General features: G+C 39.0%; 2 protein-coding genes across 8 annotated transcripts; one reads left to right on the forward strand and one right to left on the reverse strand.

Annotated features, from left to right (window-relative positions):
* The first annotated feature begins 5923 nt into the window (after nucleotides 1–5923).
* Nucleotides 5924–120734, forward strand: ASPH (aspartate beta-hydroxylase). 7 transcript variants are annotated; one of them, XM_063393424.1, is made up of 28 exons: nucleotides 5924–6303; nucleotides 22800–22946; nucleotides 23689–23733; nucleotides 24982–25050; nucleotides 45517–45606; nucleotides 47121–47195; nucleotides 47664–47825; nucleotides 49468–49527; nucleotides 51041–51097; nucleotides 51605–51649; nucleotides 52423–52458; nucleotides 55602–55640; nucleotides 56803–56847; nucleotides 56964–57005; nucleotides 58953–59006; nucleotides 59991–60035; nucleotides 69495–69536; nucleotides 82905–82993; nucleotides 84568–84654; nucleotides 87790–87940; nucleotides 88970–89106; nucleotides 94257–94355; nucleotides 95022–95111; nucleotides 98666–98803; nucleotides 105132–105267; nucleotides 106128–106219; nucleotides 110952–111085; nucleotides 116525–120731. In XM_063393424.1, the coding sequence occupies exons 1-28, from the start codon at nucleotides 6243–6245 to the stop codon at nucleotides 116673–116675; spliced, it is 2418 nt and encodes an 805-aa protein (XP_063249494.1). In that variant the 5' UTR covers nucleotides 5924–6242; the 3' UTR covers nucleotides 116676–120731. The 7 variants fall into 7 exon arrangements, with proteins under 7 accessions (XP_063249494.1, XP_063249513.1, XP_063249499.1 ...); XM_063393438.1 differs by lacking the exon at nucleotides 5924–6303 and adding an exon at nucleotides 19474–19753 and having other exon boundaries at nucleotides 116525–120734; XM_063393443.1 differs by lacking the exon at nucleotides 58953–59006.
* A 189-nt stretch (nucleotides 120735–120923) lies between these two features.
* CLVS1 (clavesin 1) lies at nucleotides 120924–210457 on the reverse strand. The gene is made up of 5 exons (XM_063393462.1): nucleotides 209844–210457; nucleotides 186441–186615; nucleotides 140777–140887; nucleotides 139423–139658; nucleotides 120924–121997 (listed from the first exon to the last, which is right to left on the reverse strand). The coding sequence occupies exons 1-5, from the start codon at nucleotides 210230–210232 to the stop codon at nucleotides 121910–121912; spliced, it is 999 nt and encodes a 332-aa protein (XP_063249532.1). The 5' UTR covers nucleotides 210233–210457; the 3' UTR covers nucleotides 120924–121909.
* Between the last annotated feature and the right edge of the window lie 77901 nt (nucleotides 210458–288358).

A 288358-nucleotide genomic window follows, 5' to 3' on the forward strand; every position in this document is an offset into this window, starting at 1 on the left:
TTCATAATATTCTAGGTTGATTTTGGAAAGCTGCCAAGTCACTCACAGAAATGTACCATCCATCAGGACAAGTGATTAAATCCATTGCTATTTCTGTTCCTCTATTATTCAAGCTTAAGAACCCTAATTTATAGCCAATAGAGGTTTTTGCTTTTTAAATAAACAAAACTCTAGAGCTTCTAACTAGAAATTTCTGCTATTCAGATAGCTCTTTTAATATCACTAATTTTGCTCTAGTGGTTTTACCAAATCCAATTGTAGGCTACAGACTACTTTTGATTCTTTCCTGCTTTTGCTAAACAATTCAGATACCTTGAAAACAGGAGGCAGTACACTGACAGGAAAGTACCTTCTCCTTCTTATTTTTCCTGCTAATTTCAGTGGCACGTATGATGGCATGGGCTGAGAATGGCTGACTAAGCCTCATTCTCCTGTTGCCACACTAATGAGGATTGTATTTGAATCTAAGATAATTGAAATAATACTGATCCTGGTTTGTTGTAGTCCTTATCTGTAGTGCAGTACAATTTGAGCTCTATCTGTTGCTCTCCTTCTGGAAGGTATGACTTCCTTTACTGAGGAATAATAACATAAAGCTATTTAACCTTTCAAGGCTTATTTCTCATAGTCTTCCAAAAATACACATTATAGATCTTACAGGAGCACAAATGTTGACTCTTTTCTTCTCGGCATCTCATGCCATAGGAAACAAATCCACTCTTTACTGTGTTGGTGCACAGGGACATGACAAAAGGCGTCACTTAAATTCGTCACTGTGAAATTAAACATTCACAGTTTATGCAAAATCTAATCATCAGATGGAAAATCTTGCTCTGAGAAGTTTGCTTCATTCTCAGCTTTGATTGCACTCACAGGGATCTCTTTACCTGAATCTGACCTAGCAAACTGCAGTAAGACCTCCAGAATCCAAGCAATGCTGTAACAAATCCCAGACTACTAGGCCACACCACTGATCCAAAGGCCAAATGCTATTTGAGTTACTCCTCAGTGAGGTCGATCAAATCAGCCGAGAGCAATGAGAGCAAGCTTTTGACCTACATTTTACTTCAATTTAAACCCAAACTTTACTTCAGCTCTAGCTATGTCTGAGCCAGATGTGCTTCGCCTGGCTCAAGTTCTTTGTGTCTTCTGGATAATTACATCCTTCTGAAAGACTCTCAAACAAATGGCTGCCTTCTATTTGTCAGTAACATCAACTATTTAGAAAATGTTCTAAGATTATAATAAGAATGCACAATTATAATAACAGGTGTCTACTGCCATAGGAGCACTGTTAAAATAAATAAATAAAAAATAAATAAAAGACATTTCCTCATTAAGAATAACCAACTCAATTACACCTTACTTTATTGCAGATTCAACTAGTTAGAAGTGCAACACCAACGCAGACAATGCAGTTGTTTATGGTTGGATAACTGAGACATTCTTTACCTTCTCTTCTCTCTCCCTCTTCCCAAAACATCTGATCTGTTTCTCCACAAGTGTTTAGTGAAACTTGGCTGATAAATGCAAATGTCTGGATGTTGATTCTTTGAACTGCCTGTAACCAGAAAAATGATCAGCAGTTCAAGTGTCAACTTGATAATCCAGAAAACAAACAGTAAAACCTGTTCATCACCCTCTTTGCCCTATATTTACCCAAGGCACATTTTTAAACCCAGCCTGGTGATGGGAACACCTTTTCCAACTGGCTAGCGAGGTGCATAGTTCACTCACCATGCAAGAAAAAAATATTATCTATTTTTTAGATTTTATCTAAATTATCTGTTTTATTATCGATCTTTTCTATTTTATATATCTAAAATATATAAGCAAGAAAAACTTCAAATTCTAAATTCTTAAGTTTTCAATCAAAAATCTTATACTTTCTTGGACTTTTTAACATGGTATTTTTAATGCCATCCAGAGAATTCTCTACCTCTTTTCAATGCAGTGTATTAAGACATAAAATAATTTTTCCTCTCTTGTTGGAAAATGGGCTTTCACTTAATAATCAATTGAAACTCATTTATTAATGAGAAATACATAATTGAGTGGACAGCTGTATGCCAGAATGATCAACATGAATAACAGGGACACCAACAGGGACACCAAAAGATAAATCCTTTAAGCCTTCAATTATTATACTTTTCATACAAGAAATGTCATGGCCTATTAGCAGTATAACAGATGTCTTCATTACAAGTTCAGATAAAAAACTGTGAATGGAAATAAACTCAGAAAACTATAGCACTGATTTTGGCACAGGTGAAGGGGAATTTAAAATGTCTCATTCAGCTATGATAGAGGAAGTGAAAAATACAGGCCTAATTCAATGGTTCCTTTAAGGAGATGTCACTCATTCTTTCATATTAATACTTTTCACTCAGCATCCCATTTCACTGTTAAAGACACCTCATATATTTGCAGTTGTTTTAGAAATTAGGAGATTAGACACTGAATTCTCTTCTTCTATAATAGTTTCATTGCTGCTTCTGCTTATCATCTTGGATATGTTTCTTTCTGTCAAACAGCAGAGTCACTGTGCTTTAATGAATCAGGACAGCAAAACAGCTGTGACCGCACTAATGCAAAGGTATTTATGGAAACAAAATGCACAGTAAAAACATGCATTTATTTTCCAAGCAGGGCTCATTAATTGGTGGCATTCTTTTAATACAATGATTTATGATATGCAGTATAATTTAAATTTAGTTTAGCTGTAGTCTCAACCAGGAGTCAATTAGGACACTTTGGAGTGAGGGTAAATGTGATTCTTGCAAAGAGAAAGGATTTATTTTCTCTTTTTAAAACCCTGATGCAAGCAGAAATACTCCAACTGACTGCTGTGTGGTCTGTCTCATGTCTTACCTTTATTTAGAACTCCTGTTTTTATTATTTCTGGTTTTTATGGCTTTAGTTTCTTCTACCAACTTGCCTTACCAACCGATTGCTACATTCTTTTTCTGCCTTGTTTCTTTTCCTCCTACAAACAAGCTGATATTTATCCTTTTGTGGTTTCCTGCACACCCTTACAATTTACCAAATATGTAGCTCTAAAACAACCAAGCAGACTAAAAAGTGGCAAGCCATTCATATGTGCTTTCACCTACCCACACTGTCGGCTTTTCTCTTTGTCATCTTTCCCAAAAATGATATTTTAAATATTCACTTCAATTTTCATTACATTTCAGATCAGAAGGCATTGTCATATCATTTGTAGCAAATCACCTTGGCAAATTTAAATCAAATTAGGTGTTACTTGCTCTAAAAGATCTGATACCAAGCTGTCCTAAGCTTCTTCAGTGGCACAACACAGATCCCATAGCATGTACATGAACTGTGCTCAGGTGATCCCAGAAGGAAAATCAGGCCTGCTGCTTTCTGCAAAGCAATCTGAACATCTGCTTCATCTAAAACCATATATTATAATCAGATTTAAATGTATGATCAGAGATATCAGGCAGAAATATAAGAAAAACATTCTCAGTAGAAGAAAATAGTCCCTCTTATCTAACATTCCTCTTCAGTTTACAGTTGCCTGTGGACTGGGAGGAAAAAGTCCTGATGCTATAGGAGATCAACAGAAACCTCCAAACGACAAGACCATGCAGAAGGGTGGTGGTCAGCATAAACATACAATACTGTGTGAGCATTTGTTCCTCTGGGAGTATATTTTAATCTTGCAAGGGCAACTTCTTGGGCAGAAGAGCCTACAAGCAGGTACTGAATACACCAATTACAAAGTACTGGCAGCTGTGTGCCAAAGTAAACAGAGGTAAGGAATTGACAGTCCATTTAAAGCCAAAATGTTTGTTCACAGTAAAACAATAGCAATATCCTTCAAAGTGTCCCTGCCTGTCCAGTGGCTTCAATGCTTTCAGTATCTCTTTTCTTACCAAGCTGCCATTTCCAGTAATATAGTTTCAGGAAACTGTCCCCCACATTAACCACAAACAGCTGTTGTCTCACACAATTGACAGCAATTGCTACTTGCAAAAATATAGTCACACATCAATTTTTTACTAATTATTGTATTTTCAGTACCAGATTGTAATTATTTTTTGTGCTTTTCTTAGGAGAATTTATTCCTTGCATTGTACTTTCCAATTTGCTGAAATGTTAATAATTCTTCCTGTTAGCTTTTCTGTGATAAATTCTATATAGTCATGACTATGTACACCTACTCCTCCCTAGCAGCTTCTAACTTTTCCAGCAGCTTTAGTCTCACCAAACAAAATGGAAGCATCTCAAAAAATACTAACACATCATGTGAAAATAAGACTCTGCTAGAGTGCCATAGCCAAGTGAAAAGTTCAGATACTCAACTGCACTAGATACCAACTAACTCACATAAGAGATACCAAGAAGTAGGCTTCAATATTTTTGATGTTCTCAAAATCAGTTGTGTAGCAAAGCATATCCACACCCAAGCAGGTGTTTCTGTACAAGGGAAAGAGTTCCAGCTTACCTTGGAACATATAAGGAAGTTAAACTAGAATTTTCTACAGCCTTCTCATTGTAACTGGCTCAGTGCCAGCACAGACAATGACTGGGCTTTGGAAGTGCATCTCAAAGCCTGTTGCCAATTTCATTGGGCAAGGTGCCAAATAGCCCACCTAAACAATCAAGTACTCAAAGGACAGCACAACGGTGCCCGAGGCTGTTATGGAATGCCTTAGCCAGTGTTAGAGAGCTCTCTACACTGTGTTCGGCTTGCATTTCTTTGGTTTATAATGTTTATTATTTTGATTGTTATTAAAACCTTTTATTTCACAAAGCATGTCCAGAGAAGCTGTCCCGCTATTATTAAGCCATTTCTCTGTAAGGCTGGACCCTCAGAGGTATTGGGAACCCTAATAGAGTTGCTTTTATTTCTACTGTCTGAAGTGTTACCAGTGTGTCTACGCTAATATCCTGTTACTTGACTAAGTATTGAAGTGTAAATCCCATTTTTTAAAAGTATTGATTTAATGCTCTCCAGTAAATTACTGTTTCTGGTTAGCTTCATGGCATTACTATCCAAAACACAGTACTGACCTTTGATTTGAGAAAAGGCTTCCTTCTCCACACATCCACTTGCAAAGCTCTCGAATTTGCAAAATTGTTTGTTTTGACTCGAAACACTGTATTTATGGTCAGGACTCAAAGCTGAGTTTTACTTTTTTCTTTCAGATTTTTAGTGTCATGCCAAACTGGTATTTAACCCAGTCTCAAACTGAGTCATCGGGACCAAGAGGCATACAGAGCTCCTACAAAAATAAGAGGTTTATTTTATCACAGTCAATTAAAGGTATTTTTAAAGCCTCAAAAAGCCTTGTTGGGGAACTCATCATCTGATGCGATGAACTTCAAACCTTTTCATTCTGTTGATTGCAAAGGGGCTCTCTGGAAGGTTTGACAAGCTGTTCCGTGGAATGTGTCACAGAATGGGCCAGGTTGGAAGGGGCCAGTCATCTGGTCCAAGCTCCTGCTCAGGCAGGGACAGCCCAGGGAACACGGCACAGGATTGTGTCCGGACGGTTCTGGAACATCTTCACTGACGGAGACTCCACGGCCTCTCTGGGCAATCTGCGCCCGTGCTTGGCCACCCACACAATAAAGAAGTTCTTCCTCACGTTCAGGTGAAACTTTCTGTGCATCAGTTTCTGCCCATTGCCTCTTGTCTTATTTATTTGGCACCGTCGAAAAGAGCATAGCTCCATCCTCTTATACCGTTAGACATTTATACACATCACCGATGTTTCCCACAACCTGGGGGTTTAACTGGCTGCGGAGCGCAGTGTAAGGCACAGGGCGGGATGCTTTAGGCGGAGTCGCCATGTAAATGCCGCCCTCCGGCCCGCGAAGCTCTCCCCCCCTCCCCGAGCTCCCCTCCCTCAGCGGCGGGGGCGGCCCCACTACCTGGCGGCGCGCGCGCGCCCGAACCCTCGCGAGAGGCCGCCCCTCGCGCCCGCCTTTGCCACGTTCAAACAGGCCGGCGGCGGCGGGGGAGTGCGGCGGGCGCGCGCAATCGGGGGGCCGGCGCCCCGCCCCCTCACTGCGCCGCGACCAATCGGTGGCGAGCGGCGCCACGCCTCTCTGGCGCGATTGGCTGGCGGTGGGCGTGGGGCGGGGCCGCGGGGCGCTCGGGGTCGCGCTGCCGGGGCCTCAGCGCGCTCCCGCTGCACGCAGGGCTCGGGTGGCGGCGGCTCCCGACGCGTTCCCGCTCCGCCCCCCTGCGCTGCCCGACGGGAGGTGCGATGGCTTCCCGCAAGAGCTCCAGAGCCAGCGGCGGCAGCCCCAGCCCCGGCTCCAAGAGAGGTGAGCGGCGCCGCTGCTGCGAGAACGAGGCAGTAGCTCTGCGGGGAAGGGGCGGGGGCTCCATTTGCGGACAGGGCCGGGGGAGGGGAAGGAGCCGATGCTGCCCCTCTCTGTGATGGGGGCGGCCGCCAGGCAAGGCACCGGGATGCTGCGCCTTCTCCCCGCCTCTGCTCCCTTCCCTCCTCCGGCCCCTCCGGTTCCTCCCGCGCTGCGGGACGCGGGGATAGATGGCCGTGATGTGTCCCTCGCGTTTCCGCCGTTCCGATCCAGGGAGTTCACGTGGAGGAGAAAGTTGTCGGCCTGGCGGCGGGGACGCCCCTGGAAAGCTCCCTAGAAGGGATGAGGTGAGCGGGCAGGCCGCAGCATCCGTGGGTATTCCAGAGACCTCTTCCTCCGGGAGATGAGGGAGAACCGGGATGCCCCAATCTCAAGTCTTTGATATTCTCGTATCCAAACTTGGGTGATGAATGTCTTCCTCAGATTGACCTGGTTAGGTCAAAATTATTAGAGCTGCTGTAGATGGAGTACCTAAGCTGATGGTTTCTTTAACTATCGAGACAAGGAGGAAGAGTCTCAGAAATATGCAAGCAGGAGGTTTTTTTGAGGTAGTGATCCACCACCCCGCCAGTAAAGAACCCCTTGGCAGCTCTGACTGCTCCCAGACCGCTGTGTGGGGACAGTTCATGTAGGGAAAGCTTTATGTGCATTGGCATTTCTCAGCGCAGCAGTGTGCACCTGAAAGAGGAGAAAAACGGGTCTGTACTTCTGGAGTCACTGTGCAGCCATGCACAGTGTGCTGGAGAAAGGAGGGGTTTTTACCACACACTGAGCGTTTACGTATTGTAGCTTCTTTGGATTTGAGCTTGGTGTACACAGAGCTCCAGTATAAAACGTGGTAATGACACAGAAATAGTATCTGTTGTCCCTCTTTGAATATAGCAATAATAGCAAGAACAGTGTTCATTAAAGGCTGAACCTTATAGGATTAGTTTACCTATCACATGATGAATTAAGAGGGAAAGATTTCAAATATACTTAAGCTTAAAAGAGTTTACAGAGAGTATTGCAATGTTTGTAGAAGTGTATTTTACTTTTAAATCCTTTTTTCAATTGCTGACCTATGCTGTGCATTCTATATTAATTACAATTTTTGCTCGGACTGGACATGCTGTGATGATCACCCAGTATTAAGCATGCTGAATACAGATTTTCAATTTTAATGGCTTAAAATCATGCATCTGTATTGTGATTTTGAATACTGAATATGGTAGTTAATATTGTAAATATCACTTTATATGTTTGTCAACATCTGAAAAATAAATTTATTGGTAAGCTGAATCTCTGACTGAGTAAAAAAGCATTCCATGGGTTTTTATTTGTAATCTGAGTAAAATTTTCTCTCTTTGTATTAAAAGATGTCTTTGAGGGGATGAAGCAGTATGGGCAATGTGTTAGGCACTCTACTGACATGTAACCTCTTAAATTTGTTAGTATTCAGCACTCCTAGTTGGAATCCCTTAGACAAATAGCAATTACAGCGTGAAGCTGATGCTGTTTTCATAGCTGCAGCTGCAGAAAGAGGTAAGGGATGGTAACTCCTTGTGAATAAAGGAACAGCTGGAGGAGCAGAGCGCTCACAGCAGCCAGTAAGCTTTCCACAGGCAAAGGATGTGAAAATGAGATGAGGAAATGATTTGGAGACGGCAAGTAATTGAGACCTGCGACATATGAAACCCTCAAGTCTGAGGCAGTTTTTGCTTGATAGAAGTATTCACTTTCACAGCAGTTCTTGGGAGAGGATGTGGCTTCTTGCCAAGGCCTTGCTCACAGCTCAAACCACTGAGGCTAACAGCTTGTTTCAAAATCTGTGCACTCAAGACAATGCCAGCATCAGTAATTTGCTTTCAGGTTTCTCTATCAGAAAATATTTACAGTAATCTACAAATAGACTAAGTCCAAAGTAGTTCTACTGTAGTTTGTATAGGTGTTTTCAGGTACACTGTATTGTCAGAAGTGGAACTAAAAATCTTCTAGAAACAGAACGCTGGCTTTTACTTTCAGAAGTCATATACTAGAAGCTGTCAAATCAGTCCTAATTAAAAAAAAATCTTTATTTTCCTTCTTTTGCTTTTAGTGCTGCTTATTGTTTGAAAATTACATTTGCAGGATTATATGATTACACCAATGATTTTATTTAGAATACAGAAGTGAAAACCAGGAAAAAATTTGACAATTTGGGGATACTTAGGGTGGGAAACATGTTAATTATTATGTTTACTGGAAAGTTTGGCTGCTTGTTACTAGCCTGAAGAATCTATTGTAAAGATGTGGCCTCTCAAGAGGAAGAATATCAGTTTTAAAGACTAGATTAAGTAATAGTTATTTGTTACATTGTTCCTTGAAGCATCATTGGATGAGGGACAGATTTGTTACAGAAACAAATGCATAACACCTGGTCATGAATCAACTCTCAAATTTCATGAGATGTGAAATGTGGAAATGTCTTGGGCATTGGCAGGTGCCTGTGGAGAAGCCTTCCAGCAAGACTGAGGATCAGCAGCCCAGCTTTTCGAATATGGGTGGCTGAAAAAATGTGGATTACTTTGTAAACTATGCTTACCTGTAGAAGTCCAGATCATAAGACAACTATCAATATGCTGCTGTGTGGGTGTATTGTGTCTTACGGTATGCAAGTGAGGACTTACTTAAACATAAGTGTTATTGAAGATAAGTTGTGCAATAATTGTTTTCTTTGCATCTTTAATTCAGAGTGGGAGTGTTCTTCATTAAGCTAGGCACCACACAAACCACACATTTCCAATGCAAGGCATCGTCTGTATCTACAGACAACTGTGCTTTATATTAAAAACCTCATAGTCCTATCTCTGTTGTGAGGCTGTGTTGCTTTCAGTTTCTGTGATGTCAAAGAACTCTTAACATTACTTCCGTAAATTTTCTTTAATCTCTACAATAATGACTGAGAATTTTCTGACATCTACTTTTCTCTGCAAGATCCCAGAAGATGGTAGTTTTCTCATTTTGCTGTTCTAACCGTGTCATTTCTGTACATGTGTGAATGTATTGCCATGTTTTTAACTCCTTTCACTCATCCTTTGGACCCTCTAGTCCCCCTTGCTGTAGTTCTTTGATTAATTTTTGGTGTTTCAACTTTCTTCAGATTTGTTTGGGGCTTTTTTTGGTATGCGTTCAAGGTGACCCAATGTACTTATCCAAATGTAGTTTTGTGTTATCATTACGGCTTTTTTAGTCACTTCTGGAAAGAAGTTGTGCCTGTTAATTTGCAAGAATTTCCACTTTTTATCTCCTCTCCGTTGCAAGGACTACTACTTGAGAGTGTGCTTTTATCTGGGTGAGGGTCTCCATGAACTTTCTAGTTTACCCAAAGAGCAGAGAAAATTCATCAGCTAAACAGGTCACGTTTTGCTTCTGAAGTTCTTTTGTTGGGAACACTGAACTTCTCATCAGTGCTTTCAGTGCTTAAAGTGGGATTGCCCATCCATTCTGTGGTGTTTCTCAGCTACCCAGCTGTGCTATGGTATAACATCTCAATTTCTTACATTGTGGATTCTGTTTAAATATGATGCTTTTATCTATCTGAAAGTAGATAATTTCTGACCTCAACTTCTGTCCAGTATGCTTGTTCGTGCTCTTTACAGTCGTGTAGCGTGTAATCTGATTTCTTGTATTACAGTCTATCCATTATTTCCTTCTTCATGTTAATTGAAATCCGTAGGAAGAAGGATGTTAAGGTGTTGGAGGTCATAAGTGAAATGTAAATTTGGGATGTTCTTTGGGTCTTCATAAATGTTTTGACTTGTCAAACTGCTTGCTGACCAAAAGTGACCAAAGTCCAAGCGTTTGCTGAACCAAAAAGAATTCTCGTGATTCAGTTAGTGTGCTGCTGTGTGCTCTGAATTGGCTTTCTAAACTCAATGTCAAAATGGTTTTTTGTAACATTATTGGTCTTCAGAAAAATACAGGGAATTGTCATTACTGTGTTAGAGTTTCTGTAGGTCTGTTGGGGACAAATGAGAAATACTTTGTGTCTCACTGGAGGAAACTTTGTATACTGTTTAGGAAATTTTGAAGTGATTTCTTTTGGAAGTTTATCCTATTGCTTAGTTTAGTTGCTTACTCATTACCACTTATTTGAAGATCTTGTATTTTTACCATTAATGCCAGATGCTAATGCAAATAGCAAAACCATGGAAGTGTAGACAGCTCTGTATAATTCATCTGTCTGCCTTGGGTGTTATTCAGGGTGGCCTTTCTGGAAGACATTTTAAAATATTGTAAAATAATCTGCCAAATTAAAGAATTGTAGCAACACTAATGGTCCAAACATCTCTAATTTGCATGGTACATGGCAGCAGTGCCACTGGTAAAATTATTACATTTGCTGATTCTCCTCCATTCTTCTGTTTGTTTGTTTGTTTTTTTCCTTTAATTTTTTAAATGTCCTGTACAAAACTGGAGGCAGTAACTCTTCAAAAAAGTCAGTTTTCTTATCTCTGATTCAATGAAAGTGATATAAACCCCAATCTTAAAATGGTTACAGTTATTTCTCAGCTTACTTAAACAGATTGGCATTGAAATAGTGAATCCTCAGTAGACTCTTGATTTATTTGTCTAGTACTGGAGTCAAGTGAGCTCCAGAAAGACATCCCTTGAGGTTTATCTGAATGAAACTTTCTCTACACCATTAACTGTTGACAGGTGCAGTAGCTGATTGCCAAAGTTACTTTGGAAGTAGAAACAAACAATTTGAACACAGTAAATGCTTTTATTATTTTTTGGTTTTTCCGATGTTGCCAAGTATTTGTATTTCCTTCTTTTGCTTTTTCTCAAGTAGGTAGTATTTTGGGTGTTAAGATTGTATATATGTCCATCCTGCTACACTTAAGTATCAAAGAGCTTGATACATTCCACTCTCTCTCAGTTCTTTTTCTCTTGAAGAATTGTGAAGCACTGGAAGAGTCTTCTCCAAATGTCCAGAGATGCTACCACTTGAAGAAGACATCAAAGTTCTCATGCTCCTTTTGATCCAGTGTGGGCTGAAATCTGGGGCCTGCTCTGTATTTTCTAATGGATCTTACCTGTATGCAGGAAGTCATTGTGGACTAAAAGAAATTATTCACAGAGCTTCAAATCTGGAGGAAGGTTGCACTTCATGTCTGCAAGGATTTTTGCTTCAATATACTTTTTGAGCATTTTAAGTGTTTAAATGATAACCTTTTCAATAGCCTTTTGAGGACAGGGCTTCTTTAAAATGCTAGGTGGAAAACCTAAAGTATCTCTGGTACCAGGGGGATAGGAAGCTGGAGTTTTTCTTACATTTTGGCAATTACTCTGAGAATGCGCATGAGGATTCCCCATCAGAGGTCACAGCTACTCAGTGTTCAGACTCCAAGGATGTACATCATATTGGGAGATTAAGAAGTTAATTTTTTTTAACACTTTAACCTGCAGGTCTGCAGTCAGCTTAATCTAGTTTGAGGCGGCTCTTCAGTCCTCCTCTTTTCAATACCCCTTCCCTGTGCCCGAATTGTTGGCTGTGCAGGTGCAAGGTAACCACGCAAGGTTACCTGATAAGCACTAAGCTGATTTTTTTTTTTATTCCTCTCCACCCTAGACTGGCTCAATGTATGGCTTTATGGAAGCTCATTTGGAGAGGAGGGAAGAAATGACAATGAGTGGATGGCATTAGGGAGGGGTGAGGTTGAATCCAGAGTTTTATGTTCGATCATGGAGCTGTGGGGTGTGAACACTGAAAGGTGACTGGTTTGGTTGTCTATGCTAGTGTAATAGCTGGATATATAAGAGCTTCAGTAAAGATAACAAAATTTACTGGGAGTAGAAGGCCTATGTGTCAAGAGTATTTCTAATGACAGAGTGCATAAAGAGGTGACATTTCAATAATGCTGTCTCTTTAAACTGAAAACCCCTTGGCCTGTATGAAAAGAAAGGATTCATTTCCACCTGGAATCACTTTGAAACATATAATAAGAATTCCTGTGCTAATTCGTATGTTGAATTCTTCATTGTAGAGAACTTGAGCAGTGAAGTTCTGATTTGTCCCAAGAGGTTCTTTCCTGGTGAAGATCACAATCTGGTAATCTGTGTGATAGCCTGCAGCAGTCTTTTTCCTAACTGCATCTGTGGGATGGCTCTTTGCATGGAGAACCTTTGAGCTACGCTCTGAAGCGGAACTCATAATATTACGTGTCTTGAAACGTGTTGGAAATTAAGTGTGCAGATAACTATGTACTGAGTTTGAACAGTGTGGTGTGGTTCAACTTTGTTAGAATTTTAAAGATTAAACCAATTATAATTTTCTTCATATGGAGTTTCACTCTTACTATGCATGTTCTTAACCCGATGTAACAAATACTACCAAGTTGTTTGTTTGAAGACTTTATAAAACATCTAATAGCTCGGGGGAATTCTAACTATTCAGTAGTGGTTTTCTGGTTTTGCAATTTTATTTCCTGAGGTTCTGTTTGTTAATTGACAGTTAATTACTAATGCAACACATTTCACTTTCTCATTCATCATGCTGGTGTATTTTAAATTTAAAAATTTTTAAAGGAAGTTCAAATAGCAGTTTGTAACTGTAGTCCTATTTTTAGTGACTAAGAGACACAGATATATCTTTTGGAGCCAGAAGATTCTGTAAACAGCAATTTCTCTGCAACTGAGATCTCCTAAAAACATATTTTAGTAACACATGAGACCCCTAAAACTACTTTTGTACTCCATAAATGGAGTTGCAGGTGCATAGCACCTCTGTGGACAAACACCTAATTAAACTGACTTAGTTTCAGACTTGAAACTCTGATAAGTTTTTGGGATTTTAAGCATTTTAAAGTGTTTTTTCTTTCCATGAGCAGAAACCTGTGAAAAGCAAAGTTGTAGGTGCTTGCATGGCAACTGGAGGTTTTTTATTTAAACTCCCTCAAAGCATGAGAAAAATTTAAAGAACTAAACCAACATAGTCTGTTTTCTTTATTTTGTGCCTTAATTAGGACTTGTTGCTAAAACAAATTGATGTGACCCACATTACAGGATAGGAAAATGGAACAAGGAAAAAATACCCTTAAATTAATGCCAGCGTGTTATGTACAGAGATGAGGATTTTCAACCTTATGTAATAGAATCTTTTTTAAAGGTCACCACCAGCAAAATTTGCATGTTCTAGGCCCAAGTATTTCTTGTATTTCCTCTCCACATTTACCTTCCCTGAACTCTGCTCCGTCCTAAATACAACCAACTATTTAATTAACCTAGTAATTATGTAGGACTGTTGGCTACATTAAGTCGTTCAAATGCAAGATAGGTAGATTGTATAATTTTAGATCTTTTTCCAAATGTTCTGTGGGAGAGAGCTGGTCAATCAAAATAACAACTATTAAAAATCTTTAAGTAATTTGTGCTGTTAAAATCAGTATTTTGTCTACTCCTACAGCAGGAAGCGAACTAAAACTTCTTTTTAAGCATGTGGGCTTAACCTTGAACCACTTGGCTTGATGTTTGAGTCAAGTAAGTTTACAAGAGGCATGTTCTACATTGTTTTGAACTTACTTCTATTTTGTACTTGTATACACATGAAAACAAATCTAGAGAAAATTCACAGAAGTGTTTGGGAAAAATATGTATTTTTCTGTAGAAATCTATTTAGATTAGGTAAATGTATAAGAAAATATTTTTGTTGTGTCTTTATAGGACTCCTGTTTTTTTGGGTTTGTTTTCCTCCAATGCTAATTGTCTAATCCTGTTATTGTACTATCTTTGAGTTTGTGGAGAAAAGGTTTTTTTAAAAAAAGTAATCCAAAGTGTTCAGATAGAGATAGATGCATTAAATATTGCTTTAAATATATTCCTGTTGATAGTATTCATTATAAAACTCAAGTTGTAAGCAATGTTGATTTTAGTCATTTAAGCTGTGTGCACATCTGTGTGTATTTCTTCCTTGTAATAAATCCTATTTGAGGTACTACCCAAAAAATAGTCATCCAAATAATCAAAAACTAAAATAAAAAGCTGAAGCATGGCTTGGACAAAATTTGACTAGGTTTTGGAAGTGATCATTTTTCTGTCACATTTAGAAAAGAAACAAGTGCAGATTCAGGATTTTCTCTTCTAAATATACATCTCTGTCTTCTCTTTCTCTGACTTGAGTAGTTGTGCTTTGATAACCTTGATAAGACTTGAGAAGAAAGTTAACAGCAGCAGCTCTTTGAGGCAGTCAGCTGGTCTCCAAACCTCGCTGAGAAGTGTGGAGCCAGCACTGCAGGTAGTGTCCACTGCTGTGCTGTACTGAGGTCAAGTGCTTTTGACTAGTCTCTTGAAACTGTGCAACCTCCTAGGACAGAATTTCTGAATTTCTCACTAAATTCCTCCTTTTCTTTCATTTGTGACTATTTTTGAGGTAGAGATAAATCCTTAGGGATTTATCAAACAACCAAACAGCCCTGAAGTTAGTCATTATTATAATGGGTTTTCTGAATAGACTTCTTGGGAATAATTTTTTCTTATTTTTGTTGTGTATGTCTTAAAAGAATCATGTAAATGGAAAGCAGCAGGATTTGTCTACAGTCAGAAAAAAAGTAACTACTGAAGAAAAATAAATGTTAAAACCCACCCTGAGGATGATGTTTAAGTCAGTCAGCCAGATGATAATCTTATTCTTGTTTTGGATTTTTTTTTCTGAAGAGTAAATAGTTCTGACTTAGTAACACAACACCTTAGCTTGCAACTAAAAAACTCTTCTAAATATTGAAGAGTAAAATATCTGACTCCCTGTGAGTCAGAAAGCTATCTCCTAGGCTTCAAAGTACTTTGAAATATAGCAGCTTATATTCAGAAATGAAGTTATTGACCATCTCTTTATAAACTGAATATGAAAAAGCTAAAAACCTATATGTGTCTCTTGTACTTGAAGCATAGTTTAAGATAATAGGATCTCATATTTGATTCTTGAGGGACTAAAATGGCTTTGTTCTTATACCTTTGGGTGTACTTAAAAAAGTCTTTTAGACCTATGAGGAAGAAGTTCAAACAGTGTTCCCTGGAGGGGAGAACTGAGTCTGATCTTTCACATCCCGACTAAGTGAGGAATTCAAGATGTTTCGGTGGAATCACTTAATCTCTTGAGAGGAGGAGTTTCCTTTCACTAGGGAAGTTCAGCAGGATGCTTATGATCCTAGAAGGTTTTTATGTATTTTGTGATGTATCCCTTTTTTTGCCATTTATTTGTTTCTTCCCCTCCAGCTGGCCATTCCCAACATCTCCACAATCAGCCTGCTTTGTTGTCTAATCCTGAATTTATCATCTTCTCTTGATTTCAGTATCTGTTTTTCGCTTGTTTGTATAGTAGGATTTTTGACTGTGAGAAATCTTGTAGGGAAAATTAATGACATAAAGCTTTATGTTTGGATTGATTATATGTGAAATAAGAAAAAGATCCTCCAATACTAAGGTAAAAATCTGTTAATTGTCAGCAGGAGAGCCAAATTTGCATTTCAGTTAGTTAATTTTTATTTCAAATTTGCATTCTGGTCTTTGTATTTCCTTTGAAGTGAGTGCTTTTTCTGTTCCATCAGTTTCCCCATTCCTAATCAGTAAGTTTCTGATATAGATTATTAAAATCTTTTGACAGCATGCAGAGGTATCTTTATAATTATATAGTCTAGATTAGACAAATTTCAGATCAGAGTTCTGTTTTTTATTGAGAAAATCATAATTTAAACAGCTATTTTCCCCCTCCTAATTTCCCTGAAGGTTGTAGTGCTGAAGAAAATTTCTTAGAAACTAAAAGGAAGAATCAATTTTGTATTGCAAAGATTTTTTAAATTGAATTTACTGACAGTAAACCTTTACCTTAAACTTTAGGTCTTACCTCTAAAGACTCTGCTTCCATGATTGTAAAACAAACAAAAATTTCTGAGTATGGGTATTAGTGAAAATTTAAGATTGGACTATTTCATAAACAATATCATAAGTATTTTAGTAAAAATCTCAGTTCCATCTGTAAAGTAAACACAGAGAAAATAGTAACCCCGCCTCCTTTAAAAGAATAAAATAGAGTTTGTAAAAGCACAGATTTGTCCTTTGAAAGTGTATTATTCTATCCTTGATGTAGAATAACACTGAGTAAAAATAGAAGATGAAAATAATTTTGATTTTGGGATAGCACTTCCAATCATTATGGTTTAGGGACTTCTTAGAGTGCAACAGTTCAATATGTGCTTGTTGAGTCAGTTATAAAATATGTATTACAAAAAGCGTGTGTGTGTGCATACTGACATGACCTGTCTCAGTAGTTAGAGAGTGAAAAAAAAGCTTGTATTTAATAGAAAGGGGAAAATAGACAGAGAAGGCTCTGAATTTCCTGAGACACTTCAGTCAATGTGCTTGTTACTGACCCAACCCAAAAAACCCCTCTCAGTAAAATCAGTTTAAAATAATTACCTGCAGATATGTTACTGGAAGGGGCTTACAGCAGTTGCCTTATCATTAATCATATTGGAGAAGCTAATTCGGCAAAAATTTCAAGCAGTAGTAGACCATGCTCATAAAATACAGGTTGTTTTCTGTCTTTGCACTGCTACAAGTTCTGCTCTGTTGGTTATAATATGTTTCTTTTGTACCTTATTATAGTTTTTTAATTCTCTCCCATATCTGATTTTTATCCCGCTGCATTTTATTCTTAAAAGAACTTGTTCTAAAGTCTCCCTCTAATCTAGTTGATTGATACTTTTTACTTCTGAAATCTGGTTTTTAGTTGTTTCTTTGAGGTTAGTGTTTTATTGCTTTTTCTTTTAGTGTATATTTCTAATGTCTAGTAACTGCTTGCTTTTGTGCACCCTTATCTTCAAGTGATAAATCATAATTTCTTCCATATAACTTCCTAATCACCTTTCTGGGAAATAATTATAAACATTACAAAAGCTTAGCTTGATGATTTGAAGCCTGAGAGTTTGTGTTCATAATTGACTGTTTTTGTCCTTTACATTTCTTTGCTTGCACTTTGGTGGTGACATAGAGGTGTCTAATGTTGCTAGTCTTAATTGTCAATAATGCTTCTGTAAAATTAATTAAAATACATGAGCTGCATAGTTGTAGCACAACTAACTTGAAAATAGTTTTTCAATTTTAGAATGATTATATAAATCAGGTGAAGAATAATAACTTTGAGTGTTAGTGAAGCACTTGCTTCAAAAAGAAGCAGCAGTCACAGCATTTGAACACAGTAGAAATGAGACATTGTACGAAGTCTACACTATTGACTTTGCTATTACAATGTCAGATTGCATTGGAAGTAGCCATGTGTTCAACTTAACCTTTGTCTTTCATAAAACTGACCAAAGTGACATCATGTGGTGTTTTGAGCTAACCTTGCTTCATCTTTCTCTTGGTCCTTTTGGTGAGTTTGAAGAGTTTCCCCATTTTAGCTGTAGCCTCCCCTTTCAGGAAGGAAGATGTTTGTCATTTTTGCAGTCAATTATTTTTTAAAGGGCACAACATTAAAGCTGTGGGTACTCAGCTAGAGGTCGACATGTATGTGTTAGTTCAGATGTGGAATGTACATTTGAAATTAATTTCTTGGTTCTCTCAACTCACTTTCTTTATAAGCCTTGTGCTTGTAGTCCCTGAATGGAATACATTTACTTAGGTCTGAAAGTGAAAGGAGCACTTAGGAGTGAAAGGTGCAAAAAGGTGTGCTGAAATCATTATCAGCATTCAGCCAGGTAAGGTCTAGTTCAGCCCAATTTCCCCAAAAATGTATATTAATGGATGAGGAGGTTCTCAGCATCAGTTAAATGCTTTATGAAGGCACTTGTGGTAAGATCTGGTGTCTGCAAATGCAGGTGCAGCTGAAGTGAATTTGCTATAAATTGCCTGGTCTTAGGCCTGTCAAAACACTGTGTGGTTTATATACAATAGAGTACATATCATTGCATGTAAAATTATTTTGAATATTATTTTGATTTCTCCATGTTTGGTTACTTTCATTCTGTCTAAATTTCCCCGTTTTGCTCTTAATTGTTCGTGCATCAGTTATGTTACTGAAATGTATTAGTCAGATCTTTCTTAAAGCATCTGATCGATTTAATGTATTCAAATGGCTTTAAAGACAGTTAAAAGATAAATTACTTATAGAATCAACTGCCTGTAGTTCCTTTTCATCCATATGAAAAGTCTTAAGCTCTAGTGCTGATTCTCAATTTTTCTCCCTTGAGCTCTTAGGAATTGCATTTGGTAATTAGTTGCTGGATGTTAAAACCACAGGAGATATGTGTTGTTTTTCAAAGTAGCTGTAACATTCTTCTGTTTACTCCATCTACCTGGTACCTGTGTTATTATTTAAAGAGGCATGAGGATAGCAGGGCAGAGTGGTAGATCCTAAAGCTTTTCTTATGGTTGTAGTGAATGAGAAATTAGTTTGTTTCTGACTTCCACCTAAAAGAACCTGGCTTTTGCTTGATAAGCAATGGGAAAAGGATAGTTTGCTAAAATTAAAGATGTAAAAAAAGTTGGAAAGTGTATTGGGTTTTTGCTCTTTTTCTGGTCCTTAAGAAGAGGCTGTATTGGTGATTTAATTTATATTAGCTTTAAATTGTACAGGCAGTATGCATTTTGTCAGAATTTAAGGGAGGGGCGAGTGAGATAAGTTAGTGTTAACCCTTTCTGGAAAGGGTCTGCCAGAAGTAAATACAATGTGTACAGTTCTCCTACGAAAACCCTTTGGCAAGAATGTGTGAGGTTGGTTTCAAGTAATTCTTTTAGAAGACTCAAAACTACATTATGGAAAGTAGTTGTCTCTTTTTTCTTAAAGTAGTTAGCACGTTTCAAATGGGCAGTCTCTGCAGGATACTCAGAGCCTGGTAGGGGAGAGCCAACATGGAGAAAGTTTCTTGGATGAAGGCCAACATAACAAATGCAAGCAGGCAAGCTTTGTGTCCATACTTGTTTCCAGCTTATGCGAATGGATTTAATGTCCTTAGAGATCAGGCACTGTGGCATAAATTGCAGCAAAAGTACTACAGTACAATGTGCTTGGTTTCATTTGCTGTTGTTTTTGATGTTGGAGGATTAAGGGGAGGGGAAAGGATCAACTACCCAGGATGCTCTGTTTGGAGGAGTAAGTGAATTTCATTGTCGTCAGAACTAGATTGCCATATGAGTTCTGAAAAGCGTTTGGCTCCTGAGGATAACTGCTCTAAAAATAGATTTGGAGGAGAGGTTTCTCTTGGGTCCAGTTTCAGGTTCCAGCTGAGCTGACTTTAGGAAACTTGTTTGCTCCTGTTGCAAACAGGAGGATAACAGTGAGGATTTTCTTATTCTGCCTTCAGCATTAATTTTTGGAAGTACTGACACTCGTTCTCTTGGTGGAAATTGAGCACTAATGTTATGGCTGACGACACAGGTATAATCCTAAGCTTTCTTTTTGTGAGCAAATGGAAAATGTGTACTTGCAAATACCAGATATGTCTAATTTTATAATCGGCAAAATAGCTGTCTTACCGTTGTATGTTTTGTTACCAGTTTGCTGTCTAGTTTGTGTTACAGACTGCCTCTGTTGTCTTTGATTATGTGTTCTCTGGACTAGAGGTATTCTATGAGTTTATGGCTGGTGGTTAATTGTAAATATTTTTTTGTCTAATAGAGCATACAGTAATATAGGAGGTATTGTTCTGTCTTCAAATATATGACTTCAAAGTTATTTTTAGAGTATGTAAAATTTCTACATGTCTTGAAGGTAAGCTAAAGTAAAAAGGTTTTTATACATTTTTAGCTAGATGTGACTTAATGGCGGGTGGGTGAGGTATAGGATTTTATAGATTTGCTATTGAGCAGTAGACTGTGCTTTAAGACTTTCTGATGTCTGCATAAAGACATCTGGTGGTGTAAGCACAGGCTTACCAGATATGGCAAGTGACCTACTTCTGACATGGCTGGCAGCATGTGCAGGGAAAGGGCTTGAGTTGAGAATTAACTGTTTGGAATGAGCTCTGAGGCAGCTCCAGTCCTTGCAGAGTTTTGTTCTGACCCTGCATGTAGCATTATTTGTGCAGATTGTAGGTAAATTTTTTGTTACATAACCTCCATTTATATAAATGTGTTGCGTGATCAAGCTGCCATGCTTGAGTTGTTATTCAAGGATTTTATAAATAATTTTGCTGTAAGGTAAAAAGTCACAACGTAAAAATGTGTCTTTGTGACTATTGTGGAATACATTCTTATAGCAGAATCTATTTTTGAGGAATTTGCATGAAACAGTCTTTTATACTGGAAAAAAAGTGAATAGTTCTGCTTGATTACTTAAATAAGTTGTATTTTCTTTCATTTTCCTGTTCTTCTGATAAGTAAAGCTTCTTTCTTCAGAGGCCAATACCAGTAAATGGTAGAAAACACCAAGGCAAATGAGTGTGAAATGCAGTAAGATCCTCTTTCCTGTTTGCTGTAGAACCGAGTTGCAATCTGGAATAATTTAAACTGTTTTTAACCAATGGGTTTCATTTTAAGTATATACAAGGCTTTCATTGACTGCCAGGTGTAGTGAAGCCCTGTTACATACAGTAATTGTTTATTTCTCAGTATTAACATTACCAATTCAAGGGTACTATAAGTAATTTTCATACTGTTGAGCACATTTCTGAATGCAGACGCTGCTTGTCTGTCCCTCAATTTTCAGGCTACCCAAACTTTTCCCACAAGAAAGAAGTTACAATGAGCTGTGTATATGGACCCTGCACATATGTAGAGGACTGTGCAGTAGCAAATGATATATGCCTGATGTGAGGCTAAGTTGCCTCAGTTTCTCTCTGAATATTATTGGGCATTTGTGTTTAATGTAGAGAAGAAACTAAATAGTTGGTCTTTGATCTTTGAAGGGAGTAGTGTTAATAAAAGAATTTTTTTCAGTAAAATGCTGAGCTGAGTAAGAGTTGATGTGGGTCAGTGGTTTTTATATTGATCTGGACTTGGTATAAAGCACAATGAATGCAATAAAAGAGTATTTTATTACAGCTGTAAACCTGCTGGCAAGCAGGGTCAGAGAGTACTTATGTATAGTTCCTGCTACAAAAATAAGTCAGTTGCCCATCTCTCTTTACTTATCTTTCAGATTCACCATTTTGTTGTAAAAAACAGTTGTGTTCATATTTAGCTTCTGAGAATATTTTTTGGCTTTTTCTAGGATCGGTGTTGATAAATACATCAAACATTACTTTCAATTAGTATAAAGATAACTACTTACTTTATATCATCACAATATTCATGACAAAGTTTCTTGCAACATTCTTTAAATCACATAAGAAATAGTTTTGCTTGAATAACTGGGCCTGCATGTGGCTGAGCAGGCAAAAGTTGTTTTTTAGAATGGAGTGAAGTGTAATAGACTAATGGACTTGAAACTGCAGCCAAGTGCCACCCTTGCAGCAGTAATGTCAGGGGGCAGAAGAGAAGACCTTGAGCTTTGGAGGAAGGCCACAGGCAGGCATCTTTTTGAGTACATATTTATTTATTTTTAGGTCTAAATATATATACAAATATCACTCCTTTACTGAAAAAATCCTAAAACAACAGACCAAGCAATTTATGTCTTCTCTAGTGACGCATCCTGTTTGAAACTTGCTACACATATGCTGGGTCAAGGTCTTTCACAGTCATTTGTTTACAAATACATGTAATTTTTTATATATATTTACTTTCCATATGTGTAGTTAGAAGTGAAACCATCATTTGTGTTATGTCTCTGTGTCATCCTTTTATGTTCTACAGGACTGAAATTCTAGAGTTGTTTAGCATGGAGTGAATCTCTGCTTAGTTCTAAGCATCAGGGAACATGGTTTAATTGGTAAAGTGTTCTGAATTTGAAGTCTTACCCTTAACATCGTTCAGGTTTTAGAGATTTCTTAGGCTGTTTGAATAGTCACGTTGGTTCTGTGAGCTATTTCGATTAGTTTTGAAACTCGATTTAGGAGAAACTTCTCCTAAGCTTTAGAAGCTTCTCATGCAAAGCTTTTCTGCTGGCCATACTGGCCTCTGGTGGCAGTCTGGGAACTGCGGGGAGCAAATGCAAAGCATCTCAAAAATGTGAAGCGCTGTGTAAACACACATCGAAGGGGGAGCAAGGCAGACTTTTCAGCGAATTTGTAAGACAAATTAGATGGGAGCTTTTGGGTGTTTGGTTGGTTACGAGGCTTTTGCTTAGACAATCATCAAACTTCTCACAGTAATTCACAGTGAAATGGAAAGCAAGTAAAGGTCGTGAAATTTAAAGAACCGAACCAAAAACCAACCAAAAACCTCCACAACAACAAAACCTACCAAAAATTTTTGCTCAAATGCCTTGTATTTTGTGTAATCATAAGCACCAAGTTTTATAATTGTATCCACAATAATAGTTTTCTAACTCTTACATTTCATTAAATTTCTTACTCTTCCATTTTTTCTTCTTGTTTTAACAGAGACTAAGCATGGAGGAAAGAATGGAAAGAAAGAAGGCCTCTCTGGAAGCTCATTTTTCACCTGGTTTATGGTAATTGCTTTGCTGGGAGTTTGGACATCAGTAGCAGTTGTCTGGTTTGAACTTGTAGATTATGAAGAAGTTCTAGGTAAGAATTCTAAATATTAATATTTTTCTAATAATGTTATCATATGCATTAAATGAATGCTATTTTATGGTTTTTGATAGATAACTCGTCTACTGTAGTGTTATCATGCAAATTATCTGCATGATAAGAATAGGCAGTATAGTTCAAAAGTTATCTTTTAATGCTGAATATTATTATGATGTTAAAATGGGGTTCTCATGAAAGGGTATTAACATCCTGTAGGGTGTCTTTGTAACATGTACACTGTAGAGCATTTGAGAGGTCAGCTAAATACGCAGTTTGAGTTTAAGCTGTCAGAAACTTGCAGCAGTGGTTGAAAGTGGGCAGCTAATGTTTTAGCTCTGCTCTGATGGACTGTGATGCCTGTAGGGTCAGGACAACTGATCAGCCATCCTCTCATGAGCGAGATATTGAATGACCTCAGTTTTAAGTTTTTAAATTTTAAGCTTATAGCAGTGATAATTGTACGTCAATATGACAATTTTAAGACAGTATTGTTAATGTAATATTTAAGGTTACAAATTAGTATCTCAAATTTCAAGATGCATGTCCATAGGTACAGCTGATGCTGTAGGGTTCAACGCACTTTTGCACCTGATGGCTTTACAAAATTTACAGGTCTGTTGGTACATGCTTCTTTTTTGATCTGGACTGATTTTTTTCAGAAGAAATCTTCTGATTTGAAACTTAACTGGGTCTAGTGATGCAAATAATGTTTTTTGTATTTTTACCATGCATGCAGCCAAAGCAAAGGATTTCCGTTATAACTTGTCAGAAGTCCTACAAGGTAGGATATTAGAGAAATAAGCTTGCTTTACAGTCCCTTGGCTGAAAGTTTTGGTTTACTTTATTATGATTTTAATTTTTTTAAGACTTACTCTTCTTCTGCAATGACATGAAGCTCAGCCATTTCTCATCTGTCTCATTCTTCATGGTTTTGAAGATTGATTTTATTTCTGCAGAGTTATATTTTTGTACCAGTCTGCTGTGTTTATCCATCAACAGATACGGCTCCTTTCTAATGGGTTGCTTCCATACAATGGTGATGAACATATTTTTCTATTCTAGACCCAAGCCTGAATTTTTTCTTCCACAAAACTCTTTTCTAATTTTCCAAGTACCATGTTAAGAACTCTATTTCATTTATTTTGACAGCCAGAAAGTTCTATCTCCATTTAGAGAATAGTAAACTGTCAGGCTATAAGGACACAAAGTTCTGCAAGCTCTGCAGAGTTTGATCCTGTTGAAAGCTGTGTCTGAGTTTTATCAAGCCTATAATTAGATAACTCTCTACTTGTTTGGTGGTCCCAGGACACTTCAAATTCTGGATACTATGCTTCTATGCTGAAAATTCTCTTTTAATAGAAACCGAGTTCTCCTTTTGTGTACACTTAGGGCTGATAGAGCTGCAGTTTCAAAAACAAGAAGGGAAAAAACTGTTTTGTTAGTCATATATGAAATGATGGACACCTGTTTTTGTCTGCATGGAAGGTTATACAGTTGTTGGTAAAATTTGTCAATGGTTTTCCGTTGTCTGGGAAGTAGGTTGCTTACTTTCTATTAACTTGGCACTAAAAACTATATACCTATATAGCTATCTCTTTTCCAAGAATTTAGAATTGCAGGAAGCATGTAATCAGAAAAAAAAGGGCAATTATTATACAAATTTTTGTTTTATTGTTTTCTCTCAAACATGTTGAATGTTTCTCACAAACTTAAATTTTATTCTGAGCAAAGCATGTCCATTGTCAAGTACCTAATTACAGACTTGCTTTAAATGTACAGGCTGCAAAATCAGTGCTCAGGAAAAAGAAAAACTTGTGTTTGATCTCAAGTGTAGGAAATACAGAAAGAAACTTGAATATTTGTATTACTTCCAGGAAATTTTAAATGTGGTTAAGAATATTACAGCTACATTGTTAAAAAACATGATAACTACCTAGCATTGACAGTCAACCATTGCACATTGAAAACTGTGCTGGACACAAATGGCCAAATCCCTAATTGTCTTTTCTTCCTGTCTTTGCACTTTTAGGCAAGCTTGGGATATATGATGCTGATGGTGATGGAGATTTTGATGTGGAAGATGCAAAAGTATTGCTAGGCAAGTACAAATATTGGTGAAACAATCTATATAATTTAGTTATCATGTTCATATTTGGGTTTTTTTATATTTATAAGTCAAAACAATATTTCCAGCTTATTTATTTGTTTGTTTTTCCTAGTTCAAAAGCTTAAATTGCTTTCACTGTGATGGGTTTTTTCTTTAATGCAAGTTGTAGGATTGGGTGTGTACCTCACAGCAATTTTTGTTCTTTTTCTTCTGATATAACAATGCTAATGGAAAGAATTTGATTACTTACAGGATGATTTTGAAATTAGGTGGTTGATGCTGTGGTATTGAATGTTGAAAGATGGTTGTGATTATCAATAAATTTATCAGATTCAGGACCTAAGATACTTCAAGAGTGAAAACATTGTTTATGTTAACGTGTTAAGCCAGATCCATTTGAAAATTACTTTAAACGTGCCTTTGTACTTCCTAGATGACTATTTGTGTGGTGTATTTTTGTATTGTCTTTCCTCTATTCTGAATTATCCACAAGTCTGTTCATTTTCTTTGCCTTTCAGAAACAGTACATGACATGAATTTTTCTTCTCTAGCATTGAAACACTGGGTTTAGGCTTCTGTTCCTTGTAATTTGTGAGAATGTCTTTCTGCTCACTGTGTATCTTCAAAGGGAAATTTCAATCTCTAGACATGCTTTATGATACTGTTGCTTACTTACATCTTTTAAAGCACTGCCTTCTTCAGCTTCAGTCAAGCATTGGATAGATACTTCTTACATACCTGATGATAGAAATTTTTCTTCTGTTTACTTTTTTTCTTGAGTTTTTCTTTAGCTGGCTTGTTTGAATTTAAATCTCTGCTGAGCACACAAACCTGTAAAATTAAACAAATGAACAAAACAGTGAACCCCCCAGCATAGTTACCTACAGCTTGAGCAGAGGACAAAATGCCGTATATCAAACTAGTTGGTTATCAGCAGTACATGAAGATGTTATGGTTTACTATTTCAAATTCATACGCCATAAAAATCTGCTTATCATAATTTTATTTTTCCTACTTTTATCTGGAGAAATAAGTAGGTCTCTGGGAGGATGTGTGTTCATTTGTTTAATCCCTTCATGGTTTATAGGAAACCCATGTAATCAACAGAAGCAGTTAGCAGGGGTGCCAATGTGAGAGTCACTCCAAAAAATCTCCAGCACTTTCAATGGCTGCAGACCTACAGATTGGGTGCTAATTATAAGTGGAGACTAAGATAATACTTGGTATAGTTATAATCCTAATTTTTCTCTATTATGTAGTGTCTAGAAACAGGATATCCTTTTCTTGACGGTCATGTACAGGTGGAAACATTCTGCTGCTTTGTTCCATCCCTGTTTTATGCAGCCTGATATAGCCGGGAGTTTTGCCAATACATGAAAGTGTTTCTATTATAAGCTTGTCTTGTCGTACATTTAAACCTTGTACTTCAAATGTGACCTTAAAAGGTCACAGATCAAAATTTATTTTTATTATTTTTGAAGAGTTGCTTAGAAATAGGGTTTAATCTCATTTAAGAAGAGATAAATTTTTAAATTTTGTGACACTGAGAAAATTATGAATATATAACCATATTTTTTCTAATAACTAGCATATTATATTATTAACTGAATTTCTCTGTAAGTTACTGTGCTTGTTTGCTTTTAAAATTTAATACAAAATAAAAAATAACCACCACAGTGCAGACTGAAATAATTTCATTGATGCAGAAACTAGAAGACTGAATTCCCTCTTGAGGAATTTGTCTTCCAGAATTAAATCATTGTAGTAAGAGAAACTGAATAGTAAGCTTACTTTCTGAATATTGAGTGCAAAGCTCCTTTTATTTGTGCAGATTTTGTTAGTACACGTGCTGTATTTGAAGGCTTATTACTTTCTGGGATTTTTTTTTTCCGGGTCAGACTGCCGTAACAGCAAGTGGTTTCTCCAGTACAAAAGGAGTTACTGCAGTTTGGTGTTTAATGACAGGAATTAATATGCTTTTTTCTCTTCTGTTCTTTAGCTATTGCAGCATTAGTATTGTGTATTGTTGTGATAGGTACAGTGGTTTAATGTTATCCACTTCCATACCCTTTAGTTTTCACTACAAATTTCAAGATTGAATTTCATATTATAGGTAAATATCTTCTAAGTTTAAATTAATTTAATTAGCATTTTGCGAAATGCTTCTACCAGCATGACTTTGTGTTTCAAATAATGGTTTAGTAGCTGATAATTTAATAATTTTCTTTACTACTTGGCCATACCTAAACAGAAGAATTAAAATTTATTATTTTATTTCTTGTTTGTATAAGGTATGATAGGATCTGTTCTTTTTTATTGGTTGGAATCAAAGCGGGTTTCATGATGAGGTTCTCTTGAGGAATTTGTGTAATTTTCAAAAGGGTGTGTGAGAAGTAAAAAAACCAAAAAAACTAAACTACCTACACTCCCTCCAGTCAACCAACCACAAGTAATTATGGACTATTGTAGCATTTATTAAACAATTATCTGTGGTGGAAATGCAAAGTTGTTGAAGCTAATCTGCCATTATCTTGCAGATTTTGTCTTTTTCCATAGGTATTTCTGAGGTTCTGTTTACAGAATTCCTTCGGGTAATGGGAAGAGAGGTTTTGTACTCTGCTCCTTTGGGGACTGCTGTTTGCAGTACTTTCCTCCCCAGTTTTTGTGCACTTCACTCTGAGTGTCCTCGAAAGGGTGTTATTCTAGGGGGAGTGCCACACATCTGACCTTGCTTTAAATCAGTACTGCGAAGCAGTGGCTTTAGTGGTATGACCAAAATAAGTGTATAGTGGTACCAATGTCTGTTGTAATAGTGACCTTGGAGCCAAGCTGTTGCTTTAGTACTTCTATCCCTTTTAAGAGGCAACAGTATCCTGAGAAATTCTCCTTAAATAGTTGCAGTAGTTAGTACAGCTTTGGAGCTGCAGCTACAGAAAACAGTCCCTTTATTGTTCTTGTGCATTTAGTTCTGAGTAGTCCAGCTATGCAGAAAATGGCAAAACCCCATCCTCGTGTATCAGCATCCAACAGTAGTGAGCAGTAGAATGAATCCAAGTGAGAAATCTTCTTTTCCCTTGGTTCACCTACAGTACAAAAATATCTTTGCAGGCAGTCACACTGAGACTGCACATTCAAAAAATCTGTAGTGAGGTAATAGGTGTTAAAAGAATGCTTTTGCACAGTTCAACTGTTTAGGATAAATTTCTCATGTTCTACTGTAGCACTTTCAAATATTAAAGGTTGTCTGGTGCTCATTTTCATAAAAAGAGGTGTCTACAGGAGAAGAAAGGCTTTTCTTGTTACATGGATGTAGGGAAGTCCTGTGCCCTACTGCTTGTAACTATTGAACAGACATATTTGGACTCCTTCACTCACTTGGATTTAAATTGTCATGTTAAGACTTGTCTTGAAATAAAGTAGCTATATCTTGTGAGTCCCTGCTTTAGTAGGGTACAGCTGCTCTGCTTTTGTCACCATTTTAAGATACTTGTTACCATGTTTTTTTGTGAGCTTATCAGTTTTTTAAAAAGCAGTTCTTGGTTATATGGGTGAATGAAGATGAAAAATAGAGTGTTAATTAGATGGCAGTGTGTTTGTACTCTTTCTTAGAAAACAAGACAAGATTGTGGTTTTTTAAACTCAGGCTGGAATGTTTTCTGAGGTTTTTTTGTTTGTTTTGTTTTGTTCTTGGGTTTATTTTGTTAAATTCAAAGGCTCTTATCTTCATCTTGGATAATTTTTGCAAAGAATTTTAAAGAAAGGGTTTAGAGGGTTTTTTTGTTTGGTGTTCTTTTGACAAAGACTGTAAGACACATTCTTCCAATTTCTGTGGTTCGATTTGGAGTCCTAGTGTTTTCAAAGAAAATACGCTACTGTACTCCATTTTATAAATGTAATTGCCCAAAAGTCTTATTCTTGACTTAGTGCAAGAACAGGGGCCTCTGTATGATTCTGTACATGTTTACAAAAATGACTTCTAAAGCCTGAGGTCTTTTGGGAGTAGTGTGTTGATTTTTTTCTTTTCTTGGATTTTTCCCCCCATTTTGTTTTTATATGAGATTCTGACAGACTAGAATGACACAAGTAATAATTCTGTATTTATAACTTAGATTGTACTTTCAAGATTTTTAGATTCAAGTTTCCATTCTTATACTGAGATTTTCTTATTCAATAAATATCCTTAGTTTATATCTTTACATCTTGTATGATCCAAATTTTGAAAACAAATTAGAATAACTGAGTACAACTGTGCATAAAGTTGTTTATAAAATTTAATTTTTGTAGAACTAAGCCATGGAAGAAGTTGGAGAGGGATATTTATAATACCTGGATTGCCTCCTGGATTCAATCTGTCATTTTTAAACCTTTGGGCTATCCAGTGAAAAGTTAAAGAGAATGGCTGGTCACTCAAGTAGAGGTTCTGGACATCCAGGTACAAGGATGTGGAATATCATGGACTTGGAAGTTTCTTCAGAATTATCATTGATAATTTCACTATGTGCTGTAAGAAAAACATGTTGAAATGTGTTAAATGTCTCTGCTGTGAACTTCTCTATCTTGAATGTTTCATTAACCTGCATCTAATACTGCTTTGTAATCTGCATGTGCAACATGTTCACTTAATTTTGTGTTTCAACAATCTGTCTTCACCTTTAGCTCACTTTTCTGCTTGTGTTTTCAACACAAATGAAGGTTTGTTCTGGTTAGAAGTGGGGGAAATTCCTTCCTCTGCAGCTTTAAAGTGTACCAGTAATTGTTTCTTGTTGCCTGGTCATTCTGTTGTGCTTTTCCTAGAATGGAAAATTTGAAATGTTATTTAGTAATAACTGTAAAACTGTGATTTTAATTAAAAATGCCAAACAAACCTCGGCAAGACCTCCCCAAAAACAGGAGGGGAAAAAAAGCATTAGCCATGGCTTATTTGCACTTTACAAATGCCATTTAGATCAGTGGGTCTTGTAACATAAAATAGTAACTATTAGTCCCTAATATTGGGGACTTTAGTAGTGATGAGCTCAATCTTTGCAGTTCTGGTCTGCTCTACTTTAGCTCTATATCCTGCTTTAGATTTTCTATGTTACAAAATTTATACCCTGTATTGGCTACCTGTTCATTTTAATCTGGTGTTCTGTATATCCTCAGGTGTGGAAATAATTTCCGAGGATCAAGTGCATCATATAGAAAATCTATCATAGAAAAAAATGGTTGTGAAACACGTTAAAAAACCCAAACAAGCAAACAAACTGCAAAACAACACCCCCCAGCAATTAGAATCCTCACTTCTAAGCAAAATCAAAATTGTGCATGAATAAGAATGTTATCCTTAACAATGTGTCTGTGACAAGTTTGTTTATATACTCTTTGCTTTAAATGTTATTCTTGGCCATCAGTTGCAGGCTCTCAAATTTGAACAAGATGGTTTAAAAAATTAAACAAACTGAGTGATTTTAAAGTAGTAGATTAGTGATAAAAAATTGTCTAAAGGTGAATGCTGTGGCAGAAAACCTGAATATAAATGGGTTTAGTTTTAGGAGAAGGGAAAGCAAAGCTACTGCCATTTTTTCTCTTCTTTTTGTTTGTTTTTTTTTTTAGTAAGATTCTGGCATAATATTTTGCATGTTTATTGCCCAGATTACAGTCTGTATTGGAAAGAGTCAACTTTCTTAACATCTTTCTATTTCCTAGTTAGAATTCCTGTAAAGACTTCTGTCTGTGACAAGAGATATCTTTCACAGATCCTCCTTTTACAGTTTCCTCTTTCCACCTAACTGCTCTCTCTTTTTTCCCCTTCCCTCTCTCTCTCTCTCTCTCTTTCCTCTATTCTTGTATAGGCCTGACCAAAGATGGCAGTAATGAAAATATTGATTCCCTTGAGGAAGTCCTTAATATTTTAGCAGAGGAAAGCTCTGATTGGTTTTATGGCTTTCTCTCATTTCTCTATGATGTATTGACTCCTTTTGAAATACTAGAAGAAGAAGAGAGCGAAGCTGCAGATGATGTTGATGGTACGTCACAGAATGAAGGGGTTCAGGGAAAAAAGACTTGTGTTATTTTGGATTTACAGAACCAGTGACTGAAAGACTAATTTGATTGGCTTTCAAAAATGTCCATGAAATCATCAATCTCATTATAGCAAGAATTTATGGCATTGAGGGGAGCCTCCCAAATGGACACTAAAGATTGAACTCAAGTTAGCCATGCAATGCTGTTTCAGTAGTTGAAAGCCTTTCAATAATTTTTCCATTTTTGTGACAGGATGACAAGTATTACACAGGTGTGTACATATGTAGAATAAAACATGTATCTGTGGTTGTGTAGTTGGTTTCTGTATGTGCTTCAATTTGTGCATTTTGTGCACAAACTTACAAAGCTTAAGTGTAATAATCTCTACTGTTAACACTATAACATTCGTCTTTCTAGCAAACATTAAGTGAAGCATTTTGTAACAGCCTTGATTATAAAGTATTCTAGCATGACTGCATTTTGTAAATACATATTTTTATGTTAATCCTTAATACAGACATGACAATGATAATTCTCTTGTGAAATATAATTTTAATAAATAACTTATTTTGTGATTCACTGCTTTCTCACATAGGTTGTTTCTACTTGTTCAAAGAAAAGCATTTAATTTATAAGTGCTTGAAAATTCTGCAGAAACATTTCTAAGTTAGCTAACGTCTTCTACTCAGAAGCTACTCTGTCATATGGTTTATTCCCCCTGATTTGTCTGTTTTCAAACCTTATCTTCAGTCCTTTCATTAATATGACAATCACATCACAAGGGCTGTTCCACATTTCTTTTGGTTTTTAAAGTGGGCCTTCTGTGGAAGTGGGAAGCTGTGATTGTGTATTTCTAATGTAATACTGAATATATTAAAGACTAATTGGAAATTAGAATTTAATGTCTTCTATTCCTTGAGAAATTGAAGTATTTAACATAGTTTTGCAAATTTGAATATTTTTCTTGTGAAACTTTTATGACAGTTGTTCCAAAAATACTTTCCATGTATGTGAATTCTATCTGCTATCATGAAGTTACTGGTATAGAAAGGGCAGTTTGTAATTGTGTCCTTCAGTTTGTATCAGGTACCAAAAGCTGAAACGGAGCTGTCCTTTTAAAACATGAATAATGTACTCCAAAAAATTACTATTAAAATTGTATCAAATTGTTTTTTGTCATGCCTGCTTTGCTTAAGTTTGTGTTGGTTTCCTAAATGAAGTTGATACCCAAGTTTAAACACTAGTAGTTGCAGGCTGAAATTTTAACTTCTTCTTAAAATAAATAAAATTTCACTTACTTTGGCATGCCATTTTTAAAGCAATTTAACATGCCTGTTTGAAAAAACTTTCTCTAGAGCATCCAACTCAGGGTACTATATAATCTTTTAAAAGTAATAAAAATATGCTGGTGTTATTCAAGTGAAATGTTGTGATGAGTTAATACTGTTGCTCAAGGTTTTTGAATTAAATAGAGCCATGAGAGCATTCTTCCAAATATTTGGGGATTAGGGTGTAAGAATGCTAACAACATATAAAGTTAATGGTTATTAAAACAAGATATATGAAGTGTAAAGCAAAGAAAAGAAAGAAACCCCTAAACATTATGAAAATAAATGCTAGTAAATCTGGAATATTACTGAGTTTGTTAGCAAGTGCAAGAAACTTGCAGTGTCTGAGATGTAGGAAATAAGTAAGCTTGGGTTGTTTTGTTTGAGAATTTTTTAAATCTTAATTTTAGAAGCAGTTTTGAATTAGAAATAAGAGTTTCATCATTGTTTTGGGGTATTAATACCTCTCAGTGTTAATTAAAAAATTGTCATGGAACATTGAATCCTATTGTAGATGCTTCAGTAATGGAACTATGTAGCTAGAAAGAGAAGAGAAACATCTGCTGTAAGAATTCTATATAATGAAGTTTATACAAAGTAGTTAAAAATGAATTGATAAACCAGAAATTTGGCAAGTGAAATTGAGATGGATTGCTTTAACCACAAGAAAGCTACTGGTACTGAGATAGGTGATGAGTAAACAGTGAATTAGTTTAACATGGGCTGCAGATATGAAATGCAGGCCTGCAGAGTTCTGATTTGATATCATATACAACTTCCTTTTTCATTTTATTAAGTGTGTAGGCATCTGCTCGAAAACAATTACATTGGGAATGAAGAATTTGTCAGGGCAGAAGGGGTGAGGGTGAGTGCAAAGACCTAGTGTAAATAAATACCTTTGTAGGGTACTTCTTTTCTGGAAAATAGTCTTCTCAGAAATGTTCACTCTTGCCTGAGGTTGTTCCTGTTGAGTTAATAAACCCTCACCAGTGGTGAGTGGAGCTCTCCCAACTCTCCAAAAGTTGGGATGGAGGAGTTTGGTTTTCATGTATTCTACTAATGGCTGTGATTACAAGCAGGACTTGGCTAGTAAGGATGGGTAATAAGATTTAGTTGAATCCTTGGTTATATTAGCATGGCAGACTTTTTTGTTTGTTTGCTCATTTGTTTTAAAATAACAGCAAAAAACATTAAGAAGAGCATGATGTGCAAAGAAGCAAAGAAAACTGAACAGTATCCCAATTTGCTTGAGTCTGCACAAATTGTTTGAAATTAGTTGAGGAACTTGAAAACTAAATTTTTAGTTTGATTGTTTGTGACTATAAAAATACAGTCATTAAATTTATTTTTAAAGTATTTTTAAGGTGTGGGTTGAAAGCCATGGTGTTTTGCCTTCTATTATTTTAGAATAATTATTTTAGAAAGCAAGGCTTCTGCTTTCTCCTGCAGTTTATGAGTATCTTAAAATAGATGAAAATTAGTAGCAAATAATGCTTTTTTGTAGAAAATATATTGTTTAAGTGATAGGAACTTGCTGGATTTTATACAACAGCAAGGAATACAGCAAGGAATGTAACTTTCCTGATTTTGTATTAAATTGGACATGCGGTTTTCATTAGATATTCCTTACAATTAATTTATTTTAAATTTTCAGAGCTCCAGAAATAAATGTCTGTGACTAAAATTGTAGTCTTCGAGTTTGTCCAGCATTTTTAGAAATCTGTGGGATGTTTGACTGTCATTTGTTGCTAAATGTTTGATATTTTAATTGCCAGTCTTCAAACAAAATACTGCATTAACCTTCGTAGCAAAGCTTTTGCTTGCTTTCTTGTGATACTAATGAAATTTATGGGGCAAAAAACCCTTAATACCTATACATCTGAAATGGCTGAAAACTTTTGGAAGCTTTGAACCCCAGATTTCTGTGACCACCTTCAGCAGTATTTAATTTGAAAGTAAAAGAGTGTTATATGGCAGAGAGAAATCACAATGCTCATAATGTATGGAATAACTTTGAATTGAAGACAATAAAGAGTACATTGTTTCCATATCTGTTAAAATTATTATTGCAAAATTTTTTGCAAGTATTTTCCCCCTGCCCCCTTTAAAAATGTTCATTATTAGTCTCAATTGACTGGCTATAGAAGAAATCAAATTTTCATAACAGTTATTGGTATAGGTTGCATTTAGATGGCAGCATAGAAGAAGAATATATTGAAGCATTAGAAAAATTTTAATATCATTTCATGGTCAGATGGGAGAGGTAAAACCCATCTGTATTGTAAATGTAATTTGAGAGCTGGGGAAAGCTGTTGTGTACAGATCAGTGATTTTGGAGAGATGTGTTATTCCCTGTTAGGTTTCCATCATAACAATGTCACAGCAGTATGAAATACATTGTGTTGTCTTTCTCAGCGTCAGTTAGGATGTGTGTCTCAAGATGAGGCTAATAAAGGCAAGATTTACTTGTTGGTTTCTTACATCTGCTCGTACAAGATGCAGCATAAACATCTGTGACTTCAGGAAACAAAAGTGCTTTCTAGCACATGTATCTGACCTGATCTGGATTTTTCTTCTGGCATTAGGCAATTAAATAAGCAAGAGATATTCAAGCAACGTATGGAGAACATACTGAAGTTTGGTGTTTTGTTGTTTGGGGGGGGGTTTATGCTAGTTGTATGAATTAAAACTCTTGCACTTGGAGAGTTACAGGCTTTGGTAAGACAACCACTCTGAGCTCAGTTTAAGGTAAGTGGGTGTTTGCTTTCTGTCAGTAAACTAATTTTGTTTAGCAGATGACCTTGTAGATCTAACACAACATATTGTAAATGCACAATCATAGTAATAATTATGTGCAGGGGGATATACAAACAATCACAATTTTTTCTGACTTGCAGTTCTTCTAGAAAAGGAAAATAGAAAGGAGAGAAAAAAATGTTAAAGATTTTGGCTTACAGATTTGTATTTCCTCTTTCGGTACTGCAATTTTTACAATTTCGCTGATTTTCTGTGTGGTTAAGGAGGTTCTTGATGGAACATCATAAATTAAGGCAAGAATCTGAAAACAGCCCTAATGTTTTAAAACTTGACGCTTTATATTCTGTTATCCAGGCTTTGCATAAATTGCAGAAGTGTAGCAAGTGCTGTCTGTCAGCTGCTTAGTTCTAACCTGGCCCCTGTGCTTTCTACGGTAAATGCAAAGTAGCCTCTCCCTTTTTCACATCTAAGTGGATAAGCTGCCTTAATTAGCTTACATTTATTTTGTGATACTGCAGGTTAAAAGTGTTTATGCAGGTAGAGGTTGTGGAGAAATTGACTTACAGGAATTTTTTTCTCATGGCAAAGCCCTTCGTCTACAAAGGCTATTAAAGTTTTCAGGGTTATTAAGTGTATAAAACAGTATTTGCTCATGCCAGCTTGCTCAATATGTTCTTTAATATGAGAATGTTATTTGTAAACATCTGGGAAACTGCTCAAAAACAGAGCTTTTTGCCTATTATTTTTGTTTTGCAATGCTTATCTTTCTAAATAAAAATAGTATTTATATATTTTTCTTCTGATGCTTAAGTTCTAAATCTGTGCTCTCACTTGGGGATTGTTTGTGGAGAATGTTCTTGAAGATTTTTATGGGGAAAAAGAGCAGAAATGACTGGACTTTGTTGCAAGATAAGAATGCTTTGTAATATTCCTGAGCTTCAAAGTATAAGTTAAGACAGCATGTTGATCACCTTTAAGCACTATATGAAAATAAGCAATTTGAGAGGAGTATTTAATTTACAGAATGACTATTTAGAGCAGTCATTTAAAAAATATTGCAAACCTATCCACATATGTTAACTTTGAACTCAACTTTTTAACTAACTCCTATAGTAGCCATTTCTGACATTCCATTATACCCACATTTGATGTTATAAATTGTATCTTTTCTTCTTGTGTTACCAGCTTTGGACATTTATAATGTGGGATGAATGGAAAGAAAAGGAACTTTAAAACTAGCTCAAAACAAGTGTGAAGCCACTTGAATCGGACTTCAGAATGAGAGTCCACAAGTTCAACTACATAATTTATAGAATTCTGGACATTTGTTTGTGTGCCCCTGTGCTGTAAGAGCCGAAGTCTTTGCCATGAATTCCCTTAGGTGCCCTGGATGTTGCTATCTTGGAAAACCAGGTGGTTTGCACCCATCTTGCTTCAGCCTAATTGGGGCTGACAAGTGAGACTTCCCTGTGCTGTAGGGCTTTCCCCTTGTAGGGATCATGTCCAGATGGAATCAAGCTGCAGCAGGATTTTGATCTCGTGATTATTGCATAATAGTAATGTTTTAAAATACATTTTACATACTTCCCTTGTGAACAGGTCTATTAATATGTTAACGTTTACATGTTCTGTGTAATTATGTCATTAATTGATAATTTGCTGAAAACTTTAGTGCTATTCATTGCATTAAAGGAGATTGAAACAAAATTACTGCTTGTCTGAATATTTAACAAGTGAAATAACAGTAATCAGTGAACAAGGTATTTTGTAATCTTTCACCATAGTGTGTATGTCTTTATTTAAAAAGAATTTGAAATATCTGTATGATTTTTTTGCATATACTGATACTTGTAAAATTCCTTGTCAACACATGCTTCTAAGAGTATCTTAAAATATTCAGTAATGCTTAATTTTAATATGAAAAGAAAGGAGGAGCATTTAAATATGGCTTTGTGCAGCTTTTCTGAGTACCTTTTATTGTTGACATTTTTATTTATGATGTAAGTGAAAGTTGGAGTCTATTTTTCCTTTTATATGAAAAAATGTTAACTTATCCTTCTGTGCATTGCTTAGAAATAGTAAGATAATGAATAATGATTTTAGTCAAGTTAGAGCTCTGGACTTCAGCAATGGTGGTAATCTGTGAGGGAAGAGCTTGAAAAGACTCATATCCCAGGTATGAGTTTGTGAGGAAATTAATCTGAAGCCTGTATTTTTCTTGACTAACCCTTTTAAAAACAATTTTGGCCACAATGTCAGCACTTCATATTTTGAAAACGAGTAGTTTCAAAGTTAAATGCAAGGTGACTACAATGACTTTAATGGCTACATTCTTTAAATAAATGATTTCACTTTTTTAGTATAGGCTATCAGATGATTGTTTTTTTTTTCAGATTAAGTGTTGATATGTGACACAGTTTTGGTAGGTATTGTTTTCTGGAAACCTAAGCTTATGGTGCAGATGTTCAGCATAGGTGTTTTGTATGTCTGAATGAGAAGCCTAGTGTTGAGATGTGGGACTGTCTCTCCTCGTTTTGTAAGATAATGTATGAGTTTAAAAATACATAGTTTAAAAATACTATATTTTTTCAGTTTTCTTTGCTTTCTAGTTGGCTTTTAGGTAGCAACCTACATGATTTTTGTTTTTCAAATTGCTGTTTGTGTGATTTAAGTTTTAATCCACAGCATCATGGTAGTGATAATCCAGTCTCTTTTAATGGTATTAAAAAGATGAAGCTAAATAGTATTTGTATTTTTGGAAAGGGTTTTGCCTTTATGCCCCTTGTGGTACTAGCTATGAAGTACAATCAAGAGGCTGACTGCTCTCGGTTTGTTAGCTACAACAGGAAAAGAAGACAGCACTTGATTTTGGAGAATAAGGTTTATTTTTTAAAATAAAAATCCTAACAGTCTTAAGTAGTCTGAAGTAATGCAGTAAGTATTTTAACTCTAATGAAATGGTAACTGAACAATACCTTTACAAAAACATTTATTTTCCTTTGGATGAAGAAACATATGTTGTAATTTGTTGTAAGAAAACAGTCAATTTATATATTCTGCCATTCCTGTGTACTTGAAGGCCTTTTGAGTTAACATGTTTATAAAATATTTATGAAATTTTATAGAAATATATATTAGTGTGTTTGAGAGGGAACTGACAAATACTTTGCAGAGAAATCAGAGAGGGTTTTGGCTATAAATATGTGGCAGCACTTGTCTGGAGAGAACTGAGCAATCTCCAAGTTAAGACACTTCACAAGTAGCATGCATCTGGTAATGTGGTATTTTTCTTTGATTAGTCTTTCATATCAGTAATTGTCATGGTCCTGCAACTTAAGTTGCTTTATTCTTAATGAGTCAATATTTTGTATTTTTCCATAGCATTGTAGTGTGCTATGTAAAGTGAGCTTTTTACAAAGCATGGCAGGTTGGGAAATTTCATGTCAAGTTTATTAAACATCATGAATATGATCATAACCTATTTCCATTTTGCAACTAATTAGGTGAGGAGCCAGGAGGGGTAGCCAAGAAAAAAACTAAACTCAAAGGTATTTTTAATGTTGTTTCTCATGTGGAACTTCATGCTGATAATGATGTATGAAATGCATGTGCATTACAAATACCAACCGTTGGTTGTAATGTTTACTAATACTAGCTATGTTGGCTAAATATTTTCTAATGGTGCAGCAAACTATTCTTCTTGCAAATTTTCAGTATTTTTTTTAATACTGATTGAGATTTAGTGGCAATGCAAGTGCTTTCCTAACTAGAGATTATGTTTCCTTTGTGTGGATCTTTTTTACAACAATGTCTTGTTTGGATTGTAAGTAGTTGGTGATAATCTGATATTTTGCATGTTTTTAGGTAAGATTTTGCTTCATGTGAAATCCTCTTTGTTATGTTCCATGAATTCATTATACTATTACTATATTGTATTTGGATTCAAGCGCCTTAATTCTTCTAAGGCTGTACTTTAATACTTTGATCTATTTTTTTTTCTGTGGGAGTTGAAATTTAGGCAAAGTTCAATAATTTCCCCTTTAATATTATTTGCAGGATTGCAACATTTTCTAAAAGCTTAGTGTGGGATAGCTTGCAACCAATTTATGCCATATATTTATAATTACATTGCTGTATGAACAGGTCATAGTGTTGAAGACAAAATCAGCTAATTAGCCTCAGCAAACACCAAGGTACCACATGTACTTCAGGTGCTTAGCTTTTTATATCTGCTTGGTTATCTCCAGGCAGGATGACGCTATGGAAACAGTCTCTGTGTTACATTAATGACATACAGACTGTAAGGTGCTTTTTTTCTAGCAGTATATGAAAAAAGCATGCTGTTCACCTTGCAAATCTTCATGAGGAAAAAAGTGTATTTGCTAAGGAAAGCTTGCTGCTCATTTCAGTGGGACTTCTCTCAGCATCGTGCAACAAGTTGAAATTTTTAGCATATGTTTGACATTGTGCTTGGTATAATTTGGTTGCAAACTGCATGTATCCAGGAATGTAATAAATGTCAATTAGCAATTCTTTCCTCAGTTTTGGATTGTTTTTCAGTGTTTGATATGAGACTAAAGAAATGGCGTATTTCAATTTTTTTGTGTCAAAAACCACTTTGAAGGAAATACGATGTCATTCCTTTTAGACTGAGCTATGTAACTGAATTGTTCACTCCACAGAAATGTTACACATTGTCTAGAGGCAGACTTGCTTTTTTGCCTCAACAGACTGCTATGAAACTGTGAGTTTCTCTCAGAAGTCTAAATAAAAATAGAGCTGTTTATTTGTAAAAGTAATTTTCACTTTCTTAATAATGTGGAAGTATTAATTTCAAAATTAAATGCAAATATTGCATACAGATTTAATGGAAAAATCTCTGAATTTTATTCACTTAAAAATTCCTTATCTGGAGAATTATACTGGTACTGACAAATATTTGCAAAACTATGGCAAAATGGAAGTAAATATTGAACAGTAAACGTATTGAACATAAATGTCAAGGATTCTGTTCTGATTGTTCTTATGACATATTATCTGTATACCCTGTCACAGCCAAATGTGAATTGAAGTATAGAAAAGAAGCACAAGAGACACAACTCCAAAAGTAAAACAAAAAAAAAAGTTACTGATAACTGAAAAGCAAAGTTGTAAGAACCAATTTACAATTATGGCTTTGATTTCACTGAGTTTAGTCTAACCAAGTTAAATTTTTTGGACTTGATTTAATTCATCAAGACATTGCTGTTTCTTCTTATTTGCACTTCTCGATACATACTTCAGTTATCTTTTTAAAATCTTTGCTTAATACGAGATAAATATCACTAAAATATTTTATTATAAATTTGTGTAATAACATTTGCAACTGTTACACTGTTGTCAAAGGTTCAAAATTTTTTGTGATTTTCATGCTCACAGGCAAAAGTGATTTTAGCATTCTGCAGAAGTTAGCAGTAAGATAACAGAGGCATGGCTTTCTCCAGCTTAACTCTTCATTTGGATGCAGCTGCAGTATAAGCTAAGGTTATTCACTGGCTGCATGGTGTGAGATGTTCCTAGAAAGTCAAAACTAATTTGTTTAAATTGCTTAAAGTTTTGGAGTTAATTATACTAGTTTAAATCTAACAAATATTAAATAATTTGATCAAAGCTTTTACATGATTGTTCAAAAGATTTTTTTTTGTTGAAGATTGGTTCTCTCATTGAACATTTCCTCTTTTTTAAATGAAAAACTAAAAAGTAAAAGAAGCTGTTAAGGAACCACTCAAGAAATTAAGGGAATCCAAGAAGGAGGAAAATGAAGAAGAAAAAAGGAAAACCAGGAAAGGAAAAGATGCTACTGATCGAAAGGACAAGAAAGCTGTTGATATGAATAAATTAAAGAAAGATTCTGACAGGGCTACAAGAGACAGAGGAAAGGAAAAAGGCCAAGACAAAAGTATAAAATCCAAGGAGACTACAAAAAAGTCAGCTGGTGAAAAGGATGGCACTGTTCAGGTGGGAAAAGACAAAGAAACAAAAAAGATAGTTAAAAGCCAATACAAGGAAGACAAGAAGGAAAAGAAATAAACAAGAATTCCTATTCTGCTAATGAGGAACAGACCTCAAGAATGTAAAATTCAGCATATTTATATGAATATGGCAATAAGAAAATAATGTTTTCTGAAAATAAGTGTGAACAAAGGCTATATATAAAATATTTTTTTAAAACTGTTCAGTGTGTACTGGTATTGTAGACACAAACCAGACACGTCTGGTATGAAACTCAAGTATGTACATCTGTTAATGTGCCTGGATACCAATATGTATTGAAAACATTCAAATGTCAAATTGATGCCAGTTACTTCAAGTCTACTCTAAATATGGGTTTAGGGTTTTGTGATTTTTTTTTTCTTCCACATTTACTTGTATTTGCTTGATGTGGAGATGAAGGTCTAATGTTCTATATAAAATGCAAGTTTAAAAGCAATATTTACAGGCTTATCTGGACACATGTAGTGGAAACTCATAAAATATTTCTATTTCACAGAAACAAACAAGAGGAACATTAATGGACTGTAGTGACATAAAAACTAAACAAATAAATGTAACTTGTTTTCTGCCAAACTTTTTCTCTAAGGAAACTAGTTTTCTCCCAAGAAAACTATTTTGTATACAAATAGTCAAACCAGCTTGAGTGTTGCACTTTATCATGATACCCCAGGTTATCCTCAATCAAAATGTTCCTACATTTTTGTCTTTTGATCCCATGACAATATGTTTCTGCTTTTCTTCTGTTCCCTATTTATTTAATTATTTTATTTCTCTATATTTGTGTTGGAAGGCTGGATTAATAATAACTTTTTATTTAATTGTGTCCTGATTTTTTTTTGAAGTTTGCCAACCTTTTGGTAAATACTACTGAAAATTAGGCCACCTATTTCATCACTGGTAAATATTGTTGTATTCCAATTACATTTAAGATGTGATATGCTAGTATTACTGTATTCTGGTTGAACTTGTTTAGAGAGCAGCTTATGTATTTTTGCAGCTATTATCTTCTTCAACACTTTCAACTGCATGATGCTTCTATAAGCAAAATCTTGGGTTAGTTTGTCCTTACAGCTTCTGTATTTTTAGGATCAAGGAAAGATTAATCCAGCAGTCTCAGTAGAATAAATAAAGTTGCAAAAAAATTCTGCAGAGATAATAGATTTTAGAATGAATCTATGGTTGCTTTCAAGTTTATTTAGTAGTAAATATTTTCCAAATAAATTTGAAAGGAAGTATATTGCAGAGAATGGCACAATATAATTCCACAGGATTCAGAACAAAATTTGTAATGGAAGTTTAAGTTTGATTCTTGATATACTGCAGCTTTAGTTTCAAGAAAACAAAACTAAGGAGTGAAATTGAGAATGAGTATATATATGCATGTGGATGGTAATTTAAGATTGAAGTCCTGAAGGTTAATTCTGTTTGTGGTTTTGCTAAAAATTTTGTGTACAACAGTTGGCAATACATTTCCCTCAGCTGTTCATATGTATGCCTGCATCATGCTTTGATCCTAGAGTTATAAGATACGATAATAAGGTTAAAGGATTTTTTTTTGAGAAAATAAAATATTCAAATAGCTATGAAAAATAGTTCAAAATAAAGCTGTAGAAAACAGTATAGTATCTTAAGATTCTGGCTGTGATAATTAACAGAGATGATCTACTCTGAGGTATTTCCTAAATATTTATAAATTCATGAAGAGGGAGGGAAGAGATGTACATTGTGAATGTTACGATGCCTAGCAAAAAATATGAGAGAATGAAGATCTAATAAATGCTCTTCCATAATGAACATTCTCTGTTAGGTTCTGGTGATGATAGATATATTTATTCAGTTTTGCCCTGGTAAGTGTTAAAATGCATATTTGACCAGAGGAGCATTCAAATCACACTTCTCAAGGATGGTGGCACAATGGTATAGTGCGCATCACTTTTTATTTTCTCCCGTAATGTGACAGAACTTGTAACTATATAGGAGTGAAATTTGAAATGAATTGCTGTTCTGATTAACATATTGTATCTATGACCCAAAGTTTATGGGGTTCTGGAAAGGTTGGGTTGTTTTATTTTTTTCCTTTCTGAAGAAAATTTTATTTGAGCAGCAGTCCAGGCTATACAGACATCCACAAAATAAAGTATTTTTGCTCCAGAGATCTGTTGTGTTGTTGTATATCTCTGTGAAATATTTTTGTTATTGAACTTAATGCAGCAAGTTACCACATAAGCTCAAACAATGTGACAGGCAAGTAAAAGATAAATGTAATTTTAATAAACAGAAGACAGAAAATACTATCTCACAAAAAGTAAATGATTTAATATATTACATACTTGACAGGATTGAATAGAAATGAGTGTTAAACACGATAGATGTATATAAAAGCCATGAAGGTCAAGTTGAGAAATGTGCAAGTGAAACGAAGACACGCTCTTGTTAAATACCTGTAGTGCTTGGTGGGTTTGGAATACTGGCTGTCTTTTGAAATGCTTTGAATTCATTTATTGTTCATGAAGCAGAGGATGCGGTTGTCTGGAACTGAACATGTGGGGGTTATTGAGGATATGAGGACTTATTTAAAGCAGTGTATGTGCAAAGTAACTGAATGGTGTTTGTGAAAGCAAGGTGGCTGTTTCCATGCTTACGGATTCTGAAGTGTGAGAGTGGTTAATGAGTTACTGGTTTTGTCTCCATCCTAAGATGATTGTAGAAGGAAGTAACTTCTCACTCTTATAGGCATTAATATTCCTACAGGAAAAGATGAATGTCATAATAATAATTTTTAATATTCTAGGTGGGTGGTTTTTTAATGATAGAGGAAAACTGGCCAAAAACTAAGTATAAATTTGGCATTTTTCTTCTAGCATCTTATTTTGACTCTGAAGTGGTGGGCTCTCAGTCTACTTTTGGATACAGCCTAACTACTTATCTTCAAATAATTTAAATTTAAATAATATAAAAAGATAGACTTAGTTCTCTTATTCTGTAACCATTACTTCAAATAAATACATGTTTTTCTCACAATGCATAAAATATCTCTCAAATCTACACAAATATGGTTTGAGACATACTAATCCAATTTGCATTGAGATATGTTTGACTCCAACAGAAATGTGGTAATTATTTTTTTTTTAATTATACTTTATTGAAATACAATTTTTATCCCCTTAAGAATTGCTTTTATGAGATTGCTAGGACTACGGGAGTGTTCATTATAGTTCAGCCTCTGCTTTCTTACATGCTATCTTTTCTATTGATTTCCATGTATAGAGCTGTTGACAAAGTAGTTTCTTTGGGCAGTGGTGTGTGTTGAGAAGGGATTCTTATCTTTATTTACCTTGGATGTAGGATTATAGGCAAGTGCCATTTGCAAGGAACTTTGGAAGATCCTTATGCCAACATCCTGCTCAAAACAGGGTCATTTCAGAGGAATGACCTAGTTGCTGTGGCCATTTTCCAGTGTGGTCTTTCAAACCTCCAAGGGTGGGAATGCACAGCCTCTCTGTGCAGGCTTTTCCACTGATTTCACTGCCCTCGTAGTGGTGGGGGGTTGTGGGTGTGTGAGCTTTTTCTTATACCCAGTCTGAATCTCTTGTATAAGTCTTGCTTGAACCCGTCTAAAGGAGAGTTGAGAGGAGAATTAGTCTAATAACAACACATTCTTGAGCATATGGTGTCTTAAGACGTGATATATCACAGCTATATCTTTATCTCCTGCCATGATGATGGTGTTGATCATTACATTTATTGATTGCTTTCATTTCATTATATTTTGAGCTAGAAAGAGACTGTGGTGTAGATGGTCAGGATCTTAGTGGTAAAATTCCATCAGTCATACTTTTTCTATAGTAATTTCTTGTCAAAACAAACTAATCTTAATCAGGTCTTCTAAGATGTAACACATTAATTTAAAATAACTCTTCTCATATTATACAGTTTTTCATAAAGTTCAAATGAGTTCTTCTTTTATAGAACCTATAAAATTGATCATATGAAGCACTTTTTGCCAAATTGGAAACAGAGAGGAAAATTTGCTGCCTATTTTTTTACTGGATACTGAATAGGTGTTGAGAATACCATAGTCATTTGTTCAGTTACTTTGAAATAAAGGCAAGTGCTTAAATTTCTGTACCTTTTTTACCTCCTCATTGTATGTCTTCCAAACATCTTTGTTTGCTATTGAATACATTTTAGTCTTTATATCACTGTATATTATGACAGCCCTGTATTTGTGATTGAATGCATTTTTGAGAGTTACAGTGTAATTGAAAGAACTTTATTTTGTAAGTGAATCAGTTCAAAAAGGGCATAAAGTTAACTTTATAACTGAAAAATGCAGGCCTTAAAGAAAGATCTGTCCCAGCACAGCCAACATCACCAGAATCCGAGGAGATTGACCAGCCTGCTGAAAAGTCGTATGTCGAATCAGGTAAGCCCTTTTGTGAATCATAGGTGAAACAAACTACATGATGCTTCATTTGGATTATAATTCATATGTGTCATTAACATGCAACTCTTTCATAGATTTTGTATTGCTTATCTAATGAAGTTTGTTTAACAGGAGTCACTGTTAAACAATCACTGTTTATAACTTTGTATAAATCACTGACCATGAAAAGTGCAGATTTTCTTGGTTACCATTGTAGTTGTATCTCAGTGGAATAATTTTCTGATGATACATGGTTGTGGTTTAGATTGATTTCCAACTGTATATCCAACCAGAATAACAGCAGATTCATCACCTTTAAAAGCAAACAAAACCCTCTCAATAATCAACTTAGTAAGATAATAAAGCACTCACTTTTCCACTAAACCTACTAGTATATAACAAATACAATAGCTCCTGCTGTTAAAAAAAACATTTTTAAAGCCCTATACTATTAGTAGAATGTATTAGAATTAAGAGAGAGTCAAGAAAAAATATTTTACATGTCACATTTCATGTAAGTGATTTACATTAGTGTTATTCAGAGAGTACATTTTTTTTGTGTTTATTGAAGAGGCTTATCCTCTGTGATATTTATGTGAGCCTTAATACATAAACATACAAATACAGAGCATATGGCCAGTGGAATCTATGGAATATAGATTTTGTTTTAAAAGATTTGCATTACTTTTCTTAGGATTTCATTTATAAAATGCATCAAGATACGGTTTCTTGGTTAGTTGTTTTTTTTGTGTGTGTGGTTTTTGTTTTTGTGAGACCATTTTTCATAACATTTTGGATCCTTATTTAAAAATGCAGCTGTTATCTGTTTTACAGCTTTTTTGTCAGATGTGTCATTATAGGGTTTCTCAATGTTAATTTCAGGACATTTATATGAAGACAACACTTCATAGAAATTCCTATTATGTCCTGGGCTGGTGTGTTAGATGGCAATCACTTGTCCATGAAACCAGTTTGTGATTTTTCCTGGCAAATCGTAGTGGAACAAGACATTGATATTGTAATGTTAATTGTATTGTAATCTATTTTCCCTGTTCATGAAGTTGACAGGACTCTACTTCTGCAATTTGCATTTTGTTGTCAAATATGACTTGCTAATACTGCTGCCTAAATTGTAGGACGATAATGGATGAAAGTGTTAGTAAATTAATTCCTTAAAAGAGAGTTCTTGGTTTGAATAGTTACCTCAAGTTACCCCTTGAATAGTTACCCCTGGAAAAATATATATGCAAAAAATGCCTTGTAGATAAATTCTTCCAATTGATCTTCAGATGGATGAATCTGATTGTTGCAATACTTTCTATTTTGGAGAAGTAAGCAAGACAAAATTGTTTTTCTAATTGTGTGAGTTGCAGAGGTTCACCATGTCAGTCTCTAGGGAACTTTGTGAAAAGGTTTAAGAACATTATGTAGCCTACTAAAAGCTGCAAGCCTTGAGTTAATGTTTAGATTTTGCCTTTTGCACTTACCATCACTGCAATTTATAATCCTTTTAGAGCACAAGACTGCTGACATAGAATTGGAAGACGAAATTCAATCTGTTCTTCGTGAAGCTCTCCATTCCCAGCCTGGTAATGCATTAACACTTAGAAATCTCTGAAAAGTTTATAAATCCTGCCATAGGCAAGATGAATCTCAAGAGTATGGTTTTGGTATGCACTTAAAGTGCATACCAAATCAACTCATTTGTCATTTTCAAGAAAATTCAGAAAGTTCAGTCACCAAATCCTAAAACTGTGCCTTCTTATCCAGACTTGTTTGGTAGTAGTAGCTCAAATCAGTCATTTAACAAAAGCTTCCTCAAACCACTGTGTAGAGGGCAAGAGTGGACAGAGCAGAGTTGGCCTTTAATGTGAGCAAAGAAGGTCCTGGCAAGTTGGGTTTATAATGCTGGGCTGTGCAGATAAGTTTTCTGTCACTCCCCATTCCCTTGGGATTCTAGCTGGAAAGCACAAAGGATATACTGAAGACTGGATATTTGCTGGTAATAGAATATACCAAAGAAAATTTATTCACTAACAATCTTCATTATTGATTAGGAGAGAGACATGAAGATATAGATGAAAGTGTAAGTGACCAGTGGCAAGTAAAGGAAGAAATACATGGAGAAACTTTTGAAGCTCCTGCAACAGATGACATGGTCAGAGAACTTGAGAATGAAATTCCAGAAGCATATGAGACACCAGACTCAGTTCAGAAAGGTATCTGAATGACTAAATACATTTGAAAATAAATTTATAAGGGAAAACTCAATGCAGACAAATGAAAATATGTCTCATTAAAACCTGGACTTGTAATTTCTATTTAAAATAGAGGCTTAGAAAGTGTCAATCACAGCATAATTTAGCAAATAAATATATTTCTAGTCAAAATGGGATATTTTAATGCTATGTGTTTTGGAATCCAAGTAACCATATATTATTAATTACTACTCTATGGGCTTTCAACAAAATTAATCTGTACTCCAAATATGCATGTCTTTCCCCAACAGAGGCATGAATGTAATCATATAGAATGGTTTTGGTTGAAAGGGACTTTAAAGAACCCCTAGTTCTAACCGTTCTGCCTTGAAGGACACCTTTTACTAGACCAGATTGTTCAAAGCCCCATCTCACCTGGCTTTGAACACTTCCAGGGATGAGGCATTCACAGCTTCTCTGGACAACATGTTCAGTGCTTCATCGTCCTCACAGTGAAGAATTTTTACTTTATATCCAATCGAAACCTGCCCCGCTTCAGTTTTAAGCCAAAACCTCTTTCCTATCACTACATGCCCTAGTAAAAGTCCCTCTTCAGCTTCTTTGACCCCCTAAGATACTGAAAGGCTGCAATTAGGTCACCCCAGAGTGATTTTTCTCCAGGCTGAACCCCAGTTCTCAGCCTCTTCTCACACCGCTGGAGAGCCGCCCCATGTCCAGTCTTTCAACTACCAGCACCCCCAAGTGCTTCTTGATGTGGCTGCTCTCAATGTGTTCATCTCCCATCAATAAAACCTGTATGGAGTCTACTTCTGGACCTTTTGGTTTATTAAACTAAATTTTGAAGTTTATTAACACAGTCTTTTCTATACTTTTTTCTCATTCTTCTTGGATTCAGATATGATGCCCTAAGAGTATTAACTGTATTTATGTCCTGCAGAGATGCAGACATTATATAAAGAAGATGGTCCTATCTTGTCACCCTGGGGCATTGACTGGATGATGAAAATTGTAGTCAAAATATTAAAGCAGAGTCATATGATCTAAATCCAACTAGGGGCAATTTTTTCTCAATGCTTTTTATTTGTACTTTTTACCAATTTTACCTATCTCTTAATATCTCTTGATACCTTTTGATAAAACCCATGTAATCAATGTCATCTAAAAGTTTCGATTGCTGGAAGTGCACTGAAAATCGTTCTTCACAACCAAAGTAACTCTTCAGTCTGGGTCTATTATACCTCCTCGTATCTGTATCTCTCTTACTCATCCACAGCTCAAGTCAAAGTAGGAGACTAGAGGAGAAATTCAAGTTCCATTTACTTAAAATCTTTGCAATTAAGAAGGCAAAGTAAATATCTTCTTCTTTCCTCCAATTTATTCAAAAATTTCTATGATGAGTCCTCTTTTTTTGAGGAAATGGTTATAGAGTTTATTCATACATACACATTCTCAATATTGTATATAAATAAAATAGTAACATTTTTTTCAGTCTATATAAACATAGCCTGCTGCCATTAGGAGAAATTTGCTTAAAATTTCAGCTTAGGAATATTACTGTTTCTACATAATATCTGGTAGAGGGTTTGTGGTATTGCTTGTTGATCTAAAAATATTAAAATTTGTGCAAATGTTTGTTTCTCAGAGGCTGATCCCCTGGTGGATGATGTTGGAGCAGTGGAGTCTGAATCATATGAAATTCCAGGTATCTTTTTGTTTTTCCATACTCAGTGATAATGGTTTTCTGCCTTGATATAACAAATTACATGAGAAAGAAAAATAAAAAAAGTTAGACTGGTTTAGAAATACGTAATTTTGAATTTGGATTTTTTTCTCTAAGTAATTAGTTGTTATTGTCTTGGAGAATTTTACTTTGGATGACAGTATCATACTAGCCATTGAAAATCTTTATTACAAATAATGGGTATGGAAACTTAGCTTTCATTGGTACAAAAACTTTTTATTTACTATGTGTTTCTGACTTGTGTATGATTGGGGACTGGGTAGGAAAATGATCTATGGTTGTACAGTCTAAAAAAGTATTATACTTTTAGTATAATACTGAGGTTCTTATAGTCTACTTTTCTTGGCATTAGGAGCATCCAGGTTTTTGTATCTTTTCTTCAGGACTGTTTGTTTCTTTGTGGCTCACTCTGCTATCAGAGTCAGTCGACACCAAGGACGTAATTCTGAACTATCCTTGTTCTGTCTTTCTGCACATTTTGATTCATCTTGAAAGCTTTTTGAAATTTGGCTTGGACTGATCTGATTACCTTATAGTCATCTTTGCATTATGCCTAATGTCATGTACAACGGCATTAGCTCATCTTTCCCATTATGAAGAAGCATTAAGTGGATATTGCAGTTTCCTTACTGTCTGATAAGTATTTTCTTTAGGATTTTAACCATGTTTCTTTACAATATGACAATCTCTTGCATTTACATTAAGCATTGATTTCTGCTGTACTGGGCTTCCTATATTTGACTCAGTATTTGCTCTAGACTTTGCAGTTATGTTTGGTTATGTCACAGATGTGACAGAAGAATAGTTTTATTTGTTTGATACAGCTAAAACTGTTTATTCCAAACTGTGTGGGGGATTACTGTTTTAGAATCCCGTTATACTTCCAAAGTAAAAGGATAAGTTACTTTACCTTCAGTATTGTGTTTCCTCAGATGTGTCATAGTGAGTATATTAACAACATTTAAAAGTATTGTAGTTATAGAGGAAAATAATCCCCAAATTTAGCTAGGTAGTGAAGTAAATTGCTCTAAATTTGAGACAACAGAAGTGAAATACATATTTTGCAAGGTCAGTTTCTGGTTCATATCTTGTCTTCTAATGATCCATTGCCAAGTGAGCTTCCTGCACATTAGTAAAGGAGATACTTTGCAATTTTGAAGCTAGAGGATGTTTGCATTTTTTATTCGTATTAGAAAAAAAATATTAAAAAATATTGATGGAGACTAATGGCTCTCACTGCTCTAGTTTTCCTACAGTGAGTATAGCAGAAGGCTGGAAGAGAGAGTGCCCAATACCTTCCATTATATTGCCATATGTCAAGTTGCAAGTGTCAGTTGATAAAGTTTTAGTTTTTCAGTTTTCAGCTAAGGAGCTACATTCAGCCATTGACAGATACAGGTTAAAACCATGAAATATTAAACATATTTCATATTTTTAATTTCAAGATATTTATTTGTTCATATTTAATTTACAGCCTTAGATGATTATGTTGCAGATTTGGAAGAGAGAGTTAGTGACCCAGACACTCCAGGTTTGTAAATTTTCATTACTTCAAATGATAATATAATCACACTTTTTAAAATGTGCTACAAAGTGATGTGTCATATTGACTGCTTCTTCACAGTTTTATTGTCAAACGGGTTTTAGATAATTTCAAGTAGGCATGACTTTTATGCCGCTGTTACCATTACGTTTGTGAACATAACACTCCATGAATCCAATATACAAATACTTACATAAGCATTTTCTGTCAGGAGTTTCCCAGTCTAATCAATGGATTGATTATCCAACACCTACTTGTATTCATAACTTTAAGCTTAAATACAAACATGCATAAACTTATTGTACTCTGTGTTTTATGGTGTAATTCCTGGATGTGTTTTATAATTCAGCTGTCACTTGCAAATAAAAAATTATAGTATTAAATAATTTCTTTCATTTTTGAACTAAATATATGACCTTTTAAGCTCTCTTGTGTTATTTAGCTATTGCATGAAAATTCAATTTGAATATAAAATATTAAATATTTCTATTTAAGGTGACTCTGAGGTAATGCCAGAAGATGCTATGGAACATTATGCAGGTACAGTCCAAAGTCTTCTTTATTTTTATTGAAGATTCATTCAATTTGGGGTCCATATGAGGGCAATCACACACACAAAAACCCCCTCCAAACAAACAAACAAAACAAACCACAACAACACACAGCACCTAAGACTTTGGAGCTCCTAGGTAGTATTTTTCAGAACGTAAATTGAAAATATAGACATAAAACCTTCCCAAGGAAATGGTGCTAAGACCTATGTGAGTACTACTTCTCTGTAATGTCAGCCAGATGGGCAGAATAATATTTTGAGGGTTGAATTTCCAGGAGAATGGATATTGGTATTTCAAATTGTATAGAAGTGTTTCTGTACATAAAAAAGAATTTAAATATGCCAGAGATCTTGCAGTTAGTGTGATGTCAAGAAGAAAGTAGTATCTCTTAAGTTTTTTTAAATGCAAAGCCATGACGAGTAGATGCTAAAATTACACTGTAGAAGTTAGCTGTACATAGAAATGATTCATAAATAGTCCAGAATCAAAATATTTATGAATATTTATGAACTGTATAAGAAAGCCTACTGATAGTACTTTCTTTTTTAAGTCTATCTTTTGATGCCAGAAAATCAAGCAGTTCTTCTCACAGGATCTTTAAGAAATCTTCACCTTTGCACTCTTATTACAGTATGAATGTCTGTGCTTTCAAATATTTTTTGATCTGAATAAACTTGACACTGTATTGTATTATTTGTGTGTGTTTAATGTCTTAAAATTCCATGAATTTTCCTGCCCATTTTCTTTTTCTTTAAACAGAGGATAGAGTGCATGAAGATTATAGTGAAGACCAAGGTATGACAACTGCTATATTTAGTGAAATTACAGTATCAAAATCTTTCCTTGATATGCAAGCAGAATTACTTTGTTTGAAAATTTCCTATGCTGCTACATTACTTTGCAAGTTCTCAGCTAAGCTTGTGTGTTCAAATCCCCTGTGTTTGTCATCAGTCAGTCAATCAATCTTTTGACACTGGTCCAAGGGTAGAGTATGCATGTTCATTATATTCCCATACTGATCCTCTTTGTGCAAATGTGGAATAAGAACACTGAAGGCTTTGCCGTGCCTTTTTCCATGTGAAACCCTGGCCAGGTCAGGTGTTGTTTATTGCATCTGTTTAGCACAGTATCACCTTTTCATCTTGTCTGCCACTACCAGTTCTTTGGGAATTACCCTGTTTTAGTTTGATTTGGTTGATGATTTGTTAATGATTGCTGAGACCAAATCAAAAAGTAAACAAGAATAGTAGTCACAGCCTTCAAACAAGGGTGTGTGGTTGTGATTCCTGCTGTGGTATCATACCTTCTGGAGATTACCACACTTCAGAGCAGTTAAACATATCATTAAGGCACTCTTGTTTATTTCTCATGTTTATGTAACCTGAGCAAAGGACAGGATTTCTTAACTTCAAAATATTTACAACAGAAAACCTTGAGGTTCATTCTTTTTTATCAGGAGGTAAATTCCAACATCCTTCTTTGGGATAGAAGTCAAAATTCCATTGAAAGACTCTCAGTGGCCCAAAGGTGTATCTGACCCTTAGTCTGAGTCTTTCTCAGTCTGTAGAAAATAATTATTTGCCTCAGTTATGGTGCCCTTGACAAAATCTCTCAGCAGTAATGGGATAGAAAAGCAAGAGACGAGGTTTTTGCCAGGGCTCATTTTTTACTTGCCTTTCCAGGAGATACTTATTTTATGATCAGTTCTTAATCAAGAATCTTAATCTTCTCTTGCTTTTCACACCTAGATATGAAGAAGTGCAACTTCTAATCCTTACTTTTCACGCTCTTTCATCTGTAGTGCTAACACAAACAGAAAATGCTTCCATGCCCTTGTGAAGAGACATCTATATCTGCTTTTTGACTGAGCTGATCAAGGAGATTACAAAGTAAATTGCATCAGCTTTTTTTAAAATCAGTTCCGAAAGCATTTAATATTCTGCAGTCTCTTCTGGCACCTCAGCACAGTAACAGTGAATCACTATATTTTGTGAGTCATTCATTTACTTCAGGAAGCAGTGGTTTCATGTGCAGTTGCCTCTCTGTACTGCAATGAGAGTTTTAAATAGTATCAGATAAATCCCCCTACTCTTTTTTATTCTTTCCAGTCTTCTGATTAGGATGATAAAGAGAATAGGAACTTTGATTCTTTTTCTCAAATGGAAATTCTAAGGAAGCATGTGACTGTTGAAAAAATTACTCTTCTTGGCTACTAAATTGCCAGGGTTCTTTATGGAGTAAATTTTTCCCACAGTTCAGCATAAATAATAAAATTTGCCTTTTAACAACATAATTTTACCTTGCTTTCAAGTTCCACCTTGAAGGCATTCTGGTTGTGAGAGAAAGCACAATACATCCTTTGTACTTTTTAGAAGAATTTCATTTCAGAGCTCCAGCCTGGAGCAGTGTAGAAGAAAAAGACCAGTGAGATGAGGCTGCCTTTCTTTTTCCTTCTCAGTTCAGTCTGAGTTCAGTCCATGGAGTTTCAGGGCATGTTCATGTTCATGTGCTAAACACCATTTTAGCAGTTGTACCTGTTTTTCAGTCTTTGTCTCTAGGCCCATCTTTTGACGTGGTTTTGATTGGATTGAAAGTGAAACAGATTTACTTTTTTTTGGAGAAGAGCAATTTTGGCTCTGTTTTTTGAAAGGCCATTGGAGGCCATTGTGGAGATCTGAAATCCTTTCTCTCAAATGTAAAGCTTGTGGTTTTGGCATGGGCTCCAAAACTGTAGAACCTCTCGAGATGATTCACGTTAAAGCCTTCATACACAATTGTCTGTGAAATCAACAGAAGTATAGGCTTTGAGTCAATTTATCTTCCCCATCACGTGTTTCCCCTCTTCTGGCAAGACCTTCTGATGAAATATTTTCTCCAGTTCTGGTGCTTTCTAGTTCTTAAAGCTGAAGACAGGACAAGATGATTGCTGGCCAGAGCAGTCCAATTTCTTTTGTGAGACTTGGTTCTTAATTCGGATCAAGAACTTCTCTAATAGGATTACTGTAATCACATCACTGAGGTTACTGCTAAGCTAAAAATTCTTTAGTGGAAATAAGTGCCTACAGTGGACTGTGTAAATGATTGATCATAGAACATGGAATACAAGAACTCATTTATTGTACATAACTTCCAGTTTTATGAAGAATTTCCAACAGTTTGTAGCCATGAAACTAGAGAAGGAAAGCAATTTTGAGATTTTCATCAGAAAGAAGGAGTTCTGGATTTTTTTTGAGGATATTCTATAAGAACTCTTTTTCAAAGGAGTGTGAGGACAGCCACACAACCATTAGTACATAAGATACAACAATACCTTGAAAGATACAACAATAATAGAAAGATGGTTGTTTTTTGTTTTGTTATATGATGTAAATAACTGTTTTTAGATGAGGGTTAGTACCTGTTAGATAAGGAAATGATCCAAAACACTGAATGAACTTTGAACTTTTTTAGTCTGAAATTCACAGTAAGTCTATATTGAAAATTCAGACAAGGGGTAGCATTTTATCTATTTTCAGACTTTATCTAAACTTAAATAATGAATAGTCTTGACCTATTTCTTGTTCAGAATTACAAAAATTAGACTGACTATGCAAAGATTAGGAATGTAGAAGAATTATAACAACTGTACAGAATGATGGATTTGTTGTAATTGCTTTCAACCCTTCATTTGTGTTGAAATTTCTTGAAAGTCTTGAAATTTCTTGAGAGTCTTGAAATTTCAGCAATATGTATACATATGGTTTAGATTTTTTTTTAATGTAGAATTTCTATTACACGCTCCAGAAAGAGCTCATATATCTGTTCAGGGCCCCAAACTAGGGGAATTTTTTAAGGCCTCTACTTTTGTCATTAAAGAAATGAACTGTGTGTTTAACCAAGTTTTTAGAATGCTTTGTGTGTATCAACCACCCAGGAACCTTATTTTTCTTTCCTTTCAGAACCAAAACATGAAAAGCAGACTGATACTCAGGATACAGGTATATAACCATATATATATATATAAAATTTAGGGAAATTAGCATAAAGATAACAAACTTAATCTTGCTGTTTATATGTATTGAAGTACATAATCTCTGTGACCTTCAGTCATGACATTGCCAGTTATGGCAAAGGTTCATTACAGTCTGTATTATTATAAAGTTAGATTTTTGAATATGAACTTAAAAACTTTCTTTTAATATGCTGTTCTTGAGGATTCATCTTTAAGGTCTCAGGTGACACGGAGTGGGGTGTCTGAGGCTTTTAATGGACAGCTGGACCATAGGAATTCTTCACAGACACTGCTCATAACCTTGCAACCAGTGTGGAAGATCACTCAAAATGTAGGCTGTCAGTAGCTCTGCTTTGATGCAGACTTCTTGCTGGTGCATTTGTCTATTAGTAGAAGCAATTACAAATTGTTTGTCTGCAGTATTCTCTCTGGATTCTGTATGCTTTGTTGTCTTGAAATGCCAGCTGTTTTGAGAGTCATCTCAAACAGATGACTGAAAAAACCCACAATCATTTAGTTTAGAAGGAAGTCAAGAAGTTCTGTGGTGTAAATAAATTACAAGTATCTGTTTTGTCACCTTTGCTATCATAATCTTAAGAGGACACTCAAAGGAAATAAAAACTGCCATATTAAGAGAAACAAAAATAAATATTTTTTCTGTAGAATCCACAGTTTAAGTTTAGAATTTCTTTGTTGTGCTGAAAGAATGAAATTAGGACTCACAAATGAATTACATGTTTATCCAAATAAAAATACTTTTAAAGTTCATAGGTATACATGTTTTTTAGTGGGTTTTCATTATGTCTAGCAGATGCAGTTGATGCTGCCAAAGATGAAAGTGGGAGTACTTCAATCTATTTAGAAAGATTAGGAACTGGTTTTAAAATTTCATTTATTATGTCATAATCCAAAAAGTAATTGTTGAAAAGGTACAATTTTTAAATAACTAGCTGATGAACAGAAGAGCTATTTAGTGAAACAGGAAAGACTATTTAAGATGTATTTTTCCCTCGGGATCCATCAAAGAATCTGTTTGTTAATAGCAGGTAAACATGTCTATGTGGTAGCTGTGTTCTTTTGTGTAGTGTGTAAGTTCCATCAGTTGAGGGCTTGAATTCATTATTGCTCTGAATTGAATGTTTTCTTAGCTGTTGAGGACCTTCCAAAGGGGGTGAATGAAGCCACAGGGCCAGGTATATATTTTATAATTTTGATCTTAGTGTTTTGATGAAATATATACATTTGAAAAACAGACATTAAAAACGAAAAAGCAAGCTGATTGTACACTTTTTCCTTTTTATACTTACAGAAGAAATTAATGAAGATTTTGATATTGCTAAAGACCTCTCAGGTATGAAATTTTATAGTTTATAATTTTTTTTCTTCTGTTTATATTAATTAATAAAATCAAAAAACAAACAAAAAACCACAGCAGAGAATAAAATTGTGGAAAAGTTTGGGTTAGAAGGGATATTTAAGGATCATCTAATTCATTCCCCCCACCATGTGTAGAGACACCTTTTTCTTAGTCAGTTTGCTCAAAGCTCTGTCCAGCCTGGCTTTAAACACTTCCAGGGATGGAGCATCCACTACTGCTCTGGGCAGCCTGTTCCAGTGTCCCACCACACTCATCATAAAAAGTTTCCTTCAGTCCAATCTCTTATCTCCTCTCTTTCACTTTAGAATCCATTGTCCTGTTGCTACAGGCACGAGTAAAAAATCTCTATCTTTTTTACAAAATCCCTTATTAAAAGGCTGCAGTAAGGTCTCACTGGAGTCTTCTTTTGTCCAGGCTAAGCAACCCCAGTCTGTCAGCCTACCTTCCTAGGAGAGGTGCTCCAGCCCTGTGATCATCTTCATGGACCTCATCTGAACCTGTTCTAACAGGTCCATGCCTGTCTTGTACTATAAACTCTGGAGCTGGATGCAGCACTCTGTGGGGATCTGATGAGAGACTCCTCTTTAGATGCACAGATGCAGTTTGCCTTCTGGGCTGGGATTGCATTCTTTTGGCTCTTGTCCAGTGTTTTATCCACCAGAAAATCCAAGTCATTCTCCACAGGGATGCTCTCAATCCCTTCTTCCCCCAGCGTTTACTGATGCTGGAGGTTGCCCTGACTTTGTACCTGGCCTTGTTGAACTTCATGACATTCTTATGAAGTGCTTATTCCATTGCTCAGATTGGAGCTCTGTGGTAATTACTCACATTGCCACTCAGAAAGGTTTATGTTGTAAATTTCTGTTTGCTGTATGCTTCTGTATGCTGTATGCTGTTTGCTTGAAGACTTTTAAATTACTACTGTGTTAAATGTAATTTAAAGATCTGCTCTAAGAAGTTAAAAATTTTGATAAAGACTTTTTTCTCACATGATGTTGGTTGAGTCAGCTAGAGCAAAGCGATCTAAGCAGTTTAGCCTGAGCACTGTGTGTAGGATTTGATGCCATATTTTTTTAGGTTTTCTATTTGAAAAATGCGTTCTTGTATGATCCAAAGGGATAACATACATTGTTTCACTCAAACAACGATTGTAACTAAAATCCTTTTCATGTGTGCAGTAGAAATCATACTTTTAGTAGCTAAACATTTGGTTGTGAAATGGATTTACTACCCTTTTTTCTACTCTTCAGTTAACTGAACTTCTTAGTTTATAATTTAAGTCTTCCTTTGTGTTTGATACTAATTCAATTGTGTGGCTGCTGGGAAATAAAAACAAAATTATTGTTGCGGTGTGCGTTTCCCAGGACGCACAAGGCAGCATTGGGGTGCGACACATTTCCCCCGGGAGACTCTTTCTCCCCGCTCAGGAACTCCGATGGTCTCAGCGGTTGCTTTTGGGGCACAGAGATGAAGCAGAGGCAAGACGGGTCTTGGGGTAAACTGAGGAGATTTATTAAAGGTACAACTGAAGAATAAAAACTAAAAGCTGAACCCCAAGGACCGGGAGCACGTGTCCCGCCGTGGATTTTATACACAGGCAACACAAAGCAAACAACCAATGAGAATGCACTCAGGGAGGAGTCTAGGGCAGGGAATACAGAACTAAATCCAATGGGAAGAGCAGAAGCAGTGTAATGATACAAAACAGCAAATGATATATTGAGTGAGGGAAGATTGGAAAGGAAGGTTCTAGAAACAGAGGCAGGGATACAGAGAATTGACACTTAACGGTATGCATAATTTAAATCATAACACACAAATGAAATAAAAAGCTAGCCTGAAAACTCAAAGCAGAAACCCCACACCACAACAAATTATGAATGTAATGTGAATACATTTCAACACTTCTTTTCTATCTAGGAGTTGAAAGTAAGCAAATTGAAGATGATGTGGCCACTGAACCAAAGGAATCAGGTTTGTATATTGTGTTTTCCATGTGTTTGCTACTTAAAAAATGTAGTAATTGGTAATGATAAATACGGAGTAGAATTCTATGCTGCAGTCAAAATACATTCATACCTTTTCTGCAGCTGTTTTCTTTCAAGGACAAACATATCTGTGTTTTTGGAATCTGCCATCTTGGGCTCTTTAATGACATATTTAATGGCTTAGAAAGCACTCTTGAGTTTTAGAGGTTGAGAGTTCTCCCAATTCAGAAAATCTTGTATTGATAAAAATGACCATATTTGTTTATATGATGGAATTGAAAATTTCTTTTCCATTCTGTTTTGCACCAGCCAGTCAGGACTGCATACTCAGGAAAAAGGTTATATATAAGGAATAAATTGGAATGTCCCCTAAGCTTTGAGCTCTTTATTTATGGGCTTCCCAAATCAAAGAACGTATTTCCCCTCTTCAATTCTTCCTATTATGTACAGCCAGCATCCTGGCTATTGTGAAGTTTTTTTCTGGTGAGCCTGACTTCTTCCAAGAATTTGTGCAGACTTCAGTCTATTAGCAGTAGTAGCACTTGGTGATGTGTGACATGTCTAATTTAAACATACATGTAGAAATAAAAGTAATTGAATTTTGAAGCCAGGTATTTCATAGTTACAGCTAGAAACATAATAGGTATATATGGATATTTTCTAACCCCATACTGTAGTAGCATGTGAAACTGGGATTCGTGGGCCTTGGATAGTATAGTTTCAGAAGTTTGAAGTATCATTTTTGAAACTGTGCAATCCTACAATATACTCACTGGTCCGCTTAAGTATGAATCTTTCTTTTGGAAAAGTTCAGCTGAGGAAGAAGTTTGCATCCCACTTCTGCAAAAGTAGTATTACAGAGCAGTCTTAATAGGTCACTGCTTGGAATGTAAGAGAAAAAAAAAAAGGTTTTTTGTAAATATTTGGGAAGCAGTCCAGTTTGAATTATATTTCAATTTTTTATTTACAGAAAAACCTGTTAAAGCTGAAGATCATTCAAATGATGTTCAAGTAGGTAAGTCAATCTTCAGTGCTTGTTTTTTCCTAAAGAAATGAAGCTGTAGCTACATGGAAATTAGTAATCAAATTACTTTGTGAAGGGATATTATTGTTTTCGAAGTTACTTCTTGGTTTAGAAGCAATAATTTTTCTGTTGTACTTGATAAATGCCAGTGGTAGTTACTGGGTTATGTAAAAGCATTCCAAATAAACTGAGTGGTTTTAGTTTAAAACTTAATTTTTAATGATTTCAGATAGAGCTGAATACTTTTGAAAGGAAAATGCAACAACTTCTGTCTCAGTATACGTGTACTTCCTCTCCAGAACAACTATCATGGACAATGATAGTGTTAGTTCTCTGTGTGTCAGTTGGATCTATTGGAATCTGACTGTGGCATGTTCTTTGGGCACTGATCTGGAAACAGGGACTGTTTTGTCACGCCATCACATTTTTCTTGGCATAACTGATTTTAAGAGCAAGAGCACTTGCAGTTCGTCCATCTGTTGCCTGACAGTAGTAGACATGGATTTTACCAAAACCATTTTTAGCATAGTTAAGTGGCTTCTAAATTCAAGAACTGAATATTTTTACATTTCTTGGCGTTAACTATTACAATTTACTAGTCTGTTCATTGTACCAAGCTAGTTGTGTTGAGTGGAACACGGAGTTATATCTCAGGGCAGTACATCAGAGAAGCTGTTATCCAAGACCTCTAATAGCTGGGTATTTTTTGTTTTGTTTTATGCTGATTAGCCTGACCCCCTTTCTGGGTTAGTTAATCTTGTACTATGCAGAAGCTCTTACGAGATGTGGTGCCCAGAGACTTTTGGATTGTTGATTTTTTTTTCCCTACAGTATTTGTATTTGGTTCTTAGTCATGTCAAAAGTAGCCAGAGAAGTGAAGAAAACACAGGAGGCCTCTTGTGGATGTCCAGTACAGATTGGAGGCATGGTTTAGTTCATGTTTGAGTTTGTATGCTGAACCTTAGCTGAGGTGGTTTGAAACACTTATATTGGTGCTTAACAGCCATGTGATGTGTTGAAAGGTTTGAAGCCATAGCTATTAATTAATAGATGCATTAGCTGAAAGTGTTTTGTTTCGTAACGAATGTGAAGTATTCTTAACCAACGCTTAGAATCAGTGTAGGAACAAACAGTAGTTATCTTTGACAGCAAGGGCAAGAAGTTCAGCAAAGATAGTCTTCATTCAGTTTGTTATGCATTGAGTTGGAACTGGAGAAGAGGAAAAGATGTTTTGTCTCAGAAAAGGTTGCTGTTTAAAGTTAAAATAACAAAATGGCTCTTACAGAACTATTACAAAATTTCAACAGTAGATAATTCCACCACACAATGGCAGTTGAGGATATTGAGATGATTTCTTGACTTATAGATACTATTTTAAAATTAAATTCAGAATAGAAATGGCAGCTTGAAATCTTGTGGGTTTGGACCGTATGTCTATCAGGTTTTGCACTGTAACTTATGGCTCAGTCTTGCAGCTGTAAATTAATTTTTCTACCTTCACAAAAAAAAATTAGGTGTTATATATAGTAGTGATGGATTTTGAAATATGCCATTTTGAATCATAGCATCATTTAGATTGGAAAAGACCCTTAAAATCAAGTCCAGCTATAGACCTAACACTGGCAAGTCCACCACTAAACCATGTGTCCAAGTGTCATATCTACATATCTTTTAAATGCCTCTGGGCTGGGGACTCACCTCTTCCTTGGGCAGCCTGTTCCAATGCTTGACCACCCTTTTGGGGAAGAAATTTTTCCTCACACTCAGTCTAACCTTCTCCTGGGGCAACTCAACACTGCTTTCTCAAACTGTCTCTTGCTACTTGGCAGAAGAGACTGACCCTCACCTGGCTTACAGCCTCCTTTTAGACATTTGTGGAGAGCATAAGGTTCCTCCTGAGCCTCCGTGACTCCAGACTAAACAGTCCCAGCTCCCTCAGCTGCTCCTTATGAGACTTGTGCTCCAGATGCACCCAGCTCTGTCCTTCTCTGGACACGCTGCAGCACCCCAGTGTCCTTCTGGCAGTGAGGGGCCCACAGCTGAACACAGGATTCCAGATACAGCCTCACAGTGCCCAGTGGAGGGGAGTGGTCACTCCTCTAATTGCAGAAGTATTTGCAAACAAGGTGGTGGAATTGAATCTAGTTACCCACTCTCTTTTTGTTGTATTGCAATACCAAGAGACTCCTTGCCATTTTCAAGCACTGCTATAATGAGAAATAGCTTGTGTTACTTTGAAATGGTATGTATTTCTGAATAAATCTTTTAGATTTATTCCTTTTTAACTGTGTTTGTTTCCAAAATCAGTGCAACACACCATTTAAATCACAAAATTGCTTTGACATTTATCCTAGCATAGCTGTTGTAAACACATAATAGCAGCAGCGCTAGAAGGAATGAATTTTCTTCTTCCATTCACAGGGAAAAAGAGAGAGAATCAATCAAAATATGTTTTAAAGACAATTATTAAGGTTATTAATGACAGAAGTAATTATTAGATGTAGTACAACGTTTATGATCCTGTGTGTAGGAAGTGGAAAATGAAAATAATTTCATCAGCACAAAATCTGAGCACTGCAATAACTTAAGAATCCTTATAATTTGTGTAGTTATGTGGGAACTGCTCTGAAGGCAGAAGAACCAGTATTTATAACTTTTTCAAAAAATCTTATTGTTTCATCACACTAAGTAAAATTCAAGTAGCATCTTGGGTAACTGACAAAAGAAACAGAGGACATAAATTCCTGACAATGAATAAAATTTTATTAAATTATTTGTACTTCTTGCTATTAAGTATATTTACCTGTCTTTTTTAAATGTGAATATTTCAGTTTGAAAGCAACATTACTCTCAAATTTTCCTCTCAGACTATGACATTCATGTTGTGTGGGGTTTTTTATATCTTTTTTGTGATGGAGGATTCAGTATGGGGGATTTTGTAGTCAGGAGTCTTACTTTGTTTGTGATTTTATTTCATCAGTTGTTCAAAGCTAATATTTCCTGTTCTTTAAGTAGTAACAAAAATAATTTCAGGCACTGTAAAAAAAGTGCACGGTGGCACCAGTTTGATCAGGTTTGGAGGAATTGTTTGGTTTTTAGCTAAAACATAGGAACTTAGTTTTTTGGAAAGAAAACAGAATATAGCTCAGAGATTGAATTTAGCTGTGAGGAGCATACTCACATTACCGGAGAAGACACTGGCTGTGGGATTTGAATATGCTGAAGTGCAAGTCAGAAGTTGTTTGCTGACTTCAGGGCACATTACAAGAAAGTTCATACTAGTCGAGTACATCTTTAGGTATCTGTAAGTACTGCTTCCCAGTTCTGAGTTTACTTCTGAAATTATTGCCAGTATTCTTTTCCAGATATAGGATACTTTAGCTACAGTTATAATATGCACTTTTATAGACTAATGGACTTCATAAACTAATGGTTTGATAAACTAGTTTGAAATATTACTGAATCAGGTTTTCTGGCTAATCCTACTTTACATTGGCACATAAATTGCAGTGGTTGTGCTAGAGTGGTACTTGTTGGACACATATTTTAGGGACACACTGCGGGTTTAGGGGATATCATTACTCTCTGTACTTGGGTTTTGGTCCCTCTTGTATGTGTTTAGATTTAAAATATCTACGAGTTACTCCACTCCTCCCCTTCACCATGTCTCCTTGACATCTTTATAACTCTACATTTATTTTACCAACTGCTGAAATCTCTTATGTGTAGATAAGTTTCTACTTTAGAATCTTGACCCTTCCTCATTCCCTGGCTCCTCTTTTCCAGTTGTCTTTAACAAATAAAACCCCAAATCAAACCAACACAAAAAACCGAACCAAAACCAAAATCAAAATGTTTAAATGGATTTGTGGCATGGCCTAGATATCTTTTACAAGGTAGATAAAGTGCCATATGGTAATAAAAATTTACTGCCTAGAAAAAAATTTAAAAGTTTGTTTCCCACCTTTTACAGCAACTTTGTGTGTATTCATTAAGGTAGCTCTTAGAAATTATAGCTTTTTCATAATAACTCGTCTGATACAAAGTTGCATTTTTTAGCATTTAAGATTTTTTTGTTGTTGTTTTAGAGGAAGTTGTGTTTTGGTTGGTCCTTTAATATAGATTTCCCCTTATTTTTTCAGATACTTAAAGCTTCAAAAGAAAAGTCCCTACATCAGGAGGACCAGTCCTAACCATACGCTACAAAAGGGGAGCAGATGGTTGTAATAGACCTTATGATGTAATTACCGAGCAGTTCAGGGTTTGGGGAATGAACACTAAGATGTTGTAAATGGGTTTTAGCCAACTGTCATTTTAGTAAGCATTTTTAACACTTGGATGTTTAGTTTACATTCCTGTCTGATATTTTTTTCCCTTGGTCAAGTTTAGTGAATTCATTATTTTTCTTCTGTGTTTGTGACAGAGTTACAACTTAGAGCTGCATTTCATGTACTGTTTAAGCAATTGTTAATATTCTATTTATAATATAGCAGCAAGTACATTTTTTTTTGAGATTTTAATATATATCTTTTGTTGTGGATTCATACAGTATGTACAGAGCTGTTTGATCAGATGAACATATGAAGTTATGAATTTTTAAATGTTTCATAACTGCTGATATAGCATACAGCCTAATGCATTTTATTAAAAAACACTAATCCGGCACACACTATGCTGTGAAGTTTGACTTTTCTCTCTTTGCACTGATGTTATGTCAACAGTTAACAACCTGAATTTCAGGTGATTTTTAAAATACCCTAAAAAGGTATAAAATGTGTATTTAATTCATACTAGTAAAAGGCCAGATTACAAAATTACAGTTTTAAAAATCCCTTTATGTATGAATTAGCACTTTTTATTTATGCTCACCTGATTTTTTTAAGCAAAAATGTCTGGAGACTATGTGCTAGCCTGACAGGAGTCAGTGGAGATTGCACCAAGACTGAGTTGCTGGAATCAGGTTGAATTCAGTAAAATTATTCCATTTTGGTTTGCCTGCCAATATAATGATCTCAAAGCTGGCTTTAGTAAGCTTTATGTCCAGTAAATTATTTTAAAAAGTCAAATTTGCATAAACACTTGATTTGCAATTTTTTTTAAATGCTTTGGAAATTCAACCTTAGGAAAAATATGATGTCAAAATTTAAGATCTACAGTTATGAATGCTCTTAAAAATGGTACATCTGAAATTTGGGTACTGTAAGTGATTTAGAATTTTAATATAACAGGTGTGCTTTTTACCTGTTCTGTGCTGCTGTTCCACAATTACAAAGACATATTTTATTCTTTGATATCTTGCATGTGTTCCTTTTTGGCTCAGGAATAATTGCTGTGATTTTAGGAAGTTGCCAAGCCTGTTACAGGAGCTTAGGAAAAATAAAGTATGATAAATTTATAAAAAGAAAAATCAATTTGGCAACCCTAACAGTTGGTTGCCTTTTGGTTTACAGGGAGACTTTCAATTTCTGTAACACTGTTTTGAAGTCAGGGTTTTAGATGCTTACATTTGTAGTGAAAGGGGCATCATATATGCTTGCCCTTTTTTTGGGTTTGGGATGTCAGTAAGACCCCACGTGGGTGATACATCTGATTGACAAATACAGATGTCCCAAAGTGATTTCTTTAGACTTTTCAGGAAAGCAATAATACTCTTAGACTGTGATGTGTTTTGGGATGAGATATTCTAGTAAAATTACCTGTGATTGTGAATTGCAGAGCAATAATTTTTACAAAGCCATATTTTGTGAAGAATCTTGGGAATTATTTTAGAATGGTGAATGGAGAACTTTTTATATAGCAATGGCAGCCTATTTGTAGAATTATGGGACTGTGAGAGTATATTATGCTGTGATTGAATTTTAAGTATTTTGTAACTGGGTATGTGATTTTACGTGCTTCATGTTTACAAAAATATGCCAAGCTGAGCAAGGTCAAGTAGACTATTAAAAATATGTATATTTAATCCATCTTTATGTTTGGCTGCAATAAAACACAGAAGAATATCTTGGTCTTTCTAGTGTCATTATTTATTCCCAAATGTATTCGATATTAGCTATAGGGATAAATATTTGACTCAGCCACTAATTAATATTATTTTTCAAATTGTAAATTTGAATATTAAAAAATATACTTGAAAGTATTGTTTACAAGGAGGAAATAGCAAGTAAAATAAATCAATTTTATTTCTGGCTGCTGTTATGTAAAGGAAATGGGCAGTACACTAAGGTCTGTGTCTTCTATAATTGTGTTGTGATTATCCTTTTGGAGTATTAAATTCTGCAACCAGTTAGGCCTGAATTTTTTTCATGAAACATCATTTCTGTTTGTAATTTATAAGGGATTAGATAGCACCTCCTAACAAACACAAATGTCTGGGGAAAGTGATATATCTGCTTTGCACGCAGAATATTATGGTTATGGTCCATAGTTTAAATCAGAAGTCTAGTAAGGTCCGTGCACTTCTGTGAAAGTAGAAATCTTCCTTGACCTTTTCAGTTTTCAAATGCTTCCAGAACTTTAATGATCTGGTATTGCTCAATAGTAGTTTAAGAAAAAGTCAGAAGATTAGTGTTTTCTTTATATTTTCGTATTGCTACATAGCCTCTTGTTATATGTCAGTGAATCTGTGAAGTCTTGGATTCAGTTGCTTTTTTCAGAAATCACAGGAAGAAATACAAGTAAGCAAATAGTACTAAAGTTATGTTTTAATGCTGCCAATTTGCTACAATTTAAGTGACTTTCTAACATTATCTGCAATTGAAAAGGTACATTATTATGGCACTTCTTTCTAAGAAGTAAAGAAAATGGCTAAGATTCGATATAGGAAGGATACTGAAAAATGTAGTGATTTTACTAAACATCCTTTGTAATTTTACATGTTTCAGAAATTACGTATCTGTAAATAAGTTGTATTGTGTATTTATAGTGTTGATTGAGATTCATGTAAAATCTACAAGGTCTGAAACACATTTTTAATTGTGACTTGTGTCATTCTCATATGCCGTCAAACCTTTAGTTGTATTGTAATATGAAAAATAAATTTATTCTTCCTTCTTGGGAATCCCTGGTGCATTCGTTATATGGTGATAGCAGTCCTAGCCTATAAGAATTAGCTAAAGCTGTTTTGTCATCTTGAATTATCTTTTGTCATCTTTTGATTTTCATCTTGAATTATTTTGCTGGAAATTAAGACATTGAGTAACGGATGGGAGTGCTTTGAAGAGCTAAGATTGTTTTGTTTGTTTGCTTGAGCTATAATTGGTTTAAGTTGATGAAAAAATAGTCTCAAGATTTGTTATCATATCCTGTCTTTGAGAAAGCACATTTTTAAGCCTTTGTCAGAAACAGCATAATTTAAAACCTTTTGCACCACTGAAATATGTTAGGGATCAGCGTGGAAGGAACAAAACAATATGTGCTGAATATGATGCTGAAGTGAATTCTTAGTGAAGTGTGAATTCTTAGCTTTAGAGCTAACAAGATCAAGTTGTGATGAATTTCAAAAGCAGCTGCCTAGAAGGAGAAGTGGGAGTATTTAAAGATCATTGGAGAAGCTGTGGTGAAGTCAATGGCAACTAATTTAGCAGAATACAGGTTGAAAGTAGTCTGAAAGTTTGGAGAACTGATTCTAATGCATAAATAGGTATAGAGGGCTGTAGGTTATATGCTGCATGAGTCTCAGCAATAAAAAATGTAAAGCCAGACAAGAAATGGGAGATGGGAGCAGGCTTTCAATTGAGGATGTCATACGTTGTTCTTCCTGTGATGGCAAAGAAGTTGCAGAAGTAACATGAATGTCCAAGATGTGTGGAAGTGGGTTATCCAGTGACCTAGAATGAAGTAGAGAGAAGAGGCCAGGTGAGAATCTCAAGTGTTGCTGATAGAGGAGAGCATACATGGAAAGTGGGTGGCTAGCTAGCATGATGTGTCACGGTAATGAGAGGTGGTGAAAATAGAAATATGAGTATATAAACTGGTTTGTGTGAAAACTCTAAGCTATTATTTCATCTGGAGCTGCATTATTGCTCTTTTTAAAATGTAGTGTTTTGGATGACATACAACTGTTTTACTGATTGTGTGGTATGTGCAAAAAAATACAGAAGCCAGGGTTTTAGGAAGTACTGCGAAATGCTTTCATTAATGTACTACTACAGTAATAATTGTCCCTGGTATGTAATTTGCTCTATAGATCTTCTGTTATTTCTTACAATTTAATTGACAATGTAGATCTCATGATGTAATTGAAGAGGTGAATGGCTTTCAGTGTGATCATATTTATTTAATTTACCCTATAATCAAGTTAATGCTCATTCTGCCTTGTACTGAATATAGAGTTATAGTGTCCATACATTCAGGAATAGTAGTTGTCATCCTATAGTAAAGGGTAAAATTAGAGTGTTAAAAAATCTGATTCCATGTGTGTGCATAATCCAGTTTCTTAATGAAAAAATGCAATGTTTTCCTGCATTATTAAATGTCATATTCAGACTATAATGCTTCTGAGCAGTCAGTTTAAAAAACAGTGAAGAATGAGTATTCAGATGTCTCTAAATTACTTGGAAATTAAAGAAGAAGATTTTTATATATAAGAATACCTCAATATTATATGTGTGTATATATATAAAGTATATGTTAAAGTGGACAGTAACTAGTTAAAAAGGCAACCGACCTCCCTGTTTAGTGTTCTTTAAGTTTATTAGGAGGAAATACTGGAAGCTTATTGGGAAAAAATTGGAATTGGAAACAGAATAACTGTTAGAATTGTGAGGCAAAATGCTTTACATGTTATAGAGGATAGGCAGAATCCTGTTACAGACAGGATCAATAAGTGCTTAGAGGGGGGAAAAGATCTTTATACATCTACCATCCTCATGAAATACGCATACATGATTTTTGTCCGGGATTTAGTTTACCTTGCTACAGACTGTCTTCTTGCTTACTTCACATCTACCTATGCAGTCAGATGTTTGCAAAACACCTGTTACATTAGTTTAAAAGTTGAAAAAAGACAAAAGCTTCCAAGTGCCCAAGTCACTTCTAAAAATGAGACTTAAGTTCTCAATTGATTTTGTTTTTCACATTTTAACTGAATGTATGTATTAAGCTAGTGTTTGCAGTAGCTTTTAATTAGTGAACAGATTTTCTTTCTTGCAAAATAGCTTGCATTGTAAGCGTATATCAACAAAGTATATTAAATATCTAGAGGAGAAATTCTGTGATGTTTTGTGATGGAAGCAATATTGTCATATTTGAAGCATCTGCAGGGAAAATACCTTTTAGTAACTATAGTTCAGAAAATAATCTATGGTTGTTTTAAAAGATAAAAATGAAACAAAGTCCTGTTGACTCTATTAGGTTTTGAGTATAAATTGCAATTTTCTTGTATCTCTTTTTTATCATAAAATGTTAACATAAATTTATTTCAATTGAATTATATTTTTAATGTTCTAGGGAAAAGTGAAAAAGAAACTGAACAAGACAAAACAGAAAAAGGTAAGTCTGATAGTAACATTCTGTTCTGAAATTCAAGACCATGCTTTCTGGGAGGATTGATGTAAATCAGATTAAAGAATAGTGAAAATTCAGTCCTGTACATCTTATGTAGATAAACTGCAGTTGAATAAACATCCAGAGAGCATATGCTTTTATAGTAAACACTTAGGTTCCAAGGCTGGCATCAATGCACACCAATCAATCTTACCTGGTCACAGAATGGAATGATAGAATTGTTTAGGTTGGGCAAGACCTTTAAGGTCATCTGTAGGAGAAGGGAACACAACTGACCTCACCCCTGATAAGTCACAGCTATATCCACTAAAGATAAAGATATGTGATAAAAGGGAGTAGGTTAGCTGGTGAGGGGAGGATCATCATGGAGGAGGAACCTTGAGAATCATGAAGAAGAAGGATCCTGGGGAGAGAGAATCACTGCTGTGGGTTCAGTCTGGCTCTGCAGTCAGAGCCTGTTGTTGGAACCTGCAGTCACAGTCTAGCTGGGTAAAAGCTGCAGTCAGAGCCTGCAAACCAATACCTGCAGTCAGAGTTCAGCAGGAAATAACCATCAGTCAGAGGCTGCAAGGGAGCCTACAGTAGGAGCTTGCTGCAGCCAGAGGCAGTGAATGGTTGGAGTCAGGATGGCTGAGCTGTAAAGAGGAATAAACCAGGACCCTTTTCATGCTGTGATAAAAAAGTTGTCTGTGTCTCAGCTCATTTCCACCCTCTAGCAAGAGGGCTGCTGCAACAGTCATCGAGTCCAACTCATAACCCAACACTGTCCTTAAGTAACACATCTTTTAAATGTCACCAGGACTGCCTGGCAACCCTTTCAGTAAAAAATTTTTTCCTAATGTCCAATGTAAACCTGTCCAGGAGGAACTTGATGCTGTGGCCTCTTGTCCTGTTCCTTGTTATCTGGAGAGAGACACCAACTCCCACCTCACTAAAACCTCCTTTTAGGTTGCTGTAGAGAGCAATAAGGCCCTCCTGAGCCTCCTTTTCTCCAGTCTATACAACCCAAACGCTCCCAGCTGCCTCATCAGATTTGTGCTCCACACACTTCACCAGCTCCATTGCCCTTCTCTGGACACACTCCAGGACCTCAATGTTTTTCTTGTAGTGAGGGGCCCAAAACTGACCTCAGGATTTGGGTGCAGGCTCACCAGTGCTGAGTGCAGGGTAACAATCACTGCCCTGCTGGCCACACTGTTGCTGATACAGGCCAGGATAACTTTGGCTTTCTTGGCCACCTGGGCACAGCTGGCTCATGTTCAGCCAGGCTGTTGACCAGCACACTCAGGTGCTTTTCTGAAGGGCAGCTTTCCAGCCACTCTGCCCCAAGCCTGTAGCATTGTGCTGAGTCAGGGGATGGTTATGACAACTCCTGCTGTTTCAGGATGAAAATGTTGAGTGCCATATTTCTAGCTTAGTATTTTGGAGGTCAGAGTTCCACCAAGCTCCTTCTGCACATAAGGGCAAGAGGCAGTGTGGGCTATGTAGCCCCTGGAGCTGGATTCAGGACTGCCAGCTGTGCTAAGTGTAAACAGACACGTGACATGAAAATCAGTCCTTGTTGACACCATGATTGTCTAGCCTGTCTTAGGCTAGGTAGGAAGGTGCAGAGACAGATTAGATGGAAAAGAAGTGAGATTTTGCTGAAGAGTACTGTGAATCTACTCTCAATGCAATGACATTTGTTCTGGCCCCATGTGTTCCCTGTCACTGCACAGAGCTTGCAAAACCTCCTTCACTGAGGTCATGGCTGGTTGCTGGCAATGCCCAGAAACCACAGGGCCTTTGCCAAGGAATTCAGTAGCTCTAATCCTTTTTCATTGTTTCCATTTCCTGTGTGGCTGTTATTTTATATGTGAGTACTTAGGGATGCTGCTTTTCCAATATTTTAGTATGGTTTATTTGGTTTGGTTTTGATGAGTTTCTAGGACTGGCAAACTTCAAACATTATATTTAAGTATTAAATGTGTCACATGTAAGCATTACATATAAAAAGTAAAAAAAAACCAAAACCCAACAAAACCCACCAAAACAATTTGGAAAGCTTGGCAATTATGCTTACATTTCCATTTATTTGCAGGAAATATCTTAGTACAATGGATTTACATGTGTGATATTAGAAGAAAACCTCACCATTATGTGCTGCTTTTACTGACTTGTTAGAACAGTATAATAAAATGACATACAAGAGCCATCCAGTATGGGTAAAAAGCAGTTGTAGGTAAAAATGCCAGCTTGTGTAAGAAACTTACTATTATGAAACGTTACTCATCAGAGCCTGTACAAGAACTTCAGGACATGAAAGTATGACAAAGTGGAGCTACTTTCCTTTACCCTAGGTGCTTTGTGGGTTTGTTTCTTTTTAAACAGCAACTAGATAAATGCCACTGCAGATTACAGGATTTCTATAAGGTAGAAAAAGAGATGGTTTTGTTTTCCAGGTTAAATTGACAGAATTTTTCATCCTATCAGGAAAAACAACCCTGCTTTTTTTTTTTCATGAACTTTGTTTATAGGAACACTGCTTGTGTGATTTTCATACAAGTTGAATTTTGTTGAACTTTTCTCATCGTTGGAACTGTTTTGGTTTCCACTTCTAATAAAAGTGGCTAGCTATAGATGTCCTAGTCACAGGAAATGGTATAAGGTGCTATTAATTTGGTTTATTTTAAATTACCCTAATAAGATGCAGCAATAAAGTGATGAGGGATGTATTATAAAATGTACTGTACTGTGACTGGTATATATAGGAAACTTGGAAATCTAAGGAGTTGGGAATTTGAAACTTCATGTTTGGCTGGGGTTTAGGGTTTACTTCTGATTCTGAGAGTACATCCTGGTGTGCAAGTCTGCATTTATTTTGTGGTGTTTGGATATACAAGCTCCAAAGAGCCTTCTGTGCAGAAAGTATTTAGAGCTTTGAGTAACTCTTACATCATAAATATTTTTTACTATGGCAGTCTTCATACTGCTAGGTTAGCAAAATGTCCTAATAAGTGTGTAAATTTCAGTATTCAACAGAATTTCATCAAGTTTATTTAAAGTCCTGCTGAAATTTCTTTGCTATTAACAAAATCTACCTGTGAAAAATCCTCTAAAGGAACAAAAATGAAAATAAACTTGTTACTAACATAGAATTGCTTCAAAGTTTCTCTGTTATATTTAATTGAGGTGGATTCTTCATCTTATAATATAATCAGACTTTATATTTAAACAAATAATTGAAGTGGGATGGATATTCCAGATGAATCTGAGAAATAGTTCTTTAGAAGGTTTCACAGGTAATACAATGCGCAACATACATGCCACATCCATAAGGTGTCTTTCCGTCTGAGGTGGTTTTAGTTGTTTTTGATCACATAGACAAAAAAAAATTAGATAAGAAGCCTAATTTTTCTACTTCGATTTATATTGGACATATATTAAATATTCATTTACATTAGGAAACAGATATAAAACCTGAAAATAATTTTCAGCTATGAACATGTTTGTTTCATCCAGTGAACTTTGGCATAGGTACCGTTTTTATAAATAATAGTTTTCCCTTTTCAAAAGTGATAAAGCATGACAGTAAAAATGAATGCTCTTTGGCTGGAACACTCAGCTGCATTGTATTAGGAACAGAAGTACACCTAAGCTAGGCTTAGGACAATGTCATTCCACAGGTGGCCCTGCCACTTGGTGTCATTTTGGTAATTGTCAGCATTCACCACTGTTTACTCGAGGTATTTACCTTTGAAGATATGTAGGATTCCACTGGGATACCAGTAGAGATCTAATCTGAGGAGGCTAAAGTGCTGTTCTTATGACTAAATCTAGGGGTTTGCTGCAGGGTAGGACCAGTTATCCCCTAAATTCCATTGGGAACCTTCACCGGAGCTGTGTTGTCTGGAGAAGGAGCTTACATGGTTAGCTCACCTCCAGCATTGTCTCCTTGAGTTAAGTGGGCTGAGTTACACCCTTGCAAGCTCTGCTTATAGGAGTATATATAGTACCTATTGATTTGCAAATTTGATACAGACTACAATTAAGTATCTGTGAGCTATGTGCAGAATGACCAACACAGAAATGTCGTTGTCAAAGTCCAAAACTGATGCATAACACCATTCTGGACTAAATATATAGGACATTAGAATATTACAGTGTATTTTTGAATAGAAAGTCAATGCAGAAATTTCTTTATGGTTTTGTCAAAAGAATGTTTGAACCTAGTCTTTGAGTGAAGCCAAAAATCTTAGCGGTGAAAGAGGTGAATGATGGAAATAAATGCCAAAACCAAAATTATCATTCTGCTGTTGTTTCTTATGATCAACATCTAACCAACCAACCAACAATAATTTCATACAGAAAGCCCTGTAGAATATTTTTTACTGCAAGGGAAATTGTTCTGGAATAACTGCAGCTAAAGATTTATTATAGTCATTAGATTCCAGCTTTATTAGTCCCTAAAATGCCTCAGTTTTTATTGTCTGATTACTTCCCCAGATAAGTTTATTATAATGGTTTTGCCTGTTCTACCAATACAGTTTAGAAAGATCTTTTAATTATTTTAGTGCTCCTGGCTTTAAATTGTCTAGATGAAGTTTACTTGATTTTATACCTTCTAAGTCATCATCTGTAGAAGCCCATAAAACAAATAGATAACTTACACTCCGTGTATCTCACCTAATGAGCTTCCCAAACAACAGGACAATGACGGTTTTTCATCATCATCAAATTCTCATTCAAGTACCCACTGAGAGGCAGCACTATTTCCAAAACTAATTTGGGTAATGATATGGGGCTAGTATCAGGAGGGAGGACAATCACTTGAGCAAATTTTGAACTCCAAGTAAAAGTCTACTAATATATGTGTATGTTCTTCAGAACATGATTGTAACTTTGAACTGAGAAGGTGTAGTATTGGTGATGGGTGGCGAAGGGAAATTAGTAAAACAAAAGTCACGAAATTAGTTGGAAAACAACTACAGACCATGATCATCAGTATGTACTTGTCATTGTCCCACACTCAGAAGTTGCCATTGACAAGTTGCCAAGAGCATTATTACTGAATTTGTATCACAGCAGGGATGGAGGGTGTTTAGAAAGCAAAGCCTCTGACCCCCCCTGGAAATTGCTTCTTTAGATTTTCAAAGTTTAAGACAGGGAAAGGACAGGAGGAGCCTTTGGTGCAAGTGACTTATGAGACTGCATCACATGAAGGGGGTTTTTTATTTCAGATTAGCTTTAGAGATGGCATAACATAAGGAAACATAGGAAAATATATAGTTATAGCCTCTACAATTATATAATTATAACTTCTATTAAAACTTTATTTAAGACTCAAATCATAAAATTATAAAACAGTTTGGGTTGGAAAGGACCTTTAAAGGCCACGTTGTCCAAATCCTGCATTGAAGTAATTCAGTTTTCTGGCTAGTAGTAAGCACAACATACAGTCAGTGGAGCAGGAGTATTCCAGTGTACTTTTCAAATCAGAAACTCAGGACCATGTGTCCTCAAGGTGGCTGTAAAGACCAGCCTTTATCTTGAATCACTCATAAAGTAATTAAACCTGGAGTTCTAACTCCTCCCTGTTTTGCATGCGAGTAAAGCAGATGTAAGATCGAGGAAGCCACCATGAATGCTCCCTTGACATTACAATGACAATATGAGTGAATCAATAAGTGAATAAAAAATGTAATTACAAGAACCAAACCTCATTTACAAGGTGGTTTGTTAGATAGGGAGTAGTGTCTTTCCATCCTCATGTTTTCTCCCCCAAGTCCACAGAGGGATTGTAATGTTATTGTCTCGCCATTTCTGAGGAACTAGAAATTTCATTAAAGACATGTTTAACAAGAAATACTTATATGCTAATATGTAATATGGACTCATAATCACAGAGCAGGCCCCTCTCAATTGACTGGAAATCTTACAGCATTAGTTTCCAAAGACTGAAGCGAGACCATTTATCCTGTGTGGAAGGCAACCTTCCCCCCAAAACTCCAAGTCAGACCAGCCAGGCTGTCACTCGTTGCTCTCAGTGAACAGACCAGGTTCAAAATGTCAGCTTACTAGAGGTAAGCCTGCCCTCCCACCCCACCGATTTTCCGAGGCTATAAACATAAGAAAGGGAGAGAAGGCTTAGGAAGGAATCATTAGTACAGAGGGCAAGAGGGGGGAGGAGAGAAGGGCAGCAAGTGGAAAACTGCCTGAGGTAGTCCCAGCTAAGATTTCCTCCTGGTCCTGGTTGCACATCAGCTAACAAGCCCTCTGTTTGAGGTGTCCTTCCTGGCATGTCTGTTGGGTCAGAATAAAATCACAGAATTATAGAGTATCTGTTCACAATGTTTTACAAGAGAGATGTAAAGAGATGAGAGATGATTTGTGTTAAGTGTATGGAAGTACATACTGTTTTTCAGAACAACACTAATTGTTCTGGAAGTGTTAATAGCAGCATGATGTTATCTCCTACTTACTTTGCTCAGGAAGAAAACCATACAAATATCCTTTGTTCAGAGGCTCAGAGTATGTCAGCAAGGACAAAACAGTTCATGCTATGTGTTGTGGTAAAGATACCTCATCTTTTAAGTTAGCTTTTCACGAAACAAGTTGAAACCTTTGCAGTGTAGAAAATACCTTCACCCACTTAAATCTGCTATCTGTTAAAATGCCAAGTGCATGGCATCTCTCTAAGGTAAAAGAAGTGTGTTAATTGTGAAAGACAATCATGATAGCATTCAATATTTTTGTCCAATTCTGGCTAATCGATTCTTTTGACGTACCAGGCTGATAACTAATCAGGCAGGTCATCAGTGTTTTCTCTTTTAGGAGAATGAGGTTTTCTTTATCCTGGATGATGGTGTTATATTTCAGATGAAAATATGAAATGGATTTCACGCACACAACCATTCCCACTTCTTTGGAAGCTAGAGAGGATTAATTTTCTCCATTATAGAAGTGGTATTACTAGTTATTCGTGACATTTCTATGAGTTTTTTCTCTGTTGCTTTGGACTTACATATGTAATCAATTTTTTTGCCATGTAGTAGTTATCTCTTTTTGTTTTCCTTGTTATCTATGTAACTGCCGTAACATAATTGTCTATTTAGTGTTTTATACTGATTTCCAACCTTGGGGTCTGCTCAGTTACACAGCAATTTATAGACATTTGATCATGTGAGGACATTTGTCTAGAAATTCAAGAAAGTTTTAATTCCTTGATTATTATATCTTCAGGCAGCTTTTCACATTAAAAGTTACCAAGTATCAAGAGATAGAATTCTGTAAATAAATCAACAGTTTGCAAAATTACTTTTCTGATGCTGTTGGATGGTTATTTAAAGTGATAAGATTTGTTTCAGATGAAGATTTGCAGAACTAGATTTTTTGAATGTTACTAGTGTTTTATTTTTACAGAAAAAGCTATTAAGAGCAGTGGTAATTGAGATTGCTTTCTATTGCAAGGCAGTGTTTTTAGTTACTTATGGCTTCTCTGATATTATAACACTGAGGTGATATTTTTCATTGGGAAAGGTTTTGGAGCTTCAATATTCTATTGCTGACATTGTCCAATATATGACATTGGACATAGGAAGAATTTCAGCTACTGTGATGACTGGCACAGTGAGCTTCTGTGGGGATTTCTTTGGTTGTCAAATGACAGCATGGAAGTTACCTGTGTAAGTACAGTGTTGGCACTAAGGCACATTGACATATAACAGTATATTATGAAAATTGTAGAACATATGACTAAGTGGGACTCTAAAGCTTGCTTGTCTCTTTAGTTGACTGAAGGCCCTATCAGCTGTGTGCATTGCTCTTGGCAGATGCTTACACATCTTGTTATTGCAAATTTTCAGTAATTAGAATTCCACAGCTGCCCTCAGCAACCTGTTCTACTGTGCTTGCTCAGAGGCAGTAGTTCCAGAAGTTCATGTTCAAGTCAAATTTTCTGTTATAGCCATTTTAAGCCTTCTCTTCCTTATCGTGACTATAATGATACCTAAAATAATTTATTCTTTTCATCTCTGTAGCTATACTTTACAGAGTAGCGTGTACCTGCCTTCCCATGGCGAACTCTTTATTACTGCCTTTTTACCCTTTGCTCATGCTTATTGTTGCTCCCCTCCCCACCCCAATTAAAGGCAAAATATTTTTAAACCAGTCTTCAAGAGTGGTACAATTATGTTTAATAATTTGGCTACTTTTCCTTAATTTTGATGTGATTCTCTTATTGTCTGAAGAGTATCTAGTAGTGTCTTCATTATGATTCAAAAGGAGTTTCTCTGTCCCTTGTAGAAGTAAGACTGTCACTGCTTTTGGTGATGACAAGGTACTTTTCAACATAAAACCAAAATATGCCTGGTATTTTAGTTTTCATGTGCCAAAACAATTGTATGAAATTTTTCATCAAATTTTATTGGATGATATGACAGGCTATAAAGTTTATTGTACATTTAATGTAATACATTGCTACTTCTATTTTTTTTTTTAATTCTGTATCTTGGTAAGTGAGATATGAGATTGCCTGTCATCACTGGTAATTGTTCATTCTCCAGCACAAGAACTAGCATAGAGTTTCTTCTGAGACTTCTTCCTAGCTTTTTCAGTGGAAACTGTGGAAACTGTTTTCTCTAAGGAAGTCTTCAGGAATCCTGTGACAGCAGTCCTAGATAGAATGCCTATTCTTACATCCAAGGCTATTATTGAAAATCCTCAGTAGTATTCTTGGAAGTCCACAGTATGATACATAAAAGGATTATTACCATTTTAATGCTTAACCTGATTTGGACTACAGACCAACCAAGCAGATCATGCACGACTTCAGTGTCATGGTGAAATTTGTCATTAAAGAAAAATTACATATATTTTCCTCTGAAAGATAAGTTAACTTCTTTGTATCATTGAATTTAATATACTGGGTCACATCTGCTAAAGGATTATTGCACCAGAAGGAGGCAATGGATAATTTATTAAAATACCCCTGCAGGGAGCTAGCAGGCTAGCTGGTTAATATAGAGGAATGCCTGATGGTTACACTGAAAGCTCCCTGGTGAATCCTCTAACATAGGAATAGAACAGGAGATGAAAATGATTGCTCGTTATATAATGTTTACTGTGTTACACTGCTGTCTAGCAGATGAATAATATTTATGTTAACAGCTCCTTTCCAGCTTTTTATATTGATCTCATGCTGGTCTACGCCTGATATATAACTGTACTGAAAATAGGAAGATAATACTTTTTTTTTTCATAATGGAGGGTGGCAAATAGGTTCTTCCAATGCATCCCCAAGTTGGGTATGAAAGGAAAGATATTGTATCTCTGTGCCACAGACAGACTTGTACGATTTTGATTGACTTTTGTTAGTTACTTTTTTCCCCGAGGTGTTTCTCCTCTCCTTGTAAACTTAAATGAAGTGCAGAGGGTGTCCCACAGGCAGTGGGAGTTTCTTGGTGGGTGGGAAAGCTTCTTTCCTTTGCCTCAAAGGAACCTCACTGTTGCCATGCTTACTGGGTTTGAGAAGGACTAAATGACTCTGTCTTTCCATGAATGCTGAAAGCTAAAAAGCTGGCAAATAGCTGTCTCACTGAAATACAGTTCCTATGGAGATGGCTAACCTTAGATAAAGATTTTAATTCATGCTGTAAGAACAGAGAACATTTTAGTTGCAGTTTATGTTACTTAGAGAACAGAAACTAAACCAGTGTTTGGTGGCAGTATCCCATTGGAAGCTCCCCAGATACTGCACCCAGAGGAACTGACATGCCTCTGTTTTCTTGCTAACAACAAAGGACAGTTTTACATAGCAGCTAAGAGCAAAATGAACCTGAAAAGTCCGCAAGGTCACTTGCTTTCATTGGTTCCTTGGGTTGATGTTTCTGGATTCTTCCACTCCTGCTGTTAAACAAGCCAGGCCTTAGAAATAGCAGTCATTTCTTGATAAACTGAGCTGGCATAGTTTTTAAAAAGAAAAGAACAAACGCAAAACCCAACAAGCCTTTTGCATGTTATGGGTTGTTCTTTCCAGGCCCAATGACATCATGTGAGAAACTTCTCTCTATACCTGTGAGTCACTGTGGACTGAAGGTTTGCAGTGGAGGGATTCTCACACTTGTAATAAGAGCTGTGTCTGTGAATTTTACTGGATTCAAGGGGTGTGAACACTTGAAAGAGAGCCAGTGCTGTGCTCCTTAACCATTATTATCATTAAATGCATGAAAGGGCAGTGAAGACATTGCTTTCCTATTAAATGGAGGACACTAAAGTGAGATAGAGAAAGACTGAGATCAGTGACAGATTGGAAAGCATTTCTCCTATATTATCTATGGGGAATAAATAAAAGGCATTAAAAACATCTAGATTATTAAGAAAAATGCCATATTTCTCTTTTGTCAGTGCATGTAGTTGTCCATGATAACTACATTCCTTAAGAGCATTACTGTGTGCTTCAGTATAAATGCTTGATTTCAAATCAGGTTACAATAAAAAACTTGGAAGTGTTTAGGGAAGCAAAACCAACATAATAAACTATACTATTTGTGAGTTTATCCTGTTAAAGGTGTAAACTCCTAAATGTCAGACAGTTTTGTTTTGATTTTTTTTCTTCTTTTTGGTAGCTAATGTCATGAAAAGTTACAGTCTCTACTATTATAAGAGGAATCAACAGAGATATAATAATACTAGTGCACTGATGCTTTAGTACCTTCTGTTTATAAATATTAATAATTTTAAATATATATTTAAAGCTATATACAACCTTTGTGAATAAAAAAAAGGGAATTTAGTAGGATAGCTTAACTTCTGTTTCCTTCCTGCTCGTGGAAGGAAATGACATCTATTCAACTGTGCATACCAACACTGCAGAAGAGTTTAAAAAGGTAGTGTAAGAAAAACTCCACACAGAGCTGTCCAAGTTCAGCATTGAAAAGAACAGTTAAGGTCTTTCACAGAAAGAAACAAAAGTAGTCAAGGGTGGATATTTTTCATTCTCTACAGAAGAAGTTCAGACTTACAACATCCTCTAATGATTGGATGGACTTAGTATGGGTTTAGCATTACCCAAGGCATTGGTCCTTCTCTGAGGTTTAACACAGACAATGTGATTTGTCTGCCTAAATCTCTGTGTAGGATCAGAGTCTTAGAGAGAGAGTGTCATTTAATGAATCATGAGCACAGCTTCCACTAGCATGTGGTGGCTCTTGTCATTCCTGAACAATGCACCTGAGGACTTGTGTAGCAGAATAAAATGTGGCTAGTTACTGTAAGTTAATATCCAAAATACTTGTTACAGCATTGTAGCAGATGGTGTTAAACTGTAGAATGTTTGATTTAAACTTCACACCAGTTACAGCATTCCCTATTTAAACTTCTACAAAGAAAATAGTAATTTTACTTCTTTTCCTGCTATTAATGACCTACTTTCATTAGGAGAGAAAAAAGGAATAACACATAATTAAAGCAATAAAAGATGTGCTACTAATTACAGATATACATAACTAGTAGTTCTATCAGACAATATGTATTCTCTCTATTTGTGTCACAAAAGGTGGGATCTTTTTTTCTAATGAAGTGCAAGTGCAGAGTTAAGCTGTAGCAAATGTGGAGGAAACCAGTTACCTGCTGTCATATCCTTTCAGTAGCATACTTGCATTCTTTTAGCCACTAGTATATTTAATGTAACCAGGTAGACATTGTTGAAGAGTAAACTACTATGAAGCAAATAGCTGTTTAAATTGACACCATTTACTTAAATTTGCTTCAAATGCAGTTTACTTTACACAATTTATTTCAAGGCTGATTTGCTACATACTGCTGCTGCTCTACTGCTGTGTGATAGCTTACTAGGCTGTAGAAACTTGATCTCATGAAGGGGTCTTAACCTGACATTTCAGTGTTGAATTTGTTTTCATCAGGAAGGTCAAGTGTTGTAGTTTAAATTTTGGGGGGGGATCTCAGGGAGGGTTCCCTGGGAGCTCCCCGGGCTCTAGGGTCGTGGGTGTTCCTGTGCTGGCAGGTAAAGAGACTTCAGACGGCTGCTGAGGTGCTGATGAGGTGAGGATTTATTTAGAGTCTTACCCCGGAAGGCAGCATGGTCACTGAGGGAGAGGGGGAAGGGAAGGGGGGAGAGGGAGAAGGGGAGAGGGATGGGGAGAGAGGGAAGGGGAGAGAGCAGTCTCTGGAGACCGCCAGGGCAAAAGAGGAGGAGCCCTCTCCATTTGCACCCTGAACACAGAGGTTCAAAGGGGCGCGGTGACATTCTCCAGCCAATAGAATTACAGATACACGATACTGCAGGGAGGGTACAGACTTGGGATAAACCATACATTTTCCAGGGGTGAACCAGAGCAAACCATTTCCATAAAATGCAATCCCACAGTCAAGTACTTGACTTTTTGGGTCCTTCCTAACCTGAGTAACTATGATTTCTATGAACTCATCTAATCACAGAATGGATAAGGTTTGAAGAGACTGCAGTGGGTCACCTGGTCCAACCTTCCTGCTCAAGCAGGGTCATCCCAGAGCACATGGCATAGGATTCCAGACAGTTCTTGAATATCTCCAATGAGGGAAATGCTACAATGTCTCTGGGCAATCTATTCCTATGCTTGGTGATCTGCACAGCAAAAGAGTTCTTCCTCATGTTCAGGTGGAACTTCCCATGCATTAGTTTCTGCCTGTCTCCTCTTGTCCTATTGCTTGGCAGCACTGAGAAGAGCCTGGCTCCATCCTCTTGTCACCTACTCTTAAAATATTTATACACGTTAATGAAGTCCCCTCTCAGTCATCTGTTCTTGAGGCGGAACAGGCCCAACTCCCTCAGCCTTTTCTCAAAAGAGATGCTCCAGTCCCTTCATCATCTTTATTGCCCTCCACTGGACCCAATGCAGGAGCTCCGTGTCTCTCTTGTCCTGAGGAGCCCAGAAGTGCACACAGCACTCCAGATGCAGCCTCAGTAATTGCTCTAGGCAAAACAGACATATATAGTCACAACTTTTGGAAATGACTAGAATGCCCTGATGATCATGGTGTTCATGATACCATAAATGTGGAAAAATAACAATTCCCTTTGCTCTTCCATGTCAATTGAATCACTTAGGAAAAAAAAATCCTTTACTGTAATGTGGTGAAAAAATGCTTCATTCTAGACTTAACTGCCAAGTTACTCAGTTGGAATGACAGAAGTTTGCTTTTTCATGTAGGAGTTTATGATTGTAATAAGTAAGAAATCAGTTTCTTTTCAGTGTAATTTAAAACTGCCTTGCTTGGAAATGATGCACTTTGCCAGCACAGTCCCTAGCTAAGAGTTACTCCAGACAATTGAAATATGAAAGAAGTAATGAACTGTGTGTTTATTAAATCTTCTAGCCAAAAAGAAGAAGAAGCCAAAGCTCTTAAACAAGTTTGATAAGACCATTAAAGCTGAACTAGATGCTGCAGAAAAACTACGTAAAAAAGTAAGTTTTAAATGTTTCACTCAGGATTGTAGGCAGTGGACAAAAAATGAATAAATTGAAAACTTGGGAAAAGGGAAAATTAATATTACACTACTTTTTGTGAAACTACCTTTTTGAAATATTCAGTACATATTTGTCCTTCAAGCATTTCTGCTGGATAGCTTATCTTAAATTTTTTCAAGTCATAAGCATATGCCTGTTCATGTGTGTTTGCTCACTGCTAACCTTGAAGATATGTAGCTTAATAATTGAATTTGTGCTTAAATGGATCACATGGAACAGGGTTAGTTCTCTCCTGTCACTCCTGACCAGTTGACTACTGAAGTCAAATGCTACCAGAGAACTTTGTGTGTGTCAGCAGGGATCTCTCAGTAAGTGTTCTGATGCCTCGTGAGCGTTAGGTGCAGATCATTGAAGTAGATGTTGTTTCTGTTGAGATTCTGTGTCCTGGGAGTGCCTCTGCTGCTGTACAGCTGCTTAGAGGACAAAACAGATGTTCCAGCTTCTCACCAGGGGCAGCAAGACCTTAACATCAATCAGTCAGGTTGGGTAGTTCTGAATTTAATAACTTGACCATGAAAAACAAACAAAAACCCCCCAGGCTCTCCAGTCATCTCCCCTTATAGCTTCCAATTTTATACTTTTATTTGAATGTTTCCGAAAATTATACCTTTGCAACAATGTCCCTTTTCCAGATAGGAGATTAAATAGTGAAGCAAGACTGTGGCTGTTAAAAATGAGAGACTTTAAGTCTTCTTAAAGCAGTTCTTGTTAAAACTCTGATATGTCTCACAGACAGTCCTAGCACGTAAAGAACAATTGCAGGTCTTTTTTGTACCCTAGATTTGATGTGGATAAGCAGTGAGAGATACTATTTTCAGTGCAGTGAAACAAAAACCAATTTGATCATTGCAGATGCAGGATTATTCTTGATTTTCAGGACATACTGTGCAGTTTTGACTTTTCTTACCATCTGTGCAGCCCCAGAGTTCTGCTAGGTCCCTGATGGGACTGGAGGGCCATTGCATAGGGAGCACTGGCTGCCACTGCTGCTGTTCCTCCCTAGAAGCCTTCTTTACATGTTAGAATACTAAAAAAAAAGAAGGAATTTTCATGCTTCTACAATATTTCCCTTAGAAGAACTGTAGTTATGATACTGTTTATCATAAGAGGTATGCAGAGGGAAACTTTCCACCTATGTCTAGAATTTTCTTCCTATTCTGTGTTATTTCTGGTCTGGAATTTGTTATTAGCAGTAGGATCTTTACTTTTTTTGTACAGACAGGTTATTTTCATCTCAGCATTTTATCCAGTCAACAAAGAGAAAGCGAGTAAAGTATAAAAAACCAAGTTATTAATTTTAATCATGGAAAGTAGATTATATTGTTTTGTAAATAATGACTATTAATTTCTCTTAAAAAGGCAATCCCAACAAATGTATGAGTGAAAACTGTTGATTCAGTCTGCATTGTTTTGTGTTTGTTCTTTAATTGTGAAACTAATGTGTTATTAGGTCCTGCATCCTTCAGCATTTTTATTAGATAGAATTGCTGATAAATATCTCTGCTTTTCAGGGAAAAGTTGAAGAAGCTCTAAGGGCCTTCGAAGCATTAGTGAATCAATATCCACAAAGTCCTCGAGCAAGATATGGGAAAGCACAGGTACTTAGGAAAAAAAAGTTATAGGTGTTGAAAAAAGCTAAAATAAACATTTTGTTTTACCAATAGAGTTATAAACACCAGTTGGAATTAATTTATTAATTTATGGAGGTTTCCTCAGTAAAAAAAGGAACATGTGATCTGTCATACTGTATCCTTTCAGTCAACTGTCCTTCCCAAATTACTTTGGTAGCTTCTGTGTAACTTCAGTGGGAAGTATTGTAAATAACAAAAAAAATAAAGTACATCCTGTAGATCTCAGGAGAACTGTCACGTGAATGGCAAGAGATAAATACCAACTAATGGCCCAGTGCAGGAACAACAGGCAGAATCTACCTGTTAATACTATTTGCTGTAGCTGATAAATCAACAAGTCTGTCAGCCTGGGATAAATGCTGCATTTGCTCTAGTGGGAATAGAGAAGAGGATTTGGAGTATTTAGAGAGGAGGAATCAAAGGATGAAGAACACAAATTCTCAGGCAATTCTCAGGCCTGAGAATTAGCTTTATTTGTGGATTGAGTTATGTTTCAGGTGTTTCCCTTCAAAAAAAAAAAAAAAAACAAACCACCAAAACCCAGAAGGTATCAGAAAATAATCTCTGCATTTATAATACTTTTAGGCTGTGTTGAGATGTCTCAAAAGAGAATAATCTTTGAATTTTCCTACACAGTAGGATAATCCTGCAGCTCTAGGGGTAATAAAAGACTCCTTGAACTCATGTAATCAGGATGAACAAAGTGAAGCCCTCACTGTAGGAAGGAATAGTGCTTTTAGACTATTGATGTGGACCTTGGAGTTACAACCAGTTTCCACTTGGTTAATAATAGTCATGCTAAAACCAAAGCTGTGATTATCCAAAAATCTATCACACGAGCCCCTGATACACAGCAGACCAAATGCTTCAGTGCTCTCTGTGGTGACAGTCTGCTGAAACCTTTGCCTCTTTAGAGTAGGAGACCACTTTGATCATACACATTGTGAACTTATCTCTGTTACACGTTTAATATTTACCAGTTTTTACAAATCTATTTGTTATATTTAAAAGAATATGCTTACTGCCTCGTCAGTGGCTTTAGGGAGAAGAGCAGATCATTGCAACCAGTTGTGAAATTTATTGTCATGCAGAATTCCCATCTCAGTGACCCAACTTCATTTGTCCATTTACAGCAATTTGTAGTTGCTTACTACTACTTTATAATCCATGAAAGGTCAATATAGACCAAGATCTGAAGAAATAATTAGATGCATTTTCTGGGAGTGTGTGAAAACGACAATAAATTCATTTTCTGCAGCCTTTGAAGGTTCATACTAGTCAATTTACTGAACAGTTATATTACTATTACCAGTGACAATTTTACTGAACCCACTAGGTGTAAGTTCAAGTTGTTTGAAGGAATAGGAAAACCATGGGTATCAGACAGATGAATTATTAAGATATGCATTGTAACACAGTATTATTTTTAAATGGGTATTCATACCAACAAAAGTCAATTAAATTTGCTATTTCTCATCACTAACTAAAACTGCAAAGAATAAGGTTAAAGGCCTTGAAAGTTAAAGGTAAAGAAGGCCAGGAATTCACCACAAAAGTGTATTTCTCCATTTCTTTAAAGCATAAACCAACATTACATGCTAATTTTGTAGATTTTGTTTTTAATAAGACAGGAGGATTCATTTTTTTTCTGTATCTTTTAATGACTTTAAAAGGCAACTTTTAAATGTTTTCCAAACATGTTTTCCAAAAAAATCTGCAAAATATTTCATTACTGGTGTGTTTTTCAGAAATAGGAACAATTGTTTATTTGATGTCTGAATTACACTTGAGCTAGATAAAGTGATACTCTACAGAATTCATTAATATATTTACAGCTGAAAAGAACAATAGATAGGTTTTTAACCTCCTTATATGATTTATACTGGTGAAGTTATGCAGACTTTATCCTTACAATTTTTGCTTTTTTGTTATATAACTTTAATATTCTTTGCCCTGTGTGAGGATTGACTGATACATTGTAGGGTCTTGGACAGCCCTGCAATTGCTTTGAAAAAACAAGAAAAAAAATTCATAGTGAATGTACATTAAAAAAAAAAAAAAAGAAGTTATTGCTTAAAACTGATTTCTGAAGTTCTTTCTGAAATCTGCTTGATGAGCTGTTTGCCTGAGTAACCATATGTTTTGGTATTTCCAATACTAAGTTTTAAAGCAACTCAAGGAAAAAAGGACAAAGGTGTAAAAAAATTTCAGATACTTGTTATAACATATACAGATAACACAGTTGAAGCAATTTCATTTAATGTGTGTCTGTGATGCAACAGTGAATTTAAATAGACCAACAACAGCTTCTGCACCATCCTGCTTGTGATACATCTCCCGTGGCTCTTGTCTTTAAAAAGAACATAAGCCAATAAATATAGAAGTATTTGAGAAGAATGCACAAAACATGTGAAAATGCATGCATTTATATAAACAATCCTAAGTAAGCCTTTAAAAATTCTGCATTTGAGACATAGTCTTTTTCAGCTATGGAAGCAAAGTATGAACATGCCTTACCACAGGTGAGATCAGTCATAGCTTCTGTAAGAGTCACTGAAGCTGTAATTTCACTGTAGAGAAATTTGCTCTGCTTCTGAATTTGATGAACAAGTTTAAGTTTTGAAGGAATTGTAGGGTACATACTCTATCAATGTATGCAAGGCAAAAGGCAATTCCTAATTAATTTTGCAAGAAAGGGTGTAAATAAATTTGTCAGAATAGATGAAAATGTTCATCGGTGTTTTGATCTGTGAATTGCTTCCAGAGTGAGGCTTAGTATACAAATAGTCAATAGGCAAAATTTTACATTTCTTCTGTGTTATTAAAACAGATTGCATCATCTGCTTTTGAAAACAGAAATTATGAATTCTACAAATACTAATCAAAAATCTGTGTTAATGTATGTTTTAGGTGCAAATTTTCTCATACTTCTCCTTTCAAACAGTTTGTAGGTAACAAGATTTAATGGTAATCCTAGTGTGCTCTCCCATAAAGTACAGCCCATAGTCTAACAGTTGCATAGTTTGCCTGGTAAGAAAATAGTTGGTTTTAAGACTAATGGATTATTAGGTGTTGTAATAATGGGTTTGTTATTCTTTCTAGTCTGAAGATGACTTAGCTGAGAAAATGAGAAGCAATGAGATGCTGCAACAAGCCATCAACACTTATGATGAGGTGGTTAGTCTGCCAAATGTCCCTTCAGACCTGATAAAACTGAGCTTGAAGCGAGAAGCAGATAGGCAACAGTTCCTTGGTAAGTTTTGAGGGTGGTATAAAAATCACAGAAGTTGTCTGAGCAAGGATTTCGGGACATCACTAAGGATTTTAAAGTGAAAATTCCACTGAATTTTTGATTGGACTTTTCTTCCTAGGATCTTAAGTGAAAAGCATTTTTGCATTATTCAATTTTTTTTAGGGAACTAATGTCTAAAATTTAGGATAACAGTGCTTGTAGAAAGCTGCAGTAGATGCTATGAGAAGTTATGATGATAGGTAGTCAAATTTTTTTATTGACAGACAAAGAAGAAACTTTTGTTTTTCTACTGAAGCTGAGGAAAATCAAGAGGAAATTACTGGCATAAGCAGAGTAAACATACTCAGAATAATCTTTCAGTAAACATAGAGAAGAATGGAACTGAACATGGGGAGAACAGTCCCAAGATTTAGGTTTAGATTCTAGTTTTAGATCTCAGTTCTGTGATGTATGAAAAGTGATGTTTAGAATATGAGGCACAATCAAGAAGAGTTCTGTTCCCATGGGCTGGATTTTTAATATCAAATTGTTTTGATTTTGCTTTTCCTTAGCAAGACCTCATTTAGGAAGTCAAGGAACATACTTAATTTTAAGTTCATAAAGCATGATGAACTTCATAGTGGAAGTAGAGTAGAGCTATTACTTAACACTAGAAATTAATTTAATTTACCTACTTATGGTGAAGTTTGTTATTATATGTTTACTTAGTTTTGTCCAGTGCTTTGTTATCTATGTATGATAGAGCAACCAAAGCCTAAATAATGTCACTTCTGCACTGTGAAGGGTTCTCCACAAGAGGCTGCAATAACACTGTGTGATTGCACTGATTCCCTGAAACATTCCTGGTACAGCTACACCCACAGTGACAGCCAGGCAGCTGAATGTGCTCCTGTCTGCACAAGTTTTTCTTGATTGTCACTGAAAGTGGACCACTTGCCTCTGATTTGTGTTTCCTTAGATGTTGCATAAACGTCTTGCTACTGTTTATTATATCTTTGCTTGTAATTAAGTCTTGTTCCATCAAATCAGGTCGAATGAGGGGTTCCCTGGTTACTCTGCAGAAATTAGTTCAGCTGTTTCCCAGTGAGACTTCATTCAAGAATGACCTTGGTGTTGGTTACCTCTTGATAGGAGATAACAGCAATGCTAAGAAAGTATATGAAGAGGTGAGTTTCCATTCCAGCCAAGGAAAAGTATTGCTTAGATTCCTATGTTCATTTTGAAGATTGATTGATTTAAACTTTTTTAGTTGTTAAATATGTCACATGTGAGATTTTGAAGGGTTAATATAAATACAATTTTTTTTCTAGTGCAGTTATTTTCTAATTTTAATTTATATTTTTCTGATAGTGTCATGCTAAGTTTTTCGTCATTGACAGAGGACTGCAGATTACTTCCATATGCTTAATAATAATTTAACTCTTCTACCTTCTGGTAGTTAGGTTTGGAATATATTGACAGCACATCTAGATGTGTTGTATGTAACATGTAATAGGTAATGCATACTATAAAAATGTATCACCAATCTTCAAGACAAGGAAAGCAGAAGTAAGCCAGTTTCTTCTCAGGAACAGCATCTCTAACCATGTTATCAAGTAGATCAGTACTCACAAAGCTATTTAACCTTAGTTTTTTCATCTTTTTATAAGCAGCTTAAAATCTGTTTTTCTTTCATGATGTTTGTAGTGTGGACAATTCATTTGATTTATATTTCTGTCTTATACAATAGTTGTCTGGCTAGGGAAACTTCACTGCCAGGAAAGGCCACTCTGCTCCTGTGGTCTAGAAACCCTGGTAACATCTGGAAACTGTCTGACAGATGTGGAGTCTGACGTCATTGGTAGAGCACAAATTGTCACACCTGACCAGGAATGGTCTTGTTGATGTTGGCACTCTCAAGGTGCTCGTGTAGGACAGGCTTGGTAACTGTCTGGTTATGGAGGCTGGAAAGGGATCAGCAGGGTTGGTGCCACCTCCTGAGAATAAAGCCCTGATTTTCCATCCCTCACATCTGGGAGGCTGAAGAGATTCTCATCTCTGATAGCTTCTCAAAGAGAAGGATGGTATTTTATACCATCCTCTGCTTCAACCATATGGTTGGAAGCAGAACCCAAACACTAGGAATACCATTGTTTTTCCTGAAGCTCCTCTGGTAGTCTCAGATGTTGCCAGAATAATGTTTGTTTCGCTACTTTGGCTACTTCTTAGGCCCTCCCATAAAACATTTCTGTCCAATAATTTTTGGCTTGCTGTCAAAATTATTCAGAGGTTTGGAAATATTGGGGTTTAAAGATAGAATTTATTAAACAAACGTGCTACTCATGCTGCAAGGAATTTGAGAAAACATAAACATACTCCTTTTGGGCAAGATTTTCCTGTGCAATTATTCAGTGTTTTGTTGCAAACAACGTAAGTGTTAGAATTTCTCAATAATCACAGGGATTTTTATACATGAAGGAAGGTCATGAATTTGCTATATAATTACCTTGACACTGAGTTTTATATACTTCAGAAGAAACATATAGGGCTCTCATTAAGAACAAATGTTAAGATACAACTGGTATGCTTTTAACATATTGTTTCCCATTCTTCTTTATCCAGTGTAATTACTCTGTTTTGCAGTTCACTAACACTGAAATAGAATAAATCATAGTGATGTTCTTTCATTGTAAAAGAAGGACAAATAATTTTTTTAAAAGACTTGGATTATTTTGCTTAAAAAATCGTGGGAGATTTGTCCATATTTTAGGTATTACTCAGGCTGAATTCCAACACAATAATGTAATTTTTTGTTGTAAATCAGGATAAATTTACACTAAGGGTTTTAAGAAAGAAAACCCTAAGAAACAGGAAGAATCTCGTGTGTCCCTGGTTTGGATCTTGGTTCTGCTGAAGGCTTCTTGCATGATTAGGGGCAACGTGGCCTGCTCTGGAGTGCTTTGCTCAGCTGTTGCAATGCATGTTTAGAAAGCCTTTGGTTTTGAGTCCCTACCATAGGTGCTCAGGTTCTCTGCATGGTAGAGAAAGGGGCAAACTGAATAGTGGTTCTGAGGGCCTCGAGGAGCTGTCTTGCTCTTCCCATGATTTTTGAAAAAACTGGGAAACCCCTGAAGTGTGACTAAGTCCTTCTTGCTCATGTAATCTTTTGATACAAAAATGTTAAGAGAGCACAGACAAGAGCATGAACTCAGTGCTGCAAAATAGATACCTCCAATATTTATGAATCCTGTATGCTGTTTCTCACTGTAAGGATGTTCATGCATTTTATTCAAGTGTTCTTTAATGCAGAAAGCACAGGCATCTTAGAGTTCAGTACACATCCTCAAGAGAACATACCCCTTATTCAACCTAAAGTCTCAGTCTCTTTTTTGATTTCCCTCTAGCCTTATTCATGGTTGTCTAAGTTCCTTTGTATGTGGTACTTGTTTCTGCTGCTCAGGAAGGTTCCCAAGCAGTTAAACACTCTTCTCTGCAGAGGGACCTAAACTCCAAATTTCCCATTTCCCGGGAATCTCCTAGATTCATGGGCAAAATCTTTACTTCCTGCTGTAACATTTCAATCTCAATTGAATGTTACTGACCTGTGTTAAGCATGCACTGAGCACATGCACCCAGATGTAGCAGGCACTGTTCTCTGTATGGGATCACAGTACACACCATTTCAGACCAGACTAACCCAAGCTTGCATCATCTCCAAGGAATTGAACAGAAGCCCAGGGAATCCTAGTCGATGAAAACTTTCTGCTTTTGCTTTACATTTAATAGCCAGTTTACTTATTTTCCAGTCAGTTCTTATTTTTCTTTCCAAATTTGTTGCAGTTTAGCAGCTTATTTTAAAAGTCTTTAATATATGTTTCTTCTTTTAGCTACAGAAGCTATGTGTATAAACACTGAACTTCAGACCAAGAGAGTTTTTTGCTTCCAACTGTAGTGTGGTATAACTTGCCCAAAATACAGTTTTCTAGTTTGTGTTTACCAGAATTTTTGCTGAACCACAAATGGAAAATGGTGTCCTGCTGGAGAGGATTTCAGTTTTGCCTCTAATATGAAATAATTTTCTTTTTGAATATCACTTAGGGACATGGAAACATAATGTTAAGGATAATCCTAGTAGAATTCAGAGCTATTTGTATTTTCAAAGAAAACATAACTTTAAAAGTAGTCCTGGCAGAATTAAAACTATTTTTGGTTCAAACATACACAGATTATAAAAAAATATGGCGAAGGAGAACTTTGTAAGACTGGTTACCCAGCTAATAGCACTTTTTCTGCCTCCATGCTGAGGCATGTGTGCATGGTTCAGTGCAGCATTATAGAGACACGCATAAGCCAGCTCTGATTGAACTGTCTCAGGTACCAAAACCAGAATATCCACATGAACACAGTACTCTGCCCTGGCTAATTAGCCACTAATAGCCCCAGAGGTTAATTTCTATATTCATGATTAGTATTTAATGGGCTATGAGCACTTTACTAAAACTTATTTCTAAACATAATTAATATTGCATGCAGCAACAGCAACAGAGTAATACAATTTACATTAAATACTTCCAGTGTAATTTCTGCTGATTGTATCTCCTCACTTCTCTTTAGGGGCTCTGAATGTAGATCATTCCTTAATGCAACTCGGCATAGTTTAAATGAACCATAATACAGAAAATTCTATTCTGTCTTAATTAATCAGATAGCTTTATCCTATAGTTAAAGAAACTGTAACGAAATTATGTGGCTAATAAATATTTCTGTCAGTCATTTCATTTCACCCTGCAGATACAGATTCTTGGATCAAAATAATTATACCCAGAATGCTGTAGTCAAAAGGCATAAGATGCAGAAGGCTGTAGTGTATTCTTATACTAGAGATCAAGCTCATCCTTACTGTGGTACTTTTTCCTAATAATGTCTCATACTTTGGAGTTCCAATACACTCTCAAATAGTTTGTTCCTTCATAATAAGTCTTTTCTGTGAAAACAAGTAAAATGCTGCTATTTTTAACTCATAACATTTTGTACCCTCATAGATGTGATTTTTGGTTTTACTTGCATGTAGTTGGTGTGCATAAGATTTGAGAAAAGAGAGAAATCAGTCCAGAAAACTTCTTATGATTTTGCTTGTAATTATTTTGATTGAAAAGTGTCACTTTTCCAGACAGTGACTGGAAAAGGCAGAGGGAAATAATTATAATGTATACAGACATTTTATCAATGGCATAAGTTTAGTAGCTTCAAAGATGGATTTAGGCAAGAGAAATTGCTCATCTGTCTGTTGTTTTGTGTTTAGCAGCTGTCTAGACATTCAGTGGATGTCAGCCTTTGTAATGCCACTGCCTTTCAGGCTCCTGTGATGATCCTCACAGACTGAGGGTCTGTCCTGATAAGACTGTCCAGCCTTATTTTAAGGAGAGAAGATGTGTAAAAACAGATTAACTTAACCATGTAATTGTTATTGCATAGAGCTACAAATTGTATTGAATATGTGCATCATAGAAATGCAGAGCTGAAAAGCAGATCAAGACATTCTCTCTAATTTTTGCCCTTGGCTGAGGCAGACCAAATGCACTTAAATTATCTGACTGGTGTTGGGGGTGCATGTTACACAATCCAGCTTGGCAGCTTCACACCTCCTTCCCCTGAAACACTGCCCCATACTCTGATCCTTTCCTACAGCTGTCCCTGTACTAACAAATCCTTCTCACACTGAGTCACTACTGCAATAGACCTTTTATTCCCTTCTTTCTCATGGCGAGAAAAGAGCACGCTGTTCCAGAGAGTGCTGTGGTTCACCACTGTGCTGAGTGCCCTTGGTGTTCCAGGGTTTGCACATCCCTGTCTCATGATGCTGGCATTACATCACAGCTTCTTTCTAAGTTATAGTCATTATGCTTCATGTTTTTTCTTTTGCAAAAACTAGATTGCCACCATTGGAAATCTATCTAATTTAAAACTATTTCAGATACGTTTCTACTGCAGATTTTCTCAAGAGTATCTGTTTTCCTTCAGATTAGTCAAACTTGGAATAAGTAACTTAAGTGTCATTAGTGGGTTTAATTCTGTAATGTAGCATACTATACCTCAAGTGTAGAAAAGGACAGACAAGTGAAAAATGAATTATTTCTGTTGAAATAATTTTACTTCTGAGACTTCATCGTTCGACTTGTCTGGAGAAAGCGCAGAAGTGAATGAGGAAAAGAAAGCACAGACAAACCAAGGGTTTACCTGAGAATGAGTAATGGAATAAAACAGTGTATTATGTACATGGGTTTGTTAATTTGCAAAGATTCATACAGGTGTATTTAATTCATTTTCTCTCAAACAGGTTCTAAGTCTGGCTCCAGATGATGGCTTTGCCAAAGTGCATTATGGCTTCATCCTGAAGGCAGAAAACAAGATAGCAGAGAGCATACCTTATCTACGGGTACTTTTTCACTCACAGTAAATGTTTTACCAGCAAAAAATAGAACTAGAACATATAAAATGTGTCAGACTAGAAGTGTACTAATTAAAAATCACTGCTTAAGCTATTTGTTGCTGTTATACTGGTGTATCACTGCTTAAGAACTGGAACAAACTTGTACATTGAAAATCGTCAATTCTTAAACATCAAGTATTTGTTTCATTCATGATTAACCTGAAGAGCTCTGAGCCTCAATTTTTTTGAGGTTGGTAGTATGCTGCAAATCTAAGGTTCTTGAAAGATCCAGAGAAGCCTTACGTATACTTCTCAGTGTTTGGGAAGAAACACTACAGAATAAACCTTGATCCAGCTTTATAAAATGCTTTTGTTTATAGGGTCGGGGCAAGTATCCATCTCTGAATATGCCTCTGTCTTGGAGGGACTGAGGGGAGAGGCTATGGGATTTGGAAAACTGGGACCATTTCTCAATGACTTTCTACTGACATATTGTATTAGTTCAGTTTAAGTTGCAGGTTAATATAGTTACATTTTCTACCTAATTTCATAGCCTGTCTCTTGCATAGAATTGACAGACTATTTACAGCAACCAAATGAGCTCTTTTAGAAGTCCTATTGAAGTTTTCTTATACCATTCATTATTTATTTATTTATTTATTTTATTTTTAGGAAGGACTGGAGTCTGGTGACCCCGGCACAGATGATGGACGTTTTTATTTTCATCTGGGTGACGCGTTACAGAGAATGGGAGACAAAGAGGTACATTTTTAACATGTTCTTGCTTTAAAATCTGAATCTCTGAGTGACTGCAGAATCCAGAAAAGCATTTAATGATGGGCTTAATGTTGAAAACAAGAGTAGTCCAATTGCAATAACAATCCAGCATGCATGTGTAGAAGTCAAGATGATCAACAGCAAAAAATCTGTTGAAGACAATCTCTTAGCATCCCTTGCTTTAGATTTAGCTTAAAATGTTTAAGCTGGCACAGGGCACCTTGAAGCAAGGGATTAAAATTTTACAGGAATTTTAAATGTTTCTAGAATCAGTTTTCTGCTTATATCACTTAAAACACCGATTTTAATGAGAGTTCAAAGAATCAGTTACGTGTATATTACTGTATAGAAGTTATTGTATAACAGTGTTTTGTAAATCTTCCTTTCTTTCCAAGAAAAAAAGCACCAATGAGTATGTGATAAAAGAGGATCATGAGAGGACTGAATTATGTAATTTTTTCAATAACTAAATTAGCAAATCAATCAGGAAAACAGAAATTTGTACTGTGTATCTGTTGAGTGGCCAACAAAAACAAACATAGAGCAGTGGAAACCGTAAGAGCTTCTATTTTTGTTTATTTAAAATGAAATTATACTTAAAAGCGAAATTTAAATATATGAATTACCACTACAGTCATGATAGGAGAGCAAGAGATCAGTTTTGAAGACTCTGATTAGTCATGAGCTTCAATATGGGCATGAATTTAAAAACAACAGAAAAAAAAAAAAAGAAAAACATTCCAGTTCCTAGGTGGGAAATATGAAAAGAGTGAGCATTAAAAATCAGAGTAGAAATAGCCATGAAAAATCACTGCTTTTCTAGTTACTTAGCTAGTAATGTGTGCAATATTAATACCTAAAAACTGTAAAAAATGCTGACCTCTTTAGTACTGTGGTACAGGCAGTAGGTGGTTCTCCAGTATGAACTGGAATCCAGTGGGCTGTGATGAAGCCTCTGCATGTGATCTTTCTCAAGCCTGGTTCATCAGATTAGCTTTTTTTTTTAAATAATTCATGGAACTTTTATTACAATACCTTATATATATAGTAGATCTAAAACAGTGAAATGTAATATCTGAATTTTAAGTTAGATTGCCTTTCCTGCAATACTCCTCCAATGAGATTTTTTTAAATTATTCATTTATAGGTGAGAATTAGTTTACCTCAGTTTATTAGACACACATGCATACACAGACAGAGCCTGCTTTCACACTCTATCTAACTCTGTCTCCTTCTCTCAAATCCCTGTGCATTTCCATGGGACATTCTGGGTTGAGTTGCTGAGCCTAGAACATCCCATTGCCACGTTTGACTAAAGATACCACACAGATGTGATTAATGTACATCATCTCTAACCCCAGGATAATTACATGTGTTAATGTTTATGGCGTTAATGGCCAAATCTGCTGTAGAAAAAGTTTAATTAAGGACAAAGGAACTTCTTGGGATAGAGGAGACTTCCAAATTTATCAGTGGAAAGTTCATAGTTAAGCTAAATTTTTCTCACTGACCTTGCTAGACTTGCTGAATTTCAAGATTTAATCAAGGAAACAGATCAATATTTAAGTTATATGTAAAATTGCTATCACTGAAGGTTTATTGAAGGGAGATATTCATCTATTAGAGCTAAATTAGGAGTTATGAATGTGGTCTTGGGAAGTGTTAGGGAAAGAATATTGAGTATGTCCTTTCCAACTATAATTTGATAAATTGGCTTAAGAAAAGAAAAATTAAAACCATGGAAGTTATACAAATCACTCTTCACACAGAATATATAAACTGAGTGCATCTCAAACAATTTCTGTCCTGGAGAAGAGAGCTACACTGTTGTAGCTGTCTGTGTTCCACTGCCAAGAATCGCCTGAGAAAAGAAATATTTCTCAGAGTCTTGGGAATGGAAAGGATGAGTGAGGCAGCCACTCCATCATGGTAAAGGCAACTTCCAAATTATTCTAATAAATAAAGATTAACTGTATTATACATCGTAATTATAGCTGATGTATCTTAAAGAGCAGCAACATTCGTACTCAGGGGCTGAATCAATTAATTCATTCCCCTTATCATTTGGGCTAACTCCAGACATTGCAAATGGATGCAGGCAGTCAGCATGAACAATCTATTGATATCTCACTGGTATTACAACTTTGGGAAACAAATGTTATAAATCCTAATGCTTTCATTTCAGACAGTTTACCAAGATAACATCAAATTTTAACGTTGCACTGTGTATTACCCAAAGGTAATACACAGTATTTTTTTGACCCACGCATAATTTTACTGAGCTTCTCTAGCGAGAAAAAGAGATGTCCATTTATATATGATCTGTTATTCTGTTCATCCACACTACTTTTGTGTACTTCAAATAAATATTGTAAGGCAACAATGTGTTGCAGACTTTCCTCCATACTTTGGGAGAGTTATAAAGATCAGAGTACCACATTTTTTAAAAACTTGAATAAAATTTGCAGACTTTCAATGAGGACTTTGGCCAGTTTCTGTTCAAGGCAAGGATTGCTGCCTGCTTCAGTCCCCCTGCTCTGGAATTATTATTCTCATATTTCCCTACTTAGCTGTCCTGTTGTTTTTTTAGTTTGTGGGTTGGTGTTTGTTGGTGGGTTTTTTTGGTTGGTTGTTTGTTTGTTTGTTTATTGTTGTTTTGTTTTGGTTTTGTTTTTTGGTTTTTGGGTGGGTTTTTTTGTATTTTTTTGTTTGGGGGGAATGTTTGTTTGTTTGTTTGTTTGGGAATTTTTTTAAATTGTGTTGTCTGAAATCTTGCAGCTGGGCAAGAAGGTAGCAGCTCTGTATAACCTTCTCTGCATTGTCACAGTACTACAAATGCTGGATCTTTTCTTTCCAAGAATCTTATTTTCTTGCTTCGCTTTTTTTGCTGCTATACAGGGGTAAAACAAGTTGTGTAAAGGGAGAGTAAAGACAATCAAAGGTTGAATATTAACTTCAGTAGGTTTCTGTCATGTGATCAATTTTGGTGTGGTGAAAAATATTTGAAGAAATTCAAGTGCATTTAAGTATTAGGTCACTGACACTTTGGATCTGCAAAGTCATAGTTGTTTTCATCATCACAACATCTTCACTGGCAGCAGAATTTGTAGGTAGAGAATTGAAACAGAGAAAATGAAATTGACCTATATGAGAAACAATTGCATATTCCAAGTCCTAGGACAGGGCATGAATTACTGGCCCATATCCGATGTGAATGGTTGTGAGAAGATTGTCCTGTTTTGTTAATGTTGGACTGGACTCTCTTGGCCAACTGATCTATTTTGTTATTTGGGGTCTTGGGTTTAGTGGTGTGGGGGTTTGTTGGTTGGTTGGTTTTGGTTGGTTTTTTGTAGGATTTGCGGGGGGGATTGTTTTGTTTTGTTTTGTTTTGTTTTCCTTAAAGTATTCATTAGTACATTTTGTTTAAAGGATAACCCCAACATCCCAAAGAGACAGTCTGCTATCTTGCCAGAAAGTGTTACTGTTTTCCTGTAGGAGCTTGGCTGATATGAACTTGGTTGTTATCTACAATATTTTAGGCATACAAGTGGTATGAGCTTGGATACCAAAGAGGTCACTTCGCATCAGTTTGGCAGCGCTCCCTCTACAATGTCAAGGGACTCAAAGCTCAGCCTTGGTGGACAGCAAGGGAAACTGGATATACAGAGCTGGTGAAGGTAAGGTTTCGTTTTACTTTTATTTTTATTAAAATTACAGCTATGATTTCAGTTATTAAGCAAAGAAAGTGCTAATCAGAAAGGTCAGAACTACTGACTGTGAATTCCAGACACTGCTGTCAGACTAAGCACAAGACTTAAGTAGGATACCATAAAATAAGATTAGACATCTTCGAATTTGAGAATGGGGACAGGATGGCTGACATTATTAATAAATACAAAATTTGCACGGTAGACAAATGTAACATCTCAAGTGGAAAATGACAGCACAATTTGGTAATGTCTGGAACACCCATTGTGAATTTTCAATTAGTCAGGAAGGGCTGTGCTTTTGAGCCCTTGTGTAATATTTAGTGACTTTGGATGCTTTTAATTGCACGAGAGAAACAAGTGCAGATTCCCAGTGATGGATTTAACAAAAGTTAATGCAGAATTTAAATTCTTTACAAGGTTTTTGATTTCTTTAATGCAAGGCAAGTAGTGTGGTAATTGTTTATAACAATATTTTTTATTTCCCAAATGGCATTGTTTTTATTAATTTATTATGATTCTAATAATAATTCCTAAAAAATTAGGAAGAGCTTTTTTTTCTGTATGTTTCAATTATTGGTGTGGGGTTTAGAGAAACCATTATGGATAAATAATTTAAACCAGAAAAAGTATATTTGTAAGGAAAAAATTCCTTCAGAGTGGTTGTTTCTTTATACTTAGTTACATAGCATGTTTAAAAAAACCACTATGGAACAATGGTTATTAAAAAAAAATAAAAGTAGTTTAAAAAAGATGATTTCTCTTTGTTATGGTTTTGATGGCAACAAAAATAAGGCTAGAAATTTAGATTCAAGTGTAATTCTCCAATGTAATCTCAACAACACCAAAAAGCAGTGAGCTTTATGGACTAGCACATGAAATGTGCTCATATTGAACTAATTCTTGAGGTATGTGTGGGAATGGATGCTTCTTGCCATAAAAGATATGGAGAAACTGGGAACTTCTTAATATGTTTCTGTCAAACAAAAAGGAAATATACATATTATTTGATTGGTGATTTAGAGCTACATGCAGTGCTGCTTTACAATTCCTTACATGTAAACTTTTCAAATTCCTTTGTCACAGAAGGTAATGATCCATTCACCCTTGGCATCAATCAGCTTTAAAAGGTTAAAGAATTCAGTTGATGTTATAAAATGGCCAGAGCTTCACCTTGAAGGGGATTTTTTTTCAGATGAATTAGGCTGTATACATGGAGGCCTTGGTTTGGATCAGTATCTTGAGTGGCTCCTAGAAGAGCTGCTCAGGAAGCCAGCAAGGATAAAAATTCACCCCTGACCCCCACAGTAAAACTGCCTCTCTGGAATTCAATAATACCTTTCCATTCCAGTCATTTGGTGGTATATGTTTTACCTGTTTTATTAGCAATGTGTCAGTGAATCTAGATTAAATTGTGACTGGTAGTTTACTTGCACAGGTATCATAATTGGGGAGTAGTAAGATTCACATTCTTTAAGATAACACTCACAGTTTAAAGCCAAAATGCATCAGGACCAATATTTGATTTGGTTTTTTGTACTTTTGAAAGAAAGCAGGTTTGATTCTAATTACATACAATGCTGCAAGCAAGACTAGAGGTAGTATTCTTCAGGAAGTAGCAAAAAATTCTTGATGACATTAGTTTTCTAATTTTTGAGGTACTTCTGTATTTGGTTTAGTTTAAAAAAACCCTTCTGTACATGGTTTAGTTTAAAAAAATTATTTCCCCTTCTCATAGAGCAAAAAACTATCAACAGTTATTTCCTATTGCTTCATTTCATTACACTCCTCTTATGTCTGTGTGGGAAATGTGGAAAGCGCTTCCAAATCACACTGGTAGAATTCAACATGCATATACACTGTACACAGCACTGGAAGCCCTGACCCTCTCTCTGAGTTTCACTGCTTGTGAAATGGGAATGAGCTATTTTCAGTAACTTGGTATGTTAATAATGCTAACTGAGCATTTATTTGGGGCTGGGGCAGCAGTAAAGCTGAACTCTCTTTGGTTCATTCCATTAACCAGCACAGCTGTGGTCAGTGGCGTCTTATAGCACAGACTTGGCTTGATTTTCTTTCAAAGGGTCATCTAGTTTCTTGGGCCAAGAGATAGAGATACGAATTTTGACATTGTCTTGCTTTTTCCACAGAAAGTCTAAAGAGAAATTTGTCTTTTTTCAGTATTTTTAGTTTAATAATTTCCTTCTGGGGGGCATTCAGCTTAGCTAGCTGTAATCATATGGACATGAGACATACTGTCTGTGCTAGTGGCCTTGTTTGCAAGTGAAAAAAGGGACATTTCCACAGGATGATTAATTTTTACAATGCTAAATAACTGTCTAAGCATGGCATGTATCCTTTTCTGGTGTTAACTATCCTACTGCTTTACTTCAAATGTGGGTCCTGATGCTTAACTTCCTGATTGGTAAGGTTAAAAAAACCCGATCTCATACTTTACCTGTTTTATTTTTACCTGCTTGCCTGGATGTCTTTAGGGAGAGGGTTTTGGGTTGGGCTTTTCTGGGGGGCCGTGGAAGCAGGGTAGACTGAGAATATCGCAGTAACACTTATCAGGACATGGTCTATCTGAATTAGTGGAATTGTGCTGAAGTGAAGTGGATTTTTGAATCTCTCTGCAGCTCACTGAGGCTGAATGTTTTTCCTTGAAAGAACAGGGAGAGGCACCTAATTTCCCAGGGAGAAGAAAAATATAAACCTTTTTATTAGGAAAGGTGAGGTGATTTATGTAGAGTGAGTGATTTATGTAGAGATGTTCTGCTAATATCTCTGATTTACAGTATTTTAGGCCTTTGGATCTGGAAATTCAAGAAATTGTCTTCCTCTTTTGATCTCAGCTGAAAGGAAGCCTTACTTTCATCTTTGAAAACCCATCCTTTTCCCTCAGGGTGATTAGCTTTCCTCAGCCAGTCTTACTGAGTCATTCCATCTTTCTCCAGTACCAGTTGAATCCTAGAGACTTTTCACTGGTCTGAAATTAATATGTAGGCAATGACTTCAGTAACTTTGTCCTTTCTGCATGTTGTGTCCTTTGATTTTTGGAAAGGACCCAGACGATGCTTTGCCAATAATTTACCACAGTGAATAGCTGATTGATTAAAGCAGATCTTGTATTTTTGCTTTTCTCTGATGGCTTAGATTTTAATAATTGAAGTTTCAAGTGAAACAAGAAAAGTGCAGAAAGACAATAAAAGTATTGGCAACAGCACATATCTTTATAGTTTTCCATAGGTTGACAGCTGGGCCTTAATGGTTTCGGTAATAATAGCTAAACATTCACAGGCAAGGGAGAAATTAAATTGAAATGTGTATTTAAAGTGTGGTTGGATACTTTATGGGAGACTTGTGTTGAAAAGAGCAGAGATGATGCATACAAGTGCTGATATTTAAGCTCTGAGTGATTGAAAGGGTGCAAGGAATCTGTTTTGAAGGTTTTAAAACCCTTCCCCTTGCTCGGAGGTTAACAGCGTTACCCAGTGGAGATGTGGTAACTGATTGTGAATGCTTTCCTCTTCTGTTTCAATAACAGAGTGAAGTACATTAAACTCTTCACTATGATTGTATTTTATAGTTCAGTGGATTAAAATGGATGTGTGGTCAGTAGTTATGCCTCACATGAAGGGAGCAACCTCTTAATCTCTTCCTGTGTCATTTATAACCGTGCATTGAAAGAGTTTGACAGCACAGAGTAAGGATACTTTCAATATAATAGTCTCACATGAAAACCCCCAATATTTAAAAAATCCCTATTTAAATAAAATCTACATTATTGCCAGATGTACAGCAACTGTAAACTTCAATTGTTATTAGGAACTGTATTTATAAAGCCATATGGAGGTTTATGGGAATCAGCTGCTAGCAAACAAGTACATATGCTCCCAGTGCTGGTTGCCTCCTGATTTTTCACTTGTAATCAGGATACTGCACCAAATATAATATGAATTTTTGCTCTAAGCTGGTACTTGAATTCTTACATATCATGGACCCGTAAGTATATTTAACTTTTTTCCTGCAGATACCAACTCTTGGATCAGGAGCTATAAATCCAAGTCCTGGACTTGATCATTATGCTTTAATGGTTTTTTGTGTTCTTACTAGTCAAGGTATCCCTGAGAGTCTGTAATATCAGGGACACCAGGGCTGGGTGGTATTTGAACTCCCCACTTCATTTCTCCCTAGGAGCTGTCTGTTGGTCATTATAAAGCACTATCAGTGTGTTTTACAGATGGGGGTCTATGTTTTCAGGACAGAAACCCTATTGATTTCTGAGCAATTTGTGTCTAAAACCATTGAGGATTTAGTTCAAAATCAATGAGATGTATTCAAATAAATTTGTATCTCACATGCTGGGGAGAGAGCCTTTAAGCACAAGGGCAAACACTGACCTTTATAGGTTAACCTTCAACCTGTGGCACTTGAGAGAGGGTAGAGGTGACAGAGCAGCTGCTGCCTACAATGCCTTGGTCCACCAGTGCTCTTCATGTATCATCTTGTCTGTCTGGATGAATGCTCCCTCTTACCTTTTTTCAGCTGAGGGAGTAGGAGGAGTTTGAGGAAGCACAGAAGAACTTGTAGTATCTTTTCAAGTTTTCCAGTTTTGTTTTTTGCTCTACATCGCTTTAAGCTGAGGCTGGTGGGAGTGTAGGTTATTCTTTTCTTTCTCTTCTCCAGCCAGTGCAAAACCAGGTACTTAAGTTGGTGCAATTTCATTTTGTAGATGGGGTAGTGCTGAATAAGTAGCAGCACAGTTCTTATATACATCTCTGATTAGCTGGAAATTTTCAGTCTTTTTTTGTACCCTACATTTTGGAAAAGTCAGTTTTCCAAAGATATTCTTAAAAAAAAAAAAATAAAAACAACAAACCCCAGAACAACTCTTGGTGCTAACTGTTAAATGAGTGTTATAGAAACCATCAGTGAGGGAGAATAACATGAATGCACCAGGAAAAATAAGTGTTCTTCCTCATTCTTTGATAGGTGGGAGAAAAAAATAATTTGTAATGATAGAGATTACTATAATAACAGAAGTGAATATTATCATACATTTTATCCTAGCTAAAATTGTTCTAGTGGGAGAAAGTAGCTGTATTATAGCTAATGTTCTAGCCAAAGTTTGCTTTGTTGAGCCTTTTATGATCAAGCAATATAAACCTATTTTGTCAGATCAACTTTTATTTTAAGTAAAAAAAACTCAAGTAGAAAATGAAACTGTTTAATTTACGTGAGGATGGCTAATAATCATATGAAGTTTTTAGACTAAAAGGGGGCACTTAGATCACCTAGTCTGCTCTGTGTTATAGAGACTTTTGAGTTTTACTCATCATATAAGAAGGTAGTGTGGGAACATACTGTAGCTTATTTCAGTGTGAAATGGATTGAAAATGTCTTGCAGAAATGCATTGTTCAATGGCACAAAGGAAAAATGAAAACCATTCACCCAAAATGAGGTTTAGTGAGAAAAGTAAGCTGCTGGGGAATTGAAGTTACTTTTATCCAGATCCATTGTTGTACTGTGGATTTCAATCTATATTGCTATAACATTAAAATTACTTATTATTGGTAGAATAAAAGGTTTTCTAAGCTATCTGATTTCTCCAAACATAATGCCCTAAGGCAGCAGAGAACAGAAATTTTAACTCCACTATTTTGTGGGTTTATATATATGAAGTGCAAGACAGCTCACACATTCTTAATGGTTGTGTCCATAAATGGTCACCTGGCATTTCAAGTTGCATATGTTTTTTTTCAATAGCATCAACACATGCAAGTGAATCTTGGCAAGCCTTTTTGAAGGTTTAAATCATAAATTTCAGCTGAAGTGGTGTGTTTAAATTTGGCCTCTTTAGTCTGTAATATTCTGACAACATCTGGAGTTCCAGGTTATGTGAGTGGTTTTCCAGTTGCAGGGATGATTCCAGGTCACATGCACAGCATTTAGGAAGATCAATACATTTACCTTGAAATCCAAAATGATCACTCAAAGAGCCCTTAGGCTCATCAAAAAGCAAGTTAAAGTGAGGCCTCATCTGCAGAGAGGCTGGCTGTTGTTGAAATCTTACAACTCCAATGTAATTGAAACTGAAGACTGGTGTGGAAGTTATATTTCTTGCCTTAACATGTCAGAAGGGAATAGAATTTAAAGCAACTTGATAATAACAACGAACACTTTCTTTTATTGCTTTTAAATAAAAAAATAAAGTTAATAAAGGCAGGAAGAAAAAAATGGTACTAAAGCCAAACACAGTAATTTCTCAGTGCAGTAACAAGTCTCTCACAACAGTCCTTAGAGAAAAACTGGAAGCTGATTCGGGATGAGGGTCTTGCTGTGATGGATAAAAAAAGAAGCCTCTTCCTGCCTGAAGATGAGAACCTACGGGAAAAAGGAGACTGGAGCCAGTTTACCTTATGGCAACAAGGTAAAATATTCTTATTTCTTCTCTTACCTCAATTTCATGATCTCAGATTAACACAGTGTAATGAGGAGTAGCAACACAGCTTTTTCTAGAACTGGTTTTATAATCAGTAGGTACAGAGAAAGGGAACTGATAAAACTGTGTTCAGAACCCCCGTGACAATGAACAGGAGTTCTTTATTCTAAACCAAGTTATCCCCAAATACTTCTAAGTGTCCCCTGAGTATGGTAACTCTTCAATGAGTGTACTCTTCTGGCAAGGCTGCCAACTCTTTACCTGCATAGTACAGGTCAGCCTGAGGGAAGGTGGGGACCTGGGAGAAGGCACATCCTCACTTCTGTGTTGCCAGCTAGGGGAGATCTGTCGTTCAGAAATGGTATGAGCAAAAGAATATGACTTTAATAAGCCTGCTGCCCTGCCCCTGAGCTGTGCACTGGGAGGCCCAACTCTTGGAATGACCATAAATTCTTATAAAATTCCACATATGAAAGAGTACTATAAAATAAAATATTAAAAGCAACTTATATCAAAATGTAATCTGATGTTGAAATGCTATGATACTGGGGGCATTTTAAATATTTTTTTTCCTATGCATCCGCATTAGTGATTATATGTTTAAAATAACACTTTTTAAAATGGTGGAAGGCCTGGTGTTCACAAATAATGTAAAAGTAAAATGTGTAGGCTGCTGTGATATTACAACAAGGAGGTACTTAGGCTGCACTGTGTGTAAAATGAGAATAATAATATTTACCTGTCTCTCAGTGTCAGATCTTTGGCAGTTTTGTTGCTCTTCTGCAAATCAGAAAATGGAAATGTTCATTCGTTGCTCTTACCAATGCTCTATCCATTATTTTCACTAGGAAGAAAAAATGAGAATGCTTGTAAAAGTGTTCCAAAAACATGTGCTTTATTGGAAAGATTCCCGGAAGCTACTGGCTGCAGAAGAGGGCAGGTACCTGGCAAACTTCTTCATTTTTGCAAATTCATGATGCTGGGAGCAGGTGATTTTGAGGAATAGAAGGACATGTATAGAGGAATGCACAATTTTGGTATATCTAATGATGCCTCAAGCACACAATAAACTTAACAATAAAAAATATGCCCTTTTTTAACTGTCAGCAAATACCAGATGAAATAGGTTAGCTGAAGCCTTTCTGTGGACTCTTTAGTTGAGCCATTTTACCTTGTGCTTCCTGGGAGCTCATGGTAGATAAGTAGTTATTTGCCATGGTCAACCAATAAGTAATGCCTTACTAAACCCCAGCCTGAAGTGACCTGATCCGACTCAGCCTAACTCTGCTTTGAGCAGGAGATTGGATTAGGTCCTTTCAACCCTGAGCTTTTCTTTTTTTTTCTCATCTTAACCTAACTTCTCATGACTAATTTAGTGAGCCAGAGTCTCACTGTGATAAACTTCACCTGTCTACCCCAGCCTGGCTGCATTAGACAGAGGGAGAATCACCTTGTGGAACCCCAATAGTGCTGCCACGTGCTTCTTTCCTGAAGGTAAAGGAGAGAAATTTTACATCCATGAGTGTGGGTGCCAACAAAATTTGTTTCAAGTGCCTACAATGACTATTCAGCTATCAGTTAATCTCATTTAATCATGCAGTATACCCATATGGGTCAATGCACATGCAGTGGTTCTGTAGGACATAAGTTTTCATTTTTTTCCAAGTTATTATATTTTTTCTACAATGACTACGTGAGAATATCCTTCACATGGCAAAATGAAGGATGCAAAAGTTGAAAAGCAACCTAATTCAGACCCTTGAGTATATGTGTTCATCTTTTTGACCATTCCCTTGCTCTTGATGTGCAGAACTACACTGGGTGGCTACTGCTGTGGCACTGAACAAGGCTGTTGTTTCACTGACTGGCTGCAAAGGCTGGTTATAGCTGATTTAGCTGATGAGAAGTCTTCACACTTGATGTGGCTACAAGAAAACTGCTCTCAGTCACATCCAAAGCCAGAGTGGATCTGTCTCTGAGAGCAGATTCTCTTTGATATCTACTGTTTTGTTCATCTTGGTGCCCTATATGTTATCACCATAATATGGTTTGCAGAAATGTTGTGTATTTACAGCTGTAGCTGTTGTCACATGTTTTGAACATATAAATGTAAAATAATCTGAAAAATCATGCTCTAGGAGTCTAAAGTTTTACATCCAGTGTTATGAGATGCCTAGGGCAATTTTGGTTTTATGCTAGCCATGACTCGGATGTTACTGCTAAAATAAACTTAAAATATCAGCTGATCCCTATTCACATACAGAAGCACTGGTAAGCAGTGGGAACAAACACAATCAGGAAATAAGGAATTCTGTGGTGGATAGACTATCTGGATGCTTTGGTCACCTCCTGTAGTGACAAAGATAAAAGAAATGTAAAATAATCAACTACCTGCTCAGTGCTGCTGAGACACTGTATAGAATAATAGGAAGTGATCAAAATTATAACATTTTTCTTAAAATTAGGAGTTAACTAAAAGTATCACAGCTAATTTTAATTCTGGACATTTCTTCCATTGCAGCCATAGTACAACTCCTTGGTAGTTTAGAACAATTTATCTATAGCACTTGAGCACAGCACGCAGACATAACTCACAGACATATCCAGGCTGATCTGCATGGGCAGATAATGTACATGACAGTGATCAATCTTCAGGACTGGCATATTAGCATTTCAGAAACTGTTTATCTCAGATATGAGTAAGTATCCTGCATTGCCAGTTGTCTGCAGTGCATTAGGGTCTAACACATCACAGTGTAGCAGAGTTGGGTGGGAGGATCTGTATTCACCACAGCCACTGGAGCTCATCACTTGCTGTCATAAGAAACTGCCAGAAACTGAAACCTCAGACAGCAAAAATGGCTGGGGCAAGAGGCACATTCTGTCTTCTGCTGGTTTTGTTAGCAGTTGAAGAGCATGCAACACCTTAATCTGTAAAATTCATCAAAACTACTCTGTCCCAGCCAAATGTGCAGATTTCTTAGTTGAAAAGGTGCTGCTCACCACTGTCATACGTTATTCACACTTCCTCTTCTCTGAGTTGTTGTAGAATGGATCAAAAAGGTTGAGGTAAGAAGGGACATCTGAAGATTACTTAGCCCAACCCCTTGCTCATACTTCATCAAAATATAATGAATTAGGGCAGGTTGCTGTGTCCAGCCAGGTTTTTAATGCCTCTAAGGATAGAGACTCTGCAGCCTTTCTGGACAACCTGTTCCTATGAGCAGTAAAAAAATGTATTTCCTTATGCTTAAATGGCATTCCCTGTGTTTCAATCTGTGCCCATTGCTTCTTTGCCTTTCACTGGATGCCATTGAGAAGAGCCTGCCTCTGCCTTCTTCACTCTTTTCATCAGGTATTTATATGCATTGATAAGATCCTTCCTTGAACCTTATGTTCTCCAGGCTGAACAGTCCCAGCTACCTCAGCTTCCCCGTGTATGTTAGATTCTCCCATCCCTTAATCCCTTTATCCTCCTTTACCTGCTCCAGTGTGTCCATGTCTCTCTCACAGTAGGTAGCACAGAAATGGGTGCAGCATTTATGATGTCTCACCAGCTCTGAGGGGAAGGATGACCACCCTCAATGGGCTGCCGAGCTCCCCATAATGCAGCCTTGGAAGCTGCTGGTGGCTTTGCTGCAATGCTGGCTCCTGTTTAATTTGGGCACTGTGAGGACCCTTTGAGAGCCCAGACTGTGAAGACCCCACTGTCGCTTTCTAGAAAGTTGCTTTCCAGACAGTTGTCCATCAGCCTGTATTGGTGCATGCCTCCCTAGTGCAGAATTTTACGCTCCTTTTTGTCAAGTATTTTAGGATTTGTGTTTCCTCCTTTCTCCGTCATGCCAAGATCTTTTTGAAAGGGAAAAAAAAAAAAAAAAGTTAGTGTATTGGCCATTTCTACATTCCTATTCAATTTTCTATCATCTGCAAACCTGCTGAGGAGGATGCACTCTGTCCCATTTTCTGAGTCACTGTGAAGCTGTTAAACAGTGCTGGACCCAGTACTGAGCCCTGGGATGCACCTCTGATGAGTGGCCTTCAGCTGGACTTTGTGCCTCTGATCATAACTTGTTAAGCCTGGCTTAAATGCCAGGTTTCAATCCTCCTCACTGGGAACTTGTCTAGAGTCTATTTCCTCACTTTGTTGATTAGAATGTCTATGGCAGACTGTTCAAAGACTTAACGTTGAGGTAAACAATATCCATCAGGCTAGAAACCTCACCACAGAAAGCTGCTAAAGCACAGAATCCCCTTCATAAACCCCTGATGACTATACCCAGGTACTCTTTTCCTTCATGTGTTTGAAAATTGTTTCCAGATTCCTTGCTCCATCACCTTTCCAAGGGTTGAGGTGAGAGACAGTAGTTTCTCAGACTATCCTATTTACCCTTCCTGGAGACAGGAACAATGTTTCCTTTCTGCCAGTTCCCAGGGACCTCTGCTGGTAGCAGTGACCTTTCAGAGACTGCGTGGATTGTGTGTGGATTCACATCATCCATTTCCCTCAGGCCTCATGGGTGGATCCCATCAGGACCCATGAACCAGGTGGTTGAGTTTATGTTCCAAACCCGATCCTTCTCCACAGAGGATAAATCATCTGTGCTCCAGTCTATTTCACTGGTCTCAGGTGCCTGGCACTCCTGAAGGTCAGTCATACCAGTAAAGACTGAGGTAAAGAAGACATGTAGTGCCTCAGCCTTTTCCATGTCCTTAGTCATCAGATATTCTGTCACATTTAGTACTTTAGTATGTAGTATTAATATTTAGTATACTTACCCTAGACTTCCTTTTATTGCTGAGATATATGTAGGAATCTCTCCTGTTACCCATCTCCTGTTACCCATCTCCTGTTACCCATCTCCTGTTATTCCATCTCCAAATTCAGCACCAGGAAAGCTTTGATTTTCCTAACCTCATCCCTGCCCATGCAGAGAGTGTCCCTACAGTCTTCCTGGGTGACCTGACCCTGCTCCCACTTCCTATATACTTCTTTTTATGTTTCAATTTTTTATGGGTTGCCTTCCTTCCTGCACATAAGAATTATTGAGTTTGCACAAGGTGCTACTTAAAAATCAACCAGCTGTCCTAGACCCTTCTTCTCTCATGGAATTTTTCCCAGCTGATCCCTGAGTAAGACCAGATTTGCTCTCCTGAAGCTGTGAGTAGTAATTCTGCTTTTTTACTTTCTCCATCCTCTTATGATCTTGAACTCCAGCTTCTTGCGGTTGTTACAGCCAAGGCTGACAGTGAGCTCCACAGGCATGTCATCTGAGAGAGGCTGCCCAGTCTGGTGAACACAAGCCTTGTGTCTCCTATTATCCATCCTCTTAAGTCCTTCCATAGGAAAGAAGGTATTTTTTCTGACTGTAGACAGAAAATAATTATTTTCAGCTTGAAATGTGAATTTGGGATATTTTCAGTAAAATTAAAACTATGTACTTTCACACACAAACACACCCCTGGTTTCATACACACACACCACAAGACATATGTTTTGTAGTATTAGATGCCTTTAGGATATGACAGAGAATTGCTGCTGAAACTCAAACAAAAGATGGCATTACACTTTTCACCCATCACCAGGGATGAGACTTAATGAAGCCCTGAACTCCCAGCAGCACAGCTGTGAAGTGGAATGTGCCTGTGAAAAACATGCCCTTCTCTTCTTGCAGATCAAATATTCTATCATGCACCCAGGGACTCACGTCTGGCCCCACACAGGGCCCACCAATTGTCGGCTGAGGATGCATCTGGGCTTGGTGATCCCTAAGGAGGGCTGCAGAATACGGTGTGCCCAAGAGAACAGGTATGGTGGCAATGTTGGGGTTTTTTTGATTGTTTTGGGGGAAGGGGGGTTGCTTGCTTGTTTGGTTGTAATTTTTTTCCACTTTCCTCAAGACTGAAGAAGGGATGAGACTGCCTGTAGCTTAAAAAAAAAAAAAAAAAGAAAAAAAGAGTGATAATCAAGATGTGTAATATCTTTCATTAAAGAGGCAGTTTCCACTCTGACTCATGGTACAAACTTACTGCCAGGAGAACCTTTCGAGACAAATCTGCTCTTCTCTGCCATGGCATAGAAATAACAGTGGGTTTAATCAATGAGGTCTCTTTACTTTTGCCAGCCTAATATTGCTGCCAGCAGAGTTCCTGTATTTATTTTGATTTTGGAGAGACTTAGAATTTGTTGCTTTTTTGGCAGAAGCTAAGACTAAGATATATTTTCACTGCTGTGACAGAACACTGTGGTACTTCTGGCAGAAGCCTCCTTTTCACCTTGTATTATTTGTTACAATTCAATTAAAATATTCCAGTTGAAGTTGATCTCAGGATGAAGACATCTATGAAGTTTTAGACCCAGTGCATCACACAGGTGGCTTTTTTTTAAAGTGTGCTTTAAATAAAATTTCTTACCCATTAGGGAAAAATTGTACTGAATTTCAAGTCAGTTTTATCTCCAAAAGGAAATGAAATGCAATAGCTTATGCATTTACAATCAGGGCATATACTCCCCTTAGAAATATAGGAAAATGTGCAAAGTTTTTTGTATTATATTATTAAACACAGAAAGAAAAATATAGTGTTAACTATACTGCTTATTGCTTACAGGCTTAATTTGCTGAGACTTTAATGAAATTCTCATGGTGCTTAATATCTATATATAAGATTCTTATATTGTCTGCAGCTTCTGATGGCAACAAGTGTTAATTTTGAAATATTTTCAATGTAATACTGTAATTAATGGTAGAAAATAATTAATTAAACAAATTAATTTGATATTGAGAAATTAAATGCTATTCTTGTCTGCATGACTGCAATACATAGCAAAGGAGGTTTTTTTGATAACATTTGTAGACAATCACAACCAGAAATCTTTGGAATTTTTGAGGATAGAAGTATCCAGCTGTTTATAACAAAAAGTGTTGTTGCTATACTCTCCTGCCAACATGTAGGTTATAGTCCTTGTTACAACCTACACTACCTACATCTAGGAAATGATGGATATTTTTTCCTATGGTTCCAATCCAATGCCCAGAACAAGTTGTGTGGAGTGAGAGGTAGCTAATTGCCTTAGAGGATCGATGTGGAGTCTTTTCACTTTAGGACACTAATGTGAGTTTGGATTGGTGGTGACTGCATGGCGTCACCATTAGGTCGCTGTTTAGTAGCTGATGTGAACAAAATAGTGGTTTTGCTCTGCTGCCAAGAGAGCAGGTGTCCACAGCTCACCACCTGTTACAAGACTGGCACCCTTCTTTGTCTTAACCTGGACAAGGGATACTCCTGTGGAGAATGAACTTAACTACCTGCTTGGTAGCAACACTCCCTCAAAGTCAGGAGCAGAAAAATGCCCGTTGCTGCAGACAGAACATAGAGTACGTCAGTGTCCACGTTCCAGAACCTGAGCCAGTGTTATGCATCAGACATATTCATTTCGCATGTAAAACACTCAAGAGCTGACTACAGCTTCTGCTGAAATGTGTTAAGATCAGTTGCTTACAGCAAGAGCTCTACATTCGGAAACAAGGGTGAGATTTCCACTGGAAGCTCTCAAAGTGTGTCTGCTGCTGCCAGTGAAAGGGCTTTTACGTATCCCTCCTCTGTGGCAGAGGAGGTGTGTGAACTACTGTCAAAGGGAGTCATGCCAGGAGGAAGACTTACCTTGAGCGATTTCTGTTCCTTTCCTCCTGGTGGTTCAGAGCAGTGGTAAACTGGTGGTTTCCAACAGGAGGGCTGGCTGGAAGAGGAAGGTTAGCATCACGCCTTTTCTGGCTTCCTGTGCCACTTCTGCGTGTGCGAGAGTGAACAAAACAATGAGAATTTCATGCTTGGTTACCTCTGTGCCACCCACAACGATTGTTTGAAGGGTTACAATGCAACTCATCATTTGATGGACAGGCAAATCAGCGCTGTGTAGTGCTGGTTTTTACTCTTTCACTTGCAGAAAGGTTTTTTGCATCTGTTTGGAGTCTGTGTACATTGCGGCTGAGGGCCACAAAGATGATCAGAGGGCTGAAACACCTGCTATAAGGAAAGGCTGAGATAGCTGGGGTTGTTTGGCTTTGAGAAGGCTCCAGAGAGACCTCATGATGGCCTTTAAGTACTTGAAGGGAGCTTCTAGGAAAGATTGGGATAGTTTGTATCAGATAAGTTGCAACAGGACAAGGGGTAATGCTTTTAAACTAAAAGAGGGTCAGTTTAGATTATATATAAGGAAGAAGCGTTTTATAGATGTCGTGGTGAGACACTGGAACAGGTCACCCACAGGGATTATAGATGTTCCATCCCTGGGAACATTCAAGATCAGGCTGGACAGGGCTTTGAGCAACCTGATTGAATTGAAGATGTCCCTGCTCACTGCAGGTTTTGCCTTTAAAGGTTCTTTCAACCCAAACTGTTATGATTCTAAGTTTCTTGTTCTGTATAGCATTGGCCATTTTAGGTCACTTGGCCATTTTGAAGTCCCAGCTCTGTGAAGTGCAGGGTATAATGCACAAGAGTGGGAGGTTAATAATATCTAGTTATCATAATCAAACATCGCTGTCAAGGAAGGTAACCTTATGTTGAATGAAGGTGAAAGTACAGCCATTATGCATAAGCCAGTCTGAAATATCACCTTTAGCAGGTGACACCAGAGCTGATATGGAAAATTATCTGGAAACTACCCCAAAGTGGCTCAGCACCAGACCAGAACAATATGGTCCCTGTGTTACCACTGAGAAGTGTTTCTCACACCATCAAGCTCCTAGAAAATATTTATTTGCATGCTAATAGATGGGTTTGTAGCCTTTTCAAAAGGGGCTAATAGTCCTGTCAGCTTTATGACTTTTTCTTTGTTGTGCAAAACAGCCGATCCTATTATGATGCAAATGATAGATCCTGGGTTTAACCTCTGAAGCTACTTCATCTGGGTGCCTGGATTTTTATTGTCTTTAACTGAGTTGCACTTTCAGGCTATTTAGAGCAGTTCTTTTCAGGCTTGATTTAATTAAAAAAAAAAAAATCTCAAAAAAACCCTAAACCAACCAAAAATCCAGCTATTCCCCCCAACAAGAAAAACAACGCTAGATCACAATTGCTCGAGACAAAGCAACACCAAATACCCCGACCCTCCCCAAGCACCCCCACCAAACACCCCAGGCACCGCCTCCCAAAAAAACCCCTACCCAAACCCACCCAAAGTAATGCCCCCCCAAAATCTCCAAAAGGCCCAGAAAAAATAACCAAAAATAAACCAACCCCCCCCCCCAACAAACTAATGATACAACCCAAAGTCTGCTTGAATTTTTTTCCCACATTATAGCATTGCAAGTGGCTTACTTCCATGGACTTCAATAAAAGCAATGTAACTTTAGTGCGGTACCAGTAACTCAGGATCTGTGTGACATACAACACTTTTGTTACCGGATAACTGATGTGGTAGCAAAAACCCCCACATGATCACATCTGAAACCTGCAAAAGGCTGTTTATCTGGGCCTTTAAGGCAAGTGCAACTCAGTGTGAATTTTTTTTTACTATGTTATGCTTTCTGGTTTGTCTACTCTTGTTTAAAATATGTTTAGCTGATTATTTCAATTGATCCTATTTCAGTTTCTCTTCAGAACATTACAGCACAACCCCATAAATTTTGATGGTTAGTTTTTCCTTTCGTTGAATTAAAAATACAGACATGAATTGGAAGTATGAATCTAGTTTTCACCCTGTTTTTGAAAAAGGAAAATTGTTTTCTCTGTAAATGAATACAGCTGAATGAGCTTAAGCAATGCATTTCCATCTTTGGCTGGAAAAGGCCTTTATTTCTTTACCATTGTTACTTCTCATAGTGCTTCTCTGAAGGCATCCCTCCTCTTGGATTGCTTCAGCTCCTGAGGGATACTGTTAGAAAAATTGAGTGTGTGTTCATGGTAGAGTGGCTTTAGGAAGGAATGTTTCTGTGACCATTGTTACCTTGACTGTTGTTCATCCAGTCTCACCTGGATGTGTATAATTAGGTGTTAAACTTCTTTTCAAAATTATGAATCCAGGTCTCAGCAGGCTGGAGAAGCTGCCGGCTGAGACGCGATGAAGTTCAACAAAGGCAAATGCAAACCCTGCAGCTGATAACAGATAAACACCTTGCAGCTGTAGTGGCTGGGTGATGACTGCCTAGGAAACAGCTTTGCAGAAAAGGGCTTTAAGGACCCTAGGGGCCAAGCTGAACATGACTTATAATCTTCTTTTGTATTGATGAAGTCTAGCTGTGTACTGGACTGTGTTAGTAGATTTGTAGGAATTGTTTGAGCAGTACAAATTTTTCCTCTTTCTTCTGCATTCAAGACACTGCCCCTGAAGTACTGGGTACGGTTTGGGACACTTTACTAAAAAAAAAAAAATTGATAAACTAGAGGGACTCCAGTGGAGGGTGAAGAAGATGATTAGGAGGAGAAACTTAACAAACTGGTTTGGAGTCTGGAAACCAGAAGGCTAAAGAGTAGCCTCGTTACAGTCCTAGCTGCTAAGGGGTGACTGTGAGGAAGACAGAGCCAGACTCTTTCCAGAGAGGTGCAGTTTTAGAATGAGAGGTCATGAACACAAGTGACAGTAAAGGAACATTCATCTAGGTGGAAGGGAGTTTTCACAGTAAGATGGTAGAGTGCCTGTAGTTGCAGATATCTCAGGTTCTTCAGTAGTGGATTTTTTAATATTTCATCTAACCTCGAAGATGGATCCAACTTTGCAGGTAGTCCTTCTGTGAACAGAAGCTTGGACCACATGACCTTCCAAAGGCATTGTTCTGATTTTTAGAAAAAGCAGATTGATTAAAAGTAATTTCTTTTTGAACTGTATGACCATGTTACTAATCATTACCCCACCTATGTACATCACTAATGTATCTGATTATGAATGAAGAAAAGTGGATTATCACACCAGTATTATACCCACTGCCTCCTTAATGGACTCAAGTCATTAAAAGTATAATAAATAGCATATATCATAAATGTCTGAATAATTCTGTGAGCATAACTGTGCAGAATGAGGGGGAAGGCTCCCTCAGTAATATGAAGGTCCATTAGGCTGACCTTTCTGTAGTTTATTTAAAGTTCCCACACTCCAGTCTCTCTGGATTAGGCAGTGAAATCTTGACTATGCAATCTGTACTGTTTAAATCTTTCTTGTATGAAGAGCATCTTCAAAGCTGATCTATAGCTTACCTGCTCCATGGCACTTCAAATACTAGACTAAACTGTGTTCTTTTTTGTTTTACAGAGACTGGGAAGAAGGGAAGGTTCTTATTTTTGATGACTCTTTTGAGCATGAAGTGTGGCAGGATGCTGAAAGTTATCGCCTGATATTCATTGTGGATGTGTGGCACCCTGAGTTAACAGCTCAACAGAGACGTACCCTTCCTGCCATTTAGGGGGTTTCTTCTCGTGTGTGGAGCAGAGGAGTATTAACTCCTTTGGAATATGAAAATAGGATTAATTCATCCAGCATACAAAGTATACAAGCATTTTAATGGTAAGAAAAGATAAGGATAACGTTCTACAGTCAGAGTGGACTTGTTTAAAAAAAAAAGAAGCCATGTTTTGTTTCATACTGATACAGCACTGATGTGTATTGTTTTTCTGGCTGCAAGTCTGAAAACACAAGTCTTGTCAGCCAAAAAGCAATAGATCTGGATTTTCAAACTGAGGAATGTGCAGATGTTTTTGCCATGCCTGTATTTTCTTTACAAAACCAGTCGGTCAGTCACCTGCTCAACTATGTTCAGGCACAAGATTTATAATTTTACATCTAGGGAATACTTCCTGACCTTCTGTCTGGGAAGCCACATGTAAGATATTTGCAAACGTGCACACAATCGACTTTGAAAATCAGTATGCAGGTGTAATGTTAGCTGCTTTAGACATAGAACATGTCCCTATGTTATCACTGTAAGTAATGTGAATGATTTATGTGTGTTTTTGTACTTTTTCTACCTGAGCAACTGTATTTTTCTAGCTTAATTATGAACAAATCTTCTTTAATTAACCACTATTTTTTAAAAAAGGTGATATATATACAAGTGCGTCTCTAGCCATCAGCAGAAGGGAAACACTGTATATGAACAAATTTCATTTTTGCCAAGTGTGGCCTTCTTTTGCCTTCCTGGAACTGTAAACAGAAACTTGCATAATAGCTGCCTAGTGAAGCTTCTGTTCTTCTAAAACAGAGTAGTTCTCTTAGTTAGCAGGTGTCCTTCAGTTTGATAATGTGTGTTTGGAAAATGTTGCGCAAATCTGACATTTTTAGGCTCAGATCTTAAAGTACTTGACAGTTCTTGGGATTATATGGTGAGCTGCTGTTTTTCCTATCATTACAAAAGCTTCTGGTGTAATATCCTATTTCTACCCAGCGAGATTCTGGGGCCCCTCCTTCCAGAGGCTCCTCCTTGGCTGCCCTTGTGTGGTCATTCAGCAGAAAAAAAAAAAAAAGAAGAATTTCTTGTGCTTTGGGCAGAAGCACAAGGTCCTGCCAGAATGCAGAGCAGATAAAGAGCTTCAGGTTATTAACTCATAGTAACTTCCCTGCCAGCATTATACAGAGTGCTCAAATGATCCTCTAATTGACCTAACGGTGTTTTCCTTGTCTTGAAATGTGTGACATAATGCTGAAGTAGTCTGATACCAGTACTGTTTACAGTATGCTCTCTATTTGCCATACAGAATGTACTATATGGTAAAAAAGGCCTATATTCAAGAAAGAAAACTAGTTAGGTGTTTAAGCAGTTGGCAGATCTTTCAGGTCTGTACTGTTTAATGGGAGATGGAGTGTGCAGGACCCTCCACTTCTAACTCATAAGAACACTAACAGGAGAGAGAGAGCAGAGATTACACTGCTGATGTTTATGGCTGGCTGTTATCTCCTCACCCACAGCACCAGCTGGGTGTGGACAGGGCTCTGGGTGTCATTCCTGAGGATTGTGAGTGACAAACACTAAGCAAGGAGACACTGAGGTTACTTAGTCTCTGCAGCTTTGACTTTGCTGTCCAAAAGACACAGAACAGTTTTTATTTGTGCAGTACTCAGTGGTTTATTGCTGCAGAGTCAAACATCACAGCATTGGAGTATCGTGACCTGAATGTCACATTTGCCGAAGCAAACTGCAGATAAGAGCTTTGCATTCCCATAAACTGAATGCTTTTCAGATTTTTGTATTTTACTAGGTAATTAAATTTTGTAATGCCATATAACACATGGTGACTGCACCATAAATTAGAGTAACCAGTTTCTGGAAGTGTGCACTTTAATTTCCTTTTTTGAATATTAAACTGATAAACCCTGTCTTATCAAGAGTCACTTTTAGACAGCTAAGATAATTAGGTTTTAACATGTTGTCCATATCAAAAATAATCATGAAACTATACACAATGTACAAGAAAGTAACAGTTCTCAGTTAATAATAATGAAAAACTGTAAAGATTTATAGGTTTCACACTTTGGAAAATATAAAAAATACTTTTGGAGATCATTTGGAGAATCATGCAAAACTGGAAATAAGGTACTTCTTATTGTGAGGGGTTAAAAGAATAAAAATGTTTTTAAAATATCCTATTAACTGTCAAATCAGAGCCTATATTTTATAGCTTTTTGAAGTGATCAAGCAATACAAATTATAAGGTAATTCTCTAAAATAAAGACAATGTGTGTAAAGAAAAAAAATCAAGAACTTTTTAAACAAAAATTGATGTTTAGGAATATTTTTATTAATGTTGCATTTTGGTTTCTATAGCTCAGAGTAAATGCTAAAGGAGTGGTAAAAGCTTTGGAGCTTTATTTATGAAAACCCATACCGTCCTTCAGATTATTTCATTGTTCCTTTGAAGGCTCATACTTTATTTTGTCCAATTGCTATTGACAAATAGATAAAATTGGCAAATAGATAAAAGCAATCTCCCCAAGATGTGTGTGTGCCAGAGTAGCACTGTTTATTAGATTGTGTAGTGATACATTGGCCATTTAAAAATCTTAAGTGCCTCAAATAAGACAAGGTGTTCCTGCAACACTGAAGTGAATCCATTCTATGCCCACCTGTCAGGGATCAGAGGGTGGATAATTTCTTTAGGTACAGTTACTGGATTGGCTCTGTTCGTGGCGAGGATACATAGAGCAGACTGCAGAAATTATGCAATGAATTACTGGCATATTGTTTTAGGTGTTCCTGTTTGCCAAGTGGTATTGTGTTTTGAAAAAGCTTTTCAACACTGGAAATGCCAAGGGAAGAAGTGAATGGAAATGTTTTTTTCAATGGAAATCCATTGCAATTTGGGGTTTTTTTTGTTGTTGTTAGATTTATTTACAGAAGGAAATGGCAGACAAGGGCAATATAGTTTGTAACACAACTAAATGTGTATGTACTCATCACGATGTTAGGAGGTGAGTTCCATCCTGCCTGTTGTTACCTTGCTTGCACAGGATCTGTGTAAGAGCCTGGTTAAATACAGGCTTCATACAGTTATATACAAGGCATCATATGTATTTATTCATATCACAGTTAAAGAAAGTAAATAATTTATCCTTTGCAAGGTTTGATCCTTAAGATTTCAGTGGTATTTGCACTTCTTGGGCAGGATAAGACCCACTTTAATGAACAGTGATTGTAACAGATCATCACAAAGATTCACTAGCAGTGGGGGTAAGTGTATTAACAGAGAAAAATCACAAACCAAAGTATTTCTTCCTCAGTGCTGCAGTATAACAGCAAATGTCTGTCTTTTTTTGTCTCTTTGGGTTTTTACTTTCTGCTTTAAGCACATTCTCTTTGACAAATCCAAATGCCTTTTAGTCTCTGTGAGCCCAGGGAGGAGAAAGTAGCTGCTACCAGGACTTGACATCCTTGTTTCCTGTAACAGGTGATGATGATGTCAGGTGGGGGGGAATGGGAGAAATCCCAAAGATAAATGGGCTCAGTCATCTTATTTTTTTTATGTCTGCAAGCTTCTGCCTCTTTTTCTGACTCCTGTGTTGCCTTGCTGGGACCATCCACTGCCTTAAACACTGGCTCTCTATCATGGAGGCCAGGCTTTGTATCAATGACATGTTGCTGAAGCAAGAGGTTAGTCTGAGTGAGGTTATTCTGTACAAAAGCTAGTGGGTAAATCTAGGTATGTTGATAAGATCTGGCAGGATGTCCTTTCTGCCCTGTGCAGGTGTAAAATGTCATTGTAGACAAAGGCAGTATTTTGTGAGTTCATCTGTTAGGGCTGGCCATGTCCACTTGAACTCTATCATCACTTCAGCCTAACTTGAGAATTCAGTGGGTTCCAGTGCACATTAAAAACCCTTGTGCCCATTGTCATCTCATTTTGTATGTATGGTTTACACTGCTACCTTTGATATATTGTTGCCAACTGCTTGTTCTAGTAAATTGTCAATGTATGGCAGTTTAATTGAAGATTTAAAGTGTGTACAGTGATTGTAACTGCTCTAGGAAATAAAGTCACTGCACATGCAATTTGATAACGATTGTTCTTTTATTTCTTGAATCTGGTTTCCATTTCAATGAAGGGATGGTACTCTCTTTGCAGCTAGAGCAAACGGAGATAGAACAAACTGATCTTTGGCATTTCAGTTCTATTCTTCAACATTTCCTTCTAGCAGGATCTTGTACTGAATAATTCTAAGTTTTCTTTTTTCATTTTAACCATGGCCTGCATCTTCAATCAGCATACCTTTACTGGCTATACTTTTCCCTGACTGCAGGAGGGAAGGGGGTAAATGGCTCTACAGAGCTTTCATTTGTTGTTGTGACCTAAATGGAACAATCTGGATTGAACCATTAATCACTGTTGAATTTGTCCAGTGTGTCTCTCTGGAACCACCTTCTTCACACGTGCACACACATGCACACGCACATGTCTTACAGGCTCCTGTGTTGCTTGTGGAAATTTTAATAATTATTAAAGTCAAATAATTGCATTTCAAATTGTGTGTGTCTGCTGGTCACATAGCTCATTCCACTTAGCTGACAGTTTTAGAGGGGCTTCCAAAGTTAAGAACAATTTTTGCTAGATACTGAAATGTGACCCCCGTGCAAGTTGCATGGATGAGGCAGTCACAAAGTGTCATGTTGAATGGCATTATGCTGGCACTGGGATTCTTGTTTTAAATGCAAAATCTTCTGTGAAACCAAATATTCTATAGATGCTGATGATTCTGCCTTTTAACCCAGATTACATTTGCTGATTACAGTGTAAAGTTTAAATTTGAGATGCTTTTCTTTAAAACTCTTACAACCTTCACTTCTATAAAATAAACACCTCTGATGGAGTCTTCAGGAACACTATTACAACACCCTGGTTTCTTTAAACAGAGAATGCAGTCCCACCATTTCCAATATTTTAATGTCACAAATCAAAGAGGAAAAAAAAAAAAAGACAATCCAGTTCTTTGTATCTGGCCAGACTGCGGTGTCAGTAGCAGTTTCTCCGTTCCTCAGTGCCGGCCGCAGGGACAGATGGCTGGTGGCAGTTGTTGCTCGGTCGGGAAACGCGAGGGGCTGGTTATCAAGCGAGACGCGTGTGTGCGTGCGTGTGTCGGTGTGTGGTGTGCTCTGAGGGGTTCTGGTGGGGTGGAGCTCTGTTCGTGGATCTGCATGGGGCTCGTGAGAGCTCAGTCCAGAGCCAGCAGCGGCTGGGTGTTCTCACTTTCGCCCTGGTCTTCGTGTTTCAGCGTGCCGGCTTCCACCACGGACTGGGACCTGAATGCAAAAAACACACATGCTAGCCATGACTGCTGCAGAAACACTCACGTCCCTGGGGTCCCCGTGCTTCCTTTTATCACCTTTGCTTTAGTCCACTTTCATCTTTATGGCTTTTTAATTCTTTTCTGTGGAAAGCATAAGGAATTTGGGAAACACTCCTTTAAATACAAGCATGGAAGGGAGTCGTTGAACATCTCAAATACTTTCAAAATATGTAGTGCCTACCTCCTATCCCGAGTGCTAAATGTGCTCAGCAACATTGCAGACCAGGGCCTGCAATACCATAAGTTCTGTTGGTGCTCATTGTCTTCCTAGGCAAAGCTACATGTACAGCTGCTCACTGGAAGGCAAAGTCATTTGCACAGGAGTGAGTCACGGCTTGTGCTTGCTGCAAATCTTGAGAAATACAAGTAAATCACATTTTCCTGATGTAGGGCTTTATGGGGCAGAGCTTCCATGAGGTACCCAAGACCAATAAAGAAGACAGAGTTAATATGACAATGAGGGAGCTTCTGGTGTGCCCAGTGCTGCAGTTTGTCTCCCTGTCTATACCTCTGAAGGATAACTTCATTCAGGGTTAGTACATTTTAAATTTGTTCCTGTCTTCAAGGTGGGAAGCATAGTTTATCCTTCATTATTAATGAACTAAAAAAATCCCAACACAGAAAAAATTGGCAAACACTAGAGAAAGAGCAACATCGTGATTTCTTGCAGTAACAAAAGCTGAATGGGCTCAGAATTGTGGGAAAATTCAAGACAGTTTCATTTTCTGAGGTCTATGTGCTATAAGTTTGCTTGCTGAGCTATGGAAGGAGGATCTGATTAATTTATTTTGTTATCCTCCATTTTCTCTGTTTTGGGATAGGAGTTGCCTCCCAATTTGGAGCAGACAATGAGCATCAGAGCAAGATCACTGAGTGACTCTGGAACCTTTAGAAAGGGAACTTTCTCATGAAGGGGGATGGAGTCATCCAGAGCAGGCATTGACATAGTGCATAGTATTGTTACAAAAAGCCAGTTTTCTCATGAGTAGCTTTTAGAATTAGGAGTATCTGTCACTCCATACATGATACATTTGTAGTTCCCAATTGTTCATTTATGCTTTAGCTATTTTGTGAAATTAGATGTCACCTCTCTGTTGATAAGAATCCTTAATAAATTGCATCACTTGGTACTGCGGGACTGAATACCATGACTGTGAATAACTTGTATGATAATTATTCCTCTTCTTATGCCTGGAGCTTTCATTAAGGCATAATAAAAAATTTTCATTTAAAAAAAATCTCCAAAGAAAGATAACAAAAAATGGATGCTCAATGGGAAGACTTTATGACATCATTTTCAAAGAAATTATGTTTACCCAAATGTCTTCACTGCATATTTTTTACAGATATTACATGAATAGTGATTTATGAATGCATTTTAATATAGAAAAGCAACTGATTTGGGAGATTATGCTAAATGGCAGTTTACATATTTCTAGTATGAGGCAGCAAAAAAATAATGATGTGGCTTTCAAACTGTTATGGAATTGGAACCGCAACATCATCAGGTTTCTGTTTTCTTTTTGAGTACCAGATTAAATTATTATTAAATAGTACCTGATTAGTACTCATCACCTGTGTATTGTTTCTGTCAGACCCACTGCCCTTCAATGGATATAAAAAGTTGTGTATCCTTTGCAGGATTTCCCAACACACAGCTGAAAGTTTTTGCTTTCAGTCAATTGTGAAAAATCTGAAAAATTTTCCTTTTGTGATCACTGCTGATCATCTCTGCTCTCATCTCATTACACACTCAAAAATTCTTGCATTCTGTAACAGCAAGATACCAGGTTCTCCACCATACTGGTGTTTGGATGCACACCACCTTGGGAGCAGCATAATCCCAATTTCTGTGTGCAGGTCCCGTGCTGTTTCTGAGTAACTGTGTTGTAACCCACCTGACCTCCAAATTCCAAAAGCCAAATGATTCAAATGCCATTCTCAGCCCTTCCGAATAATGTGGAGAGGGATCCAACTGAGGTTTTTGTATCTACCAAGCTCTGCAGCAACAATTTCCTTTCTCTTTCTGCTAAAAGCTGCTTAGATTAGTATGCTAAAATAAGCAACTCTGATATCTATCTGTAGGGCATAGTCATGGTTTGAACAATCATTGTTATTTTCTAAGATACCACAAAAAAAGGGATTTGTGTTTGGATTTCCATTTTCCAAATATGTCAGGGGTTTATTTGCTGAAAAGTGTTTCCAGTTTTGTTTTTAACTTACTTTTTATGTAGAAAATAATAATTTAAAAAAAACAGTTCTGAAAAAGATTCAAAAATACTTTTTTTCATATTCTTCATTTATGGTAAATATTAAAAATGTAGATGGTCAGGAAAAGATTTTGGCAGTATGAATCAATGCAGCTCACAATCTAATGTAATAACTTAGCATGAGATATATATTTCACTAGCCTAAAACATCCTGAATGCATTCTATAGCTATTCTTTAGTTAATGACAGAGAAAAGATGATTTGCAGTAGGCCACTGTTGCAGAAAGCATTTTTGACTGACCAAACACTGTAGAATCACAGAATATGCTGAGTTGGAAGGGACCCATCAGGATCATCAAGTCCAGCTCCTGGCTCTGCACAGCACCATCACCAAGATTCACACCATGTGTCTGAGAGCACTGTCCAAATGCTTCTTGAACTCTGCCAGGCTGGTGCTGTGACCAGTTCCCTGGGGAGCCTGTTACAGCGCCCAACCACCCTCTGGGTGAAAAATCTTTTCTTGATATCCAAAATAAACCTCCCCTGACTCAGCTTCATGCCATTTCCTCAGGTCACCTGTCAATGGTTAGGAGAATAAAGATATTGGTACCTGCCCTTCTACTTCCTCTCACAATGAGGCTGAAAAACCAAGTGACCTCAGCTGGTCCTCATGTGGCTTCCCCTCCTGTCCCTTCACCATCCTCATTCCTCCTTTGGACACTCATTAACAGCTTAATAGTTTTATATTGTGGCACCCAAAACTGCCACCAGCACTCAAGGTGAGGCTGCCCCAGTGCAGAGCAGAGTGGGGCAATCTTCTTTACCCAGCTGGTGATGCTGTGCCTGATGCCTCCCAGGACAGGGTTGGCCCTCCTGGCTGCCAGGGCACTGCTGACTCATGTTCAGCTTGCCATCCAGCAGGACCCCAGGTCCCTTTCCCCAGAACTTATCTCCAAGCTCTTGTTCCCCACACTATTCACACAACCAGGGTTACCCCGTGCCGGATGCAGAATCCTTGTTAAACCTCATATGTTTACTCCCTGCCTTCGAGGGAGGCAACAGCTCCTCCCATTTATTGTTGTGAGTCTTCCTTCAAGCCCTGCATCCACATCGTGAATGAAGCTGTTGAAGAGCACAGGGCCGAGGATGGAGCCCTGCAGAACCTCACCAGTGACAGGTCACCAGTCTGATGTCACCCCACTCACTGTAACTCTTTGTGCCTGACCTGCGAGCCAGTTGTTCACCCATCACATGGTGTGTTTATCCAGCTGAGTGTTGGATATTTTGTCAAGAAGGATACTGTGATTGATGGTATCAAAAGCTTTGCTGAATTCAAAAATATTTCATTAACAGGCTTTCCTAGATCAACTAGGTGGGTTGCTCTGTGATAGAAGGAAATCTGGTTTGACAAGCAAGACTTTCTCCTCCTCACCGTGCTGAATGTGACCAATGACTGCATTATCCTCCAGGTGTTTTGCAGTATCTTCCAGAATAATTTTTTCCGTGATTCTACTGGGCACTGAAGAGAGACTAACAGGCCTGTAGTTTCCAGGGTCCTCCTTCTTGCCCTCCTTGAAAATTGGGACATTTGCCAGCTTTCAGCTGGGGCTTCTCCAGATCACCAAGACCACTCAAAAATCATCTAGAGAGGCATTGCGGAGACATCCGATAACTTTTTGTGGATTCTCAGATGAATCCCATCGGGCCCCATAGATTAGTAGGGATCCAGCCAGAGCAGCAGATCCTGCACAAGTTCAGGATAAGCTGGGAGTTGATAATTCTGAGTCATAGTCCTTCAGCTCTGGGCACTGAGATCCCCTGTATTTTTGGGGTGTAGAAATTAAGGCAAATACTCTTTGGAAGAAGCACCCTATCTGTAGCAAGAACAGGATAACTTAGATCATAAGGCAGAGCTATCCACAGCTGGGCCTCAGACCAGGCCTCAGGCCTGGGCCTAGTAGGCCTAGTACGTCCAGCATACGTAGTACCAGATAAGGTTATCTGGTATTGGGAATGTGTTAAGGTAGGAGTGCTAATAGCATAGAGCAGTTACTGAGAAGACACAGTGGCTACCTTAAACTGCAATAGTTTACATACTTCTGTATTTTCACTGCCTATCAGAATGCACCTGTTCTTGTAAACTATTCTGTCTGTATTTAACCTGCCATCTCAAAGAATAAAGAAGAGAACCTGCGATATAACCATATTAGTTTAGACCCTTGTTTCTCTAGTTCCCGATCTTATCTAATCCCAGCTTTCACCTATCTGTTGGTTTCATCTGGCTTTTGTGTATCTAGCACATGATTAGTTCGAGGAAAGCAGTCACATTCTAGCTATGTGCAAGTTTACACACTGTTTAGGGATGTTTGTATGCTGGCTCTAGCACTGAGCCTAGGACTAAGACTAGTTCTTATTTTAAAAGTACTGCTACCTCTTTTAGCTGCATTAACATTTTATTCAGAGGACTTCAAAATCACATTTCATATTTTTAAGACAATCTGCTCATGGTTTTTGAAAAGGTGTGTGTATATCTAATTGCACCTTAACCTCCTATTGAAAAATAAATTGCAATAAGACACCAAAGTATTTTCTTCCCTGACTAGTCTTCGTAAATTGCAACCCTCTTTGCATTCAAAGCACCCTCTTGCACAACAATTTAAGCCATTTTGATTTAAAAGGGTAAATGGACAGTACAAAACTTCCCTTGTTTGGGAAGCAGGGTTTATGCTTTGGCCCTGTCCATACAGTGGATACTGTTCTGGTGGTATCCCATGGCCAGCAGAAGTTGTTCATGGCACCAGACAAAAACATTTCTGTTTTGCTGTCTTTCCATATCAATACGTTCAAATACCTGATGGGGTGGAGTAGTAGAATACAGATGAATCATCTCAGTGATACTCTGTGACAGAAGAGGAAACAGACATAGATGGAAACACAGAAGTTCCATTTTTTCACTGGGGAATGTTTAAACACTGAGACAAATTGCCCAGAGAGTCTTTGTGCTTAGAGATATTCAAAGTCCACATGGACACAATCCTGGACTACTCTCTGTAGCTGACCCTGCACTGAGCAGGAGATTGGGTAGCAGATCTCCAGAGGTTTTTCCTCAACCTTTTTGTGATTCTGTGCCCACAGAAATACCAACTTTTCTCACCCATCCCAGTTCATCTTTCTCTATCCTGACAGGGCAACTTTTTTCTTCACAAGTCAATTATGCCTTTGGGCTGTCAGCCTTCCCAGGGTGGATGACATTCAGCTGCTAAACATAGATATCTACAGCCATTTAAGGCACCAGAGGGTATCCAAAACAACTGATTAGATAACTGAAGGTTATGGCTCTCAGTTTTTATAAAAGACTTGTAGAGGACTCATGTCCTTCTGGAGTAACAGATGGAGGCCAGGAGGCCATCATACTGCCTAAAACCATTTAATTATACTTTGCAGGATGAATGCAGCTACTTTGTAATGTTCAAGAAATGTCCAAATCATTTTGACCTGAGCTAGATATGAACTAATCATCTAAGCAGGAAAAAGAAATTGCATTGGCCTTCTCCTGTCAATACATTTTAGTCACTTGTGTTTTGATTCATCTCATCATCAGACATCTATGGTCACTCTATGCTATAAATGGCAGAAAAATAAGCATTCTCAGGGTGCTATTCATCTGACTTGTTCTAAACATATGGTATAAACATATGATTCATGGGTTACCTTCATTCAAGTCCCTGCTCTGATGAGTTCTCATCTGTTAAAACCAGGGAGAACAGATTTCATGACTTATGAGGCAATGTTTCCTATATGTCATAGCCACAACTGCCTCACACCTTCCATATTCACCTTCACTACATTACCTTCAATACTCACCAGAAACGTGACACTTGTCCTGTGTGTTCTGCAACTCTGGAGTTATAGATGAGCATATTGAATTTAAACCCTTCTGGTTTCCCTCCTTTCTCAGTTAAAAATTCTCAGTAACCAGTTTGAAAGATACTCGGCTGTGGAGGATCACGTTGACTTTAATTTTAACACAAGTAGACAATTGTTTGTATCACACAGATAGGGTCACTGCCCTCAGCTGGCACACACTGTGCCTGTCTTTCTTTAACATGATCCCTGTGGGAGGCTTAGCTCTTGTAAGAGTACATGATCACAGTGGACTAGGAGCTAAATCTGAAGTAATTAAAAGACAAGGCACTGCCTGCCCACAGATTTTACTAATCTAGATTCCAGGACTAGGTAACCTTGCTTAGGAGAGCAAAATGAAAATGGAAAGAGAAATGAATTCTCAGTCTTGCTTCTGAACCCTAGGTACCATTTGAGTGTGGTCCATTTAAACCGTCAATCAACCCCCCGTGGGTGTTTTACTGTTCAGCAAGAATATTTGGAGGTCTGGAAAACCAACAATACCCAGCTGTTTCTCCAGCAGGCTGGCCATATATTTCAAATGACAGCACTGCATAGGTATGTACATCAGTGTCGAAGAGAACAGATGGCTTTATGTGTGTGGCCACTTTTGTGCAACTCTCTCCAACTCAGTCAAAAACCATACAAGACTGGGTGAAGACCTCCTAGCTGTGCTGTTTTCAGAAGGCTCTTCTCAGAGTTTAGCTGCAGTCAATCAGTCAGTCAGTTGTTTGGTTTTAGCTTTATTTCCTATAAAAAATACAGTACAAAATCCTGGGCTGAACTAACAGTAAGTGCCAGTGTATCACAGCACGTTCGTCTTAAGAGACATCTTCCAATCCTCTGATCCCTCATTTTGTGCTCTTCTTCACAGGAATGCTGATGTGCTGCAGCCCACAGGAGTGAGGATGTCTTTGTGCTGGGCTTTCTTTCAGGGGGTTTGTGAAGGAAAAAGGAGGGTAGAATGTTTTCTTCCTTAAATTCAGGAGGCTTCAAGCTCTCAGAGTGACACGCTGCAGATCACACTGAGTGACTCTGTTTTCTACCTCTTGCCTCCCATCTGCTCATTTCCCTTAAATTCCATTCAGATTTCACCAGTCCCTTAGGGCTGTTCATCTCCCAATTATTCATTCCCTTTACTGAACATTATAAGTATTTTTTTTAAAATCAGCTCATGAAGGTTTGTGCTGACATGGTCTGAGGGACATTTCCTTCTCTGCCTTTCTCCCTTCATCTGACTGGAGAGGGGGGTGCAGCACCTCAGAGTGTGCTCTGCAACACACCTCACTCAAGTGCACGGCTTCACTGGGTGGGAAAAACAAGGCTTTCTCCTTGGTATCACAGAAACCGTGCAGATACACAGGGGTGAAGTGATTGTGGCAAAAGGTACCCTTCTGTTCTTGAAAGTGCTTGGAAAGGAAATGCTCCCCAGGTGGTGTGGGCAGATGAAGCAAGCCCTGCTCAGCAGTGCACAACCCCAATGCAGCAGCCAGGGCGTGTGGTTCTCTGCCCAGGCTCACAAGCCCTGCACAGATCTCTTGCCAATGCAATTTTACAGCTTCTACACTGGTGCTGGCTCACAGCTCTGCGTTAAGACAGCAGAGTATTGTGCCACAGAGACCTGCCCAAAGGGGCAGCTTTGGTTCACCATCACCACACTGCAAAGAGATGCAGTAGCACCAATGTCTAGGGGCCCAGGTGGGCTGGGAATGATCCACTGGCATGATGGGTCAGGGGCAAGAGCAGTACGAAAACTCTGGCATAATCTTGCTGCCAAGGCCCAACCCTCAGGACAGTGGTGCCAAGCTGCTGTGCTTTCCCAATGGAAGCTGATTTTGTGGCCACTGTGGCAGCAGTGACCATCTTTCTCCCTGGTGCTGAGCACACCCTAGTGAGAGGTCTTGGAGTAGTTTCCTCACTAAAGAGGCAATTGCTGCAGTGAATCCCAGCCCAAAGCCCTCATCCTCCCTGTGCCCGCCAGTTCTCACTGTTCCCCTTTGTTCCTGAGAGCTGGCCACAGCTGCTGCTCTCCACCACAACCCCTGAGCACAGCTCACTGCAGGGAGTGCACACAGAGGGATGGGGATGACACTGCACCACAGGTGACTCTAACCATGGCCTGGCTGTCTGAGCACCCAGTCCTGACCCATCCCTGAGCCCACACTACTCTCCAACGATGCAGTGTGCATTCTTTGGCACTTGCTGTAAAAACAGGTTTCTGATGGGCTATGACAAGTTCTCAGCTTCTTGCAGACACTCTGAACTGTATAAACATACAGAAATGCTTAAGTGTGTGGCACAGCACATACAGTCTCGTGCCTTCAGGCCACTGAGACCCAGATGAAACCCGAGCACATGTAGGTCAAATGCAGCCAGACTCCTCTGGCAGGGCCTATCCCTGAGAAATGAGGACAGGAGCTGGCCTGTGCCATCAGCCACAGGAATTAGGGTGCACGTCTCAGTCCTTTTTCATCAGTGTGGATTTGCCTGGTATCTCCTGCTCCTAAGTGTTCTGAGCTTCTGTGTCAAGATCTTGTCTCAGTCCAGAGCAGGGGAAAGGCATGTGTGGGAGCTTTTCCTGTCCATTTCCTTTTTTCTGCTATAGACTGAATTTTCCATATGCATTTTTTTCTCATAGAAGGAATAGGAGCACCTGCTTCAGATAAGAGTTCCTGGAAGACCCTTAGTCCCCTGAAATCCAATATGTCACCTATCTCATGTAAGCCTAGTCATAGCATCAAATAAAGACAATACTGCAGCAGCAAACACCTATTTACATCAGATTCAGGAGAGCTACTATGAAATGTGCAGAATTTGATATCTAAAAAAACCAATTTCAGGCCAGGTAACGAAAAAATTTCTTCTCACACTTTATGGATATTCACACATAAACACACGTACACTTGTCATGACCACTCATGTTTTTCCTCCTTATGTCCGTTTCCTTGCCCACCAAGCTCTCTGTCTAGCCCAACAGCTTCCTTTTATCAGACAATCCAGTCCTTTACTCCTGCCTCATCTTTTAGTCTGCCTTTTTTAGCTCCCATTCGAGTGACTCCAATTCTCAGCATCTCAACCAGATCTGCCACTGAGTCATAGACTCTTCACTGCTGTGTGGCAATAACAGGGAGGACAGAGCACTGAGGGCAAAGGGGATCAGTCTTTCTACTTCCCCGAGATATATCAAAAGTTTCCTGTCCTTCAGAAGAACAGCACTACAGCATGAAAGCAACCCTGCAGATGTACTATTTAGAGTGGAAAGTCAAGCACCACCACAGCATGAAAAGCCAAAATGTATGTTGTGGGAGCAGCAGTCACTTGGCCAGGTGTGTGTGGGTGTTGAGACCTGTGCATTGCACCCTGGCCCCAGGAGCACACTGTTCTTTCTGAGGGCTCTTTCCTCCCTCAGTGCTCAGCATACACAGTGATGTGCTAGTAAGTGGCTTTTTGCATTGCTTTCTTGTGGCGATTCAGCATGTGGCTCTGTGACATCTTTGCTGCATAGTAGTCCAAGCCTACTCTGAAGATGGCCTTTTTTAATTCCCTCCTGAGCTCTTCTGTGGAATTTATCAATGCAGTACTTGTGTGCCTCTTAAATTTACTGCCATGGCATGACTGTGAGAGTCAGTTTCCTTATAATTTTCATTTTTCTTGTGGATAGCTGAAATGCAGTGAGATTAGGGTACAAGTATTCCTCTAATGGGGTGTCCAGTGCTGAGGGCCTGATTTTGCAGAGCCCTCAGCCTGAAGCAGCAGCTTGTGTGTTCAAAGCACATGTCCCATGGATTTCTGCTGCAGGCAAGTACTGAGTATTTCTGGAAATTAAACCCCTATAAAGTTTATAGCTTGACAGGTTGAAAGTAAGCAATGTGCAATCTCACTATCTGTGCGAAGTTCAGCTTAAGGTACTTGCCAGGCTGACACAGGGGCTTGGGGAGAGAGGGAGAGCAGGATCTGCTTCTCAAGGGTTGCACCCAACAGGCTGAACCTGGTCTCCATCAGCCATTTGCTTGCCCACAAAGTGTGTGTCCTACCCCATCTGCTTCTAGCCCTTTGTGCCTACCTCATCTTGCAGTCTGCCTTGTGGCTCCCATCCCATGACCCAAGTCTCCAGTACCCCAGATGGGTTCACCACTAATTCCTCTTCTCTCCAATTCTCCTGCCAACAGCAGGGAGGATGAAACCCTGAGAGCGTTAGGTGTCAGTCTTCCAAATCCTGCTCCATGTCTTGCCATAACTTGGCCTAGTCCAGTGGCAATTGTGATCACAAATAAAAGTTGTCATTACTAAAGCCCTTTACTACCCATGGCCTAGGCAGGAGATGCACACTGTGGGCATTGAATCATCAACCCGAGCTGAACAAGTTTATTTATGTAGGGAGCCCAAGCTAAAGCATGAGGCAATCCGTGGGGCCATTAAACGCTAAAATTAAATATGTTTCTACAGGGCATGTGTGAATTGCCCTTTCAAAGGCTTGTAACTCAGCCAGATGTAGGCAGATTTTTCACAGGACAGCAAAAGACATAAGCAGTGTAAAACTATTTGTTTTATTAAGTGTCATGCCTCTAATCTAAACTACGAAACTTTCGTCAAATTTATAGCCAGTTGAAGACATAATTTACAACACAATATTTTAGGCAGCCTGAACAGCACTGGTTCTGCCATTCTCACCTCTAGCCTGTGTTTGTGCACCCGTGCACCGGGAATTGAGTGCTGCAAACAGATGAAATGAAAACCACACTGTGGATGCCCCCAGAGAGCAGCTGATTTCCTCCTTGCCCCACGGCATCCTCAGCACCAAGCTACCCATCCCTCCTGTCCTCGGTTCAGCTGTGCCTTTGCAACTCACTTGGTTTCTCTCGCTAGGGGTGCCTGAGGATACTCTGCAACATGTCCCCTGTGGCCTCCCTAGGACCTGCTAATGTGCCAGATCCACCAGTTTCTTTCCATTTCTTTCTGATGTATTCGCTGGATTCTGTTTAAGTTATAAAACTGTTTAACAGCTAACACTCTATATTACTAGATAATGCATACATTGCATGATATGCATGTCCCTGGGATACCTGCTTTACTACCAGTACATCTCATTCATCATCTGTGTATGGGGAAAGCATTTCTGAAGAAGCATTCAGAAATCCTCCTTTGTTTGCAATCATTTATAATAAAATAGTGAATGTAAGCCTTGCATTGTATGTCTTGTGTATTATAGAGCTATTTTGTCACAAGTTTTTTCCCTTTTCCCCCAACATAAGTAGAAATGCAGCCCAGCTACCAGCAGAGCAACCCAGGTGGCATCCATGGGCAGTGGGAAGTGTTCACACGTTTTCATACTGATTTTTATTTGCTGGTATTTTACTACTTCTGCAGTAAATTGATGCTGACTGTGAACTGGCATAAAACATGACCCATAAAAGCAGAAACATATGGTGGAGGAACATTAAGGTCACACTAAGGATAACAACTAGAAAGGTCTGCCTTGCACAGCCCAGCTGGGCATATGGAGGAACAAGTCTGAACAAATAAAAACCTTACATAAGTCACCCCCATGAACGGCCCCTTTTGGTTCCAAAACTGTTCCAGTCGGCATTAGTGCAGACCAGTTGTAATATCCTTCCTTCTGGAAGCAGGATCCCATTTCTGAGAAACAGCAATTAGTTTCAGCAGTGAGTTCATTTGAATATCAGGGCTTTTGAAAACACACACATCAGGAAGCAATAATGGCTAAACTCTCATCTGTACTTTAAAATCCTTTCACTCTAATCTGGGACATAAAAATCCACATGCTCTAACTCAACATCATAGGGCAGTGGGGAAATGCATTCCACCAGGCTTTTTCCACAAAATGCATACTATGGGGGCTTTTCATGAACCAGGAGTCCGGACATTGAGTCTTTGGGTGCTCAAGTCCTTTAGGAAACAGCCTCAAGTTGTTCCAGGAGAGCTTTAAATTAGATATTAGGAAAAAAAAATCATTACTGAAGGAATTGTAAACACTGGAACCAGCTTCCCAGGGAAGTGGTGGAAACACCATTCCCCAGAGGTATTTAAAAGATGTGTAGATGTGGTGCCTAGGCACAAGTGGTGGACTGGGGTTAACGTTGGACTTGGTGATCCTAAAGTTCTTTTCCAACCTAAATTATTCTACAGTTCTATGATTCTTTAGGATTTTATTTCACTGCAGAAAAACATAGTGGTGTCTTAATGCACAGGTTGTACGTGCTCATAATTAGTGTGTTTGGCTCTACTTTAAAAGTTTTACCCTAACTCTGAATTGACAGAGTTTCTGATAAGCTTGACTTGGTGCTGGTAACACCATTGCAACCCATGTTATTCTAAGAATAATTTTCAACTCCGAATTTGAATAAAGTTATCATTAATTAAATTCTGATTAAATAATTTCGACTAAACAACCCAGGTTGTTCAGCGAGAATATATATGTAGTTGTTAGGCAAAATTTTCTTTGCAAGGCAATTTTAAATTGCAGTAGGTTTTCAAACCTGTTTGCACTGGCAGCTGGTTAAAAGCTAATGCTCTTTTGATGCCTGGGAGGGCAGAGAAGGAACACTCAGCTCCCAGGCTGTGCTTGGTGCCTGTGCAGGGAAGTGACCCAGATGCAGCTGAAGAAGGGCAGTTCTTACAAGAAAAGTGAGTCACAGAGAGGGAACATGCTGCTGCAGCTTACTTGTTGTTGCTGGACCTGTGTGTAAGAGCAAGGGTGACACTGGAGAATAAAGGAAACTTCAAAGAATGGAGCTCTTTCACATCTTCCCCAGTCACTGAACCCACCCCTTCACCTGGGGATGCTCACCCAACTGCTTTTAGGTACCCAAGTAGCTACAAAGGTGGATCTCCTACTGGTGGGAGAATGGTGCTAAAAAAATGTGCCTTACTGGCACAGTAATATGCTGAGAGCAGTCTCTGACTCTTTAACTGCTAGGCTTAACCATCCACCATAACTATTCGTTAAACTGCACACGCAGATAAAACCTCCAGCTGTTCCTAAAAACAACACCTCATCAACAAAAGCCAGCATGAATGCCTCAGGCAAATGCTTTGCTTTTTTGTGAGCTCCCTGTTGAATAAAGGCCCCTTTCTGACCTTCAGAGATTACAGAAGACTTGGCCACAGCTGAAAGGGAGGTGATATTCTTCCCTGTGCTCCAAATTTTCGCACCATTTACATTGCTCTGAAATCCCAAAGCTCTTAAGTGGCAGGATTCCTGGACGGATGCAGACCCTTCAGAAGAGGTGGCCCAAGACAAGGGAAGGGTCTGTTGCCATTGCTGCTCCCAGGACTGTCTTATGAATGCAGCCAGGCTCTCAGATTAAACTAAGTTTGCTGTATTAATGCTGGTTTGCCTGTTTACTACCTTGCCCATTTCAGACTTCACTGAGCTAAATCTTAATAAACATACATTCTGAATGGAATTTTATTATTGTTGTTTCTCCCTCCCCTCCCCCCTGGTCATTAAGACTCATTATGTGGAGTCATCAGCTGTTTTTCTTTGTATCCCATCTGTTCATACAGTATTTGGGATCCTAAATAATACTGCAGATGGGGCTGCCATCTCCACTATTTTGATTTTGCTCCAGTGGGACTTCATGTGGCCACTGGTGGAAAACTGCAATGGTTTTGATTAAAGATTTTCTGTATTATAGACACTTGTCAAATATCAAAATTTTCAAGAACATGTCACTGACTTGAGTCAGTGGCAATCTCTCTCTAAGAGAATTTTCAATCCTTTCCCCATTTACAACACCTCCATTCTCTGAAGTCAACAAGGACTCTTTCTGAGAACAAATCTTGTGCGAGTTCAAGTCACAGGGAAAAACACTCCTGTCTGTGACTGGGAAGAAAATAATGTTCTGGTTCCATTGCTGTTAAATGGAGCAGAAATTGGAATCTAATAAGACTTTGCTATGCAAGTTTAATCTCCTGTAGCCCCTCCACGTTAGTCTTTCACTCCTGTATCAGTTAGATTGTCGTACTGGCACACTGTTTCTGGCTTCTACCAACTCTGATTTGCAGCCAAGGTATACCTTGATCAACTTATACCCATCTGATCTCATGCCTAATGCTTAAATTGTCCATTTTCTCAAATACTTGTTCTCTCTCCCCAGATTTTTTCCCTTCAAATCCATTTCAACCTTCGCTCTCTGAAGCTAAACAAACCACTGTCTTCTACAGCTTCTTCCTGGAAAAATATGCTCTCTGCTTTCCTCATCCTCTCCACAGTTCTCAGGTGAACTTGTTTCAATTCACGTGCACCTGCTGTGGAGACAGGAGCCAAAGCACTGCTGTCAGTCCCAAAGCCAACCTAAAGCCAACCTACAAGCAGGTGCCTGCTCCAGCTTCAGGCCCTCTCACTGCTGCTTGGTGCCTCATTTTTTCCTGGTCTGGGTTTGGAGATTTATTTTAGTTCTCAGTTTGGTCTGAAAAATGGCGTCCTCCTGCCCCTCTGCATTCATTTGCTAATATAGGTTAGGTGGCTATGACTGTATTTTGGTCAGTTATTCTCTGATTCCATTTCCTGGCACTTTTCTTCCAGACCAATAATTCATATCCCGATTTCTCAGCCTCTCTGCTACCAAAATTATGAGGCACTATTTTTGGAGTATGTGCCAAGGGTGAGCTTCTCTCCAGGTGTAGAGGATTGAGGCTTTTCGTTTCACAGGGAAACTTCTCTGTGACCACAGTACAAGACTCTCAGCTGTCATAGAAGCACTGAGCTCAAAGATTACAGATGCTTTAACACTCTGCTGGTCCAGGGGTGGGCTTGCCTGTCTTTGCAGCAAGGTACCACAGAGCCAGGAGGGGCTGAAGTTCTGCACTTTGTCATGGAGCAGGACAGTGCCACAGGGGGAACAACCACTGGAATTTCAGCTCCCGGGTAAATCCAAGTCTCCTAAGCACTGTCCTCCCCTGCAGCTGGTTGCTGGGCAGGTAAACCTGCAGTGATATCTGGGAAGTCAGAGAGGAAAGGTCACATAATTGTTCAGGCTTTTCAGCCTTAAATTGCAGGAACCCAAGAAGGCTCAGTCTTTGCACATTTGTCCCTTTCTGTGAAATGTGACTGCTAAAGAAAATGTCAGTGACCTTGACCTTTATTTTTTGTTAAACCAATCAATTAATCAGAGAAACACAAAATGAACATGTTATCTAAGAATATATTTTCAATAAAACTAGTAATTGTTTTAATAAGGGAGAGAAATGATAGAACAATTGTGAGGGAGTTACGCTTAAGATGAAGAACAATGTTAGAAGATCACCTATGCCTAGTGCAAACCTCTCTGGAGTATCCAGGAATCTCAGTCATAGCCTAAGTTTCTCATTGTGTTAGAGATATATGAGGCAAGGAGGGGAGATATATAAAGACAGGTAATGCTGGTAGAAGTCTGGAGACCTTTGAAGATGCCTTAGATATAAATCTGGTCCAAAATATCTAATAAAGCACACAACTGTGCTTTCTAAACATAGGCTTTTACCTGTGTTTGGGCCACACCATAATTTCAGGAAAAGAATCAAAGCAAATACTCACAGGAGAAAATCTGTGGAAGCTGTGAACTTTTCACCTTTAACAGCAAGTAATGACCACGGGGTGCAAGATCAGATGGTTGACTTAACCACCAAGTAACGAAATTAGGCTAAAAGTTAGATCTAGTTTGCCCAGAGGCAACATGACAAATTAGATTCATCCACTCCCCTTATTTGTATTAGTGCACTTTTTTGTTAGTGAACAGATTATAAAAGAAGGTTTTGCCCCAAGGCAGGGTTTCCTGGCACTGAACTAATTTTCAAGCTGAGGTTCTCCCCTGAGGGCACAATAAGGCCCTCGCTTCTTTGCAGCCAAGGATCAGATCCTCAGCAAAGATTTACCTGTGAACAGCTCTCAGCACATTTGGAGCTTCAAAGAACTGCAGATTTCTTTCTATAAAGCTACACAAACGGAGATATATTTAATTGATAATGAAATATTTAGTATTTTTTCTAAAATGATTCCGTGTGTTTCACTGACAATATTTACTAAAAATAAATTGGTTTAAACTCAGCTGTCTGGGACAGGCTTTGCAAACTCATGCTGGCTCCCAGCCTTGGCTGGTGGTCAGTAGTGGGAACTGCTGACAATGCAGGTGGCCACCCCTCCTCATGACAAGGCTGCAGCTCACAGCCTGAAACTCTTGTGGCCCTGTGAGCTCTTGAAGTCAGTCATAAGTGTTAGTGTTTCCAGCACGAGGCCTCGCTTTGCAGACACAGCTGCGTGGCATCCCTCTGACCTGGAAGGGAGCTGTGAATAGAGAATGCACTTCTTTTTCCTCTGAAGATGAAAGACTTTCAAAATTAATTGCATGACATTATGGCTTGTCTGTGTTGTCAGCTTTGATTTTGCTGTGACAAAATGATGGCCGCTCCCTGTCACGGAGGGTGACGCAGTGCCTGTGAGCACAGCGCTCATCAAGTGGCAGCAGCCAGGGAAGCATCGTTGTGATCTGCATGGAAAGCAGGTTCGTGGAGTGGGATGCCAAGGGTGAGGCAAGTGCAGATGTTACACTCACACAGGGGAGCCTGCACGGCCATGGCTCACTGCAGCTGGTGTTGGCTGAGCCGTACCTCCCACAGCTCTGTGCCGGGTATCCGACTTCCTGACCCCATCCCTACCATCGGTCCAAACTGCTGAGGGTAACACTCTCCAGAGGTGTCATCTGGAGCGTTCCGAGCAGAATGCACAATCACCTGAACTAAAATCAGAGCATTTAAAGGAGCAGCTCTGCAACTGCCTTGGCAGAGCTTTGCAGAGCAAGCGGGAGCAGAAGCAGAGGGAGCAAACCAACTCCTTTTCCCTTTAGAGGGCAGTGGTGTTCATCGTTCAAAAGCTGCCTTTTCAAGGTGGTAAATCTCTCATCGATAACAACGGGGTCAGCAGCAGTAGCAGAGCAGCAGCAAGGAGCAGGGACCAGTGCTGAAGCGGTGCCGCTGGAGCACTGCACCATACAGGACAGCACCTCACCCTGATGTGCTTCCTGTACTGCTCTGTGCAGGGGCTCATTAATTTCCCCTCATTTTCATGCACAGTAATCAGAGAAGTAATTACGGTTCCACCGAGAGCCTTCCTCTCTCCCGCCACACCACGGGCAGAGCCCAGAGCGACGCGCTCCTTACCCTCAGCCTTTGCCAAAGCTCAGCCTCTCCTCAGGCCACGAGCCCTTCCCGTGAGGTGTGTGCCCAGCCTGCTCAGAGGGCCCAGCAAGAGGCCATCCCAGCACTGACCTTTTCATGGGTTTGGGCGAGGCCTCCCTGTCCAGGGCGGACGAGGCGTGCTTCACGTGCATGGCGTTGTACGAGGTGTGCGTGTACTCGTTCTCGTCGCTGTAGTCGGGGCCCAGCAGCGTCCGAGCCCACGTCCCCATGTCGTAGGGAGGCAGAGTCCCCCCAAATTCGGAGGGCAGGCATTCAGGGTGTATTAGCTGGTGAAGGCTGTTCAGGTTGTTACCATGAAGAAAGATCTTGAACAAACGAAAAAGAAAGTTCAAAGTCGTGGTGGGCTCCTTACTTCATTAAGTACAATAACAGCAGCCCTAATGAGGTGTGGAGTGTCATTATTGACACTGCAGTTTCAGGTGGGAATTTCAAAAGCTTTCAGGGCTGACTCAGCTGGCAGAAGAGGGGGGATTAACTTTGGGGTGGGTAGCTGAAGAATTAGGCTGACACTACGAACACTTCTGAAAACTCTGATTCTCTTTCTTCTGGCACATGACAATTTCAGTTTCTTAAGTGCCAGATCAGGTGAAGCAGAAGACAGAAATTAGGACTGATTATTGCTATTGTAAGAGGATAGAGGCTTATATGAAGAGCATTGAGGAAAAAAAGGGTGACAGCAGAGCTTACTGAAAGCAGGCATGAAGAGTAGGACTCCAGCCTCTGGGAGGGCCAGCAGCCCTGCACCCCCGACAGACAATTTCAGGCGTGTATCAGGCTGTGTCACCACTGGGTGCTGCTTCAGCAACACTTGTTTCTCCAATCCCTCCTTGCTTTCAGGTGGGTCCTATCTTTGTCCTGCCTTGTCAGACCCAGCTCAGGGTGGGCTCTGGGGTCTCCTGAGGGATTATTCAGCTGCTATTTGGCAGACTGCAGAGAACAAATGGCTAGGATGACTGCAGAACCAGCAATCCACTTGGGTTCCAGTGGAGATCTGCCTCTTCTGCAGTGTGGGCAAACAGCCTTCATGCATGGATACTTTTTGTGGAAGCAAGTGAGTTACCATCATGTGAAAAGTCACCCTGCTGAACGAATGAAATAGGAATTTTTACTGCCACAAAAAGAGTTGAGCTGAAGTTTCCCTCACTTATAAGTAACTTCAGCCAGCCCTGACAATCCTTCTACATTGCCAATTCTCTCTGTCCCTGAGCACGACCCAGTAAAATGTATCCATGCTTTATTAGTGATAACAGATTTCTGGTCCCTCGCTGAGTTACTGATTCAATCCATTCCAAACTCTAATTTTTAATCACAGCAGTGATTCTCTTATACCATATGGAAAACACAGAGAGAAAAACTAGAAAAGAAAATAGGCAGAAAATCCAGATCTGCAGGTTCATCTCCACCCCCACCCCCATCTAATTACCCTTTTCCTTGTCTTGTCTTTGAGGAACGGTTTGATTAGCGTGTACAGAGCATGGATGTACCAGGGCTGATTGACAAAATGGACTCCTCCAAAACGTGCAGGAAAGCTGTCCTACAGAAAGGGAGAAAGAAAGAAAGGCAGTTAAGAGATGCAGTGCTTTACTCCGGCAGTCAGTAGGATGAAAGTCGGAGGAAAAATCTGTCTCTTTCCATCTGTAAACGAGCATTGGGCTTGCTGGGAGGGGGCAGGAGGGAAATGGAAAAACAAAAAAGATGCCTATAAGCGTTTGTATCAGTTTTCCCTGTGGACAGAGGCAGTCCCTTCGCCCCTCCACACACTGACACATCAATTGCCGATGAGATGCTGGGGATTTAAAGTCGGGTCTCCAGCCACTTCTCATGAACATTTTTTAACTCCGTCAGGGCATCTGACTCGGCCGGCCTGGGAAGTGAGAGGGGGTTGATGAGCCCGGCTCCCTCGAGGGGAAGCTTTCTAATTTCGCATTGTGCAGCGCAAGGCAAGCCCCCGGTTCCCACGCACATCGCTGCTCAGAGCTCACCTTTTCACCCTTCGGCCTCCCTGCCTCCCCCTGCTAAAATCATCATTACAATGGCTGACCTTTCGGGGTGAGCAGGCAGCAGATTAGAGGGAGGAGGATGGGTGGGAAATGCCGATAAGCGGAGGTGTGGGGAGAGCGCACCATGACAGCACCATGGAAACTGCGGGAGCCGCGCTCCCGCCGCGCCGCGCTCGGCGCGAACTCCCCGGGCATTAACATGCAGCGAGCATCCCACCCTGCTCCGCCAGCCCGCACCCCAGGAGGAGAGGAGGGGGCGGATGGCGTGGCTCTGAGGGTTATTGTACCTTGTGAAGGGTATCTTGTACCTACGATCTTATCTAGCAAGCGTCAGTCAAGGAAGAGACTAGGATTTTCTTTTTTTTTTTTTTTTTTTTTTTTTTTTCGCGTGGCATAAATAATGGGACGACCGCTGCTCCTGTGTGCAAATACGCTTCCAAGGGGAGGAGAGAAGCCTGTCTCCGCTGTGAAGGGAGATTCTGATGAAGCCGTCCTCATCCTGTGTGTGCTCCTAACCCCCACAGTTCAGCATGAAAAGCAGAGCATAATCAGGTCTCCTCCTTCAGGGCTTTGGCTCTGGGAGCCAGGCAGGTTCCTTCCCCCCACAATTAGCACAGGGTGTCCTGGGGCTTTCTCTCGCCTTTCTCCCGAGCATCAGAGATTGAGCACAGCTGGTGAGAATATGAGGTGGATTTGTGAGATGATATGAAAAAATCCCCTTATACACCTGCTCTGCAGAGCTTCTGTGCTGCTTCAAGGTCAATTTTCCCCCCAGATTTAGTGATATGTATGCATACACCACCTCCTGCAACCCAGGGCAGATCATCAGGACTCTCCACACTCTTTCGCTATGGATTGCCCTGGCAGTCCTCTAAAACCATACTAGGGGAATGTTTGTGAGCAAGCACAGGCATTAAGTGATATCTTTTTCTTTTGCTATACAGTGGTATAAGCCATTTTCACCTCAGACAGATCAGTTAACCTAAAATCATTCCAAATGTGCATATTGGATATGCTATGAAGAACTATTGGGTAATCAGGCCAGCACACAGGAGGACAAGCAGTGTAACATCACAGGTGGTCCCACTCTAAATTCCAGTAAATGATGAATCAAGCTTTTGAGATCCCACCTGGTCTGAGGTCCTTAGCCCAAGAAAAATGTCAACCTGTTAGAATGAGTCCAGAGGAGGGCCAAAAAGATGATCAGAGGAAGACAGCACCTTTCCTACAAAAGCAGGCTGAGAGAGGTGGGGTTGTTCAGCCTGGGGAAGGGAAGGATGCAAGGAGACCTCATTGCAGCCTTCCAGTACCTTCAGGAGGCTTATAAAAAGGAGGGAGAGGGCAGATAGCGACAGGACAAGGTTTTAAACTGAAAGAAGGCTGGTTTAGACTAGATGTTAGGAAGAAATTATTTTCTTAGAGGGTGCTGAGGTACTGGAACAGAGAAATTATGGATGCCCCATCCCTGAAAGTGGTCAAGACCAGGCTTAATGGGGTCCTGAGCAGCCTGATTTAGTGAATGGCATCCCTGCCCATGGCAGAGGGATTGGAACTACATGACTTTTAAGGGCCTTTCCAACCCTAACCATTCTATGATTCTGTTCAGTTATTCTATGATTCTTTAATTCTCTTTAAGGATGGCATATGTTGGGGTGTTCATTTTCAAGGAAGAGTGTATTTCCACTGCTTTTCATGAGAGTTTAAGATGCAGATATGATGAGATAAAGTACTGCAGTTGTGCATGCTGCAGTGACTTCAACTGACTGCTGAGAAATTGCTGCAGAGTCTGAGCCCACCTAGAAAAACACATGGACTGGCAGAAGTGTGAAGCCCAAAGTGATTTTCTACCATGTGATAACCTAAAATTGTGGTTTATAGCAGACCAGAGCCATAAAATGCCCATCTCATGCTAAATTCACAAATTCAGTTGCCTTCCTCACACATGGGAATGAATATTTTAAGATTTGGAGCTTTTCACAGATTATTCTAAAAAAAAAAATCCTAAGACAAACAGGCATGTTTCATATTTGCCTTTATTTATTTATTTATTATTAATTCTGTATTTGTCAAGCTGGCTGCCATCCCACAAGTTGTATCTATAAGGAAGAAGTTTTGGACACCTTTGCTCTTGGGGAGTAAATTGCCACAGTTGTTCCCAGGCTGTATACTAGCAGCTAATGTCAGTGTAGAAAATCCAATCTGAGTCTGAAACACAGGACAGTAAAGAAATGAAAGACTGGACGCAGGGGAATAACTTTAAGGCACAGAGATTTATACTGACCTGAAAAAGAAAAAATGTTTTGTCTTCTTGCCAGAATGCATAAATTATATTAATCATAATTTTAGTGAGAAATATCAATCAGTCCTCCTTTTCAAGGGGGAATATGTATTTTTTAGAACATGTTGACCAGCTTTAACAACACCCAGAAAGGCCCAAATACAGAGAATTATAGGAACCAGCCAGAGGTTTAAGATGGCAGTCTGCCTCTAGAAAAAAAGGAGCAAGTTGCGTTTTCCTGTATAGAAAATTAATTTTATGTCCACCCAACATAGATGGTTGAGTCTATAAACTAGATTCTGTCTCACACATCTGTGTTATAGGAAAGCCCTTAATACAACAATTTTATTAAAGGCAATTGCTTTCTTTTAATGTTGAAGGTACACCTTCAAAAAACAGTGCATAAAGACCATTGAAATGGAAACATGACAGAAAAGAAAACCAACAACCAAAGAACTTTTTTTGTGTGCGTGTAACTTTCTGCTAAATTTTGTTCCTTGCCCTGTTAAGCACATTAAGTTCAGTGTGACCTTCATCCCTCAGTCCACCTGCATTTGTAGGGCTGTCAATTAGAACAAGGACAAAGACTTAAAAAAAAAAAAATTGGATATGGGAATCATCCAGACGCTGTTTGGAACTGCAACATACTAATTTTGTAAAAGTCCCTAATTAGAGCAGAACTGTCTTGGAAAGAAAAGCTCCTGTCTGGAGGTCTGCCTTGTGCAGCTCCAGGAAGATGTATGAGACATTTCCCACACCCCACTTAGTGTCTCTGCTGCTTTCCCTGGGGCAAGGTGAAAGGAGCTGAAATTGATTTTCTGCTGGAGAGCTTTTGCTTTTAGGAATTCTCTCTTGATTTCTCATGTCTTGTGATTCCTTGGGAAGGTGTATTTTATAATGAGGTACATTTTTTGGAGTCTACTGTGAAATGGACTCTGGGATCATGGAGCCTTTTCTTAACCTGATTCCTTGTCAAAAATACCCAGTCCTGAGGATACACTTGGGTTTTATTCCGATGTTATGAATGAAATATAGTACACATAATTGGTCTAATTATTTTTGGGCACTACTATCTTCTCTTCTGAAAACAAGATGTATTAGCATGTTGCTCAGCAATGAAATTGCAGAATAAATTAACACATCCAATCCAGTCCTAATCAAGATAACCTACTTCTTAGCAATAGCAGAGAATCACAGCATGGATCAGGCTGGAAGGGTCCACAGCCATCAGGTCCAAGCTCCTTGCTCAAGCATGGACATCCCACAGCACATGGCAAAGGATTGTGTCCAGACAATTCTTGAGTATCTCCAGTGAGGGAGACTACAGCACAGCCTCTCTGTGATCTGTTCTGGGTAATCTGTTCCAGTGCTCACACTCGAGCACAGTAAACAAGTTCTTCCTCATGTTTAGATGGAACTTCCCATGCATCAGTTCTTGCTCATTCCCTCTTGTCCTACTGAATTTACTGAGGAGGCATCTGCCCCTTCATTCAAATCATTGATGAATAAGTTAAACTGAACCTTGTGAGGACTCCAGCCTGACCCTGTGACACTAATTATGGCCCTCTGGGATCTGCCTTTGAGCCAGTTCTCAATCTACCTCACCGTACACTCATCCAATCCACACTTCCGTGAAAGAACTCCACATATCTTATTGGACAGCTGGCTCACTCCATAGTCATATCAGGCTTTCTTCACTGGGACTTAAATTTAAAATAAGAGATGTATCTAACAATGCTGCAGTGGCACCTCCCCAGAGCAGTGTAGACAAACTGAGAGAGAGAAAATTGTCCAGACATAAAGTTTGAGTTGATTTAATGGAAGCGGGGCCATTGATGGGCCTGGTTCTTTGCCTGGTTTTTCTCTGTTTTGCTTTGTATATTTGTTTCTTTGCTCTTTTCAGTTATTCTCATCTTTATGATGCCTAAAGAGAAGGCAATGAACACAGTGGAGCTGCCACAGACCCCCCAAATCCATGCAGGCTTCAATAAATCTTTCATTTCAGATAAAAGAAGAGTCTCCAAGCTTGCAAGTCAGAGCAAAATGTGATGTGGATCATCATTTCCCGTCTCTGCTCAGACCTCCTGTGCAGAAAAATTTTTGAATTCAGCCTTGGAACTGAAAACCTTTGGTATATAATATTCCATTAAATAGCTCAGGAGTGGTACTTGGAAGCTATGAGGTTGATTAGAGACAATTGTTCCTTCTTTCTGTCTGTTCTTGCCATGACAATGTCTATTTTTTTTTGGCATGAGTATGCATCAGAAACCTTTTACTATGGTGTTGTTTGGAACTGCCTGAAAGCTAAAAATTGACATGATTTTCCAGCATCTCCTCACACCAAAGTGTGTCAGGAATGCAAAGCCATCTTTGGAATATGAAAAATAGGAATGAATCCAACCTGACGCTCAAGGTCATTCCTTTCAAATGACAGGAATTGACATCACAGACCAGAGTTCAAAATCCATATTACAGCATGTTTCTAGGTTACAGAAACCCTGAATTTTGAGAAATAAGCATTTTTAAAATGGTTTTATAGCCTTTACCCTTTCTAATCAGTAAACCAACACACACCCCAATGAATTTCTATCTCAACCATACTTGCCAGTTTACTGCAAATCCAGATATAATTCCCCTCGAAAGAGAATAATTGCACCCAGATTCAGGAAGATATCAGTCATAAACAAAACTGTTTAAGGCAAAAGGTAATGTAAACTGAGGATAAAAACAGCATCTTCATGCCTGTGGACTTACATAATCAGTCCCCAAGGTGGATTAAAGCTCCCAGAGATCATATTAATAGTTCAGGAAGATTTTATTAATAGTTCAGTGATAGTTTCTCCGTGGAGAATTTCCATGAGTGTGTGATTTTAATGGATTGGCACAATAAGAGAAGGAGGATTTCTGCTTTTCAGCTCTTCAGCTTCTGATCCAAATTTTTCCTTTGAAAGAGTAACAGCTCTTGAAAGTTGTTGTTCCCTGATTTTACGACTTTGTCAGATATTGGATAGGCTGTGTCTGTCAACAACCTGCTTCTGAGCATGTTTGAATGAATTCCATGTGATGCCCTAGGTATGGACCGAGTGGGCTGTTGAAAAGGGCATGCTAGGTAAGAAGACAAAGTTTCCTCCATCACTTCAGCTTCTAATTTTAATGCAGCTCCTAAGAGATGGATGTTCAGTTTGGCAGGAGGCAGTGGGAGGCAGGACCAGAGCCATGAGAACACTGGGACTGGGCTGCCCCTGCACCTCAAAGGGCTGCAAGAGCTGGGGCTGCTCTCCCTCTCACCTTCTGCAGTGCCTGCACGGATCCCAGGCACGTTTCCAGTCTCCACCCCGACAAGTTGCTCGTCTTTCCGTTATCTCTCTTTGCTCCCCTGTGTTTTTGAAGAGATGGGAATGCAAAATTAATGTTGCCGGTGGCAATAATTGCAAATGGTTTGCTTCTACCTTAGCATGCCCTCAGAGAACACAGGGCTTGAAAATAGCTGCAGAGTAAGGGGGAAACCAGTAAAAAAAAGACATAAGTGCTAGCAGTATGGCAATCCTGACCTGCTTGAATATGACTATAAAAAGTATTCTTGCAATCTCGAAGAATTCATTGATTTTGGGTAAGCTGTGACTGTAACTACTCACACCAAAATGCTCTCTTTTCTTTGAAGCACATAATAGCAAAGGATTGGAGCAAAATCACGTGAAATTGTGAGTTCTTTGTTTATTTTTACATCTCATGCCAACATATGTAGATGAGGATGCTCTGAAGTACTTCTGTCAGAGAAGCAAAACTGAAAAATGAACATTGGAATACATTGTCCCAGACATTTTTTCATTATGTTTGTTATCTCTCCTGCTACACTCAGTTACTTTTAAAATTCTGTCATTTGCAGTGGGTTTCTCCCAGTCAGTATTGCACACTAGTGAGGTCCTACAGAGCATCTGTTCATGGGTGTTGGCAGATGGCACCAATAAATCAGGTTATAGAACACAGATTTGCTCAGTAAACTTTGATTTGTCCTGATAGAATCATGCTGTCATGTCATCTGGTCTAACAAAATAAACTCTAACCTTGGGGCAAAAGGGGGATTTCTTCACTACTTTTTTGCAAGAAACGCTTTACTGAACCAGCTCGGGATAATTTAGGAACAGAAACTTTCTCAGAAGCAGTAATTCTGTTGGATTGACACCATGTCCTAGTGCTACTTTTTTGCTTGCCACATACCCCTTTACTACACACTAGAGGTGGAGAGTAAGGCTCCCTCCAGAAACAAATAAATAAACAATAAAAATATGAATAAATTATATTGATAGAGAAACATCAGGTTCATTCAGGGGGTTGTTTGAGGAGGTTCACAGGGAAGAGAGGAATTCAAAATGTGATTAAAAAGTAAGACTGAGAACACTGAGACACTAATGTGGAAGTAGCCTATGCATGTGTGCCACCGGAGTGGTGCAGGTTGCTCTAGATTAGGTCATATTAGGTGTGGCCAGATCAGGAGGCTTCTGGTGGAGCAAGAAGAGTGACAGTCACCCACTAAGCTAAGGAGGGGTAGTTTGGGTCACGGGCAGCAGAGGAAAGGACATGAATTAGCTACAGGCTATTTTTCAGAGTTAGTTACGAACTTGGTATGTTCTTTGCAGCCAGCTCCAGCAAACCAGGCTACATTGTCTCCAGTGTTCTGGTTTTTTGGTGTAAACTGTAGCTCAGAAACCTGTTTATATTCAGCTTTCCTAACGCAGGGTGACTGACTGCAAGCTGACTTCCTTCTATTCCTGTATCTCACTGGATGTGAACGTCTGAAATTAGTTGTGGGGGAAGGAGAAAGCAGCAGGAAGAGCATCAAAGCTGAAAGCAGTTTTGGGCTTAATTAGAAATGTCAAAACATGCTGGGCCCAGAGCAAGCCTGGCCTGCAGAGCTGCTGGGTGAGCAGAGGTGTTCCCTCCCTGCCACACCAAGCCCAGTGGTCTTTGGTTGCTCATTCAAAATCGCCTTCACAATAAAGTCCCCGTGCAAGCCTTAGGTCAGTGAGAGAAGTGACCTCCCTCCAATCCTTTCTGCCTGACACCAGGAGATAAAGGTGGTGTGCTTTATCTCCACTTGAGCTCTTGGTGGGGGTTTGTGGTGTGAGCTGCTCTCAGTTTTGAGGGTGTGGTAGGTAGGTTTCTTTTCCAGCCAGATTTTAATGCGGGGTATTCTGAAGTAAAATGCCCACCTGCAGAATGAGCACTTCCACCAAAGAAAGTAAAAGTCAGCATTAAGACAGCTTTAACCATGGAGCATCCTAATTCCCTAGCACCTGGAAAAGACACTACCCAGGAACACTGGGATTGAAAGTTAGGCATTGAAAACTCTACTCCAAAAAATTTTAATATACACTTTTTGAAAAAGAATGGAGAGAATAGGGATTTTTTTTTGAAACGAGTTTTTTGGAGTTAAGTTTTAAACAAAATTAATTAGTACCATTAACCACTATAGTAAAGGACACTGCTGCTTTCTTTAGCTGATCTTATTTGAAGCTCTCTCCTATCCATTTCTGTTTCCATAGGCAGGCCTTGCACTGCTCCTGAAGGGCAGTAGATCTGCAGGACACTGTGATTGAAAGCACAGGAGGTGAAGGAGTTAGGGCAAAGAAGATGGCACTGAGGAAAATCCAGTAGCATTTAAAAGGCTGTTGAAAGGAATGAGTAGAGTGCATGCAAAGTCAGTCATGAAAAACACAACATACAGAGTCTTATTTCATGGCCAGTACTGAGATTTTAAACAAAAAGCCCTGTGCAGAAACTGTCTCTTTAGATAGGCATTGTTATGCTGAGATTTTCTGCATTGTCTATATCAAACATTTACTCTATATTTTTTTCACACTGCCACTTGCATATATACATATATACATATACATATACATATACATATACATATACATATACATATACATATACATATACATATACATATACATATACATATACATGTATACACACACATATATGTATATACACTTGGTCTCTGCTGAAATAGCTGTGTCTGAGAAAAGGGCAATGAAGGCCAAGCTGCCATGGTGAGGACAAATGCCCACAGCATTAGTTAAAGTCAGCCAAAGAAAAGCAATTAAAAAGGTCTTGTGGTACTTGCATTGCTTCTCAGGAGACCTATTGACTTTGTGGAGAAGCTTTTCATCTTTGCCCATGGAAGCACCAAGGTATTAAACAGAATTGCTCAAGTCTCATTACACTTGTGTTGTGATTGAAAGCTGATGACAGAGAAAAGGAGATTTTGTTATTTATAGTGCTAGGCAACCTCTTTGGTGCTGAACAGAAGTGTGATATAGCCTGCCTAGAACAATGCGTGGAATCATCTTAAAAGCGGCATGGAAATGAGATTATAAATTATCATTGTGATGAGATTTTAACCTAGCATGGTCAGAAGAAAACGATTAAGTAATTTTTTTAACTGGTAATTGTTGACTGACTAAAACTAACTATTTGATGGAAATTATTCCTTTTCCAGTAAATATCTTTGCATCTAGCAGTAAGTTAAAAGAATCCTTTGTGTTGACTCCTCTGTACAAGTCCTTGTAGGTACCACAGGCTCTTAGCACTCATTTTCTCAGAGCTATCTGTTAAACAAGAGCTAAATTCCTGTCTTATTTCACTAATAATTTTATATTTTACTCTAATTTGTTTGAGATGGAAACCTCATTTTAAAATTGAAGGTTTCCTTTCACCTAGTACTTGCACAGCCCCTTTGTAAAACAATTTTAGTGGTCCCTGTCAGCTTTGACAAATGTCCCACAGTGATAAGTGTCCCATGGTGAAGATATTTTTTCAATTTTTTATTCTCTGTCAACAGGACTGTGTGAATATGTGTGCGTGGGAGTGAGCAAACTCCATGAGCTACTTTGTTTTAACGGGAGTCAAAATGCTAAATGCCAGGGCAATGGGAGAGACCCAGCTCTTGGTGGGTGCAGTATGAGGCAACTCACACTGCATCAGATAAACACCTGATAGCAGCAATGCCTTTGCCTCATATACAGCCTCTTGTTCTTCAGGCCAATAGAAGCCTGAGGGGGAAAAACCCTCACCCTTTCATTTTTTGCATGATTCAGTTTCTGTCCTTGTTCCAGCCTCTGAGTGAGATTGCTTTGCTGTCTTATCCTTTCACGTTGAAGGGAAAATTGTTTTGTGTATTTGTATTTCACAAAGTCCCACACAGTCACCAGGTTGATTTAACAGGAGCAGACCAATGTGTCAGTTCTGCAATAAAATATAATCTCTTTGTGTCTGCCCTTTTGTGATCTCTTTCTCTCTCTGTATTTTTTTTAATAACAGAGCAGCACCTTGGTAATGAGAAATCTGACCATAATTTAATGTCCTTGAAATAAGTTTTGATAATAAAAATATGAGTAATGTTAAAAATACATGTGGAAAGATTTAAAAATACATTGCGGAAAACATATTTTTAGGAAAGCTATTTTTACAGTATCAGACTCAAATTCAGGTTTCCTGACATTTTCAACAACATTCATGTAAGAAATTAGTTATGAAGACCAATTTCTTATTGAAGAGCCTTGTACTATACAGTACAAAGAACTGATGTTTTCAATGACATTTTTCCCCTGTGGTTAGAAAAGCAGGCATTGCTAATAGCACCACCAGTAGCTAAGATTCTCTGTCTGATTTGTTGCAACTTTGCTGTAGTTACATATTTTGGCCCCAAAAATTTCAGCAGGGAGCCAGACATATTTTTATGGGAATGGTGTTGGAGGCTGAGGGTGAGGTGACAGTTCTTCCATGATCTTGAAGAGAAAAATATTGTTTTCTGCACTTCAAAATATTTCTATTATTATTGGAGGGTGGAGATTTAAATCTCAGAACTTTTGGAGCATGGACTCAACCTTTCACAAAAGGTTTTCCTGACACATGTGGCTCTAATGCCACAGAGAGAATTTGCAACTCTGTGTGTGTGTATGCCCAAGCTCCCTCAAGGAAGAGTGGAGGCTGTTCCATAAGCTGACTAGTCACAGTGATACCCTCTTGCCTTAAAAGCTATGATCAGTCAAAATTCTTGGAGTTAATTAGCTATGTTCTCCCAACAGAGAGAGAGGCTGCAGCCCCAGCCCACAGGTGGGAGGTAGAGCTCTCTCTGCAGTGGTTTCTTCCAGAGATGTCATGAAGCACTGGTGTAGTCAGGGCCCCCTGAAGCTCTACTTTGATACTCAGATTTTTCCTTTCCTAAGTGCGTGACTTTGCCATTTCAATGTTCTTTTTGTGCTGTGTTCACCACCTAAAGCAATGCTAGGCAACAGTCAGGGCTGCTCATTGCATAATCGCTCAGAATCAGGGCTTTTGTCAGTTTGGCAGCATTAAATGTCACATAAACTTTGTATTCTTTGCTACATGAAATACATGCTTATACTCTCTGCAGCAGCTCTCTCATTTCCACAACACATCCTCCCTTCAGTTCACACTTTTTATTCCTCACTACCTGGCTTGACTGCCACCCTAGCTCTGACTACAAAACAGCTTTAGAAGATAGCAGTAGAGAAAGGATTTCTGATGTCTGTGTAGAATCAAGAAAAGCAGAGCATTCATGAGTGCAGTTTCTCAGTCTTTCCAGTGTCATTAGCCAAACGTGGATATCAGACTGTGGACATGGTAACAGGTCACTGTTCAGCCATTTGGAATCATGTAGATTATCATCTGCTCCTACTACAGACCCTAACAAGAGGAGTCTGAGGGTTACCAGTAGTAACCCTCAGAGGGTTACTACTGGTAACCCTCAGAGTAGTGCTTGCAATGCCTTCTCCAAAAGGTTATTCTAAATTGTGTTTTCAGGCACCACAGCATCAATCTGCAAGCTCATGATTCCTTCACTCTCTGGTTTTACTCCTTAAAAATTTGCTCTGATTATTCTTTTTTCAGGGCCAAGATCAGGGGAAAAAAATTCTCTGAATCTGCTAAAACTGCAGTTCACAGGAAGGTGACCCCATTTCTCAGCCACCTCAGATTAAAAAGCCATACAAATTTTCATTCTCTTTCTTTTCATATTGGGTTAAAGTCACACATTAAGTACTGCTACATGAAGTCTTAAATGAATTAGGTTTTTTTCCACCCAGAGACTGGAGTAACTCTGTCATATCTCTGGAGGTCATTAAATTTGCTAGGTAGGTACAGGACAGTCTGTCTGTACCTTCTTCTTTGAAGGCTTCCCATTAGAACTCTTCCCACCTAATTGCAGGCAACAGTGTATCCTCCTATTAAACTCCAAAATTTTGGAGTTTGCAAATTCCTTGGTGTAATTAACCTCAACTTCAGCAAGACTTTAGGCACAGCAGCATTTATTGTCCCTCTGGCAAATGGGAGAGATTTTGTTTGGAGTGGTAGTGCTTAGTTCTAACTTCAGAGTTTGCCTCACTTTAAGCTATGAATGGGATCCATTCTTCCAAACTCACTTACCCCATGATTCTGTGGTGTTTCTGTGTTAAGGTATATGTGCATCTCAATTTGTCAGACTGTTCCTGCCCTGTCATGTTCCACACTTACTGCTGACTGATCACTGGTTACTCAGGGCTTTGGGTTACAGCTTCCACTAAAGCTGAAGCTTTTGTCGTCTTTACAATATGCCACAGAATTTATTATAGAAATGGGCAGGAAGGTAAGGCTTATTTATTATCTGCTTTGCTGCAAACCCCATACTATGAGCTTAAACGACAGCAATAAACAAAAGAAAATAACCTGTTCAGACCAGAAGAAATCCATACCACTAACTCCCTGCATTGAGCGGTTGTTCCAAGAATGAAGGATTTCCTTGTTATTAGGAATGTGCCAGCTGAAGAGAAGTTATCAGAAAAGCTGCATTCCCTGTTAGCTGCTACAGAACGTTGCACATGTGCAATGCATATTAATCCACTTGGGTCCATCAACTCAATTAAAACGTCCCCATTACTGAAATCTATAACTGGCACAGAAAGGTATCCGAGCTTAGTAAAGAGTGCTCATTTATGCTGTTCACTGGACAGCTCTCCAGTAGTGCTAGGTTATTTCTGGGAGGAAGCAAAACATTTCTGCTGAATATCCAGAGATTTGAAAAATATTTGGAGATTATAATCATGACCAATATTTGTCTACAAGTGCTAGTGAGAAGCTAATAGTATTACTGGATACTTTGCAGATGCTTCATCTGGGTTTTTTGGTTTGTTCTGTTGTTTTTTTTTTTTTACTTTTGACAAAGACACACTTTTATCATATATATACCGTAATGTGCATGTACAGTACATCTTTGCACAAAAATTGGAGATAAGGTCCACTGACAATACACTTAGAATGCAGAGGCTACATTAATATATTTCCCCACTTCTGAGAGGGTCTGTCTGGGAAGCTCAGTTCACCACTTATTGGTAATTGGTACCATCAGCTTCAAAACTTTCAGAATAAAAAGTTAACAAACCTTTTTTTATTTGTCTTCTCAAATTGTCTCCTTTAGGTACTATGTTGTTTCAATTTCTTAGTTGCATCATAGGTGCACTGTGTTGTACAGCCTGGGAGATCTCTTAAATAGGTTCTGGTATTTGAACTGATTCAGTTGTGAATGGGTTCAGACTATGAAAATCTACTCAGTATGAAATCCACCACTGAATACAGCAAATTCCTCACTCAAGGTGGTTATTAACAACCGATTTTCTCAATAATAAATGGCAAGAAAACCTCCTAACAGAAAAATGGAGAAGTGAAACAACTAGCCAGCATCAAAACTCTGTCAGATCACAGAAGATACTTTAGGTACTTCAGCTGCCCAGTACTTCAGCCTGTGTCCATAAAACAGAAGTGCCACTGTTAAAGTAGGTTAATTTCTGACAAAGGACTTGCGAAGCACCTTGATTGTTGAAATTATTTTGGGATAAGAAGGTTTATTATGGAAGATTATAACAGCAATTTAAGCACTACAGTCAAGGTAAATGAAAATGTCTGATGTTTGTTTTCAAACAAACAATATGAGTAAGATAGTAAAAACAAACACATGGCTGTGACTTATAAAAAGGTAAAAAAAGTTTTAAAGATTTTGGAATTCAGTTTGTGATAAAATCACAGATTCTGGGAAATTTTTTTCAAGGAAGTGTGTACTGAAATACCCAGAATCTACTTAAAACAAAGCATTTGAAGGACCTGCCTGAAATTTGAGAAGGTTAAATGCTGCTTTAATGTTGTGGACATGAAAATACACCCACAATTTTTCTGCAAATGAGACTGAGGCAGGAAAACATAACACCAGCAGTGTAGGAGTCCACAGAACCCACAACGGAGAAACCCAAGGTGGACAAACAACACATGCAAGACAATATCTGCCATTTGTAAAAGGATCACACCACATAGGCATTTAAAAGCATCAGCAGAGATCTGTAGAGGAAGGAATACACTTCACGGCAGCCAAAAACCAGCATTGCATCATCATGGAATATGCTGATTTGGAAGGGATCCACAAGGATCATCGAAGTCCAGCTCCTGGCCCTGCACAGCACCGTCCCCAAGAGTCACACCAGGGAGTGTGACCGAGGGCACTGTCCAAATGCTTCTTGAACTCTGTCAGGTTTGGTGCTGTGACCACTTCCCTGGGGAGCCTGCTCCAATGCCCAACCACACTCTGGATAAAAACCCCTTTCCTTATATCCAACCTAAACCTCCCCAGACACACCTTCAGGCCATTCCCTTGGATCCTGTCACTGGTTACCATAGAGAAGAGATCAGTGCCCTCCTCTCCTCTTCTCTTCTCTTCCCTGTCTACCTGAGGGTTTATGGAACACCACTGATTTTTCATGATATTTAGGTGCACCAGGGACACCAGTATTAGCAAAGACAATTCATTTTTGGTAGGAGTGAAACTCTGGTTAACTTTTATTACATAACAAATTTATGCCAGTGTTTGGACAAGGAATAATATTAAAATTTATGGAAAAGTTAAAACTTCTAATAGTACAAGAAGTTAAAAATTGCTTATTATTGAGCCAAAAAGATGTCAACATTTGGATCTCAGAGACTGAATTTGTGCAATGGACAGACAATTGTTGGCAGCAACTAAAAAGGAACCTAAGGATGTTTCTGGGAAACAAAGGAACTCTCAAGAGAGTATGAAATAGAGATGAAAGGGTCAAGATGGTCCACAGCTCATCTACCCAGGAAAGTTTCTCTTGCAATAATTTGGGCTACAGTATGAAAAGCGTATAGCTCTAGGGAGAAAAGTATAATGAAGAAGAAGAAGTGAATGTATTGTGCTTACAGATCATGTAGAAAGCAAGCAAAACATTGAAAAATTTCATTTGCATAAGAATTTCCTGAAAATGACATCTATTGCAATGTCTCTAATGAGAAACTGAAAAGGCAGTAACACTTTGGGAGGTGACCTTATGAAACTGAGGCATCCATATATGCATGATCATAATCTCCTCATGAAATTATTTCCTTGGAATGCCATTGGGTTATGCTTGGAGCCACAAGGTTTTTCTTGGAAATACAAAATATTTCACAGTGTAAGTAGTACTGAGTTTACACAAATTATGTTGACACAAATTATTTAACACAAATTATGTTAGCTATGAGGGAAAAGTGTAAAAAAATCCCATCTGGAGGCCCCAACTAACTCAGAAATTCTGACATAAACTAAAGAAATTAAGATGTATAGTGTAAACATATATTCAAAACTCCCCGGGAGTGTCTCCCCCAGCAAACTCCTCACACGAGGAAGCCATAATGAAATTTGTACCTATCAAGATGCCTGCAGCAGCAGCTTGAGTGGGCTTCTAAGACACATAGAGGTGTCACACTAGGTCACAACCCAGCCTGAATTTAACATTGTGAAATTACTATGGCACCAGTAATGCACTGGAGGTCACATGAACTCTGAAGACAAGATGCCTGTGCTTGTCAGGCAGCTGTCAGAGTCACTTTGGTCTCGCAGGTGTCCTGAGACAGACAGAACAAAACAGCAAGTCCAGTATGGTTTGTGAAATGTGATAAAGGTGGGAAGCAGTCATGTCAATGTGCAGTGAACTCGTCCAGGGTGCAAGCAACACTGCTGCACCAGATGGACACAAGCTGAGGTGGAATGGATTTTCTCATCTGAGACTGCCGAGCTCAAGGACCTGAGACAGCAGGAACTGAAGGACCTGGCTGTGGCAGAAATTACAGCATGGACATTAAAACTGAGATCCAAGGGTCTGTGTGACACTACAGCACACACTACAGGAGTTAATTGAACCTTGATAGATTATGGTCTTTGAGATTCTGAATTATGTTAGAAATCACTGACAGTGTGGCTAGAAGGGGAAGTTGGAGGAAAATAACAAACTTTCAGGAGGACCTTAAAATAGACATTTGGCAATAAATGATTATTGGTTCCTTTCCTACTTCCATCCATCCAGCCGTGATCAGTTCATTACCCCCTCCGTTGCTGTGCTCACAACTTGGAGTGGAAATGTGAAACAGCACTTCCTTTGTATTTCCTTTAAAAGTGGCGGGAACAGCCTCTTTTCTCCTTCAGGGGATAGGATAAGGTCTCCCACAATTGCCTACAGAAACCACATCAGTAGCATCAGTAGGAAGCAAAAGTAAGGAAAAAGAATACAATAAGGAGGCAGTAAATGTGTTCTCCCCAATGGCATTTTCACAACAGGATAATTTCTCTGGCTTCAGAACCCCTGATCATAACAGCAAACCATCTGCTTGTGGGAAAAGGACACTTCAAGAAAGGATATTTGGCTTAGTCATCCTGTCATATCAGAGGTCTGCAGGGTTTCTTCCATTCTAGTAAAGAGGTTTTCATTTTTAATCCTGTTTCTGCACTCTTTAAAGAAACATTTAGATGTTTTCATAGTTTAATCTGACAATTCCTCTAAAAAGCATTGTGAGACAAATAACTGAGCATCCTACAGAAGTATAAAGCTAGTAGTAGCAGCAATTGCAGTAACAATAAAGCACAACTGCAGTTAAAGTATTATGGAATCCAAAAGACGGTTTAAATCATGCATGGACTCTTTATAACAGGAATATCAGCCGTGTTTAACACCAGTGACAGCCAAGGATACACACAATGGTGGCATTTACAGGGATGCAGGACTCAGCTCCCTGTGGCAGATCCAACTCCTCTCCAGGCTGCAGTCCAAATTATGCCCCTGTGTGGGCTAAGTTCATAGGGCCAGCTCCTCCCCGTGTGACTGGACCTGTCCTCTGCTCATGGATGCATACACATGCATGTTACACAGTCCTTCATTTTCTCTCTGACCTTCTCTCTGGCCTCCTCTGGCCTCTTCTCTCTGAGCAACGTAATGTGGACAAGTTGGACGCTGAGATTCAGTCTAGCAGGACACTGTTGTTTCATTTCTTTGCCTTCTGCTGCCTTTTCCTACCCCTCCAAGAAAATACCACTATCCCTCTCTAGTAGATAAGGAGTATTAGTTTCTGTTATTCTCCAAAGCTTGTCATAAGTTTCAGACTGCAAACAAGGACCTGATGCTAATGTTCCTGTGCCTTTCTGGTGCCTGTAGCCCCACCCTTTGTTGTCATTCCTTTACACTTCCTATCATTCATGGTCCTCTTCTGGCTTAGCTAAGTTTGTTGAAACAAAATCTGTGACAACATATTTCAGTATGCATTTTGCCTTTCATTTTGATTGACTTCACATGTGTTTTTAGAGCTCCAGGTCAAAAGCTTCATTGCCCCCGCTGCTTTATAAAGCATTCTTCTAAATAAATAGCACATACCACAGACATGCCTGATCATCCTAGAGAAAGCTGAAGCTATCCACACCAGCTGGAAGCTGAAGAAAACAGCACCTGCCTGCACAGAGCAATTCTGTATAAATCTAGAGGCAAAATGAAGAGCCTTGCCTCTACTCAGAAGTGGAAAAAATTATTGTGAAGTGAAGCTCAACATGAGAAAACAAGCATTTCTGAAAAAGCAGGAGAGGCTCCTGTCCCATCACTGCTTATAACTTCCTTGAAGCTGCTGGTTACTGTCCCTTGTGGAACCTGGTCCTCTGAGGGTCCCTATAACACTGCATATTATCCTTTCACCTAAGGATAGCTTAGATGAACCTGGTATTTCTGCCCTGAGACATCAAAGAGTATTTATGATCCACAGCTGTGGAAAACTCCAAAATGAGGGATGGATGCTAATATGTGACCAACTCTGGAACTCCTCCAAGCATATACTCATGAATTTTGAGTTCCTCAAACCAATCTTTCCAGAATTGTGCTGGACTAACAACAGCTACACCGCCATTTTCACCCCTCCAATTAAAACATGGTAATAACTAAATTCTTATTAACTTATATCTGCTCAATCATATGCTTATTGCTTATTAAGTGTTTACAAGAAAATATCTTCTCTTGTGCTTGAGTACTTTAGAAGCCAGGTAACTGAATAAAATGTTAACATCTAGCACTTGCTCATTTTACACACAGAAGTCTGGACAGTGCTTTCTCTATTTAGAAGAAGACAAGAATATAACACTTGTCAGTGCATGAAGCAGTGAAATTTGCTGTGTATTATTTTTTTTCCTGCCTGATGAGTGTCTTGGCTTTGTGACAGATTTTAATGTCAGTAGCAACTGTAGCTCCAAAGTACAATCCCAACTCCAATGGCTTCAGCTTACAAATTTCTTTGTCAAAACAACAAAGTTCTGAATAACTCCGGCCTCAAGGCTCTGACTCCAGTGAGCAGAATTAGGAACTTCTCCATCTAATTCTATTTTCCCTCTCATTTTTTCATGTTAAGCTTTGCTTCAGCCTTGTATTGGTTTTCCTTATTTTGTAGTATATAATAGAAGTCAAGGATGTTTTGGTGGAATTGCCAACAAGAGAGGAGGGAAGATGTGAGCCATGAGTTTTTGCTGTGCCCTTCAGCATTGTGTTGTGACTCCAGACATGCTGACAAGTGCAGCAAGCAATTGGGTGGGTTTCAGTGGTGAGCCAGGGGGCTGGGCAGGTGGCAGGTATGACTTTGCATTTTAAACATACTGCAGAGGCTGTGCCTGCACACACCCTCCCCTAAAGAACCTGAAATTTCTTTTCACACTTTGTGGTATCAGACTTTGAGGAAACATATGCAATATTAAGGCAGTGCATTTTAAAAGCTGCCTTCACTGTCATGGGTTTGGAATGATGAAATAATCTGACATTTAAATGGAATGAAGACCAAATGCTGATCGTGTGATATCTTGAAGGAGTGTGTTTACTGGTAGGTGCCCACAAAGGAGAGCTAACGGTTCACCTTGATGTGAGACCACCAGAGGGAATATTCATCAAGTATAATGAAAAGGATCAAACTTCTGGCAGAAGAGTCTCATGATGGCTTGACACCTTGGACAGTTGCATGAGAATCTGCTCACGTTTTGCTTTACTTTTCATTAAATCAAAGTGTACATTGAAAACTCTGCCTTGCATCTTTGCAACCCCTCTCCATTGACTCAGTGGTCTCCTGTGAGGCCATGTTCTGGGAAACTTCTCAGGCCACCTTCCTCTCTAGGACTGCCTTCTAACTTCTTCCCTCGTGCTCCCTCCTTTGCTCTTCAAAGGGCATATAGCTCAGGCAACACTTAAAGGTGGGCCTGCACAGGTGATCACTGACCCAGGTGTCCTCAGGTTTGGTACACGAATGTTACCTGGTCTCTTTGTTGCCAGGGAAAGCAAGAAATACAAGAGCAGATTTCCCAAGTCACACAACTAGATCTGAACATTGCTTCCTTCTCTTCCATCCTTTGACCTTACTTGCTTGTGTTAATGATGGCTGACACCAGTGTCATCTCTGATTGCCTTTTATTTGTCTCTGAGTAATTAACAACAGGACAAATACTCAGGGGCTTAACACTTTCTTGCTTAAATTCATTTTTTGAAAAAAAACCCCAAACCTTTTCATAAAAGAATAGGAAGGTTCTTGCTGAGCCAAATCCAGCAAATCCAACATCCTGTCTCTGGCAATGGCTAAAGGAAGTAGTACAAAACCAGAACAAAATTAGGTATATTCACAGAGTACTCTCAGTGTTCAGTTAAGGGCTTCCTTTTTTTCCTGAAAGATCTTTCTCTGCCTCAAATGACATCTCTAATGACAATTAGCTTATAACTCTCCAATCTATGGAAGAAATAAAAAAGAATTAACTAAAGTGATGGAAATTTTTAAGATGTTTTGTACCTTAGGAGTCCAGATAGCCCACCTGGGAATAAATTGCAAGGTTTAGCTTTTTCTATTAAAACATTTCTTACTAAAACAGAAGGGACCCAGTAAATCCTGTGAGAGCTCTGCACTCCCATGCAGTGCTTAAACAACAAGGTATAAAGACTTATTTTAAAAAATCAGGATGTTTATGATAACACTGGTTATATTGCATATATAGTAGATAATTTTGCAAGTCATCCTTGGAGCTGAGAGCTGCTGAGCAGATTTCACAGTGTGACAATGACCTCAGGACCCAATTGTAGCAGGTCTCCTTGGACTACCTGAGAACCTGACCTGGCTGAGCACTCTGGTTGTTGAACATTTACAAGTACAAATTGTGACTTTTCAGAACACTTGCTTGTTTTTCATTAGGTTGACATTTCGTTTTTGGATTCACTTCCAAGCCTGAGGCATGTGGGCTTTCTAAGGTGAAAAAGGGTTGAATAAAAGCTGATGATTGATTGTAAGAAAACAATTTGCAAGGAAAGGGAAAACAACAGCCTGTCACTTCACCTAGAAACACTTGCCATTTGAAAGCTCAGCACCTGCCATTCTGTAACATTCTGCAGCAGTACTTCTGGCCCTCCTGATATTGGCAAGAGTTATGTAGAACTCAGTGTAAAGTAAAAGGGTTGAAAAGGGTATTAAAGCTATCTCACTTTACTAAAATATGATATATTTAAGAATTCCTTACAATTTGTTATATGTCTAGAATGCTAGAGGGAAATTCTGACTCTGAAGAGATCATGAGGACTACAGTAATTTCTAGACGGTATAATACATGTCCTATTCCAGTGGTTTTTATTTTTGTAGCTGTCTTTATTCCTGGAAATGCAATAAAGTGTATTTTCTAAAACTTCCACTAAAACCACTGTTGCATTTACAGCTACTCAACACACTTTCTGTACAGTACCAAAACAGGTGAAGATGGAAACAAGCAGTCATTTTAAAAAAAAATCTATTCTTGTAAAACAGAATGTCTCATCCATAAAACCCTTTAGGTTTAGGAAAAAATCAACAACCTACAACATCCATAAAGCTAATTCTGCCTCTTAGTGGAAGCAATTCACTGAAACCTTCCAGAGTGCTGGAGGGTTGCAGTGCTTCGTTGTGAGAAGAAACATGGTACAGTCGCCCCTGCTTACCCAGGGCATGTGCACAACCTTCCCTCAGAATCCAGACATGAATATCCCCACCACAGGTCAGCCTCTGGATTTCTCTCTGTTTCCTGATCCGCAGGGAGCACTTAAATACTCCTCTCCCTTGGCCCTGGCAATACCATTTGTTCTGCAAAGTAAACAATCTCCAGACTGGGAAACCACAGGAAGCCCTTTATAACATTTAAGCATCCATATGTGGCCATTTTACCCTTTACACAGGCAAACAAGAAATGATTTTGCAGACAACGTGGTCAAATTGAAACTCTACATCCCTCAGTGAAGGATATCTACTCTTCCACCCAGTGCTATCTAGTTTTTAACCCTGCAAGGTGATACAACTTGGTACCAATTTGTTTCAAGTAGTAAGAGCTGGACCACAACAACAACAAAAACATTTATTTTGGAGGATAATTTCTAGCAACATTGAGCATTTGCTGTCTGAGTCAAAAGTTGTTCAGGAAAGCTATGCAGCTACACCGACATGAGAACATATTTCAAATAGCATACATACACACAGCTCAAGGGGGCTTTCTTATCCTGGGTGGTTGTCACCAGAGAAATTATCCCATTTTCAGACTAGCAGTAGTGAGTGGGATGATAGATCATCTGTCTGCTTCAGCTATAGAGACAAGACCCACGTGGTCAAAATTTGTTAAGAAAGTGGTTTATTCACCAAAGAAACAATAGATTGACCGAAATTACTTGTATTTATCTGATGAAGCATCTTGCCAAAAAAATGATAAGGGAAAAAAACCCAAACAAATGCACAAACTGAATTATTTCCAAGTTTTGTTTTGATATGTAGCTTCAGTGTGGTATGAAAAGGGAGAAAGAAACATTCAAAAATTACATGAGGGCTTTTGCAAGTCAAAGAATGAACTGGATGCTTTCTGTTTTGTTTTGACCCACAACAATTGTTTTCCAACTGTAATACTGGGACAATGACTTAGAAAATCAATTTGTTCATCTCTAGTCATTAGATGTCTAATGAAGCATTCAGTGTGGTTTGTGGCCACAATGAATAAACAACTTATTCAATGTCATTAACATTTCTGGCCTGTGAACTCATGAACACCCAATAATACTTCTTGTTGTGCAGTTCGTGTGAGCTGTCTTCAGTGTGAATCACTGTAAAAACTCAAGATAATATTTTACTTTTATTCAGCATTTTAAGTACCCATTTATGTCAGAATCTGAACAAAAAAGTCTGGGCAAGGTGATCTAATGAAATACATGTCTTTTTGGCCAGTGGAATATTTGCTGGGTTGTGCTGAACTGTCCATTAAACTTACGAGAAAAAAACCCAGATATAACCAGGTGTAGCAGGAGAAAATGTCTGCATCATCCTGCCAGCCACGTGATTTTGCTGCATTATGTAGATGTCTCCCATATTAAGCTGTTGCAAGTATCTTATTGTCACCCTGAGGATGAATTTTAGTTAGGCACAGTATAGAATAGTTTAATTATTAAACTTATGACACGTATTTTACACGGAAATGGTGGTATTTACAGCATAAAACTACAATTTGATTTCCAGATCACCTTCTCCATAATAGCACAGAGGAACTTAGATTGGATCCACCATCCATCTAGTCTGGTATTCTGTGATAAGCTCCCTCAGTTACTGATTTTAGTAATGATGCTGAAAATACAGCTATTATTTACAACTTTATAGCTGGTAAATATTCAAAATCTTTCCAGAAACCAGAAACTCTCAGCACAGTTCAGGCATATGACTTGAATACATGGTAAAGGGTAAGTGCTGTTCCTGCTGTTTAACACAGAGGAGCTGCAGGCTGTGAAGTCCTAGTGCTAAGCAGACATGCCTAACTAAAAACCTTGGAATTTGGGAAGCAATCCTATTCCTCCTTTTGTTTTCTGTGTTATACAATATGGCATTCAACAAGACCTGGCTGATACAAAGTGAGCACAAATAGAAATTGATCAGAAAATACTTCTCTAAAACTGATCTGGAAACAGTTGAAAATGCAGCCTGGGTACAACAGAGGAGGCAGAACCAGCGTCAGGTGTTAGTGGTTGAGCCTTTTGGCTGAGGGTTGAAATAAACACTCCTTTCAAGTTCTTTCCTAACCCCTCTCATGAAAAGCTAAAGTCCTTCAAGCCTGTTTGTATCCCCTGGAAATTGGTTTTGTCTGACCAGGAAGTGGAGGCAGACCCTCCTATCTAAATTAAAACAAAAACAAAAACAAAAAAACCAAAAACCAAAACCAAACAAAAAAACCCACCACAAAACAACAACAACAAACAAAAACTGTATGTCATACATCCAGGCAGAAAGAGACCACAATGAAATCTGGGAAGACTGTATGTCTGGGGATGACAAAACCCTGGAATGCCGAGTTTATTTTAAGACATTAACTCCCACTAGAGAATCCACTCTCATGTGGATTCCAAATTATTGGAAGAAAAACATATATTGTGAGTCATGTAGCATCTGTGGAGATCCCAGAAGACTGCGAGACTCATCCTTGGATTTGTTCTATAGCTGAAAGCATGGACTTAATGTGACCAAATGTCACATCTCTTCCTCATTCAGAAATGTAATAAAGGCAACTTCATTTTGCTCACGTGACAGGGACATGTTGAGTCAGGCCAGGGGAGAGGGAGATACCAGGACCCAGGGAATTGGGACGCTAGAGGAAAAATGGTCAGAATATTTTTATTCTTGTTTCCCTCATTTCTTTCAGAGGGCTATAGCATGGGTGGGTCTAAAGTTGGAGTTGTTCCTGATTGGATGCTTTCGTTTTATTATCCAGTAATCCTAACATAACTTTACTTGTTATCTGGAGAAACTAACTTTGAAATGTACTGATATTCTTACATTGGACTAAATTTTTAAATGACTAGAGCTGCTTGGTTGAACTGACTTGAGCAATCCCATAATCCCATTGGCAAATAGCCTTGATTGCAAATAAATTCAAATCTACTTTTAAAAATCCATCATTCTCTGTTGATACCAGAAATCACCTGCCTGGACATGAGCAGATAAATAAGAGATAAAGTTTTGCTTTAGTCCGAATAATAACAGATGACTTTGAATTAATTGGGCTGGTTATTATCACTTGAAAATTGCCCCATCCCCTGTTGAGTTCAATATCTGGTATAATGAATACATATCTTAGCATCTTCATTTTCTTCCTTGTCACGGCTGTTTTGCTTGAAACTATTTTCCCTGGGACATTTAATAGATTCAAAATAATTTTACAGTCTCTAGTTCACTTAAGACACAAAGATCTAAAATTCCTGAGTAGAAAGTACAATAGAGGTACTACCTAAATACATTATATGAAGATATATAGTTTATAAATCAGCATTCTCAAGGACAACTCAATGACAAAGATTTTCTTCAAACCTCAGAGGGAAAGGGATGACACATGCCCAGGATAGTGACATACACTTCATATACAGAAAAATAATTTTTCTTGTAAAAGGAAAGGAAATGAGTCAACAGGACAAGTTAAGAGTACCAAAGTCATCCCTATACCTCATCACAGAGTGCATCCCTTGACCACACATGGCCTAATTCAGTAATTCCACTCCATGCTGTGTGGATGTGCCACACTACACCTGAAGCAGCACTGCTTCCTTCACATCAATCTCATTTAGCTCACAACTAGGTCTTAAGTTGATTATCTCAGACATCTTTTGCACCCTCTGTTGCAGTATAGATAAGCTGCACTGTGTACCTCTCCTGGCTCAGTCTCCAGTTTTAAATGACTTGTTTGTCTCTCCCATCATCAGAAGTTCCTTAGGCTGTGTCCTGCACAGGCATAGGAAGACCTCCTGATGGGAGAAGTGCTTAGTGCTTTCATTCTGCATCATTATTTTCTGAATTAGTAGGCATAGTTTGCTCTGTGTCAGTTCAGTCACCTTCATGCTAGAATAATGGGGATTTTAATTACATGATGTTAAACCTCTGTCTCTGATGTAGCCATGTATTGGAAGGCTCATCATCAATTCAGCAGTCGATTGAGGAAACCTTGGATAATGAGAGTTTATTAACCCAGGTTAATGAGCCTCAGGCAAAAATGAGGGATTTTGCCCAGCTGAAGAGGAGCACTGAACACAAACAAGGCTACATGAGCAGCACTCAGCCCTCTTGAGATCTGCCCAGGCAATGACAGAGCATTTGGTAGAAGTACCAGCGACTGGATGCTGAAAGCAGAACATCTGTGTTCTCGGGAGCTACATTTTTTAATGCTGTCCTCCAGACCTCTGAGGAGAGGCTGTTATCCCAGCAAGTGCACTGGCAAACAGGGAGGAGAATGGCTCAGAGGAGCAGCAAACAGGATGAGTGTCTCAAGAAGTCCCTTAGACTCTTCCCTGAGGGTGTCCCTGAGGGAGTTCCTTCTGTTGTCCACCCGGGAACTGATAACATCTGTGCTCCCAGGAATATCCTCTTAGTCCTTGAATCTCATATCCTGTCCTAGGAGCAGAGACATGCTAAAAATCTGTGGTAGTAAACATAAGAAACAAGCTATCTTCCTTCCCTGGGAGACAGCTTTCTGATAAAGCAACGTCCCCCTCACATAAATTCACATAGGTACAAGTTCCTGTGGAATGACTTACCAGGGTAGGGAAAAGGGAGAAATCCCATGATATCTTGAACAACTATCAACTGCACAACTTCAGCCTCTCATGTACATCTCCTGTCCAGCTGTTCTACCCTGCCCAGGCATCAATAGGTAAGGAGGTAAGAAACAAAGCATCGTTGCAGCAAAAAGACCATTTATTTAATTACAGCTACTCACACTCACTTCATAAAGAAGCATGGATTTTTTAATTTGTTTTGGATTTTTAGCACTTTTTTGAATAGTTGCATATGCAGCTGAAATAGTAATATTATTTCAGAAGCTGTTTACTCATTTGCAAGTTGTAGTAAGTGTCAATCACTGCTAGAAAGAAAGCCAGCCAAGAGAGTAAAAATGCATCAACTTTATTGATGTGAAATATTACTCTTTCCTGTAATAACTGCATTAACCATTGAAATTATAAATGAGCATCACCAGTTCAAAAAGATGAAATAGATTCCCGGATTCACATTTTTGTGTCCAGTCTCTTTACTATGAAGTCTGAGAAGGGCAAATAATTCAAAATTACTTACTAGGCTGAAATCTTTGGTTCTGAAGTCAGCAAAAGATTTGCCCTTGTTGTCAGTTCTGGGAATTCATGTACGTGCTACATTTACTTGTCAGCTCTTGCTGTTGGCAAAATTCAAATGGATACAAATTCTTTAAGCTAGTGGATGGAAGACAAAATGGCCCCAGAGAAAATGACTCTTGGTTTTATGAACTTAAGAAAAAGGAAGTTCCTATTTCATATTTTTGCATCTATTGCAAAATACAACTCGTGAATCAAAGTATCTTTGCTCCTTCCCTGTAGGGTATCTTGTCAATATTCAAAGAAGGAAAAAAGAACTGCCTAAAATAACAAGTGCTATGAAGTACCTGCAACTTTGGAAATTGAAATACCTGGTAAATGACTTTGTATGAATGTATTGTATATGGCCTAAAGAAAGCTGGGTGCATATTATTCCTATTATTCTTAGTTTAGATATATGGAAAATTGTAAAACTGTGGTTCAATGAAAATAATGGCAGCCATGCCAGAAATGTGTCTGAACATATTTGAATAAATTTATTGTAAAGTCAGCTGTAAAATTTCCATTGTGCTGCTTCTTCAGAAAGCGAAATCTTGCAGTTCTTGTTGAAGACCTCTACTAAACACAACACACACACATACATACATAGAAATAGTCCACAGGTGTTTTCCAACATTAGAAACTTATTCATTGAGCAAAAAGGCAGTCTGTATGACTGTACATTTGTCAAGCAGCTGTTGACAAAACAGAAGCTCTGCACGGCCATTGGTAAAACTTTGCCTGCACAGGAAAGTTGTCCTTGTGCAATTTTTCCCTTAACATTTATGCAAATATTACGATGACAGGAATGCACCAGGGTATTTGTGAGGATGTGCCACTTTGAGATGACAGCAGATCCCACAGGGCCTTTGGGCTCTTAGAGAGCATGAACTGAGGTGGCTGATCCACATTCCTGACAGTCCTGCAGCAGTTCCAGTAACACAGAGAGAGGTCTGTGAGGAGCTCACTGGAGCTGCAGCAGAACATCTTTGCTGGAAGAGACATCCATCATGCCACCATCACCTTATGTATATGCACATGTGTGGATATATGTTTATAATTATAAAAATATCTTAACAGACTCCTGTTTGTACCTCAATTACTGCTTTCAGGAGGTGGCTACTGCTGAACAGTGCCATTTCATGAGTTGTGTAGGAGTGTTTAGAAACGCACACCGGATTAATACTGGATTTGCAGTGAGGAGCTCCTGCAAGCCAGGACCATGACTGCAAAAGGGATCTTGCTTTTCACTCCTCACACTCTTAGTCCAAAAGGTAGAAAATGTAATTGCTCCTTCATGCTGTAAGACATGTCAAAACTTTACAGGCCCACATGGCAAACGTCTTTTCTACAGTCGGGGGTATGTGTGCATGTTGTAAAATAATTTTCTAGCTCTCCATGGAAGACACCAGCAGCAACGTACTGCTGGGAGGGAGGGAGACTTCAGAGGTTTGAACTAGAGGATATAAGGAGCAAAATAAATAGAGTAGCACAAGGAGGATTTTCTAAGTCTAGATTAAAATAGCCACACGTCTTCATATTTTCTGATGAACTTCAAGAAATGTACCTGAACCATAGTATTGACAAATCAATTTATAAAATCCAAAGATAGATAAAGAGCTAAGGGTATTGATTAAACTATGAACCTGTATACTGTTCCTATTTTAATGGCTGCAGCTACAATAAACATATGGCAGGATAAAGTTTTAACCTGTTTGTTACCACCACCTGGAGAAGGCTCCAGATCAGGAGGTGAGAAAAACAAATAATTTTTTATTTATTAAAGAAGCATATGCAGCCAATCATTAGGGGTTTTGAGATTTTGAAGCAGAAATCTTTCCAGTCTCAGTAAAGAAAATAGAAAATACAGAGAAACACCTCAGTATCTGTATTATGTTAAGAGGTTTATGAATTTGTGGGCTTTTTTAACTCTAGGAGGCTGACTGGTGGAGAGCAGGGTACAGCAGCAGAGAGGCATGCACGCAGTTGTCCTCAGAACTTGTTCTGGAGTTGACACTGCTTTCAACACCAATTAGCTTACTCAAAATCATAGCCCTGACCTTTTTTCCAAGAACTGTTATGTATGAATACACACAAACTGTACTAGAAAAAAATGATGATTCAGTGAAATATGGTCTTGTGAGCTTTTGGTACTAGAAAGACACTCCAAGGAGAGTTGGAGACCAGCTGGTGCTGAGCACTGTTGCCAGAAGAAGATCTGGGGAGTGAGAAAGCCCCCCTGACTGTTCATAATGATGCTAGCTACTTAAAATACTAGTGGTATTTTCCTTTGGATGTAGTGTTAAGATCCTTCTGGCTTCACATGCTAATTGAGAGAGTGATAAAGGAAGGATAACCTCCACATCCCCACTCCTGCTTTAAACAACTCTCTTTTCTGTATTTAGGGCTATCAGCAAGGTCTAGATAAAGACTTTGTGCAGTATTACAAAATATTAAAGCTGACTAAACACTTAATTGTACCTGCAGGCTTCTTGTAGACCATCTGACAGGCCCTAGTGGCCCTGGTGGTGTGGAAGGAGGAAGGTTCCTTTGCCAAAGGATGTGATGTGTGTTCCCATTTCAAACCAGGATCACGGCAAGAACACCTGAGAGATGTGCCATAGATAACACCACACAACCTCTTAAGCTTTGTCTATCACTTTTGACCTAACAACCTTGGAGACCCCTTACTCATTCCACTGAACCACAGCCCACAGCTCTTATCACTCCAAAGATCCAGTTCCTGTTTCTTTCCCATTCCACATATCCATCTTGCATCAGAGTTTCATAAAACCTCAGTGCATACCAGACCACCCATCCTCTGACTGAAAAAAACATCTAGAGCACCACCTAACTCCAAGTCTTCTCAGTTCTCCCAGCCTTCTGCTGCAAACCTCCTTTTGCCTAAACTGCCAGACTTCCCTGCTCTTCCATCCCTGGCTCTCCCCTGCCATCCCTCACCCCTCTGGGGTCAGGAACCCCAAATGCTGATCTCCTAGCAGTGGTGGCTGCTCAGCTCCCCATCTTTGGACCCCTCACCCCTGCTGGAACCCTCTGCCAACATCTGCACCCACTGCAATGAGCTTCCACGGGACCTTGAGCCCACCTTCCTACACTACAGCACCTCCTCCCCCAGAGGGAATGACCCAGCTCCTGCATCTCACAGGGATTCCTAAAACCTAAATACAGACTGCAGCTCCCAGAAATGTACTTTAAAAGGATGCAAAGAACAAAAAGTAAGATCTATTTTAAGAAATAGATTAGATTAGCTAGAAATACATTTAGACCCTGTATTTTCTTACTTTTACTCTACAATTAGATCTGGAACTTCCTTTTTTATAGGAATTGGAAAATAGAACTGGAGAAAATGCACTTTTTTTTTTCCTTCCTCCCACCCCTTGTCTCTGACAACAGTAAGAGCATTTTTAGGTTTATTTTCCTTTCTTTAATCCTTTATTTGTGAAGAAGGTGGGAGAGGTGGAAGGCAACCAAGACCCAAAGAATTAGAGGTTACTTGTTCTGCTTTGTAAATAATTGGAGTGCCATTGACTGAGTGCCCTGGAGCCCAGCTGCATGCTGACAGACTGCTGTATCGGCAAAAATCGCTCATTTTGCAGGGGGCTTTAAAGTCTTGATGGGTGGAATACAAGGCAGAGTACAAAAACTCACTACCAGTTCTTGATAGCACACAGTTGCTCTTCAAATTAAAACATTTTTTTTCCTTTCCACTTACACCAGGGGTGCTGCCTCAGTGATGTTTGCTTATCCATTCTTTCTTTCTCATGGAAGATGCAGAGTTCTCACTGAACCATTTCTTTCTTCCCTTTGAGATCTATCATTGCAATCAGAATGCAGGTTATTTGATTAACCACTTTATTAGACCTGTTTTCACTTTTGAAAAACACATTTCATTCTCCTCCATTTATAGCACACTAAGACACTGTGCAGATACAGTTATGGATCAACACCTTAGTAATCAATTTTTTTGTGTTAAAACAGCTGTGTGAGGAGGTACAAGGACCTCACAGATAACAAAACCCTGCTAGGTGCCTCATTTAGACCTTTTCCTATTCGAAAACTCCTTGTTCTGGTACAGGAACAAGTGTGCTTCCTTGTAAGTTGTACATGTTAATTTTCCTCCTGGCCTCACATTGCTGTCAATGTTAAAGACTTGCATAAAAAACCCAGAGTACAACAGAGCTTACAGCAGTAGAAGCACATTGTGCATTTGAAAAGCTACAGAGTGGAACAGAACAAGTAGGAGATCTCGTTTTCCAGCCACACAGAGCTTTAAATGCCAGAATAAAGCAAGATGGAGGCCTGGTCTGGACTATTGTTCAGCAAAGGTCACTGAATTTTCAGCAAGTGGTGGCTGCAAACCGCCCAGTAAATCCAGCTAGGGATAGCACACAAGTCCAAGTAGGCCTGAAAGCCTTCACTGGGTGACAAAGGATCTACTGCACTCTTAGACAAGATTCTGTAGTGGCTGATAGCACACATCACTCTTTTCTGGTCAGAACTGGTCTTTCAACAGGAAGAGTAAGGGCTCTCTAATATCACTAATAAGATTTCCCAAGTTTATTGTCTCCAAATCAAATTGTGCCCATTTTTTAATGGGCAAGATGAGCTGTTTTTTCCAGCTAAATCAGCAACAATATGAGGCTCTTCCCTGTTCAATTATCCCCATTTCATGGGAGTTCAGAAGGCGTGCAAGTGGCAGTAAAGTCAAGCTTGCTATTCTGGTCTGATTCTTCAGTGCTAGTGTGAACAAATGGCAACATAGCACTTCATGCTTACGGTAAGCCCTGTTTCTCTGATGTAAAAGGAAGAAAAAGGCTGATAAATATTAACCTTCCACTCTGAGAGAAGAAAAACACCCTCACTGTCACTGCAAAAGTAAGAATTGAGGGTCTCTGTACATCTTGTACACCAAAGAGAGTCCTTTTGGCTACATGGAAAGGAGGATGTCTTTTGTAATCAGCTACTTGAGCTGAAAATAAACAGCATTTCCAATTAGAAAAGACACTGATGTGAATCTAGGTGATGAGGGATGTGACGGAGCTGATCACAAAACCTTGCTTAGGGCAATGGGTGCTTTGTATTTTTTGGCTGAGAGAGGTTGTGCCTCTCCATCCACCTCTCCTCCATCCAACCTAACCCCACCCCATTGCCACCACAGCCACATCCAATGCTGTCTCTTCCGTGAGGCCAGCAGCCAGCTCACAGGTGGGCCTTGCAGGGCAGGGAGGATGTATGCAGAACATATTCTGTGGAGACACAGAATCAGCACTGGCAATGAACTTTGTGATTTTCCTAGATTCTCATAAGGACTGAGCATTAAGTTCTGTGATATGCACGAAAGCTTGCCTTTTATTCAAACGGGGAGGAAATGTTCCCAGCGTTCATGGCAGCCAACAAAATTTCAAAGACATTAACTGCAAGCACCTCAGAGACTCAAAACCTAGACTGCAAATGCAAACTAGGGGTTTTAAATTTTTTGTTTACACTTCCATATCTGTTAAAAAAACCAAACCCCCTGGGCCTAAGGAGATAAAAGAGAGGAGGAGTGTGGGGGTTTTGGATGTTTTCAGAGGGAAACAGTAAGTGTATTATGAAGCAGCTGCCTTGACTGATATTCTCTTGCCCACCTGGTGGAGAGGACCTGCTGTGAGCTTTCCATGCACTCCTCAAGGAAAGCCAGGTAGAGAGCAGGAGGAGCAGGAGGGGTCTGGATGAAACTATCCCCCCTTTGATTCCTGTGGTTTGTGCAGAACTCCTGCAAAGTTGAAAAGCATTGGGGAAGACTCTGTGGTTTTCTGCCAGAGCACAGCTGGGGTATTCAGGGGTCTTTTGCTGTTCCTGGTTTTTGCTCACAGGAGTAATAGTGCTGCAGTCCACCTTCCATTTCATGGTCAGAGTCACTGGTTTCCCCGACCCCAGGACATGAGTGGTATGTGTAGGGTTGCTCAGGAGAATTGGGAAAAAGACTCTGTGGTTCTCCCCTCCCTGCCCTTCCCACCAGCAGTGCTCCCTCCAGCACTATGAGAGGAAAGATAGACCTTCAGCTCAGCAGGTCCTGCCCCCACCCCCAGGCCCTCACTCTGTCCTCTGCAAAAGGGTCGACAGTGCCTCTCAGGAGCAGGTGGCAGATCAGTGGGGATGGCTGAATGCTCCATGCTTTTGATCCACCAAACTCTGCCATGATCATGCTTAGATAAACACAGGGAGAAACACTGTCAGTTTTCCACTGAATTTCAGAATTTACTACATTTTTACTAGCATCCCGTTTGCTTGGATATGTTTATTTTTATCCCTCAGGCAAATATTTCTGCCTCCTGTGAACCTTTTATGTAAATCAACAGAGGCATTTGGCAAGCTATATCAAAACTGCAGCTTTACATATCACTGAAGCAGAAAATAAATGGAAATAATTACTGATGCCTCCAAGTACAGTTTTGTTTCAAAATGAAATGTGTAGCTTAGAGAGAGTGGGCAGTATATATCTAATGATTTCCTGATAGCTTACATAGCATTGGCTCAGACATTGTTATTTCATTCCAGGATGTGTTTTTTTCCCTCTTTTGGGGGAGATCAGAGAGAGATAGTGCTGTTTGTTTGCTCATTTTAACCATATTGGACAGAAGCAGATCTTCAGTTATTTAATAAACTACTTCCCAACAGATAGCTTATGTTTGACGTGTTGCTGTGGAACTCATTTACATTATTATGACACTGAACAAAAAACCTGCCCAACTAACAACTAAAAAAAAACCCCAAAACTCAAAAAAAAAAAAAAAAAAAAAAAAAAAAAAAAAAAAAAAAAAGAGATATGGCATTAAGGGTTCTGCTTCACAAAATCTCCCATTATAGCAGTGTAACAATACTCCAGCTTGTTAAAGCACTCTGCTGGGGAAATGCAAAGGAAAAGTCAGCTCATGACTGAAGCACAAAAAGATAGATAAAAAGAAAAAAACAAATAATTTTCAAGTTGGTGGTTTGCTACATTTAGCATGTACAAACAGCATTTTGAATTTTTTAAAAGATGCAAGATCTGCTTCACATGTAACAACAGCTGAATGGCAAAGAAATCAGAAGGGCTGCAAGTCTTCACCTGTGTCACATCTTCTAAATCTGCCCCTACTGAGATTTCTCAAAAGGATGTAATCTTCACAGAAATCAACAGATGTCTCATCGTTAGTGAAATGTTTCTGCCAAGAGTTATTTCACATCTTCTTTTAGTGTGCCAACCAGCCCAGATCAAAGAGGCCTGCCTTGAAAACACAGCCTCCAGGGTCTGGGGAGAGATGGCATGGAGCTCTCTGGGCTTGGACACTGCCTCCCAAATACAGAAAACAAAGGAGACAGGGATTTTTGTCTGTGGTTACCACAATCAGGTTTGTTGTGCTGGTGACATAATTGAGCATTCACTGCACTGAAATCCTTGATTGCTTGCCCCTGTTTATGCCAGAGGCACGGATATTTACTGACCAGTCCAGGGCAAGTTGAGGAGACCCAGATCTGTTATAGTGCTCTGCAGCCTGACAACTAACTTCTTGGAAGTGCCTTTAATTCATGTATTTATTCTCAACAATGTGAGTATCCAATGAAACATTCTGCTGTTAAAAGCTAATTTCTGAAAATCACATTCTGGTGTTATTACAGAGTTTGTACTACCTAAAATTTCCAATTAAAAAAAATCATCAGAGGACTAATTTGCAAAATCTCCTATAAGCATGCAAGCTTATTTCCTGATTTTTTCTTTCCTTCTTTCTGTCTGAATCTGGCATCTTACAGATGTACTTTCTGCATCAGCTTCAAAGAAAAGGAATGCACTACCATAAAGGGTTGTTTTTTTCCTTTTTTTGTTTGTTTGTTTTTGTTTGTTTGTTAGTTTTTCTACATGCACACACAAAGCTGGGCAATCCTCAGAGATAGATACCAAATAAATTTACTCAAGTTAATAGCAATGTTCACTTATTTTGTTAGTTTAACAAACATTCCTGAGCCATTTTGCATAGAATACCTTTGCAAAATAAACAAGCTCAAAGTAGTGCAAGGAGTCAAAGTAAAATACTTCAAACATTTGAATTAATTTTATCACAGATGGCAGGAGTTTACTGGTAAGGTTATTTATGTGTTCTCAGGCAATACTGTTCAGGCATAACTTATCTCTGGAACAGAGACAAATACATGTTATTTTCATTGTCTTTTAAGACAGTTCAAATGGAATTTATTTGCCTTCCTCACTCAGCAAACTGGGTAAGAGGACTAGCTCTTTAAATGCTGTTGTTCCAGTTTTAGAGTAGAGGCTATAAAATGGGGGTGCTTCATTAAAATACCATAGCTGGCACCTCTCAGAGGCAGAGAAAAGGAATATTCACTGAGTAAGTAACACATTATAAATTATAATTGAGATTCAATTCTCCCAGGGAGAAGAGAAGGTAACTTGTCATTTGAAGTGTGAGTTTCTGAGAGTGGACCAGGAGTTTAGAGGGTATAATGATATCATTAAGAAATGCCCTTGCAAAGCAAGCAAAATTATACTGTGCTGTTTCTTGAAAACCACGGGAACTCTTTATTGTTCTGTCAGCAGCAGTTCAAAGAGCTGTGTGACCCCATTAACATTCATTCAGGCATGTATAACAAATTGGAGGGGGGAAGTTCTTGAATATTTAATTATATTTCGTGTGTTTGAAACCCTAACTGCTAGCTATAAGAGCTCAGCACCACAGAATACACACCTTGCACACCTGGTTTACCTCACAGCTTTATTTTTCTTTTAATATTTAGAGGAGAAAGCAGTATCAAAGGTAGAGAAACAGTTGGGAGGTTGAGAAGTGGAAAAAGTAGGTAGTGGCTAGCTGATTTGATGGCTGTGGTTGAACTGCTCTAGGATTCACAGTCCTTCTTCCATGAGCAGCAACTATTACAAGATGGTGAGAAAATTCTTTGAATACACCTATCCATGTCAGATAGGAATATGTGGGGTGATACCCAATAAACATAAGCTAGAATCTTGCAGGGAAACTGAGATGATCCCATTTTTGATCAAACTCAGCTTTTCTGGCCAAAGTATTTATTTATTTATTTGTGTGTGTGTGAGCGAAAAGTTGTCCCAAAAGCTCTTTCACACAGTGGCAAATGACTGCAGTCCCCATGCTGCAGTGATCATTGACTCAGCTTGAGCAAAGACAGTGGCCAGCAACACAAACTGAAGTTTGCCTGGTTGGTTTTGAATGCAAAGGTTAATCTTTTTTTTTTTTAGAGAGAATGATTGGTAGATACTGTCTCCAATGTTAGCAGGAAGCCCACTCACAGTGATTAATTAAGTCAGAAGCTTTATCTGTACAATTAATTAATTTCAGTTCCACTACAGATCCAGGAATCCTTATCTCTTTAGCACTGTCTCCTTGCAGCTTTCCTCACACTTAGCAATGAGATTGATAAACTATATGATAAAGGCAAGGACCCTCACAAGCAGTTTAATGCTGTCAGTGCTGTACCGAGGAGAAGTTGTTTCCTCAGAAGTCAATTCAGGTTCTCTGTATTTCTAAGTGACACCAAATAAAGTTAGGACTGTTATTGGGACTCTCCAGGAAACTTCACACAGAGGTTGGACCAGGAGCCTCTGTAGCTACTGCAGGTGTCCATTTACATAAACACTCCCATCAAGCCACAGAAAACCATTTCTTCCAGACCCTGGGCACATATGCTACTGAGCACACTTACTAATACAAAACTGCTTCTAAATTCTCTTGGAAAATAGAGGAATAAAATTTATCTTAACCTACAAGCCTAGGCAAGCTTGCATTCTATTTTCAATTTATTGAAATTTCTGCTGTTTTTCTCTGTAATTCTTACACACCAATCAAGTACTTTGCTTATCACATATATATTCATACTTTTGCCTTTCTTCTGAAAAATGTCAATCTAATGACCTTCTAAATGTATCTGCTATTTGAAGAATATTTGCATTGTAATTGTACTTGTGTTAGCTATGTTTTTTCTTAGCTGCATTTTTATTGCATATAGATTGGAGTTGGTCAGAAAGCCTCCTCTGAAATGGAAATTATTTTTATTACCCTTTGGCCTCACTTTAAACTGATTCCACTGCAAACAGTTTGTAACAGTGGGAGCATGCTGAGAGTGAAAATCAAAGTGTACATTCAAATAGTTTAATAGTCTAATATGTGTCTACCAGAAAGGGATGAAAAACACATCCTGAACTAATATAGGAAGTTTTGAATTACAAGGAAGTGGAACTACTGGATGAATTTCCACTGAAATGCTTTTTTTCCTCAGAAAATGCCCATTTGTTGAAACTAAAGCTTAGCGGAGGCAAGGGTAGAGATGAGAGCAGAAGAAAGTAGGCTGAATATTTCTCCCGGTGTTTCCAGCATTCCATGGAAGACTGTGGTGTTTGAGGTTGACATTTTTGCATCAAGAAACCCCTGCTATTCAGGAGTGCTTGTTTTGTTTTAAGGTCCCACACAGTTAAGAAGAGAAGTAAAAGTATTTGAGAACAAAACAGTTATTCAAGATCACTAGGCAACTGTTCTTATGGATGTACAAAATATCCCGAAAGTGCTCAGACACTGAGGGACATTTACTGCAAGCCTAGAAAACTCTCTTGAAGTGGAAAATCACTTTCTGCCATGGTTTGATAGGGGTGGAATTACAGCCTCCATCAAGGCAATGGTGAAAGTTCCATTCTTTGGGACTTCACCGCAAACTTAGTGAAAGCATTGTAGTCTCATTGCCATACAAATATGTATGACCATAGAAGGTTTGCAGAATTTATAAGTTCCTTTGTTGAGGAGGAAATCATAACAGATGAAGCTTTGAAGAAAACTCCTGCACCTGTGTGAGCTGAGCTGCTGGGTCTTGCAGCAGTCAGAGCCTGCAGGCGGTTCCATTGATGCAGCACGTCCTTGAAGGCATGTGCTAAAGACAGGGCTGCGAGCCAGAGCTGCAAGGGAGCAGCTGATCCTGTACTGCCACAGCTGTCTTCCCAGGAGATGGGAATTTCAGTTCTGCACTTGTTAGGGAAGCCTCCAGCACGAGGCTTCTCCTGGAGAGAGCCAAGCCCTTATCTACCTGTGCTCAGGGGATAATCTATGCCACCGTGTACAGTCATATCACAGTGATGACTCCTCCTGCTCTGACTGCCTCCATCTCCCCAGCCACATGCACTCCACATCTCAAAGGAAATTGCACCCATTCCAACTCTGTTGTCACATAGCTCTCACTGAACTGTCACTATTCCTCTGTCTTTCTGATCTGGTCTTGTACATGCAATCCATTTTATATTTTTGCATAATCACTGTGTAAATTTCTCACAGCAAGAAATTACCTGTAGTAAACACTCTCTTCAGGAAACATTCAGTCATCTCCCATGCTAAAAAGGAGAAAGCTTTTGGAATTGTAAAAGAAGTTAAACATATTACAGATGCATTATTCCTAAAATTTTTTGAAATTATGAAGGCCGGGGATAATGTAAATTAATGCAAGTACATTAGACCATAGGTGCATAGTTTATGAGAGAAGAAAACATTCAACATAAAACATGCTTACTTTATGCATGTTGGTGGGAATGTTTGAGCATGACTGGTGTTAGCTCTAGGCTACTTTTTTGCAATCTACCACTAAAAACCAGCTACTTTATGCTCATGGCAGACTTACTGAAAGACCCTTCCATATTTCCTTGCTGGGACTGAAAGAGTATTTTCTTCCTTTCTAATGCTTATCAGCAACTTGGTGAGATCTTTATTAAAATGTAATAACTGGCAGTAAAGAAGACTTTCCATTTAACATACGCAGCTTGTCCTTTACTTACAGCCAAAAGCTCCAAAGCATCCAACTGGTAAACATGGCAGAGCTGATAAATTCTACTAAGCAGCTAATTCCAGTTTTCAAGTGAAAAATGTGAGTTCTACAGCCTGCTGTCCTTTGCTTTTTCCTTATTCCAATCAACTCTCTAGAGATGATAGACACACAATGAACATAGGCCTTCTCTTGCAGAGAGCAAAGTCTGTTTATCTACCTCTTTTTTTTTTTTTTTAATTATTATTATAAAATTAGTCAATTCCTCTTCTCATCTCCTTTAATTTCAAAGGCTCCCTCACTGGCAGCTCAGAGAGTACTCACTCTACATATTCCAACAGCTGCTGGAGACAGATAGCGTGAGCATTTCTGGAAGGATTCAAACAGACCTTCTTTCAATGGATACTAAATGCTCATTGTTAGCTGTGGCTTCATGTTCAGCAGTCCAGAACAGGTTTTTAGCATGAAGCACATTCTGATACTGAGGGAAAAGGTAGCAAGGTAAACAGATTTGGGACCTTTTGAGGCAGCCTTTAATTTAAAAAAAAAAAAAAAAAAAAAAAAAAAAAAAAAAAAAAAAAAAAAAAAAGCTTTTTATGTGTACATATTGGAAATTATTTCATTCAACTACTTGTGCAAATATGTGATCTGATATCTCATATGAGCAGTGGACTTGAAATTAGGAAAGTTTGTTGCTGCATGTGTTTAGGTAATGAAATATCCAATTGCATCTTACAGCATGTGATAAATTCTGATCTTTAGGCATTTTCCAGTTGCTGAAGTTCAATCATTCTTACTGGAGGTGGTCTCTATTTCCTTCACAGAACAGGTTTAGGTAGGTCACCTTCTGTAGGTTAACCCATGTTGATATAGCTCATATTGCCTCTATGAATATAAGCTTGAGTTCCTAGCAGATCTCCTAGAGTTACTGGCAGGGACTCTTCTTTGGGAAGCTGCAACATGCTTTTTGGACACATGAACACACTGTGATTACAACATGGGAACATCCTGCTTTTATATGCTAAGGAAATCACTTGTCCTCTGGTAGGATACTACTAAAGGTACAGTTATCCATCTTCAAGGACCCAGCCTAGAATATCCCCTTTTCTTCAATTTCCCCATCCTGGGGAAGACAAGAACAAGGCTTTTGCAAAAATCCAAAACCTATGTATTTCCCTAATTTTTTTACAAGTCTTTAAATTCTGGACATAAATATGCAAAAAATGTCTTCAGGTAGGTTTCTTTCTAACAGGGGAAGGGAAAGAGGGACAGATTCTCAGCTGCCACAGATCACCATTTCTCTGCAGATGTGCACAGAACCACAGCCAGTTACACTGTCCCAGCACCTGGCCTCAGCTCTCTGCTCACTTCTATCAACAAGAAAAACTGAGGAGAAGTCAAACAATCGAATGAGCAACTTTTGAGTCTGCAGTCAGTCTCCCAGAGATAAACTGTTAAATCTACACTTTGGGGCTTTTTATACGAGGTGCTAAAGGTTTTTTGGCTTGCCTTTGTGCAAGCCAGTGGATACATGAACCTATTTATGGTTTTTCTTGTCACTGAGGATTTTATCTGTTCTGATTTCAGTAGGCAATGACAGAGGGCTTTGTCTTTCTATTAATATGACCTGTTACAAATACCAGTGGAGACATAATGGTATCATAGGATATTTATAGCACAGGCAGACTTAACCTTACATTACTGATTTCTACAGAAAGGCTGAGAATCCTCACTGACTCTAAATTTTCAAGTAGCAACAATGTTGAGTAAACAAACTCTGTGGAAAGAAGTGTTTTATCTTATACTCACTATGCCAGGCATCTTATACCCTGCATCCTTCACAGGACTCATAAAGAGTTCCACTGGAAGCACCTATTCAAAGACATCACATTTACCTCTGGTTTCAGAGTACAAATGCGTTTAAGCAAGGAAAGAAGAGTCAGTTCCTTGCTCCAGTGTCTGGGCTGGTGAAGGAGACATCGTTTTCAGTGCAGAGGGCTTGGTGAAGTCTCCAGATGCTCAAGGACTGCCTGGATTCTGTTCAGATGCCCAGTTTGACCATAACAAAAATTATGCCCATGAACCCAGGTCATGCTGACCTGAAATAGTGTTCCATTACTTCCACTTGATTTCAATCTTCAAAAGGCAAGAAATAATGACAATTAAGGCAGAAATCAAATGCTTCTTACCACTCATAATGAAATAGAATATTAAGTATTTTGATTCCCAGATTAAAATTATTGAAACGAACATACTTTCAGATAATTTTGGAAATATATTCCACTGTAATAATGCTGAAAATATCCTAAAAATACAGCATAGTTCCAGAAAAAAAGATTTTTAACTTGAAAACTTTTATCAGCTCCAAAGGCTCATATTTTTCAGTAAGATTTAGAAAAACAAGCATACAAAAATTTTACACCTTTGGCATAATATTGAACTGCATTTTTTCCTTCAAGATCTACATTCTCCTTCACTTTTGAGAAGTTTTTTTACATTATAGCTCTTCCTTCTGAAGCACAACATGAAAAATATTTAATTGTATAAGATAGTGTCGAGACAAGTAATTTGCTGCTATAATTTAACTGACATTAAGTTTCTTGATCCTACAAAATTACAGTAGGAGGAAATTTTTAAAAATACTTTTTAAATCTATTGCTCATGTTAAAGATCAAGCATCTTCATATAATTCTAAACAGGCTGAGTTTTCATAATCTGGCATCTTGTGCTAGATTTTAAAGTGGGATAATCTCCAATAATATCTAAACAAACCTGTTAGTTTGATTTTTCTGATTTCATCTAAACATTAACATTATTCTGTAGCATTAGCAAATGTACCTTTGACAATTTTCTAGGAGAATCTTATACAATTTTCCCTTATTTGAAGATTTTTGTTCAAAGGTTTTTATCTGCACCAGTATCTGATCAAAGTGTTCTTAAGTCAAATATCGTTGATTTCCTTTCATTTTCCTCTCATCACAGAATTATCAGCTTCAAATTTTTGCTGGATTATGATAAAATGAAGATAACTTAAAAGAACTATAGAAATTTAATGGCTCTCCTAATGTCCTTTGTTTGTCAAATCTTCTGTCAAGTTATTGCCAATGAAAATCTGGAGGCAAATTCTTGTTTGCAGATCTTGCTTGCTCGCTCTTGTTACTGCTGTTCAATGTAATGATTGTGAATTTTGAATCAAAGCTCTACTGAACCCTAAAGATCATCCCCACAGTGATTCATCATCGTCACAAACTAGGAATATGGTTTACTTCTTAAGAGTCAGTGTAATCACCTTTGAGTACACCTGCCTGTGACACAACTATCAGAGAAAGAAAGAATACAACCAGGAAATAACCATTCACCCTATTTCTTGTTTCAGTACCTTGAGACAGCCTTGGGGTAAGTTACCTGTCAGGTTAGGCAGTACTAGGTACTCTGGAGTGCAAACCTCATCTTCAGGTCAGTTTTGCATCCAGTTTGGTGATTTGTGTCATAAGCCACTCAGTTGGGTCTTGGTAGACCACAGCCTTCTGTCTTAGCTTTCACCAAAGAAATTGCAGGCAAGGTCAGACCTTCTGCTGTTTTAAAGGTTTTGGAAGATTTCTGGATGTTACTGAGAAGTTATTGCATTTCAATTCAGAGTACTAACTGGGGGAAATTTTAATTGCTTTGTGCATGCACATACACGAACTGCAGCACATAGCTCAGATGTTGGATAAGGCAGGAACAAAGAGTGTTCCTTTATACTCATTGGTATACCATAAAATCTAAAGTCCTGTCTGGAGGCCAACCAGCTACATCCTCAGAGCAGAAACCAACCAGCCTTAAATAAAAAAAATGTCTGGGCCTCACTGGACATGAGAGCTGTGTTCACTGTGACACTTCAGCCTTGGTTTCCAGGATTCTTAGAAACCCTTGAATGCAGTGGTCAGCTGTATTCACATGCTGTAAGCAAACACCCTGCTTACTGAGAAGCTACCATTTCTTACATGCTTCACCTGCACCACTATTGTAATGTACTTCTGACCTTTGCTATGAGACTCTGATGCTTCTACTCTGTTCTGCAAAGTGCCAAAGCTCAGCTCCTGGGTAACTTAAGCCACAATTAAATTTTGTCTACCATCATAAGAGAATTGTAAGCTCAGCATGACACATGAAGAACTGTAACTTTACAGAAAAAGGAAACAGAGGAAAAAACATGCTGTGAAAGGGAAAAGCTGTTCACATTAAAAGAATGAAGATTAGAAGTGAAAACCTGGAAAGTTACCAGCAAAATAGATTTATTTTAGACACATCTCTTTCCCCACCTTTCCATCCACCTGAAAATCTTGTGTTCAATGACTTAAAATTGAAGAGATCTGTAAGGTCTAGGGAGGAGTACAGCATGAACTCAAAGGATACCGTGACAATTGTCTTGTGCTAAAACAGCAGAGCTTGTTAATCAGAGATGGCTTAGGTACTACAAAGACGTGTCCCCACACTGCTGTGACATGATGAGAATTACCATACTGCACAAATACTTATTTAGCATCTGAACTGCTGCTGTTAAAAGTAGAGACATAAGGCTATTTTTAGGTCATGAAATAACGTAACTGAGATACGATGAACTGTCTGGTGTGACACAATATATAGAGAAATCCACACAGAGCAAGGAGTGCTATTGGGCAAAATGTGCATTCAGTAATGTGGTGATGTAACTCCCACTTCATCTTTCTAAGTATTTTACAGTGTCTGGAACTGAGCAGCCTATACAATAGCAATATATCAATTTCTGCAGCCAAATCTGCTAGATTTGAGTAGTGTTTGTTTTACAACTCAAGATGAATTAATATATGCACCTGTGTAATGCTTGTTGTCTGCACTTTAGTGGTAATGAATTGTAGCAGTGATTTGAAGGGGAAAAAAATGAAGGCAAATACAAAAACATTGAATTGCCAAAAGATTAATTGTCTGAAATCAATTTGAAAGTAAGAAAAAACACCAAATGCATAAATTATTAAATACTGTTTGTTGGGGTCTTTTAAGTAATTTTATATGTCAGAATGTGGTGGTCTGAGACACTGAATGAGAGTTTTAAAAAGTACAGGAAAATTGTTCTGCTATGGCATTAAAATTGCCATTACTTAGGGAGAGGATAAAGTTCCTGGCACAAATAGCAACACATGGGTTCAGCTCCAGGAGAAATTGTAAGAGAGAATTATTTTCCTTCCATCCACTTAATGAGACTTATATAGGACTTAATATAACCCAAAATCTCTTCACAGAAAGGAGGACTGAGATAACCATGTAATCTGCCTGTCTGAGGATTTGTACTTGCACAGTGCCTTAGCTACGAGAAAAAAACAAGGAACTGAAACAATCTTCTTTTTTCTCTGGATGTTATCATCCCATGGGAGCAGGACCTGACTTTTTCACTTTCAGTGACCTCCAATGTACCAACAATTTTTCTAAAGTATGTAGGTCTTGTCTGCATTTCAGCTGGATTTCACATAAATTTTACATTTGGATGTCATTAGTTCTTTTAAAATGATAATAGAACAAAGTCTCAATGATGGCAGTTCAACAGCAATGGTGACAGCAAAAAACCCCCCAAACTAAAAAGGTCTCACCATCATTGTATGCTAAATATGTGCTCTATAAGCATGAATGACTTGCTTCTGAAAATGGTGAAAAGGAATGCAGCATTCACGACTCCTACTACTCACAAAGCCTGTGGTTAGCTAAGTTTAGGACACGTTATCCGAATTTGTACTTTCAGAGAGAGTCATATTTTTTACTAATCCTGGAGAAGACAACAGTAAACTGAGTTTAAATAAGAAATTAAATGCACACGCATACTCAAGAAAGGCAGCCTCCTTGAATTGCACAGCACAGGATGTCAGGCTAATGACAGAATTATAAAATCAACTTTGGTAATCCCAGGCTTCAGTACTTCCAGTATTGTTTCCAGAAAATGCAAATAACCTGGAGGCAGACAACCTGGCAGTGCCATGGCCAGAAATCAGATGGGATGACGTCTGGACTGGCCTCTTACTGAATAGATGGAAAAGCAAAATATGGGCAGGCACAAGGAGGCTTTGCTAGAATTTGATTTACTTATGAATGTCACTTGGCTTTTTCTTCCTTCTGACTAGAAAGTTTTTTTGAACCACAGAATGTTATTCTGTATGAAGAGATTGTATCTGCAGGAGAAGATAAGGTATTGTCCTAAGGACTAATTGCACAGCTTGACTTCCTAATTTGTTAGAATAGATGAAAATTCCTCACAAAGGGGAACACAGGCTTAAAACTGCCAGCAGATTTTTCTACCTCATTTTTGAATAATAAAACAAAGCAGACACAATCATGATCTACTTGTAGATAATTTGCTAGTCAAAAAATTTAATGAACAAATTGTTCCTTCTGGTATATAACTTAAAATAGAAATGCATGCACCAGAGAGAATTTTTCTTGAGGTGTTTATGAAAATAGGATATCTGGTAAGTACTAAGCAAGAAAAAAAAATCATTACTTATGTCTCCTTTTAAATATGTAGCTCCATGAAAACGTGTGAGCAAGCTGGTATAAGATTGAAGTCATCCCTGCTTTGACCAGGGAGACAGACAAAGTGATGTCCAGCACTTCTTTCAACCTTCCAACCTTCCAACCTAAATAGTCCTTGGATTTGAGGGCATTTGAGTCAAATGTCCTCAAATAACAATGTTATGTAAAACTACCTCGCATTTAAAAGTCCATCTGAAGTCTAACACCACAGATGGGCCAGACTCTATAGTGGAAGGGGCTGAAGTCCTCTCTGAGCACCACAGTTTATCCTCAGGCTGCTCCCTCCTCAGGTTGGCCCATCAGATCCTAGCTGCCTTGTCCTCACTTTCTACCTGACCCCACAAGAGCACGTGGTTTTGGCTTGCTGCAGTTTATCTGCAAGCACCAGGTCGACGTGCAGCCCCTAAACAGTCCGAAGCATAAAGTAACAGATCCTGTGTGACAAATGAAGGCAGTCAGAATGAGGGCACAACAGGAGCCTGTCCTCCCTCTTCCTCATTTCCATCCAACCCAAATGCATCCCCTGAACACAACACAGCACTTCCATCTGCTGAGGGATCTGCTCTCATCTCCTGTTACCCTCTCTCTGCATGCACACGTGCTTGCATGTGTACTGCACACTCCAGAAGGCAGACACTGCTGGATTCTAATCCTCACCAAATTCTCTGATGGATTAAACCTCAAATCTCTAACCCTCCTTCTTAATGCTGTGATAAGTAATGCAGATACTGGCTACATTGATTTACAGCTGAAATAAATGTGTAAGACAGACAAAATGAGATGTCTGAAAATCAATCTATGCTGCAAGTGGATGGAACTTTAAAGCTTTCTGGATTTTCTCCTCCTTTCACTTTGCTCAGTGCCTGATGAAGCAAAAATCACTGTTTGTAGCAATAAAAGTTGCAGGTACATGTGTTATCCTCCACCTACCTGTAACCCCTCAATAGCCAGTTTGAGGATAGACGGTGTGAGCTTGGAGGCTTGCTTGAAGGAGAAGTTGCTCCAGTCTATAATTAAAATGAAGCCATTTATCTGAAGCTCCTGATCTTCAATGAGCACTTCCAAGGAAAGTAGAATAGCCCGAAGGATATCAATAAAGGAATTCCTAAAGCAAAAGAAAAAAAAAAGAAAAAAAAAAAAAAAAAAAAGAAGAAAAAAAAAATCAATGGTTGCAGTAATCTTCAAATCTCAAGACATTCAGTTTTGCTGTGGGTGGGGCATGAGTGAGAGACAGGGATTTATTCTGGTAGAATTACCTAGAAAAAGAGTTGTTTCAGAGGTGTCTTTAAAGAGCTCCTGCTCCAAAACTGCTTGATGTGATAAATCCTGCTCACTGATGGATAAAATAAACTCTGAATGAGATCTCCTCAATTTTGCTAGCAGTTCTTACAATAGATTTTAGCAAAGCTACATTGGGAAACTATTTGTCTGTGCTGAAATGAAACAATTTCAAGCTATCAATATAAGTCCTTGCACATTTGGATATACTTTATCAGTTTGCTTCCCTTTTTCTTACCAGTTTTTTATTTCCCTTATTTTCAGAAAAGGAAATAAATCAGGACAATAGTAATATAAAAGATATCATTACAACCAGGTTCTGTGCCTTCCTGCTTGAGTGTAGGGAACGATCCAAGGCTTTACACAATAAAGTTTGACAGTTGCCTTATTTTTGCAAACCAAATGCAACATGAAAAATGGCTACGTCCTCTCAAAATGAGAACTCTTTATTAATTATCAGCTTCAATAGGCTGGCCACAAGGCTTCCCTCAGCTCTGGGAGAGTAACTAAAAACCTTGGAGGGCCTGAAGCATATAACAAGTAAAAGAGAAAAAAAATGCTGAAAGGAAAGAAAATGTTTTCTTTAATGTGAAAGTCTGCACTGGGAAGCCCGGGCTGCTTACTACTTCCGTTTTCTCACTACTTCCATTTCACAAAAGTAAGCCTTGGACACCTTGATGACTAGTCCCTACTTTTACCAAAGTTGTATTAGGTGCTCTCCTCATCTGTCCTTCATATTAAGATGATTTAGAAACAATACATTCTATTAGGGAGAAACAAGCAATGAAAGCTTCACAAAGTGCAGCTTAACCTTGTGTAAAATGAAATTGTAATATACTGCTAGTGCAATCTGCTTTACCTCAGTATAATTCTCAAGTTTTCATGAGGTCTGAGGTCTTTTACAGGGCAGATTCATACCGTGTTCTCCTGTGGAGATTTTAATTTAGTTCTTTTCTGCTGTTTTCATTAATTTAAAACAAATCCTCCCAAAATTTCAAGAGCATTGTTTCAAATTCTGCCTGAGAGAAAAAAGGTATGTGCTGTCAAAACAAATTTCTCTACCATCGACCTCTACCCCTGAATGGCATCAACACATGGTAAATTTCTATTAAAATAAAGGGTGAAGTGTTCTCTGATTCTTTCTCTTTTCTCTCAGCAGGTTTTGAGCGGAAATGTACGTTCCATCTCTAAAGACCTGATCCCTTGGAAAAGCTGCTTCTTCACTCTGCCTTTCTGCAAAAGTTAGAAGCTTCTCTGAAGTATAATTTCTGGGGCAATAAATTTACCTTAAAGATACCTAATATTGTTCTTGTGGCATACCAAGTCACCTCTCCCTCATTTACTGTTAAAGGACAACCCTGACCTTTTCAAATCCTGTAGGGAAGCTCTGCTAAACAGCTAAAATGAAGGAGTACTCCAGGTGAAGGCATATTGATTGGACTGGCAATTGACATGTACTTTTAGTCTAAATTTATTTTGAAAACTTGTGATTTACTACTTACTGCTTAGCTGAAATGGGTGATGACTTTTGAGCAGCAGCATCAGATGACCACACTTCCAATGGCGAAAAAACTGAAATATGCCCTGTCCTAGGGTGACTTTATGTCACTTGTATCTCCAGTTGTCTGTTGTGTTTAAGCTGTTTTCTCTTTATGTTATTAAGTTCTGCACTTTTAAGCCTGGTTCCAAGAGTGAAGGGGGGGAAGAGAAGCACCCAGTTTGTTTTCAGAAACTGCACTTTCTCCCACACATTCTCTCTCTCGGACTGTCTGCAGCACGGACAGTGGGAGAGAGCTCTCCTTTGCAGTTAGTTTTTTTAGCTAGCTGAGGCAGAGAAGTTCCCCAGACTGTGGCTTTTCTTTTCCTTGGAACTGATCAGCCTGCTGTGGACTGAAAACCCAAAAAAACACAGGGCTGGAGCACAGCATTTTCCAGTGCAGGAGGGACTGATAAGAGACTGAGCAAGCCGAGCTACAGCCCACAACAAGGACCTTCGGAATTTGCCATCTCTTCAGAACAGTGAGAGGTTCCATTGTTTAATATCATTATTTTTTTTTATGCTTGTGAATACTTTACTTGTTAAAAAAACTTTTTTTTTCCACTTTTCTCCAAGAAAAAAATTTCCTGAACCAGCTGGGGGAGGGACCCCTTGAATTTGCTTTATAAGCAGAGCTCTTTGGAAGTTTTCTTCCAAATTTTCCCTAAACCAGAACATACCCCTAGATCATATCTACTTACTATACCCTATACCTCCCCAGTATCCTCCTTCAGAGTGGTCAGCCTTCCACAGAACTGCCCCATGGAAGCTCCCAGACATATGCAGTGGCTCCAAAAGCATCTTCACATACATGCCAACCTTCCTTGCACTCTTGTAGGCATCAAGTCAAAATTGTATCTTTGACTACACTGGGGAAGATGGAATAACCACGACCTTAATCCCACAGTAGCAAAACTTGGAATGAACTGAATGATTTTTATCAACAAAGGTGTGAAAATATGGCCACATGGTGACAAATGAAGGTTTCATCCTTCATTTGTGGGAAGAAGTTTTCTTAAGAGTACATTCAAACTTATATTCATGATCCTGCTGGCACTGATAATTTTAAAGTTTGTGTAATGATTCTAGTGGGGTTGCCTGCAAATGGTGGATACAAGACATCTTCTGTAATCCACCCAAACTCTAAATGACAATGGATATATTTCAGTGCAAAGTCTTCCCCTCGGAGCCTGTGCTGAGGAATTTCAGTCTTTGAGTGTCCACTCAAATATATTGCCAATTTATGAAGTAATTGCTCTCCTGTACTTTCCTGTACTTTCAGTAGAAATTATTTACCTGGGAGATATAGCACTCAATTTCCTTAATTTGCAACTAATCTGGCTGTCCCTGCCTATGTCCCTCCCTCTTTATGTATTTGCATTTTGAAGACATGGTGTAGGACATAATTCAGAATGAACACAAAGACGTTTTTCTGATGAGTACAGGGAGACATGAAAGCAGCACACCAGTCCTCCAGGTGGGTTGTTTGCAGACACACTGTTCTGTGAATACAGAGCCTGGATAGAAATCAGACAGAGTGCCACTTGAGGTTGAAGCCCTCTGCTCTCTAGTCTTGGGACTTTGAGACAAATCATTCAGCTGTGTGACTGATTTGCATCCAAATAATTTTCTATGCATGAGCACAGAACCACTTTTTATTAGTCCACCTCTTTTGTTCCTTTGCTTAATGTGCCCTTCCCCTCCTCTAACCCCCCTCCTCACCAGATTAACCCTTACACAGGAGAAAAAAAAAAAGAAATAAATTACAATTACACAAAGGGAAATGTGTAAGGTCCTGCAAGGATTCAGCATGGGGCCTACTGAAGTGAGCCACTAATGAGTTACAAAAGATTTGCACAAGCCCCAGGAAGAGAAAAAGGAGGAGGGAGAGAGTGTGCCTATCTGCCTTGGCTGAATGGAAAGGTACCACAAAAGAGGCTCTTCAAATACCCTTTGGAAAATGGGAAGTTAGCCCAACATAAGCTAGTGGTAAAGAACAATAATGTAACGCAAGAAATGTAAATGGTTTAGCTGAGGGATTTGGTGGGCAGATTAGCCAAAGGCATAACATGAAAATAAATAATAAGAAATTACTTAATTATAAGAGGGGTAAGCAGGCTGTGAGAGAACCAGAAGGCTCAGTGGAGTACCAGGGTGCAATGGGAACAATTAAAGGGGATAAAGACATTGCAAGGAAATTAAATGATCTATTTGCATGTATATGCCACCAGTCATTTTGAAGAGATCCGTGGATAACAAAGATGAGGGACTGTTGGAAAATAAGAGGTCAACTAAGACATACTGAAAGAAAGTGATACATTTTGGAGAAGACAGCATCAGTAAAGGCTTTTGACATTACTCTTTCTGAATAACTAAGCACAGGCTCTGTTTCAGGCATGCTAGTGAAATTATTTGGATTATTCAGATAGTTAAAAGTACAAATGGACAGAAGTACTGGCAGCTGAAACCATTAAGATTGTCTGGTAGTAAGCAAAAACGAACTGTCACAACAAATCCTGACTGTCCCACAAGACAGCAGACTAAAAAATCTTGGACCAGTGCTTCAATCTTGGCAGTTGCAGATAATTCAGCTTAACATCCCTAAATTAATATGTAGTAAGAGCCTCTCTCCTCTAATACTAAAAGGTGGCCAAAGCTCTATAACTTTTGGCAAGCTGCAAATATGGAATAGATACAGATCAAGTAAGAGACCACACCTTGCTTTGTTCTCTCCATGCACAAAAAATCACCGAGAGCAAAAATGCATATTTAGCTTCTAAGTGGGGAGAGCTGACACTGCCCTGTTAGGAGGATTCCCACTGGGAGTAAAAAACAGAAGAGGAAGCAGAAAGAAGAACCAGAAACATATCTTCAGGTTGCCCCAAATTATTTGAGCTAATCCAAGTTCAAGAAGCTGGCTGCATCTCAAATCCTATGTTCAGTTTTGGGTCCCTCACTACAAGAAGGACACTGAGGTGTGGAGCAGGTCTATGGAAGGGCAATGGAGCTGGTGAAGTGTCTGGAGCACAAGTCTTGTGAGGAGTGGCTGAAGGAGCTGAAGGTGTTTAGCCTGGAGAAAAGAAGGCTCATGGGAGCTTCCCTCTCTCCAGCTACCTGAAATGAGGTGTCAAGGTGGGGTCGGTCTCTTCTCTCAGGTAACAAGTGACAGGACAAGAGGAAAGGGCCTTAATTTATTCTGGAAGAAGTTTAGATAGTAAAAGCTTTTTCACTGAAAGGGTTGCCCTGGAGACATGTGAAGACGTGTAGGTGTGGCATGAAGGGGCAGGTTTTATTGGTGGACTGGGCAGAGCTGGCTTCACAGTTGGACTCAATGATCTTAAAGGACTTTTCCAGCCTAAATGAGTCCATGATTCTGTGAAAAGCTTAGAAAGAGAGACATGAGCAACACAGCAGATCCATACAGGGGGACAAGAAGAACCCAGGAAGGCACATTTTTAATTGTTCCCAAACATAGCCAAGATATATCATTCATAAAATATGAATAAAACAAAGCCCCTGGAGTCCAGTCAACAGTGGGCTTTGAAAAGGTGCTCACAAATCATAATAAGTCATTTATTTCATCAGATTAAATTCTCCTTTCTGCTCATGAAGTATTGATAACAATGCTCCCAACTTCTATTATTGTATTCTTGGAAAACATCTGTGTATTTTTAATGTGCATATTTATTTTAGAAAATTAAACCTCACCCCTACTGAAATCAGTACTGGAAATTACTAACACACAGTCCTTAAGGATTCATGTCTTGATTCAAACTCATGGGTAACTACCGTGCCTCTCTGGCATCAGAGGGAAATGGCAGTCACTCTAGCTGCTGCAAGACCTGATCTTCACAGCTTCTTCCTCACTTCTGGTGAGGAAAGGTCTCTCATATGAACCATGCACAATGCAGGGTAGCCCTTGACTAAAGAATAATCAGGAAGAAGTTCAAAATGAAGAATCACAAATGAATATGGTGACTCACTTGACTAATCCTGCACTAGAGAAGATGAACAGTCAAACAGAGGAGCTCACAGCTGAGTCATGCACTGAAAAAGGCTTGTCTCCTCTGTCTGAGGTCTGAAAAGCAGATATTTGTGCAGAAATTAGCAAAGTTTGCCTGCAATTCACAGAGGAAAGGGTTGCATTAGCAGCAAATGCTCACAAAGAATATTTTGGCCTGCTGTCAGTAACTTTCTTCATAGAACAATTCAAAGCCATATAAACTTGCTAGCTGCAAGAAATATTAATAATTCACTGACATGCAAACTGGAAAAATTATTACACAATATAAGGCTATTTTTTTATATTTTGTATATAACACCAAACCCTTCTTTGTCATGCCCAAGCTAAATTGCATACTTTCTTTTTTATTATTATTTCTCTGTCAAAACAGAATACATGCACAGGAAACTCCTACTGAGTAAAACATGGGTTGCATTAAGTTAATGTCAGAGCTCCAAATAAATTCTTCTGTCGCATCCAGTGTAGCTATCTTTGGTTGTTCCAGTATGTCAGCTTCAAACAAGCATCTCTCCTGTTTTGTAACAAAAAGATAGCAAGTTTTTCCCCACAGCATCTATGTCATTCTATAAATAAAAATCACAAGTAACTTTACATCCACGACAACAGACTGGATAGATAGGTGCACTGTTTTTTTCTTCAGAAGTGCTTAGTCCAGCAATGTGTTGGATACAAAGAATAGCATAGACTAAGCTGAGACCTGAACTGTATTTCACATTTCTAATGTTAGAAATGCATGGCTTAGTTTATAACTGAATGAAAGTCATTCACACACAGATATCTGGCTGGCTTTGAATTCCTGCTTAGAGTGAGCTGGAAGCCTCTGCCACAGCCACTGAAGAGGAAATGTACAAGTCTGAGAAAAAAAAAATTGCATTTTTTTTATCATGCAAAAATCACCTCTCAGTGACTTCCCTGAAAATATAAAAATTTTCCCTTGTTATGTTTCTGCTAGAGGTTCTTGTCCATAAAAGTGTTATGAGGTATTTTTGCCATCACTTTCCACTTCAGTTGGACTCCATAGCAACCAGCAGCCCACGAATTACATGCTCTGCATTCAAGTCTGTGCTACAAACCTCCTCCTACATGCACTCATTCATACTGTGGGCACCCTTTCCAAATGAATACTTTGTCCCTGATGTTCATGTGACTGAGCAAGGACCCTTTCTTACATGTAATTTGGCTGACAAACAGGGACCTTCACAGACCCTGGGTTTTGGGAGGGGTACTTCTGCTGGTGGAGCTCTTCAGACACATGATAGAACTGGCTTCCACAGAGCTGGCATCTGTTTTTCCCTTTGCCTCAGCCCACAGAAGTGTCACAACATTTAGCAGGGGATCAGTCCAAGATAAAGCACAGAACTGTTACACTCTGGAGAGTTCAAAAAAATCCCTCCCAGAGCTCTCCAGAAACTTGATCCCAAACAGAGCAGGCAACCTATCACAGCACAAGTTCTCTTTGACTGTTCCTCAGGAGTTCTTGTGGATGCAGCTGGGCTTGGCTGGCCTCCCATGAGCAGTGTACAACTCTGCTCAGCAGCATGCTGCTGACAGAAAAGGCCAGAATTCAATCTCGGGTGCAATAGGACTGTCACTCTGGCTGTGCGTTTGATTTATTCCTTTAGGAATTAAGTATTTCTGAGATACACATTGGTGATTTTCTCACCTTTATAGTACCCAGGGCCATGTCATGCTTGCACATTGTGTAAATTTCTCCGTTGAGAAGGAATAAATGACAATCACAGGTAGTGTGTTATGATATTGTGGAAATTATTAAACGCCCTATACTACAGCCCCTAAGTGCAATCAATAAATCAGTTTGACAGAGCCACTGCTGTAATTTGCCTGGCTATTCCCAAAGGCAGTGTCCCCTGTGAGGAGCATGGGGAAGATGGGTAAAGAGCTCATTCCAGCATGAGCAGAGCCAGGGAGTCCATGGAGGTTTCAGGTTAGTGCCCTCCACTGTTAGGAATTTAGGAGATGTCATGTGGTAACACACAGATCAGGATCCCGTTTAGGAGGTAGTTTTTAATCTCCTATGGTGATCTCACCAATTTTGTGATGGTTTCCTCAAAGCACAGCTGTAGCAATAATGAACAAAACAAATAGCTGGTACATGAATGGCTATGGCTAGAAGCACGAGGATTGATGATCTCTGTTGTTTATTTTACTCTGTGTGATTGCATAGCCTTTTCTTATTCCCTCTTGGCACTGAAATCCATCCTTGCATCACACTATCTATTTGCTCAATTTCTTGCACCATTGCATTTCACAAGTTAATTTTTCATTACAGAATGGGAAGGGATTTTCTTTTGAACATTATGAGGCTACTGTTTGATGGCTGAAAGCAATTATACAGCTCCTTTGCTTTGTTATTGGAAGGTACAAATGGCACCACTGATTCAGTTTCCCTGATATCATGTTTCCTCTGTGTGATTCTACTGTGTCCCCTCTAGTTATATCTCCTCTGCATCTTCAAAATCTTCCCACCTGAAATAGCCTGGAGCTTTTTGTCCTCTCCTGATGCAGTCACCTCACTTGTTCATAACACTAACGAATTCCTTTCATTGTCTTTTTCTTTGGACAGATAGTTATATTTTTTACATACCCTTCTTTTTGAAATAATACAGTGTAAAGTGAATTTCATATTCAAGGTGAGTTTGGAATATCAGCATGCATAAAAGAATTGGTTATCTTTGCCTATTTGTTCTCCATCTCATTTTTAATGCAGCCTAACACTTCATTAACTTTTCTGGCCACCACTGCACATTAAGTACTCTTTTTAATTATGCTGTCCATAACAACACAATGCCTTTCTTAAAAGGTTAAAAGTGATTGAAAATCCAGATAAAAGTGATAGAGTTAAGAAAGGGTGAAGAATCTCCATATCAGATGTGGCCAAATATTGAAATCCAATATTTTCTTGGACTTCTTTACACAATAATGCTGCTTTTCTAGGTCGTTCTAGAGTTTTCCACAGTGTTTGCTAATCTTCACTACCCTACATTACTTTTGATTTATTTTTTGTCCCACCACCATTTACCTCACCTGTCAGCCAAAACAATATTACTACTGGGCATTATAATAACATAATTTTGCCACTTGCAAATCCTGCTTTCTTTCTAAAGTATCAGGACCCTTTTTATTTGCAAAATGAAACTTCAGCTGTATTTAAAAAAAAATTAATAAAATGTTCACAGGAAGATCTTTTATTACCCAACCAAATGGCATACTTACATATTTTACCTTAAAGAATTCCAAGAAAATTATCTAATTGTCCTTTTGCTTACAATCAGTCACTCTTACATCAGACTTCAATGATGACAAGATCAAATAGTAAAGTTAAATTCAAATAACTGCTCACCAATGCACATATTTTGAGAGTGCTGTTTAGAATGACAAAAGTCATATTATTGTTAGTGGACATTCAAATAGCACCTGGTTACTCAGTCCAGAAAGCCTTGAAAAATGTATCTCTTGAGAGATACTGGGTAAGAGGTTACCAAGACATGACAAGAAGTGGCAGAAAGTAGAAATGCAAGTATATATTAGTAAACACCTAAACTGGCTGTTAAATCAGGCCAAGATCAGGTCAGAAGATCAAAGCCTAGGTACTTTGGCTTATGTCTGTACCTAAATATGGGCAGTGAAAGCAGCAGATATTAGAAATATGTACAAAACTCATGCCAATCACAATAAGGTTTATAATTTGTTTTAGCTGGAGCCCCTCAGGGCACATAAAGGACAGACATGAAAATATTCTAATAATGTCTTATAAATAAATGAAAAATTGTGTCAAGTATTATATATCATAGAGGTTTCCCACTGGAACAATAAGCAACTTTGATATAGCTGACAAGATGGAGGAACTTGATATTATTGATCTAGAAATAATCACTGGGGAACTCAAAACAGATGCAATAAAGATTCATAAGACATCAATCTAGAAAAAATTAACTGCATGTCTCTACAGAAACAATGTTGAAAACTTGTTATAATGATTCAAGTGAACAGGAGAGAAGGACCAGGAAAAAAAAAACCAAAACAGCCTAGATTTATATAATAAAGACTGATAAAAGTATATAGAATCATGGTGCTGCCAGCCACAAAGAAACCACTTTGCACAGTTATGCTGAAAAGGATATGTAGTGCCATGAAGCTCAAGAAAAATGAGCATTTTCACCCTAGCTGCTTTTGAGTGGATCATATTTCACACAACTTCATTGACAAAAGTGAAGGAATGAATAGAAAAATCATTCCCCCCTAAAAAGCAGATTTATTTTTTTCTCCACAGAAAGAGTAAATAAGTCACTTCTGTAGAAGACTGTACAGAAACTTTAGCAAGATAAAAATAGGTTGTGATCCAACCAGCAATGAAGAGTCTGATGACATGTCACCAGTGAAATTTAAAAAAGGTATGTCTTTTTACTCACATTCTCCAAGTTTACCCCAGAGTTCATTGGGTATCCAATCTCTTTGTGGACTACAGCTGACAGAATTGCTCTGGGAGGTCTGGGTTCCAAGGAAACATGACTCCCCAGTATGTCAATCCACAAAATATGATAACTGAGTGAATTTTATAAGTAGCTGGTAGAAAATGAAAATGATGGAATGACACCATCAGTCTCAACCATACAATGTTGCAGTAGAAACCTTAGGAATGCAATTCTGTAGGCAGCATTACTGACCACCACTGTAACATCTCCAGAAAATGTGACAATTGCTCTTTTTGGAGAGGAATTACTGAATGCAGAAACCAAATATCACCAGTGTTGTTCCATGTGGTATTACAAGCCTTTCATTAAGGGTATTTTTGTTTAGTGGCAACAATGGAGCAAACCTAAAACCTAACTAAAGCTACAAATCATTTTCCGTGGATTTTACTACTATTTAGGCAGAATTGGTTGGGTTTTAAGAAATAAAAAATGTTGAGATCCTGAGATGGCTACAACCACCTGATGCTGAGGAATGAGGATGTACAAGGTTCCTTTGAAAAAAATAGTCCTTTGGAATGGGGTTTTGAGGGTGTTTGTTTGGCCTTCAGGTTGCAAATTACAGTTTTCTGAGAGAATTGAAGGACAAAGGGAAAAGATGTGAGCCTAGAATAACTCCTCTGAAATTTTTCCAAAGCAGCAATTTGAACAAATTAATGTTACTGGCCCAGCTCATTTAGAAATACAACAGTGCTGAGGCTGGCCTTCTCAAAGCAGATGACAGAATTATGGAACAAAAATCTTAAAGTTCAGGCTGCAATTTGAAAATTAGAAACTGCCAGGGTCACAACTGTTTTCAAAATGTCTTTGTGCAGGATCAATGGACAAAATAAGCTAAAATCGATTTTTAAAGTATGATTTTAGATAAACACAAAAGGGAAATTTAAACTTATTTTAAAACCATAAGACCAGTATTCATAATTTTTGAGTACTTCAATTTATGTGAATGCAGAGGTTTAGTACATTACTTCTCCATTATTAAAAAAAAAAAAAAAAGAAAAAAGAAAAAAAAAGAGAAAAAAGATCTGTCAATCTACCTGAAAAAAATCAATGCCTTACCTATAGTTCAGTATCTGGATTTGAAACCTTAAATTTCTGAAAGAAACTCTGCCTTTTGGCTAAGATTTTTAATTCTGTGATCTAGCAGCAGGAAGGATTTTTCTTGAATGGGATGGGGTAGACCTTGGTGTAGCATACCAGCAGCAATAGTGGGTAGTAACTGCTTAAATTGAGATCCTAAACGGAGCAGAAATAGAATTGTGGAGCCTCGTATTGGATGTATGGAAATGGAGAAAAGAAGCCCAGCCTGATATCCTCATTCCCCTGAAGCCAGGGCAGTTTTATGGTACATGCCAGCAATGTCCAGTAGGGTACAGATGAGTGTTGCAGGGGCAGTGTAGTCTTTGCCTTGGAATAAGAATATTATATAATTATTTTGGGGAGAGCATCAAATTTTCTTGGGAATTTCCAGTGAAAAAACAATCTAAGTGGTTTGTAAACTATTAAAGGGAGATTAGCTGAGAAGAGGATTTCATATGAAGTGTTAAAAATTCTGAAATAAAAGTTTCATTAATTTCTTATTAAAGAAGTTATCAGCAACCTCCTAAATTACTCTGACCTCTAAACAGTAGAGTATATTTATATGAGTGGAGATTTAGTCTCTTCTTTCTGGCAACTGCTGTTTCTGGTTTGCTGTTTCTAGGGGAAAAGGGTGCATTTCAAGTTTCTAAACAACTGGAAACTGTTAAATGAGAATGCAATTTATACTCTTATATGTCTGCTTATATTTCCTTTTATTATGAAGCTAAAATAATTAATTCAAAATATTTTTCACGCCTCTAATAAGAATTTTCACACAATCAATACAGAGAATTACTGAAGAAATGTGATTAATTGAAGTCCTGATTCTATACCACTATTTCAATTGAGAATAATTATTAATGAAGAAACATATGTAAGAATTAAGTTCAGAACATAATCAAAAAAGCATTGATTATGGATCAATCATAAAAATCAGTGCTTTTGAGCTCAATGCACAGTGATGTCCTGCCAGACCCTATGTTGGTATTTGAAGGAAGCAGCTCTGGAACTGGGAGCACCCAGGTCTTTTACTCCAAACACAAGCACTGAAATAAAGACACAAGACAGCAGGGTGGCCCTGTTTTGTCAAAAGGCAGCCAAAAAGAGGCAGAAAAAGGATCAGCAGATATTCCCACAGCAAATATAGTTACATGGTCTTGAGAAAAATTCCAGAAGAAAAACTTGATATTAGGGGCAAATGTGTAAATCTTGAACAAACAAATCACTCCTTGTTTTTACTTCCTCTTGTTTGTGGAAAACATTTACATGCAGTCATTCATACTAGCTTTTTTACCAAGAAATATCTAATTTTTCATATTTTCTTTTCCAGAAAAACAAAAACAAAACAAAAACCAAAACAAAACAAAACAAACAAAACCCCACAAACAGCAAACAAACAAACAAAACCCAAAAAACGCCCAAAACAAAAACAAAACCAAAACAAAACCAAAAACCAAACCAAACCAAAAAACAAAAACAAAAAACCAAAACAAACAAACAAAAACAAAACAAACAAACAAAAAACCACCACCACAAAAACCACATAAAATCTTTAACTTTTAACTTTTCTTAAGTTGCAAAGCCTGCATGGGAGATGTCATCAGAGAGGTTTTCAAGGTATCATGGGATGATTTGTTAAAATTGCCACGTTTCTTAATACTACACTGGTAGTCCTGTTTTTGTATGTTACTGTTTTACAGTTTAGACTATATTGAAAGGGGAAAATTAGGTAAGGACAGTCCATTTTATAGATCTCTGCACAGCCTTAGGACACATTTGTTACAAGAGCAGAATTAATTTTCATAGAAGTAATTGTAGTACATATTACTCTTTATTCTAGACAATATTTTGATATCACCAAAAGATTACTAAAATGGCCTTATGCAGTATCAAAGAATAACTACAAGTGATCAGGTCCTTGCAAAATGATTCCAATTATGTTGCAGTTAGTTTCACTTCACAAAAACACATTTCAGGCTCTCTGTGATATTGGTCTTGATCTGGCAGAACTCTTGACCACTCCTTTCCCTTTCATTAGGCTTTAGTTAATATTTTGCAACAGTGTTTAACAGCTAACTAAATGCACTGCTTTTGTTTCTACATGAGAAGTAAATTGAGTCATAAGGTATTTAAGCAAAGGTCTGAAGCAAAACCCATTAGTACTGTCATTGCTGATGAGGAGCCCACACAATGTCACGGTTACCTGTATTTTTGTCATTGCAAAATGTTTTCTAATATTTGGAAATCTAATTCTGTTTAGTATTTGGGATAATTTTGCTTTTATTCTATGTATCCACTGTTCCCTACGACATTTTGTTAAGGTAAGCTATTTTATACAGGAATAATTGAATCCCACCTCTTATTATCTTCAACTTGTATTACATTGTCATATTTTCCAGTCTTCTTGTTGTGCTATTGTGCTTTTGTTGCCTTAGCTCAGACCTGTCTCTTGTGCTAGTACTGAGGTTACAGGACAGTCGAGGTGGGTAAAGGTGAGTAACTACTGCTCTCCTGCTGACAACGTTCCTGTAATACAGCCCAGACTCTTTGCTTCCCCAATGGCAACACTTTACTGTATATCATTCCATTTGTAGTCCATTCTTTGCACTCAAATCCTTTTGTGCCCAAGTCAATATCAGTTACCCATGAACACCTGATTTAAGAAATCAAGAGGTGAGAAAATCCCGGTAGATACAAACCAGTCAGCCAGGGCAAAACCAGTGACGGCAGGTGTGTCTGGTGCCTCACAAATCTCCTTGGCTTTTAACACAGAGCCTACATCTGCTGAGCCTCTTCCTGAAGTAAATCCCAAAATGATCCTGAAGTACTTTTAAATGATTCATATAAAATGTTCTCTGAAAGAAAATGAATGTGCATGTACCTGTGCATACATTTTAGCAGAGAATAACAATAAGATGCTGGAAAAAGAGAAGGGATTCATTGGTAGCACAGCATACACAAATTGCCATTTTCCCCAGACTTGCAAAACTCTTTTATTCAAACAGAATTGAAGGCTTTATCAGAATAAAAGTGAATTTAAATTGCAGGAGCCAGATAGAAGTGGCTTACATGTAAATGAGAACCTAAGAAATGGAAAGATTTCCCACCATCTCTCCCTAGGTCGGAGTTTATTCCTCTTCCTTTTTAGTTAGTTTTCAAATGAATATCACAGTACATTTGGAAGCAGGATTTTTCATCAGTCTCTTTCTCTTTCAATATAAATAATATTTCTTCTTTTGACCCTATACAACAGACAGGTAGGATTTACCCTGGGAAAGCAAGGCAATGCAGACTTATGGAGAGACCTTGCAAAGTGGGAACAGCTTGGAGGATCACAGCTCCAAGATAAGAGGAGAGGATGAGGATGACTTAGATAGGGTTATCACACTCAGGTGTGGATTCTCCTGGTTAGAGAGACCCATAGAAAAGCAATCCTGTGTGCTAACACATAGCTTAGCACTCTGAAGCAGTGTAGGCAGCACACATACTCTGTAGATTGATCTGTGCATATCTAAAATACGTGACTGGCATCTCTTGGATTTGCTGTGAAAGGCAGCCAGGAGGAAGGAAATAGTGAAATGGTTAGCCCTGGAAAGGGGAAGAAATGTTTCTGATCACACCATAGGAGAGACCTTGTGTTGTTACCCCTTTTTTTCACCTATGTTACTTCACTCATGGCTGAATTTATGGAATTCAGTTCCTCTATTGACACATTATAAAACCAGAGGAGATGAGACTGCAACTTTCTAGAAAGGGGCACAGAACTACCTGTAGGAAAAAAAAAAAAAAGGAAGATATGAGGATAGCTTGTAGCTGGAACACAGTGAAGAACATAATGGTTTAAAAATGTTAAAAAAATGTCTTCCTGCTTCATGAATTCAGACCATCAGGTCTCGGTGCAGTATGTGAGAATATGTGTGTTTTAAAGTACACTTGAGAGTGGTTTATGAGATCAGACAAAAAGTTCTCCTGCCAGGAACAGGCCCCTGATAAGAGGTTTGATACACAGCAGGTTGGTGAGGTAAAAAATAGAGACCATACTAATATGACACTGAAAATCAAGTAATTTTTCTTATGTATGTTAATATGGCAGTCACTAGCTTACACTTTCAACCAAATCTTCAATTTTTGTCCCTAAAGGAGATATTATGGGTTATTACATAAATACTTCATATACCCTTTTCAAATAGGTTGTTATTGAACCTGTAGCATCATAAATTGACAGGGTGCTGTGATTTATATTGCACATGTGAAAGAAAACTGGGACCACATGTGTTAATGCATGCACAGACATGTGCCATCCACTGAGCCTCTGCAGTAGAAAAGTGGAGATACCACCTCTCTATAAAGAAAAAGACATTTGCATATTACCTTTCTCTTTAAAGAGAGTCTTTACTAGCTTGGGTTTGCTCAGCATGGACAGTTTTCTTAAGCAGTTCCATAGGAAATAGTGTCAGCAGGAGGCTAACTGGCTTGCTTTGCCCTCTGTCCCTGCAACAAATGGACCCTCCAGGAAGTTTCCAGAGCTGAGATTATCACAGTCTGTGAACAAGGAATAGTTGCTTTTTGCTGCCTCTCGGGTTGCTGCACTTATTAAAAACAAAAACTGTGAGAGTGCAATCAGAACTTAAGACCAAAATTTCCTTTTTCAAGAAATTATTCCATTTTCTCATTTTTACGATGCTCCAACTCTTTTATTGTTTTTACCGTGACAAAGGAGGCAAAATACAGAAGATCTTCAACAATTCAGTTTTTTTATCTGATTTATTGCAATGACTTTACTTCTCCATCCTTCCCCCTGTCCTCCTACTCTATCTGCTTGGTTAAATTTTTAGGTGTAGGTGGCAGCTGGGTGCTTGTACTGCCTAATTTCCCACATCAATGAGAGTTTCCCACGGTCATGGCCCTCTCACCAGAACAACCACAGGACCAACCATGTCTCCCTCCCCCATGGCAAAGAAATGCCTGAAGCAGGGTGGCTGGTGACAGGGTAGAATTTGCCCCAGTGTGCTGTTCAGCCATTTCATGGAATTGAGCAGCCACAACATTCACATCCTGACCAAACTCACGCTGCCTGCTGTAGCTCCTGTGGGATCACCTGGTCTGATAACAGCACCACTTCCCAAACATCCCTTGTGCTGTTTGGAGGGTACTGGAATTGGAAGATGCTCAGCACATACCAAAGTGAAAAAAGAAGATATTTCAATGTAAAATGCAACTGATACAGGGCTCAAAGTTCAGAGGAAAGAATCTAAAATAAAACATGGCCTGGGGAAATAATATATCGAGGAAGTACTAAAATTTTAAAATTTCAGATGTATTTAAGGATTCTAGCTCAGTACTTCCATTCGTCTCTGATGCTTCTACTGCATATAGCTTATGAAATAGCTGGCCAGAGAATTAATTTTTTTCCTTCCCTGACTCTTTTCAGTCTGTTCCTGCTGCAATGCCAGAATTTGCCTTAGCTGCTTTTAGTTAGGCTGGCAAGTTAGAGAGAGATCATAATATTAGATATTTAGAAAACTTGATCTGAGTAGTGCTGTGACAAAAAACGTGTTCTGGTCTCTTCCAACAAAGCCTCACCTCAAAAAGCTGCTATTTATAAGAGCACTCATTCATGGTTTCCAGCAGTTTCCAAAGTTCAAAAGAGCAAAGAACTATGTGGGATGTCACATTGCTTGGCTTCCTACTATTCTGTGGCTGTAGCTCTGTTATGGTGTTCTTTTGCAGATCCCACCTGTGAGGATGACATGTACAGCCCACACAGGACTATGGGTCACTCTTTTAGGGACAAGTGCTATCACAACTGTATGCAGTTTCTCTTTTCTGACACCCAGACATAAATCCTCATGCAAAAAAAAAATTGAGTCTTTTGAGAGTCTGGGAAGAAAAGCAGGGGATGTGTGTGTGTGACTATGTTTTTGCTGTGTATATGTGTTTGCATTTTTTTTAATCAACTGTCCTTCTTTCCACTTTATAAAGTGTGGGAATTGGATGTGGCTTCTTTTCACCACAGGAGGAAGGTGGCACAGAGCCACTTTCCCGTCTGCCCTACATTTCCCTGTGTTATCCTGTGGGTGAGCTTCTGCAGCTGTGTTTCTCCCTCCAGGCACTGTCCTTCACAGCTCTTCAGCCAGCCCTCAGCCCCACACCATCCAGTCACCTCTTCCCTCTCAAAATGTGTTTGATTGCCAATCCCTCTCCATAGATTTTATTTTTAATTTGTAGTCAGGCTTCTCTCACTCTTCAACATATGTTTCCTAACTTTCCCAGCTGTTGTTTTTCTTTCTCTTTTTCAGACATTTTCTCTGTCTTCTTGGATTCCCTATGCAGCCCGACCCAGGATTCTCATTTGTGTATGTCATCCTGCTGTCATTCATATGGGCTACAATTGCCTTCCCAAATATGGCTTCTGTAATAAATGCTACTAACTGAATTAAGTTGCTGCCTGCAAGCAAATTAAACATTTCAAGACAGAGCTTCTTTTTGTCTTCTCTGTCCAACATTTAATTTGCACATCTGTTACTCTTCGAAATGAATATTCTGCTTATGCCATGCTGTCTTCCCCTACTGTCCTGAATTCTGCCACCAATTCAGACCAGCTTACTAATGAAATACGAATTTTTTTTTTATGCAGCATACTTCTAAGTTATTTATTGGTCAATGAAATGCTTGAACCATGATGCCAATCTGCATTACTGTAAACATCTCCCAACACAGAATCACTATAGCTCCTAACCAAACCCAAAGACTTGATGTGCAAAAATCATTATGGTGTTAGGGCTGGCTGCACTTCAGCTGTAATCTCTCATGATAAACACACATCAGGCTGAGTTATTGCCACAGTTTGCCTGTGACTGTAAATCAGTCTCAACAGATGTTTATTCCCTCATATTCTATTAAGCATCTGAGACTATGCTTGAAATATATTACAACCAGCACTTGAGATGTATTCTTTTATACCAACAGGATCTGATGATGATAACATCCTTGTGATGACAACACTCTGAGCATTCCCAGGAAGGACATACTTGGGTTTTATCACGATCCTTTAAAATGTTTATAGCTGTTGGTTTACCTCTATGTCAGAATATTTCCCTTCCCTTTAGCCCCACTACACTGTCCTACAGAATAGTAAGTATCTGGCATTTGAGATTCCCTGGGTAATAAAAGATGGTTTATGGCTAGCAGTGGACTTGGGATTGTATGTTGTAAACAAAGCAGCAGGTTTTCTCTGTCTGACTCATAGAATTTTTGGAGCTATGTGACAGCTTCTCAGGCACAGACATGAAGACAGAAATTAATTACCATCTTACTGAAAAAAAAAAAAAGAAAAACATTCTGCCACCTACCCCAAGCCCCATTTGCAGAGGAACGTGATTGGAGTCATTCAGGCTCTCTACACAAAAATAATTTTTACTTTGGCTGAATAGCCTTGAAAGAAACACTTTTGCTTGGAAGATTAATGAACACCCTCTGCTGAATTACTTGTCCACCCAAAGCTCCATCTTCTTGGTGTACAAGCAGAGTGTATTAGAATAGCAAATGTAGGAACAGCTGTGGAAGTTACTGAAGGCTTCCCCAATCCAACAGCTGAGAAGACCCTCTTACTTAAATTCTTTAAAAGCTTCAGTTTCACTGCAGGTGGATCAGAGAAGTGCTTAGATTTGCTGAGGGCTTAGATTTGGTGAGAGTGATGAGATGGAAAGGTGTGAGAAAGAGTATTTGTATTCCAGCACTTGGAACATTGGTTTTTTTACATGAGATCCTTGTTCAGGTCTAATCAAAACTGTGTGTATGCATTTGTTTGTTTTACAAACTGGATTTTTTTCTCATGCAAATTATTTAATCGAACAAATTAATTACATGATCAGTTTGACATCCTAATCTGTCTTTATTACTGCACAAATTTGCATTCAAAATAAGGTGCTCTGTAAGCAGTGGTGTAAGTAAAGTCTTTGTGGGTTTCAGGTGGGTTCACACCTTGAGTTCTGATCAAAGTGAAAAATGTCCCTCCCCTATACTAGTGTACAGTAATATAGCTCAAAAGGTTTTTTCTCCCTCGCAATGGAACTTATCTGATCTCTTTCTTTTCTATTCATCTGCTCATTTTCATTTATTCAATATTGAATAATTGAAAATTAAGGTATTGAACATGTTACTAACTTTAACTAACAGATCCAAAATATACTATGCAGGATCTAGAGAGAAAGTGATTACATCATCTCTAAGAAATCTGCCTGAACAATGGAGAGAAATCAAACCCCTGCAGAACATGCTAAATTAGTCCAACTCTGAAACCGTGATAGATCTCAGCTAGTGATTTGGCAATAAGAATTATCATCCCCTGTGGTTTTTTCCCTGTCATCAAAGAGGTTTTGGTCAAAATAATCATCATTATATTTTTTAACTATGTGGAAACAAAAATGAAATTCTTGCCAGAGAGCTTTGCAGATGCCACAAATCCCTTGATTTGATAATTGGGGAGCAGGACATGTTTAGCTCTGCACAAGAGCATGAATCACATGCTAGACTGTGCCCACATTATGGATGAGGATGTATGACACATTTACCAGTGGCATTTGTATTTTAGGAAACTGACTTGAAAGCAAATTTGAGCTGAACATGAGCTCAAAGTGGGATAGAGTAGTTAAAAACAGAGTGACAATCTTGTGTCTAAAAGGAGGAAACTACTGAACAGATGAGATAGGGTTATCACTTGATGATTTATTAGTAAAAAAATTTATTCAGTTCATCTACCTGCACCTTAGCAACTACTGCTTCTAAGTTGATAAGAACTTCCTAAAGTTTCAAGTTCCTAAAATGATAGGAACAGTCCAGAAAAGAAAGATGAAGAGTATTTTAAATCTGGAAAATCTTCCTAATTCTGAGAGTAAAAAACCTAAAACTGTTCAGGCTTTGGCATCTTAAATGTATTGTGATACATTAAGCCAGTGGATTGTTTTGCAGAACATTACCTTTGCTGTGCTGGCTGCTCAGAGCTGTGCTCTTTACCTTGTGGACAACACAAAGTTGTTTTTTCCTTGAGGAAAAGGGTGTTAGCTGTTTTACTTTCCCCATGTTTAAACCCCAAGAACCTCTGCTGCAGAGTCACTAATGGACTATCTTCTTGCTGCCTGACAGTGACTTACCCTATAGTGCTGCCTCCCCAGGGAACTCAAAAATAGGTTAAATGTGACGTGGTCAGGACACAAAAGTACAAACATGGGAAGCTGTCATATTTTTTGTGGTACATTTAAACTAACATGATCTAGCAGCTGGAAGCTGAAGCTGGAAACATTGAGAGTGGAAATTAAAATCTAGTTTGCTGGAGATGTCAGCTCTATCTGTTACATTCTGGTGGCTGAAATTACAAATGTTTTCTAGAAGCTTGCATGGAAATTCTGTCTTTGATTCTAAGGGAATACCTTAGAAACATCTTGGATCTGATTTGTCCAAGCAGTCATATTATACAAATAATGACATTTCCTGTTAAAAATAAATATATTTATAAGCACAGAAAGTTTAAAGGTTTCTTCTGCCTCTATGACATGTTATACCAACAGAAACCATACTCCCAGGTCCATAAAAGGTAAGGATGTCTGGATTGAAAAATTGATTTATGGACTATAGCTATTCTGATTTCAACAAACCCTTTAAAAATTATTATTTCTTTACCAATAACTCCTCCTAAATTAGAATTTGATGAGAAAGAAAGAGAAGGCACAACCAGTCGCATGCCAACATCACAGCCAATTCCATTTGTGTTCAGCTGAAATGTGAGCTTGTGAATATCTTGCCATCACTAAAGACACATCTGCAGAAAGGTTGCCCAAGATACATTTATGTAAGTTGTGCACAATACCTATTTGAACTTTTTTTGTAGAATTTATGTTTCTTCTGGTCAATAACCTGCTCCCATGCTGCTTAATAGGACATTGCACTCACCAATTCCTCCTCCTTAACAGCTTTTCCTCTTGTTAATGCCTTTAAACAGCAAAAAAGTAGAACATCCATTTACTTACAGCCCAAATCCTGTCTCAAATCCCTGTTGCACCTGGAGTGTCACAAAAGCCCACAGAAAAAAACTTATTTTAATCTGAATCCATGGAAGAGATGAGGTTCAGTGGCTGAACTGAAGTAAAATTTGCATATGATTTTTAATGCCACTGAGGCATCTTAGAAAGTACATCCTATGCTATTTGCCTCAGCTTTTCTTCTTTGAAGGTTAAAATTATATTCTCAGAAATATGCAGCTTTGCTTTGGTTTTTGCACACACAGACATACACATACACATTGATGCATATTAAAGATCTTGTCAAAAATACAATCCAAAATCTGACAGAAATTATTATTCTGTCAAAATTTCCTTGCAGGAGCCTTAGACACCAGCATGCTCAGCTTTCCAAAAGCAGGACACCTGATGTACAAGGTGAATCACAAAGATTCATTTTGTTGAGGGATCAGAAATCCAAAATTGGCTCTATGTAATACCTAAATCCTTTAATGCAACCAGGAGAGCCACAGTGCTTCTGTCCTCTAAAGCTGATGCTTTCTATTAATTCCAGATACCTGTGCATTCATCTTTCTTTTCAGGCCAGTTGCTAACAGAAGAGCTTTGTGGTTGAAAGAAAGGCAAACTTGCAGTTCAGAAGGACAGGAGATAAACTGCTGGCCTCTTTGTAGTTAATAGGACTTTTATTACTGCCCTCAGTTCACAATTTCACCAAACGTGCTTGGTTATGCAAAGTAACACTTCTGTATCATTTTCTGTACATTTATTCACAAGCAAATGAAAATCAGAAACACTTCTGAACCCTTCTTTTCACAGAATAATGAAAGGTATTGCCAGAAAACAAATAACATGAAAAATTGCAGGCATATGTGTATTGTTCTTTAATAATTTTTATGATGTAAATTCAAAGCTCCAATCAATTGACCTAAGGATGAGACGTTTTCATCAAAAACTTTAGACCATGGCAAGACAAAATCCTACCTGGAAATCATCAGAACTGATGGCACTTAAAACCTGAGTCTGAATTTTTTTCTTTCATATGATTTTTATCAAGATTCAACAGAACACATGATAACTCTACAGCTGATTACACTTCTCCATCTCACCATGAAGGTGGGAAAAATGGTATGGAATAACTTATAAAGACGAGGACAACGTGAACACGATAATTCCTGGACTAGCCCCTTTTCTCTGTACCACTTCAAATAGTGAAAGCCAACCAATCACATTATCATGTAAGGACAATATTTTATAATAATGGCTGGGAGATATCTTTGTTCATACCACTCTGTAAAGAAATGGCCTGAACAGAAAACATGCTTTGTGTGAATCTCCCATATATCACACTAACAACACAGAGCAATCAGAGTGTGTAGAAATCATAATGCACTTTGTGGAAATAGAGCAGAGGCTGCAATTCCCAAAATGGTTCAAACAAACAAACAAACAAACAAACAAGCAATCTGTTTGAAAGTCTGAAAATAGAATAATTATTGTCAGTTTCTTCTGCACCAGGAGAACTACAAGAATCTCCATATGTCTTGAGATGCTTTCTGTCAACCTGTTTGGCTGGTCCGTGATACAGCTGAAGTGTTTGTATGATAGATATTAATGTACGTAGAGCAAAAAGACATTATCTGGCTAAAATTTGGAAATATTTTTTTTTAAAAAGCCCTACATGAGCTACTTATATGACACACTGATGCAGCCTTACCTCTCAATAGTCCTATGTCCTAAGAATGAGGACTGACAGGTGATCAGGTGAGATGGAAGTTATAATGTAATGGAGATATGGTTATGAAATCTTTTGCTGAAAATGACCTTGCTGCTTCAAAGATGGCCACAAATATTCCATTAGGAGTTGAGCGTGAGTGCACGTAAAAAGATAAGGACACTATCTACATTTACCTACTCTGATCCCAGTTGGCTGCAAAAAGCAGAAGAATCTTCCTGCCACAGTGGTCGCGATTTTCCAGCACTCCAGGAAACCCATCTGTCAGCGCCCGTTTGATTCCTGGATCATCAGCCTTGAAGTTCTTGAACATATCCAGATTTAATTGGCGGTATTGGAAGTACTGAGCCAGCAGTCTGAAGGCCTCAGTTTGGTGAAACTTTCTGGCTCGGAGAAATCTCAAGATGAAGGCGTCATCTGTACGTAAAAACCCAATGTCAGGCCTGGTGATGATCATGTCCCTGACCTGCTGGATATCCTGGTGCAAAATGTCTGGGTTTTCATTCAGTTCCAGGCGGGCTTTCTCTATAGTCTCTGGACTAAGTCCAGCTTGTAAATGGGTCATCTCTGCAAAAATCTCTTTTCCAAATCCTTAACTTTGGATATTTTAGTAGAAGTGCTGATCCCATTCAGTTGATGGTCCACTGTGAACGTGAGCCATTCAGATGCTTGTTGCTATCACGATGATATTTAACAAGTAAAAGCAAAGGCCTTTTCTTATTCTTGGAGAATAACAGGCAGTTCACATGTACTGTAATCCATCCAAAGGAAAGCGTTGTTTATTCCACCACTTACTAAAAGAAAAAGAAAATATATAAAAGAAAGATTAAATGTGTATATAAAGCTTGTAGGAAAGTATTTCTGAATTTACTTAGCCATAAAATTTCTTTGTGTAGAAGGATAACAGTCACATAATTTCAGAATGGATGCATTTAAGATCAGGCAGTCACTAACATCTTGAATATATGTTTTCAGGGTTTCAGAAAAGCAATCGGATTTATTCACAATTAATACTAAGCTGTATCAACTTGTTATTAGAATACACTTCTCAAAGTTGTCTTACAGAAATGTGGGAGTTGCAGCATCCCTAACTTCAAGCCAAGGATGCTAACAGCAAAAACAATATTTTTTTACACCATTAGCAGGAGCAGCATTTCAGCTTCATAAGTCGGTAGATTTGCCCTCATCATACTACGGAGAACAACTCTTTGATTTGGTTTTATCACCTGTACTATCAGCTTGTAGGTCTCCTTGAATAAGACCCTTTCGCTGACTAAAATACTAATTTTTAAAAAAGCCAAAACTCCACCAATACCAGGGATAAATTCTACTTTTTAGAAACTCACTGGAAATATTTCCCATAGACACTCAGTATGTCTTCATGGGAAACTTCCCACAAATGAGGGTCTTGATGTATCCAATCTGGCAGGGTTGGTGTTTTAGTTGCAAAGAGATGTGTTTTATTCAAAATTCCTTTTTTCAGTATATTGTGGCTTTCTTGAATACGTAGTTCTGAATTTCATTTTGATTTTCGTACTTTACCTAGAATTTGTTTTTACAAGTGTTAGAAGAAAATCTGCTTAAGCTGTTATGTATGAGCAAAATGGTACAGTGAATCTCTTACATTTCAGTGACATAATTAGCAAGAGGCTGTCATCGAAGTCTGTGTAGCTACACTTGTGTGAAACAAGATCAAGGTCTGTTCCAATGTGATATGTGTGAGGAAAGATCAAGACCCATACAATTTTTCAGCCATAACAAAAGCAGACAAGCAAACCCACCCACCTCCCCCCGCCACACTGCTTAAATGATCTCTCTTTTTAATTTCTGAAAAAGAAAAATTGGTTTTAAAAATTCAAAGGGAATCCCTCAGTGAAAGATTCACTTTTTGTATTTGAAGAAAACTGTTTGGAAAGTTATGAATTATTTATAGCAAAACAACCATTTCATTCAGCTACTCCCCTGGGTTCAGCATTCTCAAATCAAACAAAGGGGAGAGCAGCAGCCAAAGCATTTCTTGGTCCTGGATTTGCTCAAAGTTATGTTGCAGGACCTGGAAGTCAATGAGCTCAAGGGATGCCTCTGTTCCCTGCTTTGTGACCTTGCATGTTATTGATAGAAACTACAATTTAGATGCCACAGCTGCAGCCAAATGATGAAATCCCAAAATTTAAATACTGAGTGTTTCTGCATATTTGCTTAAAGGACATTTGTGGTGGGAGATAAGCTTTTCATTTAACAGCAGTATGAATTGGACTTTTCTGTGGGTGACACAAAGGAGAGTTTATTAAGCATCCTCCTTCTGTATTCACTGTGGAGCTGGAGTTGAAAAGAACTACCTGCAGAGTAGAGTATCTGATGATTGATCAGCCTGGGAAAACTCGAGGAGAGGCAGAGCTGGGAGGAAAGAGAGCTTTGAAAAGGCACTACAGAGTGCAAATAATTTCAGAAAACAAGTCCCTGTGTTTTGAGGGGTAGTCCATGAGTGCAGGCTATTCAATTCTTAAAGAAACTAGAGCTGTAATAAAGGTGGATTCCTTACATAAAAATAAAGTAGCAGTTATTTTCTTTACTCTTGCCTTTGTTAGAACAAATTAGAGTAACTCCAATGGTATCAACCAAATTCCACTGACGTAAAATTACAGTAGGCCATAGAGAAACCACACTAATATTTTGTGACAGAGACCTCAAATTAATGGTGACATCATAATTTTCTTGCATAAATCTTGGATATAGTTATAATGCCTCCATCAGCTAGTTAGGAGAGCTAGAATTATTTAAGGGTGACACTGTCATTAGGGGACTGTGGTGCCAGGATTGGTCCCTCCCTAGTTCTAACGGCAGGTGTAGAGTATGGAAATTCTGTGTTCCCAAGGGTGTTAAGCAGAGATCTGGAAGCAAGAAGCTTATCTGGGGTCTGCATTAACTCTGGCTTAGGACCTAGTATGAATCACAACACCTTTAGGGTTCCTGTGGCTTAGAATCACAAAACTGTGGAATCACAGAATGTTTTCGTTCGGAGGGGATCTTTGAAGGTCATCTGGTCCAACCTCCCTGTCTTGGGCAGGGACATCTTTCCCTGGACCAAGTTTTTCAAAGCCCCATTCCACATGGCCTTGAACATTTTCAATGTTTGAGCATTCACAACTTCTCTGGGAAACTTGTTTCAGAGCTTCACCACTCTCATCATCAAAAAAAAAAAAAAAATCTTCTTTATATACAATCTGAATCTGTCCTCTTTCAGTTTAAAAATGTTAGCCCTTGCCCTGTTACTACTGGCACTAGTAAAAATCTGTGACCATCTTTTTTGTAAGCCCCCTTTAGGTTCTGGACTTCTGCTGTGAGGTCACCCTGGAGCCTTCTCTTCTCCAGGCTGAACCACCCCATCTCCCTCAGCGTGTAAGAGAGATAAGAGAGGTAAGAGAGATGCTCCAGCTCTCTGATAATTTTTGTGGCCCTTCTCTGGATCTGTACTAAAACATCCAAAGATTAGCAGCAGATAACAGTCACACACACACACACAATTCCCAGTGGTTCATCCATTTTCCAGGAGTTTATGGGAGTGAAACTGTCCCTTCCTCTGCTCTTTTTCTGTCTCCCACCTCCACCAAGATGCTTCTTTGGCAATAAGGCAAATCCTTGAAAGGTCAAATGCAGTCTGCTCCAGAAGAAAATGAAATTCGAAATAAAGTCTGGCCTTTTTTATTGGTTCCCCAACTATTAAATGTCAAAAATTATTCTACTCTTTGTAATTAAATTTTCCTACTGTTTTTAACTAATTTAAATGCTTGGGATTATTCCAAGTTAAGGGAGACACAGTCCTTGCTTGTCAGATGTTGTTGCCAAAAAACAACTTACAGATACTCATTCTAATAAAAGATCCATTTTGAATGCATTTCAGACTTTCCTGACAGTGAGCTGACCTATAACCATGGATTACAGTTATCTATAGATTACCCCGATTATCACCGGAACAGATTGCTCTAAAACACTTTGTTGATGTGAAGTTATATATTGCAAAATAATCTGAAATATGTATGAACAATTTTGTCACTCTCAGAATCACAGTTCAAACCATGAAGGTAGCAATCCACACTAGCACCATTTCCTTCAAGGAGCCTGACATACATCAGTGAATCATTTGGTTCTCCCACTGCTAACTTTGACAATAAATTTAGCCCTCCAGAGCTACCCAGTTTAACTGTTGCTGCACTTTCTCAAATGGTTCTGATTTATTCTGATTCCCAAGATATAACAGAAGCTTCATCTCCATTTTCACCTCCTCCCACACACGGCAATTTCTCCTTCTCTTCCGGTGTTGTGTACAGCTCTGATCCATCTGCCAATTTTTTACATGTTTACATCTTTGCTCGGTTTGGTGCAGGGTTGTTTTTTCTTCCAAATGAAGATACTGGCCTTCTCTTCCTATTTTGAATATTATTGCTATGCATTGGCACACTAGAGTGTGTTATAGTCTCAACAGCTGTTTTTCTATCTTGTGACTCTTTGTTCCCAAGGGACTATTTGCTCTTCTAATGTCTTTTCACAGCCACTTATAATAAATCATCCCTCCAAAGGAACAAAATTCAGCCTTAAATAATAATAAAAAAACCCAACAATTACAGAGATTTAAAACACAACATACTAAAATCAAAACAAGGAGGAAATTTCCACCAAAATACGGTGTCACACACAATTTTGGCTAATTCATTTTCAGTCCCAGCAAGGGAATGACAAGGGACAGTGAGTGTTCAGCATGGATAACATACTGAAAATGGGATACAATTTTCATACAAGCAGCTTATATTTTTGCAAGATCCTCAAAAAAAAAAAAAAGAAAAAAAAGAGATAACAATAAAATGTATGGTAATATTTACCATACAAATTAAAATGAAAATTAGATTTTTCAGAAGTATACAAAGGACATTTCATTCAAAGATTTTAATGCGCCTTACTGCTCTCTCTTCAGTGACAGCTTCTGCGTCAGCATTCAATCCCTATTTGCACTGCCTGCCCTAGAAAATTGGCCAAAACCTGCCTTCAGTGATGATGGCAATTGTCTGGATCATTTTGTTCCTGCTCACTCACCAGTTCCTGTGACACCACTTGCTTCTTTAAGCACCTCATGTCCATTTGGCCCTTCCCCATCCAGTTCAGTTCCAGAAAGATTTTAGCTGTCTCTTAATCCACCAAGTGTTTTCCATCCAGTCCAAAGTTATCTGCCATGTGAGATTTCATTACCACAGTTTTCAAATTGAGAGGGCACTAACATTTCATCCTCACCTGGTATTAAAGGGCATGACTGCTAAGGTTTGGCTCATTATATAATTCCTAACTCCTAGCATTTATTATATTATTTATATTAGCTGCTGAAATCATGCCAGAGAGGAAGGGAGTGGGCAGGGAGGGAGGGAAAATGGTAATATAGAATGATTTTATCTCAGAGTGTGGGTGTCATCTCATTAAATTTCTTTTTGAAAAATATTTTGATGTTAATTCTAGAAAACCTCTTAGGGCTATGTTCTGCTTAGCAGGGGTGGCTCCATAAGGACAGGGGAGGATGAATCCATACCTGTACCTATAGGAATTGTTCCTATGGCCCTTTGTGGCCCTGTGCTATCTTAGTAGAAAGCTGCACTGGAAGTGAAATATTCAGACCTAGAAACGATCCTATCCCAGCTCCATGAACCAATTTCAAAAGAGCAATGGGCAAAACTGACTCTCTTTGGCCCTTGGCTGTGAGACCCTGGCATCTTCCACAGATTGTGGGGAGAAGCACAGTCCTTAGTGATTTGCCTGAGATCCCAGAGGACACATTTCACAGAACTGGAAACAGATCATATCTTCCTGAGCCATAAGCCTTCATTTTAACATCCAGGGAGTCTTTCCTCATCATCCCCTTGACCCTTTGTCAGACTTTCTCTTACAAGTTCATGTCTCTCTTGTACCGGGGAGCCCAGAAGAGGACAAAATATTCCAACTGTGGCCTTATGGCCTTACCACTACTTCTCTGTAGTCTTTCCTGAGGGACTAGATTCTCCCAGTGAACATAAATGAGTTAAATATTGCAAGTCTTTCTGCTCCAAGTACTGGTGCTCCTGCAAACCTTCACTAGGGATTTGTTGCTTCTTGTCAGTATGAAAATAGTGAATGTTTGTGACTGTAACAGCTGTGTGGGGAGTTTGATGGTTTCTCACATTTTCCCAGGGTAGAGTCCCTCAGCTCAGGTACAAGAACTAACATTTCCTTCAGTTCAGTAAAAACAACACATCATGCATTCCTACTCCTTCTACAATCTTCTGGTTAGATTGATTTAGTTACACACTGCCCTCAGGCTACATCTAAATGTCCAGTGGTGGTAATTTAGCCGTGGCACAGCACAGAACACAGCAGAAACTCAACTGATCTTCACTGCTTTCTGCACAGTATGTAGGGCAGGCATGTCTGCAGCACCGACCTGAAGTTGTCCTGCTATTACTACAAGCTGCCAGGCAGGAGGAGAGACAGACATGGTTGTCTAGCAAACACAAAATTTAAAAACTGCCCTGTTATCTTTTGACCTAAAATGCGCAAAACTTAATAACTACCTGAATATTAAAGAATTGGATCACATGCCAAGGAGGAGAACTTACACAACATAGAAATAAAAAGCTAAACAAAACAGCCTTAAGATCAAGAGTTTTGTTATTTTTTTCTTCAAATAACAGTTATTAAGTTGTAAGTATTCACCAATCACAGATAATCTGCAAACCTCTACGGGAATGTGTGGCCTGAAGCAGCAGTTTATGAGGAACTTCCATGTCAGCCATAGTGCAAGCATCACCAAGCAATCACTCTGGCTGCTATGGAACAGAGGTCAGTTCCTCCAATAGTATAGAAACATCTTGCAGCAGACATTAACAGCATGCAAAACATGAATTCTGGCCCCCAAGCCTCATAAGGAAGCTATATGTAGAAATCAGATAATGCACAATCATAACATTGGTGTCTGAAAATGCCTAAATGCTGTAAAAGTTGTTACAACATCTGCACAAAGATATACAGAAGAAGGAACAAAACAAGATATTCAGTACTGCATGTTTGATAAGATGAAGTTTATCTAATTTTGCAGTTCTTTTACTCCATGTTTTGAAAAATTCTGATCTTTCAAAAAAATATGAAATGCAATGGTGATATATAAATGTTGACTTCTTTCTGGTTTATATGTTATGCCAGAGGAAAGCATCTGTGGCATATCACAGGGAAGGGAAGGGAAGGGAAGGGAAGGGAAGGGAAGGGAAGGGAAGGGAAGGGAAGGGAAGGGAAGGGAAGGGAAGGGAAGGGAAGGGAAGGGAAGGGAAGGGAAGGGAAGGGAAGGGAAGGGAAGGGAAGGGAAGGGAAGGGAAGGGAAGGGAAGGGAAGGGAAGGGAAGGGAAGGGAAGGGAAGGGAAGGGAAGGGAAGGGAAGGGAAGGGAAGGGAAGGGAAGGGAAGGGAAGGGAAGGGAAGGGAAGGGAAGGGAAGGGAAGGGAAGGGAAGGGAAGGGAAGGGAAGGGAAGGGAAGGGAAGGGAAGGGAAGGGAAGGGAAGGGAAGGGAAGGTGCGAGAAGGGAAGGGAAGGGAAGGGAAGGGAAGGGAAGGGAAGGGAAGGGAAGGGAAGGGAAGGGAAGGGAAGGGAAGGGAAGGGAAGGGAAGGGAAGGGAAGGGAAGGGAAGGGAAGGGAAGGGAAGGGAAGGGAAGGGAAGGGAAGGGAAGGGAAGGGAAGGGAAGGGAAGGGAAGGGAAGGGAAGGGAAGGGAAGGGAAGGGAAGGGAAGGGAAGGGAAGGGAAGGGAAGGGAAGGGAAGGGAAGGGAAGGGAAGGGAAGGGAAGGGAAGGGAAGGGAAGGGAAGGGAAGGGAAGGGAAGGGAAGGGAAGGGAAGGGAAGGGAAGGGAAGGGAAGGGAAGGGAAGGGAAGGGAAGGGAAGGGAAGGGAAGGGAAGGGAAGGGAAGGGAAGGGAAGGGAAGGGAAGGGATTTCTGCACCCAGGAATTCATGCAATCCTCCTGGGGTTTTTTCTCTCATTCCTATTGAAGTCTGAGCACGAACACAAAGCACATATAAACTTCTCCCAAATTTGTAGAAATAAAGCTTAATATAACTTTACAATGCTGTGTGGGCTTGTTTTCTCAGTGGAGGAACATATCAGACTTAAGGCGTTTATTTCTATAAATATTGCTGAAGGAAAAAATAAACAAACTAAGCAAACCAAAATCCCACTAAAGTGTTTGGAAATTTTCAAATTAAACCAATGGAGCAGCATAAGAGGGAAAGGAATTACAACTCATCTGACGAAAACCATGTGAACTTCTGCTCAGTTTTTCCACTCTATAAGAGACTAATGTTTCTTCCTTTTTTTTTTTTGTTTTGTTTTGCTTAACTAGTAGTACCCAGTTGTCACATCCTGTTTGTGTCTATGCCAGAGAGACACTACAGTACGGGTCTGTGAGAGAAAATAAAACTCACTTGCCAAGCAATAGCACAATTGCTTCAATAATTGCATGCTTAAGTTAACAACTGCATGAGTTTACAGTTTTTTTAAAGGAAATGTTCTCCATCTTTTTATGAGGCTGATCATTACTATTTCAACTGACACAGTCCTTTTTTTGGAAGATGAGGAGGCTGCTGTTACATATTTCAGTGAAATGACGTCTGTGTTCAAGGCATGTAGAGTTTAAGGAATTATGACCCAGTGCTATGGCATGGATTCTGCAGTTCCTCCACTGCTGAACTAAGTTGCATTGCTTACACTACTACTCAGCAGCACTCAGTGCTACTCAGAGTATCCCATCTCTGCAACAGATTTTAAATTATAAAGTATGATTTAATAAATTAAGAAGTTTTTTGAAAAGGTTGTGGTATCTTGCATTGTTTTGTGTTCGCCTTATAAAAGTCTAATTTTTGGAAAATAGTCAATAGATTTTAGAGGTAGATGAGCCAACAGAATTCTTAAAATAATTAAAACAGATACATGACAGCACAAGCTGCCCCTGTAAACTTCAAGCTGGGATAGAGACTGCAAATGAGGAAAAGCTCTACAAGGTTAACCGACTTATCATTATAGGAAAAAGTAAACCACTACCTTTGCTATGCAGTGCATGGCATAATACTGTTACGTAATATCTCATGTAGATGTTGGCATTGTATTAACTTTTAGTACTGGAGATAATCCATGTTATCATCTGATTACTCAGAAAGCACATGAAAGCAGAATTCCTGTAATTTAATTTTTTTTCTTCCAAATATGATCCTGTCTCTATTTAGTGATGGACAAGGAGTAGCCATCTGCTCCTTAACTTAATTATTCACAGAGCTTGTTAAAATTGAGGAATCAGCATTTTGGAAAGGGGAAACTCCCTTTCTTCTATGACCTTCCTCACCCTCTCAGGATTAAACCATGGCAAACAGAATTAAAGTCAGGCCAGTAGCATGCATGGGGTTTCTCTGGCTGTTATTTGCTCTGCATTTCTTTTCTGTATGAACACCCTCACTTCTTGCAGAGACCAAAACTTAATTCTTGACTTTCTGTAGCAAAGGACCCACACACTAGAAGTGATTCACCTCACTTCTTCCCTGCACCCATCGATGTTTACCACTAGGAAAGCAATACAATTGACTGACCTGGCACATTCCCCCCCCCCCTTTAATCACTCATCTCTCTTTGAAATGAGTGCAGATGGTCAAAACAGCCATCAATTTGCCGAGGAGCAAACAGGTATCTGCTGCTCTTTGACAAGCTCCTGTATGTCAGCTCGTGGCTGTACCCCTTTCTTCATTAACTTAACTCCCAGTTTTAGCCCTCGCCTCTACACGCCTCTCATCTCCCCCGGTCTCAAACTGGATCTGGACTTCCCCTTCCAACTGGTGCTCTTTTCCTTCCTTGCCCAGCTCCTGGGCTGCTGAGCTGATTTTTGCAGTCGCATGCCCCCTTTCAGGAAAGATTGAGGCTGGTGATGCAGAAAGAAGACAGGAGGGGAACAAAGGGCAGGAATGTGGGGAAACACGGGCAGGGAGGAAAGGAGACAAGGGAGCAGGGCATGAAGGAGAGCAGACAGGGAAGGCAGAATGCAGGAAGACAGAGAGAAGAGAATCAGAGAAGTGGGGCACGGACGACTGGAGGAAGAAGAGGCAGGACATATAGGAGGCAGGAAGCAGTAAGCAGGGAAGGAGAGGCAAGGGAGACAGGTGAAGCAGAGGAGGGAGGGGAGGTAAGAGAAGTAGACACAGCAGGGCAAAGAAGAGAGGCAGGGAGCAGGATAAGGAGACAGGGAGTGAACAGGCCAAGTAAGAGGAAGAGGAGGGAGGCAAGTAAGAGAGTAGGGAGTCAGGGCAGGCATGAGGCAAGCAGTGGGGGCAGAGAACATAGAGACAAGGAAGGCAGTGAGCAGGGGAAAGAGGCAGTCAGGGCAAAGGGCAGGCAGGTAGCAAGGAAGCAGATTCAGGACAGCTAAGCTGGCAGACAGGAGAGGTATGTTGGGAGGCAGGAGGTAGGTCAGGCAGGGAGCTGGGCAGGCAGGAGTCAGTAGCCAGAGCTGGCAGGAGGCAGGAACAGGAAGAGTAGGACAGGCAGCAGGCTGGACAGGCAAGCAGGTAGAGCAGACAGCAGGCAGAGAGCTTGGCTGGAAGGAGACGGGATGGGAGGGAATAGGACTGGCAGGAGACAGGGAGCAGGAGAAGGAAGAGGCAAAGCAGGCAGGGGGGGAGCAGGCAAGGAGCAGGGCAGGCAGGAAGCAGGCAGGGAGCAATCAGGATGAGCAGAAAGCAGGACCGGGAGCAGGGCAGGCAGGGGAGACCAGGCAGGGAGCAGGGCAGGTAGGCAGCAGGGCAGGCAGGGGGAAGCAGGGAGGGAGCAGGGCAGGAGGGGGAAGCAGGTAGGGAGCAGGGCAGGCAGAGGGGAGCAGGCAGGGAGCGGGGCAGGCAGAGGGGAGCAGGCAGCGAGCAGGCAGCTGGGAGCAGGCAGGGAGCAGGGCAGGCAGAGGGGAGCAGGGCAGGGAGCAGGGCAGGCAGAGGGGAGCAGGGCAGGGAGCAGGGCAGGCAGAGGGAGCAGGGCAGGCAGAGGGGAGCAGGGCAGGCAGAGAGTAGCAGGCAGGGGGGAGCAGGGCAGGGAGCAGGGCAGGCAGAGGGAGCAGGGCAGGAAGAGAGGAGCAGGGCAGGCAGAGGGGAGCCGTCAGGGAGCAGGAGGCCGGGCCGGGAGCGGCCGCGGCCGGAGCTGTCCGCCCCGCGGTGCTGAAACGCCGCATCCCGGGCCCGGCGGGGCGGGGGGAGCGCCGAGAGCCGCCCTGCGCAACCCGAGACAAGGCAAACCTAAATACCTGCACAGCGCCGGCAGCTGCCGTGGGGCGGCGGGGGGCTGCCTGGGGTGGGTTTTTTTCCCCCTGTAGATGTCCTTGCTGCTGAGCTGTGTGGGCGAGGAAGATCTCCCGGCTCCCGGGTTCCGGCTCAGATCTCTCTAGAAAACTGAATGAGCGAGCGCCAGCTCCACGGGGCTGTTATTTTTTTTTTTTTTTTTAGGAGGCGTGTGCGCCAAAGCCTGGGTCCTTCCACTGCCGTCCCCCCGGGTCCTAAGCCCTCCTGCCCGGCTGGCTCCCGGCAGCCCGGGCTGCGGGCTGGGAGCTCCGCGCCGCCGCGGGAGGGGTGGGAAGGGGCTGCTGGCGGCCGGGAGGGCTCAGCTCGGCGGGCTTCCACCCAGCGGCATCGCCTCCACCGCCCATTTTCTAGCATCGCCTCTTTCCCAGCGAAAGTCGGGCAGAGCACAGCCTCCTGCGGCATTTACAGCAGCCTGGAAAGGGTGATCTTAACGGGCCGTGTGTTGTCGATGGGCTGCCGTAATGAACATGGCAGCCTGGGTTTAGAGGAGAAGTTTGTCTGGGTCAGACTGCAGGGACTGTCATCAACAGCACCCACAGCTAATGTTTAGTGGAGAATGTAAAAAACAGGACAAGCACTCTCTCAGCCCCTCTTCCAAGTACTGCAGGTTCAGGAATTTCCCCACCAGTGTAGTACCTGTGTTTTCAGGATGAATTTGTCCTCCTTGAATTCTCACAGTGTCTCCTAGAACACTTACACATTTCTAGAATGTCCTTCCATAATGTCCTTTGTTTAGGTCATCTACATATTTCACAAACTATCTTTCATTAGAGGGATGTGTAAGCTTTAGCTGGTGGTGCGGAAAGAACAGGAGAAGGGAACTTCTGTCATTAAATCATTCTGAAGATCACTTTCTCTACAAGCCACCTAAGACCTATATTAAACTGTACTTGTAGGGCTTTGGGTGATGTAATGACCAAATTCACACCCATCTGGACCTGTGAACACAGTAAACCAAATTAAACGTGCCAGCAAAGTGCATTTCTTCTTTTGTGATCCCTGTACATTGTGGGGCACAGTTCCTGGGAATTAACAGATTAAAGTCAGCTGATTTTCTTGGTCTCTTTGCTTTGGACATGTTGCCTGAGTTACCAAAGGAACTTGTGTATTGAAGAGCTAGGTGGTAAATGATAAAAGAACAAATTCTTCATGGGAAATTACTAAATAGCATAGGATTCTTCAGCATGGAAAAAAAGGAGAGGGGGGTAAGTGTAGATAAAATAATAGTGTGGGGCTTTTTCGTCATTCATAGTATTTCATAATGAAGAGCAGCATGAGGAAGATAAACCTGAACAATATCTCAGTATCATTCCCATTTTTAGGAGTAGAAGAAATGAAATGTGCTAGGGTCTAGCTTTGATTCAAACAAAAAGACATACTTTTTCACAAAATATTTAGTGAATCTGCGGAACTCATTTCCACAGGAATTCACACTTCAGAAAATTGTAGGACATATCTGTGGAAGAAAAACCCATTAAGGCCCTTTAAACATGAAGTCATAACCTCTGGCTCAGAAGACCCTGTTCCACAAATTGCTGAAGGCTGGAGTAATATTTGGGAAAGGATGATTATATCTATGCCTTGCTCTTATTCTTTAGCTCAGCCATCCAGTGCTGACCACTGGAGATAGACACTGGGCTAGATGGACCTTTGATCTGACTCAGTACTAGCTTCTCTTATATTCTTACATACAAAGTACACTTTGAGAATGTGAACACAATTGGATTCCTTTCAGCTTTGCTTTCCCTTAAAAGGGGAAGATCCAGTGGTTCTGCTCTTTTTCAAAGGGTGTATGTCCAGAGTTACCTGCTTTTTAGAGGACACACCCCAATATTAATGAGCAAAGGCAAAAAGAATCTGTGGGGAAGATGACTTGTGCCTTTAGAATGATTTCCATGCAGAACTGTTAATTTAGCTCGTAGCATCTGTCAAACTGGAATATGAGGTTTTTGCATCCTGTGACCAACCACACTGACTGGAAGAGAAGAAGCAGAAGCTCAAAGGCCGAGAGCTCAAAACCCTCTCAAGAGCATTTGTCCCAGCACATGATGGAAAAGCACTTCTAGCCCCAGGGAACTTAATACTCAGTTAATAAGTAGTCTCATTAGATCATTATTTTCTGCATAGAGATAAGTTTGGAGATAAAAGAATAAGTACTCTGTTTTCATAATCCTGTTCCAAGCTTCCACTCTTGCACATATGATAAAGATTAATGTACTAACTACTGTAACTGTGCAGCATTTCCCTGGGAATTGTTAATAATATTAAGTGGAATGAACATGACTCTATAAACCAACTGCCTTAGGCAATCAAATGAGTTGCCAAATTGGATGTATGCTTAATATTTGGGGATTTAATATTTTTATTCAGTTTAATTGATGTGTTTTTTCCCTCCATTACTGTTGCTGCTAAGTGACCAGTGCCTGCTGAGCCCCTGAGCCTGGATATGATTGACGCATACCACAATACTATGATAGAGGCAGATCTCTAAACATATTACAGCAGGGCCTTATATTGATCCCAGTGCAAATATTCTTAGGTTTCTTTCTCATCACCACTTTATCACTTCTTCATCACTTTCTTCGTACAAAATCTACTCTATACTCTGAGACCATGCTCCAGGTCATATCATTCTTTGCACTGTACCACTCATTACACTTCATCTGACATTACAATCTCAGAAAAAACAGCGCTGAACATATAAAACTTTGAGTTTCATAAAGGTATGTCCGGGACATAAAGAACTCCCTTGCTGGTGTGCACAGGCTGGAGCTGCAGCCCTTTCTCATTTATGGTGTTGAATATACACAGCTAAGGAGAAAAAAAATACTAGCTATCCCAGTTTGTTACTGAAGGCATCAGAACTGGCTGCACACATGAAGGGAATAGATCAGTTTTGAAGGGGAGGATATTTTATGCAGCCTTTTCTGAAAGTAATACAGAACTTTGATATTTAATTTATTCTAAACTTACCTTTCCTAGTGCCACACATATTGATGCTATGTTTAAAAGACACAAACAGGGAGATAACAAATTTTGAAAAGAAAATGTATATTTTCACCACCAGTAGAAAGGATCCAAGTACCTTAACTATCAAGGAAGCCATGAAGGTCAGAGTAGCGATTGCTTCATAGTCTAGGCATGATAAATAGCTTCTATTCTCTTTGCAGCAAAATATTTTGTCTTCACTCTGTTGGACCAAACACACCTTCTCTTACAGTATTTTAGACTCCCAAGATGTGCCATGAAACTAAGGGCTAGTCTGAACATTTCTGCATCTCTGATATTACTGATATTACTCTCATTCATACAAAGCCCAAAACCATTGAAATATTTTAATTCATCTCCACAAGGAATTAGATTTTTAACCCCCCCAAAAAAATCTAAATAAGTGGAAATCTTGTCTTACTCTGCCTTAATACTGAATTTATCTTTGTAACACAGACACATACTGGTCTTCAGCATTTTATGGGGTTAGTGTATGTGCATGTATCCTCCTTGAGCAGGGATGTAGGAGCAATTTAACTCCACTGGTGGTCTTTTCCAGCCTTACTCATTCTGTGATTTTCTGATATAAGAAAGGGAATAGATCCTTGACTCAATTCAGTATGTACCTTGTGTCATTTACTTTCTTTATGTGATTTTTGCCTCTTGTGAACAGGGAATTTGAGAAATAATATGGTATATGGTGTTCTTGTAGCTTTAAATTTTCTTTTGTGAACAATTTGCTGTAAGTTTCTAAAATTAACAGTCAATTTTAATAATTAATTGGGAGTTCATTCTTTTTCTCTAATCTACAATTACCATCTGGTTTTATTTCCTTTGAAAGTAACCTCACTGAAAGCCCCAGTAGGTTAAAAAATAATAATGCTAAAACTGCTTAGACCCAGTAAATCATTATTCTTAAGGGACAGGTAATTCTTAGATCACAGTTCAGAGGGATTCATGTTTTAAATCCTTCCAGGTTTTCTGAACCTTTAAAATATTTAAAAATTTATACCCAAGAATGCAAAACATATGCAAATTGATTGTTCGTATGATTTTTTTAATGAGAAGGGTCCAATTTTGCCATTTTTACTCTAGATGTAGAGAATTCACTCTTTTTATGAGTTCACATGCAATCACCACTTCTGCCACTCTCAGAATAGCATGTAAGTGGGACATGAGCAAAGCTTTGGCCTCGAGCATGTAGAGGGGTGAAGCTGATATGTTCACAACTCCGTGGGAATTACAGGAGCTGGTGATGAGATCCAACACAGAGCTGGAGGCCAGCAGCAGAATTTAAGTAAATATAAATTCTGCCATCCAGAATGACATCCAGAATTTTCCCCCTCAGCTCTTGCCTATCTCTGAACCAGTCTAAACCCCACAGATTGTTTATTTGGGGATTGTGAGGTTCACGGTGTAGACCTAGGCGGAGTACCTTGGTTCTAAAGATCAATCAGCATTCAAAGAGCTACAAATTTCTCTCTGACATCTAGGTGTTGGAAACCTTAACTTTAGGCCCAGATGTGCTGTAAAGTATGGCGCAGGTTTGGTCTTATGTCTTTAGTAGTTGTAACTTGGCAGCACTGAGTGTTTAGTGAGATAACTGTGATTTAAATCACCCAGGGACCTGCTGCTATTGAGTTCAGTTACTTGCAAAGCCAGTGCTAGTCTGTCTAAACAATATGGCAGTGTCTTGCCAAACAACTAAGTGTCCTTTTGCAGAGGGAAATAAATTGTGAGATGTCAGGTTTTGCATAGCCATCACCTAAATGATATGACCTTTAAAGAACAGCACAACAAAACTTTGCCATGCTGCCTAAGAAGATGAATATCAGAAATAATGCTCTTCCTGATGCAGGGGTAAGGCAACCTAAGGTAGGTAGGCTGGTAGGGCAAAAAAAAGTGTACAAGGAGATTAATAGTCCAAAATGTAGATGAGCTCCTCAAGGCTTAGGGTGACTGTTAAAGAATTGATTCAGAAAATCCTCTTGGGAAAAACTTGGCTGATAACTGCTTCCTTGCTGTGTTGGGATCAGTTTGCACATAACCAACACTTCAGTCTGATTTGTAGCATACTGATCTCAGATGTGATTTGTTAAAAGCTTGAAATATGTAAGCTGTTTAATGTCAATTCTCCAGTGTGTTAACTTCAGGCTTCCTTAGCTTCCTAAAGTCTGTTGTATATTTTGCTTTCTGTATAATAATTGCAACTTGCTCCTATGCATTTGCCCAAAGTAGCTTTAACAGTTGAGCTCCAAGTGCAAGAATGGAACATATGAAGCGATAAAAGATGATTTGAAAGTTGGTAGTTGGATTGGAATAGTTATAGATGATACAAATAATAGGATACTCATCTAATTGCTTAGTTTGTTATGTGATGATTTATTTCTGGAATAGTTTTAATGAATGATGTACATAAATGCAGGCAGCTTTGGATGGCAAAACCATAACTCAGCAACAGTAATAATGACTGTGAGTTCTTGCATGTGTAAACAAGCATATGTGCAATATAAATTCTATTATCTCAATGTCACTGAGGATATAGAATAATTCCACATTTGTGACTGAGTAACAGCATAAATTTTTGTTGGAGCTATAAACAGATGGAGGACAAAATGCTGCACTGGATAGCTGAAGTCTGTTGAAAACTGAAGTGTGTGAGTGTATTTGTATACATGTACAAAAATAAAGACAAGAATTATGGCTGCAATCCTCAGCAGATATAAATGAACACCATTTCACTGACTGTGGTGGAGGTGTACAAACTAGCCAGCACAGGGGTAAACCTCTGTATATAAAACAACAGTTGCACCCATCAGCAGTCTGATGTTTTACATTACTACTTCACCCAGGAGCATAAAGGATGTATCAATCTGCTGAAGCCACTCCACAGAACTGTTTTATTCTTCCTGGGATTCAGCACTGAAATCAGGCTGTAAACAGCACCAATATCATCTTGCAAACACTGGGTATGTTTTAATGTCATTGAGGAGCTGTGGCCCAATCCATCCAGAATAAATATTGAACAGTGGGGCATGCAGAAATCCTGTACTTTTTAACAGAAGGAAGGTTTTTTGCTTGTCATAGCTGGTGAGTCTCGAGGGAGGTGAGGCTCCTGCCATCCTGGTTCCCAATATATGCTGATTCAGTCATTAAAATGTGCATTCATCTTCCTTCTCCCAAGACCTAGCTGTGCACAGCAGGTTTAACTAAATTGCCAATAAGAAAGCCTCTTAAATCATCTGCAGTCCTGACTGGCAGCCTCACAAGCAGATGCAGCAACTGATCCTGAGGCAAACGGAGTCTGTTCAGCAGCAGCTTTGCTCTTGTGTGTGTGCCAGCTAGGGTTTATTTTTTAAAATCATTAATGGGCGAGTAGACTGAAGACAAAGGGAGGAGGGACAGAAGAAAAATGAGAAAAGCAGTTGGGAAGGGAAAGGTGAGACTATTGAAAAATTCTCACTTCTGCTGTGGTACCCTCTCTGCATCTGCAAGACCAAAGGAACAACCCCTTCTCATAAGTGTCCCTAGCTTCAGGATATGGAGACCTATTAATCAGCTTGTTCTCATACAGCAAGGACCAACAGGAGGGCTGGCTGGAGAAGTGCCAAGGGCTGTCACTTCACACATCCTGAGAAATCTCTTCCCTTCAGCTGAGATTTTAATGGCTGTGGGACATGCCTGTCTGTGTATATGCACGTATACATGTAGAAGAGAGAGAAAATGTATTCTCTTGTCCCTCTTCCATCTCTCACATACTCTGCTGCGAATACCTATTTATTCCTATGTGTATATAAGAAAAGTTGTTTCAGTAACTGTTTGCAGAAGTGCTGGAAAGACCTGGTTCTGGCAGGAAGCCCTTACTGTCAGGCATGGTTGGAGTCTATCACGGCTGCCAGATCATCTCTGGAGAGGCACAAAATCCCAGGAACTCTTTAATCAAGTGTTCAAGCTCAGTTACTCCCTAACTAGTTGGGCACAGTTAGCCTTGCTTCTGCTTTAGTAAAAGGCTAAGATTTAACCATGGGCTGTGATTTTCCAGAGGGGACTATGTCTGGTCCTCCTTGATACAGGGCTTGTGATCAGTTCCATGAAAGCATGCAGCAGTTTGCTCCACATTAATGCTAAGATTAAATTATTGGTCTGTCCCTTTTCCTAGGATGTGGTCAAAATGTGCCGATGTCTCAGCACTGGACAAAAGCCAAGAAACCATCATTAAATTGAATTGGCTCTCTCCATGTGCTGGACATCTCCTTGCAGAACAGAGGCTGTCTGTGTTCTGCTGTTGAAAGTGAAGTGCCACAGACCTGCAGCACTCTTCAGGAGCTGTCAAATACCCTGCATGGGTGAATAATCATATGATGTAGTGGCTCAACATGGGTATTTGTGTGCAACACAGTTGCAGTCTATCTCCTCTCACATGTATTTTTTCCTGTGGAACTGCAGCAAAATGTGAAGAGGTGGCAAGTATCTACTTGCCTTAGATTTTGCTGAAAACTGTGTGCTTTTCAGCACCTCTGAAAAGCTATAGACAAGTGTAAAACCCAAAGAAAAAAACTGCAAGGCATGTAGTACTACAAATATATTTTAAAAAAAATCCCTCCTTGAATTCCAAGCTAATCCCCTTAATCACATAAGCTTATGAGATCTGGAAAACATGAAAAGAAACAAAAAAGAAATTCAATGTCTTCCAAAAGGTATTCAAGATGGAAGGAATCTTTGCTAGCAGATTTATACATTGTCAGACTGTAACTTATCTCTAGATCAGAAGGAAGACAGGTACTTTAGATCTCCAAAGAAATCCCTCCACTCTAAGCCACTGAGAGGGAGGCATCTGGTAAAAAACGTGAGCCCAAGGGAGACTTCATGAAGAACATTTGTCAGTATAATTGGTGTCCTAGTGACGAAAGCATCGGTAGTTGATGGTAGTTAGTAGAAAAATTATTTTGTCTCTTTTCCACCATCTTTAGTGTGAAAAGACTCTGTTAGCAGACAAGAGATTTCCATGCACTGGATATGAGCACCCTATGTCTGATTGCCCAGTTTGGTTTGGTGACTTCTCTTTGTATAGGCAAGAGTTCATTGCATAAAGTGGCAGATCAGAGATTCACAGAATCTGTCAGGTTGGCAAAGACCCCTGAGATCATCGAGTCCAATCTGTGACCAAACATCACCACATCAACCAGACCATGGCACAGAGTGCCACATCCAGTCTTTCCTTAAACACTTGCAGGGATGGTGATTCTACCACTGCCCTGGGCAGCCCATTCCAATGTTTTATCTCCCTTTCTGTGAAGAAATTCTTCCTGAATTTCAGGAAGAATTTCTTCAGTGTGAACCTCCTGGCTTGAGACTGTGTCCTGTCATCCTGTCACTAGATCCCTGGGAGAGGAGGCTGAACCCCACCTGGCTACAACCTCCTTTCAGGGAGTTGTAGAGAGTGATAAGGTCTCCCACGAGCCTCCTTCTGTCCAGGGTAAACAATCCCAGCTCCCTCATTGCTCCTCACCAAACCTGTGCTCAAAGACCCTTCATCAGCTCTGTTGCCCTTCTCTGGACCTGCTCCCATGTCTCAATGTCTTTCTTGTAGTGAAGAGCCCAGAACTGGACATGGTACTTGAGCAGTGGCCTCACCAGGGATGAGCACAGAGGGAAAATCCTTTACAGATCACTTTAAAAGGATGTAGAAACTACAAGATAGCTCCAGTGATTTCAGTTTGTTTTCTATGACAAAAGTTCTGGGACAAGTTTTCTTTAAAAAACAATCAGTCACATAAAGCTTTAACTAAATATATATACATATTCCCCATAAAGTAGTGAGGAGACAACTTCTTGAAAATTAGCACATTCCCGAACAAGTAGTAGATTTAAACCAATTGTTGGTGATTTGATGTTACAGAATAAGTCAGAGACTAAAGGTTTTTCTAGGACCATTTTGGAAAAGAATATGAATAGAGAATGATAAGGAATTTGAGCTCGATTTTAAACCAAATTTGTTTTCCTCCTTGAATTCACAACTTAATCTCTCTTTTCTGTTGGTTACAAAGCTCTCTTTCCTTTCAACCTATGTTTATTTGATTTTCTCCCTGTTTGTTGGAACTTTTTTCCTTAACATTGCTTTTCTAAGGGACATGACAGCTACAAACAGCAGTGTCTCTTTATAGAGAGCAATGAAGTTTCCAGCTAATTTTACTTTTTTAGGCCAAGAAAACTCTCTCTGTTGGGATAGAGAGGACACACCTCTGTTGCACCATGGGCTTGTACTGGGGCTTATAAATCCATCAAGCAGGGCACAGCACTGTGCAGGGAATGAGTCCAGACCTGTGGGCATGACAGGGACATTTATGCAGCTATATTCTCTTTACACTCACTAAGAAAAAAATCCTGTCTCCAGCTCTAAGAAAATCCCAATAGCTGATTCGACATCCATTTCCCATTTGAAACTTTTCAAACAAAGAAAATAGGTGATATTTCACATGTTTTTTGATTAATGTCTTGCACACTATGTATCCCTGGCTATACAATGAAATTTTCCAGCTGTGGCACTTGCTTTTTTCATGACCACACTGTACTGGTGGCTTATAATCCTCCTGTAATCAACAAGTGCCCCAGGGTCTCCCTCCTTCTCTGTCATTTTCCTATGAAACTCCCAATTTGCAGAAGTTCATGTTATAAGCTCGTTAAGTGTATGACTTTGCACATTATGCAATTAAATTTCATCCCATTTCTAATACTCTACTCTCAAGGTCATTTAGTTTTTCCTGTACAATATTACATTCTCCCTCTCTGTTGAGCTTTGTGTCATCACCAAACTTCATTAGTACATGCCAGCTTCTTATCAGGGTCATTAATGAAGATGTTAAAAAATCAATCCCAAATGTTTAAGGATTTCCACTAGTGGCAGTTCTTTCCAGACTAATTATTGTTTCTTTTCTTTTGCTGATTCTGAACTCATATTTCTGTCAGGTGTTGGTAGCTAGCTACAATGCAGGTAGATGAGATTTAGTTTTGGATTTGGTTGGGGGTTTTTTTCATGTACTTTTGTCCTGTATTTTACACAGGTTTAGTCATCCTTGGTATCAAAAGTTAAAATAATCATCTAATCAAACTGTCACTACTAAATCCATATTATATTTTGTCCTGGTTTCTACTTTGTAATTTCCTGCTTTTAAATATTCACCACTTAAATATCTGTGCCAATCTTGCGTCTAATTCAGATTAAATTCTTGATTCTGGATTATTTGCCTCTCCCTATTGTATATATGGGTAGTGTGTTTGCTGTTTTCTAGTCAGATTATGCTCCACCATATTCCATTAAAAATTCACTTTTTTTTCACATTTCAGTGTATAAATCACCTTGTTTCTCAAAGGAGCATATATTCACACCCAGATGTAGCCATCTCTGTCTCTGTGCATTCATGTCCATTAGCCATTTGCCCTCTGCATTCATCCCATCACTGTCATATTTCTTATGGAAAAATGAGGCAAAGTATTAGTTTGGGTTTGGAGCCCTGTCATTATTATGTTCCTCATTTAGCCTGTACCCACTACACAGAGGACTCACTTCATTATTTATATGCGTGATGAGATTTTCACTGCTTATTTTCATTTGATTTTCAAAATCTAACCTTGTTTTTATTATCCATTTGTAGTCCTAGTGCTTTATTGTTTAGAGCAAGCATGGCTTATAGCCCTTTGTCAGCTCCAAATGATGTACAGTTCTTCCCTCCACTGTTACTTTGAGTGCACTTTCTCCATCACCTTTTACTAATAATCCTCAGTGCCACTGAGGCACTGAGGATTATTAGTAAAAGGTGATTATTGCCACTGGTTTGTGGCACTTCAGTAATGCAGCTGGAACTACAAAGGTGTGTGAACTCCTGCCAGGTGTCAGAAACTGCTGGGGCTGCCCTCGGTTCTCTCTGGATCCATCAACCTGTGGCTCCTAGAGGGGGGCAGAGTGAGCAAGAGTTTCTGGGAAAGGGTGGGACGGTATGAAGTGTGGGCTCATTAAAAAATGTCAAAACCTCTTCAAGTGTACACTGGCATGTCTGAGGTTTGTGAAGTGTGCCCCAGAACCAAAATCTTCTCTTTGCTGCTCTTGGTATTAAGGTATTTAACACAGGCACATCACCACAGGGCATGAGACCGTGGTACCTATGATGGCTACTACGCAAGCATTTGGAAAATGCTGGGAGAACCCATGGGTGTGACACATTTCAAGGAACAAAATTAAAACACTGGCTTATATTCAAGGCACTGAGGGGTGGCTGAACATATGCCATGAACATATGAAGTTACCACCTCTCAGCAGAAAAACTCTAACATATAGGATATGAATATACTCACCAATTTAGCTTGCTTCCTTTGACTTTAAGGCTCAATGGAAGAGCAACACTTCACAGATGAAGTGCTCTGAGAATCCACAAATGACTGGTTATTCCAAATTCCTGCTAACTTGCCATAGCCTGGTGGAAGGTGTGAGTCCTCAGTGTAGTTTCTGGTAACTCAGTGCCAGTTGTTAACTGCTTTTAACAGCCAAAGGAGAATCCTGAAGTACTGACACCCCAGGTCTTGGATTCAGGAAGTCTGAAGGTCTTATTATCAGGAGGTCAGGAGGTCTTATTCCTGTCTGTCTCACATATCTGCTAAATGACTGAATTGTTTCTCTAATTTCTTTACATTTCCTTCTCTGCAGACTGAGAATAGCAATGCTAGTCTAGAGCAGGGTGATTATACAGGTCCTAATTCATTAACAGAGGCAATGTGATTTCTGAATAATTAAAAAAAGTGTTAATAGAAAGGTTAATATATTATAAATGAAATAAGCTACACATTTTGAGGATTCAATATATCACTTTTTTTTTGAAAGTTAGTTTTTTAATTCTTAAATAGCAGCTTCTCTTAGGCAAATGCTTCTGTGTCTTATAATAGTAAGAAGTGACACTACAAAACAACGGTTTGAGACAGAGCCAAGATAATTTCTACTCCTTTAAGCTGGAACGAGAATTTCTCAGCCTTGAAGCATGACAGCTATTCAGGAGTCGATTTTTCTGGCTTTGAAATCTGAGTTGTACTTAGCTATGGGATCTGACAAGTTTCTGCTGCCTTGTATCATCCCTGCTCACCTGACAGCACAGAAGAAGGTGTCTCACACTAATCTTGTCAAGCTGAAGCTCCACTGAGAGGACAGTGATAAATGTCAGTTTGAGTCTATTGAGCTTGTGGTGGGTGGGCAATGGATGAAGATTAGATAAATAAAGCAGCAAGAATTCTAGTGTATTGCATATAGTCTGATTATTTGTATAGTTACAATGAGGTTTTCTTGACCAAAAAGTGATCTTTCCTAAATCAGCTGTCCCTACAAGCCCGTGTCCCAGTGAGGTTTTTGTCTACTTGAATTACCAGCCCTGGAAGACAGTTCCACATCTCTACAAAGAGGAATATAGTTTGGGGAAAATAATAACCACTCTGCAAGAAAGCAATCATCCTTTGACTTATATATACCTACACCCTGCTGACTGTTCTAGTGACTAATCTCTAGCTATGCATGAAGGCTCAGTGTATCATTCCTTAGGTGAACAAGTTTCAACAACTAGATGAGCCCAGTGAGTGATTTTTAAACAATTCTAATGCTGCCAAACCAAATAAAAATTCTTTCAGAACAAGGCTGCTCATTGATGCCCCTTAAAAGATATTTTCATAATGTTTACAATTAGGTTGTGAATCGATACAGTTGTACTCTGTGGGAATATTTTAGTTCATCACATGGTGCAATTATCCATGACCACAGACATGAAACCAGCGATCACTCGCCAACTGAACATGTGTTAATTGGAAGTGCAAATGCTCTAAAACAACCATCAGCACCAGTTCCCAACATGATCACTGCTTTTGTATTTCCTTCTTGTTTTGGACAGCTATTTGATGTGGCTGCAGCTAGGGTGAGGGTTTTATTCCCTACTTCCAGTTTCGGGGCATTGCTCAATGCCACGTGGTTCAAGACACAGCCTTTCCTCTAGACCTCATCAGTCTCTTTCAGTGAAGGGCAGTGCCACAGCTGCCTTTTCAACTCCCTCTTCTTGTCTGTACTCACTCTTCCTGGAGACCCACAGGACTGCACCCCATAAATACCAGTTGCTGGATATTGTGACAGGAAAAAGAAAAGAAAAAACAAAAAAAAAGAGGGAGGAGGCTGTTTCATTAAAGCAGCCTATTAAAATAGCCTGATTTTTTTTTCACTGTTATTTTTGTTAAGCATGTATAGAAATTCAAGTCTGTATTAAATAATAATAATACGTCTTTTAAAAAATAAACTCTGGTGTGTTTCAAAGCAAGGAGAAAGGCTTCCCATCTGCACAAAAGAAATTTAGTTAGACCCAACCCTAAAAATCTGCTTGAAATTGAAAATGAGAGAAAAAGTAAGTTCAGGAAATGCTTTCAATATCAGAGATAACTGCTTTTTATTGCTACATTTATTATGAAAAGAGGAGGTAGTCAAGCCAGCTGATCTGTCAGAAAGATGAAACAATCACAGATGACAGAATCTGGCTACATAGGGTGGATCTGCCACTTTCCTTGTGTGGAACATGTCTGAGGGATTTTAGACATTAAATCTGCTAAAACACCCACTGAAAGGCATACCCTGTTAACCTGAACTGTTCTTACCATGTAACCAAGATGTGGTTAGGGGCCTATGGGCCAGAGATGCTCTCCTCTCCAGCTGTTGGCTCTGGGTCGTGATCTCTGGGCAGGACCTCCCCTGGAATCAGAGTTCTGAGTCTATTCCCCCTCCCTGCAGGAGCCAATCTGACTGAGTTAAGGAGTCTAATTGACTGACTCCAAAGCCAAATCCCTCACTAATAAGAACAATCATGAAGAAAGCTAGAAGAAATATTCTACCCATCAAGCTTTCCCTTGGGAGCTGGGGCTCTTTATTTGGGTCATGTCACTTCTTCATTATAGCTCTGTGATTCCAGCCCAAATACATCCTTGGTCCTGACCTCAGCCTTGATCTGGCAGACTGACTTGACTTCCCATCTGGATCCTGGACCAGCTTAAGTATAATGGGTTAGCAGGGCTGTCACTGGACTGATGCTGACCCTCATCACTGTCCCTGGACCTGACCCTGACCCTGCCCGGCTAAACATCCTGACTTCTTGTTGGGGAGGTCACAGACCTCGCCTGCCTTGTTGCCACCCTCTGCTCCTGCCCTTGCAGAGCAGCTTGTCCTTGCTGCTCCCTGACATCTGGAAAGCATAAACCCACATTCCGTTTTACAGAAAATAGATGCCTAAAAGACAGTCTGTGCCTCCAAATATATACCAAAGCATCCCTAGTTGGATCTGGTTTCTGAATAACAGGACAGGACTGCCGGGAGATGTTCCTCGAGCTTTTATTGCAATATCAGCCTCATCACAGGGTGAGATAATTGAAGGATGGCAACAGCTCACATCTCACCAACAGCAGCCAAAGTTCTCTGCATTGCAAGGCCTTTTAAAAGTTTTCTAACCAATAGCAAATTGTTAAGAGCTTACAGACATCTGCATAAACCAATCACTAAAGCTACACATATGCCTTATATCTAACATTAGGTACTTGTTTCATATTTCTCGCTATTCAGAAACTTCTTATACTCTTCTATAAAAAAACCACAAAGCCTCATTATTAAACTTTTCTATTATCTTTATCTATTATTTAATATATTTTTCTACTTGCTAAGGCCTAACTCTACACAGTACAAAAACACAATCTTATTGTTCTATGTTCTCATTCTGGTATCCTTTTGACTCTAGGCCTCACATCTGCACTGCTATGCAAACTTTCTGCTTTTTCTATTTCCCACATCCCAGAGGACACAGTCTAAGGCTCTGTGGTTGAATCATGAGAACACCAATGCAGCAGAATATCAGACTCATAAAAGCATTGCCTGGGAAGGATTTCTGGAGAAGTCTAGTCCAGTCTCCTGCTAAAAGTGTTAAGATCATGTCAAATCAGCTGCAGCTTTGTCTAAGTTTTTGAAATATCTAAGGATGAAGAGTCTCTGTACAACCTGTTCCAGCAGTGCATTACCCTCCTTCTTCTCTTAAACTTCACCTCCCAAAGTGCAATTTCTGGTCATTTATGATTGTAATTGGCACAAAACTTTAATTTCTCAAGTTCCCCTGAAATTCTTCAAGTCCCTTCTTTATGGAATCACTAAAGTCCTTCTGGTACAAAATTCTGAGTTATTCTCTGGGCCATTTCAAAGCTCTCTTTTGTCCTGGACACTTCACTGCTTGTTTGGTGTTTGTTGCTTTTCTTTTTTTTTTTTTATAATTTTCAAAAGATTCAAAGGTTCATCATTTCTTTTAAATTATACATGGAAAATGAGACCCCTGCTGTACATTTATACCTTTCCAGCAGACTGCTGAGGTGGTGGACTGCACATAGCAGGCTACAATACTACAACATGTGAAAATGTTTGTCATACTGGGTACCTGCTGGAGTCCTGGGCTGGTGAGAGAGACAGGCATAGCCCTGGCCACAATGCTGGTGGAATTGTCTCTGACTGATCTAACCATCAACCCACTCATGGGTTTTGTTTAAGAGATACTCAGTTGTTCCCATCCAGAACAGATTCCAGGACAAATGTAGTCTGCATGCTGTGCTCCTGGTCAGGGAAGCGGGACCCCAGAGTGAAACAATGAGTAATCCAAGCTGACGGGCCAGTGACCTGCTGACCCCTAGATAAAGAGCTCATTATTGATGCTGTTAACACAGGCAAAAGAGTGATCCAAATCTTCTTAAGTATTTCCACTAGATGGACATTTTGTCAGAGAGCAAGGCATCTTGATTGACATCTCTTGGTGAGTGAAAAAGCTGCACTGGCCGAGAGCCACCTTTATTTCTGTCGTGTGACATTTAAGGCATACTTTACCAATTTCTTATTGCTGTATTTTGCTCAAATGCTCCTTTAAGTATTTAGTAAAAGAAATACCATAATGCTGCTTATTCTTTTGGAGTCAAATGGAATCGGAGATCTACAGAGTTTACTTTTGATGAGGGCTTACTACAGCCTGCTATGGCTGTTTTGGAGCATGGGAAAAAAATGACAGGGAAAAACAGTGGAAGTGTTCCCTTTCAGTATTTCTTGTGTAAGAATTCTGAGTAGAAATCTCCACAGCACTTTCTTTCTGAAAACTTAGTGATATATTTTGGTAATGCAGAGCTGGCTTTTGCTGATGTTGTAGGACCTCATCAACATATCTGAAGAACGTGGTTAGGGACTCTCTAGTCAGTTATCAAGCTTACAACTATTCTTTCAGGAGGAGACTCCATTGCTTTGGAGAATTCCAGGCACACTGCTCTGTGGGGGCTAGTGGCAATTCTTCTCTAAGTTGTGGCAGCACTGAATACTAAATCAACACTGAACACCAAACAGCAAGTGAAACAACTGAGGAAAAGGGAAAAGAAAAAGCACAGAAACACAGCATTGGGTGCTTCAGACTATGACAGTCAGGCTGTTGCCAAGAGTGAAAAAATGTTAAAAAGCTTATATAATAGACATTTACAACTAATATTATCACTGGATTTCCCAAATGTAGGCTGTGTTCCTTTCAGGCAAGCACATTCAGTTTCTACCTTATTTTTGCCCTCAATGAATCATAAATACTGACTCAGAGAGACAGGAAGTTCTTGATAGCTATTTCTCTTCTGCATTTGGAATAAAGCAGTCACACATTTCTGTCCTTTGGATATGCTGGATAAAGTACATGTCTGTGACAAAGAAGGATAAGAAATCTGCTAAAGAAGCCCAGACAATATAAATTAAAGAGGAAGTTGGCGAGGATCTTCCTGAGCACACTAATGGTTAAGCAACTTGAAGAATGTAGTGTTACAAAAGATGGAAGGATTATTGGTTAAATCCTCATATTTGAAAGGGGTTTGAAGACTTCAACATCTATAATCTGGTTAGCCTAACATTACCAGTATGGAAAACAAGGAATTTCATCTGAAGCAATGCACAGCAGAATTTAATCTAAAAACCCCAAACAACCCCTTCCACCCAAAACTTCCAACCCTAAACCTTTGAAAAGAACACAGCATAAAAACTTACAAGTTTTGTTGTTTTTTTTTTTTTTATGAAAACAAAATAAAATAAAACAAAAAGAGGTTCATTGGTTGATAAAGACTCTCTGTTGACTATCTTAAGGCATGGATTCAATGCCATATTGCCTCTTGACTAAAACTTTATACCCTAAAAACGAGGTGGTCTCATGTTGTGATGCATCTCTACCCTCCACACCTCTAGGAGACATCTCTTTGAATGGATCTGCTCTTCCTGTTTGACCCTGAGGAAAGTATAGTGATGAATAAAATCTCCTTTAACAATAATAAATGCCTTTCTATTTTATCCAGGAAAGGAGAAGAAAAATTAAGGTACAGCTATTCAGGTTATTGCAAAAGGCTGCTGCTCAGCTCAGCTCAGCTCAAGTGTCTCCATACATTGACAACATTTGGCTCGCACTTATGTGTATTTGAACGTCTTACCTGTATTTATCTAACAGGCCTTTTGTTCATGTGTCAGTAGAGCTGGAATCTTGCCTCAGGATTATCTTACTTTATTTCTGTAGTGCAGCAGACAAAGCTTCTTGCAAATTATAAATTGACATAAATAAAGCAGCTTATTTAGGTCTCCATAACGGAGACCAGAAGTCAGCTGTAGATTTTATGGACTCTTGAGAAGCAATGATGGTTTTGAAAGCTGGGTGGTCACTCTGCAGGCATTGTCTTATTTTGGAAGTCTGAATGGAGGAAATGTGAGATTTCAGATGGGGACTGCTCAGCAATGTGTCCTCACAAATCACATTAAAAAGAGTGGCTGAATTCTGCATTCCTCAAATATACAGAATATCTCAAATATCTGGGGAATCATTTAACATACACCCTTTAAGGCCTCTTAAAATCCAGTGTAATGTGGGACAAGCAGGGATGGGCTGATACAGCCTCTAGACGTATTCCTGGAAGAACCTGCTTCCATACAAAAAAATGTGAGGATTTGACAGTGTATTCACAAAGGGAACAGCAGGTTCTGAAATTAAACGAGGCAATAAGCTTTCAGCTCAGAAATTTCCTGTGAGGTACTGTAAAAACAGCTAGAGCACCAGCTAGTGTGATGTCCTCTGATCAAATGATCTGTAGTACACAAACACAGAAAAAACCTGGATCAGATAAGCAGCCTGCTCCAGGCTGCTTCCCTCTGCAACAGAAATATGTGCTGCATCCCACCACTTTCCTGGCATTGTCTGCCACGAAAGGCTTTTCTTTGTTAAGGACAGAGAACAGCACACGATAATGTGCTGCTCCCCACCTGATGATGCTTGTCCAACATCCTTATCCTCAGCAGCCAAGGAGCAGCTGCATCTGCCTCTGTCTGCACTGTGTCATTGTTGAAAGGATTTCAGACAGATGTGTTGGCAAATGCTGGCTTGGCTAAGCCTAGCTGTGGGCATGAGGTAATTCTTGATGTGAATTCAGAATATTCAAACAAATACACCTTAGCATGTGTGAAACCGTGATGCAAAGGTGTGCACACTAGCTACAAAAATAAACAAAATGGTTTGATGAAAGCCCTCCATCTCTGTCTTAAATACAGGGAAATCACATCTAAGGACTTCTGACTGATTCCACAAGTTAAGTCTCAGGAAGCAGACTAGAAATTTCTATTTTATATTAAACTTATAAACATGTTAGAACTCTACTAACTGCTCTAGGCCTCTTCTTTCCATTTTCTTTCATGTTGTGTCAACAGTAAATTGCAGCATGAGCAGCTTGCTGCTGTTTTGCTTAATACCAAATTGACTATAATAGTCACATCTATATCTTCACACAGTTATAGCCATCCCAAAATAGTCAAATAACCAGCCAGTATGGCGTGTTATATGCTGCTAGTTCAATATGGCATAAACTTGCACAGCCCCCAGCAGAGCACAGAGCAGGGTTGTGTATTGCAGTGCAGGAAGAGCCAGGCATCAGCTGAGACACTAAAAGCAGTGGACACGTTTAAGCTGACAGAAAGTACAACCCTTAGAATGCTGCTTGTCACTCCTCAGTCACTGCAAATGAAGCCAAACAGAAAATACTATCAATCTTTCAACTGCTACAGTAAGGAACGTGTTGGCATGTTGTGCTAAAATACCCTTGTGCTGGGCTGTTGTCAACAGTGTGTTATTACTGGTAGCCTTCAGCAAGGGACTGGTGGGAAAAGAAAATATTTACCACAGGCTGCTCCAAAGAACTGCCTAATTGCTTTTAACAGCAGTGAACACCCTGTTTCCTGGTTTTCAGAGTGGCTGCTATGGACAGTTCTACAGGAGAATGCACAAACCCTTAGGTCACAGTACCTCATACCAAAGGTACAAGAAGGACTGCATATAGAAATGGGATTTAAAAACCAACTTTTCTTTGCATTTTATAATCTGCTTATGTTGAGAGACATCAGTTTTCTTCTAATCTATAAGACTTCTTTACTAGAACTTGATTTCTTGCAAGCATTAATTCAAATTGATTTCATTATGGGAGCTCTTCGGGATAATGGAAACAATTTCAAAACAACACAGATGCAAGCAAATGAGAAAAGAGGAACCTGAATACTTCAGGTTGATTCTTTTCTGTATTGTTCCAGTTTTACACTAGATCACAAACCTGTGGTAAATGGCAACTGAAAGGTGAGGGCATCTGTTTCATTTTCTCATATTGGTTGTTTGCAGAATCTTTATGTTAAATGAGAAAGGGAGACATATTATTTCATGTTACCCCACCAAAATTTATCTTTCATTATAGAAATTAGTCTCTCATTAATTATTGGGGAAATATTACTTTTATAGTGATGTTATTAGAAACAGTAATTGGAGTATGCTTTGTGTCATAAATTTAGTACATTATAAATGAGCAGTCATCTATATTAACATTTAAAAAAATCATTCCTACTTAGTAATAACACAAGAGGTGCAGGACAGGTTCAGTGAATTGATGGAAAAGTGGGAAGAGTTGATACTTGAAGCAAAGGCCACATCCCACTCAGCCAATAATCCCCAGGAAGAGCACTGTGCCAAGATTTGAAAATATATAAGAAAGGTTTCACTTTTGGGTGAGTGAATCTTGCATCTTGAAGACACTGAAGAACAGATGCCTGCTGTCACATAAAGATGTCAATTTGTCATGTTTTTACATTTGTGTGCTATTGGATAAAGCTGGCTGAGTACTAGCTGATGTTTAAGGCACCTAGATTAAAATTCAAAGATTTCCACCATTTTGGAAAGCAGAATATGTGTTTGCTTTAGCTTACAAAGCACTGGAATAAGAATCAACAATGAGTTTTGATCCAGAGTTCATTTGTGACACCCTGTACATCAGTTCTGTGAGTTCATTGCTAAACATCTGCAGAATATGGATCAATAAATACCAAAAGAGAAATCTGGCAAATATTGGTTGTTATGTTAATTAAAAAAGACAGTTACAAAGGATTTTGCAATCTGTAGAAAATTAAAGTACATAACCAGATAGGATGAAAACAGAGAAATTAAGTTTCAATTAATACAGTTAGTTCAACTAATACAGTTCTGTCAAAGCTCTGTGGAAATCAGTGGCAGTTTTTAGAACAGTATCCTATGAATACAGATTTATAGTGAATATCATAATCCCCTGATGACTTTTGTCTCAAAAAGATCCTAGCAAATGCAGAAAAGGTCTCTGGTAGGATAATGTGAAGGTTAAAGATGTGAGGAGGACTAGGCACAAATTAAAACAGGTACAACTGAGAGAGGCAATGTCCTGAGTGTGTGAAACAACAAAACAAGAAAAACAGGCATTTGAAAATGGTTTGGCCTATAGATTACAACAAGGAAAAGAAATGTCCACACTTAAATGCAGCAGACATAAAACAGTACAAGCACTGCCTTTTCTGCCATTTACAATTAACCTGTGTGGATTGTTGTCACAGGACTCCACTGAAGGAAAATACCGTAGTAAATTCCTGAAAAGAGGAGCATCTGCAGCTCGGCCTGAGATGACCATGGAATAAAATAAATAAATAAATAAAATGGAATAAAATAAATAAATAAAGTGGAATAAGAACTATGAATCCTCGTGTGTTGCACTATCAAGCCAGGGCCAGCTGGGTCTCAGAGAAAAGTTCTTCTTTTGTGGCCCAATAGAGAAGGGAGCAGGAGTGGTACAGCCGAAGGGCAGATGTTCCAACAGAAGAACTGCTGCTTTGTAATCCCATCACAGCTTTTGTCACTCGTTTTACACATCTGGAGGATAGGATTTGGTATTTACTGAGAAGTGTAGTATTAAAATGCCAGCGTGCATGCTACGCCTTTTTAGTGCAAGTGATTCATATTCCTGTAAATCACTAAAACTATGAGAATATATTTAGCTTTTTATTGATTGCAGGAAGTGAACCAGCTGAATGGCACTGAGGATTTTGCATTGAAATGAAGTTAGCTATGTATCATAAATTACATTGAGGTTTTATCTTTAATCCAAAAACAAAAACTTTTATAAAATAAATTGTTGGTTCGTGGTTAAAACCAAGATGAGGTCTTGGTTATTCTAAATTATATTCTCAGCTCTGAGTCAGAACTCTTGCGTGAATTCAGACAAGTTATTAAACTTCTATGCATTTAAACTTCCTCATACCTGAAAAATGGATCTGCCAAATGAAGATGCTGCTGAATCATTAAGTGCATTCTGTGTTCCAGACATGAAAACTTTATGGAAATGCAAAGTGTTTTTACTGAGCTTTGTTTTGAAGCTGACAAATGAGTCAGATTCCTCTAGCTGTCACCCCACATAAAATAAATGTAATTATATAGTAACATCATAGCTAGGGACATTTATCTGAGTGAAATTCTAGACTTGTTGTCCGGTATCCCAGTTACAGCTTGGTATACCTATCCAGGTGCATAGTGGGAATAATGGTAGACTGTTCCCTTAAGATCTATGCTTTTTTGGGGTTTATTTTGCCTGTCTCTCTCCTAATCTCTCCCTCATCTCCAAGCAGTTCCCAGATCACTGGGCTAGTCACAATTTTCACATTGAAAATGAACCCGAACAAGGTAATTCCCCTTCATTGCATGGAGCAGTGCCATGGATGCCAGGTGGAACTCAGGCCAGGAGCTGCATTCCTGTGCTGTCTTCCCTTTCCCATCAATAGTCAATGCAGCTCCTTAATAGTGAGGGATATTATGTGAGTGCTGCTGATTTTACTAGTGTACACCACACAAAGGTGTCCTGCAACTTGTCTGCTCCCAATTACAAAAAAATGGAATTGAAATAATAATCCTCTTGAATTTGGCAGATTTGATTATACCTTGCTGCCATGACTTTTGGATCCATGCTGGCTCTTTCTCCTTATAGAGAAATCTTTGCCTGCATCCTCACAGGTGCTGCATGATGCTGGAGGGGGCATTTGGGCAACCAGGAGGACACACACAAGGCTTGGCATTACAGCTGGGAGCTAATTCACTTCTGTCTGCCCGAGCTTGCTGCAGGCAAATGGATGGGATGAAGGTTGTATGCAAGAGATAATCAGAATAAATGCTCCCAGCAATAGCACCATGAGGAGCAGACTGTGTAGAAAGCACAAACAGAGGGACACTTTAGGCAATGTTCATGGTGACTAGATGCCTGCAAGTGAAGATCACAGTGCTATTCTCTATGAGCAATGCCACTCCTGGTGTCCTGAATCAGGCCTAGGAGAAAGATCTTTTCTACAATGGATGAAAGAAATAATAAGAATGCACTGAAACCCACACAGATACAAGATCTGCTTCCCGTTTTTGTGAATGTTGTGATCCAAGGAGTACTGCTTCATTATTGTTATGCTCCTCTTTTCACATCTGCAAAAATAAACCAACTGTTCCTCTTGAGCATCAGTGAAATTACTGGGAATTGCAGCTACTCTTTTGTGAAAGAATATCAAATGTAAACACCTATTCTAAAATTTTAGTTATGGTATCTTGTGCAAGCTCCAGGGTTGAAGACCATGGAATTGCATCTGGGAAAGGAGTGTTATAACATAGGAACTAAGGCACAACAGCCTTGTTCTACATGGTTCAACCTCAGCCTGAACAGTGCTGCCACTGGGGGAAAATAGCTCAGATTCTCATTAAACATTTGCTCAAATGCTGAGAGAGATGGAAAGGTTGTTGATGATATGAAGTGGAGAGCAGACCAGATTCCCTCATCTATTTCCCACAGCTGATAAACAGTAATGCCCTTCAGTCTCTCCCCAGCTGGCCCAGCTTCAGATGAGTAGCACAGTAATGAAAGCCTCCACATCCTATTAGCAGCTCTCGGGCCATCCGTGGTTCATTGGAGAAATGCCTGCTCCAGGCTGAGATGGATGGCTTCCTCTGTAATGAAAACAGAGTGAGGAGCAAGACTGCACCAGGAGGACCTGCTTCAATCTCATCCCTGTGCAGGAGGAGTGATACTCACAGGGGGGAGTTTTGGTAAGAATCTGGTACCTTTGTTTCACCTAACAAAGGAAAGACAAATGGTAACACATTCATAATTCTAACACCAGTTTTGACATAATAGGACAAAATGGTGCCTGAGGATTCCTGTGTATCAAGCAGATGGGCCATCCATTATTTTCCCTCAGGTCAGGGGTCATCCTAAAACGAGAGTCAGCAATCATTTTGCAGGGTGTAACAAAACCATTTTTTTGCCTGCTTCTTAATCCCAGAAAGCAGTACTGTCCTCTACTTTTGTCCACATACATTATCATTTTTGTCTATTATCTGCGTCCCCCGAGACCTAATAGTCTTTTCTTCAGTGTGGCTTGATCTGGAGCAGCTGTAAGCTTTGCTGCAGGCAGTGTCTGACAACTGCTTGCCTCTTGGTCAGTGTCAGTTCCCTGGGGGAGGGCAGGCATTCATTTCATTATTAAAGCATGGAAAAAAATCCTATATTCATTTAGATCCAGAATGAATACGTAATATTTGGAACAAAGGGCCCATGTTCCAGTCCAGCTGGCAGTGCTTTTACATTGCCATTCTTCAAGGCTAGCTCCTGCTTAAAGCATGCATTAAGGTCATTTATTTAAAAATAATGGAATGTGTTGCAAAAGCTCTTTTTTTGCTCTGTCAGTCTAAATTTCACCTTCCAACATCTCTCATTGATCCTCAAGCACTAAGAGCTTGTGTGGAACAGCACTTTTGTGACAATAAAGATTGCTCAATTACAGTACTTGGGAGGAGAAAGCAATAGTTAAGAACAAGCTCAATGGTGTTTTGTTGTAGGGTTGGTGTTTTTTTTCAAAACCAGGTCTGACTCTCATTTTGTCATATGTGTTCTCATTCAGGTGTTAGGTGAGTGCAAATTTTGTCTATAAATGACCTCCTCCATTACTAGGGTAAAAATGGATGTTGATGAAAGGGTTTATTGTTAGCTTACAACAGGACACCATAGTACTTCACATGATTAGCCAAGGTAAGACAGTGAGCTTCAAAAGTGTTCACGTGCTTTTGCTGCAGGTGTCCAGCACATCTGTTTATGTTCCCTTCAGTTTGAGACATGGAAGAAATGAGCTCTGAACCAGCTAGTTCTTCTTGATTTTAAAAAGCTAATGCTGAAAATGTGCTGCATTGTAGAGCATTAGGACAAATCTTGACCCTGTTGATATTAATGGACAATAATTTACATCAACAGGACAAGAAGAATCTCCGTGGTAAAATATAACTAATATTTCAGCCAGATTGTCTTCTTAGGGGATTCCAAGGTGATAGGCTTCATCTCCCAACGACTATGCAGAAAGGTAACCAAAATTGAAATGAAAGGCACTTCAAAGGTAAAAATCAAACATCTATGTGTCATTTAATACCAGCTTTCAAAAATTTAGGCTGAGATTTGTCTGAAGCAATGGTAACAACTAAAACCTAAGCATGAATTCTGAATTACTGTGTTCAGAGGGTGATTTATCCATCCACTTATCCTTACTTTAGGTCGTGGGATTATATTTATCATAATTTATGTTGAAATGGAACCATACCTGAGATTTTTTAATTTGATTAATGTTAGACTGACTTTTGAATCCAGTTCCTTCAGGTTTTTACAAATTTTCACCCCTTGTGAAATAAGATAATCCTGTTACAGGGAGGTAGGAAGTTGTTGTTTTTTTTTTTTTTTTACACTGCTCTTTTCAGTATAATCTTTTTGGTAACAGAAGCAGGGAAAAAATCCAGTGAAAATATTTACTGATATCTTCCTTAAAATTTGTATTTGCACAAGTATCATATACATTTTGTGTAACAAATAATTTTTCTACACTTTCAAACGTGTAAGACAACTTGTCATAAGTAGAACCAATAGCAATTTTTTTACCTCACAAAGGCAATTTCCAAATCCTTCTGAAGACATTTTGCACACAGACACTTCAAGCTGTAAGGTGGTGATAACTATTTGGAGGCATTGAGACCAGGCTTGCCATCTCTTCATCATTTACATCTGTTTTCCCTCAATGCACATACTTTGTTCTCATTACTGTTAATAGGAACTGGTTGTGCAGTGTGAGGAAATCTGAAATAGTTGCTGTTCATTCAGCAGAGATGAAGATGTTTGAGACTAAATAAAACCCTGCCATTCTGCATGTCTAGCACACAGCATTAATTGGGCTACCACCATATTGAAAGGGCACGGAGTGGGGGGAGCAATTTTGTCTTTATTTGTACAGTCCACATGAAGGTCAAGAAGACTTGCAGCTGCTTTACTCTGGGAAACATAAGAGTGGCTTCCTTCTTGCTTCTGTCTTTTCCTTCCCTTTCATCTCCTACTTTCAACAGCAAAACGTGGAAAACATACCCAAGGCAAACAAACCAGGACAGGAAAATTGAATTGAAAATTGAAATCTTTCAATGGCCTTAGATTCTATGCATTCTGATGCCCTGGGGGAAATAAAGCTCATCCCAAAGAACACCAGTCCTGAAGACAGGTGGTGTTGTGCATGGGTGCTTGTTTCTGCCAGCTCTGAGTTCACACACAAAGCTCAGTTACAGTGAGAGCATAGTGGCAGAGCTGTAGTGGCTTTGGGGTGGGCTGCTGAAGCAACAGGCTGTAAACTGGGATCCCATTCTAAGTCAGTCATGTGCCTATGTCCTAATTTAAAATTATATAAACCTCATTTGGATATTTGTTTTAATCTCACCCTACCTTTTTTTATTTTATTTTTTGTTTTATCTTGAACATCTCCTATATCAACTTCAGCTTCATTCATCTGCTCCATGCAAAACCTCCTGAAAACCCTCACTGCCAGCTCTGAGGACTGTCCTGAAGGCTACACTCACACCAAGCCCCTCACAAGGTACAATGCCGTGGCAGAGATGACTGCTGCAGACTTTCCTTGATCCTGATTGGAAGCACCCACTTAAATTGGCCAGAGACCTATAGGTTTGTGTAAACCAGGAAATAAAAAGAGTCAGGGCACAGGCTCAAGCTGTTTCCATGACAACTTGTAGTGTTTAATTGCTTTTTCCCTGCCACATGTGGCTTTGGCCCATGAGAGCTGTGATCTCCATCCAGTGCTGAAATGCTTCCCAAGGTGACATACACCATGGGATACTCCACATTTATATACAAATAAAGATTCCCTGCAGTTTTCCTGTTTTACTTTGGGGATGGAAGAAGCCACATAATTATGACCTGTGCACTTACTTTCAGGGTCAGAAGAAATCCCTTGGAACTGCTCAGCTTAATATGGACCTCGTCTGGGGAAGGGAATGGGAAATTCAGTGAACAAAGGGTCACAGAATGACTTGGGTTGGAAGGGACTTCAGGGATCATCTACTTCCAACCCCGCTGCCATAAGCAGGGATGACACCCACTAGACCAGGTTGCTCAAAGCCTCATCCTACCTGGCCAAGCTACTACTCTCTAGTCAGCTATGTACTTCACAAGGGGGGCTGAAGAGATAATGTCTGCAAAAGTCTGGAAAAGACAGGGTTAATTTTTGCAGTAGTCAGGAAGGAGCATGACTAGATTCTGGAGGTTATTCTATTCCACCCCACATCATTTTCCAGGGGCAGGACTCTCCTCTGGGTCAGGGTAGGGCTGTGGAGGAGGTGGCTGGGTATTATTGAGGGTGGGAACTCACATGCAAACTGTTCATTTCTTGTATCCTCTGTCATTCTTGCAATTAACTGTTCATTTTCTTATCTCATTGCTGTTTCCAGTAAATTGTTCCTATCTTAACCAAAGATCTTTACTTTTTGTGCCTCCATTGCTTCTCTCCATCCTGCTGCAGGGGGAGGGGATTGGGAAGGAAGGTGTGAGTGAGCAGAACATGGTTAGTCTTAGTGGGGAACATTAAATTGGGGAGTACCATTCCTTAACTACCACAGTTATTTAGTCTCTTCTTTCCATCTACCTTCTAGCAGCACAAAGTCACCTGCAGTTTATTCATATCCAGCAATCTTTCCATCATCTGCACTTCTCTGCTGGGTGTAAGGGCTCAGTTGGACCCAGGATGTGGCCAGGTCTAGGCTGTGTTTATTTGTTTCTGGAAGATTTAAAACATTGTATTTTTCTTGGGGCAGTATTAGCAAAGGGATTTGTTTTAATATTTCATGTGAAATAAAAAAAACTAAAGCATCACTTTGAAATGTAGAATTTATCACAAGAAAGTCTAAATCAACTGCTTGGTTTCTTAGAGATCCCTTTTTATTAGAGGGTTTTTTTTTCAAACACCTTAATATTGGATTTTTCAGTTGCATACATACATTGCATGCAAATGTTCTAACAAAAGTATTTCTTGCAAAATGAAAATCTGGGGTCTCTGGGCTCCACAGTGAATAGATACAAGAATATAATGTAATATGATCACATTTACTCTAACGATGCATAGGCACATTATATGTATTACTGTAATCAGGTAACTGGATCTTTTTACCTAAATTTGGCTGTAATCTTATTGTTCTTATTTTGCTTCCATTCAGAGTGATTAAACTGCACGATTTAGGCTATGGCTCCTGGAAAAGAAGCAAATACACAGTGTGCTTGCAATTCAAATTTTGACATCCATGTATACTCCCTGGAGCTGGCATCTGCTACAAGGAACACTGTGGAGAAAAGGGCAAAAGTAGGTGTTGAAATGTCATTATTCTGCAACTGTTTTTGTAGTACCTGACCAAATTTTTCAAGTAGCCAGTGACCTTATGGAAAAATACTGTGATTCAGAGAAGGCACTACATGCTATGTTTGGTCAATACTGCCTACCTTTAGTGAAACAAAACATTTCCAAGGCCCAAGTGACTGTGGACATCAGGATGCCAGCCCTACCTCTCAATCAGATCAAAGTGCATAGGAGATTCTTATCCTTCCCTCTGCCCTGGTTTTCATGTGAATAAGAGCTCAGCAGAATGATCTGGAAGGAATTGGAGGTACAAACTCCACCCAGGACCATGGTCACTTTGAAAAGACCAGAATGAGCATGCAGTCCCAGCACTTCAACTGGATGCAAACTTTCAATTCATCTAGAAAATCAGGATCCCTATTGCTGCATGAGTTTAGGGTTTTGGGGTTTTTTTCTCCTGTTCTAGCACATTTTTAAATAGTCACATGTATGGTAATGCCTACAGTTATATATTACTTAAGGTCATGTATATTAGACAGGACCTGCAATTACTGAGTTACCCTTTAAAGCAGTAGGAGCTAAAGACAAGCCAAAGAGAGATCCAATCAGCATATAGGCCTTACCTGTTTTCTGAGCTGATGCTCTGCCTTTTGTCACAAAGATGAGAAATTTCTGCTTGTTCTACTGCCACCAGCTGCCAACCCCCTGAGCTGCTCAAGGCCAACCCACCTGCTCAGTGTTCCTTCTCACCAGCTAGCAGCACAAAACACCACTAGGAAAATGTTGTTTTCATGCTGCAGAAACCAGCAAACCAGAAGTAAAGCAAGGAACAGCTGCTGCCTTGAGAAGCCTCAGCCTGAGCTCCAGGCTGAGCACTCATCCTAGCCACAGGCTGCAGAGCAAAGCAGGAGCAACCAAAATGAATTGCTCAAGGGAGTGCAAAAGTTTGAACATGAGGCAAATGAAGCATGAAAAATGAAGCAGTGAACCAAGCAATTATTCACTACTACAAGAAAATCCATTAAAGAAAAACAAAGCCATCTACAATAGCGCAGCTGAGGGAGGTAGAGATGAAAGCATGGAAAACAATCCCCCCTGAAAATCTGTCTTGAAATACTTGGAGTAAGGAAGAAATGTAGGAGAGGAACAGAGAGGGGGAAAGGAATGGGGGAAGGTAAAATATCAAAATGCAAATCAGTAAGCTTCATCAGAGAATTCTTTCCAAAACATGCAAGGAAAAGACTAAACAAGAGCTACTGCCTCTTTGGGCATGGTGCCACCTCATCACATGCAAGGAAAGAATTTCAGATAACTGAGGCAGAATAAAAATGATCTAGGAAATGGTAAGCTGAATGGTGAAAAAAGGGGGTTTTCCCCTGTAATCATATTCAAGGTGTTGTACACTTATCACCACTGTGTAGTTCTCTGAGGGTTTCATTAGCAATACATGTAATTGAGATCAGTTTACTGTGTTACTAAGTAAAATTTTGAACACACTAATTTTGTCAAGTGCTTTTTTCTTCAAAGAAGCTGCTGTTTAGTGCATGGCAGCAGCAGCACTGAAGATAATTAGGGGCACATCCCCTTTTTCAGAACTCTGTCCCATTGAGCTGCATTGACAGATAAATCTTACAGGGGTTTTTTTCCCCCATGACACTCACATATGAAAGGATGTTTGGGGCAATCCATTCACCATTCTATGTACCATCAGTCAGGGTATAAAATTCAGGAAAGTGTACATGACACCAAAAACATGTATGTAACACATTCTGGGATGTCATATTGTTCAGAGCAAAAAGGCAAAGGAAGCAAACTGTGTATAATACTTGGATATATAGAGTACTGGTCTAGAACACAAAAAATTTTTAATATTTATTATGCATAAGCACGAGGTTACTTCAAATGCCAAGAGGTCTACACTGTCTGCCCAATATATTTATTGAAGCCTTTAGATTTCAAAACACATTAATCATAATTTGAAACTTTGCTGTCTGACTAGGAGAAAGAGAATATTTTCCAAGTCCTAAATGGCAGCTAAAGCACAATAAGGTGGATCCAGGAGGTGAGGTTTTTTCTGTAACTTCAGATAGCATTGGGTTACCCCACTTGCATAAAATGGCAACACTAAACAGCATAACAGCTACTCTATTGGAACCTGGATATTTATCGCTAATGAAGAACAGTGCTGGAAGGATGACAGCAGAGATTGCCTCTGCTTGCAGCATGCTATATCTAAAAAGTGAAAGGGCAGACTTAAAGGATAACATGGGAGATTTAGAGGTGAAAATTATGATTTGGATTAATTTTCCTGAAAAAAAATTCCATTTTCCAAATTTTGGGAAAGACCAGATTGCATAAATAGCACTAGACTTGGCTGTTTGCAAGGGTTAAATACTATTAGTTGCTATGAATGTTAGCCCAAGATTAACACACATGAAGGCATAATCTATATTTGGAGTCAGCTACCAGTTAAAAAATAATTTCAAATTTGATTTGAACATAAGATTTCACCACCTCCCTACAAGCAGAGGCAACATAACTTATCTAAAACACTAAAATCCAGCTAAGGAAATAGATTACAGAGATCTGAAATGCATGAAGCACTCAGACATTTTAATGTCTTTTTAACAGAGATTTTAATTTTGACATTATTAATTCTACTCAGACTCATTCTCCTTTTCTTTTGTTCTCTTCAGATGTCACTCATGCTGCTTCTATTCAGGATGCTTCTTCTGCAAGCCCTATAGGCCTCTTTCCCTGATACACTGCCAGTGTTCATTTTTCTCGTGTTAGGAAACATGGTCAGTGTTGCTGGCCACAGGCAAATCCCCTAACTTATCTATGCAGAACACTTTTTTTAGGATTCATTGTCATATTTGGCTCCAGATTCCTAACACAGTTACTGCAGCATCCCCAGAGCAGAAAAGAGCACAAAATCTGCCATGGTGGATGAGACACATGGTCCATCTAGCACAGCATCCTGTTCAAAACAGAGAAAAGTCTGTCTGCTTCCAAGGAGGTGTCTGTGTGGACCGTGTCTTCAGGAGAGCCTTCAGAGGAGCCTTTCACTAACTGAATGCATCCTCATTCAAGCATGTCTTAACCTGAATGTAGGAGACTTCACTCCCTCATTCTTTTTGTGATGTTAATTCAAATATCTCTTAGAATTATAAAGTTATGAAAAAACCTGAGGAAAAAAAAAAATCAAAGCTGGTTCAGGATGCTGTGAGCATGTGTTATTTGCCAGCATACCCTGCAGGTGACCCCACTGGGCTCCAATCACTCAGCAGTCCTGTGAAGAATAAGCCTGCTTTTTCTTCTCTCTAATTACATTAGAAGTAGGAAAAAACCCCAAACTATCTGAGTTAGGAACATGAGGGTTTAGAGCTGCTGCTGATTAAACCATTTTTCTCCCAGACTGTAGAAAGTAGACAAACTTCATCAAGGTTGAAAACAGTCACTGATATCAGACAGGCTTCAGCCTCTTCAGCCCAGACTGAGCAAAGCTGCTGTGTTCAAGCTGCTGCTGGTGCTCTCCTAACAGGGATGTTCCATGTGATTAAGTCAGATTCTGCCTTAAACCCCAGACTGTTAATGCACATATATCCTGTTTTTTGTTGATTCTTTTCAATGTCCTTTATTTTATAAGGGAAAAAGAGTGTAAACTACTTGAAGTTATAAGTCATGAAGAACAATGGAAGACTGCTTTACAATGGCATATTTTTCTTTTCCTTATTCTCTGTGCTAGAAAAATGGTGTTGACACGCAGATAATTATATCTGGCTATGAAGATTTAGCTATGTCCTACAGCTAACAGCAAGTTTCGGAATTTAGCAAACTGGGGAAACATGAATAGTTACATATAGCCAAGGCTTCAATTACTCTTACATTTGCATACAGATCTGCTCTCTTTATTATATCTGTAGATGCTCTTACCTGATGACACTTCCTATTACCCTCAGCAAATGTAGATATTTGCAGTAGATACAATGCTTACTCAACACATTTATGTTCTAAAATTAATGTATGTGAGTGATATTGATAAAGGACTATTGTTTAGTTCTCCCACTGTTTCAAGAAGACACAAGTCAAACTGCTTGCTATTTTTAAGTTAAAAATCAATTTAACACTAAAGTCCAGCATATCTGCATTATTATCGATTTCTTTCAAGACACTTCCCCATGGACTATTTAAGAACAAGGTTCAATATTTATTTCAATAGTATTTCACTGGTTGATTTTTATTGAAATGTTTGAATAAAGTTGAATTCTCTCATATATTCTGAGACATGGTGTATTAAGAATATCCCCTTGGTCTCTAAACGTGAAAGGAATTGAATATTATGTATCACAAAAAAGGAACCCATGAGATGAATCATTGGTATAAAGCCCTTCGAAACATTAGTTGTTTGGAATACAGCAGTGGCATCTGTTTTTAAAAATTAGAATGTAAGAAAACCCACTACATATTAGGGAATTGCAAGGTTGTACAGAATTCCTTGAGCTGAATGTCTGGACCCATAAAAACAACATCTGCTAGAAGAGGAAATCCAAAATCTATAGCAGGAGGAACTCAAATTGCGAGCAGTTCGAGGTTAATACAATAGAGCTTGCTCTGCCCTTCTCTGACAAGGGCAGGTGGGAGGCATTTTGACTGGGAATCCAAGCAGCCAGCTTGGTGTGCTGCTGAGGCCTCTGCCCGCACTTGGCTGCACAGGCGTGTCCTCGTGTGTGACCAGAGAGCACCAAGATTTGCTTGGCTTTTGCCTTTTAAATGTTTGCTTGATTAAGGATGCAAGGGGACCTGTATATCCTTGTTACCATCTCCCAAATCCAGAAGTGCCCACGCTGATGCCTGCTGCGTTGCATCAGCATTTACAGCAAATGAAGCATGAAAGGAGGAGAGTGTGGCAAACACACAGAGGTATTTTGTGGACCAGCAAAGCACAAGAGTCTCTGAACTGGGATAGGCTTCAGACCTGTGCTAGGGATCAGAGAAGAATGAGCATAGGGCACTTGTGCTTTCCCATATAATATTGCTCAATTTTCTGCTGTTTCTTGTAAAGAAATGATTCCTTTAGATTCAAGACCCTCACATTCAGGGCAACAGAGGCACAGAAGATGTCCAGAAAGGAAAAACAGGCAGTTTTCCCCTACACTACTCTTATAATCTTGGCAGTGAACAACCAACCCATCCTTTTCACATTGAAAAAGGAGATTCAACATAGATCCCCATGGACTGCTATGTCTTAAGAAGGAAATTGCTTCTTTGTCTTCTCCTCCCAAGACAGGCACCTCTTTCATTTCAGTTCAGCAGGTGATGCCTGCAGAGCTCTCCCTTGGGCTATTGCTACAGCAGAGCAAAGCTTTATGCCTTCACACAGCTCCTGCCTCACACAGCTCCTGCCTTACCCTGTCCTGTCAAAGGGCCACAAAGTTAAGGAAAAGAACATACTCCCTAGTGGCATTCAGAACCTGTTAGTGTGTACCTAAAGGTCACTGAATTTTCTTTAATTGACTAAAAACTTCTAAAAGCTGTGAAGGGGATTTCCCTTTCTTTTTCTTTCCCTCTCTTCTTCAGATAAGTAATTTCTTCCTCTGTCTTTCCAGGAGTCTGAAAAAAAGATCCCTCTTTGTGTTCCCAACAACAAGAATTTTCATGTGGCTTCCTTTTCAAGGCACTAAAGTCTCAGCACATAAACACCAATCCTGTTATCAAATGCATTAATTCATACATTGAAGAGAGTTGAAAAAACTCAGGTTTTTCTTCACACTTGAGAAAAATTGATTATGTAAAAGGGTTAACTAAGGTGTAAATTTAAAAAAACTTGAAACAAAGCTGGTTTGAAGAAGAACAACAATTTGTAGAATCATTTAGGTTAGGAAAGACCTCTAAGGTCATAGAGTCCAACTGTTAACAGTTAAAATATCTGTAAAAATTCTTCCTTCTTGATGAGAGACTAAGTAGCCCTCAGAAACCTCATTCAAGATAGGTTGTCACTGGAGGGCAAATCAGAAGGATTAAAATCAGGAGCCAAAAGTGTCCAGCTAATTCCTTAACAGAATAAAAATCAACAGCTTAAATTATAAAAAAAAAAAAGAGAAAGATGAGGTCATGGCACTAGCTGTACCATGAAAATTGATAAAAAAGTCCTAACATTTAGAAATATCAGTGAAAGCAAACAAACACAGCCCCCTCAAAATCTTCTGAATTTATGGAATATGATAGAAATATTAGGTCTGATGTCTGATTTCCTAGAGCCATAGGTGAGTCTGTAAAGGCAAACTTCCTTCTGTCATCTTCTTGAGAAAAGTGATGAGTGTAGGGGAGTATAGGTGGGACAGAGAACATGAACTCTTCTCTATCCTCTTTTCAGTAGATTGAGCATGTTCAGGTTTGGCTTGTTTTAGTTGTTTTCAGGATATGCTGAAGCTGATGGTATCTATTGTGCCTGAGGAGCTATTTTACATTTTATAAACAACAGTCTGGTTGGAAAACCTGGGTCCATCCCCGTGTTGGGGACTGACTGGTGGCAGGGACTTCCTGTTAGCTGTGGTCAGAGGCAAACAGGCCAGGCCATCCCTTCTGCAGCAGCTGCTATGGCCTGTCACCGTGAGTCTCACCTCACACTTGTCTTTCTTAGAGGAACACGGAGCTGAAAGTTATCTCCATCTGGGTTTGTCATTTGAAGCACAGCCAAAACTGAGGCAGCAGAATCTAATCTTTCAAACGTGACCTTATTCCACTCCTGTGGTGCAAAGGGTTTAAAATTAAAGCTCTCCATTTAGATCACCTTTACTCCAAAGTAATTGTCATTCTTCTCTGGAATTCAGTGCCCTTAATAATTCACCCTAGTCACCTCTCAAAAAACACAGTTATACCTTTAATCCCTTTTACTGCTTTTCTTAACAAAAGCCTGCTAGTAAAAAGTTCTGATAGATTCTCAATCCTGGATTTTCGGAGGTATTTCAACATCTAGCTAGCCAGCATTTCAGTGCCGTTCTGGTACTTAAACTATTTTTTTTATTCTCTAATATTTCTTCAGTTGGGCCTTGTCTTGTTTCCTATATGGGTATGTTGATTTGCAAAAGATGAAAATATTCATCACCTGTAACACCTCTAGACCCATAGATCTTATAACCTGTAAATCTTTAGACCAATAGATACATGAATCAAATCTAAACAGTTGTCTAATTTTTATCCTAAATATCCTGAAAGCTTCCATTGTTTCTCCTGAATGTACCTATCCTGAAGAAAATCTAAAAACCTAAACAATCCACTAACTCCTGAGACCTGCCAGAGCACCACATCTAGAGTCTTAGTGTAAAGACCCTAGGTGTGGTGCTCTGGCAGTTCTTGGCAAAGTAGAGATGGCAAACAAAACTTTCAGTCCTGCTATGTACTAGAATTGATTAGTTCATTTAAATCAATGTGCATTAATTTAAACGACCTCCAACAGACTTTGAAGGGCAGACAGGGCAGAGGAAGTGCATTTGCCATTTTTTTCCCCAGCTGTCTAGCCACTCACAACAGCCTGAGCTCAGTGCCTAAATCCTGTGACATTGTAACATCAGGGGCCTGGATGCCTTCACCAACTATGCCATGGTGCCTGGTCTCTGCATTCACAGCCATTCCCCACCCTAATCCTTGAGGACCTGGGGGGCTGGGAGCACGGCAGCTCTGTATTGAAGCCCTCGTGTCTTCTGCTGGGCTGGCAGGGGATGGGTGGGAGGGTGAGGGTGCCTTTTGTCCACCATGGTTCTGCTGGCAGGACACGGCAGTGGCTGGCTGGCAGTTTACAACAGGAGCTTCTGGGGTGTGCCCCTATATTTCACTCACACAGATGAAATGGTTGAGATCCCAGGGAACATGTCTTAAACTCAAAACCACAGGTTCCTGTCTTTCCAGAAAGGAAATATCTTGGCAGTTCTATCTGAGTATGGTTTTGAATTTTATGGTATTATCCTACTTACATGTGATAAAACTGCCTCCCAGTCACCTTCACTTGTGACTTTTTCCAAGTTCACCTTTCAGCCCTGCTTGATATCATAATACCATTAGTGCTAATGAGCTCTCCAGCAAACACTGCATTGTTGCTCCCTTACCTACTTACTTGGGGAAGAATAAAGGACAAAGATGCTATGGCTATTAACTCAGAGCCTGCATTCACTTACGTTTTTACTTTAACTATCTCTATTCACTGTAAATTCCTTTCACACTCTGTGATGTCAAGAACACATTATCAGCTTTTCACTGATCTCAGTTCCTCAGGTGCCTATCACTGCATGTGTTGTAAAATCAGCATCTGTGTATGCATGTGGCCAGGCTTAGCAGATGCTTTTACAGGATAAAATGTGATATATATCCTATATGTGAAACCAGATTAAACCCCAAATCCATCAAACATTTTATTTTAAAGAAAGGAAATTATGCCATTTGATGCAAACATATTTCTTTATCAACGGTTTCACAGCATGCTCCTCAGCTCCAAATTCTCTGGATGTGGGATTGCAATTCATTCGCTCACTGTAAGAAAAACACTCATTCATTTTGTATTATGCCTGCTACATATAATACTGTGCTACTACACAAAACTGCTACTTGCCTGCAGCTCTCCAGCTGTCAGGAAAAAAGAGCCTGGCAGTGTGGTCTGTCCTGGACTGGCCACCATGGGGTCTTGCATTAGTGTCAGACGTTGCAGAAGACACTTCCTAACTTTCTGATCTGTGGTCAGATCTGAAGAAGAATGGTCAAACAGTAATATTTGTCCTCTGGCAAAGATTCCACAGAAGGCAGAGGAGTGCCCCTCCACAAAAGCACTATCAGTATTCATTATCTCCACTGGTGCTGGACAGAATGGCTCCAAAGAAGAATTAGGGCCCCCAAAACTCCTAACCTAGGTAGAAAGAAAAAGACAGTCTCTCTATAAAAGGGGCAGATGGTAAAGGGAGGTAATGGTGAGCCATGTCACCAGGAGCAGTTGCAGCTCAGCAGCCACAGCATTATCCAGTGTTTGTGTGGGGGTGAGCCCCCAAAATCAGCCCTCAGCTCCCCGCAGGTCAGACTCTGTACCTCCCCAAACTGAGCCCCAACTGCAGCCCCCACAAGCTAGGACTTGCAATATTGTCCTCCCTCTCCCTTGACCTCCCTGGCTACTTACAGATCAGTGACTTATTGCAGGGTTTCAGTAATCTCTGGCAGGATTCAACAGTGGGGGGCTGTAAACCCTAACCTGGCAAGGGGGGAAGAAAAAGGAGCTGGGATTTGGGGATAAGGGTGCCCTGGTAGTTTCAAGAACATGGAAGAGCAGAGTAGAAAATCAATACATCTAAATGGGGAAAGGAAAAATCTAAGATAGAGGAATAATTCCCCAGCCTCTGTGCAGATATGACTAACACTGGAGAGCATGACTGAAGTAAAAAGTCTAAAAGAATTACTAGCTGGAGTTCTGTCAAGATTGTCCCCTTAGGCTTTTCTTGGGTCTTTCTCTCTATATCCTATAGAATGTCATCAACAAAGGAAAGGACAAAACACTTCAAGACATATTTTGCTATCTACAGTCTTCCTTTCTTATCTTCTCAAGCTGCACAGGAAAAGTGAACTGTTATATCTTAATAGGATTTAGGCTATAAGATTTCAAGTCATCTGTTCTTTCTCTAATTCATACTGAACAGCCAGTTCCTGACAATGCTGTAAGACTTTCACAAATCCTCAGCACTGGCCTAACTCATCTCTTGTTCAATTAATTGGAAAGATCTGTGCTAAGAAACAGGAGTGATGCAAACTGCTTATACAATGCAAACCCTGGTGTGAAGGGTAGGTGGCCCTGTCTCTGCTTCAGTCACTTTCTTTCTCAAACAGGTCTGACACATACACTGACACAGTACACAGAGCTACATCTGATTCTTCAGGGTAGAGCTAAACACATAACTGACACAGCTCTCCTGGCATAGGTAACTCCACTGCATTTTTTATGCATGTTTACAGCAAGATATTTCAGAAAAATCTGGGAAGCTGAGCTGGGTGCTTCAGGAGAAGACAGGAACCCTGGGGACTAGTCAGATGTAATCCAATTTCAACAGGCAGCAGAACTTCCTACAGAGGTGTGATCACTGCTGTCAGGATAAACTCCAGATCCACCAGTGAGTAAACTCACCAGTGTTCACTGCTACCACAGCTGACAACCATTTTTTTGCAGCTGGAATTATCTTTTTGTTCCTGGGGTCCAGTGGGATCCGTCAGAAGTCCTCACAGACTCTGCTGGGATTATTCAGCCCATTTTCCTCCCTTGGGAAGAAAAAGAAGGAACATTTTTAATGTGTTCTCCTTCTATTGTCCAGGTTCTATCCTGGACAGGAGCTTGGAAGTTCTTATGTCACCTCTGGTTTAGAAAGAATTTCATAGGCAAACCCTGCCTGCCCCAGGAGCTGCCCTGCCTATGGATACTATCAGAGGGTGACTACAGCACCAAATCATTCACAAACATCCTTGCTTCGGGGGCAGAGGAAGTGGAAGATGCAGTCCTGGTGCCACTGAAAGGGGTTTAAAATTCCAAAAAGAAAGCTGAGGATAGGTCAAATTGAATTACTATAACTGAACATTCAATTTTTTTTCACAGATATTTTTTTCTCTTGTAGTTATGGTTGTTCAGTTTTCCTGGGCAATTTCTGTTTGCATGAGAGCTCAGAGTGGAGCCACAATTTGATAGCGTACTCTTACTCTGGCTATACTGATCTGCCCAGGGGCATGGATACACACAAGCATTGGCAAGCAAAAATTCCTCACTTCTGCACACAGACACCAAGCTGTATATGAAAACCTGCTGGTTTTGAGATTGAATTTCCTGCTTAACAAACAGGAATGCCAGCGCTGGTCTGTTTGCAGAGCTCCAGATCAGAGGCACTAACACTATAAAACCTGTGGTGGGATGTGAATATATCCTTTAGTGCAAGGCCCACAGCCAGAGCTCTGCCAGGAGGAAATGAACCCAAAGCATCCAGCTGTTCACAACAGGAGAGAAATGTGCAGTGTGCAGTAAAATTACCTGGAAACAGAACATTTTGTCAAAAATCTTCCAAAAACATCTGATAGATCCAAGTTGCAACCATTTGTCTATTTTTGGTATTCATGTTACCCTCAGTCATGGGTGAATACTCTAAATTTAAGGCTTGGGGTCAATTAACACAGGCTCTGGTCCATCCCTTCTTCAAGAAATTCCCTAGGAGATCCAAGGTCTTCTTCTGTTTGTGGTATGTAGAGAGTTAATAATCTACTCATAAAAGAGAAGAAGCCATTTATAAAAAAATGGCTCATATGTGAGCCATTATGACCTTTTTCAGAGACCTATTTCCCTGCATAAATATGACACATCACCAATCAAATGGAAGCAAATTGGATGGGGGAATTCTTTCACCTTGTGTTTTCTAAAAAATGCCATTGTTTTTTATGACAGTTTCCTTATTATTTAGCTTTCCAGGCATGTTCTTTCATCCTGAAATCCCTTAAGGACTGCTAGGAAAAAGAAATAGCTCTTTTAGCCTATCTTCCAAGGGCAGTGAAACTTAAGAGGCCCTGTTATCTATCTGTCCTTTGCTCTTCTAAGGACTATGGAAACTGTTGACTTAGTTTCAAGCTAATTTTTTTTTAAAAAGGGTAGAAGTCTCAAATATATTTATATTCCCACAAACCTTGTGAAAGCAGCTGAGAAAAGGCAAGACAGACAAATTAGTCCATTCATTTCAGTGAAGGAAAAGTTGCAAATTTTATCACTAGCTACTGGGCAGATTCAAAACAGAGCCAGATGTATGGGGAAGGCTTCATTAAGAGCTAACACTGTCTCAGAGGATAATTTAATTAGACGAGCCTCTTGTTTACACAGGCTTAGTTTAATATCAACTAAAATAGCTTGAAGGTAATTGTAAGAATTATTCTGGCTGTCCATGACTTATCCTGGTGCAAGGCTCTACACTGATATTTTATGAGGGAAATTTGAGTAACTTGAGAAACATAACTGACCTGAAGTGGGAAGGAATTTTTGGTGCTCTTCATTCAACCAGGAGTTGAGCAAGAAAGGACAGAAGAAAAGGGTTCCTCACCACCACACTGGTGTTCACTAAGTCCACCTCACCCTCTGGACTATGGCAGCTACAAAGCTCCCCATCACATCCAAGAGGCACCGCGAAGGCTGAACTCATTCCAGCATGCTGGGCAGCCACTGCAGTCAGCAGATCTGTGCATGCACAGTGCTGTAGTCTCAAGGTAAACCTACCCCACACAGCTTGGCCTCAGTAGAAAAAAATAGCCACAGAAGCTGTCCACGGTGGCCCTAGCCACTGTCCTGCTGCAGTGGCACAGGAGGATGGTGCACCTCTGCCCAGTGGTCATCTGCTTTGAGTGACTGAAGAATTCCACTAGGGAATCTTGCAAAGCTTTAGGTATGACATAAGGAGCCACTGGCCATTCACTGAAGAGCGTGGTAGCTGCTATAATGGGTTCCGTGACTTCATCTGCCCTTAGTACCTGCACACCTCCCCTCCTGCAGTCTTTTCTTGAAGCCTTGTGAGTCAGCAATGCCTTCCTGACCCAGCTGAGATGGAGCAGAGCAAGTGACCTTCGATATGCTGATAGCAGCAGGAAGAGGAACCATCCACGTCACAGCTCAAGGGCATCCAAATCCTGTGTGTGACTCAAATGCAGAAATCAGTCAGACTCAAAATGATATCTTTCTTAAAGTGCATCTGGGAACTTTGTCCCCTTCTGAGGCTTTTGACTGCTTTTCGTACTTTTTTTTAAGGGCTGGTTCTTCCTTACACTTATTGAATCATCCTTATGTTTTCACACTGAGTGATTCTGATATAGTTTTATTCTACACTGATCGTGCTCCAGCTTCACTTTTCTGCACCTAGCAAAAGATGCTGTGATTTTATTCACACTTTCTGACCTTGGGTGTATTCATCAGACATCTGTCCAAAAACATTTGGCAAGGACCTAAATCATGACACTTTTCTTGTATTGAGCAGTCCTTGGTGGTGTTTGAAGAGGAGCATCTCTAATGCCACTAAAGGACAGGCATCTAGCTGCCTTTTTCAGATCTAGAGTCTGAAAAATTCCTCTCAGTTGCCTAGCATCTATGTTTCTGCCAAAGACAATTACTGCTGCTGGACAAAGAGAACCACCTAATTCAGAAGGTGGCAAACAGATTCAAAAAAAGGCCTGAGTACTGTGGTGAGTAAAACTGCTGTGCCAAATGCTTAGGTGCTCCTTTCAGGTGCAGAATGTACAGAGCTGAGTAAATTACATACCCAGAAAATTTGGAAAATAAGTGTGGGAGGATTCAGTGCTAAATCATCTAACTCACACCCAAGCCAGAGCAGCTACAAGGTAATAGTAATGCTTGCAGACTGAGGCTGATAGGAATTCTCAGATCTGCTCCTACAGATGACAAAGGAAGAGCCAGAGCTGATGAAAGCTTTTTTGCCCAAGTAGTTTAGAGGATAATAGGCTAGCCAGAAACTGGGATATCATGGGTCAAAGGACACTTATTTCTAATTCCCTCTTTTACCTACAGATATCTGATGTCTCTTTTCTTCTGTGCAGAGGGTTTCACCACTAGACTATATAACACATTTGACTATGTGACTGTCTGTCTTTCTGTTGAAGTTCTATCAGTCTGAACAGCATAAATAAATAACCTTTGTGCTGGAACTGGATCCAGCAGAAATACTCCACAGTCTAGAAGTTAGAGCACTCAGCTGGGAAGGAAAAGTTCTAGATGTGCAGCCCTGCTCCAGTGAATATTAACATATTGTGCACAAAATACAGCACTCTTGCCAAGAAGAAAGGAGAAAGAGTCACTTTCTGTGCAGACTACACCCTGCCAATTTGACTGATTACCTGTGGGAATTGGGGAGGGAGTGATCTGAGATGATCAAGTTCAAGTCTCCTCAGATGTTGGTAGGATTTGGGCACTCTAACCTTTTCAGGCTAAGTAACAAAATCCTTACCAACTGCTGAGAGAGATGGATTTTACTGCTTTTATGCATTGTTTACTTACCTTGTATCTATCTAAGGTCACTCACAGTGCCAAAATCTCCCTAGGCTTTTTCCACAGTTCAGCATTTTGTGCAGAAACATTTTCGACTCAGATTCTGTCATACTCCAGTACTGAGCAATCTAATCAGTTCCCAGAACGCTTTCTGTGATTCATAAACTGTTGCCCATTGCCAGCCAATGGTTCACTAGCACTTGTAAAAATAACATTAATAACAAAAATAATATTAAAAATGATAGCAATTTAACACAGCCCATTCAAATTTTCATCTAGAGAAATGAGTCACATAACCTAAACCAAATCTTTACTAGTGAATTTCTTTAATCTTTAATGGTGAAATTCAGAGAGATTAGTAAATTAGCACACTAACAATAATTCATTGTGACTCATTAGTAATCACATGGAAATTTCAAGAATTTCTATTCATGAGATGCAAAACAACCAGTGGATGTAAACCAGCAGAATGGGTGCAGACCTCTAACCAGATTAAAGTGATTAAAAAAGGAAAAGGAATAATTTACAATGACTGTTTCAATCACTGGACAAGGTGTCCCCTTGGTATAACCACTAATGTTCTTAAAATGTACATCCTCTTCTTCCTGGGATTGCTGTAGCAAACAAGGTAACAAGATCACCACTGTTCTTCCTGAGAAAAACCAAGAGAAAAAGGTCGTGTGTGTACTGAACTGAAGTCAATAAAGGAGCTGTGAGTGGAGGTAGCTTTTTAAGTGCTCTTTTTGGGCAGATGTAACCCTGTGGTCTGGGGAAAATTACTTTGTGTGTGAGTGAAAGCAAGAGACTGAAAGAGCAGCCATCCCCGTCCTGGGCACATGTCCAGGGCAAATGTTATCATTTCAGTTAAAGCAAAAATAGCACCTGCAGCAGCACAATAAAATATTAATATCTCCATTGTATAACTGCCGTTTGACAGATCACATTCTAATATGTCCTGACTGAGGTGTTTGCCCAGGCAGCAAAGCTGAAGGAGACAGGAGATTTACCAGCTTAGGTGTTACTTAGAGCTGCTGGAAGTCATTAGTCCTCTCCACAGGGTAAGAGCAGAAGTGAGATCCTGCACATAACACATCAGTGGGATGAGACAGCAAATCCTCTCTGACTACACAAGGGCAGTTTATTGGGGTTTTCCTCACCAAACAGAGCTGATCCTCACACCAGAGAAGGAGTCTCATGACTGAGAATAGTTATTCAGCAAGGAGAAGGCCTGATTTCCCATTGCAGTTATTGAAATACAGGTGATAAAGTCACAGGAGGGATGCATTCCTATTACCCAGAGAGCTGACATCATGAGGGTGATGCTTTCAAAACACATTTTTTCATAACAGTGTTTGGAAGCACGAAAATGGTGAAAAACCACAACCAGTGGTTTCTGTAGGGGGTCATCACAAGATGACCCCCTACAGAAGCCCTGTAACTCCTCCTTGGGGAACTAGAGAAGGGCACCTGAGGGAAAGTCCCTGAGTCTTCACAATACACCAGACACTAAAGCATAAAGCACGCAGGAGACCAAAAAATGGGGATACACTGGTGGTCAGCCAGTGCAGGGGACTTGGTGTTTGGAATGGGAAAGAGTTATTCACGTCCCATGAAGTGACTTAGCACTCTCTCATGTTTCCTACCTATGATGAACACCTGTGTCCTGGAGTCAGCCCTAGTTTCTAAAGATATGGGAAGCTGTAAAATTGCATAATCTTGTTCCAATACATTTGGCCTTAATTCCCACAAACTTCAGTGCAAATAGCAGCACAAAAATTCCAGATTTGGAAAGTGCAGCACGAGGTGAGTAAATAGCATTGTAACATTTTATAAACTCAAGGATTCAGACACCAGATTGGAAGGCCTCTTTCCCACTGACCTTCATAATTCACACAAACCTTTCCATGTGCACCTGGATACTGCAGTTTCCCTTTTTTGATCTTTTGTAGTAAGAATTTGTACACACTAAGAGTTTGTGCTTTTAAAGGCCAAGGCTTGCCCCAGTAACTATGTGAGCAGCTATAAAGATTTTCAGAGGAATATATCCTGGACTGGGACTGGGATAGATGTCCCTTAACTACTTTCTTTTAAGAAGCTGTCTATTTGATAAATCAGTTTTCCTGAATGCTGAACATGGCCTGCTACATGAATCTTTAGACATACTGGGGTTTTTCCTCTTTTAATTTTCATATGGTGCCATATTTGCTGGTAGTGTTTCAATGCCTTTTTTGTCTCAAATATTGATTAACCGAGAGTTACCTCCTGCTTGCCATTTCTTCCTCCATGGATTTTGTGATTTTGAAAGCAGTAATTTAAAAACTGTTCAGGATTCAAAAATAATTTTAGCAATTGCTTTTCTCCTTTTTCTGCTACAATGGAGGATTCTTTTTTTAAATGGCATCAGAAGTCTAGTCTTGTTTTTGTCTCAAAGACAGTTGCTGGACATATACTGAGCCCTGATAATAAGGCATGGTCCTGGATGACCTGTGTATCAGAAGAGTTTGCCGATTTGGAGGTTGCTGTTATTTTTCTTACCATCTTTCTTCATGGATGGCAAGCCTTGCATCTCACCTTGCTATGGCCCACTGAGTTGGCTGCTGGTGTTGTTCTCCTCACGGACTGTCAGCCAGGGGACAGCTTGATAACTACCTTGTGTTTCAGCCTCATGGAGAGCTCAGACTCTCAGGGACAAGAGGTTAATTGGAACAGATGTTATTTCAGAAATTGCACGATGCCCAGAAATCACATCTTTGCCTGCCTAAGCCTTTTCAGTGGTGTTGGACTGCGTGATCTCTCTTGTTTCTCTCACACTGGGCTCCTTTTCATCTTTTGAATCTCTCCAAACAATGGCAATCTTTACAAATACAACAAGACCTCGTCTTTATATCAGGCATCCTTCCCTCCAGGGATGCAAGCAATCTGAGCTGAAGCAAGATGTAATTAAGGCCATTTTTAAAAGCCGTGTGTTTCCCCCTTTATAGCTTTAGTAAAAGTTGTGTCTAATTTTTACTTTGGTGGTGTGTTTGTGCTTTCTGCTGGTTTTGACCTCTTCCTTTGAAATATGCTTGTGTAGTTTCAAAGAGGTTTCAGATTTACTTTAAGTTTCCCCAAAAGGATTGATGTAAAAACTTTTTGACTTTAGACCATTCTGCTTCTCTCAGAGTGAGAAACAAATAGAGACTTCCTCATATCTTTGAAAATTTCCTCTTTGCTGGTTTGAAAGAATGCATCAGAAACACCTCTGAGATTACATGCACAATTATGTCCCAGTACTGCTTCTGTTAGTGGGAATGAGAAAAAAAAATGTTAAGGGATTTCCCTCCTCCCAGTGAATCAGGTCCCTGAGCTCATTATTATGAACAGCAGATAGAGAGGTAAGAGATGGAAACTAAATCTGAAATCATAAACTCATTAACAGACATGCATGGCAATCTCCCACATGGCCATGAATGTGGGCCATCAGGTATTTCTGAATAACTGTTGAGGTCTGACATGTGCCATAGGGAAAACAAACTTTTTTTTCACTGAATAATCCTTCTCAGAAGCTTCATGGTAAGGTTGAAGTTATGTAAAGTAGTAGGTGTAAAAGAAGGAAAAGAGTCAAAGAATATTTTAGGCCTGTCACTCTCAGGAAAAGGCTCAGGTCTTGGCCAAACCATCCATTTCTGGCAGTAAAGGGTTATCAGTGCAGAACATGATTTTTGTCACCTCTTCCTTATCTATGGGCATTAACTGATCTTTGGGTTTAAATGCGGCTGGGAAGTCAAAGCCAAGGTACAACCTGGATAAAACCAGAGGAACTTCCTCTGTTGTGGGTCACAAACTTTCAGCTGATATGAGAATGTCCCTTGTTGTCACACCTCTTCCATCTGTCCCACAGGTGCCTGTATCACATCATGGCTTATCTCCAAGCAGGTGCAAAAGCTAGTGGGAGATCTTCTTGACCCTCTGATAGGAATGGGCTGGGGGTAATCTGTAAATGTTTAAAATAAGTCACATGCATCTCATTGGGATGGAGATAACAAGTGACAGGTTTTAGTATCATTGCCTTAATACAAATCCTGAATTACTCTGCTGATTGCAACAAGAATATGAACCAGAACTTCACAAAGCCCCTTCATCTTGAGATCTGACCTTCATATTTTCTTGCAAACTTGCTGGACTTGGACAATTCCTCAGTTTTCCTTGAAACCCTGAGACTTTTTGCAAAGATCATTTGAAGACATCACTTGAATAAGTTTCCAGTCATATGCCTAGAAATAGAATCTGGACATTATTAATAATGTGTCCCTCAATAAGAATGCTCACAGTCTTAAATGGAAGAAAAAGGTACACAATATCTTGTTATTCCTACTAATAACAGTGGGTAGGTTGGTTTCTCTTGGGATTCTTCCTAATCTGTGAGACAATGCTATTGATAAGTGACCTACATGTCCTCCCAAGATCTGAGAGAGTCTAACAGCATTATTACATAGACTAGTTTCCATTGCACTTTCTAACTCTGGGTTTCAGAAAGACTAACTGAGTTCTACTAACAGGCAGCATTGATGTGAGAAAGAGCTGAAGCCTCTTCTGATAACATAAATCTAACCAAGAGCCATAAAGCAGGACCACCAAAAAAATCTTTAATCTTGTACTCACATATTGCCTCTCTCTTTCTTGACACTGGTCTCAGTTAACAGTGAAAGTGATTTTCCTTTTAATGATGGTGTTCTAAGAAAAATTATAATAACAATCCTAAATTCCCCTATTAGGACTCACTCATAGATTCTTATTAATGTGCAGCATTCTTTATTTCTGCTTAACAAGATGAAGTAATCTGTGGTGGCAAGATAGAAAAGGAAAAGAAAAATATACTGTGGAATAATCCTCAAATATGGAAGAATATTTGTGCATAAGCACGCATATCTTCAATATATATATTTATTATATAGACAGGACACCAAAATCCTGATATAAAATCCAACAGTGAAAGGCAGATACATCCTTGTCTAAACTAGCAATGTCCAAGTTATGCTATTATGTTGCCAATAAAAAAACTCAGTCTATATTTGGCAAGGTCATTGATATTTTGGATGTACAGGGGAAAGAAAAGAAAGAAGGTTTTGTTAAAAATTCTTGTCCACATTCATTGGAAATCTCTTGGAAGATAAGTAAATTATAAACACTATCAAGAGATCTGATGCAGCACTGAGCCTGACAGCTGTTATTGAAAGTAATTTGCTGTGCTACAGGCATCAATACATCAATATTATGGCTTTAACTTCTCCAAAAGTTTTATTGTGTAAAATATCAGATGAGGAAGAGGCTTCCTGCACTTATTTAAAGGGAAAGCCTGGAGAGATTTTAAATGCAGTCAAACAGAATAAATGTACCACAAAATTCTGGAGTTAAAAGAAACTCTGTCATTAATGACATATTTCAGGTTTGCTTTTTAGAGATGTGGTCGACACTCAGAGTAACAATGTTTTTAAATACTCTGCTTCTGTTTGATTGTTGTATTTTTGGGTATGGTAACACTGCAAAATCATTGCATTAGGAGTCAGAAAGAAAAGCCACTTCCATGGTCTGCAGATGCTGAAGCACCTGTGTTGACAAGTGTCCTTGTAAGTGACCACTCATGTCTTGGTGTCTCAGGATTATGTTCCTGTAGGCCATTAGTTGTTTCTGTTGTGTTGTCATTGTTGTTGTTATTATTATTATTATTATTATTATTATTATTATTGTTACAATTATTACAAAGAAAGCCTTGGTGAGCTCTGAGAACCTGTCTCTCTCAAAGGAACCAAAATACAGCAGTGTCCTCATTCCACAAGCCAGAACTTAGGACTTCAATCACCTGCACCATCAGCCTGGCCCATAGAAGGCCATGTGGTCATAGGGGCTTTCTAAAGAGAGAAACATAAAAGGGCGGGAGGGAGGGAGGGAGGGAGGGAGGGAGGAAGGAAGGAAGGAAGGAAGGAAGGAAGGAAGGAAGGAAGGAAGGAAGGAAGGAAGGAAGGAAGGAAGGAAGGAAGGAAGGAAGGAAGGAAGGAAGGAAGGAAGGAAGGAAGGAAGGAAGGAAGGAAGGAAGGAAGGAAGGAAGGAAGGAAGGAAGGAAGGAAGGAAAAAAACCCACCTGTTCTTTTGTTCTGGGCAACAAGACTTCATCCTGTGCCCTATCCACATGGCAAGATTACATGGTAGAATGTAAAAATAAATGGAATGGAAAATTCCATCATCAGCTACCTCTGGCAGAGATAACCAAGAGTATTTAACAGCTAACTCCTTGGATTGAGAGATTTGTAAATAAACAATTACATATCTTTCATTCATCTGCTATTCTAGCTAAAGATTTGAAATATTAATATTTCTCCCCTTCCAGGTTGCTCACTCCCAGGCTGTGTTCCCATGGTGCTAAGTGATGTGAAAGATTTACCTTCCCTCAATAGTAAAAAAAAAAAATCATGAGGTAGCATTTCTTTAGTGTAATGTGTGGTGGCATCTCTCTGTGGTAATATGATTTATTATACCCACTCTGTATTTCACAGAATGATAAATGTGGGCAAGTACCTTTAACGAAAAGTGATGCCTGGAAAAATGTTTCCCCAGAATAAACAGCATGAAAAGCAACTGCTGACTACTCCACATCTATGGTGATGCACGCATTCCTCCAACATCCAATGAAGCATGGAGTTACTTTTTCCTGATGTAAATTGAACTAAGATTCAGTGTTTTTCAAAGATTCAGTGATATTTTATAACCCTTTTGCACATATGGAATTAGAATCCTGAAGACAGAGTTGCTGGTTATCAGATCATCAGTGGTGCATCCATTTGTTTATACATGTTTAGGAGAGAGATTGAAGAGCGTTGTCATGACACAAGTTATTTGAGGATGCCAAGTTTTATTGCTGGTTCCTGCCATACCTTGCTTAAAGGCTTTGAAGAGGTGCTTTTGTTTCTTAGTACATGAGGGCAGTTTTCTGTAAAGGAGTGGTGGGTATTATTTTTTTCTTTTTTTAATATTTTTGATTTTGAAATGAATGCAATCTTCCAAATTTGTACTGAACTTCAGTGCAAAGTTACCATCTGATGGGTGGATTGAAGAATCCATCCCAATGCTGTACTTCATCTGCAGGAGCCATGGGCCCAACTCACCCCTATCATACTGTGATATAACCATTACTGCTGAATTTCCCACTAATATATGAAACCAGCTTCCCTCAGTGTAAAGTGAAATATATCCTGGTATTTGCCTATGTAAGCCACAGCTGAAACAAATGTCTGGTTTACATTCTGATTGTCAGGGTGTAAGAGGTGAATAGTGCACACCACAGTTGTAGACCACAAGTACAAGTGGTGAGACTCTGTCTTGGTTTGAAAAGACAGGTGTCTGCTAAGGAAGGCAGGAGCCCCCCTTGAAATGGAAAATATAAATCCCCTCCCTCCAAATTATAGTTTTGAAATTAAGGGACTCTGAGGCAAAAATATGGGAATAGGAATAACAGCTCTTTACTAGGAAAATTAAATTAAAAAGGCAGTAGCACAAAATAAAAACACAGACATAGTTAGAATATAACTTGACATGTTGTTGGTCAGGGTGTTGCTAACAGTGCAATAAAAATGGTGGCTGCAGTTCTCCTGGAGGGACAGATGTGGTTCTGTTGAAGCAATGGTCCTGTAGAAAGGTGTAGTTTTCCTCTGAAGGTCTGTCCAGTGGTGGTGTACATGGGTCCAGTCTTCCTCTGGGAATCCAGTGCAAACAGGCTGCTCTGGTGTTCTGAATCTCTGGTTTTATCCAGGTAGGAATGCTTGGCTCCTCCCGCTGGGTGGACATCTCACAATGGGATGATGTAATTTTATCAGTCATGCAGTGAGCTTTAATGGCCCATTAACAGAAAATCATCCCTGGAGGGATGATGGGTTGTGGAAGAGACAAAGAACACTGCCCCACCTGGTTTTAACAGCTGGCCTATTAACAGAAGATATCCCCCCCCTCCCCGGAGTTATGATAGATGGATCATGGAAGAGATAAAGAAACACCTCCCCAACCAGTTTCAACAGGTGGCAATAGAATACACACCCTTGGTTACATCCTGCACTGCAACCCAAAACAGGATCAAGAACCAAAACTCCTGTAGACCCTTCAGAAGTTTGTCCCATTTTAGAGAAATATATTTTTGACTGTATGCTGATTTTCTCTTCCAGGTGTGGGAAATGCCTCTACTGGAGTCTCTTTTGCTCAATACAGTATATGTCCTCATAAACATTTTAATTAAATAAAAAGAAGAATAAGAGAATTTTTTTTACTCCAATACAATACTCCTTCCATTTACAATATATTTCCCCATCTGCTTTTGTCCAGGACCATGCTGATCCACCTGTTATAGGCATTCATTTCAGCTCTGAAGCCCTATTGCTGACACAATCAAGATCTTCCAGAGGTTTGAACAACACCTTTTATATGCTCTTGCTTTTCTCTAAGATGAGTGAATTTGAATTTCTTCAACATAGAATTTAAGCCTGAAAATCTTTTCTTTTTATTGAAATTATGTGATAAAACTGAGACCAAACTCCTTTAATGGACAACATTCTATTAAGCAATGCTTACAATTTAATAAGATATAATTGCCTTGAGCCCCATCCACTTTTTTACCTTAAAAATAGTTCAAAGACCCCCTGACACCCAATTACAGTGATCTGGAACTTACTGTTGTTTGAAGGAACTATCATATGCTTTGTTTTCAAAGATCTTACTGGTAATCTTCCTAGAATGCAAAAAACAAACAATAGGTAAGTAAAAGGCTGGGTCTTTTTCCTCTAAATACATAAACGTTGGGTAAAATTTCTTTGCTGAATTAAAGCAACAGATTTTATTTTCTTTCTCTAGAAAGGTTCCCAACTTCAGTGTCATTTATCATTGCATCATTATACTTAATATATGGAGAAAACATTAAGATTATTTAGAATTGAATTTATGTTTAGTGTTTGTGCAAGGCTATTACAGTAGTTTTTTGGCTATGTGGGGCTATCAGCTGCAAATTCCATTGCATTTATTTTTCAGTACCATTTTCCTTTCCTCTGGTATTTTTCTGGTTTCCAATCAGAATTCACACACTAAAGGTAATGTACCAGGTTTATCCTGATCATTAAGTGAATACATAGAGGGTGATTTCTGGTGTAGGGGGATTTTATTCATCTTATGGGAAAGGTAATGCATATAATATTAATATATGAATGCAATGCAGTATCTAAAGATATATATCCCCAGGAGGCAATTTATCTGAAGGGCTGTTTTTCTGGTGTTCATTCATTTGTGTGAAGATGGTATTCCCAGACTGAAAATGAAGCAAATGAAGGGACTTCCCTGGTGCAAAGTGATGGATGATGATTTTGTTGCTTCTGTCAAGAGATGCATTAGACTAGGTTTCTCATTCTGAAAATGCTAGATGAGAAGGGATTAATTTCATGACCATTTGGGAGACTGAATTTCCATTCTTAATTATAAAATAATGCCCTATTATAATTTTCTCTGAGGTACCTTGATGATTGAAGCTGAGTTACTTGACTCAGGGACACAAAGAGATTCCAGAAGGCCCAGAGGTAAAACTTGAGGCACATGATTTACATAGCAGCATGTACCACACTATGAAAATCCAAGCTCCTTTCACAACAGGAACCCAAGGAGACTGTCTCTCTGGCCCTCACCCTCCCTGCCTGTTCTGGTAAGAATGGATTTTCGAAAAAAGAGTTGCAAGTTGGGAATTAAAAAGTGAGTGCCATGATCCAAAAATATAATTCACATGAGAAACTATGGAATAAAACTTTCCATGTATTTCCTTGGTATTTGACCCTGTACTTTTCCAAGACTGACACATGTTAATATGAATACTTTTATATACAGCATCACTATTTTTTTCTACCCAAGACAACCAAATTTGTGTTGTTCATCTGTTACCCCTCTTCTCAGAAAAAGCAGGACTTAACTGACCAATTGCAGTATCACTTTAGGTACACTAAGACATCATCTACGGCCTCCATTTGCAACCCTAGCAGGTTGCAGATCCATGGGTCCAATGCTCTCCCTGCCAGGACTCTGAAGAGTTAAAATTACGTGAGACATGCCCATCTGAATGCAACTGACTCTGGTTCTCACAGTGATGGGTTTGAGCCAGGATGTGCCTTTAAGGGAAAAAGAGAAAATTCAGATTTTTGGCGTTGTCATTTCATGTCACTGTGTTGGCATCACCAGAAACACGCTCAGCCTGTGTGATACTCCCCAGTGAGAAATGCTGGTGAGATCTAAGGCTGTGCCTCATAAATATGTCCTGACTGACAGCTGGTTTGTGGTTTTGAGGTTTGAGGGCTTTTTGGCATTAGTTTGTGTAACAAGAGTGCCCGAGTGGTAAGAGGCAGTGGTGTTGGTTTTAGCAGGAGTAAATTATAATGACTTATCATAACAAGTTTCTGTCTAGGGTAATATGATGCAGTGCAAGGATTACCCAATATAAATGGATACTCAGTTCTGAATTTTCATGAAACAAATGGGTATGGCTACACTTGCCTGAGAGCCAGTGATGGATGAGGTCAGGTTTCACTAACGTTCCCTGATGCATGGTGCTACATTTCTTTAATATAAACTAATCCATGTCAAGCAGTATCCTTGACTCCATTTGATATATGAGATTGGGTTTTTCCTTTTTGGACATAACAAGAAAAACACAGATGCCTTTTTTAGTTGTGTAGTCACAAGTGATGCTGGTTTCCCTGTTCTCAGAGCTACTCATGTTTATGCCTTTCTATGTATGAAGGAGTTCCAAGGGTTTTGTATTACAACAAAACCCAGCTACATAATATTAATAGTTATCAGAAAAATATGAGGCTGCCCCAAGATTTATATCATTAATAGCAGTTCACAGCCAAATTTTTCCATCAAATATGCCAGTCTCTAAAAAAATAGAGGGGGAAATAATTTTATTAACCATTTTTCTGCACATTAATTTTTTTTTGGATATCCAAAAATGTCGTATTTCTTCTTAGGGTAGGAGGGAGCTCTACTGTTACACAACAGCTCCTCTCTTTAGCCCTTGGTCTTATTCATCATCTCTGTCATTTAGGAAGTTTTACATTATTAAACAAGCACTGATTCTGTTTATGTCACAGAAAAAAAACCCCACTGCATATTACTGGTTTTAGACAAGAAGAAAGCTTATAGTGATAAGCTACATTACTTTTTCCTGTCTCAAACTTAAATGGCTTCTTCAAAATGCAGTTTTCTTTGTTCAGTCAGGGTACTGAGGGCTTAAACATCAATTGGCATTAGAAAAATGCAGCTCTGTGTGTTTCTTTCCATGGAAAGGGACAAGTGATGCATTTTACACACAAAAGGGCATTGTAAGTCACTCTCAGCTGTTGTGACCTGCACACTCTGGGTCTGCCAACAATTACCTTGAATAAAGGAATTTCTCTCAGAAAACTGAGGAAGAATGGTAAGAGTTCAGTAGTCTAAAACCATTTCTGTGCCTGGGTAATACCCAGGATCTTACTGTTGTTAGAGTTTATCATGGATTTAGCCTACAGTAAAAGCTTTTGTATGAAGTTTCCTGGTTACAATTCCATCATATGATGGTTTGACCCAGCCCTCTGACTATGTAGGTACTGCTCCCATGGGATTTCCACTCAAATTTCTCTGTGGATGCTGAGGACAGACTTTACAAATATCTTCATATTTCTGCTCCTAGATATTTTTCCACTGGGTGTTGCAGGCTAACCAATATTTAAAACAATAGCACATTGTCTTCCATTTCATGTTAGTCCAAGAGTTTAAAAATGGTGCACAAAGTGGAGCCCCATATCCATTTTGCAGCTACCTCAACCTTATAAGAAATGATATCTCTACAGATGCTGGTATATTCTGTTCCCTGGGGATTCATTGAGGAAGATGCCCATAGTATGCTATAAAGTGGATGCCAGAGTTATCTAATCTTGTGCCATATAAGCATGAGTTCTGGAATAGCAAGCAATTTAGTCACGTAGATATCACATGCCTAAATAATACTGCTGTGGGCTGGTTAACATCAAATGAGGTGGAAAACACAGTCAAAATAGCTCTACTGCTTCCAGGCCTGTGTCGTACCTCTTTTCAGTGCTGCACCATGTCATGCTGGTTTGGCAGCAGGTACAAAGCTGCTCCAGGTGTCTTTCCACAGAATTTATGCAGGAAATATTTCTCTTTCCTGTCTTTACATGAGGCACCAGTGATGACACGCATCACTGTAAAGTTACTCAGTTCTATAGTTATGTCTACTGGGGTGAAATACAATTTCATTTGAATGTTTTTACCAGTTCTTCAGAAAACCCAGCCTCATATAACACACACCATGAAAAATCACTGTGTCTCATACTTTATTTTGGAGAAACATAAATCTAAGTGTTCATTGATAGTGTAAGCATTGGATATTAGAGAAATCCAGCCTCTTTGGATCTGGAAAAGGATACACATCATTTTAAGCAAAGCACTCAATCAGTTGCAGTTCTTTACAGCCAGAAAATCACTGGCACTACTTTAAGCTTTGTATCACTATGGTTATTAATTATTTTGTAAATCAAGAACCGCAAGTTCACGCAACTCTCTTACGTATTCTAAAGTTCTAAAACTGCTAAAGTTCTCTTGCAAGCACTGCCCTGCTTCAGAATTATGTGAAGCAGGCCTTGTGTATGTTTTTACACCTGACCTCCCTTTTTTATTGGGCATTTTGGCCTTTGCTATCCTTTGGTCTGTAAGGAACGCAAGTTCCAGCATTATTCTCCAGAGAGACACGTGTGATGTATCACTTTACATTAAGGAAATCCATTTCCTGCACTACCTTTGAATCAAGTAATCTAGATGTAAAATGATTCATGAAACTGAGCTTTCCTGGAAAAACAGTTCTGTGAAAGAGGGTTTTGCTGACTAAGTCTGATGAATGATGTTCTGGATCTTACATCTACAATGTTCTGTGAGAACCAGGGTTGTGAAAGAAAAAGGTGCAGCAGGATGGGTGTCTTAACAGAGTGACAAATGAGATTTCTTTAATTTTTTATGAATTGTAGAGGAAATTTTATTGCTTTGAAAGAATTCAGGTGGGAGTTTTTTCTTCTCTAAAGTGCTTTGTCAAGCCACCTTCTTGAATTTGGAAAGCACATAAGAGGTTTGAATAAAGAAAACACCACTATCTGCTGCTGTTTTGTCCCAGAACGGAGGATGGAGTGTGCCCTCCACGCACACGGCAGGAATAAAGTTCAATTCTTCGCGGGAAGGGCCGCGCCGCCGGCCCTGCAGCATCCCGAGAGCAGCAGCAGCATCCCTGCGGCGGCTGCTCCATTCTCCCGGCTGTGCTGACCTCTGCTGGTACTTTTCCGAGGCGCGACGTTTCCCATTCTCCCTCATCCTCAAGCCTCTCGCATTACATTAATGCAGTGATGTTTTTCTTCCACGAATCCGTCCAGTTTTTTCTAAAACGTTTGTTCCACCGTGCGAAGAAGTGAGGAACTCATTTTCTGTTGATGGCGTCCTCTGAGGTGCAGAAGCACAGCTTCAGTTTCAGCTCTTCTTCATTGCTCTGCTCCTCAGTTGTGCACCAAAAGCGAACTTCCTGCTCTCCTTTTCCCAAAAAGTCGTCATCCCAAGTGCTCTGTGATACGCCCAGCTAGGGAAACAGGGCTTGAGCTCTGTTGTGAGCCAGGCCTCCCTTTTAACACTCACTTCTATTCCTATTCAAAGCACACTAATTTACCCTTATTTTTAATTTTGAGAGCTATGCTTGCTGTATTTGATCTATGATTTGGTCATCTGTGTCAACTGCTGTGTTATCACATCCTCTAGACTTTTCCAGTTACTCCAGTATAACAGTATAACTTTTGACAAGGGCATGTAATGACAGGACAAGGGGGAATGAATGTATTTAAACTGAAAGGTGGTTTAGATTGAGTCCTAGGAAGAAATTCTTGGAGGGTGGTGAGACATTGGAACAGATTGCACAGAGAAGCTGTGGCTGCCCCATCCCTGAAGTGTTCAAGGCCAGGTTGGATGGTGTTTTGGACAACTTGGTCTAGGGCAAGGCAACCCCTGCACAAGCCAGGGGTTTTGGAACTAGTTAATCTTTAAGGTCCCCTCCAACCCAAACCATTCCATGGTTCTATGAAAACCCTTTCTATTCTTAATAGAGCGACCTTATTCAATTGACTGTGCTTTATGTTTAAACTGCCCTTTCCTTTCATGCAGTAGTTCAAATGTTCAAAATAAAAAGATCTATTCCAGGCTAGTGGTTCCTCTTTGGCAAAATAAGACAAAACTCTGTACAGATACATTCAGAATATCAGGCATTATCCTTGCTCCATTCTCAGTGTGATTCATACCATTTTTTTCCTCCAAATACACAAAGAACTGCCTTTCGAGATCTGAAAAACCACTCTTGACATTTTACTGTGAATTCTGGATGTGTAAGATTCAGGTGAAGCCTGATCAAGGACTGCAGATTAAACCCCAGTAGAATTTCGACACCTCTACTTGAACCCAGTTTTGAGTGTGCGTTGTCTCACGTCTCTCTTCTGAGTAAGGCACCTTGACTACTTCAGGAGGCATGACTCAGTACTTTGGACACAGATTCTGTAGGTGCCTCCTGTGAAGACAATCTCAATTCTTTCTTTTGCTTGGGAAACAATTCCTCATCTCCCTTCAGCATTCAGTGAGGAGCTAGATGCCAGATCTCTGCACCTTTGCTGCCACAGTCATCCAGAGGTGCAAGAAGAATTGAGGATTCATGCAAAATAAAGCATCTCTTCTAATCTAGTGGTTACCCATTAGGCAGTGCTTACTTTTTAAAAAAAATTAATTTAGTGCTTCAGGATTTGACCTCCAATTAACATGACTGTCCTTTGATGTTGCCTTTGAGTGTTCTGTTTTATTTTTGGATATTCTCTTTGGATATTCTCCTCTCTTCACAAGGAAACATCGATCATTATTAACTTTCTCAAAAAAAAAAACCCACCATAATTTTTTTCATTTTGGTCACTAATGATAGCATAAAAGCAGAATTGCAATCCAAACAATAATAATTGTCAGAGAGCACTGGCATACTGATCTGTTCCCAACTTAAAACCTTGTTTGTCTTTTGACTGTAAAATTGCTCTTTCCTTTCAGTTTCTCAGAAAGGATGATCTTTCTCCCCATCGCTTGGTTTAAGTGGCCATCCCTTCATTCATTTGTCACCTGAGTAAGGAGAAGGCTGAATCAATTAATCAAAGGCTTGCAGAGCAACACTGAGCAAGGAAATGGTTGGTTAAACCTTGCTTTCAATTGCTTAGAATATCCAAAATAGGTGTTTTCTTTTTACAAAAACAACCTTGAGACTGAAAAACATTTTTTTTTCTTTCAGTTCTCTTCTGGCATCTCCTTTACTCTGAATCAAACTGTAGAGCAGTGATAAAAACCATATCTGCAACCTCACTTTTGGGGCTTGCCTGTTTAAACATGACACTACCATGGGCTTCTGCTTTTGTAATTGCAATTTAATGGAAGGATAAGTTAAGGGCAAGAAAGAAGAAAACTTCTGAAGTGTTAATTAATGCCTATGTAAATAACATATCCTTGTTACAGCTGTGTCCTCATGCTTCATTGTAATGGTTTGGTGTGTGTAGTAGCAAGGTCCAGAACTGGAAAATGGTAGTAGGCCAGCTCCTTACTGGTTTTCCAGTTGGAGACTTTACTAGATCTTGAGGAATTTTATCTGCAAAGAGTAATTTAAAGTAATGAGGACATTGCTGTCAGAGTGCTGGATCACTAAGGACAATATTGACACTTAGGATGATGTGGCCTCCTTGAGCCCAGGGCTAGAGGAGAGAACTTTCATGCAAGAGACAAGATGGAAAGCTTCTTCAAGAAATGGGACACAACTTTGATCCCTATGCTCAACTCAATGCTTGAGGACTAGAAATGTATACAAAAAAAGGACCAGAAAACAACAGAGAGGAATACTTAGAGCAGTTCTTCCCCAGAAGGGCTTCCAAATGGATAATCCTCAACAACTTCCTAAAAATGTAATTGGACTTAAAAATCTTCTATGTTATGGACTTGATCTCAAGAGTTTATGTTTAAAATGAAGACATTCTCAATTTCTTTCTAGTCTGAATGCAGGAAATTACTTCAGCTGATGCTGAAATGCAAAGTTATGCTATTAAAATTTCATATATCTGTTATTCTACTTAAAGAATAATTTTGTCTACTCAATTTAATGGTATCTGATTCCAATTTTCTTTTGTATAGTCATCAGGAGCTAAATACTCTGTGTACCTGAGTGCATTGACCCTAATCACAGAGGACTGAACACAGAGACTGATCAAAATTGCTCACTCTGAAGCTGTGTGTAAATATTATTTCTGCATTTTTGGATGGGTCAAGCTTATATTTAGCCAGTAATGTTCATCAACAAGTCATGATACACAGTAAAAGCAAGAATGATCTTTACGCTCATTTGCTTTTTGAAATTAAAGAGGAAATTATTTTTCATGGCTCAGTAAAGGTAGTAATAATTACTGACAGGTTTATAATAATTTAAAGAGAAGATATTTGCTGGTGGTTGATTTTCAAATGCAGAACCACAAGCAAATGAAATCAAATTAATTTGGGAAGCATCTAGAGGAGTGGCTAACTACTGTTCTGCCTCAAGACTGGATCAAGCACTCAGCCATTTCTGACAGATGTCCATCTTATCTGTTTGTGTAAGATTTTCAGTGATGCATACTCCACAATCAGGAAACCTATTCTTGGGCTTCAGCAAAATAAGGATTTTCCTGGAATCTAACCTGCAGCTTCCTTACTATATTAAGACACTCAACTTCTCCCTAACCTTCCTTTGAGATGAAGAACAGATTTTTCTTCTCTTGTTTTGCAAAATTTTTTAATATTTTCAAAACTGTTATAATGTCTTGTCTGTTTTCTTTCCCACTACTCATCATCTTCTCTTCTTTAGGTCATCATTTCCATGTCACTTTGTCTTCCACATGTCAAAGACTTCTGACCATTCTTACCATTCTTCTCTAAGATCTCTCCAGTTAGCCCAGATCTCCCTTGGAGCATGACACTTGAATCTGGACACAGAGCTCCAGCTGAGGCCTTAGTACAAATAAAAATCATAGGCCCTACATCCTGCAGATTTCTTTCCAGTTTTCCATGTGTACTTGTCTTTTCTGGGATAACACATCAATGTTGAATCACAGTTACCTCACAAACCTCCTGCACTTCTCTGGAGAAGTGATTCTTAACCAGTCAAGGTCAAGGTACCTAATCTTGGTCTATACATGCCTTTTAAATTACTTCAGTCTAAATGCAGTATTTTACACTTCTTTTTTCTATTGCTTTCATTGACCTTCTCTCAGTCTACAGCTCCCCATGAGGGAAGCAGAGGGGCAGGCACTGATCTCTTCTCTGTGGTGCAGAGTGACAGGACCCGAGGGAATGGCCTGAAGTTGTGTCAGGGGAGGTTTAGGCTCGCTATTAAAAAAGGTTCTTCACCCAGAGGATGGCTGCACACTAGAACAGGCTCCCCAGGGAAGTGGTCACAGCACCAGCCTGCCAGAGCTCAGGAAGAGTTTGGACAGTGCTGTCAGGCACACGGTGTGTGGCTGCAACAGTGCTGTGCAGGGCCACGAGCTGGACTCAATGATCCTTGTGGGTCTCTTCCAACTTCCAACTTCTGTGATTCTGTGATTCTGTTTTCACTTTTTTTTCCAAGCTATTAAGTTTTCCAGTCATTTTCTTTCTTCCCCAAGTACTTTTCATCATAACATTATCTGAAAGCTTAAAAAACAATATATTATTCCTGATGGATCACTCAAACTATTAGGGAAAATATTAAATCCCACCAGGCCCTTGCAGAATTAAACTCTATATACCCCTGGATTTTGGGAATTGCTCACAAAACAAACAAAATTGTAAATACTGAGATTTCTGGGCAATGTTGTATCTGCTTTATATGACTTACATGTAAATCTTATTTTCTTTAAATTATATGAGAACCAATGTCAAAAACTTTGCTAAAATCACTGTATGTGCCTTTTCTCACTTATCTGTAAGGCCTGGTGTCCTACAGCAAAGCAAATGAAATGGGTTTGATATGATTACCTAATGACTGATGTGGGTTGTCGTGGACTGTTCATTTTCCTTTTTATGTTCCAAGCACTAACAAATATCATCTTTGTTCCAGTAAGGAAGTCAGGCTTAGGTAAATGGATATCTTTTTCTCATTTTTTAAAGCTGTGTGCTCTGGTGCTGCAGCATTGCAGCTGCATCTTCACAAACCCTCAAGGAGCTGTAGTTGAGATGTCCCATGAGTGGGTCTGTGGGTCTGGTACACAGCTCACAGGCCTCTGCTTTGAAACCACTCTGCCCTGGTGTTGCTCAGTCATCTGTATTCAGCAACAGGACAGAAATGATGTGTTATGTATTTTCAAAATTTCACCGTATGATCTCAGTCATATAAAAGTTTCATGCTTACCAGTAACATTGCAGATTCTCTTCCATCTAAAAAAACAATGAAAGATACATCACGTCAGGGTGAGCAGAGCCATCAACACCTGGAACGCTTGTAAGGATGATACTGTCTAACACCTGCTTGTGCCCCTGAAGACTCCCTGTGGGCACATCTTTCACCCGGAGCAGAACACTGCAGGGGAGCTGCCAGCCAAGGTCTCTGCTCTGTGTGGAGCTGGTTTGCACCTGCAGGACACAGCAGCTGGTGGGGCATACGCTGTGTGCCTTCCTCCTGGTCCCACTCTGAGGAGAAGCTGAGGAGAAATAAGGGACCCAGCTGCCTATGCACCCTCTGCACCAGCTCCGGTGTGGGCTCCTCTTCAAGGGGTCACAGCTCCTGCCAGGAACCTGCTCCAGTGTGGGCTTCCCACATGGTCACAGCCTCCTCCAAGCACATCCACCCACTCTGGGGTCCTCCAGAGGCTGCAGGTGGAAATCTGCTCCACCATGGACCATGGGCTGCAGGAGCACATCCTGCCACACCATGGTTTTCACCATGGACTTCAGGGGAATGTCTGCCCCAGTGCTTGAAGCACTGCCTCCTCCTCCTTCTTCACTAACCCTGGGGGTTTGCAAAGCTGTTTCACATTTTCTCACTCCTGTCTCTGGCTGCTGATGCACACCAGTTTTATTCCACCATTTTTAAACACATTACCCCAGAGACCCTTCCACCATTGCTCGTGGGCTCAGCCCGGGCTGGTGATGGGTCCATCTCGGATCCAGCTGGCATTGGCTCTGCCAGACATGGGGGAAGCTTCCAGCAGCTTCTCATGGAAGCCACCCCTGAAATGCCCCTCCTGCTCCCCAGCCTTGCCAAGCAAACCTGACACAAATGAAAGGGCTATAGCACATTTACACATTTCTATTATTGACTCTGTGTCAATAGGTGAAGGCTTCCCAGATGTTGTCTGTCACAGATGACACGAAAAGAACTGCACGAGGACACGCTGGCGAGCAAAGCAGGAGAAAAGGACCAGTTTATTTACAAAACTCAATTTTATACATTTCCTATGGGGCCTGTGGATTGGAGGATGGAATTCCACCTCTAAAACCACATTGGCCAAGCCAACTGTCAGTCAGCTTTCTCCTCCCACCTAAAAATATGTAAAAAATGAAGGACAGTTAGCAAAACATGGCCATTGTTTATAGTACAAAGTGTGATAAAGTAAAAATTCTGACTCCAATATGAAGAACAATACAGAAGACTTAGAAAAAGGTCTTCAAAACCAGGTCGACAGTTGTCCTTAAAGACAATGGAGACATGGGCCATACTTTGAAAGTCTGAATGCTTTATGGAAACACATGCCTCTCTCAGCATGTCAATATTTTTTGACAGTTTGACCATTACAGCTGGGGAAATCTGATCATGTATGCATTAATGCTTGCGACTGAAAGCTTTAATTGTAACACAAGTTTCAAGGAAGAATTACCAAATTCTTCAGTTATAAATGTATTTCTTCTCTAAAAAATCAGACTGTTGAGATATGTTAGTGATCCAGTCTTTGTCTGGAAATCAAAATTATTCACGTTTGACTAAACTTTAAATGCTAAGGGCTAAATATAGGTTTCTCATTCCCTTTGAGACTATATTGCTCTTAATATCTTTAAGAATTTAGACCTCTGCCAGATTATCCTTTATCTGAGACAGTGCAAGAAAATAGTATTACCTTTAAAGTCTATGAACAATTTGGGATACACTGAAATTAATAACAAAAGCCTTTGGTGAGGGCAGAGCTGTAATCATGCCTAACAGTGAAACTAAAACAATATGAGAGATGAGACAGATCATTGGTTTAATTTATCTGTCTGATGTTTTAATGATATCATGGCATTATATTCAGCAGAGCTGGGATCTGACACTGAATGACAACTCTGGTCACTTGGGTTATTTACAGTAAGCCAACAGAAAGAAGTCACCCCATTATGAAGCAGTGCTTATTACTTCCAGTGTCTTTTTTGTACCACCTAAAATCTGATTTTCCTTTCAATGTTTTATGTCTAGAAGCAATCATAAAGCAAATCTGAGAATTAAAAAAAAAAAATAAAAAGTCTTTACAATTTCAGCCGAGCAGATTAAATGTTTTTCATGGTGGAGAAATATTAAAAGCTGCTGAAATAGTTGCTGCCATACATGAAATTCAGACCACAGGGCAGAGACGAGGCTTTGGAGTGACCCCTGCTGTGTGCTCAAGAGTCAGTTTAAAGTGCTAAGCTTTTCATCTCCGTTCTTCCCATACCCTGGGTAGATACACAGGAATGTCCTGAAGCCAATTCCTTTGAGAATGCCCAGCTGCCACCTCACCCAGGCGCTCAGGTGCCAGGTATGAAATCCCACCACCTCCATATGGCTTCTTAGGTGCCTGCACCCCAGGGTGAGTGAGGAGGGAGGGCTGGCTCAGCCCCCAGCCTTGTCCTTGCAGGTTCAAGCTGGGGCTGACCCCAGAGAATGGAGAACTCAGACCTTTCTCACAAGGGGCTGCTAAACAAACCCAGGACACATCTCCCTTCCACAAGGGCTGTGGGGCCCATTACAAACCAGTGCCCCTCCTTCTCCATACTACATGGGAGGAGGTGTTGGTGGATTAATAAAAACCAGACCATTTTGCTCAGTGGCCATCTCAGTTTTTGCAAAGCTGTTGGCAGTGCTGCAGCATGCCAAAGAGTTTGTCACTGAGCACTGCATACTTGAGAGGTGGGTTCATTCCTGCCCCTGGGAATCTTAAGGAAGGCGACCTTAAATGCCTGAAATACCGGCTCAGCTCAGCCACCATCTGGAAACAATGAGCTGGTAGAAGCCAAGGTGCTGATGCACCGAATTAACACAGGTCCCAGGTGCTGACATGTTACTTCCTGCTCTCCCCTAGCCTTGTTGTGTCCCACACACGGATTTCGTGGATTTGGGCAGTGGGGACACTGCAGTCTCGAGGGCTAAGGGCTGCTGTGCTGGCATGTTCAGTGCAGCTGGGGCTGGGTGACAAGTGGTCAAGATTCAAAAAGGATGCTGTTTCCCTTTCCTGCAATAAATCAATACATTTCTCCTGGATTTTTCAATTTGTAGGTTCTTTCCAGCATATCTCTTACTCTTATCAGTTTTCTTAACTTTGTTTTTTTTAGACTAGCTTTTCCTTTCAGTAGCTCTTTTGTTTCATTCAAATGTAGGATTTTCTCATTATTTTTGCTTTCCATTTGTTCATTTTATTCCATTTCATTTTCCCTCTATCTTTTCTCTGGTTTCACCTTAGTTTTCCCCTCCTCCTTTCCATCACCATATTTACATTTCTCTTTCAAGGCCCACTTTCTATAGCCCTCTTCACATAATCCCTGCAAACACACTCCAACCCCCATATCAATCCTTTCTCTTTTTCTGCTTATAACCTTTTGTCCTTTTACTGTTTTTTTTCCCTTGCAATGCACATTTTCTCTCCCTTCTCAAATCCAGATGTTTTTCCCTCTCTATCTCCAGCTGTGCGAATAAATGACTTTTTTGTTTGTTTCAAGGAAGTTAGGTCAATCCTGAATTAAAGTACTCATATTTGCAGGAAACCAAAACAACACAAATTATCATTTTGGGTGAATGTTTCAAAAAGAAGAAACTGAAAAATTGTTGAGTTTGAACTTTGAGAAATTTGTAGTAAATCATAGCTGAAGTAAATTTGTAAGTGTTGGAGTCACTGAAAAAAAACGTAAAAGTGTTTAGGCTTCAAGGATGGCAGTGAGGGCAGGGCAAGTAATTTGCCACTTCCTTTTTGAATGGAGTAGAAGAAAGATTTCTACTCAAAATAACTCAGCTCTCGCTATACCTTCGAAGGGTTTTTGTTTTGATGAAAACAATTGTTTTGGGAGCAAAACAAATTCATCTGATAAAATTATTCTGCCCCTAATTTCCATTTCTTTCTCTTCCCCTGTCCAGATTGGCTAGGTGCAAATAGCAGGGAGGCACAGTGAACTTTTTAGCTGATATTTGGATGTTACTTTAAAGAGTTGATCTATTCCCAAGCAGTGAGCATCAGCTGTCCTTTCGTGTGTTTCCCAGTCCTTACTTTCCTGGGGCAGCAATTAAAATAGATCCCAGGTGTCTTAAAAGTCTTGAATCACATCAAAAGCACAGAAGCTTCTTACTATTGACAGCACTTGCTTAAAAGGGGGGGCAAATATGTTTCTTGTCGATATTCTGCTCTTCAGTAGACAGCATTAGTCTCACATGAAGGCTGCAAAGTGAAAAACAGCAGCTGAGGACAGCCAGGCTCTGCCCTGAGACATGCAATATGATTTCTAGTGATTCGGATCAGAGTCACATCTGGTACCTGGGAGAAGAATCCAGCCCAGACACGGCCCTGAATGCCATGTGCTTTCTATCCATTGTGCCTAGATCACAACCAGCAAAAAGATGTTGTGGAAGACAAGGAGAAGAAGAGGAAACTGCCAATGAGAAGATATTCTTCACTCATAAATCCCAATGCATTGAAACACAGATTAGACCCCTGCTTTCTTTTTAACCATCCCCTGCCTAGAGTCACTCAGTCCTGAAATTTGCTGAACTGTTCAGCTCATGTCTGCCCTGAAGTAATGAATTGGCAGCCCTATTTCTAACAGTGATTAATGAAGCTTTTCAGAGGCAACCCATTATTTGATCCAAAGTTAAAACTGTGGTTCATCATTAATCACCACACGACATAGGCGCACAGATTCATAATTCTCAGCAAGCCCATTTCATTAAGGGTCCCTCTCTTTCTTTTGTTAACCCAGGGCTCCCCTGTCTTCCCACCCCTCAGGGATGCCTTCCTGGCACTCCACTTTCAGATTTGTTTGAAGAAAAGTTCACATGCTTTCAGGGATATTTTTCAGTCTCTGCAGCCTCTCAAAACTACAGCATTTTCCTTTAGATTTTAAAAATTCCTCTTCTCATAGAAAAATGTATCCTATTATCAAATATGAGCCAACATTGGCACCCAGTGGCTGAACAGATTAATCACAGATACATATTCCCCTGAGCCTGCCTTTCCCATTCTTCAAAGACAGGTTTTCCCCTGGGATATATGTGGTACTCTTATGCAGCCTTCCAGCTCTAGGCCATCTAGGCATGGCTGTGGGCTGCTTGTGCTAAGAGAGGAAATTGCAGGTTGTGGCTGGTTCTCCCCAGGGCCCATCAAAGTCACTCCACAGAAGTCCCAAGGTGGGATCAAGATCATCAAAGTGCCTGGGGCGAGGAGCCCTTCACTGGGCCCCAGGAGGTTACAGCACCCACACAACATTTGTCACCCAGCAGATGTCCTGGATTTGCTCCTGCAGACATCACCTTCTTGGAGAAAGGCTGAAGCTCTTTGTTAGCCCTGCTCCCCCACAGATCCCTCAAGACACTCATAATGGTATGAGTGGGCAAAGTCAGTGAGCTTTTTATTTCTATTTCCCTGAACTTGTCCATGTCTTGCCCTGGGGAAATGTGGTGGGTTGACTTTGGCTGGATGCCAGGTACTCGCATACGACTCTTATCACCCCCTTCTCAGCTAGGAAGGGCAGGGTGGGTAGAAAATAAGAGAGAAAAACACTTGGGTCACAATAAAGACAGTTGAATAAAGCAAAAGCAGAGCTATGCACAGAAGCAAAGGAAAGAAAAGCTTTATTCTCTGCTTCCTACCAGCAGGTGATGCCCAGACAGTTCCCAGGAAGTAGGGCTTCTAGTTGGTCTGGAAGACAAACATATTCTATGTGTCTTGAAATTCTGTGGTCAGGGACTAGGTATTTTCTGCTTCCTGCCTGAATTCTCCCACTCCTTCCTCTAATTTCTTTGCTGAATGATCATCCTCTTGATCAAACTTTTCTGCTTCTTCCTCCTCCCTCACTAACAGATGATACGGACCTGTTGTTTTCCTTATCCACTGTTTCTTTTTCACTGCTGGAGTGATGACTGTAGTGTTTGGGTGTCTGTCTCAACCACAGTCCTCTGAGAGCACTGAACTGTGGCACAGTAGGCACAGGCCAAGCACCAGGACACTGATGGAAACTGGTTTTTATCGCGATACGCAGAGCACTCTTCTGTCAGGTGGCACACCAGTTCATCAGGGTCACTTTCATGTTCCCCAGGCTATGGGGAAACCTGCCCAAATCCTTTCACACACCCTGCCACCCAGAAGTCTGTTTTGTCCAGACACATTTCAGTCTCTCCTGACCTAAAAGCTGTCTTCTCTGACACCAGGATGACACCAGATTCCTCAGACTACATACTATTCTACAGTGTTGATTACCAGTATTAAAGAGCTCACAAGGTGGAACAACAACCTCGTAATAAAAACATCCACATCAACCCTGGATAGGAGGAGGGAGATGTATTCCTTCACCATCTCCAAAAGATATCTCCTGCGGCGCAGCAAGGCCATCAATGCCAGGGCAAAGCACACAGCTGTTGCTTGTACTACCATGTTCCCAGGCTCAGTAAAATAGAGATAAGCAGTGCTGTCAACAAAGTCCATGGCTGTTGCAGGTGTTTGCCACTTCAAAACTACTACAGCTGTAGCACACTTAATAAAAAACTGTCACCGTCTTGTGTCTCACACTGAGCACCAAAAAGGACTGTGATGGGTTGGCCTTGGCTGGATGTCAGCTGCCCATCAGGATA

Source organism: Prinia subflava, chromosome 1 (genome assembly GCF_021018805.1).
Source record: "Prinia subflava isolate CZ2003 ecotype Zambia chromosome 1, Cam_Psub_1.2, whole genome shotgun sequence".
Classification (NCBI taxonomy): domain Eukaryota; kingdom Metazoa; phylum Chordata; class Aves; order Passeriformes; family Cisticolidae; genus Prinia; species Prinia subflava.

Excerpts from the sequence above, each read along its gene's own strand:
- CLVS1 (XM_063393462.1), bottom strand. The coding sequence starts at position 210,232 with ATGACCCATTTACAAGCTGGACTTAGTCCAGAGACTATAGAGAAAGCC. Across the intron at positions 140,888-186,440 it reads TGGCTATTGAGGGGTTACAG|GACAGCTTTCCTGCACGTTT; the intron begins GTAGGTGGAGGA and ends CCCTTTCTGTAG. Across the intron at positions 121,998-139,422 it reads TCGCCCAAACCCATGAAAAG|GTCCCAGTCCGTGGTGGAAG; the intron begins GTCAGTGCTGGG and ends TTTTGCATTCAG.
- ASPH (XM_063393424.1), top strand. The coding sequence starts at position 6,243 with ATGGCTTCCCGCAAGAGCTCCAGAGCCAGCGGCGGCAGCCCCAGCCCC. Across the intron at positions 49,528-51,040 it reads TGAATCATATGAAATTCCAG|CCTTAGATGATTATGTTGCA; the intron begins GTATCTTTTTGT and ends TTTAATTTACAG. Across the intron at positions 51,650-52,422 it reads TGCTATGGAACATTATGCAG|AGGATAGAGTGCATGAAGAT; the intron begins GTACAGTCCAAA and ends TTCTTTAAACAG.